We start from the raw sequence: 288,358 nt of genomic DNA, 5'->3' as shown, positions 1-288,358 counted from the left end.
TTTTCCTTGGTGACAATCACCTCTCCAACTTTTTAATAATATATTAGCACTACCTCTGAGCAAACTACTAAACCATTATATAGATATTATTATTAATTCATAATTACCAATAGAAATTTGGCTCCCAAGACTGGCAAATACTCTTCTGAACATTTCTAACCACATTAGTTTCTCAAACTTGAAGGAAAATAGTTTCAATATCTTCATTCCTCACAAACAACATGCCCCTCATATCTTCTAGTAATCATCTTCCTTCACACTCCCCCAGGAAAAAAAACCAGAAGACATCAGAATTGTACTCCCTCTTCTTTCTACCATTTAACCTACAAATTCATCTAAACCTGCAAGTATTTCAGGGAAAGAAATTTATTTCAATCTCAGTAGTGCAAGTCCGCCTAAAAGGGGTCAAATATCCTAAGTTCTTGGATCCCATTCCAATCTGCATTGTTAAGGACTTTTTTGTTTTTTCTACCAAGTATCCTATCTCTTTTGTATCAGGTTCTGATGGCTCTATGGGCTTTTGGATGTTAATACATTCATGTATGCTCTTTTTCAACTTAAGTACAATAAAATAAATAAATAAAACAACCCTGCCTACATAATACCTATTAAACTACTATCTTATCTTCTTGATTCACAGTCTAGCTTCTCCAAAGCGTTGATCCATCTGCCATTTCTCTCCACTTCTTTTCCCTCCATTTACACCTCAGCTCTTTCTGCCATCTGTTAAAATCCCACCTTCTAATCTGACTTCTGTGCTATTCAACTTAATGGAAACTTGCTATTTTTCATTGCAATGAATATCCTGCCTTTTTTTTTTTTTTTTTGGTACTCCCAGCCCTATTTTTGTCTTTTTATTTTTTTGAAACAGGGTCTCACTGAGTTTTGAAGGGCCTCCCTAAGTAGCCGAGGCTGTCCACTAACTGTGATCCTCAAGTCTCCCCCTCCAGAATGCTGGGAATACAAACATACACCACCATGTCCAGCAAATATCTTGCCTTTTAAAACAACTGTAACACCCCTTCCTAAAACTCTTTTTCCTTTGATCCTGCTACTTTCCAATCTCTTATCACAGTGACTCTTGTTTTCAGTCTTTTTTTTGAGGTTTCTTCTCTACTAATACTGAGAAGCACCTTAGGAGAAATGACAGTTAAAGTTTAAATTAATGGAAATCAATTCCTAGCATCAGAAGCTGAGTGCAGGTTGGGGCCATTTCTGAAGTACAAGACAAGGGGGAGTCCTTTCAGAAAAAGAAGGAAGAGAATTTCACAATGAATTTGGGACCTGGTCATTTTGAGATGCCTGTGAGATACCAAAATGATAGGATTGGTAGTCATGTAGAAAAAGATTGGAGGCCAGAATACAGACTGGAGATGGGTAAGTGTAAGAATATTCTTTTTCTAGAAAATTTTTGAAAGCAGAAAATAGTATCACTCAGGAAATTAGTGAAATATAAAAAGATGTATAATAAGTGTATAGTAATGCTCCGTAAGATGGCCTAGTATCAAGTCTTGAGGCACTCCAAAATCTAAGGTTTTGTATATGGTATTAACACCTGAAATAGAAAAGATTATTTAGAGAAAAGTATATATTTTACAACTGGCAAGGCTCAGAATTGTGTCCTGGGCATAGTAAATTTTAGGGAGGAATAGAAATGGAGATTCCAAGAAAAAGATATAAATACACTAGGGAGATAGTAGCTTCAAGGACATGAAAAATTAAAGTGTTTTAATGTTTATTTTGTTTTGTTTTGTTGTCGTTGTTGAAGGAAGGAAAGAGAGGAAAAGAAGAAAGGATGGAGGAAAAGCAGTATTGTGGTTTGTGTCTTCCAAAAAGATATGTTTGGAGTCCTTGGTAGAGTGGGATCCTAATCCATCAATATCCTTCTAAGAAGTATCCTTCATAAGAAAAGGGATGTTTGGACAAAGAAAGAGGACAAAACATTTGGGTGATAAAGATAGAAGTCAAGGAACTCTAAAGAATTACAGCAGCTATCAGAAACTAGGAAGAGACAAGATAGCATTCTTCCCTAGGGCTTTCAGAAGAAGCACGGATCTGTTAACATTTGGACCCCAAACTTCTTGCCTCCAGACCTGTGACCGAATAAATTTTTGGTCTTGTAAGCCACCACATTTCTGGTCATTTGTTTCTAAACATTAGAAAACTAATGTAAGAATGAAAAAATGTTGATTTATAATTGAGAGTCTCAAGATGAGATTCACAGTGGATCCACTTTAATATAAATGTCTATTTACAAAGAAGAATACAAGGATTTACTTAATTTCTTGCATACAACCGAAATCCTATGTTTTCTAGTCGTTGACTTTTTATCCTGAAGACTTCCAAGTCTCTTACATTTCTGTATGAATTTTGAAGTATAAATTCTAGCCTGGTGTCCTTGAAATAAGATTCATATTTCAAAGCAAACTTTCTAAGTAACTGAAAGGAATGAGAGCATGGATTCTTTGTGTATTCTCTAGGTACTGAACACATTTTATTTTTCTTTTGCACATTATTCATGCCATGTTTCAGACTTTATAAAGATCTATCCTTTTTGAAAATGCCCAAGAAGCATTAAAGTATGAAATGATTTTACAGAAAATAACAATAATTATGGCTTTGATATTGTCTCTCAATTTCCACATTCAGAAGAAACTGAAATTACATATAGTGATGAAACCGACTGGTTCTGAATACCAATAGTAGCAAAAAACATATTTACTTTTTAGAAGTCTATGCCAAGGGCAATATTCATTTTTAAAATGTAGTATCTGTCTCTGATTGTAAATTAAATGTATGCTCATTAGATGCAATGTGGAAAACTAGACAAGTACAAGAAAAAATGACCAGTCACAATTTCTACCATTCACAATACCATTAACTACTATTGACATTAAATAAAAATTATCATTAACATTGTAATGTCTTCTAGTATCGTATCTATGTATATAAATTTTGGGAGGGGAGGTATAGGATATTGAACTCAGGGGCATTCTACCTCCTAGCTACACTTCCAGATCTTTTAATATCTTTTTTTAATTTTGAAACACAGTCTAGCTAAATTGCTGAGGCTGGCCTCAAACCTGTGATTCTCCTATCTCAGTCTCTCAAGTACTGGGATTACAGGTGCCCAACTGTCCATCCATATAAATTTTAACATGGCTTAAGTCACATTGTATATTTACTATGTAGCCCTGTTTTGCACTTATACTATTACATTTTATGAATTTTTCAATGTAACAAAAAGGTGTTTAAATTATTTTAATTGCACAAAAATACTATATTGTTTAGTACTCTTCTAATTTTTTAGCCAGTCTCTATTATAATTTTTACCTTATTTAAAATGCTCTAATGAAAATATATAAAAGTTTTTGTGATCAAATAATATATAGACATTTTAGTGATTGAATAATCATATATGTGATTATTAATTTATATGTAGAATTACTGCATCAATAATTATAATATTAAGAGTTGAAAGACAAGAATTTGGGCATTGAAAATTAAAAGTACAAAAGATTAAAGTCAGCATATTTTAGAGATACATACATCTTGTGCTTATCAAGGCACAATTCACAATAACCAAGTTATAGAATCATCCTAGGTGTCTGTGAACAGATGAATGGATAAATTTAAAATATATATATATATATATATATATATATATATCTTTATGATCTATTCATTATGATATATATTTAAGATATATATCTTTATGATATATTCAATCATAAAAAACAGTTATATTATTTGCAGGAAAATGGATGGAACTGGAGATCATCATGTTAAATGAAATATGGTGGACTTAGAGCGATAAGTATTGTATGTTTTCTTTCATATGTGCAAGCTGGGGGTGGATGGAAGACATCATGAATGTAGAAGAGATATCATTAGTGCAGAAAAAGTAGGTCGGGGGAGGAAGGAGGGGAAAGTAAGGGAAATAATGAAATTTATCAAATTATGTTATATTCATGTACAAATATGCTACACTAAAATCCACTATTCTATATAATTAATATGTACCAGTAAAAATAAATATAAATGAATAATTTGCATTTGAAAAACAAAACCTGTATCCTAAAATTTTGTAATAATTATTTTTGATCATAGCTCATGTTAAGGAATTTCTACAAGAGCTGCCTAAGACCTTTCTACTCTGCCTTAGAATAGCAATGGAGAAAACCCTAGAATCATTGGGTACAGCTCCTAAAATACTGTTACCTTACATTAATTTTAATATAGGAAATGCCATTACAAGTAGAGTTTCTCAGGGGCACCATTAAAATTAAAATTGAATTGACTCTCACTGCTGAAAACCTGTAATTTTAGTACCTGGGAGGCTGAGAAAGGAGGATCTCAGATTTGGGACTAGCTTCAACAACTTAGACTCTCAGAAATCTAGATAAAGACCATGTTTCAAAATAGCCAGTCAAAAAAGGTGAGAGGTCATTTGTTTTCTCAAATATGTACAAGCTGAGGACGAATTGGGATACTAGAGGAACTCCAGAGAAGAAATCCTAGAGTGGAGCCAGGAAGGTGGTCTAAGAGAAAGGGAAGTGAAAGACTGAGCTTCATCAATGGAAATACTATCATTCCATCCACTATGTGTACATGTGCAAATATACCAAAGTTGATCTCAGTACTCTGTATTGGAAAGGGGGAAAATGGGGGGGTCACTGAGTGCTGTGTACATGTATGTCACTGTCAACATGATTTACATTGAGACTATAATACACCAACAGATTCACATTATAAAACTAAAAGTATACTCTTAAAAAAAATAAAGAAGGCCTGGAGGTATATCTTGGAGGTAGGATGTCCCTGGGTTCAATCCTCTTATTCACAAAAGCACACAAAATTGGCTCTCATTTTTTTTTTCTATCAGAGTAAGCCACTCTTGTGAGATGGCTAAATTATTATGCAGGAGGAGCTATTGTTCTGTGTATATAATTAAATTATAAACTTTCATATCCACTGAGGTATGTTTTTAGTTACATGCCTTGAGCAAGTTGCTTTGCAAAATATGCTTTGTTCAATTTAAACACAAATGAATGAATGAATTAATTGATTAATGATCTTGGACTAATCACTTCACATTTTAGTTTCCTAGGTATAAAACAAGATAGTGACAGGAGAGACAAAAATGTAGAAGTATAAGCATGAAAATGATCATTATTAAGTTTATAAACAAATAACAGATTATAATAATTTTAATATTTAGGATTGTCAGTTCTTACAATTTTTATCTACTGTAATATGACATTCGAAATTTTTTTTATGATTTCCCCTCCTCAAATTCTTACATTAATGTGGAGAAAGTGCCAATAATATATCAGTTTTACTTTGAAGTTCATAAAATCTTTATGTGAAAAAAATCACTGAAGCAGTACTGCAGGGATATTACATTCTGAGCTACTGTTAATAACTTGTGTGGAATATTGGAATATTTGACAAATATAGCATATCAAATCCATAATCAGTGCCAGAGGGATTGTCAGAATGTTTTCCCCTATCAATCTAATAAAGTTGACCACCATAAAAGGCTAAATTTATAAAATATCACAGAACTCACTTTCCAGACCTCTAAAAAATATTTTAAAACAATTTTAGTAGGTTGCTTTCAATGTAAAGTAATAAAATATTTATCAGATCTTTGGAAACTTTAAGATGATAAGATTTAATACAAACTAGAATCCATAAGTTAAAAAGGTCTTATACAGAAAACTCTGATAAATAATGCAAATTGACAAGAGAATAGAAACAACTTATATACTGGCCAATAAGTATAATGTCTTTTGTCTAAAGAAAAATTCTAATGAATAAGAAAGAAGTTATTTTTTGATGATAGCAATTATATTTTAAATCTCCTACTCCCCTTTGGTGTTTTGTTGTTTTAAAAAGGTATTTAGAAACAAACTTAATTAATAGTAATCTCAACTGTTCTGCTTTAAAATATTCTAACTTAAATTGTAGCAATTTTAATATTTTTAGCACTCTGGTTTTTATTTTTTATACAAAAAGTTTGTAATTATTGTTATCGCTATATTCCTCTATCCTCTTCTTTCTCTAACATTCTCCAATCTGGATGTTTATTTTTAACAGTTGATATTTTAAGTAGATGTTTTAAAACTTAATCATTTAAAATGAAGCTTGTAATTTTCTATCATTTGATTCACTTTAATTGCAATTGTACATGGTTCACAGTAATCCTAGCCCTACAGATTTGACCTGTTCTTCCCTCAGATATCTTATGAATAATGATGTATTTCTGACTGTCCATAAGTGAAAAAAAAAAAAGAAAGGAAACATGACTTCCCAGTGCCTCTTCTCATTTTTCCCACCCACTATTTTTTCTGCCTTCAAGCAAGCAAATCAGAAACAACCTTTGATGGTTTTCCTTTCATCTCACTTGGCTAAATTTACTTTTCCCTTCAGGAGACTTCTAAAATTTATCCTTTTCTCCATGGAGATATTACTGGGAAAACGTCACATATAATTTAATGTTACCATTTTGGTTCTTGCAAATATCTCTTTTATGTTATATGGCTTGTTAAATTTCAATGTGGACAAAATGTCTGTACAAATATTTTTCTCATTAAGGCAAAAATTTAATTTATTCTCTGTCAGTGTTTTATATTGCATACTATTGCATTTTATTATCCTTAAGTTCTTTAATTTTGTACACTGGTCTTACTTTTTCCTTTTCACTCTACACGTACTTATTTCTATGGAAGTTCATTCTAAATTCAATAAGCAAATAAATTTTTATTAACAAATAATTCCAACAGTCACATGACTGTAATTCCAGTACTTGGGAGGCTGAGGCAAGAGGAACGCAGGTCTGAAGCCAGACTTAGCCACTTAGGCTCTCAGCAACTTAGTGAGACCTTGTTTCCAAATAAAAAATAAAATAGGGCTGGAGTGTAGCTTGGAGGTAGAATGCCCCTGTATTCAATTGCAGTTGTCTTTAAGAAAATTAGATATTTTTGACCTTTTGATTGACTTGTACTCTAATTTTTTTCAGTTACTCTTCTTGTTCTTTCCCACAATAGAGACTTTAGTCAAATTAAAAGAGAAAACAGTAAAATGGTGAAAAGGGGTTGGAGGAGGAAAGTAGAAGGGGTCAAGTATTGAGAAAAAGAATAGTTTAAATAAAATTATGTTCATGTAAATCCACAGGCTTTACCAATCTCACTAACATGACTGGAAAGGGAGAAAAAAGAAGCATGGGAAGGGGGCAGTTTTATGTCAAGTAATGTGCATATGGATGTTTCTATCACTTTGAATTTCACATTGATGTATAATTGCACTGTGCCAATAAAAGTATATAAACAAGAATATGCTTCCCCAAAGAAACAATTTTCAAAAAGATTGCTGACATGTTCAGAGTCTGGTTGTGCCAAGGCAGTTGGGTAGGTTGTTGAAAAGCCAAAGAAAGTGCTTGGAGACAGCATGGGAGACATGTCATTTATTGGAGAAAGCTTCAAAACAATTGTTTCCCAAATTTGGTTAAAAGCCTAAGCTTTGGCTTCTGGAGCATCATGGCTGCCATGAAGAACATGCAGCTGGCTGAAGGAGGTGAGGGAGAGTGGCTGGTTTCCTGTGAGACCAGCATATGCCTTTGTTCCAGCGCTGCCTTCAGGTCTTGCTTAAGCACTACTCTTCACTCAAGATCAGAAGGTTGACAGTTGCCTTTTTGTACTCTCTAGGCTGGATATGTTGGATTCCTTAGATATCGTGAACAAAGATTATATAATAAAATAGACCTACTCCATGAAGGTCATTCCCACAGAAGAGGAGGAGATCATATCTAAATTGCTGTAATTTCTGAGGCTCTTCATACCTGGGTATTCTGTTCATTCATTCCATCAAAGAATCTTGGAATAGCTCATCCCTATAATAGTGGTCATATATCCATGACCTACACTGGCCTTTCTTGTTTATTCATAGAGATAACTTAAGCCAAATAAATAAAGAAGCTTGCTTAGCAGCATTGACAGCCCTTCAGCTAGAAAATGGGAACATATCTGAGGGAAGTAAAGATTACATGCAATTTATATACTATGTTTCCTGTATTTTCTATCTGCTCAACAATTGGTCAGGCGTGGATATGAAAAAAGCCATCAATTATGTTAGACAAAATGTGTCCTATGACAGTGGCCTGGGACTGAGAGCTAGACTTGAATCTCATGGATGGTATATTTTTGTGTTAATGCATTACTATGTCTGATGGGTAAACTAAAAGAAGTTTTTTTTTTTCATTAAAAGAATTGAACATTTCCCTCTTTACCCCTCCCATCCCCTCAGACAGGTTGCCTTATTTGCTCATCTATAGTATCTCCTTCTTTGTCTAGAGGGAAATTCTCTAATGTTTATGATTTACATTGACAAACATATCAAAGTCAACCATTAAGCCAAACATGAGAAGGAGGGAGGGGAGAGAATGGGATTGGAATTGGCTAAGGGCTAATTTGGTGATGTATGCATTTATGCCTTCACCATCTTGAACTCTATTAAGATGTATGACTAAACTGCATCAATAAAATTTTTTAAGAAAGAATTGAACAGTATAAAGAGGTAGTATATAATGAGGCCAAAAAAATGGTTACCATAGAAGATCCAAAACACCTGTAGATCACCTGGTAGGGGGGATTTGTCAAATGGCCAGTCATCCAATTTCTTTGCATGCATACTTTGGAATCTGTGGCCTGTGGCTAATGGAGGAAAGTGGAATTTGCAAAGTTCACACCCTGATCCTAGAGTAAGCACATGAACCCCTGAACACCGTAGAGATCTCCATCAAAGCTGGAAAAGCAAGGGCTCTCAACAGTGCTTAAAGGATGTGCATATCTCCACATGACTGACTTTACATGGGGGTGTGGCGGGGTTGTAGCATAACTGAAGCTGGGGGTTAAAAGCCATGTGTAACTAAGTATGCTCTTTTTTTAAGGAGTAGTCTTACAATTTAAGGTCATACTGATATCACTTTTGGATATGGTCTTGAGCCAGTAACCTTTGTACTAGTTTTCAAAAAAATCTTCATTGAAGTTTTAATGACAGTGAATTTTGTTGTGATTCTTAAATGTTTATACTATATTTTAAGAAGCTCTTTAAGGCAAATTAACTTTATGTATGTAGAACATCTCTTACTCAGGATAAATTATATTGCTTTTATAAAAACACAAATCTTCAAAACAAGTTTATACTTCAAATGCATTGATAATCTAGAGGTTAGCACTTGGTGATTCATTTAAAATGTTGGAGGCTGATGGAAAAATTTGCTTAAAAAATTAAGTATCTGGGATTATTCTTTGACAGATAATCCCATAATTTTTTGAGAAGAATTGTTTCTTTTAAGTAAAGTATGCCAATTAAACTTGTGTGGTCTATATAAATGAAATAACGTCATAGTAAGAATAAACAGGATTAACTAATGCAGTAATTTTCTAAAGGGAAAATGCTTTAAGAAGACTATTATGAACTGAGAGAAGAATGATTTAACTGTATGTGATTATGAATGAGAAAGTTTTGTGCTGTGTGGGTCTTATGTTTAGTTGCCTTTGAGTGGACAGGGGCGAAAACAATTTATAAGAAAAGGCATTTAGTGATTTTGTTCATATTTTGGGAGTTTGTGATACTGTAAATTATACTAGTACTTTTATCACTTAGTCACTTTTAGCCATTTTGATTTTTTAATTTATTTTAGTTTGTGGCCACCAGTGTGTTATTGGCTGCTGTAATAGCAAACTGAGATTGAACATCCCTAAGAAAAAATCTGAAACCTAAAAGTATCCAAAATTCAAATTTTATGAGTGATGACATTAAAAAAAAAAGAGAGAGAGAGAAAGAGAGAGCTGGGCGTGCTGCTGCACGCTTGTAATCCCCGCGCTTGGGAGGTGGAGACACGAGGATCGGGTAGGTTTGAAGCCAGCCTTGCTGGCTTAAGAGACCCTGTTTCCAAATAAAAATATAAAATAGGTCTGAGAGACATCCGGACACATAAAACTAAAGCAGCTAAAGGAGAGAAAGGTGTCCAAACACGCAGAGTGACCTAAGAAGATAAAAATAGAGTACAAAGAAAACTAAGAGACATTTGATGGTATTCTGAAAGCTACCAAAGCAATCAGATATGTACATATTATATGGACCTGACCCCATATGCGTAAATAAGGAGGACTGTTTGTTTTACTTTTAATGTGGATGTTTTGTTTTATTTTGCTTTTACAGTGCTTTTTTTCTGGTATGGTTATTGCTGTTTTATTTTTTTTTCTTTTAAACCACACTTCTTTTACTTTAACTTGTTGTTATATATACACATTGGATAGTTTGCCTTATTTTTTTATTTCACACAGCTGCTAGTTCCTTTTATTTTATTCTTGTTCTTTTTTCCTTTCTTCCTCTTTCCTTCCTTTTTTCATTCTCCTCCTTTGATTGGTTTTCCTTCCTTTTTCTTGGATTACATAATAGTCTTGGTATCTTGTGTGGATTCTTTTTTTTATGTCTGTCTGCTCCTTCCATCACCCCTATTTACAAACCTTCCCACACTAACCTACATACTTTTCTCCCCCAAAACTTTTCCCCATAATATACCTCCTGGTTTAATACTCAAAGTATTTCTTATATCCATAATTACTCTACTAACGACAAGAGTCCTAGTAGTTAACTCTCTCTCATTCCTAGCAAGATATTACCTTATCATACTTAAAGTCTTTCTCAACCTAAACATATCCTCTACCTAATCTGACTCCTTTACCAATCACCCTAGCTCCTCACACATCACCCGCCCTCAACACTGGAAAGGCTCTGCTGACTAGCCGATACCCCTAAACTCCTAACATTAAGATTTGACTAAGCACATTACTCACAAACGATGGGTAGAAATCAGAAAAACAGGACAGAGAACGCTATAAATATAAGAACCAGGAATTATGAAGAGACAGCAGAAATCACCAATAATGACCTACTAGAAATGCAAGAAGGGGAGTTCAGAATCTTGATGTTCAATACGATGAAAGGATTTAAAACAAATATAGAGGAGGTTAAAGGTGAATTAGAAACACTAAAAAAGAATCAGAAAGAGGTCTGGAATGAAATGAAAGAGGAAATAAGTAAAATGAAGACAGCAATAAAAAGAAATTCTGGAAGATTAGATGAAATGGAAAACAGAATATCAATATTAGAAGACAGTACATCCCAAACCGAAAACACAGTCAGCGATATACAGAAATCTTTACAACAACAAAACCTAAACATCCAGCAATTATGGGATAATATGAAGTGCCCTAATTTACGGATAATAGGCACTGAGGAAGGGATAGAGGTACAGACCAAGGGCATCTGTAATATCTTCAAGGAAATAATCTCAGAGAATTTTCCAAATATGGAAAGAGACTTGAATCTTCAAGTCCAGGAGGCATACAGAACTCCACTGAGACAGGAACAAAGAAAAGCACTCCACGCCACATAATAACCAAATTGACCAACATAGAGGCCAAGGAAGGAATCTTAAAAGCAGTGAGAACAAAAGGACGGGTGACATATAGAGGCAAAACACTAAGAATCACCCCAGACTATACAACCCAGGTCAGGAATGCTAGGAGAGACTGGTATGACGTGATTCAGACCCTGGAAGAAAATAACTTCCAACCAAGGCTCATCTATCCAGCAAAACTACTATTCAAGATCAATGAGGAAACCAAAGTCTTTCAGGATAAACAGAATCTCAAAAAATTCATGAATTCAAAGCCAACACTAGAGAAAATTCTTAAAGAAATAAACCATAAGGAAGAAATAAGAAGCAGACTTCAGAATCAGAGAAGAGAGGAAGTTAATAAGTGGGCCATTTAAGTAAAGAAGAAAGATCACACCACCCAAGAGTAAACAGAACACAAAATGGCAGAAAACAAAAATCATATTTCAATAATATCTCTTAATGTCAAAGGACTTAACTCACCAATCAAAAGACATAGACTGGCAATGTGGATTAGGAAACATAATCCAAATATATGCTGTCTGCAAGAAACTCACCTCACAGCCAAAGACATTCACAGGCTGAAGGTGAAAGGATGGAAAAAGATATACAATGCCACCAGTGACCAAAAAAGAGCAGGGGTAGCAACCCTGATATCCAACAAAACAGACTTTAAACTAAAACACATCAAAAGAGACAAATCAGGGCACTTCCTTTTATTAAAAGGAACAATACACCAAGAAGATATAATGATAGTAAATATTTATGCCCCAAATATGGGTGCAACCACATTTGTAAAACAAACCCTTCTGGACATAAGATCCCAAGTAGACCCAAATACAATAATTCTGGGAGACTTTAATATGCCTCTCACACCACTGGATCGATCTTCAAGGCAAAAGATGAGTAAAGACACTTTAGAACTAAAGGAAACCATAAACCAAATGGACCTAATAGACGTTTTCAGAATATTTCAACCAGGAACTACAGAATACACTTTCTTCTCAGCAGCCCATGGAACCTTCTCCAAAATCGATCACATTCTGGGACACAAAGCAAATACCAGCAAATTCAAAAAATGTAATATAATTCCATGCATCTTTTCAGACCACAACAGAATAAAAGTAGAAATCAAAAACAGGAAACTCGAAAGAAAGTATTCAAATTCATGGAGAATGAATGATACACTATTGAATGACGAATGGGCAAGAGCAGAAATTAGGGAAGAAATAAAGAAATTTATGGAAACAAACAAAAACAGAGACACAACCTACCAAAACCTATGGGACACCATGAAGGCAGTACTAAGAGGAAAGTTTATTGCATTGAGTGCCCACATAAAAAGGACGGAGAACCAACCACCAAGTAAAGAACCTAATGACACAACTCAAGGATCTAGAAATTCTGCAACAGTCTATTCCCAAAGCCAGCAGAAGACAAGAAATCATCAAAATTAGAATAGAAATAAATGAAATAGAGAACAAAAAAACAATTCAAAGAATCAATAAAACAAAAAGTTGGTTATTTAAAAAGATTAATAGAATTGATAAACCCCTGGCCAACCTAACCAAAAGAAAAAGAGAATCAACTCAAATTATCAAAATTAGAAATGAAAAAGGAGATATCACCACTGATAGTGAAGAAATTCAAAATATTATCAGAAACTACTTTAAAAATTTATACTCCAATAGACTTGAAAACCTGGATGAAATTGGTAGATTTCTAAGCACAGTTAACCTTCCTACACTCAACCAAGAGGACATAGCAAGCCTAAACCAACCAATAACAACCAAAGAAATAGAAATGGCAATAAAAATTCTTCCACCAAAGAAAAGCCCAGGCCCAGATGGGTTCCCAGCTGAATTCTACAAAACCTTCAGTGAACAACTAATACCAATACTTCATAACGTGTTTCAGGAAATTGAAAGAGATGGAACTCTTCCAAATTCCTTCTATGAGGCCAGTATCACATTGATCCCCAAACCCAATAAAGATACCTCAAGAAAGGAAAACTACAGACCAATATCCTTAATGAACATAGATGCAAAAATTCTAAACAAAATACTAGCTATATGCATTCAAAACTATATCAAGAGAATAATACATCATGACCAAGTCGGTTTCATCCCAGAAAAACAAGGCTGGTTCAACATACGCAAATCAGTACATGTTATTCACCACATAAATAGAACCAAGAACAAAAACCATATCATCATAGCAATAGATGCTGAAAAAGCATTCGACAAAATCCAACACCCATTTATGTTAAAAACACTGCAAAAAATTGGGATAGAAGGAAAGTACTTCAACATCATCAAGGCAATATACTGCAAACCCAAAGCCAACATTATATTGAATGGGGAAAAACTGCAAGAATTTCCACTTCAGTCAGGAACAAGACAAGGATGCCCACTATCACCACTCCTCTTCAATATAGTCCTTGAGACTCTTGCTGCAGCAATCAGACAAGAGAAGGAAATCAAAGGAATCCACATAGGAAGAGAGGAAGTAAAATTATCCTTATTTGCAGATGACATGATCCTTTATCTGGAAGACCCAAAGATCTCAACCAAAAGACTTCTAGAGCTGATTGACAAATTCAGCAAAGTCGCAAGTTACAAAATCAACCTAAAGAAATCAGTGGCCTTTCTTTATGCCAACAACGAATCCACAATGAAAGAAACAAAAACAACAATTCCATTCACTATAACCTCAAAACCAATAAAATACCTAGGAATAAACCTAACCCAAGATGTAAAAGACCTCTACAACAAAAACTATAAAACATTAAAGAAAGAAACTGAAGAAGACCTTGGAAGATGGAAAAATCTCCCATGCTCATGGATAGGCAGAATAAATATCATCAAAATGGCCATTCTGCCAAAACTGATCTATAGGTTCAATGCAATTCCCATTAAAATACCAGTGACATTCTTCAGAGACCTAGAAAAATCAATCATGAAGTTCATATGGAGAAAGAAAAGACCTAGAATAGCCAAAGCAATTCTCAATAACAAGAAACATGCAGGAGGCATTACAATCCCAGACTTCAAACTATACTAAAGAGCAATAGTAGTAAAAACAGCATGGTACTGGCACAAAAACAGATATACTGACCAGTGGATTAGAATAGAAGATACAGAAACAAACCCACACATCTTCAGTCAATTAATCTTTGACAAAGGGGCCAAACTCATATGCTGGAGAAAAGACAGCCTTTTTAAGAAATGGTGCTGGGAGAACTGGCTAACCATTTGTAAAAAGATGAATCTAAACCCCTATATCTCACCAAACACAGGAATCAACTCAAGATGGATCAAAGACTTAGATATTAGACCTGAGACTGTGAAGTTAGTAGAGGAGAGCATAGGTTCAACACTACAACATATTGGCACAGGCAGTAACTTTCTCAACAAAACCTCCAAAGCTCAGGAAATTAAAGCAAGAATAAACAAGTGGGATAACATCAAACTAAATGTTTCTTTTCATCAAAGGAAACTATCAATAACCTAAAGAGGAAGCCTACAGAATGGGAAAGGATCTTTACCAGCCACCATTCTGATAGGGGGCTAATATCCAGAGTATACAAAGAGCTCAAAAGACTCTACACTAGCAAAACAAACAACCCAATCAAGGAATGGGCAAATGAACTAAATAGACACTTCACAAAAGAAGAGATACAAAGGGCTAATAGATACATGAAAAATGTTCTTCATCACTGGCCATCAGGGAGATGCAAATCAAAACTACACTGAGATTCCATCTAACCCCAGTCAGAGTAGCAAGCATAAAGAAATTAAACAACAACAAATGCTGGCGAGGATGTGGGGAAAGAGGAACTCTTTTACACTGTTGGTGGGAGTGCAAACTAGTTCAGCCACTATGGAGATCTGTGTGGAGATTCCTAAGAAAGGTGGGAATAGATCCACCATATGATCCAGCTATACCACTCCTCGGTATCTTTCCAAAGGGGTTGAATTCAGAGAACTACAGCAACATATGCATACCTATGTTCATAGCAGCACAATTTGTAATAGCCAAAATATGGAACCAACCCAGATCACCATCAACAGATGAATGGATAGCAAAACTGTGGGAAATACACACAATGGAATTCTCTTCAGCCATAAAGAAGAACAAAATTATATCATTTGCAAGAAGATGGAAAGCCCTGGAGAACATTATGTTAAGTGAGATCAGCCAAGCACAGAAGGAGAAGATACACATGTTTCCTCTAATATGCCCAAACTAGAAAACACAAAGGATACCAGTGGGACTCCAGATATTAGAGGGGAAATACTAGCTAAGTTTGGATGGTAAGATAGGAGAGGAGGAAGGCCGATCTTGATTAATGAGGGTCTACACCTGAACATGTGTAAAATTATGAATAAGACATGGTTAACCTGGACAACCATTGGTGGGAGGGGGGAAGAGAAAATGGGGGCTGGTGGGAGAGGGCACCAAATATAGTGTAAATGTATACTATTTATGTTCAATAAAAAATTGTTAAAAAAATAAATAAAATAAAATAAAATAGGTCTGAGAGTGTAGCCCAGAGGTAGAAGGGTTTTCAGGAACCCCAGTACCACCAAAAACAAACAAACAAACAAACCAAAAAAACCCCAAAAAACAAACAACAACAACAAAAAACATGAAAAGTTATATTCCTTCCCTCATGTGACTGGTCACAGTCAAAATTCAGATACACTAAAAACAATGTGTTAAAATTACCTGCAGCTCTTTACATAAGGTGTCTATGAAACATCAATTCTTTTGTGTTTAGACTTGGTTTTTATCTATAGGATATTATGTGCATACATGAAAATATCCTAAAAACGGAAAAAATTTCTAAAATCAGAAATACTTTGTCTCCAACCTGGATAAGGGATACTCAACCTGTAATAATTTTCTATTTTTTTTTCAAATTAAGTACAAATTTAAGTCCAAAAGCATAAAAAGCTTAAGCTCCTATAACTAACATTTGATGCCATTCATTTTAAAATGATCCTTTTTTTTTTTTTTTAGTGGTACTGGGGTTCCTGGAAGCCCTTCTACCTCCAGGCTACACTCCCAGACCTATTTTATATTTTTGAAACAGGGTCTCTTATGCCAGCGCGGCTGGCTTCGAACCTGCGCGATCCTCCTGTCTCCGCCTCCCAAGAGCGAGGATTACAAGCGTGTGCCACCACGCCCGGCTAAAATGGTACTATTTTTATTGATGAAAATTTAGTTTAAGCAAGACTGATGACATAGATAATGTTTATAATTATGTACTAAAAACTTGGTCATTAAATTTTGTATAAAAACTCCTAAGAACTCTGCATCAGGCTATAGTTTGCCATTCTGCTAGTATTCAGAGACTGTAAATAAGAATCATGCCTTTTAAAAATAAGGATACTATTTGAATAAAACAATGAAATTCAATGTACATGGATATGAGATAGGAAATTACAGGAGCAGTTATACAACTATACAACTCAAAAGAATAGATTTTGAATATAAAAATATTGGCAAAATGGATAAATAAGGAGGCCCTGGGAATAAAAGCTATAGGGACTATATTTGATATCATGTCCTGAACTTAACTGGGACTTTGCTTTAGATAAAATAAAGTCTCGAAAGTTTGTATATAGAGAGTTGAACTCTGTGTCTTTTTTTTAAACCTATGCTTAACATAGAGTCAGATACTAAGCTTACAACTATTTGTTGAGTCAATGGACAAATAGGATTATAAAGTGAGAATCAAGAGAGCCAACAGACTTATGAGGAAGTAGAACTCGCCAAAAAAAAAAAAAGGACTGGTTTTTGGATTCCAATTTAGTGTCTCATCTACTAGAACATTATGAGCTGCTTATACCTAACTATGTCTTTGATAAACAGACACATATATTGAAGTTTTAGAAAGATTACTTATACTTTTGTTACAAGAAGATAGAAACACAAACCAGGAAACTCATTTGAGCTAATTCAAAACTTTAATGCATTTCTTACACTTTCACTGTTCTCTTTATATGCCTTACTCAAACATAGACTTCCTACAAAGTGTGAAGTGTTTTTATTAACTATATCTAAGGCCTTTGCTACATGGAGCAGAGGTCTTTATTCCTTACCTTTCCTGGAGCTGAGCCAATAGTCATAATGTATTCTTTTCTGCAAAGAAAAAACAAACTTTCAAAAACATCTGGATAGAGTAATTCTTCAAATTATTCATTATTGAAAATTCAAGAGCATTAAGTTGTCTAAGCTTTAAAAAATTCTGCTAGAAACTGCATTCTCAAATGAATAGTTTCTGAATTTTTTCCTTTTTATTCTTGGCTTCCTTTTTTACATATAATAGATAAATTTTATGTGAGCCTTTTCAATTTTACTCTAAAAGGCAGACAAATAGCCAAATACAATCAATTCAACCAGAATTACTCTCTTTTGCTCACATTCCAATTTTGAAGAGAGAATGCTTTGTAAAGAAAGTACATTTCCTATCAATTTCTTTGATAAGCTAGTATGAATGTGTGCTGGGAATGGAAGCTTATATAATTATGAAACAAGCAACATATCTGCATGACCTTTAAATTTATTAAAGTGCATATAGCCCTAATAACAATACCTGGTCACAGAGTTTGTGCTCTGCATGGTTTCAAATTTTGAAAATACAGCTTGGGTTCTAAGGAATAACAATAGATTTCTAAGTCTATACTAATCACATGAGAAAATGTTATTTTTCATTCTTTTTTACTTGATTCTGGAGACAATGAACAGTAATTTACTGTCATGTTATTTATTTTTCCATAGTTATTTTAATTATATATTTAATCTTTAGAAAATCACTAGGTCTGTAAATTCAATTCTCTGAAGAAAGAATACATTGGCTTCAGTCATATTGACTGATGGCAACCAGCAGCTCATTTCTTTTGCTCTCATTGATGGAAACTCTAGGGATGTGGTTCTCAAAGAATGGAAGCATAAGAAATACAAGGAGGGATTCTTTAGGCATAACATACCAGGCCCAGACTGAGATTTTTATTCAGAAGGACAAAATGAGCCCAGGGTGTGGTTTTTGGATAAGGCTTTCCTTATCATCATGTATTCAGAGGGATTCTAATAACACAAGACATTTTGTCATAATCTTTGTATAGATGAGACAATATAGAAATTTGTTTATTATGTCAAAATTATGTAATCCCAGGTAGCACTGCTAAATTGCTTAAAGTTAAAATAGGCATGATAAATGCAGCTGGTTTCCTTTCAAAATTAGAAATTTATTTAAAAACTGAAGGCTCTTGACAAGACAGAGATTAATATGGGTCCAATTCTTTAAGTTCCCCAATCAGTTTCTAATCCTTAAGTAGGATACCATCTTTTTCTTTTCTTTTCTTTTTTGTGTGGTATTGGGAATTGAACCCAGGAGCATTCTAGCTGTGAGCTATTTTATTTTATTTTATTGAAATACAGTCTTACTGAGTTGCTGAGGCTGGTCTTGAGCCTGTGATCCTCCTGTCTCAGTCTTCCACGTACTGGGATTACAGGTATGTACCACCATGCTGGAGGGACATTATAACTTTATTCGCTACTTTTTTCTTTGATCTACTGTACTTATGAGGAATCTCATTTTATATATTTTGATTCAATTTAGTAAATATTTTCTAGCCACCTACAAAATGAAAGGTACAACCCTAAGACAGTCTTATTTTGTTTTCTCTTTTTAATTTTTACTGGAAATGTTTTTCTTTGACTACATTTTATCTTAATCTGTAGCTCAGAATAAATGAGAGAATTACACCTTACCAAATTTAAAATTAAAGTAAATGACTAATTATATTTCATACTTAACAATTTTCATATTTTAGATTGACTTAGTAAATTAATTTGCTACTTAGGTGATTTCAACCTTAATGTACTGAGTTATGAGTTTTTGATATAGCATTTTTCTGTTCAACTCTAATATGTTTCTGGCAATAGTCCTGAAGTATAGAACATTTATAGCTACTTCTCTGGCATTATTTTCTAAATTTGAAATAAAATCTCAATTCAAAATTCTAAAATAATGTTTTGCTTGTGGACATAATAAACAAAAACTATGACTAAATGTATTTCTCAGAAAAAAGTTGAATACAGAATCTTAGATGATCTAAAAGCGGGAATGATGGATCAGTTTTCTCCTCTAGTACACATACACTCATCCTGATGTATACTTAGATATTGCTGATGGCTCTAATGTATAAGCACCATAGTCATTTGCTTGGAAGTCTTGAGCATAGTAAGTAAATTAATATTTCTTATTTTAATATACTTGACATTTATCATCTACTAAATTCTTTGAAGATGGAAATAAGGAAATACAGGAAAATTTAATACTTTAACAATAACCTTAGTATAATCTTTAACTGAAAGATATGAAAACCGAGACTTGAAGAGGTTAAGGAATTTTTTCCAAGGTGACACAATGAGGAACAAAACTAGCATTTGAGTGTAAGTCATTCAGTTGTAGAATTTGCAGTTTTAGCCATAACATCGTACTATTTAGTTTAAGGCTGCAGTACCTTTGTAACTTTTAAATTACTCATGTAGAGAAATGAATATTTAATTGGATAGAATATGTATGTGCCTCAAGCTTAGAGCAGAATTGGATTTCAAAAAGGGTTTTACTATTCCCAAAGAACATTTCTATCTTATCACTCATGTTCTAAGGACATTTGAACAAGAATTAATATAATCAACCAAAGAATAAATGAGACTTCTTCCTACCAGCTTCTTGAACTTCACTGCTATTTCTTATTATTTTTGATAAAAGGCCTTAAGTGCTACAGAGGAGGAATAATCACAATTTATTTTATCAAAAAATTTTAATGAGAGCCAGGTATGGTGGCACAGTCTTATAATCCCAAACCTTGTAATCCCAACTGCCTTTTGGGAGGCTGAAACAGGAGGATCACAGTTTGTTGCCAGCCTCAGCTACTTAGTGAGGTTCTTTGCAACTCAGTGAAACCCTGTTAAAAAATAAAAAATAAAAAATTGGGCTAGGGGTATAGCTGGAAGGTAGAATGCCCCTGGAGGTAGAATGTCCCTGGGTTCCATCCCCAGTACTACACACACACACACACACACACACACACACACACACACACAGAGAAATATATATATATATATATATATATATATATATATATATATATACACACACACATATATAAGTATTATTTACTTATTATATATATACACTATATATATATACATGTAAGTATTATTTTAAACCATCTAATAATCACTAAAATAGAGTTGAGTGGCAGGTAAGAAAATGAGAATTTTGCTATCATTAATCTATCAGCACAGATCACCTATTTTGATGACATATCTGAGAGTTATGAATTGGAAAATATAGTTTTGTTTCAAAGGGCAGCAACTTAAAATTACCAATAGACACTTTGATGCACATCAAAGGAAGCTGGGGCTTCCTCTCTAAAACACTATTCATACTCTCTTGGTCTATTTTTACTTGTCAAATTCAGTATTTTATTGTCAAAATTAATATTTCCTCCTCCAAAAAGCTCCTCTGAAAACCCTCTCTGTTGCTGAGTCTAGTATCTCCTCCTAGGTTTCCCATGGCACAAGTATTGACTCCCATTACAACACAAAATGCACTATAATGCTTCTTAACTCATCTGTTTCCAGAGAATTCTTCAGTGGCAATTCCTTCATTGTTTGTTTAATGGTTTGAATGCCATATCATAGGTGTCCAGTAAGTACCCCAGTATTAGTCACAAAGCAATTAATACAAGTTGTCTGTTTTTTCTTGAGGTCTTAAGGCACATTTTCGTGTTGTAGTACTAGAAGAAACTAAGGCAGCCTGATTTTTGCACACGACATACCAAAATACTTAAATATTAATAACAAATTGAATGCATTTAAATCTCACACACTCAATATTATATATTTATCAATTTTTTTCATAATATGTCACATCATGTTTTTAAACAAAATATAGTGGGAAATGTAGAGGTTACATAGAAGGATCAAGAGACAAGGTTAGTAAGAGTAAACAAGTTAAATTAGAGATATAGTTTGGGGCATAATTAGAATTCCAGGGCAGAGGGGAATTTCCAAGGTTATCTTGGCCAAATCTTTTTATTCTACAGAGAAATAAAGTGATTTTCTCAGGGTTACAGTGCAATAAATAGCAGAATACAGATTAAATTCCAGGTACTCTGACTCTAAATTCAATATCTTTTCCAGGATACTACAGTCTTTTTAAAAAGTACAAGAAGAAATGCCACATTTCTAGCTCCAAGTTAGCAACAGGAACAACATATGTTTATTGCTTTATATAATGTAAATGCAGAAGAAAATGTCTGTTGCCATTTGTGATGCAAATTCCTTCCACCATAATAAGGCAGTATCACTAGGTTGGAATGAATAGCTCATTACATAATGTCATCTGGAAGAATATATATAAATGAATGCTGGCTAACCAGAATACATAGAGATATGGTCTTAGGGTACAGTTAATCTTCATAATTTTGCTCTGATACACAATTGGGTTTCACTTAGCCCTGAACGATGATTATCAGAAAGTGGGCTTGAATTAGGTCTTTTGATCGAGATCACATTCACCTAATCTGAATATATGGGGGCATTTTCCTTCATTTAAAAGAAATAAACATGAGGTCATAAAGTGACTATTCAGGATAGAGGGTTGTCAAATGAAGTGGAGCCTTGACTATGCTTTTTTATATTTATTTATTTATTATTTATTTATTTATTTATTTTTGGTGGTACTAGGGTTCCTGGAAACCCTTCTACCTCTAGGCGATACACCCAGACCTCTTTTTTTATATATATATTTTTATTTGGAAACAGGATCTCTCTCTCTCTCTCTCTCTTTTCTTCTTGTTTCCTGGAAGCCCTTCTAACTCTGGGCTACACTCCCAGACCTATTATATATATATATATATATATATATATATATATATATATATAATTTTTTTTTTTTTAAACAGGGTCTCTAAGCCAGCGCGTCTGGCTTTGAACCTGCGCGATCCTCCTGTCTCTGCCTCCCAAGCACGGGGATTACAAACGTGCGCCACCATGCCTGGCCTTTTGCTTCTTTATTTAAAAAAATGTATTTATTTTTTTGTATGTACTAAGAATTGAATCCAGAAGTTACACTCCATCTCCCTTTACTTTCTAAAATAGGATCTTCTCAAATTACCATGTGCTGGCCTTATACCTACAATCCTTCTGTCTCAGCTTTAAGTACTGGGATTCCAGGTGTGAACCACTGCATCTAGCTTGCTAGGCTTCTATCCTTATGGGGCTCTGAAAATGTTCTGTCTTTGGTGATTTATCAATTGAAAGAAAATAAAATAACAATGCATGTGCGTGCGTGCGTGCGTGCGTGCGTGTGTGTTTGCTGGGATAGAGTACATGAATCCAAGCCCTCATACATGCTAAACAAGAAATGTTAACTTCTTATTGCCTCTTCATAGAGCTCTGAGGTTTATAGATGAGGGTTGCAAAGTCCTTAAAAGAGAATGAGGCATCAATAAATAATATTGTTACTTATCACTGTCTTCATATGTAAGATTTGAAGTTTACATAAATTATTGGCTGCAGTTTGTTACCAAATAAATAACAAACAAGATGAAGCAGAAAAGAATGTATAAAACTATTCTCAACACATCACAACTGTGTGGATTCTTTCCATTATTTTGTATGTATATATAATGATACTATCAGTTACCCAAACTTTCTCTGAGTAAAAATTGAATTTTAGATATCTTAGAGCTTCTCTTTAAAATTTATATTTTGAGGATACAATGGAGTAGAAATTACTTTGGATGCTTGTGATATCTTTTCTTTCTATACTGAATCTTTCTATAATACATTTTACTTGGAAAAGGTTGTGCTCAAAGGCAATGATGGTCTTTGATGTAATTTTTGTTGTCGTTGTTACAAAGCATGGGGAAAGTGTTGGGAAAGGTACTGGGAAAATTGTGTTCCTTCGGAAGAGCTATATTCATTCATGAGTTCATAATTGAGATTAAATAGAATTGAGGGTTTTGTTATGAAAAATAGTTGTCTGTGCTCATTTTATATAGACAGAGAAAAGAGCAACATGTACTACAGCACTCTACTTACCTCCATATCTGAGGTTGCTTAAACAAACACTGTTCAAAGAAGAAAAGAACTCAATAATAATGGCTAATATTTATTTAAAATAGTGTGTGACAGATGTCTGAGGTGTTATATGCAAATTTTATTATTTAATGCAAGTGCAATTATTATTTCTTTTTAATTTTTATTAGAAAAATTAAAATTATAAAAGCCAAGCAATTTACACTGGGTCATTTGCTAGTAAGAGTCAAACAGATAATCTAGTAGGAGCCCAGGCTTATAATTTCTATACTACTTGATATTAAAGTAAAAGATAAGAAAATGAGACAAAATAAACCTAACTGAGGATAAAACAGATGTATTGCTAGGTAAAAAAAAAAAAAAAAAAAGTTGGGCTTTTCTCTGTGTTTCAGTAATTTCAGTATAACCTTTCGGACAGTTTAGATAGTTTATATTCTAAAACTGTCTAGATGATTGTAGTGTCTAACCAGTCAGGCCACACTTTTCCACTAGTAGATTTGCTACTATTCTGAAAATGATTTCTGAGTTTTTATTTTTTTCCTAAAAACTCATAAAGCTCCTTAACATATTTTACTCTGTTTTAGACAGATTAATATTTCCATCATTAAACAGTACCAATATATTGCCACTTCAAAACTGGTTTTATCATTAAATTGATTTTGTTTGCATTTTTAAAATATGGATTGTACCAGCATTCAATTCTGAATGTTTCCTGATATTTCTGCCTATTCCTATGTTTCTTTCATTTAAATTCCTTATACATACACTTTTTTTCATAGTACCTCTTTTACCTTTTCTTTGTAAGTATTTTTTATCTGGTCTAAGAAAATTACAGTGAATCCAACAGTAAGGAAGCTGTCTAAACTCCTTGAAAGTTTTTAATTCTTAGAGGTTTATCTGTATGTGCCTCTAAAGCTCCTTTTCCATATTGTTTAATATGCCTCTGAGATTTCCAACATTAGCATGAGGTTTTTAAAACTTCAGATCTTAACAGAACATCTTCTTTTCTAATAGACATAAAATGCTTTCTATGGCATTTGTAATTTCAGTACCTTAGCCTAATTTGTTTTATGTATATATTTTTTCCTCAATTTGAGTAGTAAAACAGAAACTTTTATCCCCAAAAAAAGCACAAAATCCACTACTGTGCTATTCTGGAAGAAGAACAACAAAAATTGCTAAAAACTGACCTTACAAACACCTAAATTAGTAAGTAACATCCATATAACAAAGAATCACTTTAAAAATAGACTTAGTTTTTACATTATATATCTCTTCTAAAAATCATAATTCTCTGTATATTTAAGATATAAACTTCCAATAAAATTCTTAAATTTTTTCCACAAGTGTTAAGTATTCAATAAAGTAACATATTTTGAGGATTGTTTCTTTTCTATTATGATTTTAGGTATATTAAAGAGATATGTTAGCCGGGCGTGGTGGCGCATGCTTGTAATCCCCTTGCTTGGGAGGCTGAGACAGGAGGATCATGCAGGTTCAAATCCAGCCTCAGCTGGTTTAAGAGACCCTATTTCCCAATAAAATATAAAATAGGTCTAGGAGTGTAGCCCGGAGGTAGAAGGCCCCCGGGTTCCATAACCAGTACCGCCAATAAAAAAAAAAAAGAAAGAAAAAGAGATTTTTTTTTTGGGGGGGGGGTACTGGGATTCTTGGAAACCCTTCTACCTCCAGGCTACACTCCCAGACCTATTTTATACTTTTTAAATCTGGAAACAGGGTCTCTTAAGCCAGTGTGGCTGAGTGATCTTCCTGTCTCCACCTCCCAAGTGCAGGGATTATAAGCGTGCACCACCATGCCCGGCACAGAGATATGTATTTTTAGTTTTAACAGTTTCATTGCCTTAGTCATATTTTATTTCATTTTTTTATTTTTTGTGGTACTGGGGTTCCTGGAAGCCCTTCTACCTCCGGGCTACACTCCCAGACCTATTTTTACATTTTTATTTGGAAACAGGTAAGAGCCAGCGCTCGTGGATGGCTTAGAACCTGCGCAATCCTCCTGTCTCTGCCTCCCAAGCACTGGGATTACAAGCGTGTGCCACCTCGCCCGGCTTCATATTTTATTTTTTACACCGTGTCTTGCTAGATGGCCCAGGATGGCCTCTAACTCACAATTCTTTAGCCTCAGACTACCAAGTACAAGCATACTGCACCATTTCTGGCCTTATCCTATTCTTCATCCTTCTACTTTTCTGTAATTCTAAATTTTAAGTTTACGCAGTTTTAAGACATACACTTCTTATTTTTGATACACTGAGTACAGTTTAATAGTCTTACATATATTTAAATGTTTATGGATTTTTTTCTTTTTAAAGCAAAGGCACTAATAATACTGACAAAGTCAAAGTTATAAGATGGTATCTGGAATATAGTAAAAATTATATCAAAGACCATTTAAATTAAAATTCTTATTAATGGCTATTGAATTACTGAATAAAATCAAATGTAGGATTCTGTGAAATTTTGCTATTTCTAGTGATTATGGGTTTATAATCTATTGAAAATTTTTAGTTTATTACAGTAGCTTGGAGAAAATATGGCCAACAGAAGAGCTAGTGATAATATGTATATAAAATCAAAGCAGGTGTGAAAATTATCAGGTAGAAGAGTTGTAAGGCTGCCTGCTTCAGATATTATGGAGAATGGTAAGACACAAGTGAATGGATCATCCTAAATAGAGAGGTTATAACACTGTATCAAAGAGCAGCAGTTCAAGAGATATTTAGCTGGCTTCCTGAATGTGCTAGAAGGAAGGGTTAAGTTTATAAACTTTGGGGAAAAACAGAGTAGGGTGGGAGTCCTAACTCTACCATCAATAAGATGACTGTCCTTGAGATTTAAAAGACAGTCATGATTACTTGGCATAGGGAATGTGTTCATGTTTTTCTAGTTATTAATCATGAGACCTTAGGTTAAAATTTGGCTCTCTTGCCAGGTGTGGTGGCACACACTTGTAATCCCCTTGTTTGGGAGGTGGAGACAGGAGGATCGTGCTGGTTCGAAGCCAGCCTTGCTGGCTTAAGAGACCCTGTTTCCAAATTAAAAAAAAAATAGGTCTTGGAGTATAGGCCAGAGGTAGAAGTGTTTCCAGGAACCCCAGTACCACCACCAAAAAAAAAAAAAAAAAAAAAAAAAAGTAAAAAAGAAAAATTGTCTCTCTTACTAGGTTGTAAGACCGCTGATGATAATGGCTTTATAATTCATGCTTAGTTAATAACATACCATGCTGACTTGAACACAGAGGAAGTAATTTTTTCTTATATGAGCCTAGGAATTACTGATGATATACCTTGGATTAGTGATATAACAGCTTTTGTGATAAAAACATTTTTGCTATAGGAAGTTTTTCAATAGAGCAATCATTTCCATAATTTTTATTATTTTATTTTTTTTTTGTGGGTCTAGGGATGGAACCCAGGGGCATTTGATCTTTGAGCTATACCCCCTGCCCTATTTTTATTCCTTATTTAGAAACAGGGTCTCACTAAGTTGTGGAGGACCTCACTAAGTAGCTGAGGCTGTCTGCGAACCGCGATCCTCAGGTCTCAGCCTTCCGAATGCTGGGATTACAAGCATGCGCCACCACGCCCGGCTCATAATTTTTATTACATAATAATAGAAATCATTTTCCTACAAGTATTTTAAATATTTAAACATAATTCAGGGTCCTATTTTACATTTCATCAGGTATTCTATTCTTTATGATTAAACTAGCTATCTTAGAATTAATATTTTCCTTTAATTATATTTCTGAACTCATTTATCCATTTTACTTATGTTTTGGTTTATATTAAACTTGGTATTAGTAACTTAGTATCCTCTTCATTTAAGGATTTATATTTTGCACAGAGGTAAGATACTTTCCTTTTTGCTTTTATATGAAATTTTGTAATTCATAAGTTGTACCCTATTTCCTCTGCTTATATTTACACTGCCATTTAATGAATCTGCTGTCTTGAAACTATTACACTGGAATAGCATGATTTTCTAAGAATTCCTATCTACTCAATTCCAATTCAAATTGTCTGCATTTATATGAAATGAAATAGCAGGAGGTGACAAAAGACTTTAGGTACACCGCTGTACATTTTCATATTCCTCTATCTTTAATAAACTTTTTTCAAAGAATGGTTTGTGCTATGGCTGAAATTGATGAGTCCCATTTCTGAAAAAGTCATTTCTAAAATGCACAAAGTTAAATAATTTAAGATACCTGTAATCTATTCATTTCTGTATCCAACAAACACATATGGATTACTTCTGTATTTCACTAGAAGTGAGTGACACAAAAACTTCTAAAATTTTCTTGATTTATATTAACTCTTGTGTTAGCTTTCCATCACTGTGACAAAAATACCCAAGAAAATCAACTTAAAGGAGAAAAAATTTATTTCAGCTCACAGGTGTAGAGGCTTCAGTCCAACGCCACTTGGCCCTATCACTTTGGGCCTTTGGTGAGGCAGAAAATCATGGCAGGAACACAGTGGTGGAGCAGAACTTTTTACCTTATGGTAGTGGGAAGCAGAAAGAATCAGAGGGAGAGAGAGGGGAAAAAAATATACCTTCAAAAACAGCCCCCAGTGACTCACATCTTTCAAGAGGCCCTGCCTACTAAAGTTTCTACCATCTACTTATAGAGCCACCAGTTGGGACCAAGCCTTCCATATAGGAGCCTTTGAAAACAACCCAGATGGAAACTATAACAACTATTCTATCTTCAGAAACTCAGAAATAATAGTTTATGCCACTTATGTTATAGATACCTACATAAGCCGTGATAAGTTAAGTAGAAGTTTTGTTAAAACTGTGTCTGTGGCTTTTCAAGGGATTTCAGTTGTTGAACTATATTTTTATGGTTGTTTACCCATTTGTTTTAATTATCAGACTACTTGTATAGGGCAATACTCATGCCACACTCTGTGCCTGGCATAGGACAGGACAGGATTTTGACTCAATTTGTTCTGAATTCCATTCAAATGAATGAAACCGAACTCGAATTTTACATATGTAACAGCGCAAGGCAACTTCGCTACATTTTCCCTACTTGACTCTTAATTATCTGTGAAAGATGAACAGGTATGATTGGAGCTTAAATTTCTCAGATAAAAAGTAAAATACAGTAAACCATTAATTTAATCTTAATTAATTTGATGTTCAAGATATTCAATCTTGGTTTACCTGTAATTTACCTCTACACATTTAATGAAGAATGCTATGTTAAACAAATTTCAAGAGATTTTAAATCATTGACTTTAATGGGCAGATGGTTAGAGAAATGATGCTTAACATTCTCAAAAAAATTACAGTAACCAACTGGATGTAAATGGATGTCTTAATAAAGGTCCATCCATTAAGGAAAACAGCCTAACAAATTCTCTATTTGGAAATACTTGATATTTCATTCTATAAATATGTGTGGAGACATCTATCCAATAGTTATTAAGCATAACTGAACTAAGTCCAATAGTAACATCTAATAGTAACTAACTGAAATGACTCCAGAGAATTTGTCTTCATGATGTTTAGAATCTAGTTGGGATTGCAATATATAAAGAAATTTTAGAATGATGAAAGGCCAAAATATTAAGAATATAGATTAAATTCAACATGAAAGAAAAGTAAGAAAAGCCATTACATTGCTTTCAGAAAAAGTAAAACTGTTTCACAAGTGTTCTCAGTCCTCCAAGTGTCAGCAGTTCCCACCCTTGTCAGAATCCAGGCTTCTCTTTCTATGAGAAGTCTCCCCAAGAGTTTTTTCTTCTCTTCCAGGTCTCACTCTTCCTTCCAAGCTGGCGGTGTCCTTCACAGTGAAGATGCAGAAGATGCAGAGACCTCAGAGGCACTCTTGCACGTGGTGCTGGATCTCCCGCTTCCGCCAACCACCCCCACTTCCGGGACTGTGCGGCGGACACGCCCATGGCCGGCCGCAGGGGCTTCTGGGGCGCGTGGTCTCCTGAAGTCCCTGCCCCCCCGCCGTCAACAGAGGGCGCTAGGCAGGCTGCCGCGCTGGGGTCGCGCTGGGGCCGCGCCGCCTGCAGGCTGTAGGGTTCCTGCTGCGATGGCTGCCGTTGCTCCCCTGGCCACCTGAGGAGGCTCGGCGGGAGCCCCAGGCAGGCAGGCAAGGCCCGGCTGTGCACAGCCTCCTGAGTGCCTCTCCTCCCGCGGCCCCCCGGGCCGCAGGGTCACACCCGCCTTCCACTGACCCTGCCTCAGGCCCCACGCTCGCCCCGCGGCCGTGTCCAAGCCTCGCGTATAGACTTTTGTCTGTACCCAGTGGAGTAGATTGCATCCTCACCGGACCCATGGAAACATCTGCCCATGAATGTGTGGATTTCTCTGGTAGGTTCCACGCCTCACCTCTGAGCATGTGCAGGGCGGGCTTGACCTTTGCGCCAAAGGCTCTTGAGGTTTCCTGGAGGAGGGGCCTTGGTTGGGGCTGGCAAATCCATTCATTGATCAGCTCTTTTTTATGTTGGAGGAACTGTGTAATGTGCTGTGAGGGTCAGAGGTGGAACAGATGTCTTCTCCTTTGAGGATCTCACAGGCTTGTATTAGTGAATGGATATATATATATATATATATATAATCAGGGCCACCACAGTGATGCTTCCTGGAGGCGATGACACTTTAAAGAAGGATAAGTGCTAGATATTTGAGAAGTACAGGAGTGGGGAATACATTACAGATGAAGGAGTTGATGAGAAAAATTATACCCAGAAAACCAGCGGCTTAGTTTGTATGGAGTGTCCAGAGTGGCAGGAAATGTCTGGAGAAGTATCTTTGGCTGAATAATGTGAGGCTTTGAATAACTTCATGGTTTTGAATCGCAGAGGAACTTCCATTAGGAATTCCATTAGGAACCATAGAAAATAAAGAAATGTACAAGTTAATATTCACAAATGCATGCAATACAGAAAAAAATTAATAATGTGGCCCATGTGTGCGAACAGGATATCAAAACAGAAATATTTATACATATGTTGGTCACCTTTCTTAGGCTTGTTTGTATTACCGTTTTCCACTTAATATCAGGATATTTTTCAGTATATCATGTGACTACAATGAAACATGGCAGAGATTTGTGGGTTGCTATCTGCTCTTCTACTTACTTTTATTTGGGAAGACTTAATGCCTCCGAAGTGCTATAGATAAAGGACTTGGATGACTTTCATCAGATGTCTTTCAGGGCAAGATAATGGACCACAAATGATACTGCAGATCCAACATTGAGGAATGAAGGTTAAAAGCACACATTGATGACTCCTGAGGTTTTTTTATTTTTTTTTACATTTTCATGCATGACAATTGGAATATTAATATTCAGAATCAGCTTTTTTTTTTTTTTTGGTGGTACTGGGGATAGAACCCTTCTACCTCCGGGCTACACTCCCAGACCTATTTTATATTTTATTTGGAAACAGGGTCTCTTAAGCCAGCGAGGCTGGCTTCAAACCTGCTTGATCCTCCTGTCTTTGCCTCCCAAGCACGGGGATTACAAGCATGCACCACCACTCCAGGCTAGAATCAGCTTTTTAAAACAGTATTTTGGAGACCAGACTAAAACTTAGAGAGTGTTATCTTATACCATGTTTTAGTGTATATGAAGAAGTTAAAAGTCCAATGTATACTGTGGTAAGATCAGAAGGAATATTTTAGTTCTTTAATAAGACCTATATGTCATGCATGTTACTTTTCTGCAATATGAAAGTGCTTGAAGCAGAAGGTCAGAGTCACTGTTTAACAGAACCAATTAAATTAGGCCAAGTCATTTTGAAGCTTTATTGAGTTAAATATACTTATTACTTTATTGTGCAGAATGGATTGAAGTTAGGTTGGAGATCATTAGAAGGTTGAACAATCAAAGACAAGAGGTGTTAATGGCTTGAGAAAAAATAGAGAAATAATCAGGGATTTGTATCACTAGCATTAGAGCAAAATTTTTTTAAAAATAGAGGAGTGGTTGACAGGGTCATATGTTGCAGACGAAGGTAAAATGGGGACTGGACATTTAAAATATCACGTGTGAACTTGGTCAGAACAACTGGGTCTAGTGGGGATTGGGGAGTTTTAGTCTTATTTCCTCTTTTCTTTTTCTTCTTTTTTTTTCTAAGTGCTGAGATTAGCCTGAACATGATTATATATTGAAAGGTAGGAAAGTCAGTACGGAGGAGAAGATTGAATGAGCAGAGAGGAGATGGTTGGTGGAAATGACACAAGGGTTGTTTGGTATACAATTAGTGCATATCCTTCGAACAGTGCTTGTGCTATTATTTTTGAGGATTATACCACAGAGCAAGTAGAGCTTTCTTTTGTGGTAGCAGAGTGCCTATGAACTAGCTTTTTCATCTGTTTCATTTATCTGTTATGTCAGTTACCAAATACTTTTTCAGTGCTCCTTGAGTGTTAGCCATAGCAGTTTCTACTCTTAACATTTCTAATATATTTAATGGAGTTCACTTACCACTGATGGATGTAGATATCAAGCCACTAAGTAAATAAGGAATTATATAATTGTAGCTATGATAACCAATATGAAAGAAGAAAATAGAATATTAAGGGCTTCAGTATCAAAAGAACTTACATGGTGTGAGGGTATTGGGGGGGGCATTTTCCAGAGTAGAATGTACCTAGCTGATAACTAGAAGAGATCTGTCCCTACCACCTTATTCATATATTTCTTATGTCAGTTTTTGTAGTATTACTGTGACTAAATGTGAACTAAGTGGCCATTTAATTTTATTCATGCTACACTGAGTTCCATTAGGGAAAGAAAAGGGCTTGAGGAATGGAAAATCAATGGTCAGCCACAGCTACCACAGACTTAGCCTCTTAGCATCCTTTGGAGAAACCACAACAAGCACAATCCTGTCACTTCTTACTAGGGATTTTTGGTAATAGCTAATGAAAGTTGATTTAAATTTTTTTTCCCTTTCAGTTTAAATTTTATTCCTCTCTGGGTCAAGTGATTGGGAATAAGGATCTATTCTTCTGTCTGCAGGAAAGTAAAGGTATTATTGCTGCGGTGATTTTTGCATTTATATAGCCCTTGAGTGTTGGCTAAGTGCTTTTACAGTCAGCTTTATTGTTCATTTTTAAAAGATAGTCCAAAATCACCCCTGTCAAAATTTGTTTGGTGTGATTAAGAGAAAAGGATCTTTTTTTAAAAATGGCTCTTCTTAGCTGGGCACAGTGGTACACGCCTGTAATCCCAGTACTTAGGAGGCTGACAAAGGAGGATTATAGTTTGAGGGCAGCCTCAGCCACTTAGTGAGGCCCTGTGCAACTTAGTGAGACCTTGTTTCAAAATAAATAATAAAAAATAAGTAATCCCTGGGCTTGGAAGGTGGAGACAGGAGGAGGTGGAGACAGGAGGAGGTGGAGACAGGAGGAGGTGGAGACAGGAGGAGGTGGAGACAGGAGAAGGTGGAGACAGGAGGATCGTGCTGGTTCAAAGCCAGCTTCACTGGCTTAAGAGACCCTGTTTCCAAATAAAAAATAAAATAAAATAGGTCTGGGAGTGTATCCCAGAGGTAGAAGGGTTTAGACTGGGAGTATAGCTCGAAGGTAGAATGCCCCTGAATTCTACCCCCAGTACTGCAAAACACAACAAAAATAACAACAATAAAAATGGGCCTTTTATGATGTGGAAGAACTTTGATCAGTCAAGATTAGATATATAAGAGAGGAAGCTGTTCATAGAAGTTATTAGTCATGTGAGACCTTTTTGTTACTTGCTTCAACAATAGAAGAAAATAAAAACAAAAGCAAAATTTTAAATAGTAGAGATATAACCTGGCAGGAAGTCAATTCTTCATATGATATGATTTTTAACTAAGGTACTTAGGATGTTTGAGTAACAATATCTGTCATTTAATATACCATCCTTAAAACATTAGGTAAAATTTAGAGAATCTCCCAGTGGTTTGGGGAGCTGATATCTCATTTTATACCTTTCTTGATCTGGGAGAAGCAGATGATGTCATGTCCCATTGCTGTTGTTATTGGAAGCCTCTGAACCATTATGTTTACCCTCTAAAATGCCCTTACTTTTAGAAATTGTCCCTTTAATAAAATCTACTTACCCAAATGAAGGTTTAATAAACTCTACTTACCCAAAATGTAGTTTTGGATCTTGATGTTCACAGAAGTCTTTACATTTTCAAAGATACCTGTTTTATGTCATTGAGTCACTTTTAATTTCATCAAAGTTAGTGACTATTTCTTTCAAATTATACGATCTCATGGTGAAAGTGGTCCTGGAAAATGTTTCATTTATATTTCCCAACTAGAGATTGAGAACTTTCTACCACGTCCCTGTCACACACTGTTGTACACCTTCTGTAATAGAGTCACTACTGGTAGAGGTTAGTAACCTACCTTTAGACACATCTGACTAACAAGAGTATGTATGCCCTACTTCCATTCATAGCCCTTGTCTTATTCATTGGGGTTTCCTTGGAACAAATCTAATTTACCTTTCATTATTCTATTCTTCAAACAGCAGGCTTTGAGTTTCTTTATCATCTATTTAAAAGTTGGGTTCCTTCTGTGGCCATGCTGAGTTGAGCTTGGGCATGCTAACTTCACCTAGAAGGATGAATATGCAAAAGAACAATGTCTCTTCTTCCTTATTTGCAAATGCAAGACAGAATGTGATTCTATTCCCCTTTTTACCCTCCACATCTGCATACTTAAACATCACATATGGGAACAGTTGTCTTTGATAAGCACTATTTTTTTCTTTCTGTTACTGTGTGTGTGTGTGTGTGTGTGTGTGTGTGTGTGTGTGTATGTTGGATAGATTTTTCTATCAAGGGGGTGAAATAGTTTACAAATGGCAGTTCTTTAGAAAGCTATGTCTACTGTCCCACTTTTGTTTATTTTAAAATATAAAAAGCTTACTAATCATCCTTTTATTACTTTAGAGGACATTATTTAAAATATTTGCTAAACATTAAGTTTCACATCTAAATAGCAGATATCAATATACTTTTAGATTTTTAGTATGTTTATGTTTTAATTTCTTTATGGACCTTAACTTTATACCATATCCATTCTTATACCCCTTGTATCCAGAGACTGTAACAAAATGTACTGAAATGCAGTGTATTTTCTTTTGGTTAATAATCAAATTGACTCTAAGGAAGTGGTCTGACTATATATTTTACCAAGCCATTTTATACATGTTCTTTCCAGTTATTTTTATAGTGTTTCAGACTGGAGTCCTGTTTCAGTCAACATTCTCACTGCTCTAATACAGAACAACGGCCACAATTTAGAGGAAGGTAGATTTATTTTCTCACAGTTTTTGGAGATTTCAGAGTTCAGTTTATGTTAGGCTGGGTCTGTGGAGCTTAGAGCCTGACAGCAGGAAACAGATAGATGGAGAATACATGGTGCTGTTATCACATTATAGAGGCTGGAAACAAGAGAGGGCCAACATGTATTCAGAGACAAAAGCTTAGCTCCTATAGCCACACTCCTATCTCCAGCCACACTCCACTTGCCTAGGTTACTGCTCAGTAAATCCATCAGAATGAATTTTATACTGATGAGATATAACTCTAATAACTTACGTATATCAACCCTGAACATTAATACATGAGTGCTAGGGAACATTCTACAGCTAACCATAGCAGGTCTGTTACTTCATTGACCTAACACTTCATTGACCTAACACTAGGGCCATGTTCATGACTGTTCTCATTTGCTCTGTCACTTTCCAGTATGGTAGCCAGCTTTATTATTTTATAAACATATTTTAGAACTTCCCATATTTTTTGTGCCCACTTTTAGTGTTTGGGCCTGGTTCTCCGTCCAGTCCTTTTTCACTATCTAATGTCTATAAGTCCCCTAACTTCTTCCTATTCAACTTTTCAAATGCTTCCTGGAATACCACTTATTTCATTCATTCACACTGAAGGCTATGCTCGCTTCCAGCTGTCCACTGAAGGAAGTTCAAACTTTTCTCACAGACTTTCAAGACCTCAATTTCTCTCTCCTGTTCCCTTTATTTCCTAAAATTACAGTATTCTTTAGCCATGGAGATCACACATACTCCCACAAATATATCTGTCTTGCTGTCTGTTTTGTCTACTTCATTTGAAGTGCTGTTTTGTCTCCTCTTGGCTTGAGTTCTCGTCTTTCAAAATGTGCGGTCCATTCCAGAAGTCTTTCTTCATGTTACCACCAATACACTTTGATCTCTTTCCTTTAACCTTTAACAAATGCTTAGTCAGGTCCATGCACAGGCTTCAGTGGGCACTGGGACTGGATTGAATTATACCCCAAGACTAGTCTCAGGTGGATCAAACATTGCAGTGAGCAATTACTATTTGGTTGTTATAGCTCATAGGGATTATATGTCAGCTAAACTTTTATTTGCTCAGTAACTTTATAAGTGATAAATTATTTTTATTTCAAATTAATTAATTAATTTATTTATTTTTGGTACTAGGGATTGAACCTAGAGGCATTCTACCTCCAAGCCATACCCCCAATTCATTTTATTTATCATTTGGAAAAAGGGTTTCACAAGGTTGCTGAGAGCTTCCAGAAGTTGCAGAGGCTGGTTTGAATTTGTGATCCTCCTATCTAAGTCTCCCAAGTACTAGGATTACAAGCATGTGCCACTATACTCAGCTTGATTCACATTTTATGATGAGAAAACACAGAGGACAAGTAATCTCTGATCAAGATCACACTAGTAAGGGCAGAAGTAGGAAGACTGGATTCTAAAATATTATCCTAGTCTTCATGCTTACCTTGCCTTTTCAATACATATTTTAAATGAGTTTTGATGGAGATTTTTAGGGTCTATTCTATTCATGTGCAGTATTCTCTCCTGTTTTACTGGCTAGTCTTAAGGGAAAAGAAAAACCTCCTTTATAAGTGTTTTTGAGTTAACATGCGTTATGTATGCGTGTGTGTGTGTGTGTGTGTGTGTGTGTGTGTGTGTGTGTTGTGGTGATAGTAGGCTCAGAAGGTCATCAAGTCAGGCACATCATGACCACAAGACAGTTTAGGGAGGCCAGGTCCTATTCAGGTTAGACTTATTTTCTTTTTTTCTAGCCTAGGAACTGTATTGGAAGGAATAGGTCCAGAAGGATAAATGTTAAAAACAGAATTCTAGCACTTTGTAAGCAATTGAACTTCAGTTTTCTTAGCTCTAAACAGTAATACTGAATTTCATGTAACAGAACTGTTAGATGAACAAATTAATATAAAGTGAATGAATAGTGTTCAGTGTTCAGAAGTGTCCAGGGATGTTTGTCATTCTTTTTGAAGCTCACCCTGCTCCCTATTCCAGTCAGACTCATGAGGTTTTTCATCCCTGGTGATGTCTTTCTAGTACTCATATGACATAGTCAGGTCTTCATTTCCATATTGACACATTTCCCTAATTTCTACTTTCTTCCCTTAAGCACTATTTTCTTTTTGAAGTAGTCTGTCATCCCTTACTTGGAATTAATTACTACATTCTATAAAGTATCTCATTTCTTAGTCTCTTCTGCGTTTCCTGTAGTTTGAATGTGGTATGAGCTGTCCCTCAAGAGTTCAAGTGTTGAGAGCTTGGTCTCTAGTGTGGTTGTGCTGAGAACTGTTGTGACCTTTTTTTTTTTTTTTTTTTTTGGTGGTACTGGAAGCCCTTCTACCTCGGGGCTACACCCCCAGACCTATTTTTACATTTTCATTTTGGAAACAGGGTCTCCTAAGCCAGCGCACGGCTGGCTTCGAACCTGCGCGATCCTCCTGTCTCCGCCTCCCAAGCGCGGGGATTAGAAGCGTGCGCCACCACGCCCGGCCTGTTGTGACCTTTAAAAGGTGGGGCCTAATGGGAAGTCTTTAAGGCATTTGGGAAACTATCCATGGATGAGATTAAGGTAGCTTTCTAGGGAGCCCAGTGCTCTTGAAAAAAGAAGAGGTTGTAAGAGCCTGACCAAGCCCATCACTTATTCTCTGGCTGTCCCTTTTGAGATATGATATCCCCTTTTCCACAAATTCTCCCACCATTTATTATTGGGCCCTCTCTAGAGCCTTTACCATACTGTTTTGACATTTAGCTTAAATGTCCAAACATCATGGTTTGGACTAAATAAGTTATTCTGCTTGAGGCATTTCATTATAGTAACAGAAAATAGACTAAAAATAGTGTTGCCTTTAAAAATACCTGAGGTTAGGCACTTTATTAAGAAAAGAGGTTTATTTAGCTCACAGTCTAAAAATTTAATGGGTTTGGCACTGGCATCTTCCCAGCTCTACTGAGCACCTCATGGTGGATGGCATTACCATGGTGGGGATGTATACAAGATAAGTGATTCAATGGATGTGCCAGGCTTGCTTACCATATCTACCCTTGTGGGAACTAGTATAGTCCCATGGGACCAGTTCCACTTCCTTGAAATAGCAGTAATTCATTTCTGAGTGTGAGCCCCATGTTCTAAGAATGTTCCACGAGACCCACATGAATGAATGGAATTCCATTTCAATGAAATGGGATGGTTCCACCACATCAACACTGCCACACTAATGACCAAGCTTCTAAGACATGAACCTTTGGGGAGTACCTTGTGATAAGAATGATTCCACAGTGCCAAATAAATGTAGACAAGGGGTCAGTTAGTGGAGACGTAGTGAAAAAGGGAGGAGATAAGTCTAGAGGACTTAAGTGATAGTTAAAATGGGGAGTGTCTAGGATGTGTCCATCTGAGAGTGAACATCATGAATGAACAAAGACTCACAATAATGGGAGTGTATGATTTGTTAGGTAAGCAACAAGGCCCTTCATAGTAGCTAAACTGTTTATGGGCAGTGAAGAGAAACGAGGCCAGAAGAATACCAATGATTTTTATCTTCACAGAGTAAGTTATATGACAATAGCTTAAAAGTAGTTTTGCAAAAAGTTTTGTCTATCATGTCAGCCTGACCATTCAGTGACTTAATATCATATTGGGTGGAATTAAATAAAAAGTTAAAGGTTTGTAACTGATTGTGCTTCATCACTGAATTAGAGTTTTAGTGCTAGTTATCACTGGAGTGGGTTTTTATCAAATGAGAAAAATCTTAACAGGTGGCTACCTTAATATTACATGTTATAGAAAAAGATTGTGGAATTATGCAGAAGGAGAGCTTGATTGCTCAACTCAAATCCTTGGAGAATGAATTGGAGAAGTGGACTTTATACTATTTTGCTTTCAAAGGGAGATTTGGGATTACTAAGCAGAGGTTATAGGATATCTAGAAGGAATTTTAGAGAGTTGATCATTCGTCACATCAGTATTGCTCACAAATATGTAGATTAGGTCTTCATGGGACATACTGGGTCATTCCTTCTAATGTCAATGTCATGTAGGTGTTGAATATTTTTTGTTATAGTTGAAATGTATTAACATGGGTTCTGTGCCCCAAATGCTAATTTAATATGTTCACTTGTTAGCCAATATAGAAAGATAAGAGTTAAATATCTTCATTTCCTACTATGTGACGTGTTAGCAAGTTACTCTCTTTGCCTTTATTTACATATGGATAAAAAAGAGATTATTGGGAGAATTAAATTTGATGATAAATGTAAGTCCATGTATATACTGTTGCATCATACAAATGCTGTCTCTTGAAAAAGCAACTATTTCCTTTTTTTTGGCCATACTACTCCTGATTTTTTCTTTTCTTTAATCTATCATAGTATAGGTTTCTAAAAGCACTGAGGGCTCTAATAAAGAAATAAAGAATTAAGTGATATTCTCTGTGCTTTTTCTATAAATCAATTTTTTCATTATTTAAGTACATTCCTAAGTGTTTTCTCCATGAATAATAAATATTAGTTTATCCAGAATGAAGAGTGATGGCAAATTAATCTAAAATTCTTAACCATTTTTTACCAGGGAGAAGCATCTCCAGATTTGAAAATACAGATAGAGCAGTGCTTTGTTTTCCCATTAATAAAAACACATATGCCTCAGTTGCCCCTGAAAAGAAATATGTGGAAATCATTTTGCTTATTAAGAATTAATTCAAGAACTGGGTGTGGTGACACACTCTTGTAATCCCGGTACTTGGGAGGCTGAGACAGGAGGATTGCACAGGTTTGCAGCCAGCCTCTGCTACTTAGTGAGGCTCTCTTAGCAACTTAGTGAGACCCTGTTTCTAGGTATAATAAATAGTTCTGGGAATGTAACCCCAGGGTAGAAAGCCCCTAGGTTCCATCCCCAGGACCACAAAAAATTAATTCATAAGTAACCATTAGCTTTCTAGTTTATCTCCCTTATTTTCCAAGAGGAAGCATATGTGTGTGTCTGTACACATGTGCTCTTGAGACTTTGTGTACACACATGTGTGTGTGCACACACCCACAACCACACACACATTGAACACACAGTTGCAGACAGTTAGGTATTCTCTCTTATCCTGGAAAACCCTGAATTTTTTTCCGGTACTGGGGGTGGAACCCCAGGGGCATTGTACCTCCGAGTTACACCCCTAGTCCAGTTTTTTTGGTCATTTTATTTCATTTTAATTTTTATGGCACTGGGGATGGAACCCAGGGGCATTGTACCTCCGAGCTATACCCCCAGCCCTACTTTTAAAATTGTTTGTTTGTTTGTTTATTTGATGGTACTGGGGATGGAATCTTTCTACCTCTGGGCTACACTTCAAGACCTATTTTATTTTATTTGGAAACAGGGTCTCTTAAGCCAGCGAGGCTGGCTTAGAACCTGTGGGATCCTCCTGTCTCCACCTCCCAAGCACAGGGACTCTAAGCATGTGCCATCATGCTTGGCATTTTTTTTTTTTTTGAAACAGGGTCTTACTGAGTTGCAAAGGGCCTCCCTAAGTAGCTGAGGCTGTTCATGAACTTGATCATCCAGCCTCAGCTTCCTGAATGCTGATTACAAGCGTGCACCACCATGCCTGGCCTCTGAATTTTTAATAGTTGTTTCAGTTATGAAAATGTTGGTTTGGAGGGGGAAGTGGGTGGTACTGGAGGTGGAACCCAAAGGCTTTCTACCTCCGGGCTATACTCCCAGACTTATTTTATATTTTATTTGGAAATAGGGTCTCACTAAGTTGCTGAGAGCCTCACTAAGTAGCTGAGGCTGGTTTTGAACCGCTGTGTTCTTCCTGTCTCAACCTCCCAAGCGCAGGGATTACAAGCATGTGCCACAATGCCCGGTTGCATGTATGTTTTTGACACATTGAACTTCACTGTGATGTATAATTGCAATGTATCAATAAAATAATTGTGTGTGTGTGTGTGTGTGTGTGTGTGTGTGTGTGTGTATGTTACTGAGAACTGAATCCAGGGGGATTCTATTTCTGTCCCCAGACCTATTTTATTTATTTTGAAACAGGCTCTCATTAAGTTAGTTGGTAAGGGCCTTGCCAAGCTGCTGAAGGTATCCTCTAAGCTGGGATCCTCCCATCTCAGCCTCCCAAGTACTGAGATGATAGGCATGTACCACCATAACAAGCAGTAAAATAATTAAAAAAATAAAAATGTAAATGATAGAAGTAAAAAAAAAGAAAATGATGATTTTTTTTTCTTTCATAAGTTCTAAATTGGTGCCTCAAACATTTAAAAGATGATTTTTTGCATATTTTCCAGTGATGAAGAGAGGTATAATAGGAAATGATTAAGCTGAGAAACAATTTAGGTATTGTTAGTATCATCATTTTGTTACTCTGCTGTATGAGTTTAGCTTTGGACATTGAATTCTTCTTGCTGCTGAGTAAAATTAAAAACAGGAAAGAGAGATGAATTTGTATGCAGATGCACCCCCCTACACATACACACACACACTTATATGCATTTTGTATAGTACTTCTAAATTCACATATATATGTCCTAATAGTGGCCTTTGTAAGCCCATACTATGTGTGTTAAATCCTTTGTATGGATTATCTAATTTAATCCTCACAATAACCCTAGGAGGTAGCTCTCCTGAATTATCTTATTTTTCAGATAAATAAAGAGGGTAACAGGCCAAGTTAACAAAGTACATAAGTGATGGATTTTTAGTTTTAACCAAGTTCTCTGACTTCACAGCTGCAACTTTTAATTGCCACGTGACTGCCTGGGTTTTTGTGTAATTACAGATTCAGATTTGGAAAGTCAGTGGTTAATCTGTGTAGCCTTCACATCAGTGCTGAAATCTGTCTTCCTCCCAGACAGATGGCCATTCAGCTTCTGCTTGAATAACTCTAGTAATTGGAATTTCATAACTATATAAGATAGCACACTCTATTGTTGGATACCTACTGTCATATACTATCTTATTCATCTGTTTATTGGAAATTTGTCTCCCTATAATTTCCACAGATAAGTTTTAGTTCTATTTTCTGGAGAAATATTGAACAGCTTCCTTCTGTCTTTTACATGGCAGCCTTTCAAATGTTGAATTCTTGAAGTTCCCTCTTTTGGGCATCTCCCTGTGCAGTTTGCAGACCCCTCACTATAACCATAACCTTTCTGACAATCTAGTTCAATTGGTTCTTTCTGGCAAGCTTCAATATACCAAATTTAACATGGCTGTGAGGCAGTCAATGCAGTGGAAACATTTGTGGAATGAATCATAATAACTGTGTTAAGATCTCAGCACTGCTGTTTACTGTGCAGTATTGGGCAAGTGGCTGAACCTCAGACCCTTATCTGTAACAGGGGCATAATAGCTAAACTAATTAATGTACAGGTTTCTTATGAAGTCAAATAAAAGTGCGCTTGGGAAAAGTGCTCCATGTGTCTTAGTCCTTGCCTTAGGCCTTTCAACTTCCCTGTCTCGACCTGATTTCTTATGTTCCTCCACATCAGCACAGCTTCCCTATGCCATCCAGTGTGTCTGCTAAAAAGTCATTTGAGTCCTTTTCTCACCACTATATTTTAAATTGGGAGCGATCCTTTACCTTCTCTTTTTATGTTGCTTGCATTTGTTTTCTCAGCTTATCACAATCTGAAACATGTACATTTTCCTTATTTACTTTGTTACTCCCCCACTTGAATTTAAACAATGTGAACTCAATAATTTATCTATTTTTATCACTGTTATATTTTTAGGACATAGCAGTTGATCAACAAATACTTGTTAAATAAATTATCCTGTTCATGTTTCATCAAAAGCACAATGAGTTGCTTCCTGTATTTTTCACAGCTGGCAAATATATGAATTGTTCTTTTATTTATTTATTTACTTATTTATTTTTTCTTCTTATTTATTTATTTATTTTGGTAGTACTGGGGTTCCTGGAAACCCTTCTACCTCCAGGGCTACACTCCCAGACCTATTTTTTTTTTTTTTTTTTTTTTGGTGGTACTGGGGTTCCTGGAAGCCCTTCTATCTCCGGACTACACTCCCAGACCTATTTTTACATTTTTATTTGGAAACAGGGTCTCCTAAGCCAGCGCGCGCGCACGGCTGGCTTCGAACCTGCGCGATCCTCCTGTCTCTGCCTCCCAAGCGCAGGGATTACAAGCGTGCGCCACCACGCCTGGTACCCAGACCTATTTTATACTTTTTTTTTTGTTGTTTGTTTTGAAACAGAGTCTCTGAAGCCAGCGCAGCTGGCTTCGAACCTGCGCTATCCTCCTGTCTCCACCTCCCAAGCACTGGGATTACAAGCGTGTGCCACCACGCCCGGTGTTGAATTGTTCTTTTAATATTTCAGTTTCATGTGATTATTGGTCAGTTAATTTTCTTGTACTTCAAGGGTGTTGTTGTGGCTTGGATATGGACTGTCCCCCTAAAATCTCATGTGTTGACAATGTACCAGTGTTTAGAAGTGAAATAATTGAATCCTGAGGGCTATAAATTCATTAGTGGATTAATCTGCTTGATGGATTAATAATTTGGGCTACTGGGTGGGAAGGGTAGATGATAGGCTGGAGGAAGCAAGTCACTGACACCCTGAACCAAATAATTCTTTCCTCCTTTAAGTTGTTGTTGTTAGGTGTTTTGGTCAAAGAGATGAAATGCTTAATACAGGTGTTTTCTGCTAAGAGAGATATTTGTACCGGACTCCCTGGAGTGAAATATTATAATTTTGATTACAAAATGCTAACGTATGAAAGTGAAGTTTATCATGGTTCATTTTCTAATGACTTAAGATTACAGTTTAGTAGGTAAATACATACAGTTTCTTTAAGTAACATTACATAATTTAATTTCCTGTTTAGGGTCTTATTGTGACCCTTTATCATTTTGATTTTTGATTTATAGTGTAATTTATAGCTCTGCCTTTGTCTAAAAGTGATTACAGCTCTAGATAGTTGGCAGTTTCCATGTCAATTTGCTTTTTTGGAGCTGGTATATAGTGGGGGGTGGGCATGGATAGGGCATGTGAGACAAACACTTCTGTGCTTAGAACCTACAAGTAGGAGATCTTAACTTGTCTTTTACCATGAGCAATATCTAGAAATCATGCTATCTATCTAGATAGTTTTCAGGAAAGCCTCATATATCTACCTAAAGAGGGTTGTAGGAATATGATTACTGGGGTTTAGGAACAAGAAATTTTCAGACTGATTAATGTTTTGTGGCTTAGTGACATGCACAGTGAGATAGCTGGCTCTTTGGTTTTAATGGAAGGAAATGACTGAAATCAACAGAATATCCGAAGTAATATGTCATCTGTCTATTGGCAGACTGAGAGAAGAAGAATTTTCTTAAAACAGAGAAATGTCTTGGGATATAGAAAACAAAACAAAACGAAATGAAAAGATATACTTTCTTTACCCAAGAGAGTTGACTTTAGACCTATGAATTATTGACATGTTTTTTGTTGTTGTTGTTGTTGTTGTTGAATGTTTGCACAGCTACCAGAACAAAAAATGCTGTCAGTAGTGGTGCTGTGTCAAACTGCTCTGAATTAAAATCTGCGGAATCATGTTTTGTCAGGGTGTCTAAAAAATCCCATAGCTGCTTATTTGAACTTATTTTTAATTTTCTCTAAAATGTATTTTAATCACCATGTGGCTTTCAGAAGAGTGCTATAAAATTATCTTTGGTAAATACCAAAGCTTTGTAAATATACTTGGCATGATAGAAAATGATCAATGAATTGTTTATTTACATTCTGTTTTAAATGGGAAGAGAAGATAGATGTTTTGGAATAATCTTTGTTTATGGTGGCTGTATAAAAATGTGTTTGTGATTTTGTAAAATATATTGGACTTAAATTATTTTACCAGGGAAATCAGGAATATAAGGTCAGCACAAATTTTAATTAGTAACAGCAATCATAATACAGAAGCTATTCGTAAGTAAACAAATGCCATTGCTAGGATAGGGAAAATTTGGGTACAGACTTGGCCAGTCATCTTTCTAATTACAGAGGAGCTGTATTTTGGAAGCAAGTTTACTGAGTGGAATCAAGGAAGACATTGGCAAATGAATGGTTAAACTAATAAAGTGGAGAGCAAAAAGTGAGGAATTATGTGGTCCAAGAAAGTTCCAAGCTTAAGTTCTCCCCTCCAAATAAAAAGTAGTTTAATAGAATACTATCAATGTAGTACCATCACTAGTACTGAAACTAACAATTTTTAAGTATTTAGTATGCCAAATGCTTTTCACCCATGATTTCCTTTAGTCTCTAAAACAATCCTAGGTGGTTGTTACTAGCATATTTTTCATTTTATGGATAAAATGAAATGTAGTACTTGTTAAGTCTTTCAGCTAGCAAAAATCAAAGCTGCATTCAGCCTTTATGTCATCTCTTCTGAATTCTATGGCTTAGTTTCTTTGCTACCCAACTGAGAATATGTCTACTTATTTTGACCCTCATATGAATGGGTATTGGTGGAGGAGTGAAGAAACATGAGCTAGCCTTGATCCCCAAATAATGTAAACCTACTGGAAAGAAACGATAAAAGCTGACAGTAATTGATGAGTAATCCAGCAGAATTGTGGGGAGAGAAAATCATTATGGACTGAAATGCTTAGGGAAGGCTTCCTGGAAGAGGTAGTTTCTGCTTTTAGTGCCTAGTTATTTTTTCACCACAATAAACTGTATTCATTAGTGTTTAGGTTTTGATAAGAATATTGTGAACGGTACACCGATAGGCCTTGATTATGTTTAAGGGGTTTGGGATACTTTAAAAATTGTTCAAATATCTGTATACTTTTGATATTGTAGCTCAAAAAATCTGAAAGCAGATAGAGTTTATCACCTAATCTTAGGAAACATAAAAGTAGATAACATTAGCCAATTAGTATGTCTGGTATAGAAGAAACAGTTCAGAGAAATGTTTTAGGTAGAATGAAAGGAAGTGTTCCCCTGCAGAAGACAAAAAAATGCCTTTCTAAAAAGATAATTTTTCACATTTCATGGTAACACTAACATTAAGAACTTCCTTTAACAGTTGTGTTGGGCTTGATTATAATAACTATGTGAATTTGTTATTCTAATCCTATCTTCATGCTTTATTTTAAAAACACATTAAGATTATTCAGTCATTCCATTAATTAGGAAGTAAAATCTTTAAAATAAAATCCTATATTGTAGGATTTTAAGACATACAAAAGGTATAAGAAAAAACACAACCACTGTACCCACATCCCTGTTTTTTAAAAAATAGATCTTTACAAGAGAGAAGAAAATTTTTATCTTTCTTATTTTAGTGCCTCCTTCACCTGCAGAGTATGCAAAGTATGCGTTTCTTCACACTTTTTCTACACATGGTTATTTTTCTAAGTGGTATAATATTTTAAATTTAATTTCTATAAAATGAATGTGCAGTTAGCTGGGCGTGGTGGTGCATGCTTGTAATCCCCTCGCTTGGGAGGTTCGAAGCCAGCAACACTGGCTTAAGAGACCCTGTTTCAAGTAAAAATATAAAAAATAGATCTGGGAGTGTAGCCCAGAGGTAGAAGGGCTTCCAGGAACCCCAGTACCACCAAAAAAAAAAAAAAAAATTAATGTGCATTTAATATGTTGCTGTTATAACTATGAAATTAATGATGTATATAGCTCTAGGCCATCTACTTTTCATTGCTTAATAGTATTTGCATGAATATGCCAATTTATTTAGCTGTGATCCTATTAATAAATATTTAGGTTATCTGTAATATATATATATATATATATATATATTTCTTTTTTTTTGTTTTTGGTGGTAGTGGGGTTCCTGGAAACCCTTCTAACTCTGGGCTACACTCCCAGATACCTATTTTTTATATATTTATTTTGAAACAGGGTCTCTAAAGCCAGCGAGGCTGGCTTCAAACCTGCGCGATCCTCCTGTTTCCACCTCCCAAGCATGTATCACCATGCCCGGCTATCTGTAATATTTTTACAGATGAGGTTGTGAATAGTTTTGAACATGTTTATAATATATATATGAAGTGTTTTCATATGTTTATATTCTACTTTTATCTCTTCTATTAACTATGTATTTTACCCAATATTTCATTAATAGATTATCTTTTCTTTGATAATTAAAAAAATTCTTTAGGTATTACAAGTAGTCATCCTTTATTGAATGTGTCACAATAACTTAGCCTTGGTTGTGGCTTACTTTTTTACCTTTTTGTAGTATCTTTTGAGAAAGGTTTTACTTTTTTTTTTTTTTTTTGGTGGTACTGGGGTTCCTGGAAGCCCTTCTACCTCCGGGCTACACTCCCAGACCTATTTTATATTTTTATTTAGAAACAGGGTCTCCTAAGCCAGTGTGCGCGGCTGGCTTCGAACCTGCGCGATCCTCCTGTCTCCACCTCCCAAGCGCGGGGATTACAAGCTTGCGCCACCACGCCCAGCAAGGTTTTACATTTTAAAGCAGTAAAATCTATCACTTTTTATTACCATTTTAGGTTTCATTTTAAGAAATATTCAATATTAAGAAAATAAGCATAATTGTAATCCCAGCATTCTAGAAGTTGAAACTGGAGATTTGAGGACAGCTTCAACTACTTAGGCCCTTTGCAACTCAGTGAGACCATTTCAAAATATAAAAAAGACTAAAAAAAAATAGGGCTGGAATACAGCTCAGAGGTTCAGTGCCCCTGGGTTCCATCCCCAGTACCTCAAAAAAAAAAAAAATATATATATATATATATAAAATAAAATGTAATTAAAAGCTGTTCCTTATAGGCTGCAATTTAGGTTAGTGATAGAATACTTGTCTGCCATATATTAAGCCCTAGGATTGATTCATGGCACTGCTAAAATACAAAATGCTCTATACAGCATTTAAGGAAATGTCAAAAATTAAAAATTAGCTGGTTGTGGTAGTGCATGCTTGTAATCCCAGTATTTGGGAGGCTGAGACTGGAGGACTGTGGTTTGTGGACAGCTTCAACTACTTGGTGAGGCCCTTTGCAACTCAGTGAGATGCTGTTTCAAAATAAAGAATAAAATATAGGTCTTGAGGTGTCAGTCAGGGGTACAATGCCCCTAGGTTCCACCCCCAGTACTGCAATAAATAAATAAATAAATAAAAGATTAAAAATTAAGTCACTTTTTTAAGAACCAATAGTTGAAATTGGCTTATATCTCATTAAAATATCTTTTAGCGTCCACAGAACAGAGCCCACTATTATACTGTAACTACTGTATATATATAAATTTGCTTTTCATGCTATATACTTTCTTTCATGAAAATTAGAGCTTAGGGAAGTTAAAACTGTAAACAAAATACCAACTTTCAAGAATTTTTATAAATGGGTTTATCAGTAAAAATTCACTTATAGAAAAGTGTTCATTCACATGAATGAACTTTCTATATAGAAAGTTTATTTCTGAATTTTCTATTTTGTTCCATTGATTTAATTGTCTATTCTAAACATTTTTTGCCGGGTATGGTGGCTCACGCTTGCAATCTCAATTCTTGGGAAACTGAGACAGGAGGATTACAGGGTTGTGCCCATCCTCAACTGTCAATGAGGCCCTCTGAAATTTCATTAAGACCCTGTTTCAAAAATAAAGAATAAAGAATAGGGTTGGGGGCATAGCTCAGAGATAGAATGCCACTGGGTTCAGTCCCCAAGACTGCTGGGTTCAATTCCCAGTGCCGCTAATAATAATAATAATAATAATAATAATAATAATAATAATAATTAATAATAATAATAATTTTTACTATAAAGAATTTTTGAATCCATGTTCATGATGTATATTATTTTCTTGTGAGACTTTAGTAAATTTTATATCCATGCTATAAGAATAGACAAGCTAAATTATAAGACAGTTGTGGTGTTTTTATTCTTGTTTTTAATATACAGGCTTGAGGTGTAGTCTGCCCTCATATTTTGGTTAATTTTTATATGAATATATGTGTTAAATTATAAAAGTTGTAGTGGTTTTTTGTCTTATGCTTTTCTTAAACAGACTTAGTGTGTACTCTTTCTCCTTTTTTAAAAATATATTATGTAAACTCTACTCTCTCCTCATTTATTATTTTATGATTTTGTGTAAATTTTGTATAATTTATTATTTATTAGAATCCATCTGTAAAATTTGGGGACAAGGTTTGTGTATGAGTATGTTGATTTTTTAAAAAAATTATTTTATTGAAAGTAAATGTTATACATTTAATCTGTATTTGGTGCCCTCTTCCCCCCTCGTTTCCCTTCCCCCCTCCCGATACTTAATACCCAGGCTAACCTTGCTATATTTGTACTTTTACACCTATTTGGAAATAGCCGCTCATCAGTCAAGTTCAACCTCCTTCCTTTCTTAGTTTTCCATTCACACTTTGCTGAGATTTCCCTTCCATTATCTGGAGTCCCTCTGGTATCCCCAGTGCTCACTCGTTTGGGCATATTAGAGGAAACATATGTCCCTTCTCTTTCTGTGTTTGGCTGATCTCACTTAACATAATGCTTTCCAGTCCTTTCCATCTTCTTACAAATGATGTGATTTTGTTCTTCTTTATAGCCGAATAGAATTTCATTGTGTGTATTTCCCATAACTTTGCAAACCATTCATCTATTGATGGGGGCCTAGGTTGTTTCCAAATTTTGGCTATTACAATTTGTGCTGCTATGAACATAGGTATGCATATGTTGCTGTAGTTCTCTGTTTTCAACCCCTTTGGAAAAATACCCAGTAGTGGTAAAGCTGGATTGTATGGTGGATCTATTTCCAGTTTTCTAAGGAATCTCCACACAGATCTCCATAGTGGCTGAACTAGTTTGCACTCCCACCAACAATGTAAAAGAGTTCCTCTTTCTCCACATCCTCGCCAGCATTTATTATTGTTTGATTTCTTTATGCTTGCCAATCTGACTGGGGTTAGACAGAATCTCAGTGTAGTTTTGATTTGCATCTCCCTGATGGCTAATGATGAAGAACATCTTTTCATGAATCTATTGACCATTTGTATCTCCTCTTTTGTAAAGTGTCTATTCATTTCAGTTGCCCATTTCTTGATTGGGTTGTTTGTTTTGTTAGTGCAGAGTCTTTTGAGCTCTTTGTATATTCTGGATATTAGCCCCCTATCAGAGTGGTGACTGGTAAAGATCTTCTCCCATTCTGTAGGCTTCCTCTTTAGGTTCTTGATGTTTTCCTTTGATGAGAAGAAACTTTTTAGTTTGATGCTATCCTACTTGTTAATTCTTGCTTTAATTTCCTGAGCTTTGTAGGTTTTGTTGAGAAAGTTACTGCCTGTGCCTATATGTTGTAGTGATGAGCCTATGTTCTCCTCTTATAACTTCACAGTCTCTGGTCTGATTTCTAAGTCTTTGATCCATCTCGAGTTGATTCCTGTGCATGGTGAGATATAGGGGTTTAGTTCCATCTTTCTACAAATAGATAGCCAGTTCTTCCAGCACCATTTGTTGAAAAGGCTGTCTTTTCTCCAGCGTATGAGTTTGGCCCCTTTGTCAAAGATTAATTGACTATAGGTGTGTGGATTTGTTTCTGTATCTTCTGTTCTGTTCCACTTGTCAGTGTACCTGTTATTGTGCCAGTACCATGATGTTTTTACTACTATTGATCTATAGTATAGTTTGAAGTCTGGGATTGGGTTGCCTCCTGCATGATTCTTGTTGCTGAGAATTGCTTTGGCTATTCTGGGTCTTTTATTTCTCCATATAATTTCATGATTGCTTTTTCTAGGTCTGTGAAGAAAGTAGTTGGTATCTTGATGGGAATTATATTGAATCTATAAATCAGTTTGGTCAAAATGGCCATTTTGATGATATTTATTCTGCCTATTTACGAGCATGGGAGGTCTTTTCATCTTCCAAGGTCTTCTTCAATTTCTTTCTTTAATGTTTTACAGTTTTTGTTGTAGAGGTCTTTTACATCTTTGGTTAGGTTTATTCCTAGGTATTTTATTGGTTTTGAGGTTATAGTGAATGGAATTGATTGTTTTATTTCTTTCATTGTGGATTCATTGTTGGTATAAAGAAAAGCCTCTGATTTCTTTAGGTTGATTTTGTATCCTGCAACTTTGCTGAATTTGTTAATTAACTTCAGAAGTCTTTTGGTTGAGTTCTTAGGGTCTTCTAGGTAAAGGATCATGTCATCTGCAAATAAGAATAATTTTAATTCCTCTCTTCCTATTTGAATTCCTTTGATTTCCTTCTCTTGTCTTATTGCTATGGCAAGAGTCTCAAGGACTATATTGAAGAGGACTGGTGATAGTGGACATCCTTGTCTTGTTCCTGATTTCAGGGGAAATTCTTGCAGTTTTTCTCCATTCAGTATAATGTTGGATTTGGGTTTGTTGTATATTGCCTTAATGATGTTGAGGTATGTTCCTTTTATTCCAATTTTCTGTAGTGTTTTTAACATGAATGGGTGTTGGATTTTGTCGAAGGCTTTTTCAGCATCTATTGCTATGATGATGTGGTTTTTATTCTTGATTCTATTTATGTGGTGGATGACATGTATTGATTTGCGTTGTTTGATTATGTTGAACCAACCTTGTTTTTCTGGGATGAAACCAACTTGATCATGGTGTATTATTCTCTTGATATGGTTTTGAATGCATATGGCTAGTATTTTGTTTAGAATTTTTGCATCTATGTTCATTAAAGATATTGGTCTGTAGTTTTCCTTTCTTGAGGTATCTTTATTTGGTTTGGGGATTAATGTGATACTGGCCTCATAGAAGGAATTTGGGAGAGTTCCATCTCTTCCAATTTCCTGGAATAAGTTATGAAGTATTGGTATTAGTTCTTTACTGAAGGCTTTGTAGAATTCAGCTGGAAACTCATTTGGGCCTGGGCTTTTCTTTGATGGAAGAATTTTTATTGCCATTTCTATTTCATTGTTTGCTATTGGTTGGTTTAGGCTTGCTATGTCCTCTTGGTTCAGTTTAGGTAGGTTAACTGTGTTTAGGAATCTATTGATTTCTTCCATGTTTTCTTGTCTATTGGAGTATAAATTTTTAAAGTAGTTTCTGATAATCCTTTGAATTTCTTCACTATCTGTGGTGATGTCCCCTTTTTCATTTCTGATTTTAGTAATTTGGATTGATTCTCTTTTTCTTTTTCTTAGGTTGGCCAGGGGTTTATCAATTCTATTAACCTTTTCAAAGAACCAGCTTTTTGTTTTGTTGATTCTTTTAATTGTTTTTTTTTTTTTGTTGTTGTTGTTCTCTATTTCATTTATTTCGGCTCGGATTTTAATAATTTCCTGTCTTCTGCCTGCTTTGGGGTTGGACTGTTGTAGTCTTTCTAGATCCTTGAGTTGTGGCAATAGGGTCTGAACTTGGTGATTCTGAGTCCTTCTTATATGAGCACTCAATGCAATAAACTTTCCTCTTAATACTGCCTTCATAGTGTCCCAGAGATTTTGGTAAGTTGTGTCTCTGTTTTCATTTATTTCCAAAAATTTCTTTACTTCTTCCCTAATTTCTGCTCTTACCCATTCATCATTCAATAGTGTATCATTCAGTCTCCACGTATTTGCATAGTTTCTTTTGAGTTTCCTGTTGTTGATTTCTACTTTAATTCCATTATGGTCTGAAAAGATGCAAGGAATTATATTACATCTTTTGAATTGCTGGTGCTTTCTTTGTGTACCAGGATGTGATCTATTTTGGAGAAGGTTCCATGGACTGATGAGAAGAATGTGTATTCTGTAGTTTCTAGATGAAATGTCTATTAGGTCCCTTTGGTTTATGTTTTTTTAGTTCTAAAGAGTCTTCAGTCAACTTTTGCCTTGAAGATCGATCCAGTGGTGTGAGAGGCGTATTGAAGTCTCCCAGAATTATTGTATTTGGGTCTATTTGATATCTGATGTCCTGAAGGGTTTTTTTTTTACAAACGTGGTTGCATTCACATTTGGAGCATAAACGTTTACTATCATTACATCATCTTGGTGTATTGTTCCTTTTAATAAAAGGAAGTGCCCTGATTTGTCTCTTCTAATGTGTCTTAATTTAAAGTCTGTTTTGTTGGGTATCAGGATTGCTACCCCTGCCCTTTTTTGTTCTCCAGTAGCATGGCATATCTTTTTCCATCCTTTCACTTTCAGTCTATGAGTGTCTTTGGCTGTTAGGTGAGTTTCTTGCAAACAGCATATATTTGGGTTATGTTTTTTTTATCCACATTGCCAATCTATTGTCGGGGCCCACTCGGCAGGACCGAGGTGGCACCCAGGCTTGTTGCCAGCGTGGACTCAAGATGGCGCCTGGGCTTGCAGCCAAGTCACGAGGCTCACGAGGCTGGCGGTGCCCTGAGCCTGCGCAGTGAGCCCTATCAGGCGCCTTACGGATGATTAGTGACGCAGCGCCTCGTGCTACCACCTGCCCGCCCAGGAGAAGGTTAAAAAGCGCGCATGCCCTAGCGGGAGGGAGAAGAGGGTTGGTGGACAGGAAGAGCAGTTCCTTGGCGGACTGCTCCGGGCTCCGAGCTGGGACGGACATGTTCACAAAGCCACCACTGTGACCGGTGTGTGCTGCAGCAGAGACGTAGAGTGCCACAGAGGAGGGTTGGTGGAGTGATGAGGGAGGAGATAGAAGACTGATGTTGTTTTTACCTGAGAGGGCGTTGAGGGAGCATTAAAGAGGAAGGAGCTTCATCAACAGAGTCTGCGTTCGTGTGTTTCTTCCCTAGGCTCTGCTGGTCAGAGCCCTAGGGATGCGACAATCTATGTCTTTTTTTTTTTTAAATTTTATTTTATTGGTGCACTGTATTCATACATCATAGTGGGATACAAACTTTTGTAGACATACATGCACACTTTTCCCAGTCAGCCCCCACCCTATCCCAACCCCATTCTCTCCCCATCCCTCCCTCCCATGCTTGGCTTAGTGGTTGACATCTAGTATTGTAGTAATTTATCCAAAATTAAAAATGATAATCTCACATAACAGTTTCATTTGTCTGATGCCAAGCTTTTGATGATTTAAAGATAACATTTCAATATTTCTTTTTGCTTTCTTTCTTACCAGAGCATATTTTTTTCTGTTTTTTTGGTGAAACTATCATATATTTATATATTTATTTTTCAGAAAAAAATCTATCCTAATATGGAATATGAATTCTAGATACCCAAAATGATCTTGAAGAAGAACAAAGCTAGCAGATATATATTTTCTGATTTCAAACCATATAAAGCTACAATAATTGAAACAGTGTAATACTGTTCTAAAGGCAGATATATAAACCATTGGAATTAAATACAAGCCTAGAGCTAAATTCTTCCCTATATTGTCAAGTTATTTTTGACAAGGTTTCCACGAACATTTGGTGGTGGAAATAATAATCTTTTAACTAAATATTGTTGAAAAATAATAATTACATGGAAAAGAATAAAATTGGACCCTTACCTAATCCCACATACAAGTATTAACTCAAAATAGATAAAAGACCTAAATATAAATCTTAAGACTATAAACTTTTAGAAGAAAATCTGGGTCATAAAACCTCACAACATTGAAATTGGCAGTGATTTCTTGGATATGATTTCAATGGCACAGGCAACAGAAGAATATACAAACTCCCTAAAAAATAAAAAAATATTGTATATCCAAAGACAATGTAAACAGAGTTAAAAGTTACTAATAGAATTGGATAAAATATTTCCAAATGCTATATCTGAAGGTATATTAATATCCCAACTAGAAATCCTAAAAATTAACAACAATAAAGGCAAACAATACAATTTAGAGATAGGTAAAAGACTAACATAAATAATGAATCTCCACAGATAACCAATCTTAGTTGTCTGTTGGATGGAAAATCTTGTTTCTCTGGTTCTGGTGAGTGTTACCTATTTCTTCTTTGTAGTTAATCTCTTTGAGTATTTTCTCTAGCGCTGGTTTTGAAGACATAAATTCCTTCTGTTTCTGTTTGTCATGGAAGCTTCTTATTTCTCCATCTAATTTGATAGAAAGTTTTGCTGGATAGGAAATTTTTGGCTGGAAGTTGTTTTCTTTCAGAGTTTGGAATATGTTACTCCAAGCCCTTCTGGCTCTCATGACTTGGTTTGGGAAGTCTGGAGTGATTCTAATTGGTTTGCCTCTGAATGTCACTTGGCCCTTTGTTTTTGTTGCCTTTAAGATTCTCTGCTTGGCTTCCACATTGGTCATTTTGACAATTATGTGGCGTGGGGATCCTCTTCTCCGATCCTGTCTAAAGGGAGTCTATAAGTTTCCTGGACCTGTGTATCAACCTCTTGCTCTATGTTTGGAAAATTTTCTGCTATTACTTCCTTGAAGAGATTGTTGATCCCTTTGGTTTCACTTTCTTTTCCCTCCTCTATTCCAATTATTCTTAGGTTAGCTCTCTTAAGATGGGCCCATATTTCTTCCATGTCAGATTCCTGCTGTTGGATATTTTTTTCTAGATTAGAAACTATGCGTTCATTTTTGGATTGCTCATCTTCTAAGAGCGAGATTCTGTTCTCCATGTGGTCTAATCGGTTGTTTGTGCTTTGAATTGAGGCCTTTACTTCATTAATTGCATCCTTTATCTCTTTTTGGCTCTCTCTGAGTTTTTTTCGAAGCACCTCTATTATTTCTACAGTTATTTTCCTGATTTGATCTTCTAGAACTCTCTGATTTTCTGTTTTATCAGGTTCTGATGTTGTGGGGTTGTGGGCGGCATTCATTGCTCCAGTATTATTCCTCTTTCCCATGATTTCGGATGTTTGTGCCTTCTCTGGGTTCTTCCCTTGGGTCACTATGACTTCACTTAAGGTGTTCTGGATCTCGAGTCAGTAGTATCTCAGACCCCACTACTCCTTTACTGGGTTTTATCACAGAGTCTCCGACCCAGGGAGTCAATAGAGGCTGCTTTATACTATGGGGGGTGCCAGGTTGCACGTTCTCCTATGGTGTGATATCTCTGCCACCACCACTCCCTCACTGGGTACAGTGAGGTACCTCACTGTACCTCAGTGAGGTACAGTATTGGGATTTCTCCTCTGTGGCCCGCAATTTGACTCACTGTTCTTGAGTACGCAGATGTAGCTGTACTGGATTCGGCGAATTCACTGCTGCTGCCGCCGCCGGTGGCAATATGGCGCCGCGGCCACACCCTCGCCCATGAGGCTGGCGTATTTTTTCTTCTCTGGTTTTGATTTCCACTCTGAATCCCTGCAGCGTGTGCTGAGCTCAGCCACTGGGAGCTTTAAATCCTCTCTGCGCCGAAAGGTCCCGCCTGGCTGTTCCGCAGCGGCTCACCTCAGCTTGCTGTAGCCGTCCGATGAGTTCGCCACTGCCGCCGGCAGTATCAATCTATGTCTTTTGATTGGTGAGTTAAGTCCTCTGACGTTAAGAGTTATTATTGAAATATGATTTTTGTTTTCTGTCATTTTGTGTTCTGTCATCTGGTAGCTTCTTTCTTCCTTACTTAGAAGCCCTTCTGATTACTTTCCTCTCTTCTCTGGTTCTGAAGTCTGCTTCTTTTTTCTTCTTTATGGTTTATTTCTTTAAGTATTTTCTCTAGTGTTGGCTTTGAATTTATAAATTTTTTGAGATTTTGTTTATCCTGAAATACTTTTATTTCACCGTCAACTTTGAATTGTAGTTTTGCTGGATAAAACAGCTTTGGTTGGAAGTTATTTTCTTCCAAGGTCTGGATCACGTCATACCAGTCTCTCCTGGCATTCATGACCTGGGTTGTATAGTCTGGGGTGATTCTTATTATTTTGCCTCTGTATGTCACCTGATCTTTTGTTTTCACTGCTTTTAAGATCTTTACCTTGGCCTCAATGTTAGTCATTTTGACTATTATGTTGCGTGGGGAGGTTCTTTTTTTGATCTTGTCTTAATGGTGTTCTGTATGTCTCTTGAACATGAAGATCTATCTTTCATTCCATGTTTGGGAAGTTCTCCGAAATTATTTCTGTGAAGAGATTACGGATGCCCCTGGTCTGTACCTCTATTCCTTCTTCAATGGCTTTTATCCATAAGTTAGGGCATTTCATGTTGTCCCAAATTTGCTGTATGTTTAGGTGTTGTTGCTGTAATGACTTCTGCATACTATTAACTGTGTTTTTAGTGTTGGATGAACTGTCTTCTAACAGTGATATTCTACTTTCCATTTCCTCTAATCTTCCAGAATTTTTTTCTATTGCTGACTTCATTTCATTTATTGACTCTTTCATTCCAAGCCTCTTTCTGATTCTTTTTTAGTGTTTCTAACTCATCTTTCATCTCTAAACTTGTTTTAAATTCTTTCATCATATTGTAGATCAAGATTCGGAACTCCCCTTCCTGTAGGTCAGTATTCACCATTTCTGTCATTTCTCCATTATTCCATAGTTCTTATATTTTCAGAGTTCTCAGGTCTGCTTTTCTGCTGTCTTCCCACTGTTAGTGGGTATTATTTTTAGCCCAGTCTTTGTATTAGGACTTTAGAAAATACTTAAACCCCCAGAAAAAAAAAAAAAACTTATCCCCCCAGAAAACCAAAAACCAAATCAAACCCAAAGACCCAAAAAGTAAAACAAACAATACCAAACCGCAATAGTAAAAAATATATAAAAGGATAGAAAAATAGTAAAATAATAATAATAATAATAAAAGAGATAACAGTCCTACTGTGTTGTTGATATATGGTGAATCTTGTATTTTCTTGGAGTGTCCCCTTGTGGCCCCGTGCAGGTATCGAGCCTTAAGCGCTCTTCTTTGGTCCCGGAGTTGAATTGGCCCACTTTGCACACACTGGAACTCACATATATTGTACTCACTGTGTGCTCGCTGGGTCTGTGGCTCCTCTGAATTCATGCTGGCAGTCCAATCTGTGGCTCTGAAGCTCTGACAGCTCTCCCGTATCCTGCTGACTTTTCGCTCCCGCGGTGAGCAGGTCCACTTCCCAGTCCCTGCCGCTCTCCAAGCGTGTCTGTGGGGCTGCCTTTGTTGAGTGCTGCTCAGGAGCTCCAGTTAGCTAGCAACTTCAGGTATTGGAACTCTCTGGTCACTTTCAGACTTTAGACCTTCTCTGGGAATGTTAAAGACCCGAAAGTCCCGTTTGGGCCAGAGGTCCTGAGGCCACTGCACCTGCGCCTGCACTCCGCTGGCCGCCGATTCTTCAGCTCACTATCTGCTTTCTTTGCGTGTTATGGTGAATCTTGCAGTTCAGTTGCTGGATTTTTTTCTGCCGTACTCCCCAAGTCTGTTTTGGATCGTACGTTTAATTTTTTCTTTATTAAGACACTTCTGTGTCAGTAGTTGAACTTAGTTTGCTTCAGCTAGTGAGGGCCACTGCGTCTCTCCGTCGCCATCTTGGAAAATCCCCCAATGTTGATGTTTTTGAAATAAAATTCCAATTTCTTTAATAGATATAGAGCTATACAGATTTTTTTTTGTTCTGTATTGGTTAGTAATTTTTTTCAGGAAGCTTATTAATTTCATCTTAAGTTGTCACATTTATTAGCATAGATTATTTATACCTTTACTTTATAACTATTATTCATTTATTTATTTATTTTGGGGATAATGGGGGTTAAACCTAGGGGCATTCTAACTCCGAGTTACATCCTCAGCCCTGGTTTAGTTTTTTATTTTGAAACTGAGTCTCACTAGGTTGATGAAAGACTCAGTATTTGCTAAGGCTGTCCTTGCACCTGTTATCTTCCTGTCACGGTCTCCCACGTACTGGGATTACAGGTATGTGCCACCACACTTGGCTTCCTTATTACTATTTTAATGACTGGAGGATTTATAGTGAAATCCTTTACATTAGTCCTAAGTTGTTATGATTTACATAAATTTTCTCTTTTTTATAAATCTTTTTAGACATTTATCAGTTTTATCAATCTTTCAACAATTATTAAAGCTTTTTTATGGGTGTGTGTGTGTGTGTGATGAGAATTGAACTCCAAGGCATTCTACCTCTGAGCTACAACTCCAGACCAATTTTATTTCTTATTTGGAGACAGGGTATTACCTAAGTTGATGAGTTCCATTATTTGCTGAGGCTGTCCTTGAACCTGTGATTCTTCTGCCTCAGCCCCTAACCCCGCATGCCCGTGGTGGCTTGTGCCACCATGCCCAGCTTTTCTTATGGTTTTATTGTTTGTTTTATCTTTTATGATATCCCAGTTCATCTAGCTTTAATATACTATTCTTTTTCTAATTTTTTAAGATAGATGTGTGGTAACTGAGTTTAAAGTTTTTCTGTTGCCCTAGCAGTTACTGTGTTTTAAGAGTGGACTGCAGTTTCCTTTGGTATTTCTTAAGTTTTTTGAGGATATGGCGGTAACCAGAGGGGCAGTGATCCTGTAAATAGATGGGTTCTTTTTGGAGAAGAAAAACTAAAGTAGTAAGAAAGTAATGAGACTTTCACTGTCTGATTTGGGAAAAGACACAGCCACAGAGCTGGGCCGAGAGTATGTCTAAGGCAGACACAGCAGACAGCTGCAGATGGAAGTTTGAGGACCTGCCCCAAGTGATGCTTAACTTATAGCAAGAGCTATATTGTTTTGTGTGTTTGTTTTGTGTGTGTGTGTTGAAGGGCTAATTTTAAAGGGTCAAAAAATATGCAGGCCACCATGTGCTAGAAGATGTATAGACTTGAGGTGCTTAGTATTTGTGAAATAACTCCTATCTCTTTGGAGGCTATTTTAGACTAGTAATAGTGGATCTCTGTTTTTAAAAATGCAAATCTAAGTAGAGATAAAATAATTATTAGGTGGACGTGTAAATTGAACCCTGGAAGAAGCCAGGGAGCATTGTCAGTTGAATCCATCCTGTGATTTGTAGTCTCCTTAGTGAGAATTAAATGAGTGAGACAGAGAAGTAGAACACATTTTCAGAGATAAAAATGAGCCTTAAAGAAAATGTTTCTGTGGGGTTGCTTGTGCTTTCTTAAGTTCATATTGTTAGTTTACACAGAAATGAAGTTTAAGGTGTTACATGATTGTTAAAAATATTTTTCTTAAACCGGGCCCAGTAAGACGCTGGGTTCTGGGCGGGGGTCACGCGCGGGGCACACCAACCGGGGCCCGGGTCGCGGGACCCTGGGCCCTGGGCCGAACTGCGCGTAGCACGCCAGACCCCTGGAGAAACCGGGCCCAGTAAGACACTGGGTTCTGGGCGGGGGTCGCGTGCGGGGCACGCCAGCTGGGGCCCGGGTCGTGGGACTCTGGGCCCCGGCCGAACTGCGAGTAGCACACCAGACCCCTGGAGAAACCGGGCCCAGAACAGAAAAAGATAAAGAAAAATATCGGAGAGGAGGTAAGAAAGCCGTTATGGATGCCAGGACCCTGGAGATGCAGACAAAACTTATCTAAATGCACTGGAACTTATGGAAAAATTCGCCGTGAAAGAGGACTGCTATTTCGCTATATTGTTAAGAATCTCAGACATCACCTGTAAGGAGAGAGTTTAGCGGAGACCAAGGAGAAATGCGGTGTTGAGAGAGTTCTCCGCGATGGTGGTGGAGACTTGTATTCAGGAGAAGCAGAAACCGGATCTTAACAACTTTATTTTTTTGGAGAAATTACACCAAATGTCGAATGCTACCATCACGCATGCTTAGGAACACTGGACAACATTCAGAGTGGAAAAAGAGCCTGGGAAGGATTTGAAACGGTGGAGGCAGTGGCAATGCCAGTGGCCAATACTCAGGGGAGGCAGAGATCTGATACATTACACCTGGAACCTTTGAAATAATAACCACAGAGACAGTGATCTTCCGGCCAGTGGCCGACATCGGAGCTTGCTGTGAGGCAAGGCCACTACTGAGGCCTCCGTGGCCGGGATTGGAACCTGCAGAGGGGTTAGACCGATGCTGGGGCCAGCGAGGCCGGCATTAGAGCCTGCCATGAGGCAAGGCTTGTGCTGGGGCCTCCGAGGTTGGGTCCGGAACCTGCTGAGGGGTTAGGCTGGTGCTGGGGCCAACGAGGCCGGCATTGGAGCCTGCCGTGAGGCTAGGCCGGTGCTGGGGCCTCCGAGGCCGGGATTGGAATCCTGCCAAGGGGTTAGGTCGGTGCAGGGGCCAATGGCCAGCATCGGAGCCTGGCGTGAGGCAAGTTCACTCCTGCGGCCTCCAAGGCCAGGACCAAAGCCAGCTTAGGGGTTAGACCGGTGCAGGGGCCAGCGAGACCAGAACTGGGGCCTCCCATGAGGCAAGGCCGCTGCTTGAGCCAGCGAGGTCTGGATCAGTCCACTGAATAGCCAGGCCACTACTGGGACCATCAAGAGTGGGATCGGTACTTGCAACGCAGCATGCACAGAGAAATATCGCAGAAAATATAAATCAGACGCTTCTCTTAATCAGCAATAACTAGGAGGAAAAGGGCAACAGGAAGAGGTTGAGCTATAGAAAGGGCCCTATAGTGAAGCAACTAATGTGACCAATCAGAGGGTATGTAATACTGGAGGACGGAGCCTCTTTAAAACTCAGGAGGTATATAAACAAATGTATCAAAGTAAATCACCAAAGAAGCGTGGGATGGAGGGAGGGGGAGGGAATGGGATGGGGGCTGGAGGAGGGCTAATTGGATGATGTGTGCTTGTATATCCTCTCAAGTCTTGTACTCCAATGTGATTGATATATGACTACAATGCACCAATTTAAAAAATAAATTAATAAAAAATATTTTTCTTAGTGTGCTATTTACAAAATGGAACTTCTTTGGGTACAGCTATTTCTGTTTTCCAGGGGACTATGCCTCAAGATCTCCCCCTTATAGTTCTCTTTTTTCTTAAAGCTCAAGCCCTGGCTTTGCTGATTCTCAGAAGCCTGTCTCTCCCATGGTGTTGACCAGACTTCTCTCAGTTGTTTCTTCTGTTTCATTCTTTGATTGATGGCTTCATCCTGTAGTTCTTTTATTTTATGAAACATAAATTTTTCTATGTTTATAGAGTAGCCTCTTAAAATCTAAAAATTGTTTGGTTTATGGATTTGAGTTATGTAGTTAATCAGACTTTTTATATATTTTATGAGGAATACGTTTGTGACAAGGATTGTAACCCTATCAGTGAGTAAAACCATATCAGTGTAACTAAGAAACATATATAGTTTTACCAAAATATTTTAAATGCAGTTTTAATGGTGATTAACAGTGCATTTCTTTCCTTTTTATGGATTTGCATAGTGGGGATGTTGGCTGATTGTTTGTGTTATATACACATGACTCTGCAAAGAAAGCAGTATATTTTTTGCTAACCTATAGGATGTGTGTGATGCATTTTTCCCATGTGAAATTCTGTCAGAATACAGAGAAACATCATTCCTATGATAAAACAAAGAAACAATGAGGAATCAAACGGTAGGAATAGGGACATTAAAAACAAAACAAATAGTGGTAAGAGAATGTAGAGAGTTAAAAATCTTTGATTAGTTAGCTTTTTTGTTTTTAACAAAAAGAAAATGATAGTTGGCCTGTTTTGATGGGTGTGGAACAAAAGAAAGAAAATCAAGATCTTTTTATTTTTACAAGCTCCTGTCATGCAGACTCTCTTTGCTGGAAAGGCTTTTAAAGATCCCTTAATAATTAAAGGAGAGAATTTTGAAATCTTGAGTAACTCTTGATTCTTTTATATAAAATTTCACATGATGTTAATCTGCTGAGCAATTCAGAGTACAGTATGTGCTGAAACTATAAGAATAATTACAAAATTTGTCAGCCAAATCTAGTCCAAACATTACATATTACACCTTGTCTAAACTTTACTGAAACTAATTATCTCAAAAATCTTTGTAATAACTTACAGCTCTGACATCGCCAGCACTCTACTGCCCTCCAAACTGATATGTGATAAGTGCATATATCACCATCATGATATGTGGGGACTTCCTCCTACACTGTGCTTTGTCTTATCACAGTAATCTCAGTGATTTAAGGAATGCTCAGCCAGTGTCCCTCAGTTCCTTGCTTTACTGGCAGAATGAGTATTTATTATCAGTCTCATATGATGAGAAATCTTTCTTCGTTGTAGCTTACCTCTGACGTAAAATTGTGTAAGAGTTGGATGTTACCTCTCTTGTATTTTCTTTACTCAAGAATTATTTTGGAGTCAGGTGTGGTGGCGCACACTTATAATCCCAGCATTCAGGAGGCTGAGACAGGAGGATCGTGGTTCATGGATAGCCTTAGCTACTTAGTGAGGCCCTTTTCAACTCAGTGAGATCCTGTTTCAAAATAAAGAATAAAAAAAAAAAAAACAAGGCTGGGGATATTGCTTGGAGCTAGACTGCCCCTGGGTTCCATCTCTAGTACCACAAAAAAAAAAAACAAACAAAAAAACCAAGAATTATTTTGGTGCAATTTTAAGGGAATGCATAGAAATACATAAACTTGGAAGGTGTAGACTTATTGGAAGTAGTTAAGAAAGATTTTATCTCTGTGTGAAAAAGAGACAGATGTGACAATTAGATCACAACTAGTTAAGCCCGCCTCATTCTTTCTCCAGCGCCATTTTTTTCTGGTTTGTAATTGACAAGGTCTTACTGATGCAGCCAGGGTTAAGAGCTGTCTAAGCAGCCCCATAATCACATAACATATAAATATGTATTCATTCATTTACTCATTCATTCACTCATGGGTATTACAAGTGCCTACTATGAGTTTATAACATTGAGGATACAGTGGATAATAGCTTATTGTAGCTTAGTCATACCGGAAAGTTTTTGCAACACCTCCAAAATCCATTGTGTCCTTAGAATTAGTGAAGGAACAGGGAACATATCCAGATTACAGGTATGCATTACATATCAGCCATAGAAATGTCTGAAGTCAACGGACTTAGTGGAATTGGGGAAAGCTGATGAAGATGTTAGATTAGTGAAACCAGGAAGCACATATTTCATTCCGGTGACCGTTTCCTCAATTCTGAAAGCACATTGACAGTGCTAAATTTCAAGTCTGTTTGATGTGCTGTTTTACTTATTGTATTCCCTTACTTCCTTGCTAAGCTGTTGAATTAAAAGTCTATTTTACAGTTGAAAATGTTTGAGAATTGAGGAAATGAGTACTTCACGCTGGGGTTTTCATCACAGCCACAGAAAGATTAGTATAGAGCTCTGAGGCTGCTTTCAAAATCTTATCTTCATTTTCTTTTTCAATTGAAACTCACTTCTCTTATTTTCATATATCTGAAAATGGATTTATACCCAAATATATAAGATATAGTTGAAAAGCAAAAATTGTATATATTTATGATATATAATGTGACATTTTGATATGTGTATATATTGTGGAATGATAAAATCAAGCTACTTTACACACCCTTCACTTCACATTAAGTATTTTTTTGTGGTGAGAACATTTAAGATCTACTGTCTTACCAATTTTTTCAGTATTTAATACAATATTATTAGCTATAATCACCATGATATACCATAAGTCTTTAGAATTTACTCACCCTAAGTGAGACTTTATTCCTTTTAACTAATATCTCTCCATTCCCTTGGAAACCAGTATTCTACTCTCTGCTTCTCTGTGTTGGACTCATTTAGGTTCCTTATACAATTGAGATCATCTATATTTATCTTTCTGTCCTGGTTTATTTCACTTGGCATATATTCTAGGTTTACCCATTTGTCTCAACCAAAAGTTTTTTTTTCTTAAATTTAAGGCTTAATCATATTGCACACCACACTTTCCACACCTTTCTTTTTCCCTGCATCTGTGAAGAAGCACTGAGCACTTGAGCTGCTTTCAGGTCTTGTCATTGAGAACGACACTGCGATAAACATGAAGGGCAAATGTTTCTTTTGTTGCCTGTGCTTCTGGGAGTATATTGAAGCAATCTTTGCCAAAGGTAATAAGAACACTCGCAATGGATTTCCACAGCTCTAAAACCAACATACAAGTAATGTCAAGACTTTTTTTCTAGTAGTTTCAGGTTTTACATTTAGGCCTTTATTCCATTTTGAGTTGATTTTTTTGGATATGTGGTGAAATAGGAGACGAGTTTCATTCTTCTGGATGTCCTTTAATTTCGGCTTTTTGAAAAAAATATATAATATAGAACATTTCTAAGGGATTAGTATTAAGATATTTCTGACAGGTTGGGTCCCTCCCCACAGGGGCGGGACCTTAGAAAAGGAGGAGACTCTGCTAGGCAATATCACGAGAAGGGCGGAGTTTCCACGCATAGCCCCACCTACAAGACATAAGCTTTAAAAGGAAGGGCATTTTCTTTCCAGCGGCGGAGGAGCTCGGAGGTCTTCAGAAGTGGTCCAGCTCCTATCCCTGAGAGGAGACCGCATTAAAATTCTTTTAATGTGGTCTTTTGGCGCACTGGTCTCTCTCGCCTTTTTTTTCTTTAATTTTTTTAAAATTTTTTTTTTTAAATTTCTTTTGGCGCACTGGTCTCGCTCGCCTTTTATTGCGCCTAAAAACCTAACATCTGGTGCCAAAACCCGGGACAATTACTTTTATTTTGTTTTAATTTAATTTTTAATTTAATTTTTTATTTCTTGCCGCTGCTACTGCGGCGTGCTCTGGGCGGGCTTGGCAGAAACCTTCGTCTGGATCTGCCAGGGTGCTCAGACTGCTCCCACCCCGCCCACCGCTCCAGGACCGCCCTCCAGGACCAATGCCGCAGCCCTGTGCCTGCCCAGACCTTAAGCCTTCTTCCCCAGCCCCCAGCCCCGCGCTCTCTGGGAGAGCCAGCGGCCTTCCCCTGCCCCCCTCCGTGCTCTTCGGGAGAGCCGGCCGGGGCTCTGCTGCGAGCCAGCGGCCTTCTTCCTGCCCCAGGCTCTGCTGCGAGCCAGCGGCCTTCTTCCTGCCCCGGGCTCTGCTGAGAGCCCACGGCCATCTTTCCGCCCCGGGCTCTGCTGAGAGCCCGTAGCCATCTTCCTCCGCTCCCCCCCATGCTCTCTGGGAAAGCCAGCGGCCTTCCTGGCTCAGGCTCTGATGAGAGCTGGCAGCCATCTCCTCAGCCCTGCACTCTCCGGAACGGCCATCGCCCAGCCCCGTGCTGGGAGCTGGCGGCCACCTTACCAGCCCTGAGCTCTGCTGAGAGTCAGTGGCCACCTTCCTATCCCCATGCTCTGCTGAGAACTGCTGGCCATCGCCCCAGCCCCACACTCTCCAGGAGAGCTGGTAGCCACCTTCCCAGCCCTGAGCTCTACTGAGAGCCAGCAGCCTTCTTCCAGGCCCATGCTCTGCTGAGAGCCGGCGGCTATCTTTTCGGCCCAGGCTCTACTGAGAGCTGGTGGCCAGCTTTCCTGACACATGCTCAGAGTCGTTGGCCATCTCACCGCCCTGCCAAGCCCAGAAGGCCATCTTAAACCTCATCTAGCCCTGATTCCACACAACAGCTCCACAGCGTGCCATCCTGGCTCTGCAGCTTCTCGGCACTTCGATTTCGCTGGCTGATAATACTACACTGTGGTAAGCTTCCCCTTCCTTGGACAAGCCGGTTCTGGCTTTTAGCCTTTTCCAGACTTGGGCTCGTGATTGTTAAAAATCCAAATATTTGGGGTCCAAGTTCTCCGAGGGTAGCCAGGCTGCCCTATGGTTCTGTAAAGGGAACGGAGACATCCTTCTCTAACACAATCACACTGTTTCTGGAAGTTGGACAGGATCTTGGGACGCCAAATTCCTGTTTTTGTACTCATCTGCAGACCAGTCATAGGGGGGGAGTCAGTCATCTAAAATATACTCCCAGTCCGCACTAGGCCGTGTTCTGGTTAATCTCCAGTGGCCTGGCTACCCGGTGGACTGATCCAGACCTCGCTGGCTCAAGCAGCAGCCTTGCCTCATGGGAGGCCCCAATTCTGGTCTCGCTGGCCCCGACACCAGCTTAACCCCTCAGCTGGCTCCGATCCCGGCCTCAGAGGCCACATTAGTGCCCTTGCCTCACGGCAGACTCCGATGCCAGCCATTGGCCCTGGCACCAGCCTAACCCCTCGGCAGGCTCCAATCCCGGCCTCGGAGGCCCCAGGACTGGCCTAGCCTCATGGCAGGCTCCCATCCTGTCCTCGCTGGCCCCAGCACCGGCCTAACTCCTCGGCAGTCTCCGATCCTGGCCTCGGAGGCCCCAGCCCCGGCTTTGCCTCACAGCAGGCTCCGATGACAGCCTTGCTGGCCCCAGCCCCAGTCTAACCCCTCGGCAGGCTCCGATCTGGCCTCGGAGGCCTCAGCACCAGCCTTGCCTCACGGCAGGGCCAACCTGGCCAGGATTGGGGCCCACAATGAGGCAAGGCCAACACTACGGCCGCCGAGGTCGGGATCGGAGCCTGCTGAGGGATGAGACCGGTGCCCAGGACAACCTGGCCAGGAATGGGGCCCTCTGTGAGGCGAGGCAAGTGCTGGAACCTCCAAGGCCGGGATCGGAGCCGGGTGGTGAGCCTGGAGCCTGGGCCAGCGAGGCTGGTATTGAATCCTGCTGTGAGGCAAGACCGGTGCTGGGGCCTCCGAGGCAAGGATCAGAGCGTGCTGAGGAGGGATACTGATACCGGGGCCAGCGAGGCTGGGATTGGAGCCTGTCGTGAGGCAGGGCCAGAGCTGGGACCTCTGAGGCCGGGATTGGAGCCTGCCGAGGGGTGAGGCCAGTGCCGGGGCCAGTAAGACTGGAATCGTGGCCTACCGTGAGGCAAGGTTGGTGCTGGGGCCTCCATGGCCGGGATTGGAGCCTGCCAAGGGGTGAGTCCAGAGCCAAGGGTAGCATGGCCGGGATTGGTGCCTGCTATGAGGCAAGGCAGGTGCTGGGGCCTCCAAGGCTGGGATTGGAGCCTGCCGAGGGGTTAGGCCGGTGCCAGGGCCATCCAGGCTGGGATCAGAGCCTGTGTTAGGCAAGGCAGGTGCTGGGGCCTCCGAGGCCGGGATCGGAGCCTGCTGAGGGGTTAGGCTGGTGTTGGGGCCAGCGAGACCAGGACTGGAGCCTGCCGTGAGGCAAGGCCAGTGGTGAGGCCTCTGAGGCCAGGATCTGAGCCTGCTGGGGATAGTAGGACTGGGATCGGAGCCTGCCATGAGGCAAGGCCGGTTCTGGGGCCTCCAAGGCAAGGATTGGAGCCTGTCGAGGGGTGAGGCCAGTGCCGGGGCCAGTGAGACCAGGATCGGAGCCTGGCGTGAGGCAAGGCCAGTGCAGGGGCATCTGAGGCTGGGATTGGAGCCTGCCGAGGGGTGAGGCCAGAGCCGGGGTCAGCAAGGCTGGGATCGGGGCCTGCCATGAGGCAAGGCTGGTGCTTGAACCAGTGAGGCCAGGATCAGAGTCTACAGGTGCGCCTGGCCGGCACTGGGCCCTTCAGGAGTGGGATCGAAACTTGCAATGCAGCATATGTAGAGAAACATACAGAAAATAGAAAATCAGATGCTTTCCCTAATATGCAAAAACTAGGAAGAAATGGGTAATGGGAGGAGATCTAGTTGAAGAAAGGGCCTCATGGAAGAGCAATTAAGGTGACCAATCAGAGGGGATGAGATGCGGGAAGATGGAATCTCTTCAAAACTCATGATATATGCAAACAAATGAATCAATATTAATCATCAAATTAAGCATGGGGTCGAGGGAGGGGGAGGGAAATGGGATGGGGAGGGGATAGGGGCTAATTGGATGATGTGTGCTTGTATACCCTCACAAGTCATGTATTCTATTTTGATGTTGACTACAATGCACCAATAAAAATATAAATATATAATTATAAATATAAAAAATTATATTTTAGCCAGGCATGGTGGTGCATGCTTGTAATCCCAGCATTCAGGAAGCTGAGAGTGGAGAATCGTGGTTTGTGGACAGCCTCAGCTACTTAGGCCATTTGCAACTCAGTGAGACCCGGTTTCAAAAAAAAAAAAAAAAAGAATTATAAAATAGGGCTGGGGGTATAGCTCAGTGGTAGAATGCTCTTAGATTCCATCCCCAGTACTTAAGAAAAAAAAGATTTTATATTTTAAACTACTAAGAATTTATTCCTTCTTGGGGAACATTAAATGTTCATTTTAATTATTTACATTAATTATTTGAGCATAAATTGAATTTAAAAAGGTGTTTTCTGTAAGTTACTACTGTTGAATAGTTTTCAGTTAAACATAGAATATTTTGAGGAAAGCCAATAGCAATAATTCTCTAATTATCCAGATCCATATGAATGTCTAACAATTCAGTTCAGTTCTGACACTAACTACCTGGAGTTAACATCAGATTCCATAGGTTTAAGAGCTCAGTTAGTTCCACAAGGCCACCCCTCAGTTCAGATGCCTTTTGCAAGTATGGGGTCCTCAGGTTACCTATACTCTATCCAACTTAGCTACAAAGACAGAGGTTCTGCAACCTATCAGTTAAATGTTCTAGAAAGCCTATGAAACTCAGGAGAAAGCTCTGCTTATTACCAATTTACCATAAAAGATATAAGTCAGGAACATCTGGATAGAGGAGACACTTAAAGCTACCTGTGGGGAAAGGTAAACAGAATTTCCATGCCTTGTCTGGGCTCACAACACCCCCAACCCCAGTATATTGATCACCAACCTGGAATCTCTCTGAACTACATTGTATAAGGATTTTTATGGAGACTTTATCAGGTAGGCATTATGTACTATTAATTCAGTCTATAGTTACTCCAGCATAAGTTGGGTTGGGGGGCATTGGTGAGAATGAAAGTTCCAAGTTTCTATTTTTCTTTTTTCTTTTTTAAATTTTATTTATATATGGAACATATTGAAAATAGGTGCTTGGTGTCCTCTCCCCCACCCTGGTTCCCCCTTCCAGCCTCCTAACAATGAGTATCCAGGTTAACCATGTTATATTCATACTTTTACATATATTCAGATGTAGCTCCTCCATTAGTCAACCTCAGCCTTCTTCCTCACTTTTCCTTCCATTCTAGCTTTGCTGAAATTTCTTCTCCATTATCTGGAGTCACTCCGGTGTCCCCAGTGCTCTCTAGTTTGGGCATATTAGAGAAAATTTGTTGTTATTTGATTTCTTTATGTTTGCCACTCTGATTGGGGTTAGATGGAATCTCAGCATAGTTTTGATTTGGATCTCCCTGATGGCTAATGATGTAGAACATCTTCTCATGTATCTACTGGCCATTTATATCTCCTTTGTGAAGTGTCTGTTCAGTTCAGTTGCCCATTTCTTGATTGGGTTATTTGTTTGGCTAGTGTAGTTTTTTTTTTTTTTTAATTTTAATGATACTTGGGATGGAACCCAGAGGCTTTCTACCTCCAGGCTATACTCTCAGACCTATTTTATATTTTTTATTTGGAAACAGGGTCTCACTAAGTTGTTGAGTGCCTCACTCAGTAGCTGAGGCTGGCTTCGAACCTGTGCGATCCTCCTGTCTCAGCCTCCCAAGCACGGGGATTACAAGCGTGCGCCACCATGTCTGGCTTATGATACAATTCTAATTTATGTGCAGATGAATGACCTTGAAATAGTTACAATCCAGGCAGACTTTATAGTTTGATTTTTTTTCTGATGACTGATAGCTATGATATTAAGACCATTAACAGACCTCATGCAATGACTTAAAAATCAGAAGATATAATTGACTTGCTTAAATCAGCTAATTAAATATCCCTGCAAGATGACAGGGAGTTTGTTGTGTTATATTTTCCGGTGAACTTTGTCCTCTTGTGCTAATCAACTGTGTTTTTTAGTTTTCCTTTTTAGCCTACATTCCCACTGTCGATAATTGGTTATAAAATTCTTTTCTAACGGAAACACCTTAAAATAGTTACAGTTTCTGGGTAGGTTGATAATGTCACATACATTAGCAGGCTTACTTCTTGAGGGTCATCCATGTTTCTATGCTTTGTGGACAGGTTGCTTCTCTGAGAGTAACAAGTGTCAGAGTACACTGATCTTGCCCCTTATAGGACAGGTGGAAGATGAACCAGCAAGAGAAGTGGTTGCTGCAAAAGCTTAAACGAGCGGACCTATAATTCTCATTAGTATGTACAACTCAACAGTATGTCATCCTTGGTATATTCACCTTTGAAGAGTGAAAAAAATGCCAACTATATACTTTAGCTTTGGATATTCATTGTGTTTGCAAATTTTTATTATAATTTGAGACATTTTTATTGCATCATATTAGCAAAACCAATAGGAATAAAAATAAGATAAAATCTTTATCTTCTATATAAAATAAATAATTCTACAATTAGAGCTAAATTCATTTATATTTGTCATTCTTATATTTTACATAATTGGGGTCAAAAAGTACATAAAATTTCATGTTTGTTTCACTAACACTTTCCCATCCTAATAAAACATCTCTGAAAATCTAATTATAATGACTAATAATCATTTGTATAGTCATATAATTATTTACCTGTCAGTTTTAGTTTTTGGTATTATAAAACATGCTGTTATGAATATATTGTTTTTTTTTTTTTTGGTGGTACTGGGGTTCCTGGAAGCCCTTCTACCTCCGGGCTACACTCCCAGACCTATTTTTACATTTTATATTTGGAAACAGGGTCTCCTAAGCCAGCGCGCGTGGCTGGCTTCGAACCAGCGCGATCCTCCTGTCTCTGCCTCCCAAGCGCGGGGATTACAAGCGTGCGCCACCACGCCCGGCATTATGAATATATTGTAAAAGAGATTTTTGTATTTATCACAATTATAACAAATTATTAGACTACCTATGAGATGGTATATTTTAAGTGCTAAATTATAGGACATAAGATAGTCCTCTAATTTACATGGTTGCAGGTGAGAATAAGTCTGAGTAGTTTTTATATGGTAGTATATCAGGTGTTCTTTGAAAAATTCATGAGAGTCAGGGCATCACAGCCATGAAAATTTATAAGCAGAGATGCCACTAGGAATGAGCTTGTGCTGTATCTAAGTGTGATTCAACTATAGTAGATGGATAGGCTTGAGAAATTGAAGGAAATAAAGTATGAAATATGGGATGAATTATTTTTGCAGTACTGGGGATGGAACCCAAAGGCATCCTACTTCTGAGATACATACCCAGCCCTATTTTTTATTCTGTATTTTGAAACAAGGTCTCACTAAGTTGTGAAGGGCCTCACTAAGTAGCTGAGGCTGGCCATGAACCTGTGATTCTTCTGTCTCAGCCTGCCAAGTACTGGGATTACATGCATGTGCCATTAAGCCCAGCTAGTTGGGTGAAAATTTGAAATCCTGCTCTCGTAGGAGTGGTGTAGCACCTCAAAATTCTGAATTTTCTGGAACACTGTGGAATATCCTTCTATGTGCTGGGTAGTTTGGTTCTAGCCTCCCCATCCCAGATACATAAATTTATGGATCTCAAGTTCTTTATGCAATGGTATATTATATACATATGATCTATGCATATTCTCATATATTTAAGTCATTTCTTTGTTACTTATAATATCTTTTTTTTTCGGTACTGGGGATTGAACCCAGGGGCATAGGGGCATTCTACCTCCAAGCTACACCCTCAGCCCTATTTTTTATTATTTAACTTGAAACAGGGTTTCAGTAGCTGAGGCTGGCCTCAAACCTGCGATCCTCCTGTCTCAGCCTCCCAAGTACTGAGTTTACAAACATGGGCCACCATGCCTGGCTGTTATTTATAATATCTAATACAATGTAAGTGCTATGAAAATGGTTGTTACATGCTATTATTTAGGGAATAATGGTTAAAAAAGTCCATACTTGTTCACTGCAGATGGGATTTTTTATTCAAATGATTTAGATCTGGGATTATTTGAAAATGTTCACATGCCTGTGGAATCTGCAGGAACAAGAAGCCTACCATACTTTTAACTGCTAAATTTTTTTTTGTGATTGATTTCACTAATTTATTTTACTTTAAAAATTTTTTTACTGGTACATTATAGTCATACATCTTAATGGGATAAAAGATGGTGGAGACATAAATGCACGCATCACCCAATTAACCGTTACCCAGTTCCTGCCCCATTCTTTCCCCTTCCCTCCTTCCCATGCCTAGCTTAGTGATTGGCTTTGATATGTTTAAGTACATCATGTGCTTTAGAGAGTTTAAATTACTAAAATTTTTTGTTCAGTACATTTTAAGTGCAAAGTCCCTATGGTAATGCCATGAACTATGGAAGAGGCCACAATGGGCTTTTATTTTTGACAGTGGCATTAAGCCAATGAATTTAGCAGTCTGTTTTGTTGTCCCCTTAAGTACATAAATGTAATAAGAATGGAACACGTTGTTGGTTTGGAATAATATACTTATGGTGGCAATTGGAAATCTTTAAAAGTACAGAATTAGAACAGAGTCACAACTTAGATGATGCAAATATTTAAAATTCTTCTCCAATTTGGAGATTGAAGGCATTGATAGCAGGTACAGGTTCATTCAAAATCCAGTAAAAAGTCAGGGACTCTGATATTTATTAGAATGGGTTAGAAAAAGGAAGGGCTTAAATTTACGTGTATGATTTAATTTAGTGGTTCTGATTATACAGTGGACTCTTCAAAATATGAAAAGTTCTTCCTCAGATTTGCAATTTCAGGTGAATGAAACCAGGCACACACTTATTTACAAAGTTCCCTACATGTTTCTGCTATGTATCTCTGGTTGGAAGCCACTAAATGAATGATTGTCTGTTATTTTCACCCCAAGAAGTTGTCTAAACCTACCATTTTGAATGTAAATATACACAATGTGCATATGTAAACATTTCTCTTCTGCATATTGTTCTCATACTGTTTTCAGTTCCTGAGAATTATTTTTTCTTTTTCTGTTACTAAGTTATATCATGAACGTAATAATTAGTGTTACTCAGCAAAATTAATTTTGACTAAGTGAAAAACATTGCAAAAGTTAAAAGGAATTTCTATAACATTTTTTTTATTAAATGATAGGGACAAAAGCCAAGATGGATATTCGATCCTGGTATTTGAGAACTTCAAAGGTGGCTCTGGCTTTGGCAATTATCCGATCAAAACCACCAGACAAAAGCAGCAGAGAATACACGGAGCACCTTGCAACACTGGTGTCAGAGCGGGAGTCAACATGGAGATCGAAAGTTGAAGCCTTGGAAGTGGAAGTTCTGCAATTACGTCAAAAACTCCTTCTGAGTAGAATTTATTCAGGATTCTTTAAGAGTGGTAAGTATATAAAATCACTTTTCAGTAAAATAACAATTTATCACATTTCAATTGTACAACTACTTAGAAATTTATTACCAAAACATGAAATTGCTTAGTTTCCTTGAAAATTAAATGTCTTCTTCTTGTTCTATTAAGATTTTTTTAACTTCTAGTTATCCATTAAAAGTTTATTATTACTTTCAAATGAATGCAGTTACATCAGATTTGATAAAATATTATAAAAATGGAAATGATCTATAAAGTCAATGATGTTTGAAGCTCACTGGAAAAGTTTATTTTAAAATTTTATTTTTCAACTTTTATTTGTTTTTATTTATTTATTTATTTTTTGGTGGTACTGGGGGTGGAACCCAGAGACTTTCTACCTCCAGGCTATATTCTCAGACCTATTTTATATTTTATTTGGAAACAAGGTCTCACTAAGTTGCTGAGAGCCTCACTGAGTAACTGAAGCTGGCTTCGAACCTGTGTGATCCTACTGTCTCAGCCTCTGAAGCGTGGGCATTACAAGTGTGCGCCACCATGTCCGGCTAGTTTTTATTATTTTACTATATATTTTATTTTTCTTTAATATCAAGTCTTTCACATAGCAATAATATATCAAGTGTGAGCATTGGCCTAGATATCCAGTGAAGACCCAGAAACATAAAAGGAAGTACTGTTCACATCACTACATACTTTCCATTTTAGTAGGGAAAGACACTTATATATACTTAACCTATTTGTAACAGTGTTATAATAGAGATTGTCAAAACACAGAGGAAGCCATTTATTCTGGATGGTGTCTAGGAATATTTCTGAGTTCTATTTCTCAAAGATCTCCTGTCAATAAAATAGTAGCAGAGCATCCAGTAAGAGACAGGAGTTTGACAAAATATATAGGAATGGAGAATACATATCCCATTCAAAAATTGCAAGGGTTATTTTGCAGAGTGACCAGAAAATGTGTTAGAAATGTGTTGGGGGACAAAGGGAGAGGTAAGTTGGGAAAAGGTTTTGTAGGGCTATCAGTGTCATCTTAGGGATATTTTATTGTATTCCTTATTAATAAGTTGACCATACAATTATAGGACCCTTTTGAGAATCAAAGTGTGTCTTTTAGTAATTATACTGGGACAAAGGGCAAACTAGAGCTTATTTGAGCAAAGTGGAACACAGTCACTTCATTTACTATGAGCCTTTCTGAAGTAGAGGCTTGATATTTACTTTGTGATTGGAAACCATAATTCTAAAGTTTATTTCTCTCCATAAAGCTCTTCCCTCTATTCTAATGGTGTTTCATGTTAAATTCAGACTTCTAGTCTTCTGATAGTGGCCACAATGCTGTAGGTGATGTCATCTCTACTCACCTGTCTACCTCCCCTCATAGTTGCTCTCCACTGTAAACAAGGCTCCAGCTACCTTCTTTTCATCCCATACATCTTTTTCTTGCCATAAACCTCTGTTATTCTCTTTTGACTTTTTTCTGTGGCTGATATCTTTCTGCAGGTCTCTTTTTTAAAACTCAGGATTGAAGTCAAAGACATTCTTCCTTAAAACTATGCCTGCAACCCTTTTTAATTGTTGTTATTGTTTTAAATAAACTCTTGCTAAGTTGCTTAGGATCTTGCTAACCCTGTTTCTGAACCCATGGTTCTCCCAAGTATTGGAGTTATAGTTTTGCCTGGCTCTGCAGGTCATTCTAAATGACACCTCTTTATTGAGGTCTTCTCTGATGTGTGTGTAAAAATTTCCCACTAATTAATCTTTAGAATGACTTTCCCTGTGAATTATTTCTTTATTTATTTACTAGATTGCTTGCTATCTTATCTCCTGAACTAGAGTCTAAGTTTACTGAGAAGGGGTCTTTGACTTTTGTAGCACATTTAGTAAATGCTTAGCCTAATGCCTGACACCTAAGAAGGTGCTCGATGGGTATTTGTTGAATGGTATGGAATATAGAGGATTTCTGGCTAAAGCAGTGAATGAAAGCATAGAAACCATTTTTCAAAGCTTTTATCAAAGCCCACACTATGATTTGAACATTCCAACTAAAATCCATGCTAAAATTATTTCCATATTGTGAGTTGTTAAGAGGTGGGGACAGGCAGGACCTTCGAGGGGTGATTCAATCAGGAGGGTGTTTCCTCATCACTGAATTAATAAATTAATGGGCTATTTCGAGAGTGGGTCTCTTATAAAAAGTCAGTTTATCTCTTTCTGTCGATATGTGTCCCGCTTGCCGTGTGATTTTCTATTCTACTTTGGGACTCTGAACTCTGTAGAGAATCCCCACTAGTCAGAACGCTGTGACCAGGTATGGCACCTTAACCTTTGCCCTCTAGAACTGTGAGCTGAAGAACCTTTTATTCTTTATAAATTAGCTAGCTAGTCTGTGGTATTGAGATAGGGCAACAGAAAACCAAGACAGCCCAAATTAAGAATGATGAGTTGAAGCTGGGCATGGTGGTGCACGCATGTAATCCCAGCCTTCAGAAGGCTGAGACCAGAGGATCGTGGTTCGCAGACAGCCTCAGCTACTTAGTGAGGCCCTCTGCAACTCAATGAGACCTGGTTTCAAAATAAAGAATAAAAAATAGGGCAGGGAGTGTAGCTCGGAGGTCGAATGCCCCTGGGTTCCATCCCCAAACCCGCAAAAAAAAAAAAAAAAAAAGAATGATGAGTTGAATTGGCTTTTTGATAGGACTTAAAGAACAGACACATATAAATGATTTTAGAGTAGGCACATCAGACATTTGTGAATGAGTTCAGAGAGTGGTTAAGGAGTTAAGAGGTGTTTGGGGTAATTGAGGTTACCAGCCTACTTGATTAAATGGATTTTGAATCTAGATAGTGAACACATGAATAAGCTTATAGTCTAAAAGGTTGAATCCAAGTTTGAGTACAGGCTAATTTCTAGAATATATAGGGATTACCTAGAAGAAGGTGGAGGTATGACCTGAATATTCAGATGGAATGAGCAAGCCTGAATTGTAGCTACAGATCTAGGATGTCTTGGGATATACTAAACAGTTGAAGTTTTAAGTATGGATGAGACTCAAAAGGAAAATTGAGGTGTGAAGATAGAGGTGCTTGTATATTCTAATAGAGATAGTTGGAGACTCATTAACTTTATTTTGGGGAGTTATCAGAAAATGTAATGCTCAGGAATTACTAAAATCTCATTATTGTATAAGCAAAAATAATGTTATGCAATTAATTTTTAGCTACATTTTAGTCTCTCTAGAATCCTTGTTAATGGGATTTTGAGTATACACAGTGAATGAATAGCAAACACAATAATTTTTCCTGTATAGTTAATATAATGATACAAATGTAAAAAGTTCTAGCAATTCTAAACTGTGACTATCATAAATATCCATGATATATAAAATATTTGTCATCAAGGATTTATTTAGAACACTGATGTGGTGAGCATTTTACTTGTTTGTAACATGAATGTCCTGAACAAATAATAAGATCCTGGGTAATAACTTGTTTTTACACTGAACACTTTCACTTACAGTGCCTGTGAGAGAAATTTTCAAAAATCATATAATTAAAATCAGCTTTACTCACAGCAGGAGTTGCAGGTAAAGCATTTTAGCGCAGATGTTTAGAAGTAATCTGTCTCTCCATCTGTTAGCTTAAATTTCAAAAAAGTAGAATAAATGGATAGATTCAGATAAATAAAGTAACTCTTTTAGGGGAGAGAAAAATACAAGAAAAAGAGGTATTATATTGAAAGTAAAATAAAGGAAGAACATAGTAGTTATCTAAAGATGTATGATTTGAAAGGCTGATATACCTTGCTTTAAGAAAACTCCATATCTGAAAAGCCAAAACTATAATATATCTCTATCTCTATATCTATCTATCTATCTATCTATCTATCTATCTATCTATCTATCTAATTACTCTTTCTGAAATGTTTAGGGTTCCTCTATATGTACAGCTGTTCTGAAGTGTTTAGAGACAGCAGGCTCTCAGTAAATGTTGAATTGAATGATTTCTGACAGGTTGAGAGGCTGGGGAACTTAATTTGTTTCATCAAGTCTTCACTGAAGCAACTGAGCAGTCTGGAATTAAATAAAGCAGAACTGAAATGGCAAAATAAACAAATAAGGAAGTATGATATGGTTTATACAACATTTCTGAACTTAGCTATTTTTTTTAATTCCGATTTATTTTTATACAGGTTTTTAGAAAGGACTATACTCTATTAAGGAACCAGACTGTACAGAGAAGAGGCAATAGAACTTTATTTTAGAATTATACCACATTTTTAGTAGTAATGCAGTAAATTATTACTGGTAAAGAAAAAAGGATGGATGGAGGGAGGGAGGGAAGGAGGAAGGTAAAAAGGAAGGAACAAGGGAAGGAGGTATAGAAGGAGGGAGATAGGGTATCTAAGGTATCTATCCAGTGACACATTTCTCAAAAACTTTTTGGTGATGAGTAAGATACATGATTATCAAATCAACAGGGCAACTCCCTTCTTTGCTTCTAGAGCACTTCAATTTATTTGGGCAGAAATATGCTCATGCCTAATGAGTTAATATATAAAAACCTTAGACTTGTTTTACTAGTTTTGTTCTATGTTTTTTCAGGAGTCTAATTATGGCTAATCCAAATGAAAAGTAACCTTCTGAGCTTCTGAGCAAGAGTTCCCTGTTTGGATGAATAGATAGAAGCAAGTAAAATAGAGTAGTATCAAAAGCATTTTACCTCAGTTTCTTTTTTTTATGGTGGTACTGGGGTTCCTGGAAACCCTTCAACCTCTGGGCTATACTCCCAGACCTATTTTTTGTATATTTTTATTTGGAAACAGGGTCTCTTAAGCCAGCGAGGCTCACTTTGAACCTGCACAATCCTCCTGTCTCCGCCTACCAAGCGTGCACCACCACACCCGGCTTTACTTCAGTTTCTTATTTACTGTAATGATCACTGTCACGTAAAGATATAATGCCTGGAACTGCAGTAGTAATTTTGCAACTTTGAATTCATATTGAAAAATTAATGCTAAATGGTGAATCAGAGGGATGAGAATGAGAAAAGTCTGAATCTTTGTTGGTGACATTGTTGAGTAGCCAGAAATTTTAAAAAGGTAGATAATAGTGTAAGTGGTTTACATGTTACCAGGTAAAAATGTACCTTGTTTCTGAGTACCTCTAACTTAAGTAGTAGGGAAGGGGTGAGAGTCATGAATGAATAAATCAGAGTGCTACTTTCCCTGTGAAGAATCTTTCTGATCTTTGAGAAGAAAAATGAAAGAGAGAACTATGTTCTTTAATCTAGAAAAGCGTTCTGTTTAAGATACCCTCATGACATTGGCAAGAATTTAATCTAAGGCGGATTATGTAGGTGAAGGAGACTTCAAGCATAGACATTATCCAGGATGGTCTTAGTGCTGTCCTTACCCTCAGTGACTAGGTCTTGAAGAGGGTGGGATGACAGGATCAGGGCTTTGTTAGTGGAAAAAATTGCCTAGACCTTCAATGAACAGAGTTAGGGTTAAAATTTGAATGTGTATGTGGAGAGGAGGCAGGGGAGATCTAGAGAGTTGCTGTGTCACTTACACAGTAGTTTGGCACTCAGAGGAGAGAAGTACAAATAGTATTAGATGTGTGCTGTTTTCCCCTATAATTTTAAGTTCTTAATGTCTTCATAAATGATAGGCTACTGGATGAGCAAGTAATTGGCTACAGTGAAAAGAAGATAAGAAAAAGCAAACCCAATTAATGCCTTGATTTACATGTTTATTTAGTAAATGTTCATTAAGTGCAGAACACTTGTCTACAGTACTTGGGGTAGTTGTAGAGTACAGCATGACACTTGTCTAGAATACTTGGAGTGGTTGTGGGGTAGAGTGTGATACTAATCTGGAATACTTGGGGTGGTTGTGGAGTGCAGCATGACACTAGAGTACTGGGGGTGGTGTGTGGTATAGCATGACACTTTTCTACAGTACTTGAGGTGGTTTTGGGATGTTGCATGAAGAGTTGCAACTAGTTATGGTTGAATGAGCTTTTCTAGGTTTTGGATTCTGGTAAGCAACTAACCCAACAAGATAGCTTTAGGAGCTCCCCAACCCTCATAGCTAACAATTTTAAAGTGTGTTTCATCTTGGATTCTAAGCCTGAATTCAGAGAAAGGATTTTGGCTAAACTGATGGAAAGCAGGGGACAGAACAAGGAGCTGGGTATTGTCACAGCACCACATGTACCAAGCTAGACCCAGGATGAAGTTTGTCTTAATTTCCTTACTGTCATTTTTCTGGTCTCAGCTCACTCAGCTTGGCCCTCTTTATTCCTCTCACCATTTACTGGGCCACATATGAAGAGACATTGCAAATAACTGCCTTATAGATGCAACTATGGAGCTCAGCATTCATAAATTGGTGTATTCACCATCTTATAGATGCTGAAAGAGCATAGAAAATGAAAGCATAAGTATTTTCTTCTGTTTTCATATAAGCTCTCATAACATAAATTGTCAAATATAATGATGATGGAAATTTGCCTCTAAAATTGCAGCTGAATTAAAGCATTTGTGGATCATATACATAAACTTCACAGACTGTATCTTTCATTTAGTAGAGATTTTAATAAAAGCCTCTATAATAATAATAAAAATATATTTATATAATAGATGTTTTACTCATTTCATAAAAATTGAATTTTCTGATATTACAAACCATCAGCATACTAAGAAATTAAAATTAAAACTAAGAAGCCTCAGAACATCAAATAGTTTTAATAAGGCTAAGGCAATAATTTAGGAATGTAAACATCTTAATTATCATAACATGGCCTCTCTTGAGCAGGAATGATGTATAGAGAAAAGGAATTAGAAGGTTCAGAGAAGCACTTGTACAAGGGACTGTCTGAAAGAAGCAATACAGCTTCAATGGGTCTTAGGTGTTGGGATGCCACAATATGTAGTATTCCCAATAGAAACCATCAATTACTCTGCATTAGTTAGATTTTTATCATTGTGACCAAAATATCTGATACCAACTTTGCAGAAGAGGAAAGGTTTATTTTAGCTCCTAGTTGCAGAAGTTCAGTCCATGGTTGGCTGGATGCAAGGCAGAAACATCATGGTAGCAGGGTGTGGCAGAAGATAGCTACTCAGCTCTTGGAAATAGGAAATAGAGACAGAGAAAGGGATCAGGGACAGACATGGCCCCAAAGGCTGTATCCCAGTGACCTACCATTTCAACCATACCCTACTTGTCTATAGTTACCACCTAGTAAATTCAGTCAAATCATTAATGCATCAAATGGATCACTGTGATGAGGTTAGATCTCTTAGATTCATGAATTCATCTCTGAACATTGTTGCATTGCCAACATGTGAACTTTTCCAGGGTACATGCCATAAGCAAACCATAACAGATCCCAAGTTTCTTACTGGCATAGGGCTCTGAATCTGATTGTGTGATACAACCACATTCTTTGCCAAAGCTGGGTTATAGGAAGTCTAGATAATTTCTCAGTTATATGGAATCCACTTTCTGTTTATCTGTGAAATCTTTCTACTTCACTTGTGATGGGAGTAGTTTTGCCTAATTTATCGTAATTAGTCCACATTCTTTATTTTGGTCTTCTTCATTTATCCCAATTCAAATGCATGTCTTTAATTGTAACCTTTCCGCTTCCCAGACTAGACTGCAGCCCATTTTCAAATGTCTTCATTTACTTTCAATGAAGCCAAAGCCTTATGCTGAACTATAAACTTCTTTAGACTGTGGTGATTGCTTACTCTCCAGCTCAACATCTTACCTCTGTGTACCCTCACATTCTGCACTGTGACATACAACATTTTTTTCACTTAATTGACTCTGTTTTATTCTTAGCCCCATCCCTTTACACATATTTTTTCTTTCTGTAGAAGGATATTTTCTTCTTGCTGTCTGGCTGTGTACTATTCTTTTATCTGATGTGGCGTTCCTTCTGCCTTACTACCTCCCTGCTGTATAGCCTTATAATAGTCCGTGTTTTTCACAGCATATATGGGCTAAATTACAATTATTTAAGTAGTCTGTCTTCTGTGGGACCTAAACTCCATGCTTGCAGGAATTGTATATTTCTAACACCACTGTATTTCTATGATTAACATAATGCCTTTCATAGAGGGAACAGTTGATATTCATTGATTAAATATGTTCAGACATGGGAACATATAAGTGTTAGTATTTGGAAAAAATATAGCCTTATTAATTTGTGGTTTCTGAGGATTGGATAAGCCCCTGCAGCAATGGAGGGAGGATATGAAGAGCAAGATCCAGCATCTTAGACTCTTTAACATAGAATGAGTCTCAGGGCTCGATGCACTCAACTGACATTTCATCAAAATAGAGCAGATGAAGAATGGCAATGTTAACTTCCTGTCAGTCTGAAACAAAAACTAAAACTATTCAAGATACCTGTGAACTCCTAGATGTTTTCTCAATATGATTATTGTCGTCGTCATCATCATCATCATCATCATCATTGTCATCATCATAATTTTGGTTAGTTTACCCTGTAGCAAATTTACTTATTTATATGTTTTTAGTTGCTATTTTTGCGGGAAGTACTGGGGATTGAAATCATCACCTCATTCATTCAAAGCTCATGCTTCTATCACTTAATTATTGTACTTATATTAAGGATTATATTTATATTTTAGCAGGCTTTATCTTTGTTTTGTATTTTATGTTACTTTATTTTTTGTACTGCAGATTGAACCCAGGGGTAATCTACCTCCAAGCTATACCCTCTGCCCTTTTTATTTTTATTTTGAAACAGAGTCTCTCAATGTTGCTGAGACTAGCCTCAAACTTTTGATCATCTTTTCTCTGCCTCCCAACTACTGGGATTATGGGAAGCCCAGCTTTATGTTTTTAAATGTCCTACTGTTTACCTGTTTTTGAATTTTAAGATGGTCTTAGAAATCTGTATATACCATGAGGTATATGATTTAATATTTGGGTCTTAGATATCATAAAATTTATTTTTTAAATAAATATTAATATTCTGTGAATACAATCTAGGTAGATAGTGCTGGATTTTTAAGATGGGAAAATGTATAGTATAACATCAATCCAAGTAGGAAATGAGATAAACTGGGTAAATGGGGTAGGTCTGGATTCTGCATATCTGATAAGCTTCCAGGTGCTATAGATGTTGCTATTCTGAGCACTTCTATTTGACTAGAAAGGGTTGTAGATCCATTCAATTTAATTTAATTTAATTTTTCTTGAGGAGCTTGTCTGTGAAAGGAAGAAAACAAAGTTGGTAGGTGAGGAGTGAGGAGGGTGCAAGTGGACGACACACAAGTAGTTTGTAAGGAATTAGCAAAAAGAGAAAAGGGAAAAATATAGAAGGAGGAGGGTAACAAAGGAATCACAGATGGTCAAGGGCATTAAATCTAGAAGAGAGAGCAAGAAGGGAAAGGCTGGCGGCGCACCACTGAAAGGAGCCAGCATTCCTTTTCTGTGACTCTCCTGAAGGTGAGAGTAGATGTGCCCCCCTCCCCTCGCATTTGCTTATTTGCTGAATTGCTTTCTAGCAGCTCTTTAGGAATTACTCTTTTGAGTTCACTCTTGTCCTAGTCCTCCTTCATGGCCCATATTTATAATCTGTCTTCTGGTTCTATTGTTTCTGTTTTTGGAGGTACTTTTGGATTTTCATTCTTGCATTTCTTTCTCTGGAACTCTTAACTTTTGTCTAAGAAGTCATCCCCAAGCTGGGTGTGGTGGCACATGCTTGTAATCCCAGCATTCAGGAGGCTGAGACTGGAGGATTGCAGTTGGCAGACAGCCTTAGCTACTTAGTGAGGCCCTCCACAACTTAGTGAGACCCTGTCTCAAAATAAAGAATAAAAAATAGGGCAGGGAGTGTAGCTTGGAGGTCAAATGCCCCTGGGTTCCATCTGCAGACCCGCAAAAAAAAAAAAAAAAAAAAAAAAAATTCATCCCCACTGCTTGTCTTAATCATAGATAAAGAAATGAGGAAATCGCAGTTAAGTAACTTATCAAATGTTAAGTATATCATAAATGGCCTTGACTTTCTGTGGAATCCTAGAACAGTATCTTTCAAGATAGTCCCTTAGATCAGCAGTTGTGAGGTATGGTCTCTACCAGCTGCATCATGTAGGAACATGTTATAAATGCAGACTCTCATATCCCATTCCTTACCTGAATCTAGGAGTGAGTGGGTCCTAGCAATCTGTCACTCAGCTGGCCCTCTAGATGATTCTAACAAATATTGAAGTGGGAGAACTACTGTTTAACACACATACAAGTGAAGTATATATATTTGTGGAGAATAACAACAACCAAAAATAAAAAATAAAAAACAGAAAAAGAGCCAATCGAAACCTAATTGTTCTCTAGGTAAAACTCCGAGTACAATAAATTGAAATGGATTTATAAACCACGAATGTAAGAATTTTCAATGCTAATTTATAATTGGCTCCCATTTATGAAATTAACAAAGTATTCATTTAGAACCTAATTGAACCTAATTGGGAATGAGAACAAACAAATAGCAGCATTAACATGACCATAACAACATGGGATACCATGCTGTTTAGTGAAATATGTATGTAAGCATAATGGGAATCCAAGGATTGATTATTGTTGATTCTTGTTCTAGGAGTTCATCTGTGTTCTCTTTCTCTCTCTCTCTCTCCTTCTCCCACTTTCCCTCCTTCTTTCCTAAAATGCACACATGTGCTGTCACAGAGAATTCTGAAGATATGGCATATTTTCTGATGTTTAAGGTATGCATCTGCACAAGATAGCCTTTATTCCCCTTAGAGGAAAACATATTTTATTATGCCAATTTCACATAAGATAATCTTTGTAGGAGGGATATTTTGGATAGAGAATTTAGTATACCTTAAGTACATGAAAAATGTTCAACATTATTAGCACTCGGGGAGATGTGAACCAAAACTACACTGAGATTTCATCTAACCCCAATCAGAATAGCAATCATCAAGAAGTTAAATGACAATAAATGTTGGTGAGAATGTAGGGAAATAGGAACTCTTCTACATTGTTGGCAGGATTACAAGTTATTTTAGCCACTATAGAGATCAGTGTGGAGATTCCTCAGAAAACTGGGAATGGATCCACAATGTGATCTGACTATACCACTGCTAGGTATCTTTCAAAAGGGTTTAAAACCAGAGAACTACAATAATATATGCATACCCATGTTCATAGTGGCACAATTCACAGTAGTCAAATTACAGAACCAACCTAGGTATCCATCGGCAGATGAATGGATTACAAAATTATGCTATATATACACAATGGAATTCTACTCAGTAATATACAACAAAATTATGTCATTTGCAAGAAAATGGAAGGACCTGTAGAATATTATATTAAGTGAGATGAGCCAGTCACAGAAAGTGAAGGGGCATATGTCTTCTCTAATATGCTGAAGCCAGAGAGCATTTGGGATAGCAGAGAAACTCCAGATAATGGAGGAGAAACCTCAGTGGAGCCAGGGAATTGGTCTAGGGGAAGGGAAGGGGGAAGAATGAGGTTCACTGAAAGAATTACTCTCATTGGCTATGTGTACATGTGTTAAGAGACCAATGTCAGTCTTAGTACTTTGTATGTGGAAGGTGGGAGATGGGAGGAAGGGAAAGCACCAAGTACTGTGTGCATGTATGTCACTATCAACATGATTTACATTATGATGTGAGACTATAATGCACTAACAAAGCATAGAAGAATTCCAATCAAATAATACAATAGTCCTTACAGTAGTATACACAAAAAGAAACAGAGCTAAAAAGAAATGCATTACTGTAAATGAATGTTGGCATTTTGCAAGAAATAAGATAACACAAATTGACCTGTAAATAAAGCTTCTTATCACATATGTGGAACTGTAAACACACATACTTGAATTATGCTCCAGATCATACTAAAAGCTAAAATGGGTAACCTTGAATAAAATGAATTTTTTGAGTGAATTCCTAAATAGGATATGCAAACAAAGGACATGTATCAGTAAAAGTGGCATAAAACAAGCAGAGTACAGTGCTTGGGAAAGCTCTCTGTAGAGTGGGTCCATGTTCAAGTAATCTCCATGTTGGCTCTTCTGTGATTTGTTTGGTAGTGATTATCACAAGGAAGGGAGTTGTTATATTTTCTCATATTTCAAGTAAATGGTATTCTTTTCATTTGAATCTTCTGTTTTAGAAATGTTCTTTACATAAATTTTAAATTTAAATTGCATGTGAGCATTTTCTAGTATACAGGTGAGTGCCTCTGCTTTAAGTTATGTGTGTAAGTGAAAGAGATATGGAGATGTCTTGAGATGCTCTCAACTCATAAACAGATCCATTTTTTCACATAATCAGTTATTTTCTAATAAAGCACAATCATTTTCTTTGTTTTTAATATCCAATTTTTCTCAAGAGTTGAAAAGAAATAGTGTGCATATATTTTTCATACAATCAAAGTATGACTGCCAAATTTGGTGCTTTACAATTCTCCAGAAAAAGATTCCATTCAAAGAAAGCCAATTTGTATGTTTTCAAAAGCCTAGCTCCAAAATTTTCTAATTACTTTTTAAAATTAATAAGTCATATAAAGAACAAAGACCAATTTTTTTTTTTTTTGTGTGTGTGTGTGTGTGTTATTGCGGATGGAACCAGGTACATTTTACCTTTGATTCACAACCCTGGCCCTATTTTTTATTCTTTATTTTTTGAAACAGGGTCTCACTGAGTTGTAGAGGGCCTTACTAAGTAGATGAGGCTCTCTATGAACTGCGATCCCTCTGTCTCAGCTTCCCAAATGGTGGGATTACAACTGTGTGCCACCATACCAGGCGTCTATACAAATTTTAATGCATATAAAAGGTCAACATTTTGCATCATTTTGACAGACAATATTTGACATTTTGCAATCAATTTGACAGATACCATTTGGTGAAAAAGTAACTGCTAAAAATTTAATGCTTTTTCTACACACTTTTTACAGTTTTTAGTGTTTTGTAATTTATCAATAAAACAGTATGCAGAATTTAGGCATTCCCTGGAATTTAGTATAATCTTTTTGTCTCTTTCTGTAAAATGATATTTTTACAAAATGATCTTATTCTTTGACCTAGTTCATACAAATTAGATGGCAGTGTGCGTATCTTAATACCTGTATTTGCTAATAATTGATTGTGCTTTTAATAACTTCAAAATTATTTTTACCTATACATTTTTATGAAGTGTTTATCCTTTTCTGATGAGTTTTTGTTCTGTGAACCACAAGGCTTCTCATCATATATGTAATTTCCAAGTAGGAATCAGTCTAAAGTAGGCCAAGTCCATGCTGGTGGGCTGCTTTGTATGGCTGCAATAGCTCTCTGATGTCTGACAGGGCAAGAAATGCAGCAGGAACTGGACCTGAGAACTGTGTGCCTCAGTGATCTGTACTTTTCCAGTCTCTCTGAAACTTCTCTTTAAAGATGTGCCCTGAGCCCTGCATGGTGTCACATGGCTGTAACCCAGTATTTTGGAAGCTAAGATAGAAAGATGGCAAGTTCAGGGCTTGTAGTAACTAGACAGGGGGTAGGGAGTGTGGCTCAGAGGTAGAATGCCCCTTGATTCAATCCCCAGCAACACACACACACACACACACACACACACACACACTCATAACTCACACACACACTGTCCTGAACTTGCAACTGCTAACACACACACACACACACACACACACACACACTCTCTCTCTCTCTCTCTCTCTGCCCTAAACTTGCAGTCAACTGTGATGGCAAGCACAGTAATGACAAACTAAGATGCCCCAATTTTTTTTTTTTGTGTGTGTGTGTGTGGCACTGGGAATTAAACCCAGGGGCATTCCCTTCCCCCCGCCCCCTTTTTTTTAATACTGAAACAGATCTCACTAAGTTGGTGGTGAAAGTCACATTAAATTGCTGAGGCTAGCCTCAAACCTGCAACCTTCCTGTGTCAGCCTCTTGAGTACTGAGATTACAGGTATATGCTACCTTGCTTGGCACCAATTTACCTTTTTAATACAAAATCTCACATCAGTTCATGTCATTTGTAACTGAAAGTCTGTGTCATTGGTGAGGCGTTCCCATAGGTTTGAAGGGAAAATGTCCTAAGGAGATATACAACTTTAAATTTTAAAATTTATTTTTACCTCTGAAAAGATTTTCTGAAAGTCTTTGATTCCTTAGTGTTGGTAGACTCAGGGGCTATTCCAGGTGGTGGCTCTCAACCTGACTGTATGTTAGAGTCACCTGTGGCTCAGGTAACATCACTAACTATGTCAGAAACTCTTGGATCTATACCCAAGAATCACCGTTTTTTTTTCTTTTTCTTTTTAATCTTTAGATCATTCTAAAATATGACCAAGGTTGAGACCACTTTAAGGTGGACTTTTTTTTTTCAGCTTTAACAAGTCTTAAATTAATAGAAAATAGAAGAGAAGTAAAAGCAGTATGCAGGCACCCTGGAGAGCTTGGAAATGGAACTCTGGCCCCCTTTGTACTGGTATGTTTTATCAGTGTTACCAAGGCAATGGGCTAGTAACTTATTTCTTAGCCAGGTGGTGTCTCTTTGCCTCTGGACAGTGCAATTATTAAGTGTAGAGTGCAATAATCTACCTTGCTTCTACCTCTATTGTATTAGGTTGTTTATCAACTCTGGGTGCTTTGAAGCAGCACAGAGTTTACCTTTCCTATACAAAGGAGAGGAGGTAAACAGAGGCACTGATTACCTCTACATAGTTTCAGGGCTGTTGGCTTCTAGGGCTTTTAAGGCTAAAGGCCTTATTTTCTTTACATCCCTACTATAGGTTAATCATTAGAACAAAGGGCAGAGAGAGAGGAGCTCTGCCCTGTAACAGCTGCCACCCTTTCCTGCCTGAATGCCTACACAGCACACAGGTTCTGACTGCTTTTAACATTTTGGAAATTAATACCAGTTTTCCAATACTGGCATATCCCACCCTCTTTCTTTTAACTTTCTGACATTCCTATCAGGCTAAAGAGACTGGAGACAAAGAAAGTCAGTGGAGCTACTTTCATGCTGAGAGGAGTCAGAGTGCTCCCCCATGGCCTTGAGGAAGTCACTTGTGGGGGATACAGATCAGCCAATGTTTGAGGTGTCCATGGCTGTCCCAAGGGCTCCAGCATATGTTCATCTGGGGTATTATCTGGAGCATCATCTGGAGCTTGATATGTTGAAGACAAACATCCACATAATTTAGTAACCATGGGCCAGATATAAATATGGATAGAATGGCCTCGAGGTTTTGAAAGAGGTAGGCTTAATGATTTCTTATTTTGATAAAATTTCTTTCCTTTTTATCCTTTCTTACCGAAATGTTTTTACACTGTACTTTTCACATCTCACTCTTGTTTTTTACATGTAACTTGACCTAAAAACAATGCCATTTTACAAGGTTGTCTTTATACCAACAATTTAGAAACCCACTTAGTAGACTCAAGTGTTCCTTTAGCCCTTATGAACTATAGATTACCACTGAAAATTAAGACATCAGGTAAGCATCATTTTTTCTGCCAAAAAACTTTAAAAGGCAATGTGCATGATATTTGATCATAGCTCCTAGAAATCTAAGTTTTATAGTGGCCTGGACTTGAAAGAGTGACAGATTTTTTTCCAGAGGTTTACATTTTAGCTAGGACTGACTGATATTAAAAAAATAATAATAATATCTTGAGCAGCACCTTAGTACAGACCACAAATGAGAGGAACAAACAGCTTAAGGGTTTTTTTTTGGGGGGGGGCTTTTCTGGAGGAGCGAGACAAAAAGAGATATAAATTCAAACAGGACTAAGGGTAACGCTTATTCCCAAGTTAGTTTGGTTTTTATGACATTATATCTCCTTTTTAACAGAGGAGCTGGAGTCTCTGGCATACTCAAATGCCCTTACTGCCAATTTTCAGTATTAATCTCATCTAATATATCCTTTTATTTAATGGAGTCCTCTGCAGTTCTTTATTACAAAGAATGGAACTATGTTCTACTTTCTGCTTCTGTGAGTTCTATGCTTTTATATTTCACATACAAGTTAGATCAGGAAATATGTATCTTCAGGGTTGGAGGGTGGGGAGAAAAGTGGGAGATGCTGGTCAAGGGCACAAGATTTCAGGTAGATGAGATTTCTGGAGTTCTCTTCTATAGCACTAGTCTCTACAGTTGATGACATCTGTGAAAGTTGCTAAGGGAGACTCTCTTGATGTCTTAACCACAAAAGTCCTAAGTATGTGAAGTGATGGTTGTTATAGCTTGACATAATCACTTCACAATGTGCACTTTTATCAGAACATCATGTTGTTCACAGAAGGTCTCCCTAAGCTATCGAGGGTGCCACCTCTGATGAGAAAACGGTGTCGCTCAGGTGCGCAGGTAAGCTCACAGACTTCACTGGCCACTTTCAGACTCTTGGGCAATTCTCAGACTGCCATGGACTGCCATGCCCAAAAATCCTGTTTGGGCTGGCGGCCCATTATGGAACTGGTGGCCACCCGCATCTGCAGCTCGTTTGTGTTTTTTTTTTTGTGTGTGTGTGTGTGTTGCAGTGAATCTAGCAGGTTAGAGTTACTGGATTTCTCCCACTGTAATCCCTGACTCTGTTTTGGGTCATAAATTGAATTTAATTTTGTTTATTAAGGTGCTGCCTTCTCAGTAGTTGAACTTAATTTGCTTCAGCTAGTAAGATATGCTGTGTCTCTCCATCGCCATTTTCTCCTCCCCTCTCGAATATCATGGATTTATATGTTTACCAGAAATAATCTGGCAACTACATGGAATTTATGTGATCGTAACATCCATTCTTAAGACTGATATGAATAAAGAAAAGGACAATGCTTGGAACATTCTTAGTATACAATGTTTTAATGCACTAATGAAGAGCAACCATCCTCAAGGATTAGCACCCAGTAAGTGCTTAGTGATTGATTTAGAAATGATCTTTATAAATGAAAGGAGAAAGAACCTACAAAGAAGGAGATAAGGGTTACTGAAAACAAATTCTGGAGGCAAAGTAGATTATTGGGAAGAGGATGAGATTTGAGTTAGGTGAATTTGGGTTGATTCTCATTTCTACCAACATTAGCTGAAGTTCTCGAACATTTAAGTTACCTTCATGAAACTCTCTGATCTCCACTGTAAAATGAGGATGAGAATGATGAGGATAATGATGGGAATGGGTATGTTTAATTGGGATGTTTGACAGGATGTGCCCTCCGCATTGGCAACAATAAGCACTAGTTTTTGCCCCCTTGGCCTTGATGGTCTAGTGGGAACTGCCATTTGTTCCTTAGCAGTATACAAAATATTAAAGAGTTTCTGGGCATGGTGGTGCATGCTTGTAATCCCCGCACTTGGGAGATGGAGACAGGAGGATCGCACAAGTTCAAAACCAGCCTCACTGGCTTAAGAGACACTGTTTCCAAATAAAAATATATATTAAAAAATAGGTCTGGGAGTGTATCTTGGAGGTAGAAGGGTTTCCATGAACTCTAGTACCACCAAAAAAAAAAAAAAAATCAAAGAGTTTTAAGAATTGAGAATTTTATTGCTTAATTCCATCTTGAAAAGACTTGGACCACCGGGCATGGTGTCGCACGCTTGTAATCCCTGCGCTTGGGAGGCAGAGACAGGAGGATCGCGCAGGTTTGAAGCCAGCCATGCACGTTGGCTTAGGAGACCCTGTTTCCAAATTAAAAAGTATAAAAATAGGTCTGGGAGTGTAGCCTGGAGGTAGAAGGGCTTCCAGGAACCCCAGTACCACCAAAAAAAAAAAAAAAAAAAAAAAAAGAAAAAGAAAAAGAAAAGACTTGGACCAAGCTGATTTAGCATATCATATTAATGGATCAAGAAAAACAAATCTTGAAACGTGTTGTATGAGTTTTCATATTCCAGTAGTGAAAATTTAAATCGATGCCACTTCTTTTTTTTTTTTTTTTAAGTACCAAGGATGGAACTCAGGCACATTTTACCTCCAAGCTACGCCCCCAACTCTATTTTTTAGTCTTTTTATTTTTGAAACAGGATCTCACTGAGATTAAAAGGCGCTCACTATGTAGTTAAGGATGTCCCTGAACTTCTGGTTTCAGACTCCTGAATGCTAAGATTACAAGTGTGAGCCACCAGGCGAGGCTCACTCATTGCCACTTCTTGAATTCTAATCCATTAACAAAAGTTGAAAGATTATCAGTGTGTTATCAGTCTTGCAGTCTGCTTTCTTTAGGAGAAGCGGAAATTTTCGGAAAAAATGTTTTTAAGGAATTAAGCTGCTATTCTCAGTTATTTTGGGGGTTACATAATTAATCACACCTGATTTTCATTCTCTATTTCATTTAGATTTGTTACATCAAGTTCTTTCTAATTTTTATTACTCTGTTCATTTTTCTTAATCATATAATATTTATTCTTCCTCTTCAATAATAAAGCCTATGATTTTTCTTGCTGTAAAACATAATTTCTCCTTGACTGTTTCAGGATTGCTCTATAATACATTGTCTTCCTCCATTTTGCTTCTACAGGTTTTGTTAAGGTACAGTTAAGATCATGTTGTAAACAAGGATAGATTTCCATTCCAATAGCAGACTCCATCAGAGGCTCCAGTGTGACCAGCATCTCCTCTCAGTCTCTGCATCACTCCTGCTCTGGCTCAGGCTTCTCAGAGCTGTGGTCTGTGATGCTGCCACTGTGCCCTTGTCCCAGCTACTTCCTGAGAAAGTACATAATTCTTCCTGCTTACTCAATATCAGATCTTTCTGGCTTGTTCCTACTGTGAGCTAATTCTTCTGTGCCCTCAGGATGTGTCCTATACTTGTGTTTGACACTAAGGTCTTTTTGCCTTACATTAGAGTTATCTGTTTACTGTTTTCTGATTTCCTTGATAATAGGCTATGTCTCCTTTAGAATTTTAGTCCAGTGCCTTTACATTATTAATACTCAGCTTGGATTTGATGAAGTAAATTGAAATCATCTCTTTTGGTGAGCCAGACTATATTTAGTTTGGTTAACCTCACCTTCCAAAAAAAATGTATGTTCATTTCATTTTTTAATGCTAAGAGCTGTTCTTTTTTTGTCAGGTTTATTTAATTTCCTAGATGAGTGATTTTTACAATAAGTGAGAGATGAATGAAACATAATACTAAAGCTATGCTTACTAGTTTTAAGCTTGTCCTTGCAAGTTACAGAAACCAGAACCCCTGAGAATGAGCTTTATTTTCAGAACTATTTTCTGAAAATACCATCACAATAGTAAAAATCAGTAGAAATAAGTTCTGCTTGGTTAGCAGTAAGGCATTTGCAGAAAATTAACTTTGAGCTTTTCTTTGTACTATTCACAAAGATACATTTTAATCATAATTGACAACTTAATGATTGACTACTGAGTTCTCTTTAGCTGTGCCTCTTTTTCAGAGCTCAGAATCTTTTTTATTTTGTTCTCTTATTCAAAAGAACAGACTACAAAACCAAGCATATGACTCATGGCTGTATCCCCAATGTTCATATGGAATTGGCATTTGTGGCTTTACTTGTAGATAGGCTATACTTAAAAAAATGTTATCTATGGAAATGTGCACATCTCCAGACTGAAGCTTGTAGATGATGCTGATCTATAGAACAAGCCTATAATTTGTTCATATAACTATGTCTTATTGCTGTGGTTTGGATCTTAAATGTCCCTCAAAGACCATGTATTGAAGGCTTGGTCACAAGACCAAGCATTTAAGGAGGTGATGGAACTTTTAGCAAGTGGCATCACAAAGAAGAAAGGCCATTGAGGGGTGCCCTTGAAGGGAGAATTGGCACTGTGGCCGTTCCTCTTTTTGCTTCTGGTCACCAGGAAGTGAGCAACTCTGCTCTGCTGTCTACTCACTTGGTCACTGACAGCTTTCCAAGAGAATGGAAAAAATTTAGGTATGTGCATGTGTGTACCCACAGACACGAGATAGACAGTAAATTTCATAGAATATCATTGGAAAGGTAACTGTGAGCATGTGGTTAGGCAAGTTTTGGAGCAGAGGAAACATGTGAGTGAGGCCTGAAGAAACCAGAGAACTAACAATGCTTTAGGGTGTGGTGTGTCCAGGGTGGAAGATAAATTGCATCTTTGATCTGTGTACTCTGATACTCCCAAAATGGGAAGACAGTAAAGGGCTGTGGGCTAGGGTTGGTACAATATCCAGCAGTAGTTTGTTGGATATAGGAAAGAAGAAAATAAAGGCAGGGAAGCCTGGCAGGAAAAGTAAGAATAGCAGACTTATGGGCATGATGAGAAAGAACATGGGCTTGGATGCCAAAAGAAAAATGAAAATCTTCCAAAGAGGTGCATCTTGAAACAAATAAAAATAATGCAGTTTATTGAATAACTGACTAGTTGTAGGGACAGAAGAAAAATATATTGTTAAAAGGGTTTCAAGATTTTTTAAATAGGTAAAGAGAGGTGTAGAATGTTTTATCTAACAATGATATAGTATATGCTATTTAAATATTCCATTGTTTATAAGGTCTAATATTTCACATTTTGAGAGGAAAGGGAACAGATTTAATTAGCCAACATTTTATAATTTCTTTTTGGTACCCACAATCCCAATTGGAAGTATTCTCTTTCAGGGAATGGCATCGTCATATAAAAAAAGAGGTTATGTAAGGTGTGAATGGTGATTCTGAGCTCTCCTGGGACAGAAAGAATAAGGAAAGAGTTCTCTCAGCTAGGTTAACAGAATTTATGGAGATACTCCTAGCACTCTGTGCAGACAATAAGTAAATATATCAATACGCTGCAAGGCACTTAGAGAATTGCTGGTGTGCACCATAATTTTTATTATAATTTCAGCACTTGGGAGAAACACCAGAAGCAAAGATTAAAGAGGATCTTATGAATGTTTATATATTTTAGGACTACCACATTATTTCCTTGGAGAAACCTAAATTATTTGAAGATATATGCTTAGCAGTTACCTAGGGATAATCTGAACTATTATTTATTCCAAATCATAGTAATAAGTAAATAAATAGGGGGGTATAGGAGGGTAGTGTTGCCCACTGTGGTCATATTTTAAGCAGTACTGGCAAAGTGTAGTAACCATGATTGACTAAATTTTATGGAATTTTTCTCCCTCTACTTAATAGAAAGCAACTGCCATGGTATATGTCATTGGAAGTAAGGTTTTAGAAAAAAATTATTTCTGCAGTTAATTTTTTGTATATCTTAATTTCATGGACTAGTTTTAATATGTTTCATATATATATATATATATATATATATATATATATATATATATATATGTATATATAGTGTTGAAACCAGAACCTATAAGCCATAAGCCTATATATAGGTTTATAAGCCTATATAGGCTTATAAACCTATATATAAACCTATATAGGTTTATATATAAACCTATATAGGTTTATAAGCCTATATAGGCTTATAAAAAGTTTCTGTTCATAGTAAGGCTTAACCCTAGGGTTGTAGCTCAGAATTGGGGGACTGTATAAAATTTTTCCAATTGAAATCTCTATGTTTGACCTAAACATATATGCAACAGTTAGACAAAAACATGCTTGGCTCTACATGAGGTAAATCAATGGCCATGTAGAGGCAAAGCTTGCAATTGTGAATTTATAAGGTCTGCATACCTAAGAAGATAGATGTAATATAGAGAGTAGAATTGAAAAGTGAAGGAATTAAAGGTGAATTGATATTGGAGACGTCTTATGCTATATCACACACTCTTTAGGCATGATACAGGAAACATACAATTTAGCTGGATAGTTATGGATTAGAAGAGTATTGGCTACTGAACATCAATTAAAATTTTTTTCAATATTTAAATACTGAATACAATTCTCTGAGGATCTTCTACAATAGCCAAAATAATCAATATGCCCTTAAATATTTCATGCTTTCCCAGTACTGTGCTTGGCTTTCAAGACAGGAATACTGGAAAAGAAGAAAGAGAATACTTATAGTAGTAGTTTATGCTCTGCATAAAAAGGCAAGGTATCCTGAAATAGTCATATAAAAATGGTATGCAGATGCATATGGTTTTGGCTTGTATTTATTTTTATTCATCAATTGATTCACTAACAAAACTCTTTGATTTTTAGAGGTTCAATAGCGAACAAAACAGAAGAATTATAATTTATATTCTCAAAGAGGAAATAGACAATATCAAATATATTTGAAAGAGGCCAGGCGTGGTGGCACACGCTTGTAATCCCCGCATTTGGGAGGCACAGACAGGAGGATCGCGCAGGTTCGAAGCCAGCCGCATGCGATGGCTTAGGAGACCCTGTTTCCAACAAATAAAAATGTAAAAATAGGTCTGGGAGTGTAGCCTGGAGGTAGAAGGACTTCCAGGAACCCCAGTACCAATATATATATATATATTTGAAAGAAATATAAGTAATATAAGTTCGAAGTGTGTTGAACTGTAAAAACATAAACAACAAACAAGCAAACAAACTAGATTAGAGTGGTGGAGTTCCTGGGGAGAACTGAGGCAGAGCTGCAAATGGAGACTGGATAGGCAGCAAGCCTTATTCAGGAGGTTTGGGGGTGACTCCTGAAAGAGCATAGTCCTACAGTGGCCCTGAGGCAGGGATTCTCAGTAAATAGAAACTGGCCAGTGTGATTGCATTGCAGGGAGAGTAAGAATAGGATGTCCAGGATGAGCATAGGGGAGAGATCAGGGCGCGGGGCTTATTCTCATGGGTAGAACACAAACAGGAATTAATATGAATACCTAAAGAAGAAGGAAACCATTCTGGGAGTCATGAAGGTAAGAGTAAAAAGGGTACAAATTGGATAGAGCCCATTTCTCTCTTATCTAAAGAATAGCAAAGTAAATACAAATTAATATAAGACAGTAGTTTCCACACTGGATTCATCTGAGAGCCTTACAAGATATTGACATCTGGGTCACATGTTTAGAATTTCTAATAATGTTTGACATCAGGTAGGGGCTTGTATTGGTATTTTTAAAAACCTAAAGCCACTTTCATAAGCAGGTAAGCTTGAAAACTAGAGAGATAAGATATTTTTTCTTTTTCTTTTTGGTACTGGGGATTGAACCTATGGGCATTCTACCTCTATTTTATTTTTTTATTTTGAAACAGAGTCTCCTAAGTTGCAGAAGGCCTCCCTAAGTTGCTTAGGCTGGTCACAAACCTGCCTCCTGTCTCAGCTTCCCAAGTACTGAGATTAGAAGTGTGTGCCAAGCCGGGCGTGGTGGCGCATGCTTGTAATCCCCGCGCTTGGGAGGCAGAGACAGGAGGATCTTGCAGGTTCGAAGCCATCCGCACACGTTGGCTTAGGAGACCCTGTTTCCAAATTAAAATGTAAAAATAGGTCCGGGAGTGTAGCCCGGAGATAGAAGGGCTTCCAGGAACCCCAGTACCACACACACAAAAAAAATAAGTGTGTGCCACCACACCTGGCTTTGAGATGTACTATCTTTAAGTATAAGTTCTTACAAGTCAGAAATCTTGAGTGCAACAAGAAACAAATAAAACAAGCTTAGTGCATGAATTTTGTAGTAGAACAAAAGAGTATTTTTGAGTCTTCGTTACTTATCCACTGTTTTTATTTCAAATATGTAGGGTTAAAAACTGTGTTAGAGAATAAGGAGAAATAAGAGAATACTCTGAGTGTTTATTTAAAATATAAGTTCCTGGAACCCTCCCTAGAAACTGAATGTTTGTGTCTAGGAATACTTAATTAAATTAGGAGAACATTGTACTGAGTAAATGATCTCACAGCCTAAGAGTTTTGATAGAGAGCGAAGAAGAGGACACATCTGGTAGGAAGGAATATGAACCTCAGTTATCATCTGGCATAGGAGGCTCAGAGGACCAAGCCAACATAAAGGTGACATGATGGAGTATAGATGAGTAATTGGAATACTGTGGTCAGAGCTGAGGTAAAAGCAATCTATTTTAGTGGCTTGGTAGGGAACAAAGGCACATTTTCTTGGAAGAAGGTGTGGTCAGGGACAGATTAGAGATCAGTGAGATCTCAGCAGGGAAAGTGAGGGCTAGATTGTAGAAAGAATGGAGAGAGCTGTGTAGCTTGGCATTCATAGTAATGGAGGTGAGCACTGGATTTGATTGATTGCTGACTTTAGCAATTTCTTGTTTTTTATGGATTTCTCATGGTGATAGTAGCCCACACTCTGATGAATAGAATTTATGCATGTGAATTCATTGGATAATTTGTAGTGGGTCATGTCTTCATGGATTTGATATTATTCCACAAGGCTATGGTACTGGCATCACAGTAATAAGTGTCTGCTTTATCCCAATCTGACACTTCCTTTGTTTTTTTTTTTAACCTATACTGTGTATCTTTGCCCCATAAATGATGAAATCCAAAGAGAGATGATTCTTCTTATCACTTCTTTGTTAAATTTTTTTTTTTTGGCATTAGGAATTGAACCCAGAGGCATTCTACCTCTGATTGATTTTATTTCTTATTTAAAAACAGGGTCTCACTAGGTTGCTGAGAGTTTCACTAAATTGCTGAGGATTTCTTCGAACCTGCAATCCTTCTGTCTCAGCCTCTTAACTACTAGGTTTACAAGCATGGGTAACCATACCTGACCTCTTATCAGCTCTTAGTTTTGCCCCAGTAACTCTTTTCCTTTAGAGCAATTATTTTGTTCATTTATTCAGCCCCATTCTCTTTGGTATTTATAAAGCACAAACAGTATAGAGAATACAGAGAGATAAGAGAGATGAGGTCTAATCCCTTGACCATAAGATCACTTAAATCTAGCATTGGAAAAATCACATCATTAATTTATACCCAATGAGACTTTATGGTTTACAGAAATATACTAGTGTTCAGAGGAGAGGAGAGTAATTATTTTATCTTTAGGTTAGGAATTTTAAGTCTTCTAGAAGAAATCTTTTATTTTGAAAGATGGTTAGGATTCAGAGAGCTATGGGCACTGGGATATTTTAGGCAAGAAGGGACTATGTAAAATATACATGCAGAAATCTATTGGAAAATAGTCTAATTTGATTGTGTCATCCAAAGACAAAAGGGACACTCTGGAAAACAAGATGAAAAACTAGGGTGGAGCTTATTAAAAAGGGGTGTGACAGCCAGTACAAAACATGCTTTACTGTGTTGACAGCAAAAAGCCCTTGGAGATTTTTCCAACAGGAAAATAGAAGAAAAACATTAACATTAACTTTTATTGAGTGTGTGCTACACATGTACCAGCCAGGCAGTATATTTTCCATAAATTCTTTCGTTCTTTTTTTTTATATTTTCCATAAATTCTTTCTTTTTTTTTTTTTTTTTTTGGCAGTACTAGGGATTGAACGCAGGAGCATTCTACCTCTGAGCTATACCCCCCGCCCTATTTTTTAGTCTTTATTATGAAACAGGATATCACTGAGTTGCACAGAGCCTCACTAAATAGCTGAGGCTGTCCATGAACCATGATCCTCCTGTCTCAGCCTCCCAAATGCTGGGATTACAAGCGTGCGCCACCATACCTGGCTCATACATTATTTCTTAATATAATCTGAGGGATAAGGTTATTTAGGTAGAGTTACTGAACAGGAGACAAGTAAATCACTGCCACAGCCCAGGTCTTTACATATAATTACTTTGGCATGGAAATCAAAGAGACTATGATATTAAAAAGGTCTTTATTTGTCAAATTAATATTATTGTGCTCTCACATAACATTACATGCTCTGGGAAATGGCAATAAACCAGGAAGTCTAGGTCTCTCCTGAGACACACATTCTTGAAGACAGTGACAGAATATACCAGTAGGAAATGATCAGGTAATGATAAGTGAGGCTTGAGAGTGGTCAGTGAAGGCCTCTCTGAAAAAGTGACATTTAAAAAGATGTTTGAATGACAATAGGGACCATTCTGGAGAAAATTATGAATGTGGGTGGAGAGAGCATTCCTGTAGAGAGAAACTTTAATGCAAAAGAAGGCCCTGAAATGGGAATGGGACTTAGTGATTCCAAAGAACAGAAGGCAGATAAGTTTTCTTTTCCTTTTTTTTTTTTTTTTTTTTTTTTGGTGGTACTGGGGTTCCTGGAAACCCTTCTACCTCCGGGCTACACTCCCAGACCCATTTTTATACTTTTTTAAATTCGGAAACAGGGTCTCTTAAGCCAGCATGGCTGGCTTCGAACCTGCATGATCCTCCTGTCTCAGCCTCCCAAGCTTTACAAGCGTGCGCCACCATGCCCGGCGGCAGATCAGTTTTAATTTTCAGTATATGAAGGTTAAGGATAAAGTAGAAGTTGATTTTCAAGTTTCAAACCTTGCAACTTGAGAGTTGTAGTACTGTTATCAGGAAATTAAATCATGTGTAAGTGAGGGTAATATTGGTTTTGGCCATATGAGATTTCAGGTGCTGAGGGTAAGTCCTGTGCAGATAATTAATAAATAGCCAGCAAAGAAAGCCAGTGATTTCACCTGAGAGTGGGTGGGGATTAGAGATACAGATTTAGGTTTCATCAACCAATAGGAATTCTTTGAGTCTGTGGGATAGATATGGACATCCAAAAAGCTGGAATAGGGAAGAAAACCACAGGCACAAGAGGATATCTTGGGAGATAAAGAGATAATAAGCAAAGTCTAAGTTTGAGTACCTGGAGGTATGAATAATTGGGTTATCGAATAGTCTAAAACCAAGTTGACCCATAAATACCCTGTATTCTTTGTGAACTTCATATAGTGAAGACAGTTCAGTAAGATAAATCATCCCATTAGCTTATATTTTCATACATTTAATATCGTCTCATTTGGTATATTCAAGTTAGAATAGTGATGCAGATTGCTAGAGGGGGAGTAAACACAATTGAAGTTTTTTCTTTGTTAGCATCTGCAAGCATGCTTTGCAATATGCTACAATATATCCTTCTAGGGGCAGAAGCCAAACAATTGTTTGCAAATGAAATACTGCAATACCAAAACATGAATTTTTAAAATAGCATTTCCTGTTTGACCACCAGGTGGCGTAAACATTACTTTAAATTTTTCTTCAATAAATTATTACATATGAGTGATTATTGTTAATGCCAGGAAAATATAGTTGATAGTAACAAATTGTATTTCCCATTATGACATTTGATCAGATTTGAGGAATATGGATAGTTTTTTTTTCCAACAAGTGTTTAGATCACTTGCGTAGGAGGGCAGATATCAAGCAACAGAAATAACCCACATAAATAAATTCTGTCTTTTCTCAAGAATCTCTCCTTCCAATAGGAAATCACTAGTATCTCCAGAACATGTTAATGTAGGTAGTAATTGAAGTAAGTGTAAGGTAAAATATAGCCCAGATGGAGGGCAGGAAAGGTGTCACAATGAATTTGAAGTAGGGGTTTGAAGGATCTATACATCTCTGGGTCATGGTATGAGAAGACACCAGATATGGGAACAACTTCTGTACATGCATAGTTATGTGAAATAGCATGGCACATTTTGGTAAACTTACGGTTTAGCTTCATGCACATGTAATAAGGGCAAGGATGGAGGCAAGCCTGGAGAAATAAGTACAGGAACAGACCATGCAGTGAACGTCTATATGGGCCAAGCAGAGGAACTTAGAATCCTCTGCTCTGCATGATAAGGGAAAACTCGAGGAGATTTTAAGGGTAGAAGTTCTGCAATCAAAGTAGTATTTTAGCAGAATGTGATCTAGAGAAGTTAGGCAGTGTACTGAATTAATCAGTCTAAAAGACAGTGGTGTCAGAGTGGGGAAGGGATTAGGGAAGGACATGTGTTAGGTGTAGTTGCCTAACCTGTGTTTTAACTTGACAGGGTCATTGGATATCCTAGTACTTGGTCAGACACAATTCTGTGTGCTTTGTATTTTTGAAAGAGATTAGTTGAATCAATAAACTGAGATTATGTTGCCCTCTCTAATGTGAGTTTACCTCATCTAATTAGTTGGAAGCAAATAGAACAGAACAGCTAACTTCCTCAAGCAAGAGGAAGCTCCTCCTTTTTTTTCTGGAGGTGAGACATGGGTCTTTTCCTGCCTTTGAACTCAATCTGAAATTTTCAGCTCTTGGGTCCTGAGCCTGCAGGTTTCTGGACAAGAACTTAAAACATTGGCTTTCCTAGGTCTCCTGCTTGCCTCTGCAGACCTTGGGATTTTTTAGCCTCTAGTGTTTCTGTTTCTCTGGAAAAATATGATTAATACATGTGTAGAAGGTAGAATCAGTGCTACATGGTATATCACTGTATGTGGAGAGTAGAAGGGAGAAAGGAATCAAGAATGATCCATCACCCTGGGCCTAAGTGATAGGAGTGATAGTCATGATTATAGCTGGAATAGATAATATGTAGGACAAACAGAATTTGCTCATTTGTGTGTATAATACATGGGAATGATTGTTCAGTTGGATAAAAGTCCATGGGGGCTTCCAAGGAATAAAAACATACTCCTTTTAAGCAATTGTATCCATAGGTTTAATTTTATGGGTGAGGTAGGAACTGTAGAAATAGGTGAGAAAAGGCCTCAAGAAGTGACATGGTTGTAAGTTTTTTTGAGGGCAGAAGAAAACACATTAACTCTTTGCTATGGTTCAAAGTTGACTAAACTTGGAATTGGATGCATTTGTTTCACTTGTTCACTGTGTGACTTCTCTCAAGTCTTTTAATCTAGTTAAGCCTTCATTTCTTATCACTGAATTAGGGATTATAATAGCATATCTTTTAAGATGGTTGTGAATATCAGTTGAATTATTAGGTAAAAACACTTTGTAAAATTTGAATATAAGATTCTTTAATTCACGTGATAATTTGACTTTCATAGGTATTTGCAAAACTTTAGCATATATAGATATACACACTTTTGTGGATTTGATGCATTCCTTTAGGGTACTGAGGAGATTCCTCTGTTTTTCGATATTGGCATGTTTAATACCCTCATGACACTTTTTTAAGGATATGGTAACAGAGTAGCTAGAAAGTATAATGACCAGTTTTGTCCACACATGGTTTTAGAACTACTCTCTTTGAATTTGTACCTGTCATTCATAAGGGAGATGATCAAGAGTGCTTGTGGCTTGCCAAAAACATGCCAGTGAGGCGTAAACAGCAGAAACTATGAATCAACTTTTTGGTTATTAATAGATAGTGTCGCGCGCAGTGACGACTCTTACACGATCTTCCTCAAGCAGTTTTATTACCCCAGGTTCTTGTACAGTTACCATTCCTCTTTAATGCTCTCTCAACGCCCTCTCAGGTAAAAACAACATCAGTCTTCTATCCTCTCCCTCATCACTCCACCAACCCTCCTTCTGGCACTCTATGTCTCTGCTGCAGCACACACCGGTCACAATGGTGGCTTTGTGAACATGTCCGTCCCAGCTCGGAGCCCAGAGCAGTCCGCCAAGAAACTCTCTTCCTGTCCACCAACCCTCTTCTCCTTCTCCTCCTTTTTCGCTAGGGCATGCGCGCTTTTTTAACCTTCTCCTGGGCGGGCAGGTGGTAGCACGAGGCGTTGCGTCACTAATTATCCGTAAGGCGCCTGATAGGGCTCACTGCGCAGGCTCAGGGCACCGCCAGCCTCGTGAGCCTCGTGACTTGGCTGCAAGCCCAGGCGCCATCTTGAGTCCACGCTGGCAACAAGCCTGGGTGCCACCTCGGTCCTGCCGAGTGGGCCCCAACATATCTCCCTTTTTGTTTTATTAAAATAAGGCTCGGGATCGTGCCTGTCTTAGGTTGCCGACCCTCAAGGACCATTCTTACCCGTCATTGGGAGAACAATAGCATTATTGTTTCCCTGTCTTAGGTTGAAAGGTCCCGGGGACGATCTTACCCGTCACTGACTACCGATCCAGCATACTGAGCCATACATGGGGAGATAAGCCAGCTTCTAGGGCTGCCAGAGCTTGCACCAATATGTGCTGTTGTTGCAGTGCGCGTTGTCGAGTTCGCCTGATATATCCAACCATGAAACATCATGCTACCACCAGCAAGAATGCCCAGAACGCCATGCCACCCCAGTCTTTTAAAAAACCCAATGTTCCGTGTATTAAGTCCATTCATTGTTGTATTGCGGCGACTTCTACGCGGGTAGAATTAATTGCAGCGATGGACGCTCGTAGCTCAATCATGGTGTGTTCAAATTCACGGCTCCAAGTTCCCAGAAGCGTCTTGCTTAATTGACGAAACAAATTGCCTGCATGGGAGAAATTCTGATACTGCACATACGTTATACATATAGTCCAGATAATTGAGCTTGCTGAGCCATGCCAGCAGCCACATGTGAGGATAGAGCATTCATAGTGGCTGCAATAACTGCCACGGCCACAGAGGCCACAATTACAGCAATAAGAGCAGAAATTCCAAAGTCTCCAAGGGTGCATAGAAGCATAGCAGAAAGTCAGAAAACAGGTATCAATAAAACAACCTAAACTATCATTAACCAAGGTAAAGGAAGAGGGAAAGTAGAAATAATTCCCCAAAGATCTTAAAGAAAACAACTCATCTCTACGGTACCGAGCAGCAGTTTACAACTCTTACGTTAGGAACTAATCTTCTGACCTATCCTTTACACATTAGGCGCCTTTTCCAACTAACCTCAGGTGTCTTCCATCTATGGTGGCGGATTAGGAGAGGGAGTCGAATCAGGACCAGCCCGATTCTCTAACTTGCTTACACTAAAAAATATCCTCCTTAATGGAGCCCCCTTTGATCGGGGAAAATACAGCGCTGTCCCTCGCTTTTCCGCGAGCCTCGCTTATCCGCGAGCCTTATTTACTAAATATCCTCCTTAATGGAGCCCCCTTTGATCGGGGAAAATATCCTCCTTAATGGAGCCCCCTTTGATCGGGGAAATAACTTGCTTACACTAAAAAATATCCTCCTTAATGGAGCCCCCTTTGATCGGGGAAAATACAGCGCTGTCCCTCGCTTTTCCGCGAGCCTCGCTTATCCGCGAGCCTTATTTACTAAATATCCTCCTTAATGGAGCCCCCTTTGATCGGGGAAAATATCCTCCTTAATGGAGCCCCCTTTGATCGGGGAAATAACTTGCTTACACTAAAAAATATCCTCCTTAATGGAGCCCCCTTTGATCGGGGAAAATACAGCGCTGTCCCTCGCTTTTCCGCGAGCCTCGCTTATCCGCGAGCCTTATTTACTAAATATCCTCCTTAATGGAGCCCCCTTTGATCGGGGAAAATACAGCGCTGTCCCTCGCTTTTCCGCGAGCCTCGCTTATCCGCGAGCCTTATTTACTAAATATCCTCCTTAATGGAGCCCCCTTTGATCGGGGAAAATACAGCGCTGTCCCTCGCTTTTCCGCGAGCCTCGCTTATCCGCGAGCCTTATTTACTAAATATCCTCCTTAATGGAGCCCCCTTTGATCGGGGAAAATATCCTCCTTAATGGAGCCTCCTCCTCCCTTTTCGGAGTCAAAGGAGTACTTACCAGCCGGCTGCCCGGGACTGCCGAGGTTCTGATCAAAGCGAAGTTCCCCGTACGGGCCACCACTTGTCGCGCGCAGTGACGACTCTTACACGATCTTCCTCAAGCAGTTTTATTACCCCAGGTTCTTGTACAGTTACCATTCCTCTTTAATGCTCTCTCAACGCCCTCTCAGGTAAAAACAACATCAGTCTTCTATCCTCTCCCTCATCACTCCACCAACCCTCCTTCTGGCACTCTATGTCTCTGCTGCAGCACACACCGGTCACAATGGTGGCTTTGTGAACATGTCCGTCCCAGCTCGGAGCCCAGAGCAGTCCGCCAAGAAACTCTCTTCCTGTCCACCAACCCTCTTCTCCTTCTCCTCCTTTTTCGCTAGGGCATGCGCGCTTTTTTAACCTTCTCCTGGGCGGGCAGGTGGTAGCACGAGGTGTTGCGTCACTAATTATCCGTAAGGCGCCTGATAGGGCTCACTGCGCAGGCTCAGGGCACCGCCAGCCTCGTGAGCCTCGTGACTTGGCTGCAAGCCCAGGCGCCATCTTGAGTCCACGCTGGCAACAAGCCTGGGTGCCACCTCGGTCCTGCCGAGTGGGCCCCAACAAGATAGAATTAATATTATGAGATTTTTTTAATCATCCACAAAATTTATTTTTCTTAATGGAAATTGAATAGATTAATGAATTGTTTATTTTCTTTGTGTATAGCTGTTTAATTCTCATGAAAAAGTATATTTAACTGAATAATTACTATCATCCTATTCCCTTTTATTTTTAATGTATGTCTTGAGAAGTCATTTCAAACATACTTGTCCCACTTGTTTTTTCATTATTAGGGATAGAACCCAGGGGCATTCTACCTCCAAGGTACACCCTCAGCCATATTTTTATTCTTTATTTTGAAACAGGGTCTCACAGAGTTGCAAAAGGCCTTACCAAGTAGCTGAGGCTGTCCGCAAACCGCGGTCTTTCTGTCTCAGCTCCCCAAATGTGGGTATTACAAGTGTGTGCCACTGCAGTGGCTTACTTTTTAATTTTAACAGAAGACAGATGTACTTTTCAGCTATTTATATTGTACATCTCTACTACTTGCAATTCTCAAGACTGTTTCCTTGATAATCATGATATGGTCTTTTTTATCCTCCCTGTACCTTTATAACTGTTCTTCTCTGTCTCTTTGATGATTGTCCTTTCTCTACTGAGCCCTCATGTATTGATCCTCCTCGGCATCCATCTTTGATCCTCTGTTTTATTCACTGCCCATATACTTCTCAATTGATCACAATACTTCTCATACTTTCAAATCCTGCCTACACACTTAAGGACTCCCAGAATGTCTTTTCAGTATAGGCCTTTTTTTCTATCCTTAGACTCATGTGGCCAATGTCTAGATGAGAAAATCTACCTAGATTTTCTCTGGTTGCTTCATGGTTTACATGACCAAACCTGAACTTTTTATAGTCTCTCTTAAACCAGCTCTTCTCTTTGTGTTTCACCATTTTATTTGGTACCAACATCTACCCAACCCTCTGTGTCAGAACAATGGGGAAATATTCAATCTCGCTCTTTTTTTTTTTTCCAGTACTGGGATGGAAACCAGGGGTATTCTACCTCTGAGCTATACTTTCAGCCCTATTTTTTATTATTTATTTTGAAACAGGGTTTCACTGACTTGCAAAGGGCCTTACTAAGTTGCTGAGGTTGGCCACGAACCTGGATCTGCCTGTCTCAGCCTCCCAAATGCTGGGATTACAAGTATGTGCCACCATGCCTGGCTTTCAGTCTCACTTCTGTATATTGCTATATTCATCCAGTAATCTGGATTCCAGTTTGCAATTTGATGTGTGTGTGTGTGTGTGTGTGTGTGTGTGTGTGTGTGTATTTCCCTGTCAATTGCTTCTTTTTCATTTTCACAGTCTTAGTTTATTTTTTCCTCATTACTTGATATTAATACAGTAGAGATACTATTTATTTATTTTCAAGGTCAGTATAGGTCTTATTAGGATAAAACCTGTGATAGGGGTCTCCAGGAAAGGTCGAAGTCTGTGTCTGCTTACAGAGGCTTATATAGTATGCTTAAGGGGAGATTCTGTGCAGCACAGGAGAGGAGTGGTTAGTCATTGCTAGAAGAGCTGTTAAGAGGAGTTAATTGTGTTGTTAGAGCTGGCTTATGCAGGACAATGGGAATTTCCCAGAAGCAGAGGGACAGAATAAGCTTGGGGTTCATCAGGTACATTTTAGATAAGACATTGGGGACATTTAGGTAAGCAGGGGAATGAGTGTATTTAAGCAAGACTTGGGATTTTTTCTAGTGAGCAAAGAGACCTAAAAAATGACATGTCTTGGAGTGGCTCGTCCTCCGCTCTCTCCTTCCTCCCGCAGCCTAGGGCCCGCCATTTCCTGGAGGCCGCACACCATGCCTTCAATTAAGTTGCAGAGTTCTGATGGAGAGATATTTGAAGTTGATGTAGAAATTGCCAAACAATCTGTGACAATCAAGACCATGTTAGAAGATTTGGGGATGGATGATGAAGGAGACGATGACCCAGTTCCTCTACCAAATGTTAATGCAGCAATATTAAAAAAATATTATCCAGTGGTGTACCCACCACAAGGACGACCCCCCTCCCCCTGAGGACGACGAGAACAAAGAGAAGCGCATGGACGACATCCCCGTCTGGGACCAGGAGTTCCTCAAAGTGGACCAGGGGACGCTCTTTGAACTGATTCTGGCTGCAAACTACTTGGACATCAAAGGTTTGATTGATGTTACATGCAAGACTGTCGCCAACATGATCAAGGGGAAGACTCCCGAGGAGATCCGCAAGCCCTTCAACATCAAGAACGACTTCACTGAGGAAGAGGAGGCCCAGGTCCGCAAAGAGAACCAGTGGTGTGAAGAGAAGTGACGTGTGCCTGACACTAACACCCTGAGGATCGCTCCGAATACTAGTTGCACTGCTGTTTATAATGTCAGTGGCAGCAAACGCGGTGGCCCCAGCCGCCCCGCATCCTAGTGTCCTCACTGCATGTGTAGTTCGAGTACAGAGTCCAAACCTATGGCTGAATTTCTTCTAGTGAGCGAAAGTTTCTTTTTTCTTTACTCCAAATAAACACTGAACTGTGGGTTCTCTGTAGAAAGTGGCATTTTGGGCTTTTCCTCCTTTTGTGAAGCAACTTTTACCTAGCTTATTGTCCAGTTAACTTTAGTGAGCCTTTAAAAGTTAACATTGTAAATAAAACAACTTGCAAAAAAGAAAAAAATGACATGTGTTCACAAGATGGGGTTGCTTTAGTTTGAGACTCTTAACATTTTACACTCTTTCTCTTGGTAGAAAAGAATCAAGAGAGGGTGGAGCTTAGGGTTGTGGCAAAGGACATCTAGTCTTTTCCATATCTGCTTCACAAGGAAAGGTGCTTCCCTCCGAATAGGGAATGTTGAAGTCAGTGGGGTTGGGTGGCTTTTGGTGTCTGTACTATCTGAACTGCTTTGGGGTGGCAGCTTGGATAATGAAGTCAAGCCTTCATGAGATGATGATGAAATAGAAAGTAAATTTGAAAATGCAAGGGGCAAAGGTTATAAAGATAAGAATAAGGAGAGGCTTCTAATGGGAGCACTCCAGGGTGCCCAGTTCAAGATGTTTGGCCACTTTCCCCAGGTACCAATCAGTTTCTTCTGGAGTTTGGCTACTCTTTCCTTTTGGGCAGCATCCCAAACTATTCTGGAGTAGTTGACATTTCTACAGCACTCCTTCTGTAGAAATAAGCGGAGCCTCTCTTTTGGCAGTGAGGAGACCTAATTCTTATAAGCCTTTGATGGGGAGAAACTTTGGATTGATAGGAGGCAAGTACAAGGCATTCAGGTAGTCCTTTAATGTAAACATTGGGGTATCAAGTACAAAAGGGGGAGCCAGAGTCAGAAGATATCTAGTTAACTTTTGTGAGGATCTTTTAAATAACTCCATGAGTATGGTTATTTTTATCCCAGAATAACACACTTATTTCTGGTTAAAATTTCCTATTGGGTATTCCAGACCAAGTAGGTAGCCCTTTGTTAGGCAAACATAAATTTTTTTCTATACTGAAAAAACAAATATCCCAATGGGCAATTGAATTGAATAGACACTTTACAAAAGAAGAGATACAAGTGGCCAACAGATACATGAAAAAATGTTCAACTTTTTTTAATCAGAGAGATGCAAATCAAAACCACACTAAAATTTGATCTAACCCCAATCAGAATGGCAAACATCAAGAAGTCAAATAACAATAAATGTTGGCAAGGATGTGGGGAAATTAAAACTCTTCTACACTGTGGGTGAGATTGCAAACTGGTTCAGTTGCTGTGGAGATCAGTGTGGAGATTTCTCAGAAAACTGGGAATGAATCCACTATATGATGCAGCTATACCACTCCTGGGTATCTTTTAAAGAGGCCAAAACCACAGAACTACAGTAACATATGCATACTCATTTTCATAGCAGCACAGTTCACAGTAGCCAAATTATGGAATCAACCTAGGTGCTCATCAACAGATGAATGGATTACAAAATTATGGGAAATGCACACAATAGAATTATATTCAGCAATGAAGAAGAACAAAATTATGTCCTTTGCATGAAGATGGAAGGACCTGGAGAACATTAGGTTAAGTGAGATTAGCCAGTCACTGAAAGTGAAGTGGCATATGTTTTCTCTAATATATATATAAACTAGGGAGCAATTGAAATACCAGAGGGACTCCAGATTATAGAGGAGAAACTGCAGTGGAGCCAGGAAGGAGGTAAAGGGGGAGGGGAGGGGAAAACTGAGATTCATTAACGGAAATACCACCATTGACTGTGTATACATATGTGAATACACCAGCATCAATCCTAGTATTCTGTATTGGGAATGGGGGACATGGGGAACCTGGGGCCCCACCAAGTACTATGTGTATATATTTCACTGTCAATATGACTTACATTATGATATGACATTATAATTTACCAATTAAAGCATAATAAAAATTATTTCTACTGGGTATTTAAGACTAAGTAGGTAACCGCATGTAGGGCAAACAATTTTTTTTAAAATTATTTTGCTGGTAAGTTTAGTTAAGGTTTATTGTTAGGGACTTTCTTCTACCAGTTGAGTCATTTGTCAGGATGGGTCATGGTCTTGTTGATTACATGGCTTACTTTGAGGTACTGGGGATGTTTTCCTCTTTAATGACCCTCTTTTTTACAGAATATGCACTATTGTTTCTTAGTTTCTGTGATCTTTACAATCTTCCTGATCAGGAGGTGGACTGACTGGAATTAAAGAACCTTTAGGAATACTGTCAATTGCCTGGGCCTATTTGATTTTGCAAGGCAAATGCCAAATATTGGCTTTTTTTTTTTTTCTTAGCACTTTTTTTTTATTGTTCTTCAAGTCTTAGTTGTTGAACACCTTAAAGGTTAGTTTCGTTTCACAAGTTCTTCTTTTTTGGGGGGTGGTACTGGGGTTCCTGGAAACCCTTCTACCTCCGGGTTACACTCCCAGAACTATTTTATACTTTTTTATTTGGAAACAGGGTCTCTTAAGTCAGCGCGGCTGGCTTCGAAACTGTGCGATCCTGTCTCTGCCTCCCAAGCACCGGGATTACAAGTGTGCGCCACCAGCCCGGCCCACAAGTTCTTTTAAATTCCTATTTACAGCTTATCTGTCTTGCAGGTGATGGCTGCCAACTCAAAACACTGTTTAGGTTATTTTGTTAGAAGTTTTACATCTGTAATGTTAATGGACAACAATTAAAAAGATATATAAAGAAAAGAAAAAATAAAGTTATTAGAGACAAGACAAATCTAGTTTGTATAATAGTTGTGATAATATTTGATGATTTAAACAAATGCTCCTTTAAATTTAACATGTTCATATAGATGGATAGATAGATAGATAGCTTTTATTAAAGCCCAATTTTTAGTCAGAGTGGTATGGATTGTGATGCTAGGTGTTTGAGCATCTCTATCTTTACTTGAAAACAGTTCATAGTACAATTTAGGAACATATAAAAACCTGAAAAGGGCTATTACTATTAATAATTTTTGTTTATAGGACACCAACTTGGTAAAATATTTTCTTAAGCATTGCATTTTAGAAGATACTTGGGGAACACAATATATTTGACATAAAAAAGCCAGTAATAATTTACATTAAAGTGTTAACAAAGTTAAAATTTATTAATATTTACTTTTATAATGAAATTTAGAATCAATGTCTCAGTAAGATAACTATATTACAGGTCTGTGTAAGTTAATAGCATTGGCAAAAATTAATGCATAGTTTTAGAACTTTTATAAGTTTAGAGAACAGTGTTCATGATCAGAAATAGGCTAATTATCTGATAGGCAATTGTATTTCTCTTATAAACTAATAAAACATTCAGTCAAAACAAACATGTACGCCAGGTCTTAAATAACAGGGATTTTTGAATGGTAGTAAACATCTAGATGCTAGAAGTTTGAATATCTTCATTAAACATGTTATGTTATATGATTAAGATTTAGATAAAAAGGATAGTTCATAAAAAGTTCTCTTATTGGTTACTTTGCATGTGTATAAAGCCCATAAATCTAACCTTATAAGCTTTTATGACACATTTATCTAAACCTCAGATGCATAGCATATTTAACCCTCAGATGTATGCACATCTATAGTCACAGATATATATGGCATCAAATATATCCATAGTTTTGAACATAGAACTAATCCATTACATTCGAATTTTATTAAAAATCTTTCAAATAATTATAAAAAGAATTATTGATTGGGTTTTTTGTTTTGTCTTTTGAGGCTCTGGTGATGTGGCAGATTTTCACCTGTTAGTGTGGCCAGAAGAGCCACATATGACTACCTTGCTGGCATAACTCTGGATTTTCTTAACACAAACCTAAAAATCTTTATTCTCTTTCTGAGAAACAGATTTAGCCGAAAGATAATATCATTGTTTACATTTTTTTCCCTGGTGTCCAACCTCTTTGTCCTTAATCTATATTACAAAGTTCAGGCACAGAAAAAGACTAAGCATTTTCTCTTTAGTGTCTAGGGTTCAACAGAGTCCTAGTTCTGTAAGATACAATCTAAGAGAGTGGTAGTGACCTTTACAGATGTTGAGTTTCACATCATAAACACAGAGGAGAAAAATGTGTCCTTTTTACTTTTCTCATTGTTTGACTTGCCTGAAGTACCATCTGGTTTCTGAACCTGATTCAGGTCCATATATACATGGGCAGAATGAGTCTACTGGATGTATCCATGGATAGCAGTGAGACAGAGTTAGCATCTGCTTTTGACTCTCAGTCACAGCTGCCTGCTCATGGCCTCCCTTTGTCTCCTAAGTGAAGTTTCCTTAGTCTGTGTTTAGCTTTTTCAGAAATTTGGCCAGTATTGGTCTGATTGTTGTCTCCAAACTTTCAGGTTGCTTGGGTAGAAGAATAGATAGTTGTCTCCATAAAGCAATGCATAAGTTTTGCATACAAGATTATATACTGACTTGAACCCCAGTTTTCAGCAAATATTGTGTCTTTAGTAAAGACTCCAGAACAAAGCCATCCTACTATATCATTTTCCTATATCTCAACAATTTAGAAGCCCATTTAATAGAACCAAATAATATTGTAAATTTTAAGCCAAGGGTATTTTAAATCATTAATTATATTTGGTGATTGCTTCCTGGACCTATGGAAAGAAGCAAAATGGGAGGAAACTGTATGGACTTACTCTGAGATGATGAATTGGCTGGGATGGATGTGAGACAGTAGCAATTCAGATGGTCATTGCCAAAGCTAGAACCTTGGGAAAAGAAAGGGGTAGGGAGGGAGGAAGGGGAGGGTCTAGAGTTGCTATTTTTTAATTTGTATGAATTCTTTTTTAAATATATATATTTTATTAGTGCATTGCATTTATACATCATAATGGGGTAAAAAATCTTGTGTAGATATAAATGCACATATCACCCAGCCAGCTCCCACCCAGTCCCCACCTCACACCCTCACCATCCCTCCCTCCCATGCTTGGTTTAGTGGTTGACTTCCATATAAATAAGTACATCATGCACTTTAAAGAGTTTCCTTCTCCCCCCTTTACATCCCCACAGTTAGGTTGCTTATTTGCTCCTCTATAGGATCTCCTTTTTCACCTGGAGTTCCTCCTATGACTTATTTACCCTAGCTTTCACATATTAGGGAAAGCATCTGATTTCTTACTTTTTGCGACTGACTAATCTCACTTAGCATAATGTCCTCAAGATCTATCCATTTCCCCTGTAAATACTGCAATTGTATTTTTCTTTTATGGCTGAGTAAAATTCCATTACACAAAATTTCATTACATATCCCACATTTTTGTAAACCATTCATCTGTTGATGTACATCTTGACTGGTTCCATAGTCTGGCTATGGTAAATTGTGCAGCTATGAACATAGATACACATGCATAGTTTGGTAGTTCGGTTTCCTTTCTTTTGGGTAGATACTCAGAAGTGGTATTGCTGGATTGAATGGTAGATTTGTTCCCATTCTTCTGAGGATTATCCGTACTGTTTTCCAAAGTGGTTGCACTAATTTGTAGGCTCCGATCCCAATCTCTTCTATAAAGGTTTTATATAATTCACTTGCGAAACCATCTGGTCCTGGACTTTTCTTTGATGGTAGGCTCTTTACTGCTGTTTCAGTCTCTTTGATTGTTATTGGCTTGTTTAAGTGTCCTGTATCTTCTTGACTCAATTTAGGAAGGTTGTATTTCTCTAGAAAGTTGTCAATTTCCTCCAGATTTTCCATTTTGTTTGAGTATAGTTTTTCAAAGTAGTTTCTGATAATCCTCTGGATTTCTATGCTGTCAATAGTAATATCCCCTCTTTTTCATCTCTTATCTTCATAATTTGGGTTGATTCTCTTTTCTTTTGTTAGGTTGACTAGTGGTTTGTCTATGTTGTTAATTTTTTTCGAGAAACCAGCTTTTGGTTTTGTTGATTTTCTTTATGTTTCTTTATTTTCTACTTCATTAATTCTGCTCTGATTTTAATAATTTCCTATCTTCTACTGGCTTTGGGGTTCGATTGTTCCTGTTTTTCAAGGGCTTCAAGGTATGTCATTAGATTGTTTATTTGATGATTTTCTATTTTTCTTATGTGAACACTCAATGCTATCAACTTTCCTCTTAATAATGCCTTCAAAGCATCCCAGAGGTTTTGATATATTGTATCTTTATTTTCATTTGTTTCTAGAAATTTCTTTATTTCACCTCTTATGTCTTCTATGACTCATTCTTCATTCAGAAGTGTGGTGTTCACCCTCCATATGTTCATGTGGTTTCTTTGGGTCTTTTGATAGTTGATTTTTAACTTCATTCCATTATGGTCTAAAAAGACACAGGGAAGTATTTCACATTTTTTGAATTTGCTAGTGCTCATTTTGTGGCCAGGATGTGATCTATTTTGGAGAAGGTTCCGTGAGCAGCTGAGAAAAATGTGTACTCCACTGTAGTTGGGTGAAATGTTCTATATGTGTCAAACAGGTCCATTTGATTAATGGTGTTTTTTAGTACTGAGGCATCTTTACTAACCTTTTGTCTAAAAGATTGGCCTAATGGTGTGAGAGTGGTGTTGACGTCTCCCAGTATTATTGTATTGGGATTTATGTGTGTTTTAATGTCACAAGAGTTTGTTTTTTATGAAAGCATCTGCTGTTTTATGAAAGTTCTTGTTTCTTTGGTTCTGGCATGTATTACTTATTTCTTCTTTGTAGTTAATCTTTTTGAGTATTTTCTCTAGTGCTGGTTTTAAACATATAAATTCCTTCAGCTTCTGTTTGTCATGGATGCTTCTTATTTCGCCATCTAATTTGAAAGATATTTTTTCTGGGTAGGAAATTTTTGGCTGGAAGTTGTTTTCTTTCAGAGTTTGTTATGTGTTACTCCAGGCCCTTCTGGCTTTCATGACTTGGTTTGGGAAGTCTGGAGTGATTCTTATTCGTTTGCCTCTGAATATTACTTGGCGTTTTTGTTGTCGTTGCCTTTAATATTCTCTCCTTGGTTTCTACATTGATCATTTTGACTGTTATGTGACATGCAGAACCTTTTCTAGGATCTTTTCTAAAGGGAGTTCTATGTGTTTCCTAAACCTGTGTATCGACCTCTTGCTCTATGATTGGAAAATTTTCTGCTGTTACTTCTTTAAAGAGATTGTTGATCCCTTTGGTTTTAGCTTCTTTTCCCTCCTCTATGCCAATAATTATTAGGTTAGCTCTCTTAAGATAGGTCCATATTTATTCTATGTCCATTTCCTGTTGACAAATTGTTTTTTTTTTTCCTTTGTTATAAACTTTGCATTTATTTTGGGAGTGATCATCTTCTGGAGTCTGGTTCTGTGTGGCAAGATGGTATTCTGCTTCTCTGGTTGTTCTAGTCCTTTTTTTTCTGTCTCTTGTATTTATAGCTTTTATTTCTCTATTGATAGTATTTTCTGACTCTGTAAGGCATTATTTTATCTTATTTTTTTTGTGGTACTGGGGTTCCTGGAATCCCTTTTACCTCCGGGCTACACTCCCAGTGTGGCGAGCCGCCATTAGAAGATGGCGCCGGCTTCCTGCCTCTGAACTAGAAAATGGCGCCGGCTTCCTGCCTCTGAGCTTGATTGACACATGGCTGTGCAGGAAGCAACTCCATATTTGGAGGCTAAGGTTATGTAACGCATGACGTGGTGGTGGCCTGACGAGCATGAGCCAATGAGTGAGTGAGACATGGCAGGGAGTGATTGGGAGGGTTAATGTTTATAATCCCCTGCGCAAGGCAGATCTTTGCCAGGCCATGCCATTCTGCCATTCCGCCATTACTAGTATCCTGAATAAACGGCTTGCAAGAAGAGCTTCGTGTCGTGTCTTAATCGCTGGTCGAGGGACGCGACAACTGGTGGCCCGTACGGGGAAGAAAAATCAGCTCCCGTGCGTGAAGCTCAGAACTTGCTGTCGTCAGGGAAGGTGCACCGGTAAGTCCCCTGGTAAGTTGGGGGGTCCGCGAAAAATGCGGGTAACCGCTCTCACCTGTGGATAAGGGGAGAGCAAATCAAGTAGAGCTGCGATCAAAGCAGACGCGGGAAAGTAAAAGTAGAGCTGCGATCAAAGCAGACGCGGGAAAGTGAAAGTAGAACTGCGGTCAAAGCAGACGCGGGAACGCGAAGGTAGAGCCGCGATCAAAGTGGACCATTTTTAAGTTTCATTTTGAGCTTGGTTTTGGGATGGGGGCTTTGCAATCTCATCCAATTTTTTTGGCTCTTCAGGAGCTATTTCATTTTAAATCTCATCCAATTTTTTTCGCTCTTCAGGAGCTACTTCATTCTAGAAGTTTAGAAATTAGAGAGTCTACTTTAGAAAAATTTTTAAATGACTGTGACAACGCCGCTCCATGGTTTTCTGTCTCAAGTACCCTGACAGTTTCTAGTTGGGAAAAGCTTGGTCGAGATCTTGAATATGCCGAGCAACAGGGAAGCCTTAATCCCTGTGTTCTACCTATTTGGAAATTGATCAGAGGTTGCTTAGAAGATCAAAAATATCTTGATGCTATTAGGGAAGGGCAAACCGCCCTAGAATTACTCAAAGAACAGAAATCTGAGGAGCATAAGTCAAAACGGGCAGTTAGTAAAGCAAAGGAACCTGTCCGTTCCTCACTCTATCCGAATTTGTCTGAATTTCAAGGGCCAGACTCCTCTTCTGATTCTTCTGATAAGGAAGAAAGTTCGTTAAAGAAAAAAATGGCATATGTGTCAATTCATTCAGCCTCAAAAAAATCCCATTTGCCTAAGTTAAATCCGGATTTTCCTATGCCCTCAGGACAAGATTATCCTCCTCCTGAGCCACCACCATCCTTACCATCCTCCACTCAGGGATCTCATAATTCCTTTTGCCCTCAAGTTTGGTCACGTGTTAGAACTGAGCTCCCGTTGGCCTTTCCTATTTTTCAAGATACACAGGGCGCTTGTTTTTATGAACCCCTTGATTTTAAGGTCATTAAGGCATTAGCAGAATCAGTTCGCATGTATGGGGTCACAGCTTCCTTTACATTAGCCCAAGTGGAAGCTCTGGCTAGAAACTGCATGACGCCAGGGGACTGGAATGGATTAACACGAGCGTGCCTCACCCCTGGACAATTTTTGGAATGGAAGGCCTTTAACATAGAATATGCCTCTGATCAGGCTGCTGCTAATGCTCTTGCTGGAAATCCTCAATGGGATCGAGATATGATTTTAGGACAAGGACTACATGCCCAAAACCAAACCCGACTTCCTTTGGAAGTTTATAATCAAATAAATTCTTGTGCTATTAGAGCATGGAAATCCCTTAGAAGCTCAGGGGAATCTGCTGGTAATCTAACCAAAATTATACAAGGACCTACCGAGCCGTTCGCAGATTTTGTAGCTCGTCTCCTTGAAGCTACAAGTAGAATTTTAGGTCCTAATGTGGAGGTGGCAACACCTTTGATTAAACAGTTAGTTTTTGAACAGTGTACGAAGGAATGCCGAGCTGCTATCCGACCATACAAGGACAAAAATATTGAGGATTGGATGAAAATCTGTCGAGAGTTAAAATTTTATTTTTTTAGTTTCTTCTTTAGATCAAGCTCGTAATTTTCATGCCCAGTTTCATGTACCTGCAAAAACTTTACAACATCGTTTTCAATTAACCAGAGCGGATGCTCGCCAAATAGTTCTGGATTGCCAACAATGTGTTACCTTTCTGCACCCTCCAAGTTTGGGCGTTAATCCTCGAGGCCTTTTACCATTAAGGGTATGGCAAATGGACATTACCCATTTTCAGGAGTTTGGGTCCTTAAAATATGTTCATGTTTCCGTGGATACCTGTTCTGGTATAATTTTTGCCTCTGCCTTGACTGGTGAAAAGTCACATCATGTTATTACTCATTGTCTCGAAGCCTGGGCAGCCTGGGGTAAACCTCATCAATTAAAAACTGATAATGGCCCTGCTTATACTTCATATAAGTTTATAGCTTTTTGCAAAACCCTTTCAGTTTCTCTAAATCATGGCCTTCCCTATAATCCACAAGCTCAGGGCATCGTTGAGCGTGCACATAGAACATTAAAAGAATGTCTTCTTAAACAAAAAGGGGGAATTGGCCATGGCAGGCCCCCTAAACAGCGATTGGCATTGGCTCTTTTTACTCTAAATTTTTTAAACTTGGATCTAAATGGATTATCTGCGGCTGATCGTCATATGACACATAAGCCTATATGTCAGGGATATGTTAAGTGGAAGGATGTAATTACGGGACTCTGGCATGGCCCAGACCCAGTGTTGGCCTGGACGAGAGGATCTGTCTGTGTTTTTCCACAAAATCAGCAGGACCCGGTGTGGCTCCCAGAACGCTTGACTAGGCGCTGCAATAATCATGAAAATGAGAAACCCCCTACGGCTGTGGATGCTGCTTCACCTAATAACCTCGGTTCAGATGGAATGGAGATGGGGAATTCTATCGGCATTTCCGGTACCCATGCAACTGGACGGGAGAATTTGAAACCCAACTAGAGAGATTACGCACTGTCGTGGTCACTGTCAACTCGACTCGTGTGGACATTAGTTTGGCCAAAGGACTGTCATCTTGGATAACTCATGCCATGAATCATCTAAAGGAATGGGCTGGATTGGGGACCTTGATGGGATTATTGGTTGTGGCTGTGTTGTTTTGTGTCTGGTGCATTGCTCGTCTTCGCCAAAGTGTTAATCATAATACAGCCATGTTTATACAGGCCTGTGTGGCTATCGAGGCGGGACAATCACCCCAAGCCTGGCTCGTGGCAGCTAAGGCATAGTGGCTCAGGTTGCAAGGCAAAGCACTGCAGCTGAGGGCACAAGTTTGTTCCTCAGGAAGAGTACGCTTGACTGCACACAGGTTAGGCACCCAAGTACCCGTCCCTAGAAAAAGGTGCCAGTGATTAATAGGGGTCAAACCTCTGCTCTTACCTGTTGCCTATAAAAACAAAAAGGGGGAATTGTGGCAAGCCGCCATTAGAAGATGGCGCCGGCTTCCTGCCTCTGAACTAGAAAATGGTGCCGACTTCCTGCCTCTGAGCTTGATTGACACATGGCTGTGCAGGAAGCAACTCCATATTTGGAGGCTAAGGTTATGTAACGCATGACGTGGTGGTGGCCTGACGAGCATGAGCCAATGAGTGAGTGAGACGTGGCAGGGAGTGATTGGGAGGGTTAATGTTTATAATCCCCTGCGCAAGGCAGATCTTTGCCAGGCCATGCCATTCTGCCATTCCGCCATTACTAGTATCCTGAATAAACGGCTTGCAAGAAGAGCTTCGTGTCGTGTCTTAATCGCTGGTCGAGGGACGCGACATCCCAGACCTATTTTTACATTTTTATTTAGAAACAGGGTCTCCTAAGCCAGCACACACGACTGGCTTCGAACCTGCGCGATCCTCCTGTCTCTGCCTCCCAAGCGCGGGTATTACAAGCGTGCACCACCACGCCTGGCGTAAGGCGTTATTTTTGATGCTATGAAGATCAAGTGTTAGCAGTACTCATCGAAGCTGCTTTACTAGGTTGCCATCTTCCAGTAGTCTCTAAAGTTGCTATTTAATTAATCTCTTAGTGGTCCATCATATGCTTCTAAAATATTCCTTTCCTATAGGCAATAGAGCACTCTATCCAATGAGAATTAGACCAATTACTTTCTTGCCTTACACCTTTTCATATTCCTGTTCCAGTTTCTTACAGAAATATTTTTTTTGGCTTGGTGTCATAGATGCATATATGTGCTTTAGAAAGTTTAATGAGAACTTTTAAGTTGGTTTCAGTTTGGTTTGTACATTTTACTGAGATCATTTAAAAATATTACCAACATTTTATTTTTTGTTTCTTTACTGTGGGTTGGCTATTGAATAATGACCTAAATTATAGCATATACACACAGATAGAGATATATATTATTAGTGTATATTTTATTTGCATCTCAGATGTGTGTGTGTGTGTGTGTGTGTAATTTTTTTAATAGAATCTTGCCTTCAAGTTCATTATTCACTTTATACAGGAAATACAGGAAACTAAAATTTCTGATATGTCTTAAATGATCTTTTGTTGTCTGGCCTCTATATATGTCTACATATTAATGTCTTTCTGCAAAAGCAACCTCATATTATGTGTGAGTCCTAATATTATAGTGAATATTTTTTTTCTTGTTACATCTGTGCTTTCAGACTTGCCTCTTACATGCCTTTTTTCATTACCCTAATTTTTTTTGTGTGTGGTACTGGTGTTCCTGGGAGCCCTTCTACCTCCAGGCTACACTCCCAGACCTATTTGGAAACAGGATCTCTTTAGCCAGTGCGACTGGATTGGTCGAACCTGCACGATCCTCCTGTCTCCGCCTCCCAAGCGCTGGGATTACAAGCATGCGCCACCACACCCGGCTCATTACCCTAATTTTTATCTTAGATTTTTACTTAAGTTTTATAAATATTTTTCACAATTATTTAAGGATATGTTAATTTAATCATGCAGAGCTTTTCAGTGCTTCTATTTTCATAGTTTCATAAGCAATTATCTTTGGGTACACTTCATTGCTTTGTAATCACCTATTGGAATCTGTACCAGACTATGAACTCCTATGGGCCTTGTAGTTTTCTCTCTATCTTTCAAACATGGCATGTAGTTGAATGAGAGGTAGTAACTAGAGAACACATAAATAAGTAATCTTTGCTTTCAATTCATGAAAATATATTTGCTATAGTCAGCCTAAGGGATTTCAGTTATAATTTTTTCTCTACCTTTGAACGACACTCCATCCCTATTTTTTGTTCTTTAATTTGAAACAGGGTCTCACTAATGAGTTGCAAAGGGCCTCACTAAGTAGCTGAGGCTGTCTGTGAACCATGACCCTCCAGTCTCAGCCTTCCAAATACTGAGATTACAAGTGTGTGCCACCACGCCTGGCTCTACTATTTTTTTTAACTTATTTTCACTGTTTTCTAAATGTTTAATATGTATTTATATGCTTCATTTAGTATTTTAAATTAGAAAAATCAATGTATAGCTTTTGTATGAAGAAACATTATCTACAAAAGCATAACTCTCCATTTATTTCTTTTTTAGGAAACCTATCATCCCAGTTGCTGGCACAGAAACCTGGAAGTTCTGAAAATACATTAACTTCAATGGAAGATTCTGGGTGTGTTTTATCAAATGAACAGATAACTGAATCTTCAGAACTGTCCCAACATTTTGTGGAGAGCTATATCTCCTCTCTCTTTCCACCTCTGCCTCTTTTGAAAAGCTCTTGTGCTACCCCAGAAAATCCTCTGTCTTCACATATGCAATTTTTACAACATCTGCTTGAACTGAAGAATTTGACAGAATCAGGAAGTTTGAAAACAGACTTAACCCAGTTTGAAAAAGATTCTTCCATTGTTTCTGATTCCGTGTGTCAGTTGTTGGATGGTTTGATCACCTTTTACCGTAATCTCAAGCTTCCTTTTTCAAGCTTTTGGACAGAAGCTGTTGGTACTTTAGCTAAACTGATCAGCGATCATAGCTTATCTAATCATATTCTTAAAAAATGTTCAAAGAAGTTAGAAGAATTTGAGAAAACTCTACTACAGGTTATTTTAGGGAACAGACATATAAACAGGGTAAGTACAACATCTTTCCTATTCATAATATAAAATGTTGATAATTTTAGAGAACATTTCCTTGAATAATGTCTACTATTGTCCTGTGAACTTGTGTCTCAAAATCTCAAGTTGCTCACTCTTCACGTGATTACAGCTCTTGTCTGTTGTCATGTTTTCATTTCTGGCTTCTAGTTACTATGGTTTTCCCTACAGATATCTCTGCTTTGAGCTTGTGATTCTTTGCTTTTTATTTATTTATTTTTAAACAAATTTTTTATTGAACATAAATGGTATACATTTAAACTATATTTGGTGCCCTCTCCTCCCCGCCTCCAATTTTCCTTCCCCCCTCCCATCAATGGTTCTCCAGGTAACCATGTCATATTCATAATTTTACACGTATTCAGATGTAGACCCTCATTACTCAAGATCAGCCTTCCTCCTCTCCTATCTTTCCATTCAAACTTTGCTGATATTTCCCCTCCATTATCTGGAGTCCCACTGCTATCCTCTGTGTTTCCTAGTTTGGGCATATTAGAGGGAACATATGTACCTTCTCCTTCTGTGCTTGGCTGATCTCACTTAACATAATGTTCTCCAGGGCTTTCCATCTTCTTGCAAATGATAAAATTTTGTTCTTCTTTATGGCTGAATAGAATTCCATTGTGTGTATTTCCCAAAGTTTTGCTATCCATTCATCTGTTGATAGAGATCTTTTGCTTTTTAAAAATATATATTTAGGCCGGGTGTGGTGGCGCATGCTTGTAATCCCCGCACTTGGGAGGTGGAAACAGGAGCATCGCACTGGTTTGAAGCCAGCCTCGCTGTCTTAAGAGACCCTGTTTCCAAATAAAAATATAAAAATATAGGTCTGCGAGTGTATCCTGGAGGTAGAAGGGTTTCTAGGAACCCCAGTACCACAAAAAATATATATTATATATGTGTGTGTGTGTGTGTGTGTGTGTGTGTGTGTGTGTGTGTTTCTTTCTTTAAATTTTGTATTGGTGCATTGTAGTCATACATCTTAATGGAGTACAAGGTGGTAGAAGCATACATGCACACATTGCTCATTTAGCCCTTCCCTAATTCCCACCTCATTCCCTCCCCCCTCCCTCCTTCTTATGTTTGGTTTAGTGATGAATTGGGTATGTTTGTGAATGTATATCATGTACATTAGGGAGGGAGATTTTCTAATATTTAATTTTTCCTTCTGTACATATTTTGTATTTGTACATAGTTACTATATAGAATAGCAGGCTTTATTATGGCATATTTATACATGTATATCACATAATTTGATTAATTTTATTGCCCATTATCTCTTCTTATCCTGTCCCTCCTCCTCCTTCTTTATCTGTTTCTTTACCCCAGTGTATCCCTTCTACTTTCAGGATATCTTTGCTTTTCATTTTCTTCCCTCTTAGACATATAAGAGAAAACATAAAATGCTTATCTTTCTCATTTTACTTAACATACTTTCTAGTTCTATCCATTTTTCTGTATGACATAATTTCATTCTTTTTTGGCTAAATAAAATGCCATTGTGTGTATATAACATTTTCTTTATCCATTCTTCTCTTGATGGTCTCCTAAGCTGATTGTATAACTTGGCTGTTATGAATTATACTACAAAAATATGTATCTCTAACATATTCTGACTTAAATTTTTGTTTAATAAATGACAAGGCAATGGTGTTTATGGTTCATATGGTAGTTCTATTTTTGCTTTTTTGAAGACCCTCCATATGGAATTCTATTATACCAACTAATGATGCCACCAATTGTGTAAAAGAGTTCCTTTATCTTGTATTTTTGCCAGCATTCAATGTTATTTGTATTCCTGATAACTGTCTTTCTGATGAAAGAGATTGTGTCTTCTGTTCATCTATTCATTTAAAGAATAGGTTATTTGTATTTTGGTGATCAGGTTTTTCTTAGATAAATTAGATTTCATATATTAAATCTCTTTTGTAATAGAAGCTGACAACGATTTTGTCTCCTTTTCTAGACTGTCTCTTCATACTGCTCATTATCTCCTTTGCTGTGCATAAACGTTTTTATTTGATGCTATCAAATTTATCAGTTCCTGCTATTATTTTTGGAACCATAGAAGTTCTATTTAGGATGTCATTACCTGTGCCTAGAGGCTGTTATGCTTTCTTCTAGGAGTTGAATATTTTCTGGTCTGATATCTATATCTTTGATCCATTTTAGTTGAATTTTGTGCAGAGTGAGAGACAGGGATCAAGTTTCATTCCTCTTTAGTTTTCCCATCACAATTTGTTAAAAAGAGACCACCTTTCCCCCACATGTAGTCTGGCACCTTTACCAAGAACAGTATGAATCTGCCTTGGAAGATTTATTTGTTTCTTCTATTCTGTTTCATTGGCCTAAATTAATGTCAATATCATTTTCTTTTTGTTACTATCATTATGTAGTTTAATTTAAAATAGGGTATTATGATACTTCTAATATTGCTCTTCTTGGGCTTTTCTTCTTCCGTATGAATTTTAGAATTTTTTTTCCAGTTCTGTGAAAAATACTATTGCTATTTTGTTGAAGATGGCATTGAATCTGTAGAAATTTCTTTGAGAAAATGCAAATGAAACACCCAGCATAATTTCTGGCATCATATAAGCACTTAATAAATATTTTTTGTTGTTACTTTTCTCTTTGAGAAAGCAGTTGTATCTGATTTTCTCAGTAACAGCACAGTGAGGCCTTCTTTTAACTGCAATTAAAACAGTGAACAAAATGACAAGTTATATTTCCTACCCCTTTACACTTAAGTACCATCAACTAGCTTCCTTAGTAACAGCTTGTACTGACATCTGCATGACATTCCTCACATGCCTCCATGTGTCAGGTACCAGAATATTAGCTCTCGGTGTCATTAAATACCATTTTTTTTTTACAGCTACTACTTTCCAGTGACAGTTGATCTTACCAGGACTTTATGGAATTTTTTTTGTGTGGTACTGGGGTTCCTGGAAACCCTTCTGCCTCCGGGCTATACTCCCAGACCTATTTCATATATATTTTTTATTTGGAAACAGGGTCTCTTACGCTAGCAAGGCTGGCTTCGAACCTGCGCGATCCTCCTGTCTTCACCTCCCAAGCATGGGGATTACAAGTGTGTGCCACCACACCGGGCCTTCTTTCTGTTTTAATTATGATAATTCACTGTAAATTGATTGAGTGCCATGGTTTCAATTACTCTTTGTACCAGTCCATTTTTATAAAGCTGTGTTTTGTTGCATCTTTGATCCAGAATTTTATAGTTGGTAATTCCCTACTAGACTGTCATTTGGCTTGGATCACAAAGCTTTTTTGCTTAGATCACCTTCAGGAAATGTATGGAAAAGTTAGCAATATAGTTCATGAAATAAGTGTTTTATCAGCAGTATGTATTTCCTCAGTGGTATCTTGAATTCATTCATGTCACTAATTGTATTGGCCAGCAAAACATGACGTTTAAGTTTAATTCTATCTAGGTGATAGAATTTATTGAATATTTTTCTGTTGTGAGCTAGAATACAATATAAATTATAACACATGCTTTGTTCCTGTGTGGGCTTTCCGAAAACAGTTATCCTCTCTGGTTTTGGTTTTTGTCATAGTTTTTCATCAGTTTCTTAAACTTTGCCTACAGTATTTTTTTTAAGGATACTCTTAACCTGTTTTGTTTTAGAATATTTTGGGGAAATATAAGTGTTGTCTAAAGTTGAGGCTCCATAATCCATTTTCATCCTTTTGCAGAGAAGAATCAATGAAAAATATGGGCTACTTTTCCTTCAGTCTTAGCTTAATTTGATAAACATTTACTGAAAAACTTGTGTTGTAACCTAAAATTTTACCACTCTTTCTAATTACTGCTTCAGTGTATAAGTCAAATATTTCTTAGATGTTCAAAGCAGTATTATACTTTAAGTATTTATAAGAAGAAGAATGAGGCAGATACGAACTTTGTTAGATTTTCTTGCAAAGTAAACTATACATTTCCATTTCTCTTTCTAATATAATTAATGATTGTCTCCAAATTACACATTATAGTTTGTAAGCACCTTCACATGGAATTTATTACCTGTTCTGACAACTGTGTGTATAATTGTTATTACTGTTCTCAGTTTACAGATGAAAAAACATTAAGGTCATGCAGGTTAAAGAATAGGTTGAAAATATTCAATTAACCAATAAAAAGAAGGCTAGGTAATCAGACCTAGATGTATGTCCATAAGTTATTTTTTCTACTATGCATATTTCCATCACTAATTTTAACAACTATCTATATACTTTTTCCTAAATGCAGAAGAAACAAGCTGACTTTTGGTTTATGTTTTAAAAAATATTAATTGGAAATCAAAGACCTTACTAATAATTTTCTGTTTTATAAGGAGAATATTTGCAGTTTGCTGGTTAAGTTTTTGCATTGTATCATGTGCAAAGATTTATGTTTGTAGATAGCAAAGAAAAGTCCTGCCCTGTGGTATAATATAGAATCACCTTGTTTTCTTTATTGGCTATAAATAACCATCTGTTGGAAACTTTATAATTGCATGTAGAGCTTTGTAATCCTAGTTTATAATTGAATATAAATTATGTGCTTTTGCTTTTCTTCTTAAAAATACCTTCTTTCCTGTTTTAATAAGTTTTGTGAAATACATTTTAAATATTTTAGAAGCTTTATATATGAAAATTTATTTATTTATTTATTTATTTATTCATGCATTTGTAGTCATACATCATAATGGGGTACACGATTGTAGAGGCATACATGCACACATCACTCATTTAGCTCTTCTCCAATTCCTATCCCATTTCAATTTTAAAACTATAACTTCATAGTTTATTTTTTCTATGGAGTTCAGAATCTCCTTGAAGAATCTCCTGTAGTATTTATAAATGTTGAGGGAAATTGAAACATATATATCAAATATGGATCTTAGAAAAATCAAGCATTTCTATGAACACACAATTGTTTCTTATTTCTGTATGTAGTCAATAATATTAGAAAATTGGAACATTTTTTTCAAGCATACAGTGATTAATCATTAACCAATTCATTTTTTCCATGGTACGTTTCCAGTCTCAAACATGAAACTTATGTTCTTATGCTCTAGGTACTTTCCTAGGTACTGGCTATATTATAATGGATGAATAGCAAAGTTCCTCCTTAAGGGAATTAATAATCTAGATAGTCACCAAGTAAATGAACAAATAAACATAAAATGACATAATAGGTATGAATGAATATATGGAAAAACAGGAGACCAAACAACAGCAACAAAATATTAGAATAATATAAGTAAATACTACAAGAATTAGTTAGGAGAGCTTAAAATGGCAATGATGTTGGAAAGGGGTAAATACTACTTCCTTCATAATCAATGCTGTAAAACATTAAGACAGTATATTTCTGAACATCTTCGTACAAATAAAAACAAAAATAACAATTATGGAGAGAATCTAGAAGATTTGATTATGGATTTGATACAGGAATGAGGAAGAAGTAGGCATCAACATTATTTCTAGATTCTGGTCATTTGACAGTGAATTGTAAATAGTGACCATTCACTGTAGGATAATTGTTATACAGGCAAAGCAAGGAGACAATTGACCTTGGAATAAATCTAGTCCTCACAGAATATAGAGATTTATTTGTCTCCCCCCCCAAAGCTGTGGGAAAACAAATCAGAAACAGAAAGGAGGGACCAAGACTGAATGAGCCCTGAGAAGGACCAACTTTATGTGGTCAGATGGACATAAGTGAGATTAGTCAGTCACTAAAACTGAACGTTTTTCCTCATATGTGTAAACTAGGCCAAAATTGGAACTCTAGACAAAGGAAAAGAAACATTAGTGGTGCCAAGGAGTGGATGTATCTGAAGGGAGGGGAAGAAGGAAGGAAGACTTGAAGAAGGAAACACTTCAATGGACATGAGGTAGACACACAAACTTATTGATGTGGGGAAAGAGAGGGAGTGGGGTGGGAACTTAGGGAGGGCTCAACAAGTGCTTTGTGTGTGTATGCCTCAATCACCCTGAACTTCATCAAGATGTATGATTACAATGAACCAATAAAAAAAAGAAAATCATATATACTAGAGGCACAGTAATAAATAAGAAGTTGTTTACCTAGTGGAAAAAAAGCATTAAAAGTTTGAGAATATATTCAGTAAATTTATGACAATAATACTAAACTACCTAGTGTCACAGTTCATGTTAATGATGTGAAATGCTATGACTTAAAATAGCTTTCCACTATAGATACTTACCATTTGACTTTCTCTAGCCTTCACTCATTTCCCCTCTTTCTCTCCTACTCTACCTACCCCTATACATTTACATGCTTAGTTTTGAAAGATTACAACTCAGTATTGTTTATATTATTGCAACCAGCTAAATACTACACAATAGCAAGCCAAACAGTTAAATAGAAAAAAAATAGTTAAAGAAGTATATAACTGAACTGTAGGAAAAAATAGGAAACTATTGCCATGGGAGCTATTGTGTTTTGAATATGAGCTGAAGCCTGGCCCTAAAGACTCCAAAGACTCAGGTGTTGAATATTTGGTCTCCAAAGTAGTGATGGTCAGAGGTACAGCTCTCAGGAAATGATTGAATCTCTAGGGTTCTGACCTCATTGGCAGATTAATAATTTAAGAGCATTATTGAGAACTGTAGGATGTGGAGCTGGTTTAAGGAAGGAGACCACTACAGGTGTTCTCCAGGGTGCTATATTTTGTCCCTTCACATCTGTCTCTCTTCCCTGGTTGCCATGAGCTAATTCGCCATGCTTTCCCTACCTTACAGATGTCTGCCTCATTTCAGGCCCAAAGCAATGGAGCCAGCCCATAATGGACAGAAATGTCTGAAACCATGAGTCTTTCTTCCTCTAAGTTGTTTTGTCAGATATTTTTGTCAGAACATGATAGGTATTTGTTAAGTATTTTGACCAGAGAAGAGGGTATTTCAGAAAAGGAAACAGTAAAACTTGAGTGTTGACTTGCTACATTTTTTTCAGAGGTTTCATTAGGTGAGTACTAAAAGCTATTTTAAGTCAGCATTTCACATCACTAACATGAACTGTGACACTAGGTAGTTTAGTATTATTGTCAAAATGTACTGAATATATTCTCAAACTTTTAATGCCCTAGTGGTCATATCATCGTGTAGACACAAGTAGGTTCATTATCTCAGTTAGTGTTGGGGAAGCAGTAGTGAATATAAAAAATAATAACACAAAATTATATATTATTTAAAAACATTTCACTGTCATATTTAAGTATAACTTTTGTTGAGCTTTTCTAAAACACATGAGCCTTTTGATTGCCCTGTTGCCAGTAAGTGTAGAAAGAAAGATGTTATAACTTCTTTACCACATCTTTTTGTTGTTAAGAATGTGTTCTTTTCATCTTTTATTTTTTGTAAAATGGTATTTTCATTCACCCTTACTATTCTACTTTAGTTCAGAAACTACTGTAAATAGCAGGAGAAAATAGCATTGAGATGGCCATACTTAACAGGTGCAGTTTATAATCCCTTACTTGGGAGACTGAGACAGTGGAATTGAAAGTTTGAGACCAGCATGTGGAGAAAGATGGCTGTCCTTTACATTCATGTGGATAATTCTTTTTATTTTATTTTATTTTATTTTTGTGGTACTGGGGATGGAACCCAGGGGCATTCTACCTCTGAACTATACCCCTGGTCCTTTATTTTAGTCTTTATATTTTTTGAAACAGGGTCTCACTGAGTTGTGAGGGGCCTTGCCAAGTAGCTGAGGCTGTCAGCGAACCGCCTCCTGAATGTTGGGATTACAATCTTGCACCACCACACCCAGTGAGAATTCTTAAGACTATAAAATAAACACTATTTTTTCTAAAGAATAAAAACATGTTACAATTTTTGTGTGTGTGTGGTGCCAGGAATGGAACCCAGGGGCTTTCTACCTCTGAGCTACACCCCCAGCCCTATTTTTCAGGCTTTTTACTTTTGAAACGGGGTCTCACTGAGTTGCGAAGTGCCTTGCTAAGTAGCTGAGGCTTCCATTTAGGTAATGGAAGAGAAACCCAGTGGATCCGGGGAGGTGGTCCAGATGAGGGTTGTGGTAGGGAGTGGGAGAATTAACAAAGGTGGCATTTCTATTGGCAATTATGTACGTAGGTGAAATACCAAAGACAATCTTGGTATCATGTCTTGGCGAAGGAGGTAAGTGGAGAGGGATTCGGGGGAAGCTCACCAAATGCTGTGTACATGAATGTCATTATCACTCTGAACTATATTGTGAAGTGAGACTACAATGCACCAATAAAAGTGTAAAGGAAAAAAAGTGCTTGCCAAGGCTAGTCTCTGTTGCACACATCTGTATTCACAGTGGGTCAGGAGATTGGAGCTAGAGGATCACAAGTTGAGGCTGTCTTAGGGAACTTACTGATACCCTGTCTCAAAATGGAAAAAAAATATTATATGTCATGATCTTCATGCTAAAATAATCAAATGTGCTTCAGTGAGCTAATATTTACATAAAATTTACTTTAAAATATGAGGTAATTTAATAATATGGTAAAACAAAATGAATGACACTAATACATTTACTGATATTGTAGATCAATCTTCACAATCAGCCTACAACTTCATGTAATTTTAGAAATAAAAACTTATCTATCTCAGAAAATATTTTCACCTGCTCAATTTTAAAGCAGCTTTGAGTTAGAATAAATCACAAATACTTAAAATGCAGAATTTTATAAATTTTTATATATTCAGTTTTGTCTGAAATAGTATTCACAAATGGCAAAACACTATTATATCACAAAATACAAAAGTGAAAGTACTTTGGAGAGTTTCCTTTAAATACAATTAAAATTGGAACCAACTGACATTATCTTTCTATAAAGAAAGACATACACAACATAATAATTGCATGTCGCTTTTAGTGGGAAAGGGAAAGGCAGCTAAGATTGGAATAAGAAGATTGTGTCCATTTTTCTATCTTCACTTTTCTATCTTCTATATATTGTCCTCTAAAAATATATCTTCTATATATTTTTCTATCTTCTATATATTGTCCTCTATAAAAAGGATTGTTGTATGGAGCTGTGTTTGAACTGTTAGCATATGCATTGTATATACAAGTTTTGCACATAAAATAACACATTACTTGTGAGTTTTGAATGAATAACTTATTGAGCATATGTAAAGTTGCTTATGACTTTTAATCAAAAGCCTAGAAACTACACATTTATAGCAATCTATCATTGAATAAAGTAAAGGGGTACCATTTATATTGACTTTATTCTCCATAGAGTTTTAGCTTGAAATTCAGAAGGTATCATTATATATCATTATATTTCTTTTTAATTCTGTTGTAAATCTTTATTGTTTCTTCTACTCTTTATGTTTGTAGTCAGCTGCAATTTATTTTAACCCTCTATGCCCTGAGGGAAACCATAATGGACATTTGTGAAATAAAATAATTGTTCTATTTGTGCATATCCCAGTAATCAGTATTTGAAAAATGGGATATTTCCTTCTCCATATTTTCTGAAAACATACAAAATTCAATGAATTTAGACTCATCAAAGAGAAGGAATTGAGTGAATCAATTCCTTTTGAGTGAATCAGATATAGGTAAACATAAATATGATAAATGTACTTATTCTTTGATAGCATAGGCTTTCAGATATGAGTGACTATTAGCAAAATAATTATAAGAATATAATTTTTTTACTGAAAACACCTTATTTACTCTCCAGATGTATTCAATTTTGTTTTCGTGGTTCTTAGTAAAAATTGAAAAATTTGTGAAACAAACCTTTCTACATAACCATAGTAATTTCAGATATTAAGGAATGAAGGAAATGTAATAACATATACTTCCTGTCTTGGTCTAAACCAAACTTATGCTAAGAATGGTCTTTTAATTTCCTTCATTGAGAATTACACTCTATATTCTCAAAATGAGTTGCTCTGTAATATAAGGTCAGTATTTTTTCCAAAGAAAAAGGTTTCTTTTTAAACCAAATAGTCATTTTAATGACTACTGTTTTTCTGTGATAAGCAATTTTCTATAAGAACATTAAATAAATTGCTAAAAATTAAATGTTGCCTGTTTAATCTTTTTGTTAGTTAAGAGTAAAATCCAATCCAAGCAACCCATTTTTTATTTTGTTTTTAATTTTCTGCTGTATTTTTTTCCATTGGTGCACTGTAACCATATATGGTGATGAAGTTCAGGGTGATAGAGGCATAGATGCTCACAATAATTTTTGAGCCCGCCCCCAGTTCCCAGCCCATTGTCACTCTATCCCCACCTTCCCATGCTAAGCACAGTGATTGGCTTTGATAAATTTATATATGTACATCATGTCCATTGAGATATTTTCCTCCTCAAGTCTTCCATCTCCCTCAGATAGGTCTCCTCCTTCACTCCACTAATGTTTCTCCACCCATGACTGGAGTCCCTCTTGTGTCCCAATTTCTTCCTAGCTTTGGCATGTGAAGAGGACCATATTTTGATTGGGTTGTTTTTTTGGTGGTGAGTTTATTGAGTTTTTTTTTTTTTTGTATATTCTAGATATTAGTCCACTTTCAGAGGAGTAGCTAGCAAAGATCTTCCTTTTCGTTGGTTCTCTTTTGAGGTGCTTGATAATTTCCTTTGCTGCACAGAAGCTCAAGTTTTTAGGTTTTATTTTGAAACAAGGTCTCCGCTAAGTTGCTGAGGACTTTGCTAAGTTGCTGAGGCTTGCCTCCAACTTGAAATTCTTTAAAGTACTTGGATTACAGGTGTGCACCAACACACCAGGAAATTTAGATGCTAATACATGCTACTTTTTTCTTTTCTTTTTTTTTTTTTTTTTTTTTTTTGGCGGGTCTGGGGATGGAACCCAGGGGCCTTTGACCTCCAAGTTACAACCCCTGCCCTATTGTTTATTTATTATTTTGAAACCGGGTCTCACTGAGTTGCAAAGGGCCTCACTAAATAGCTGAGGATGTCCGTGAACCACGATCCTCCGGTCTCAGCCTCCCAAATTCTGGGATTACAAGCATGCGACACCATGCCCGGCTTACATGCTACATTTAAACCAAGATTTTCTATGCCTATTTACTAATGTTTACTTTTGATCTTATGCCAGGAAATATGTTCCCTATGAAATAATATTAAAATTCATTTTTGTAGCAAGCTAATCTTAAATAATTGAATTAAACAAAAATAAAATAAGATAAACTTATAAAGAATGTCAGGGTAGAATTTTTGAAATTTATTCTTTTGGCTGACATGAAACTAGAAGTGGTTCTTAGCCTGATTTTAGTTTTGTTCTAAGTGATATATGAATCTCTGTCATATCCACTTAATCTCTGAATAGCTGAAGTTTCCAAAAGTTTCACAGACAATTCTAGGGCTCAGTGCCATTCAAGAACTACTGTGTTAAGGAGAGAGAATTTTTAAAATTTAAACATACACACACACACACACACACACACACACACACACACACACACACAAATTAGTGTATCTTTACATGATTTGATATAGGCATTACAGAAATTTTTAAGTATTAGAATAAACCTAATCTCAATATATTACATATAAATATTTATTTATTCTTTATTTTTTATTTTATTTTATTTTTTGGTGGCACTAGGGGTGGTACCCAGGGGCTTTCTACCTCCGGGCTATACTCCCAGACCTGTTTTATATTTTATTTGGAAGCATGGTCTCACTAAATTGCTGAGAGCCTCACTAAGTAGCTGAGGCTGGCTTTGAACCTGTGCGATCCTCCTGTCTCAACCTCCCAAGCGCGGGGATTATAAGCGTGCGCCACCAAGCCTGGCTTGTATTTTTTTGTTTAAACTGTTATTGAGGAAACTGCAGGTGGATCAGCTATCACATACTACTGCTTTTGCAAATATTTGTTGACATAACTTGACTCAGCAACTCAGGAAATAGCCTTCTGTTTATGTACAAATGCTATATAAAAATGTATCTCCTTGATACATTTCAAATATAAAAAAAAGTCTTCACTTTCCATGAATTAATTAAATGCCAAGGGACTAAATACTGAAGAAATTCTGTGCATTTATACAAAAGTGTCAATTAAAGTTAGAAGAAAAACAATTCAGTCACAGGGGTTATTAAGAAGCTCTTTCAGATTTTACAGTCTGGCAAGTAACATCAAATGACTGGATGCTGAGCATTGTTAAATGTAAATGTCAAATTAAATTGACTTGCCCTGTTTCTTTTTTTTTCTTTTTTCAGAATACCGTATTTGCTGGCATAATTTCTTTTTTGCCCCATGATAAATGGAAAAAAAAAGTATATATATATATATAATCAATCATCTAGGTCCTGTTCAGTTGCCATTATAGGTAATTCTTATTAATTCCCCTATTTCTTTTTCTTATTTTCTAAATAACTTTTTTCAGTGTTCTCAAGAAACCAGATGCAAAGCATGAAGCTTCTAATAAATTGAGGTTTATTAGCAGCTGCTTATACCCTCTTCCTACCATCTCACTTACTTTTATAACATGTAACACACTGGTAGTAAAATATCATATAAACTTTTGAGCTCTGATAGTATATAATTCAGGAAATCAGTAGAGATTCAGATTAGGACATGAGAAAGATTTCCACTTGCTAGAAAATCACAACATCTTTCTGATACCAAACTTTATCATTTGAAAATGAATTAGAGGAAGACAAAATGATGTTTGTTGAAGCATTTTGTAAATATGTGAGCCTTTTTGCAAATGCTATTTTATTGTTAAATACAACTTTCCAGGTTTAGCAATTACATATAAAGGACAAATTCATCATTAAAATATTTGAAATTTTACTCCAAAGCAATTCCCAGCTATGCTTATCTGCTTGGAGTGAATGACTCAGTATCCACAGGTATCATATGCCCCTATTTGCAATAAATTCTTAGAAATGAATATAGATATAGCAAGATGATTAAGAGAGAGGGAATCAAAGAAGTGCAGTGGTAGGACACAAGTACAAATTTTTAATTTACTATTTGTTCTTTTTACTTTTATAAGTCTCTGCTATATGGTTCTATAAAGGAGTTATACAGAGGCAATTTCATTAGTCCAATTTACTGGCAGAAACCCTACTGAAGATTAGGAAAGGAATTTTCTTCTTCAAGTACATAGACAAAAATACAAAGCTAAAAAGATTTTAAAGAATCAGGTTCAGATAGCATGGAAATACAGAGGATTTTAGAAATTATTTTGAAAACTTATACTTCCATATACTGGAAAACCTAGAAAAAATCATGTTTTCTAGACACGTACAGGCTGCCTGTATTGACTCCAAATGATATGTAAAACCTAAACAGACCAATAGCAAATAAAGAAATTTCAAATTTCATTCTACAAAGCCAGTAGTCTTGGTCAGTGCTGCAATCCAAAACAACTGACCACACAACTTAGAGGAAAGAAGACTTATTTGTTCACAGTTTTAGGGGATTGCAGAGAGAGAGAGAGAGAGAGAGAGAGAGAGAGGAGAGAGGAGAGAGGAGAAAGAGAGAGAGAGAGAGAGAGAGAGAGAGAGAGAGAGAGAGCGAGAGCCTCTGCTTTCATGTCATGGAGGCCTGAAGCAAGACAGAGAAAGCAGAGTGAGGAGGGAACATACATAATCTCCAAGACCACAACCACTGGGAACCTTCTTTGGCAATCAAGCCCAACCTCCAACATGGCTGTATAGTTTTTGTGAGGGCTAGGGGGACATTCTATATCCAAAACATTATACTATTATCACCTTAACATAAAAAAACTGAATAAAGATACCTGAAGAAATAAAAATTACAGACCAATATCCTTGATGAACAAAGATGCGAAAATTCTTTAAAAAACATACTATCTTTCAAAACTACATGAATAGCTAAGTGTGGTGGCACATGCATTTAATCCCAGTATTGGGGAGGCTAAGACAAGAAGATGGCAGTTTTGTGGCCAGTTTCAACAACTTAGTGAGGCCATCTGCAATTTAGTTAGATCCTCTTGTGAGATAGAAAGTAGAGCAGAGTATAGCTTGAAGGTAGACTATCCTTGGGTTCAATGTCTAGTAAGACACACACACACACACACACACACACACTCACTCACTCACTCACTCACTCACTCACTCACTCACTCACTCACTCACATACCTACCGGATTGCAAGCTTCTTGGAAGCCTAAGACAAAAGGATCACAGGTTCCAGGACAGCATCAGCAATATAGCAAGACTCTGAAACCTAGCAAGACCCTTTTTCAAAATAATAATTTAAAAAAAGGGATAGGAGTGCAGTCCAAAGGTAGAATGCCCCAGTGTTCAATCTCTGCTTCCACAAAACAAACAACTAAAAATCCTCATCATGACCAAGTTTGTTTTTATTTCAGAGATGCAAGGCTAGTTCAGCACATGTAAATAAATAAATGTAATTCACAAAAATTTAGATTGCTATAGGGAAAATAACCTATTTTGTAAGAAAGGGATTAGATAATTTAAAGAGTATAAAGCAATTTTGAGAAGGATGAAGGAAAAGGACAATAATATTTTTGGGAAAAGAAGGGAAATGAGTGAGGTGACCCTGGTGTCTATAGATACTATAGAATTTATATGAACTATGGAATTTTCCAGTCTAATGAAAAATATAGTTCTCAAATATACTACCAGATGTAACAAGTTGTACAAAGTCAAGCTTATTTTGTGGTAGGCATTACTGAGACTTGTTCTCTTTTGTTCTGTCCTTTTAGCCTAATGTTTCGGGATGCATTAATTTGCCTTTATCTGTTTGATATTATTTTTCTATATATTTTTAAGTAAATCATCTTTTAAAATGTAAACAAATTGTTTGATGAATTATAAGTTTTTTTTTCCAGAATTGTCTGAGATTTTGATCTTTCTGAATTTTTCTGGCCTCCATAATGTGAGGGGCAAAGCCCATGTACTCTCACTCTCTTTGCCTCCCACCACCATACCCTAAGATCCAAGGTCCCAAGTCTCACATACCTGAATCTGAATCCTTAAGAAAATAAATAATTTTTCCTTTAAGTTACTTGTCAAGTCTTTATAGCTGTGTGAATGCTGATGGATACAGTGTGGAACATATTTTTATTTATTTGTTGTCCATTTATATTTCTTCTTTTGAAAATGTCTGTTTAGTTCATTTGACCATTTGTTGATTTGGTTATTTATTTTTTATTATTTTTTTAGTTTTTTAAATATTGTGAATATTAATCCTCTGTCACAAAGTAACTGGCAACGATTTTCTCCTATTGTATAGGCTCTCTCTTTCTCTGCCTATACTCTTAACTGCTTTCTTTGCTGTGCAGAAAGTTTTTAATTTGAAGACATCCTCTTTAATACCTCTTATTATTTTATAAGCTTTAAGGACCTTATTGAGAAAGTTGATTCTTGTATATATATATATATATATATATATATATATATATATATATATATATATATGTTGGAGTGTTGATCCTGTGTTTTCTGTAGTAGTTGCAAGATTTCTTGTTATACTCCTAGGTCTTTGAGTGGACTTGCACAAAGTGAGAGACAGGGATTGAGTTTTATTCTCTGCATATGTCTATCCAGTTGTCCCAGAACCATTTGTTTAAGAGGCTGTCTTTTCTCTAATATATATTTGTGACACCTTTGTTCAGAATTCTATGATCCTTTTTGTATTAATGTCTCTATGTCTTCTATTCCATTGTTCTGCCTGTGTTTTATGCTAGTACCATGTTGTTTTTATTACAATAGCTCTGTAATAATTTGAAAGCAGATACTAGAGTACCTGTGACATTGATCTTATTGTTCAAAATTGCTTTGGCTATTCTGGGTCTTTTATTCTTCCATATACATTTTAGGACTGCCTTTTTCTGGTTCTGTAAAGATTGTCATTGGTATCTTGGTGGAGTTTGCATTGAATCTGTAGGTCACTTTTGGTAATATGGCTATTTTAGTAATATTAGTTCTGTTTATCAAGAGAGAGAGCGAGCTGTTTTTAATCTTCTAATGTCATCTTCAGTTTATTTAGTATTCTATGATTTTCAATTTAGAGGTCTTTTACTTATTGGGTAGATTTATTCCTAGATTATTTTTTGTTAATTGGTTTGTTTTTGAGGCTATTGTGAATTTTATTGTTTCCTGGTTTCTTTTTCAACAGATTCATTACTGCTATTAAAGAAAACGATTGACCTTTGTATATTGATTTTATATCCTGCTACTTTGCTGAATTTGTTTATCAAGTTCAGAGGTCTCACTGGACAGTTTTTGTGATCTCCTAAGTATGAGATCATACCATCTACAAACTGATAATTAGACTTCTTCCTTTTCTCTTTGTATCCCCTAACCCCTTCTTTTTCCTTCTCTAGTTGAAATGTCTATGTTGTATCCTCAGTAGGGGTGGTATGAGTGGATGTTCTTGTCTTGTTACTTATTTTAGAGGAAATGCTTTCTTTTTTTCCTCCATTCCATATGATTTTAGCTTTGGGTTTGTGTAGCGTTTATGATGTGGAGTGAGGTAAGTTCCTTCCATCATAATTTGTTCAAAATCTTTACTATGAACAGTTACTTGCTGGATTTGCCAAAGTATTTTTCTGCATCTACTGAATTGGTCATGTGATTTTTGTCCTGAATTCCATTTATGTAATGAATTAGGTTTATTGGGTTACATATGTTGATCCATCCTTGCATCCCTGAAATGAAATCAGTTTGATTATGATATATATTTTTATACTGGAATCATGTTTCTGTGTATGAATTGCTAATATTTTCTTGTCTTTTACATCTGTGTTCATCAGGAATATTGGCCTATAGTTCTTTTTCCTTGGTGTGCCCTTATCTGATTTTGTGATATGGGTGATGGTTCAGGTACCAAATGTGGGAATTTCTTTCTTTGTGTTTTATGAAATAATTTGAGGATCATAGTTCTCTAAAAATCTGGTGGAATTCACCTGTGAAACCATCTGGTCCTTGACTTTTCTTTGTTGAAAGGCTTTTTATTATTACTATAATCTCATTATTTATTATTGGTTTGTGTTTTCTATAAACTCTGTTAATTTTTTTATGGTACTGGCATTCTTGGAAGCCCTTATACCTCCAGGCTACACTCCCAGACCTATTTTATACTTTTTTAAAAATTTTGTAAACAGGGTCTCTTAAGCCAGCACAGGTGGCTTCGAATCTGCGCGATCCTCCTGTCTCCGCCTCCTAAGCACGGGAATTACAAGTGTGCGCCACCACGCCTGGCTAAACTCTGTTAAATTTTGATAGCTCATAAGTGTCTAGAAGTGTGTCCATTTCTTTTAGACTTTCCACTTTTTTGGAATATGAGTTTTCACGGTAGTTCCTAATTATTGTCTGAATTTCAGAGAAGTCTGTGATGACGTTTTCTTTTTTATCTCTAATATTATTAATTTTGCATTCTGTCTTCAAGCTACACCTTCAGGCCTATTTTTTTGTCCTTTTTTAAGTTTTGAAACCAGGTCTCACTGAATTGCAAAGGGTCTCACTCAGTAGCTGAGGCTGTCTGTGAACTGCAATCCTCAGGCCTCAGCTTTCTGATTGCTGGGATTATAAGGGTGTGCCACCATGCCCAGCTTTTGGTTATTTTTCTAAGGATTTGTTAATCTTGTTTATCTATTCAAAATACTATCTCATTGAGCCTTTGTAATTTTTTTTCTATTTTATTAATTTTAGCTCTAATTTTATTTTCTTCCACTGGTTTTGTATGTTTTTTTTGTTTGCTCAAGAATCATCTTAAAATCAACATAATTGTTTGGGATAGGTCATTTTAACCACAAAACATTTTTAAATTTTATTGAGCAGTCCATTGTTTATAAATTGTATTATGATAAAATTAAATAATAGAAGGTATTTTATCATGGATGAGAATATTAAGATTATTTTATTGAAGAGATGATACCTGTGGGTTGAAAAGTTAAATAATATGTGAAGTATGATAAAACCTAGACACAAAAAAGAATTTCTTCATTCCATGTCACCTGAATCTTCAATCTTCTGATTACATTTTACAGTAGTGCTTTGAATATGAATTATACAGTGTTCTGTAAGCTGTCACCATTTCTTTCCATGTTTTTATTATTCGAAATTACTCATTAGAATTTCATGGACACTTTCTTCTAATTTAGATAATGCTGTACTCATTTGTTTTCAATTGAATATTATTATATTATATAAAGATGTTTATTTTAAGGATCTTCTGTATAAGATCAGGTTAAAAATAAACTTTGTTGAGAGAACATTACTTAGAGGCTAAACAAAAGAATAGGACTTGAATTTTTAATTGTATTTTATTCCATTTAAACAGAACTAGAACTTTATATTTTTAGAAATGGTAGGGGGGAAAAGCCAGTGCATGTAATTACATAGTGCCCAAGACAATAAATATTTGGAATTAATTTTCAAATATCATGTACTTTGAAAATCAGAATCATTTATTTAAGAAATGAAAATTCTAAAATATTAAAGACAGAGAAGCTAGGGATAACTTAAAACATTTTTAAACATATGCAAATCCAGAGACCTGCTGTTTACATCTCTTCTGAAAACAGGAAAAATAATTTTATTCTGTAGCATAAAGGGACTTATATGAAGATTATTTTCTGACAGCATTTTAACAGATTACCAGAAGAGGTTGTAAAATATTTCTGCTGAGGTTCCTAAAAATAGAATCAGTTTTCCTTTCTTGAGGTAGTAAAAATGTTTCTCCCTAAGAAAACAGAGGGATGAAAATAACCCAACTTATCACTGTCCCTTTTATCTGGCCTATTTCAGGTTATTGTGCATGAAGAGAAAATATGGCCCAAACCTCATTACTATCTTGGTGAGGAAAAAATAATAAAGAACCAAAGGTATAGCTTTAGAACAAAGCATGTACTTAAAATGCATATGAAACATTTGTTAATTTCCCTGAAGTCTTATTCTGCATATTTTTTGCTTTAGACTTTAAGGTAATAGTTTAAATGTTCCGGTACTGTTTACTTATCTTTCCTAGAAAAAATATATTATCTGAAAGACTATACTGTCAGCATCTATGACCATATACATGCAGATATTATGGAATACATAGAAATACTATTAAATAGTCATTTTGATTACAGGTCTATAGATAAGGATGCACAATCAATATGAGTGTATTTTCTGGTTTAAACTTAAAAAGCAGATGGAGCAGTGTTTGTTAGAGAGTAGTGTAATGGTTCTCATACTAGAAGGTTTTCCAAAATGCACATTACTGGGCCTATCCCCATACACTTTAATTTTGTGGTCTAGAAAAGTCCTAAAATCATGCATTTTGAAAGTATCCCAGAAGTGAGTGCAATAAGACTCAAAGATTGCAAAGGACCAAGTGAAATGTGGCTCTATGAAAAAACTTAATTTCATGCACAAAAGATAGATGCCATTTTGTGTTCTAAATCAATACTAAAGGTATGGACACTAGGGTATGAAAACTGTAAACATTCTAAGCTTCAGAAAGTTTGACAGCAATACCATTGTTAATGGATTTAAGGGCAATAAGGGTATCCCTGATTTGAGATGATGGCACCAAATGAACATGTCATACAAATGACCACTGGGCTATATAGTTGTGAACTTCAGAAGTTGTGCACTGGAGATCAGTGTGGAAACATTCAACAAAGGAGGTACAGGCATGGTTAAAATCAATTAAGCGATAGTGTAACATAAGGGAGCTGCTCCAGACTGCCACTAGATCAGTCTGGCATATTACTATTTGCAAGAGGCAAAAGGAGGATAGGAAAAAGATAAATATCTTGAGGTCATTTCTTTTTTTTTTTTTTTGGTGGTGGTACTGGGGTTCCTGGTAACCCTTCTACCCCCGGGCTACACTTCCAGATACCTATGTTTTCATATATTTATTTGGAAACAGGGTCTCTTAACCCAGCACGGCTGGCTTCGAACCTGTGCAATCCTCCTGTCTCTACCTCCCAAGCGTGGGGATTACAAGTGTGTGCCACCACACCCTGCTCTTGAGGTCATTTCTGAAAGTGGGCTTTATCCTCCAAAAATACTGTGTCAAGTATGTCACAGGTTGAATACCCTGGGAAGAAATACAGCATTCAGAATTTTATTTCAAAAGGCCTTTGGTATCAATACCTGTGGAAGAGAAGGGACAGACAGAAAGAAGATTAACAACAACAAAAAATAAATAAATGAAAAAGTAGAACCTCCATAGACCTAAGGCATCATTTTCTGACATATGGAGAGAAATGGAGCTAGAGTAGTCCTTCAGAGCTCTCCCAAGTTGACAAGCGCAAGTCAGTACGCTCATGTGCCCATGCTGGAAGTCTTCCCATCCCTGGAAGGCCCATGACTTTCTGTCATGGCTCTGCACTGAGGCAGTGTCTAAAGGAGCTGGTAGCAGTAGGCTCTGTTTGGACAGTACTTCTTGCAGCCTGGGTGACAGGTGTTTCATTGGATGGAAATTGGGTGGCACATTGCAGTGTCTACCACAGGGCATAAATTAGATGAGGATAGATAAGTGACTTTTGTTTATTCACTTACTCAATATAGTTATGGAACATTTGTGTTGTAGTGTCAGCAACTAAGTACTGATAGAAAACCATGTAAAGCAACTGTTACACATTGTAATATTAAATGCAATAAGCTAATGAACAGAGTGAAGTTGCAGAGAATATGGTTTGAACTTACATAGTTTGTTTAAAGAATTGTTGTGCCCTTTATAATAATTGTTAGTGGATTGCTTGGGATAGAAGTAGCCTGGAATAGTTTAAGCAATTAATGCAGTAATATTTATTTTTAAACATGTGAGTTGTGATTTCTTTCTGTGTGAATATGAAATATATGGCAACTTCCTTTATTATAAACCTAATGATAGCCGGGCATGGTGGCGCACACTCGTAATCCCTGCGCTTGGGAGGTGGAGACAGGAGGATCGTGCAGGTTTGAAGCCAGCCGCGCTGGCTTAAGAGACCCTGTTTCCAAATAAAAATATAAAAAATAGGTGTCTGGGAGTGTAGCCCGGGGGTAGAAGGGTTTCCAGGAACCCCAGTACCACCAAAAAATAAAAAATAAATAAACCTACTGGTTAATAGTAACCCATAGATAGAGTTGTCTTGTATTCACTTTTCAGATTGCTTTCATTTTTCTTCACTTAATTAAATTTTAACCCTGTTCAGTTGACAGGGAAATTGTTATTATCTTCATTTTATAAATAATGGTACTGGAGTTTATAGATGAAGGGATGTATGGACAGTCACAGAGTCTGACAGAAGATGGAGAGGCTCAGAACCCATTCTTTGACTTACCTCCATAAGTCTTTCCATTAAGTAAAGCTGACCCACTAACTAGTTAATATTAAGGAAGGTTTGGATACTGTTTATCAAATTTGTATAATCATATGTAACATGCAAAGTTATTAGAAGACATAAAATATTTGAGACTTGCATATACTAGTAATATGTTAATAGTTTATCTGAAATACAAATTAATTAGATTTCTCATATTTTAATTTGTTGAGTCTGGCAATTCTAGTTGTATGGCACAATAAGATTTTTAGCTTCCCTTACAATCTGTGCTGCAAAAATAAAAATAAAAAAGGAAAGAAAGAAAAAAAGAATTCCCTAAGAGTGTGTGAAGTGTCAACACTGGAAATATAAGGCTTGCCTAATATAGAACCTATGTATATAGGCATAACCAAATTGATGTTATTAAAGTGAGCTAATTCCATGCATGCTGAGCACGTCTGTATTGTATATATTGCTCAGTGTCAAATGTGGCATCTCATTAATGTCCACCCAATCTTCCCAGGTGAGAAAAGACATGGCAAGATAGTTTTAATGAGTGTAAGGATTTATTTGGCAGATGGTTCAACATTTTCTAGTGCCAAACAGCAAAAACCTGTAGTTAACACTTGAATGGATCTCCAAATCTTCTTTCAGGCCACCTGTTGGGGACTCTGGATATTTGGCTCTGGCCTCATATTGGTAAATATTCTGGAAAAAAGAAAAGGGATATGAACAATTTGCCCCAATTTTTCATTATTAAATACTGATCTGTAGTCTAGCTGCTCCCCAGAGAAGACAGTTTTAAGCATATGACCATACAAATAAAACTGTTTATGAGCCCTACAAGAGATGAACAATGCATCTGCCTGGTGCCAGAGAATAAAAAGGAAATGCAATTTAGTCAATAGATTTCACAAGTGTTTATTTAAATACCAGTGTTAATCTTAAATATATTTTAATATATTAAATATTATTTTCATAACATGAATAATAATTAAAACTGACTTTAGAAGGCATTTTATACTTGGCTAAAATGTTGCTATTAAAGGTAAAATATATGCCATAAAAATTCTGAATTTTTAATAACCAAAGATTACTATGTAAGTAAATCACAAAATATAGTAGGAAATGTACATAAATAAATTATATTTTCTCACAGTACAAACAGCAGTATCTTTGTATTTTCTATGTTATAAATGGTTCCTTTTTCTATTTTAAGAAACAATTGTCTCCAAATTAATGTATTTGAGTATATCTTCTTGATTAGATCTCTTGCTGTGAGCAGGAAGAGAAGGAACAAATCTTATCTACTTAAAATCAAAACTGCTTTATGTTGAAATTGATTACATGATTAGATATTCAAGAGTATTTAATTAAAACTTAGTTGTACTAATTTTCTCTTAACATTTGATTAAAGCTGTGTAAATAAATATCAGGCACATCATTCTATTGTTTATAGATGCATCTCCAGTATTGGAAAAACAAATTTGTTTAAAGGGTACATATGTATTTAGCAGTAGCATGTAGTTAGCAGCCCAATTTAGTTTCAGATTGTCAAGTTCTGTTGTTTTGAGTTGAGGCTTCACCATTTATTTGGTATGTGATTATGGGAAAGTTCTTCATCTCCCTGAACTCCAATTCTGTAATCTATCTCCCTGAACTCCAATTCTCTAATCTTGTAAAAGAGAGAAAACAGTTATCACTAGTTTATAAGGTCATGTTAAGGATTAAAAAGGTTAATCTAAAGAGAATGCTTGAAATGTTTTCTAGCTTAACGAATTCTGTAATGTATGTTTTTATGCTATTCATAAAAACTTTTTTATTAAAAGTTTATTGCTTCTTTGTAGAATAAGATAAGTTCAAAATACTCCATAAAAGCACATTTTAAATAAGCTACATGAGAACAAATCTTAATATATTTTAACATTTTAATAGGTAATTGTATTTATATATGACAGAAAGACTAAAATAATATTTAGTGTTTCTAAAATAATATTTATATGCATGTAGTTAAATATGTTAAGCATGCCACAATTAGGGATTCTTTATTTTTTCTTTGCTAATTTTGGATATTCACAGTAGCTATATATGATGTGTGCACTTGATTTCTAAGATATTTTTGCAGGGAATTAATAAACTTACAATATTTAAAGTTGTGGCCCTTAGAGATCCTATAAGATGTGTGCGAAATTAGATCTTATTTCTGTTCAGAGATGGTGCTTAGAGAATTTTAATGACCAACAATTTTCTCTCAAATAAGAGGTAAAACAGAAATAGCTGATAGCTTTTTTTTGTTTTATTTTTCCCCTTTAGGCCTGCTGTTCAGTTTGTAATTAATATTTATGAATGATTCTTATAAAATTCAACATTAGAATATATACTAACAGCTATTGTAGACTCATAATAATAATTATTCTTGGAGAGTCCACAAAGAAATGTTTCCTATATTCTTTAATTTTCAAAAATTTAAGTATTTTGGTTAGGTAATATTGCATAGTGCTTTCTAATATATAAATTTTGAGTAAGAAAAAATTTAAGGATATACTACACAATATGCCTTCATTATTCATAGGCAAATGTCTTTTATATCACCTATAATGGGGAGTAAAGGAAATGGTCCTACTCATTATATGTATGAATGATATAAAGTTTGACTCCCAGGAAGGTGGTGTGTTGGAAAGCAAGGCAAATATCAGGATGTTTACACTGATCAGATCTCTGGTAATTTTCCTACAACTCCAAATAAATGAGGCTTTTTGTTTCTTGGTCTATGGATAGTTCCATGTGGAGACTCTACTCATTTTGAAAGCATGTGAAGCCATATGGACTGTGGATTCCCAACCCCCTAGAAGACTACAAGGCAGATGGGGTGACTTTCAGCCAAGCCAAGCTAAGTTTATGGAATACTCCCTTGACAGAGTTTTAAGGTGATAGGAATATTACATATAAATGGCAAAATTAGGAAGGGTATTTACAGAATTTTAAACCCGAGCTGGGTAATTTTTAGGTGGGTTATGTAAAGCAGAGATAGAGTTGGTAATGTGAAGAATTTGTGATATAATAGATTTGAATTAATGGGCATAGCCAGACAAGGATTCTGAAGCAAGTCTTGTTGAGCAAGTGGTTTTTATCAGGTCATAATCTTACCTTCTAAAAACAAATATATCCTGGAACAAATAGCTACATATTTAAACCTCTGGTCCTAGTATTCTTTTTTTTTGTGTGTGTGGGTCTGGGGATGGAACCCAGGGGCATTTGACCTCCGAGCAACATCCCCTGCCCTATTTTTTATTCTTTATTTTGAAATAGGGTCTCACTGAGTTGCAGAGGGCCTCACTAAGTAGTAGCTGAGGCTGTCTGTGAACCGCGATCCTCCAGTCTCAGCCTCCCAAATGCTGGGATTACAAGCGTGCTCCATCATGCCCAGCTCTAGGATTCTTTTAATACAGGATCAAAAGCCGGGTGTGGTGGCTCACGCTTGTAATCCCCGCGTTTGGGAGGTGGAGACAGGAGGATCGTGCTGGTTCGGAGCCAGCCTTGCTGGCTTAAGAGACCCTGTTTCCAAATTTAAAAAAAATATAAAAATAGGTCTGGGAGTATAGCCCAGAGGTAGAAGTGCTTCCAGGAACCCCAGTACTACTACTACTACTACTACTACTACCACTACTAATAATAATAATAGTAATAATATAGGATCAAAATAGATATCTTTGTATCAGTATTTATTTAACATAAGGTCAGCAAATTAAGTGTGGTTCAAGTGTGGCTTTGCTTACTTGATTAATTTTTCGTTCAGTTCTTGGAGTTTCTCTCTCTATATATACATATACATATACATATACATATACATATACATATACATATACATATATATTTGCATGTGTGTATAATATATGTATAATTGGTGCATTGTAATCATACATCTTAATGAGATATGAGATGGTAAAGGCATACGTCACTCATTTAGCTCTTAAGCAATTTCCATCCTATTCCTTCCCTTCCCCCACCTTCTCATGTTTGGCTTACTGATTAACTTTAATACATTTGTGAATGTACATCATGTGCATTAGGGAGTTTCCCTCTTCTTCCATCCCATCTCCCTCAGTTACGTTACCTTATTTGTTTGCTCATCTATGGTTTCTCTTTCTTTATCTAGACTTCCTCCTATTAGGGGGAACATCCAATTTTTTACTTTTTGTGACTTACTAATCTCATTTAACACAATGTTCTTCAGTTTTGTCCATTTTCCTGCAGATGATATAATTTTGTTCTTTATGGCTGAGTAAAATTCCATTGTATACATATTCCATAGTTTTGTAATCCATTCATCTGTTGATGGACATCTTGGTTGGTTTCATAGTTTGGCAATTGTGAATTTGCAGCTATAAACACAGAGCTTCTTTTAATTTGCCTGAATAGTGTCAGTGAGAGAGGGAACAGCTCTACACCACTCTAGAAATTCTCCATTATGAAAGCTGAGAGTGACATATGTGTATAAATTAAACTGCAATATGAACACTTTTTTCCCTCTTTTCTTTCTTCTGTCTTTTGATTCTCCCCAAATTTAGAATTTAGTGCCTTCTTGGGAATGTAATTATGAAGCCATCTACTCTGGAACCATATTTGGCTCTTGATTCCTGATTGTTTTTTACCATCATGTTAACCTTTTCCCTTGAGCACTCCTTCCTTAGGAGTAGACATAATGGTAGTTGATTTTGAATGTTACAATTAATTTCATCATATTAATCTGATAAAAACTATGTTAACAGAAAGTAAGAAGAGCCAGACATGGTGGTGCACACTTGTAATCCCGGATTTGGGAGGCTGAGACAGGAGGGTCCAGGATCACAGATGACCTCAGCTACTTAGACCCTTTTCAACTCAGTGAAACCCTGTTTCAAAGTAAAGAATAGAAAATAGGGTTTGGGTATAGCTTGGAAGTAGAATGTCCCTGTGTTCCATCCCCAGTATCACACACACACACATACACGCACACACACACACACAAAGAAAGATAATAAAAGCCAATCTAGGAGTTGTGTGGTGGTATGTCATTGTAGCTTTAATTTGAATTTTTCTAATTACTGAAAATGCTGAGCATTAGAGATGTGGAGCTATTTTTTCAAAGATTCGTTGGTTATTTGTATGTGTTCTTTTGAGAAATACTCAAATTACCATTTATTTCCTTGTATATTTTAATTATTAGGCCCTTGTCTAGTGTGTGATTTATACTTTATCTCAGTCTGTGGGTCATCTCTTTACTCTTGTTGTACAAAGAAGATTTAGTTTAATAAAATCTCATTTATCTATTTTTTATTTATTACCGGCAATTTCATATTTAAGAAATGTCTGCCCAGACCAATGTAATGAAGCTTTTCTTCTTTTTCTTTTTAGTAGTTTTATAGTTTAAAGTCTTATATTTAAGTATTTAATTTAATTTGAGTTTGTTCTTATATCATAGGTGAGATAAAGTTTTCTTATTATTGTACCTTTGTATATTTAATTTCTCAACATCATTTATTAAAGAGACTGTTGGTTACCTCATTTTATATTTTGGCATCTTTGTAGAAAATTAATTTTCCATAGTTGTGTGGGTTTGTTTTTTGGCTCTCTATTCTACTCCATTGGCCAATGTATCCATTTTAATGCCCGTATCATGCTATTTTGATTACTATAGCTTTATAAGATACTTTAAAATCTGTTACTTTCATCCTTCCAACTTTACTTTATTTGGTTGAAATTTCTTTAGCCATATAGAGTCTATTGTGGTTTCATAGGACTTTTAAAATGGATTTTTCTTTATTTTTATAAAGATATTGGAATTTTGATAGGGATTACAACGAATCTAGAGTTTACTTCAGATAGTATGAACAGTTTAAGTTTAATAATATTATTTATTTTCATCTATGAATATCTGATAGCTTTCTATTTTTGTGTTATCTTCAGTTTCAGTTGTGTTTTATAGATTTCAGTATGTAAATCTTTCATTTCCTTGATTAATATACTCTGTAATTTACTTTTGTGCTATTATAACTAAAATTGGTTTTTTATTTGTTTTCAAACAATTTGTTAAATTTTGGAAACACTAATGAGTTTTATGAGTTGATTTTGCATCCTGAAGGTTTACTGAATTTATTCATTAGTTGTAATTGTTTGAGTGAAGTATTTAGGATTTTCTCTACATAAAATGATGTTAATCTCTTTCTGCCATTTCTTTTTAACTTTTGTTTGTATTAAACTTTTCCACTTATTATTCTATTAGAAAACCTTTTCTATTGGCTTATGTCTACTTATTTTCAAGTGCCACTGTACTTATATTTTTATTTTTAATGTACATCAAAGTGCTTATTTTGATAATGAAATTTTTGAATAGATTAAAAAGAGGACTAAAGAATCTCCTCCTTTGGGTATCTTTAAATATGGAAGATCTTTCACAAGACTTTCAATTTAAGTTGTTGAGATCTACTAGCTAAAAGCCACCATAATGTACTTCCAGTCAAATTTAGTATATTTAGCTTGTTGCAAAACAACCCAGAGGAATCTGAGAAGCATCTCAGTAAGGGGAGTTAAGAGGAATTTTTACATAGAGATTAATTTGAAAGGAAAAATTAGGAAATAGAAATTGGCTTTAGATTTATTTACTGTTAAGAAACAGAGGTAGGTTAGAAAATGAGTATCTCAGTAATATTTCTTCAGGAGATGGGATGAACAAAGCAGGTCCAAAATCAGTTGGTAAGGAAACTACAATCTCGCAAACGAAGCGATGTTATAACCTGGCCACATCCAGTTAGAAAGCTGTCCATACTGGTAGGAACACTGTGGGCCGATGGGGAGTTAGATTCCTTCTCACATTCTCAAATTGGAATCCTGCCTGTATGCAAATAGATTATAATGATTGTGTCGTGAGCCCACTGTAACAAACAGTAGTTAATTTTTTCTTATAAGTTCCCTGCAACTGCTGCTTAAACCTGATAGACGCTTGTTGTTACTTTTTGACTATTAAGCAAACTTCATCTTTTAACCCCAGCAATACAGGCTACAGTTATATACACTGGCTGCTAAGATACTCCCTTCACCCCCAACCAACACAATCACACAGACAGGCTTTCTTTGTTCTGAAGGTTGCACTGCTAATCAGTGTAAGGAGCCAGAATTTAAGAGTAACAAACATAGGCAAATAATGACCAATATTCTAGATCCATATCTTATAAAAGAAAAATATTGGAACCCATGGTTTGTGAAAATTAACAATGTTTTTTAACTGTTGATCTGTTCTATTGGTTTCTAGTCATTTCAGGGCAAAACATTAAATCATAACTTACTGGAGGCATATCTGAAGGCATATTAGCTAACATAGGTCAGATATATTGCTTAGAAGTGGTCTAAGGTGATATTTGACTGAAATTAAAGATGCTAGTACAATGATTTGTTGACTTGTTCTTCTTTGTTGAGTATTGATTGTCTCAGCCTTGTTTTTGATAAAGTGTTAGATGATTATTTACTTACCAGATACTATGTAACTGACCTTGCTGTGTATGACAACACAGGGATTAAGACATATTGATCAGTGATGGAAGGATAGCAATGCTGACAAACAATTCCCATGAAGTTTCATCTAGGAAGTGCTCTAATAAGGACATGTGCTAGACTGTCAGGATAACAAGTAACTGGCATTGTTGGGTTGGATGTAAATATCAGTGGTGTTGATATCACAGTTCTAGTTGAAGCTCATACTCTTGGGCTACCTGGTGACTATGTAGAAAAACTGACACTTGTGAAAAATTAAAACATGATTTGCATCTTTAAGAGGTACCCTTCCATGACCAAAAATAATCATTTTATGATTGCAGCATGAATGGTGGTAGCATAAACACATATGGGACAGAACTAATTTTTTTCTCAGAAGAATATAGAATTTTTTTCTTAGAAAACGTTTAGAACAGGCACCCATACATTCATAAAAGCTATTATATAGTTCATCCCTGTTAAACATTTTGAAGATGCATCTGTCCTTATGAGCCCTTCAGGTGGAAAACACTATAAAATGTGCCTTTGAATTTCTGAATCTACGCTCTTCTTTCTGAAGTAATTGATTTATTTGTATTCTAGATAGTGTCTGTTCAAATGAAAATTTTGATTTTGGCATATTTAATCTTAATTTGATCCTTATAAGTAGTCAATGTTTCTTTAAGTCACTTATTTATCAAAATATGTTATCAGTAAAACTAATTATAATATATAATTTGCAGGAAATGGCTGATATTTATTTCTTCTAAACTTGATCAAGTTGATACAAATTAGAAAAAGGACTAGGATTTATTCCTGTTTTAAACCATTTAAAATTTTAGATTTAATTAAGAATAAACTTTGAAAACATATGAATTTTAATATTAGTCTCTTTCTTAAATTGTTATAATACTACTACCTTGATGCTTTTATAGCCCCTACATATGAAGTCAAAGGAAAATGATATGTCACGTGTCATTTCAGATATACTTTCCTTTTATTCATTTTTTTTTCCGTATGTGTGTGTGTGTGTGTGTGTGTGTGTGGTACTAGGGTTGAAACCCAGGGGCTTTTTCTACCTCCTGGCTAAACTCCCAGACCAATTTTATACTTTATTTGGAAACAGGTTCTCACTAAGTTGCTGAGAGCCTCACTAAGTAACTGAGGCGGGCTTCAAACCTGTGTGATCCTCCTATATTAGTCTCCGAGGCACTGGGATTACAAGCATGTGCCACCACGCACAGCTTCTTTTATTCATTCTTAAGTGGTGCATTGTAATCATACACTGTGATGAAGTTCAGGGTGTTAGAAGCATACATGTATGCAGCACTCATTGAACCCTCCTACAATACACATTCCACTCTCTCTTCCTCCTCACTTTCTTTGCTCAGCAATAATTGGCTTTAATAAGTTAGTATATGTACATCATGTCCATTGAAGTGTTTCCTTCTTCAAGTCTTCCTCCCCCTCCCATCTCTGATGTCCCCTCCATCACTAAGATTTCCCCTTCTTTGTCTGGAGTCCCTCCTGAGTCCCAATTTCTCTCTAGATTCCACATGAGTGAGAACAACAACCTTTCACTTTTTGTGGCTGACCAATTTCACTTCACTCAATATTCTTCAGTTCCATCAATTTCCCTGTAACTGGCATAATTTTGTTCTTCTTTATGACTGAGTAAAATTCCATTGTGTGTGTGTGTCCCATATTTTTTTTAAATCTGGTTTCACAGTGAGATGAAACCTTATTTAATTTAACCAGTGTAAGTATTATTACCTATCTTTGAGATTTCCATAGCATTACTCCAAGGGATTCTTGACTGACTAGTCACAATCCATCCAGCTTCAAGAAAAAGAAACATGGATTTTCTGGATTTTGCAACTCAATGGGAGGAATTTCAGATAATTTGGAACTGTAATTTTTTTTAGGGGAAAACTAAAATTTTGAAACACCAAAGTTTATGCAGTGATTTTAAAGGAAAGTATGTTGAATGAATTAGAATATAATGTTTAACATGGATCAGTTGCTTGGAAATTAAGAAAAAACAGTTTCTCAAGTACACATGCATGGAAAGAATAAGGGAATTCAAAAACAGTTACTTTTATTTATAATTTTTCCTTTTATCCTCTCAATTTTAACTGTTAATTTTATTAAGGACAATACAGTAGGTCAACATGCCTCTTTAAGTTCTTTTTAGAAAATAAGTGTCTATTTAAAATAACTTTGTATAGTTAAGCTTTGTTGAAATATACTTTTGAGTGGTAGTGGTTAGAAATATATTATATTTACTGAAGATATACATTAGTCTTAAAGCACTTAGTGTTTATTTCAGTTATTCTTACTCAGCTACTGACTTTATGAGAAATCTAGTAGTGGTAAAAATATTGATAAGGTTTTTATTTTATTTTATTACTTTTTTATGTTTATGTGAAACATATTGAAAATAGAATACATTCAGACTATGCTTGGTAGCCTCCCCCTTCACTTTCCCCCTTCCCAACAATCAGTGTCCACGTTCACCATGCTATATTTATATTTTTACACAATTTCAGATGTAGCTCCATCAGTAATCAACATCAGTCTTCTTCCTCTTCTAGCCTTTCATTCTAGCTTTGATGAGATTTCTCCTCTATTGTCTGGAGTCCCTCTGATATCCCTAATACTCCCTAGTTTGAGCATATTAGAAAAAAACATGTTACTTCTCTTTCTGTGCTTGGCTGATCTCACTTAACATAATGTTCTCCAGGTCTTTCCTTATTCTTGCGAATTACATGATTTTTTCTTCCTTATTGCTGAATAGAATTCCATTGTGTTAGTTCCATAATTTTGCCATCCATTCATCTGGTGATGGAGACCTAGGTTGGTTCCATATTTTGGCTATTACGAATTGTGCTTGTGCTGCTATGAACATGGGTAATATGTTACTGTAGTTCTCTGATTTCAACCCCTTTGGAAAGATACACAGGAGTGGTAAAGCTGGATCATATGGTGGATCCATTCCCAGTTTTCTAAGGAATCTCTACACTGATCTCCATAGCAGATGAACTAGTTTGCATTTCCAAACAGTGTAAAAGAGTTCCTCTTTCCCCACATCCTCGCCAGCATTTCTTGTTATTTGATTTCTTTATGCTTGCCACTCTGATTGGGGTTAGATGGAATCTCAGTGTAGTTTTGATTTGCATCTCCCTGATGGCTAATGATGTAGAACATCTTTTCATGTATCTATTGGCCATTTGTATCTCTTCTTTTGTGAAGTGTCTATTCAGTTCAGTTGCCCATTTCTTGATTGGGTTCTTTGTTTTGCTAGTGTAGATTCTTTTGAGCTTTTTGTGCATTCTGGATATTGGGCCTCTATCAGAATGGTGGCTGGTAAAGATCTTCTCCCATTCTGTAGACTTCCTCTTTAGTTTCTTGGTGGTTTCCTTTGATAAGAAGAAACTTTTTAGTTTGATATCATCCCACTTGTTAATTATTGCTTTAATTTCTTGCACTTTGGAGGTCTTGTTGAGAAAGTTACTGCCTGTGCCTATATGTTGTATTGTTGAGCCTATGCCCTCCTCTAATAACTTCACAATCTCTGGTCTAATTTCTAAATCTTTGATCCATCTCAAGTTGATTCCTGTGCATGATGAGAGGTAAGAATTTAGTTTCTTCTTTCTACAAATGGATAACCAGTTCTCCCAGCACCATTTATTGAAAGAGCTGTCTTTTCTCCAGGGTAAAAGTTTTGTCCCTTTGTCAAAGATCAATTGAGTATAGGTGCGTGAATTTGTTTCTGTATCTTCTATTCTATTCCACTGGTCAGTATACCTGTTATTGTGCCAGTACCATACTGTTTTTACTACTATTGCTCTAAAGTATAATTTGAAGACTGGGATTGTGATGCCTCCTGCGTGATTCTTATTGGTGAGAATTGCTTTGGCTATTCTGGGTCTTTTCTTTCTCTATGTAAAGTTAATGATTGATTTTTCTAGGTCTATGAAGAATGTCGGTATTTAATAGGGATTGCATTGAATCTATAGATCAGTTTTGGCAGAATGGCCATTTTGATGATATTTATTCCGCCTATTCATAAGCAAGGGAAATAGTTCCATCTTCCAAGGTCTTCAATTTCTTTCTTTAATGTTTTATAGTTTTCATTATACATGTCTTTTACATCTTTGGTTAGGTTTATTCCTAGGTATTTTATTGGTTTTGAGGTTACAGTGAATGGGATTGTTTTCTTTATTTCTTTCATTGTGTATTCATTGTTGGCAAAAAGAAAAGCAACTGATTTCTTTAGGTTGATTTTTGCAACATGCTACTTTGCTGAATTGGTTAATCAGCTCCAGTAGTCTTTTGGTTGAATTCATTGGGTCTTCTAGAAAAAGGATCATGTTATCTGCAAATGAGGATAGTTTTAATTTTTCTCTTCTTAATATAATTCCTTTGATTTTCTTCTCTTGTCTTATTGCTGTGGCCAGTCTTGAGGACTATATTGGAAAGGAATGGTGATCGTGGGCATCCTTGTCGTGTTCCTGATTTTAGAGGAAAATCTTGCAGTTTTTCCCCATTCAGTATGATGTAGCTTTGGGTTTATTGTATATTGACTTAATGATGTTGAAATACATTCTTTCTTTCCAATTTTCTCCAGTGTTTTTTTAACATAAATGGGTGTTAGATTTTGTCAAATGCTTTTGCAGCATGTGTTTTTTGTTCTTAGTTCTATATATATGGTGAAAAACATGTATTGATTTGCATGTGTTGAAACAGCCTTTCTTCTCTGGGATGAAACCAACTTGGTCACGATGTACAATTTGCTTGATATTGTTTTGAATACATATGGCTAGCATTTTATTTAGAAATTTTGCATTTATGTTCATCAAGGATATTTATCTGTAATTTTCCATTTTTTGAGGTATCATTACTGGGTTTGGGGATTATTGTGATACTGGCCTCAAAGAAGGAATTTGGGAGACTTCAATCTCTTTCAGTTTCCCAGAACAGTTTGTGAAGTATTGGTGTTACTTCTTCACTGAAGTTTTTGTATAATTTGGCTGGAAACCCATTAGGGCCTGGGGTTTTATTTGATGGCAGAATATTTATTGCTGTTTCTATTTCTTTGCTTGGTAATGATTGGTTTCAATTTGCTATGTCCTTCTGGTTCAGTTTAGGTAGGTTATATGTGCTTAGAAATCTATCAATGTTTTCCATGTTTTCCAGTCTGTTGGAGAATAAATTTTCAAAACAGTTTCTGATAATCCTTTGAATTTCTTCACTATCTGTGGTGATGTCTCCTTTTTCATTTCTGATTTTAATTATTGAATTTCATTATTTTTCTTTTGGTTAAATTGGCCAGGGGTTTGTCAATCTTATTAATCTTCTCAAAGAACCAGTTTTTGTTTTGTTGATGCTTTGAATTGTTTTTTGATCTCTATTTCATTTATTTCTGCTCTGATTTTAGTAATTTCCTGCCTTTGCTGGCTTTGGGATTAGACTGTTGTAGTCTTTCTAGGTTTGAAATGTGTTGTCTCCCAATATTAATTGTAGTTGGGTCTATTTGAGATCTGATGTCCAGAGGGGTTTGTTTTACAAATGTGGCTGCCCCCACATTTGGGGCATAAACATTTACTATCATTATATATTCTGGGAGGATTGTTCCTTTTAACAAAAAGAAGTGCCCTGCTTTGTCTCTTCTGATGTATTTTCACTTAAAGACTATTTTGTTGGATATCAGCATTGCTACCTCTGCCCATTTTTGGTTTCCATTAGCATTGTATATCTTTTTATATCCTTTCACTTTCAGTCTGTGAATGTCTTTGGATGTAAGGTTATGAGTGTCTTGCAAACAGCATATATTTGCATTATGTTTTTTAATCCACATTACCAGTTTATGTCTTTTGATTGGTGAGTTAAGTCCTTTGACATTGAGAGTTATTATTGAAATAAGAAATTTGTTTCCTGTCATTTTGTGTTCTATCTTCTGTTTGCTATCCTGTTATTTCTTCTTTACTTAGATGCTCTGCTGATATACTTTATCTCTTCTCTGGTTCTGAAGTCTCTTTTTTCTTTTTTATGGATTATTTTTTAAAGTATTTTCTCTAGTGTTGCCTTTGGATTCATGAATTTTTTGAGATTCTGCTTATCTTGAAATACTTTTATTTTTCCTTCAATTTTGAATAATAGTTTTGTTGGATATAGCAGTTTTGGTTGGAAGTTGTTTTCTTCCAGGGTCTGGTTCACATCATACCAATCTTTATTGGCATTCATTACTTGGTTTCTATAGTCTGGGTGATTTTTACTGTTGTGCTTCTATATGTCACCCGTTCTTTTGTTCTTACTGCTTTTAAGATTCTTTCCTTGACCTCTATGTTGCTCATTTTGATTATGTTATGGCATGGGGACATCCTTCTTTGACCTTAGCTTAATGGTGTTTTGTATGTCTCCTGGACTGAAGATCCAAGTCTCTTTCCTTGTTTGGAAAATTCTCTGAAATTATTTCTTTGAAGAGATTGTGAGTGCCCTTGGTCTGTACCTCTATCCCTTATTCAATGCCTTTTATCTGTAAGTTAGGATGTTTCATATTGTACCATATGTGTTGGATGTTTAGGTTTTGTTGCTGTAATGACTTCTGTATGTTGTTGACTGTGTTTTCAGTTTTGAATGAACTGTCTTCTAACAGTGATATTCTATTTCCCTTTTATCTAATCTTCCAGAATTTCTTTATATTGCTGTCTTCATTTCATTTTTTTGATTCTTTCATTCCAGACCTCTTTCTGATTCTTTCTTAGGGTTTCTTTTTCCTCTTTCGTTTCTTGTAGACTTATACGAAATTGAAGATCAGTTTTCCGAACTCCAGTTCCTGCATTTCTTGTATGTCAGTATGCATAATTTTTGTTGTCTCTTCACTATTTCTTGTTCTCGTATTTTTAAGGTTCTCAGGCCTGTTTTTCTCATGTCTTCTCATTGTTTTTGGTATTAAGTTTTATCCAGTCTTAGCGGTAAGAATTTATAGGTGTCAGCAGTTAAGCAGTGCTTTTTCCAATGGTGAGAGTTGGGTATTGGGGAAGGAGCCATGGTGATGGGTACAGGATTTGGGTAAGGTAGAGGATATGATTAGGTTGAGTACGAATATAAGTGTAATAAGGTAGTATCTGGATGAGAATGAGAGGTTAGATAGTAGGACTCTTGTAGCTAGTAGAGTATTTAATTATGGAGATGTAAAATACCTTGAATATTAAACTCAGAGATACAGTAAAAGAGATACAATAAAATTCTTGAAAACAGAGAGTAAATAGGGTAGTGTGAGGAAGTTTGTAAAAGTAATGGGGGATAGGAGCAAATAAACACTAATAAAGTAAGAAAACAAGATACGAAGCTAACAATTATACTTGGAGAACAAAAAAAATAAAAAAAATAAAAAAAGGAATAAGACAGAGAAAATAAAAGGAAAAAAGAAATTAAAGGACAAACATAAAATAAAATAAGAACCAGCAACCGTATGAGACAACAAAGCAAAACAAACAACCAAACCAGTAAAAACCCTAAATAAAAGAAAGAAAAGGAAAAAGAAAATAAAACAGAACAAAAACAAAAACAAGCAAACAAAATAAGTTCTACTAATTTACAAATATGGGGCTGGTCCCATATAGTATTATATGTCTGATAACTGGTAGATTCTGGAGTATATTCCAGTGTCACTTATTTGTTCTTTACCCTATTGTCAGCTTTTGAACCAGTCTCTGAGTGATCCACTCTCACCTCTAACAGCTTTGTGCAGAGGTTGTCTAATATAGACTTGGCACACCCCCCTGTGACTTTGTGCAGGTACCATGCTTTGAGCATTTTTCTGTGTTTTTGGAGGTTCTATCTGGACTAGCCCGCTGGATCCCTTTGGGCACCCATGACTACCTGGCTACCCTTGTCTGGGTCACTGGAAGGCTCGCTGTGCTGCTGGATCCCTAGGCTTTCCTAGGCACACACAGTTCTTCTTGATCTCTAAAGGGTTGTGCTGCTGAGGATCCCACCTTTGGTGAGCACACGGGATTCTGGCTAAGGTGCCAATCGATACTTAAGATGTTGGAGTTCTATGGCCAGTTTCAAGTGCTTGGATTATTTAAGTGGATTTTTTGAGACTGCCACACTGGGACTCGTGGTTTGGGCACATGGCCCGTGATGGCACTGTCAGCCAGTCCAGTGTAGGTTTGTTGTGTACTCAGGGTTTTTGCAATTGATCCCCCAGTTCAGAGTTATTGGATTCCTTCTGCCATGGTTCCTGTTTCTGTTTTGGTCTATAAACTGTATTTATTTTCCTTGTCTAGGCGCTGCTTTCTCGATAGTTGGAATTTATTTGTGTTAGCTTATGAGATGTGCTGTGTCCTGCAGCTGCTATTTTGAATCCTCGACACTACAGCTTGATAAGATTTTTAAAAGATAGGGTTCAAGCACCTCAACCTTCAAATTTAATGCATATACTTTTCAGCAATTACATACCTACAGCATTCACAGTCTTCACACAAGATGGAATATGTACAAAACTAAAAAATGAGTCAGTTCAATAGTCCATCAGTTTAGAATCATGTTATTAAGATTAGTATGGGGGTTCCGGGTAGATGGCGACCGAAAAAAGTGGCTCTTACGAGTCCCGCTAAAAATCGATCTTTATTACCACAAAACCAGCTCCTTTCAGAATCAGAAAACACCATCAGCAAAGAAATAAAAACTGTAAATACAAGGGACAGAGAAAAAGAGGGCTGGAAAAACGAGACACCAGAAAGAAACCAGCCCGCAGTGGCACGGCCAGAGCTGCAGCACAGAGCGGTGCTGGCTCCATCTACCCTCGCAGCACCAGGCTCCAGAGAGGAGGGAGACTCAGAACAGAGCTCAAATCCAGAGAGGAAGTACGCCGGCCTCATGGCTTAGGACGCAGCAGCAGCGCCTTACTGCTGGCGGCAGCGGTGAGTTCACCAGACAGCTTAAGACCAACGCACTCAATGAGCCACCAGGCTCCAGAGAGGAGGTGTGGACAGCGAGCCGAGGTGAGCAGTTGCTAAACAGCTGGGCAGCAGTCAGCAGTTTTTTTTGGCACAAGGAGCGTCTAAAGCTCCCAAGGGCCTGACTCAACACACCCTGCAGGGACTCAAAGGGGAGCTCAAAATCAGAGAAGAACTATGCCACTTTCATAGCTGAGGACACAGCATCAGCGCATTACTGCTGGCGGCAGCGGTGAGTGCACCAGATGGCCCCAGACCAACGCACTCAACCAGCCACCAGGCTCCAGAAAGGAGGGGTGGACAGTGAGCCGAGGTGAGCAGTTGCAGAGCAGCCGGGCTGCAGTCAGCAGTTTTTTAGGCGCAAGAAATGTCTAAAGCTCCCAAGGGCCGGGCTCAGCACACCCAGCAGGGACAAAGAGTGGAGCTCAAAACCAGAGAAAAAATACGCCAGTCTCACGGCTGAGGGCGGGGCAGTAGTGCCATATTGCCAATGGCGGCAGCAGCAAATTCACTGAGTCCACTACAGCTCCATCAGCACACTCAACAACCGTGAGTCAGATTGCATCCCCTAAAGGAGAAATCCCAGTACTGCACTCTCAGAGACTTGTGCAGATAATCTCCCTGGGTCAGAGATTTTAGCAGTCCAACCCAGTAGGGGAGTGGCGATGGCAGAGATATCACAGCATAGGCACAACTCCCCACTGGAGAACGCCCAACCTAGCACCCCCCCGTGGTCTAAAGCAGCCTCGATTGACTCCCTGGGTCTGAGACTCTGCGATACAACACAGTAAAGGAGTAGTGGTGACTGAGATACCACAGACCCGAGATCTAGAGCACCTTAAGTGAACTCATAGTGACCCAGGGAAGAACACAGAGAAGGCACAAACTTCTGAAATCATGGGAAAGAAATAACAATGGAGCAGGGAATGCCCACAATCCCACAACATCAGAACCAGATAACACAGAAATCCAGAGATCTCTAGAAGATCAAATCAGGAAAATAACTTTAGAAATAATAGAGGACTTTTGAAAAGAATTCAGAGAAAGTCAAAAAGAGATAAAGGATGCAATAAGTGAAATAAAGGCCTCAATTCAAAGTATAAACAACAGATTAGACCATATGGAGAATAGAATCTCACTCCTAGAAGATGATCACTCCAAAAGTGAACGCATAGTTTCTAATTTAGAAAAGAAAAAATCCGACAGCAGGAATTTGACATTGAAGAAATATGGGCCCATTTTAAGAGAGCTAACCTAAGAATAATTGGAATAGAGGAGGGAAAAGAAGGTGAAACCAAAGGGATCAACAATCTCTTCAAGGAAGTAATAGCATACAATTTTCCAAACAGAGCAAGAGGTCGATACACAGGTCCAGGAAACTTATAGAACTCCCATTAGACAGATCGGAGAAAAGGATCCTCACACCACATAATTGTCAAAATGACCAATGTAGAAGCCAAGCAGAGAATCTTAATCCATGCTAATGGTACTCGAAGACAAGCAGGAGTAGCAACTATGATATCAGACAAGTTAGACTTCAAACCCAAACTTATTAGAAGAGACAAAGAAGGTCATATTTTACTGGTAAAAGGAAATAACAATAATCAACATCTATGCCCCAAACATAGGTGCAGCTACTTTTATAAACTCTTTGTGACATGAAGTCACACAAATCCCAACACAATAATACTGGGAGACTTCAACACAGCTCTCACAATACTAGACCGCTCTTCCAGACAAAGGGTCAGTAAAGATGCCTCAGAACTAAAGAACACCATTAAACAAATGGACCAGTTGGACACATATAGAATATTTCACCCAACTACAGCAGAGGTTACATTTTTGTCAGCTGCTCACGGAACCTTCTCCAAAATAGATCACATCCTGGGACACAAAATGAGCACTAGCAAATTTAAAAAATGTTACGTACTTCCCTGTGTCATTTCAGACCATAATGGAATGAAACTAGAAATCAACTATAAGAAGACCCAGAGAAACAACATAAACATGTGGAGACTGAACACCACACTTCTGAATGAAGAATGGGTCATAGAAGATGTAAGAGGTGAAATCAAGAAATTTCTAGAAACAAATGAAAATAAAGATACAACATATCAAAAGCTCTGGGACACTTTGAAGGCAGTATTAAGAGGAAAATATATAGCACTGAGCACTCACATAAGAAAAACAAAATCTTTAAATAAATAGCCTAACGACACACCTCAAAGCCCTTGAAAAGCAGGAACAATTGAACCCCAAAGCCAGCAGAAGATGGGAAATTATTAAAATTAGAGCAGAAATTAACCAAATAGAGAATAAAAAAAAACAATACAGAAAATCAACAAAACCAAAAGCTGGTTTCTTGAAAAAATTAACAAGATTGATAAACCACTAGCCAGCCTAACTAAAAAAAAAGAGAGAATCAACCCAAATTATGAAGATAAGAGATGAAAAAGGAGACATTACTACTGACAGTGTAGAATGCAGAGGATTTTCAGAAACTACTTTGAAAAACTATACTCCAACAAATGGAAAATCTGAAGGAAATAGACAACTTCCTAGATAAATACAACCTTCCTAAACTGAGTCAAGAAGATATAGAACACTTAAACCAACCAATAATTATCAGAGATTGCAACAGCAATAAAGAGCTTACCATCAAAGAAAAGCCCAGGACCAGATGGTTTCCCAAGTGAATTCTATAAAACCATTATAGAAGAGCTAACCCCAATACGACTCAAACTATTTCATGAAATAGAAAAAACTGGGACTCTCTCAAATACATTCTATGAAGCCAATATCACACTAATACCCAAACCGAATAAAGACAGTTCATGGAAGGAAAACTACAGGCATATATCTCTGAAGAACTTTGATGCAAAATTATTAAACAAAATATTAGCAACACGCATTCAAAACCACATCAAGAAAATCATTCACCATGACCAGGTAGGGTTCATCCCAGGGATGCAAGGCTGGTTCAATATACGAAAATCAATCCATGTAATTCATCATATAAACAGAATCAAAGACAAAAATCACATGATCATTTCAATAGAAACTGAGAAAGCATTTGATAAAATTCAACATCTATTTATGATAAAAACACTGCAGAGAATTAGAATAGAAGGAACATATCTCAACATCATAAAGGCAATCTACAATAAGCCCACTGCCAACATCATATTAAATGGGGAAAAACTTCAAGAATTCCCCCTAACAACTGGAATGAGACAAGGATGTTCATTATCACCACTTCTCTTCAATATAGTACTAGAGACTCTAGCCAGAGCAATAAGGCAAGAAAAGGAAATCAAAGGAGTAAAAATATTCCGGAAAAGAAGAACTCAAACTTTCACTATTTGCAGATGACATGATACTATATTTAGAAAACCCAACAAACTCATCCAAAAGGCTTATAGAACTGATCAACAAATTCAGCAATGTATCTGGATACAAAATCAATCTTAAAAAATCAGAAGCTTTCCTGTACACCAACCATAAATCCACTGAAAAAGAAATTCAGAAAACACTTCCCCTCAGGATTTCCCACAAAAAAAAAATATACCTGGGAATAAACTTGACCAAGGAGGTAAAAGATCTCTACAAAGAAAATTATAAAAACACTGAAAAAAGAAATCGAAGAAGATCTTAGAAGCAGGAAGGATGTTCCATGTTCATTGATTGGCAGAATAAATATCCTTAAAATGGCCATCCTCCCAAAAGTGATCTACAGATTTAATGTAATGCCCATTAAACTACCAATATCATTCCTCACAGACATAGAAAAATCAGTCCTTAAATTTATCTGGAATAACAAAAAGCCCAGAATAGCCAAGGTAGTTATCAGCAACAAAAACCACGCAGGAGGAATCACAATACCTGACTTTAAACTATACTACAAAGCCATTGTAATAAAAACAGCATGGTACTGGCACAAAAACAGATATATAGACAAATGGAGTAGAATAGAAGACCCAGAAACAAGTCCACAAACTTTCAGCCAATTGATTTCTGACAAAGGGGCCAAAAACATACACTGGAAAAAGATAGCCTGTTCAACAGATGGTGTTGGCAAAACTGGTTAACCATATGCAGAAAATTGGAAATTAATCCCACTTTCTCACCCTGTACAAAAGTCAATTCAAGATGGATCAAAGACTTGGAAACTAAACCAGAGACCTTGAAGCTCCTTGAAGAGGGCTTAGGTCCAACACTGCAACACATAGGGATAGATAAACATTTTTTCAACAAGACCCCAAAGGCATAACAAATTAAAAGGAGAATCAATATATGCGATTGCATGAAACTCAAGAGCTTCTGTTCAGCAAAGGGAACTATCAAGAACCTCAGTTGAGAGCCAACAGAATGGGAGATTTTTGCCACCTATACCACTGATAGAGGACTAATATCTAGAATATATAGAGAACTCAAGAAACTCAACACTAAGAAAACAAAGCGTCCAATAACAAAATGAGCAAACAAACTAAATAGACACTTCACAAAAGAAGAAATTCAAATGGCCAATAAATGCATGAAAAAATGTTCAACATCACTGGCAATCAGAGAGATGCAAATCAAAACTACCCTGAGATTTCACCTAACTCCAACTAGAATGGCAATCATTCAAAACACAAACAACAGATGCTGGTGAGGATGTGGAGAAGTGGGAACTTTAAGACATTGTTGGGATTGCAAATTAGTGCAACCACTTTGGAAAACAGTATGGAGAATCCTCAGAAGAATGGGAACAAATCTACCATTTGATCCAGCAATACCACTTCTGGGTATCTACCCAAAAGATAGGAAGCCAAACTACCAAACTAATGCATGTATATCTATGTTCATAGCTGCCCAATTCACCATAGCCAAACTATGGAACCAGCCAAGATGTCCATCAACAGCTGAATGGATTACAAAACTGTGGGATATGTACACAATGGAATTTTACTCAGCCATCAAAATAACTCAACTACATCATTTTCAGGGAAATGGATGGAACTGGAGGACATTATGCTAAGTGAGATTAGTCAGTCACAAAAAATAAGAAATCAGATGCTTTCCCTAATATGTGGGAGTTAGGGAGAAATGGGTCATAGAAGGAACTCTTGAAAAAGGAAATCCTATAGAGGAGCAAACAAGACAACCTAAAGGAAGAGAAAGGAGGGGGGAAGAGGAAAATCTCTAAAACACACAATGTACTTAAACATATCGAAGTCAATCACTAAGCCAAGCATAGGAAGGAGGGATGGGGAGGGAATGGGGTGGGAATTGGGTAGGGGTTAAATCAGCGATGTGTACATGTCTGTACACAAAAGTTTTTTACCCCAGTATGATGTTGGAATATGATGCACCAATAAAATTAAAAAAAAAAAGATTAGTGTGTACTAAATGTTTTCACCACATACACCAAAATGGTGACTGTATAGGTAATGAATGTACTAATTGTAACAATACACTTTGCAATATATTTATGTCTATATTAAAATAACATGTTTTATACATTAAATATATACATAATTTTCAGTTTTCACTTGTACCTTATTCAATCTATAGAAAATAAAATTAGAATGTAATACTTCCTAAGTTAAAACAACAAAATTCCAAAGAATCTGAGTATAGATCTTCATAACAAAATGAATAAAATATGTGATTTATTTTCATCAGAATAGATTGACTGGTTGACTACTATAAATATTAGTTCCCAAATCTTACTAGTTGAGTGCAACATCAAGTTATTACTTGGGTCTACATTCTAAAAAATTGCTTTAGAGAATTTTTCTTATTTTTTGTATGGCTTCACATTACCCTAAGTTCTTAGAATCCTCTATTATATTCTCTGCATCTAGCTAGCTTAAAGAGAGGTCCAAAGAGAATTTGAAGAATCACATGGGAGTGTTCAAGGGCCAAGACTGGAAGTATAGTAGATAACATCCTTATCTCTTGTCCAGAACTCAGTCCAGGCTATCCTTAAGTGAAAAGGGAGCTATCATCTCTGATTGTAGCACTGTTCATGTAGGAAAAAAGAAGTGTATCTGTTGAGGAAGCAGACACCCTCTGGCATGCAATTTCTTCAGTCTTTTTAAAAAATGCTCCCATTCTAGTGAACTAAAATATTAGAAAGATATGGCAATTGAATTATTTTACATTACTAAAATAATGCATAGCCTTATAATGGTACCTGCGAAATTACATTGAGTAACAGAGTTAATATTTATTTTTTCTCTGTATAGTCTCTAGCTAGGTAATAAATGAAGTTTGTAAGTTTTAATGAAAAAGGCTATGATATGAAATATTATAGCCTGAGTGGGTAAGCAGATACAGTCTGTAAGATAAAATGTTGAAATGATGCCAAAACAATTCACCCAAACCAGTTGAAATTGAACATTAAACAAATTATTCTAAAGAGTGGTATTTGCAGTTTCACACATCAATAGTATTAAAAATTAAGTAGTATAGTTGTTAATATGACCTAAAGTATCATTTAAGGGTATATTTTTTAAAGGTTTATATGAAATCAAGTTGGATAACTGATGTGTGAAACCCAAATTTGGTTCACATTTGTTCTAAGGGTTGACTTAGTTTTTTTGTTTGTTTGTTTTTGTTTTTGTTTTTTTAATGTGGTACTGGGGGTTGAACTCAGAGCTACTCCTGCCCTTAGCCCATTTGTTTTTGTTTTAAAACAGAATCTCATTGGGTTGCCGAGAGTCTCACTAGGTTGCTGAGGCTGTCCTCCAACTTGGGATGTTCCTATCTCAGTCTCTCAAGTACTGGGTTTACAGGTGTGTACCAGCACTCCTAGTGACTCAGTGTTCTTAATAACTGAATCAGTTGAGTTTTATTGGATTGGATATGGGTCACTGAATTGAAATGATAAATTTTAAACTCAACACTTTCAACAGTATTTTAAATATCTACTACTAACAATGATTTAAAATACTTATAAGGGATAAAAAAAACAAGGTTTGATTGAAAAGGTATTAAAATGCCTAGGAAAAATAATATTTCAGTTTATTCTATCTTCATATACTCTTTGACAATTATATTTTATTTACAGTTATGACTCAAGAGAAGAGGAATGACAATACACATTGCTCTGTATTAAATGGAAGGGAAAATCTTGAGTTGCTGAGAAGACAGGAAGATTGTTAGAAATTTTATGAAAAGCATAAATGATCAATTGATACTGTAGAACATGTAGAAATTAAGGTTGGAACAAAGCAAACTTTTACTACTACAGAAAAGAAAGAACTGCTTAGTCTATAATGCCAATAAGAAAAGAAGTGGTAACCCTTTTGTGTTAATAAAAACATCGTAGTCATAAAATATTAGCTCATATTTCATGTGTTCAACAGAAGTGACATAAAAAGTATTAGGGAGATGCCCTAAAGGGCCCTGTTCCAGTGCTATTTATAGTGAGGGCACATTCAAAAATTAGTTTTGGCCTCTGGTGGACAATAAATCTGCCAGAGCTCAATAGAAATCAACCTACAGAATAAAGGAAAGTGAAGACTCAGATGAGGTGAAACAAAATCGAACGAAGTCCTGGGAGTCAGAAGAAACCAACTCTAGGCATTTTCATACTTTGCTCCCATAGAGCATGCCCAGGTTATTCCTCTACTGGTTATCTCTGCACACTGTGAAAAGTTCCTGACCTCAAACTCTGATTTTTCTGTTTCTTGACACATAAGAGGTTATTAACACTTTAAAAAAAATAACTTTTTCTTCCTATAATCACTATCGCTTTTTCTTTTCTTTTCTTTTTTTTATATAGGCAAGAAACTCCTTAAGGTAGTGCTGATTAAAAGAAGGTGAAGCCTTGAAAACTGATAGGCCTTGAGTTAGTTCTGAACAAATTCTCAGTTGCTACTTTTCTCCATCGAGTGGAGAAGAGGCAAGGGAGTCTCTATGGGAAGCAATCTTGAACCTGTTGAAATTATATTTTCAAACCAGAAGAAAAATTTCTTACATGTAGCCAAAAGAATGTACGCTGAACTTAACATCTATTCTTCCCTGTCTGTTTCTTTTTCCATATGGCATCCTACTTTGTCATATACTCCTAGATGAGATTCCTATTTTTATTTATATAATTAAAAGAGTATCTTCTTATGGGATAATCCTCTGTTGCATATCCTGAAGGCCTGAGTCTTCTACCAAGCTTCCTGATGGATTTTCTTCTTTAAACTGGCCTATATATTCCTAGGCTCAATTTCTGCCATGTCTTCTTACTTTCACAAATGTGATGACTGTATTAATTTTAGACCTCATATTACAAAAAAGTGCTTGTATTACATATCCACATCCACAATTAAACACAATTCGTTATTAGAAAATGAGCACCAATATAACTAGCACCCCCAGAGTAAGAAATACAATATTCTTCCTCTCTCTCTCTCTCTCTCTCTCTCTCTCTCTCTCCCTCTCCCTCTCTCTCTCTCTCTTATTTTTTACTTATTTTATACTACAAATTTTTTTCTTTTAAAAATTTGTTATTGATGCATTATACTCACACATCTTAATAAAATACAAGATGATAGAGGTATACAAGCACACATCATTCATTTAGCCTTTCCCCAATTCACACCCCATTCCCTCCCCCTTCACTTCTATTCATGTTTGACTTAGTGATTGACTTTGATATGTTCGTGCATGTACATTAGGGTTTGTACATCCCCCCCCCCATCCCCTTCAGGTCACTGTATTTGCTCATCTATGATTCCTTCTTCTTGATCTAGAGTTCCTCCTATGATCCTTTTTCTCTATAACCTCTACATATTAGGAAGAGCATTCAATTTCTTATTTTCTGTGACTGAATAATCTCACTTAGCATAATGTTCTCCAGTTCCATTCATTTTCCCACAAATAAAATAACGCTATTATTTATGGATGAGTAGAATTCCATGTGGCTTTGGGGTAGATTATTCCTATTTTTCAAGGGCTTTGAGGTGTATCATTCAATTATTTATTTGGTGATTTTCTTCTTATCTGTGCACTCATAATACTGCCTTCAAGGTGTCTCGCAAGTTTTGATATGTTGTATATTTTCATTTGTTTCTAAGAATTTCTTAATTTTACCTCTTTCTTCTTCTATGACTCAGTCCTTATTCAGTAGTCTGATGTTTTGTCTTATTTATGTGGTTACTCTGGGTCTTCTTATACTTAATTTCTAGTTTTATTTCATTGCAGGGGATTAAGTCACATATTTTGAATTTGCTCATGCTCCCTTTGTGGTCCAAGATATGGTCTGTTTTGGTAAATTTTCCATGAGTAGCTGAGATGAATGTGAACTCTGCTGTAGTTGGGTGAATAATTTGTATGTGTCTACTATGTCCATTTGGTTTGTGATTTCTTCAGGTCTGAGGCATCTTATTGACTTTTTGTCTAGAATATCAGTCTAGTAGTGTCAGAGGAGTGTTGAGGTCTCCCAGTATTATGGTCTTGAGATCTATTTGTGACTTAATGTCATAAGGAATTTATTTTATGAAAGTAGCTTAACCTTTGTTTGGAGCATAAATGTTGGCTATTGTTATTTTTTTCTTGCAGGATTGTTTCTTTTACAAATAAAAAAAAGAACCTGTTTTATCTCCTGTGATAGGCTTGGGCTTGAAGTCTAACTTGTCCGATATCAAAATTTCTGTTCCTCCTTGTTTTTGTGTTTCATTGGCATGGATTACCTTGTTCTATCCCTTCACCTTTAGTTTGTTACTATCTTTACTTGTAAAATGTGTGTCTTGCAGACAGCAGATAGATGGATTCTGGTTTATAATCCATTTTGCCACTTTATGTCTTTTTATTGAGGAGTTGAGATCATTTATTGTGAGATGATTTTTAATTCCTTATACTTTTGGTTTTACCTTTTCTTTGAGGTAGTGATTGTTCTCTGCTTAGTTGTTTGCTTGATGGAAATTATTGTTTTTCTGATTCTGGAATGTATTACGTATTTCTTCTTTGGAGTTTGAGTATTTCTTCTGTTGCTGGTTTGGAAGACATAACTTCTTTCAGTTTCTGTTTGTAGTGAAGGGTTTTTATTTCCCTGTCTAATTTAAGAGATAGTTTTGCTGGGTAGGAAATTTTCAGCTGCAAGTTGTTTTCTTTCAGAGTTTTAAATATGTTACTCCAGTCCCTTCTGGCAATTATTTCTTGGTTTGAAAAGTCTGGAGTGATTCTAATTGGCCTGGATCTGAATATCACCTGGTCTTTTGCTTTTGTTGCCTTCAAAATTCTCTCCTTGGCTTCTACATTGGTCAATTTGACTATTTTGTAGCATAGTAAACCTTTTCTTGGCTCTTGTTCGAAGGAAGTTCTTGAAGTTTTCTGTACCTGTGTATTGAACTATTTTTCTATGTTTGGAAATATTTTTTATATTACTTCCTTGGAAAGATTTTTAATTCCTTTGGTTGCACCTTCTATTCCCTCTTCTAAACCTTTTATTATTGGGTTAGCTGTTTTATGTTGATAGGCCCATATCACCTTGATGTCCAATTTATGTTTTTGAATTATTTTTTCTAAATTATATACTATGCATTCATTTTGGACTGATCATCTTCTACGAGTGAGATTCTATTCTCCATGTGGTCTGATATATTGTTTACAGTTTGTATTGATGCCTTCACTTCAATGATTGCATCCTTGATTTTTTTCAGGCTGTCTTAAAATTCTTTTTGGAAACTATATCATTTCTACTGTTAAATTTCTGGTCTGTCCTTCTTGAGATTGCTGCAATTCTGTGTTGTGGGGTTCTGTTTTGTGGGGTTATAGGAGTTCATTTTTACCTTGTTATTCTTCCATCTCATGATTTCATTTTTTTTAAGGTTGTATCTTGTTGCTCTTGATAGATTTTTCCCAGTCTGTAGGTGTCAGCTGGTATATATAAAAGCATGTTGTATATTCAACAGTGAAGGTTAAGTGAGAAGGAAAGTGATAAATTCGTTTAGGATAGGATTGGATAGAATGATAGTATGAGTTTGGTAAGGTAATATCTAGTAGATAATAGAGAGTGAATATGTAGTAGGATTCTAGTATAAACAGTGTTACTTCATAGTTGGTTCAATATAAGACAAAAGAAAAATAAAAACAGATAAGGGTTAGATGGAATCTCAGTGTAGTTTTGATTTGCATCTCCCTGATGGCCAGTGATGTAGGACATCTTTTCATGCATCTATTGGCCCTTTGTATCTCTTCTTTGTGAAGTGTCTATTTAGTTCATTTGCCCATTTCTTGATTGGGTTTTTTGTTTTGCTAGTGTAGACTCTTTTGAGCTCTTTGTATATTCTGGATATTAGCCCCCTATCAGAGTGGTGGCTGGTAAAGATCTTTTCCCATTCTGTAGGCTACCTCTTTAAGTTATTGATAGTTTCCTTTGATGAGAAGAAACTTTTTAGTTTGATGCTATCCCACTTGTTAATTCTTGCTTTAATTTTCTGAGCTTTGGAGGTTTTGTTGAGAAAGTTACTGCCTATGCCAATAGTGTTGAACATATGTGGTCAGGTCCATATAATATTTGAATGTCTGATTGCTGTGGTAGCTTTCAGAATATAATCCAATGTCTCTTAATTTTCTTTTTACTCTATTTTCATCCTCTTAAGTCACTCTTTGGGTGTTTGGACACCTTTCTTTCCTTTGACTGCTTTGGGTGTAGGTGTCAGGATGTCTGGTGTCACTGTTAATAGATTCTGTACAATTCCCAGGTTCTGTGTATTTCCCACCTGTAGTCAGCTCCTCTGACTACACCCTAGACTCAGGCCTTTGCTTCCCTACAGCAGGGGTGGAGGATGTCCAAAGTAGACTTGGAACCTCCCCCTGAAGCCTTGTACAGGTATTGAGTCTCGATGAATTTTTCTGTGTCTCTGGAAATTCTAACTGGGCTAGCTGGTGTGGTCCCCAGATGTACCCTGGGCAAAGAGTTGCTCATCCCTGGACACACACACTTACTGCTAGAGCACTGCCAGTTCCCAGAGTGCAGGCTGGGTGCACTGCTATTACTGGACCCCAGTGTGAGTGGATGCAGATGCCTAGTGCCTGGTCCTATGTTCCACCAGGGTTCACTGGGCTGTGCTCTAGACTAGAACTGAGTCTCCAGCTGCGGGGGCGGAAACTCCCAGAGGTGGGCCAGGGGTGTGGAGTAGGCTCACATGGGTCCGGGGGCGCAGGCGCAGCGCAGTGTCCAGCAATGGTCTTTGCCTCTGGCGGGGCGTATGGGCAGGAGGCCTGAAGAGATCTCATGGGCGCACAGAGCTTCAGCCACTGGGGAAGAAGCAGGCTGGCCAGCAAGGTAAGTGCCCGGGCTCCAAAGGGGTGCAAGAACTAGGCACACAAGGTGAGTGCGGAGTTTAGAGGTGGGGGTGGTGCAGGCACAGGCAACTAGTGGGGGTCCTGGGGCACAGACAGAGTACACGAGGACAGTGCTGGGTTCCGGGGTGTGGGACAGATGCCCAGGGCCAATGCCAGACCTGGGGTGCATGCTAGGACCCGCAGCTTCCTTGGATGTACTCAGATACCTGGCTTCCTTGACCCAGGTGTCCGTGGGAGTCCCTGTGCCGCTGTAGTCCCGTCTTTGGTGAGCGCACAGGATTTTCGCTAGGCACCGCTTGCTGCTTAAGATGAGGCTCTATGACCATTCTCAGTCTTGGGTTATTTTGCCACGGTGGTATCAGTCAGAAGTAGGGAATGCAGTTTGGGCCAGCAGCCCGCACAGCCTGCGCTGGTGCCGGTGGGTGGCGCGGTTGTATCTGCAGCAGGTCTGATGCCCAATCTTTGTTGTTGTGTTGTTGTTGTTGTTGTTGTTGTTGTTGTTGTTGTTGTTCTTCTTCTTCTTCTTCTTCTTCTTCTTCTTCTTCTTCTTCTTCTTCTTCTTCTTCTTCTTCTTCTTCTTCCTCTTCCTCTTCCTCTTCCTCCTCTTCTTCTTCTTCTTCTTCTTCTTCTCCTTCTCCTTCTCCTTCTCCTTCTTCTTTTTTTTTTTTTTTGCTGTGGATCTCGAGTTCAGGGTTTCCGCCGAGGTACTTGGATCTGTTTTGGTTCCTGGGATGTATTTATTTTGTTGATTAAGACACTGCCTTCTAAGTAGTTGAACTTTATTTGTTTCAGTTACTGAGAAGTACTGTGTCCCTCAGTCACCACTTTTGTTGTTTGTTTATTTCATAACTTTCAATACATGTGCTCACTAGGATTTAACTCCTAGCTCAATTCTAATTTATTATACATATATCAACCTTGGTATTACTGATAAAAAGAACAATATCAATGATAAGGGAACCATTTTTACTACTCTATGGGTTTGGTTCATAGAAACCCTGGCAGAAGAGGTTGTCCTTCTTAACAGTACTGTACATCCCTGTATTTGTATAGGAACAGAAAAGTCTCCTGAATGGTAAGGTGCACCCTTGAACTCAGTGATGCTACAGAACTGCAATTTGCCTGACACATTTTTTTGTAAAGGAGACCCAATATATAATGCCTTAGGATGTAATTTGACCATTTCTTCTTATTTGGAATGAAAGTTTGTTAAGATACACATTGATGTTGCTTTTAGTGTATTGATTTTGTGTGGAACCTGAAGTCCTTTCATTTCTTCTGATTGTTTGTTTGTTTGTTGTTGGATACAAGAATATTCCTTTCCTTGGAGCTTTCAGGAATGATTCTGATGCATTTTTTCTATTTCCTTCATCAAGAACTTTTTATTTCACGATATTTAATGTTTGTATGTTCCTACTTTTCTTACTTCCTTTTGTTCATTTACCACTTCAATGTGCTGATTAAGCTTGAGTTTTCTTTAATGATGAGCTTTTTTATATCCTGTATTTTCTCTCTCTCTCTCTTTCTTTCTTTCTTTCTTTCTTTCTTTCCTTATTTCTCTTCATGAACCTCTTGTACTCACTGTTCCCTCTAAAGTTTTACTAGCACATTCAACAAATATCATTATCGGTACATAATTTGTTTTGATGCAGACTAAAATAAAAATATAAATGTAGGAACAAAGAACCTCTTCGTTTTTCCTCTTCCTTCTCCCTCTCTCTCTCCCCTTGCCCCTCTCTTCTCTCTTTCTTTCTTTCTTTCCTTCTTTCTCTTCTTCTTCTTCTTCTTCTTCTTCTTCTTCTTCTTCTTCTTCTTCTTCTTCTTCTTCTTCTTCTTCTTTTTGGTGGTACTGGGGCTCCTGGAAATCTGTCTACCTTTCTAATTTTTTTTTAATTTGGAAACAGGCTCTCTTAAGCCAGAGAGGCTGGCTTCGAACCTACGCGATCCTCATGTCTCCGCCTCCCAAGCACGGGGATTACAAGCTTACGCCACCACACCAGGCTCCTCTTCCCCCTCCTTCTTCTCTTCTTCTTCTTCCTCTCTCCTCTCTTCTCTTCTATCTCTGTCTGTCTGTCTGTCTGTCTCTTTCTGTGTGTGTGTGTGTGTGTGTGTGTATTTTTTTTCCTCTCCCTCTCTCTTTCTCTTTCCCTCTCCCTCTTCTCTCACTCCCTCTCACTTTCTCTCATCTAAAACCTTAGTTGAAGATTCTGTGGTGGTAGTACTGTTTTTCAGCAAGGCAACTCTCACTATTGTATTTTCTGAAAATGCATGGCCTAATTTTATCTGGTTTCACTGTATTTTTTTTTCTTTTATTATTTGAGGGTTTAACTTCCTTTTTTAAAAATGCAGCAATACATGACAATGTTTGTTTCAACTAGCTAGCTGTAACGAAGATACATCATCAGAGTCTTGGAATATGGGGAAAGGACAGCTGCACTCTAAGAACATACTGGGGCATCCCACAGTATGTGGAGTGCAGTTCAAGGGTTATGTGAATGCTTAAGAGTATGCACATTGGGAGGGCCCTGAATCTGTAATGTTCCATATTAACCTCCCAGCCACTCCCCTTTCTCTATCTCTTTCTCTCTGTCACTCACTCTCTCTCTCTTTGTCTCTCTCTCTCCATTTATATATGTGTATATATATATATATACATATGTATATATGTATATATATATATATATGAATCATATATAGGATTTTTTCAATCATGTATATGATTTTTCTCAAATAATTTCTGTAGAGTAGGAAGGATAAGTCCTAAGGCTATAGTAGGGGCTGACCTTGCAATAATTGACCAGTTTTATATTGAAACTATCAGTCTAATTCCAGTATTCCTTCTTGAGAGCCAGTACTCACTTTATCAAATTCTGTGCCCTCAGTGATACAAACATATCATTCATGGGTTCATTTTACATTTCTGCTGCTTTTAACCTTTTGAAAACTATCCCTTCATATCAGGCTCAAACTGGATAGCATTTTGATAGCCTTTTAAAGTATCTTGTCTGCCATAAGCAAAAGTAACTACTGAAGCAAAAGTAATCTTATTTTCTTCTTCACTGAATAATTCTAAGTGGTAATGGGGACTAGCTCAGTCACTGGCACATAGACTACATTCAGTCAATATTTGTTGTAAAGTATGAATAAATGACTATGCAGACATTTTATTTTGACAATAGCTTTAGTTTTTTGTTTTATTCTATAGAAGCATGGCATTTTCATCAATAACCACACTAACTAATTTTCACACACATATACTTAATTCACACACATATGCTTATTTTTAAAACATTAATTTGTATAAATCAGGTGTGGTAGCACACACTTGTAATCATAGAACTTGGGATGCTGAGATAGGAGAATATTATTTGAGCTATTGTGTGTGAGAATTTTCACACACATATATACTTATTTTTAAAACATTAATTTGTATAAATCAGGTGTGGTAGCATACACTTGTAATCATAGAACTTGGGAGGCTGAGATAGGAGAATATTCAGTTGAGTTATTTAGTTGAGGCCATCTGCATCTTAGTGAGACTCTATTTCAAAATAAAGAATAAAAAAGCCGGGCATGTTGGCACACGCTTGTAATCCCCGCGCTTGGGAGGCTGACACAGGAGGATTGCACGGGTTCGAAGCCAGCCTCAGCTACTTAGTGAGGCTTTCAGCAACTTAGTGAGACCCTGTTTCCAAATAAAATATATATTAAAAAAAAGGTCTGGGAGTATAACCCGGAGGTAGAAAGCCTCTGGGTTCCACCCCCAGTACCACCAAAATAAAGAATAAAAAATAGGGCTGGGGGTATAGTTTGGCAGTAGAATGCCTCTGAGTTCAATCCCCAGTACTGCAAAAAAATTAATTTATATAATTACCTGCAGCAGAAATTTTATTGTACAGTAACATTTATTTTATAGAATAGATATGTTTAATTTTATATATATTTTATTAGTCTATTTATACATCATAGTAAAATTCAAAGTGATACAAACATACATGCCCCCTTTATATGTAATACACATATTTTCATGAGTGAGAGCTCTGAGCATTGTTTCTTGTGATTTTCAGTTAAATTTGGAGCATTTACCTACACTTGATTGTACTGAGGTTTAAGATCTTTGCAAAGCAGCTTTAAGGCTATACCACAGATCAGCATTGCTCTAATCTCAGAGGGGCAGTGGAATGGGAGAGCCCCTTATGATGATGATTTGTTAGAAGTATAGTTAGTTCCCATGTCAGTTCTTTGGACATTTCATCCTGCTAATTGCTTGCCTATTGTGTTAAACTCCACTTTGATAATGCAGATTCATGTTAATAATTGTAGTTGATCCAGCTGGATGATTTGGTTATTTCAAAAGTTTTATAGTTTACTGGTAGCACTGGTAGATGAAGGTTTTTGCAATTTATTTTTCAGCTTGCCAGAACCAATATCTTTCTTTTAGGGTTAGTTGGTTGGTTGAATGGTTGAGTGGTTGGTTAGTTGTTGGGGTTTTTTTGTTTTTGTTCTAAACAGAATTTTTTTGTGTTGTTCTTGGCTTATATAATTAGTGTACATTCATTATAAAATAATAGGAAATTAAAGGCATTGAGATACAGTTATAAGTATTTCAGGAAGTAGAAAACACACATTGATGCATCAGTCACCCACATGTATGGTTGGTAACCATTTTTGTATCTCTATACCTCTTTTCCCTACTTTTCAGCTTGCATATAGTGATGGTCTGTTATAAAATTAATATAGTGTGGCAGTTATGTTTCCTTACTTCAATGTGGTAATTAGTAAAAATTATTTCAAATCTTGCAATGGCTTAACATTTTTACTAAATGCTTTTGTGGGATTTCAAAGTTTTTATGCCTTCAAGAATGCTTGGGATTTGACTCCTTGAGTATAGAATGGCAGGAATGTAATTGTCAGTGTTGTTGGGATACTAGATGGGGTATTGTATGCCTTAACTTTTAGACAAAAGAAATGAGTACAGTCTCTCTTGTTCCAATAGATCTTCTTAATTGCTTTAACTTGACTTCTTTTATCCATATAACCATGCAAATAGATGTCTTAGAAGTAAAAGGAATAAATCAGCATCCTAAAGTATATTCCTAGACATTTCTTCTATATAGCTAGTCTCTATCACTTGTTTGTTTGTTCAGTAGTTGTTATGTGTCTTTGGCTCCAAACTTCTTTTTAAAATTTATTTCACTCAGTTTGGGTTTGTAATTGCCAGAACTTATTTCTTTTTTTGTTATCTATATGTAATGTATAATTTGATATATCTGGTATTTAGCTTATATATACATCCTTAAACAGTTATCTGTGTCTCAGTAATATAAATCCTTTTGATAATATGAGAAGATATATGATTTTACAACACCTTACATCCTTTTTAGCACATAAAATATTGTGCTTTATTATTATTTACTTTTGATCTTGGTCAAACTGTCACTTAGCCCCCAGTGATAAGGAAGTGTTATTAATCTGTTGTGTTGGAGTAATTAGTCATAAATTAGCATACTCTGCTCTGTATATTAGCTGATGGATGTTGTAAAGTTTGGCAGGTAAGGTCCTAAAGCTTTCCATACTCAAATATAATCACATTGGTTTGAGTAAGTTATTTCTGAAATAACAAAGTCTAACAGAAATACTGTTAATGTCCAAAATCCACATTGCAACATCTTCTAGGAAATATGAGCACTTTTATGAAGGTTCCAATAGTCCTTTCTTGGGTTTTTCTGGACATTGAATTTCATTAGTTCAAATCTGGATATGTGCTTAGTAGGTAGGAAGTTTTTTTTTTTTTTTAATCTAATTTTGATTCTCATTTTTTGCAGGTTCAGGAACTGAAATAAATATGACCTTACAAGCACTTTTTAGATTATTTGAGATGTATTATTATAGTTTAGTTTATATTTTCGAGAGTTTATTTGAATCTTCTTTGTTTTTATCAGTACTAAGGGTGGAACCCAGGGGCCTTCTACCTCTGAGCGATACTCTTTTTATTCTTTATTTTGAAACAGAGTCTCACTGAGTTGCAAAGGGTCTCACTAAGTAGGAGCTAAGGCTGTACTTGAACTGCCTTCCTCCTGTCTCAGCCTCCCAAATGCTGGGATTACAAGCGTGCACCACCACACCTGGCTGGTTTATTTGTATCTTGATTCTACTACCCATAGTAGCAGTGCTATGTCTGTCATTACTGCATAGCCTAAAATTACTTGCAAGACTTTGTCCAAATTACTTATTTAAAACATAATACTGTGGCTAAGTAATATTGTATGCTGCTAATGGAACCACTTCAGTTGCATTCTTTATATTTCATATTACTTTATTCACCAGCCTGAACTCATATGGGAGAAAGAGCACTATATATTGGCTTCATATTATTGAATAATAACTCAACCTTAAAAAGAGTCATCTCCTAGTTAGACTTTTAAGTATCAACTGATAAAAAAAACTTCACTTTTTTTAGTTCTTGCTTGATCCCAATTTGTTTTTAGTACAACTACTTGATAATTACTTAATGATGAAATATTCTCATATACATGTGATTTTAGATTATTCTGTGATCAGGTGGGCAGTCAATTTCTCCTAGGACCAAATATGAACAAAGAGTTTTGTAGAAGCATATTTACTCATCTACAAAGATATGTCATTATTTCAAACACAAGGTCTCTCTTTTGTGGTTTTGTTTGGATTTGCTGCTAGCTTCGTATAGTATAGTAATCAGATCTAAGCATACTGGACCTTACTCCACATGAGATCCAGTTGTCAGAGGCAGCTCTTTGTTTTCCATCTTATATCAGCTGGAGATATTCTGCTCTGGGCCATTCTCAATGCATAAATCATTTTTATTTAATCAGTATATACATTATAGTAGTAAAACAAATAAATATACCTTCTTTAAATATCCACAAAGGCCTTTTAAACTTTATATTTTTTGTAATAATAAGAATGCATATTAAAGCAAATTGTTTTTCCTTTAGAGAAAGTTTTACTATATATATATCAGAACCAGAAACTTCCTAAGTATATCAGGATTTCTGAATTCTAGGACTTGAGTATATCATCAATATAGTACACCAGCATGATGTCCTATTGCATGTTTTGATGATTAAAATCCCTGTGAACTAAATAATGGCACAAATACAGTAGGTTTCTATAGCCTTAAATAAGACAGAAAAAGTATACTGTCTACTAGGTGAACAAACACAAACTTGTCCATTTTGTGTGCTTATTAGATTAATGAAAAAATTTCTAGATTAAAATTTGCCTAACAGATATCAGGAGCAACATTGATCCTTTTGGGGAAGAAGCTACATCTGGAACAACAGCACTATGTATTTAGAAGCTTTGTCTGATTAAGTTTGTAATAATTCACTTGTCATTCTCCAAAATCCTTCTATCTTCTATATAGTTAATACAGGCAAATTAATTGCACATGCAGAAGGATTTCAACCCCTGCATATTTCAAGACTTTAATGTGGCACTGAGCTGTAGGAAATCTCTAGATAAACATATAGATCAAAGCACCTTCGAGAAGGCTCACTTTTCAGGAATAACTTCTTAAATCCTAGGGCCACCATGATAGCTGCTGCTTCTGCCATGATTATGAGCCTGTATAGTTAAGTATCCTTTGAACCAACTGCTAAATGAGTCAGAACAACTTCACCTCTGTGCCAACAAAATGTACCTTCTCTTCCTAATTCTCTTTCTCTATAATGCACTTGTAAGATGGCTCAATTGAGTACTTCTTAGCAGAAATAAACTCATACAAAACCAAACTTCAGAGGAGTGTGGGAGAAACAAATACTAGTATTAGGAAGATGTGATAAGACTGACACAGGTTTTATAATTTTAGTTGTGGAGGTCTCTGTCTTCCTTGGTTAGATTGATTCCAAGGTACTTTATTATTTTTTAGATAAATGTAAATGGAGTTGTTTTCTAGATTTCTTTTTCCATGGATTCATGGTTGACATATAGAAAAGCTACTGAATTTTTTTAGATTGATTTGTAGCTCTACTTTGCTAAATATGTTGATCAGCTCTAGAAGTTTTTAGGTTGAGTTTTTTGAGTCTTTTAGGTATAGGATCATTAATCTGCAAATAGAGATAATTTCAGTTCTTTTTCCCTAACTTTAGTTTTTTCATTATTTTGCCTTATAATTCTGACTAGTCTCAAATACTACATTGAAAAGGAGTGGTGATATTGAGTAAGCTTGTCTTGATACTGATTTTAAATGGAATTCTCAGTTTTTTCCCATTCAATATGATACTGACTTTGGATTTATGTTATATTATCTTTATGATATTGACGTAAGTTCCTTCTAGTTAGATATTCTGCACTGTTTTAACATGAATGAGCATGGGATTTTGTCAAATGATTTTTTCGTATCTATTGAGATGATCATGTGACTTTTAGCCTTAGTTGTAGTTATGTTTATGTGGGGAATGGCATGTATTGAATTGTGCATGTTGAACGACCTTGTATTCCTGGGATGAAACTAAGTTGGTCATGGTGTTAAATTTTCTTGATACACTTTCAAATGCATATTGTTAGTTTTGTTTATAATTTTTGCATCTATGTTCATCAAGGATATTGGTATATAATTTTATTTTCTTGAGGGATCTTTATTTGGTTTTGGCATTAAGGTAATACTAACCATGTAGAAGGCATTTGGAAGGGTTCTATCTCATCTTATTTTATGGAATAATTTGTGAAGTATTGGGTTTAGTTCTTCTATATAGGTTTAGTAGAAGTTTCTGCTCATCAAAGAAAACCATCAAGAGTCTAAAGAGACAGCTTACAGAATGCAAAAGGATCTTTGCCAGCTATTCCTCTGATAGAAAACTAATATCCAAAATATACAAATTACTTAAAAGACATTAACACTAAAAAACCCTAATGATGCAATCAAGGAATGGGCAATTGAACTAAAACACTTAACAAAAGAAGAAATAAAAAAGGCCAATAAATATGTGAAAAAATCAGGGAGATGCAAATTATAACTATACTAAGATTTCACTTAACTGCATTTAGTATGGAAATCATCAAGAAGTCAAACAACAATAAAAACTGGAAGGGTTGTGGAAAAGTAGGAACCCTTTCATCTATTTCCCCGAAAATGACATAATTTTGTTTTTATTGCTGAGTAGAATTCCACTGTGTATACATCACATAATTTTGTGATCTTTTCATGTGTTGATGGCCATGTGGGTGGTTTCCATAATTTGGCTATTATGAATTATGCTGCTCTAAACATGAATATGCATGTATTACCATAATTTTCTGATTTTAGTCCCTATGAAAAAATACCTAGGAATGGTATATCTGAGTCATATGAGGATTCATTCTAAGTTTTCTGAGGAATCTTCACACTGATCTTCATAGTGACTATACTAATTTGCAATCCCACAGTGTAGATATCAACAAGAAGTGTCGCGTCCCTAGGGCTCTGACCAGCAGAGCCTAGGGAAGAAACACACGAACGCCGACTCTGTTGATGAAGCTCCTTCCTCTTTAATGCTCTCTCAATGCCCTCTCAGGTAAAAACAACATCAGTCTTCTATCTCCTCCCTCATCACTCCACCAACCCTCCTCTGTGGCACTCTACGTCTCTGCTGCAGCACACACCAGTCACAGTGGTGGCTTTGTGAACATGTCCGTCCCAGCTCGGAGCCCGGAGCAGTCCACCAAGGAACTGCTCTTCCTGTCCACCAACCCTCTTCGCTCTCCCGCTAGGGCATGCGCGCTTTTTAACCTTCTCCTGGGCGGGCAGGTGGTAGCACGAGGCGCTGCGTCACTAATCATCCGTAAGGCGCCTGATAGGGCTCACTGCGCAGGCTCAGGGCACCGCCAGCCTCGTGAGCCTCGTGACTTGGCTGCAAGCCCAGGCGCCATCTTGAGTCCACGCTGGCAACAAGCCTGGGTGCCACCTCGGTCCTGCCGAGTGGGCCCCAACAAAGAAGACCCAAAGGAATTACATAAATACATGGAGATTGAATGATACGTTCTTGAATAATGATTGAATCAAAGAAATAGGGAAAAATGAAAAATTCCTAGAATTAAATGAAAATAGAGACATGACATTAAAATCTATGGGACACTTTCAAAGGCAGTTTTAAGAGTAAAATTTTTAACACTGAGTGCCCACATAAGATAAAGTCACCAAATAGACAACCTAATGACATCTCATAGGACTTGGTAAAACAGTCTAATCCCAGACCCAGTAGAAAGCAGGAGGTCATTAAAGTCAGAGCAGAAATCAGTGAAATAGAGAACATCATCATCTTCATCAACAAGAACAACAAAATACAAAAAATTAACAAAAAAAGCTAAATCTTTGAAAAGATTAACAAGATTGACAAACTCTTAGCCCAGCTTACCAAAAGAGAGAATTAACCCAGAAACGAAAAAAGAGATATCATATAGATACTGGAAAATGTAGAGGTTCATCAGAACCTATTTTGAGAATTTATACTCCAATAAAGTAGAAAAAATAGAAGAAATTGACAGATTTCTAGACACATACAACCTACCTAAATTGAACCAAGAAGATACAGAAAATCTAAACCAACAAAAGCAAGCAATGAGATAAAGATACCAATAAAAAGCCTTCCATCAAGGAAAAGGTCCAGACTCAATTCTAAAAAAACTTTATAGAAGAATTAAACCCAATACTTCAAAAGTTATTCTACAAAAATTAATTTGATGTTTTTGATAAAAAGTTGATCTAAAATACTATTAATGTGTACTGTAAAAAGATTAATTTGAAAAATATTTACATGTACTGTTCATCTCAGAGGACTCAAAAGTGACATTTCTTAATTTTACCTGGAATTATTTATATAGCATTGAAAACAGTATCTCCATAGTATAATGTTAAGCTTATACAGAGAATGACAAAGTATATAACCATTTTTATGTTTTGAGACACTATATGAACCCTCATTTCTCATAGCCATGATAAAGGATAGATTCATTCTGTTCAATTGCTTTTTTTTTTTTTTCCAGTACTGGGAATGGAACCCAGGGGCATTCTCTCTCTGACCTAGACCCCCAGCCCTATTTTTTTATTCTTTATTTTGAAACAGGGTCTCATTAAGTTGTATAGGGCCTCACTAAGTATCTGAGTTTGACCACAAACCTGTGATCCTCCTGTCTCAGTTTCCAAAGTACGGGGATTACAAGCATCTGCCACCACACCCGACTCCAATTGCTCATTTTTATTAACATATTTTTTGTAAGATTTTCAAGTTTTTTTATGTATTCTAGATATTAGTCTGCTGTCTAAGAAATAGCTGGAAAAGATTTTCTCCCATTCTATTGGCTCTATCTTCATACTTTAATTGTTTTATTTGTGGTATATAAGATTTTTAATTTAATGCCATTCCATTTTTTGATTCTCACTTTTATTTTCTGGGATTTGGGGATTTTGTTGAAGAAGTATCTACCATTTCCTATATGTTGGAGAGTTGATCATATACCCTCATTTGGTAATTACAGGCTGTTTAGTCTTTTATCTTTTACCTAATTTGAGTTTACCCTTATGCTGGGTAAGAGACTAGAGTCTAATTTCACTCTTACGCCAGCAGGCATTATTGAAAAGGCTATCTTTTCTCCACTTTGTGGTTTCAGCTCCTTTATAAAAAAAAATCAACTAGTAGCTAGATATGGTGCTGCATGCTCCTAATCCCAGTACTTAGGAGACTGAAACAGGAGGATTGTAGGTTCATGGTCAGCCTCAGCTACTTAGTGAGGTCCTATTTCAAAATAATGAATAAAAAATATATATAGGGCTGGGGGTGTACCTCAGAGATAGAATGCCTCTGGGTTCAAGCTCCACTACAGCAAAAAAAAAAAAAAAAAAATTCAATTGGTTATAACTGTGAGGATTTGTCTCTATACTGTTCTCTTCTTCCTCCTCCTCCTCCCCCTCCTTCTCCTCCTCTTCCTCCTCCTCTTTCTCCTCCTCCTCTTCCTTCTTTTACTTTTCTCCTTCTTTTTACTGGGTATTGAAACCAGAAGCATTTTACTTCTGAGCTGCATCTCTGACCCTTTTATGTTTTATTTTGAGATAGGGTTTTGCTAAGTTGCTTACAGTCTCACTAAGTTGCTGAAGCTGGTTTTGATTGTGATCCTCCTTATCTTCCTTTCTTAACTTCCTAAATACTGGTATTATACATGAATGTTTTTTTTTTTTTTGGAGATTTAGGATTCAGTCTATGTCAGGCTGGGTCTGTGGATCTTAGGGCATGGTGGTGGGAACCAGGGAAAATAAAAGAGCAAGGGCTCTGTTCTCACATCACAGAGGAGAGAAACAGAATAAGCAAGCAAGGTGAATCAAAGACAATATAAGAATCCCTGTAACTAAAGCACAGTGGACCCACCTTCTCCAGCCAAACTCTACATCCTAGTTTATCACCCAGTATATCCATTACAATGGATTCCAACCTTTACAACTTAGTTATATCAACTGAACATTAATACATGAGCTCTTCAGGGGACATTCTGTATCTAACCATAATGGTTCTATTTCTAAGTGAGCCTTTTTGTCTTTTGTTTTGTTTTGATGTTTTTAGCCTATTGTGAATGAAATTGATTTCCAGGTTACTTTTTCTGTGGATTCATGGTATATTGAAAAGTTATGGATTTTCATAGGTTGATTTTCTATCCAGCTATTTTTGGTGAATTTATTATCTCTAGAAGTCTTCTGGTTGGGGATTTTTAGGTCTTCTATATAGGGTCATGTTATCTGAAAACAGAGATTAATTCTTCTTTCCTTCTTCATGTCTCTTTGATTTTCTTCTCTTACCTAATTGCTCTGGATAAAATACAAGTAATATATTATACCAGAGTGGCGATAGTGGTAATCCTTTTCTTGTTTCTGATTTTAGAGGAAATAATCTCAATTTTTACTGTTCAGTATGCTGGGTTTGGGGTTATTATATATTGCCTTTATGATGTTGAAGTAAGTTCCTTGTATTCATTTCTTCAGTGTTTTTAATATGAATGGGTGAATTTTGCCTAATCATTTTTCTACACCTATTGAGATGACCATTTCATTTTTGTCCTTTGTTTTAAAATGGGCAGTTGAACTGAATAGATACTTCTTAAAAGAAGAAATTAAAATGGCCAACAAAAATATGAAAAATGTTTGAAGCCATTAGCAATAAGGGAAACACAAATCAAAACTATACTGTTTCTTCTTAACTTTAATTATAATGGCAATTATCAAGAATACAGCTAATAAATAATGGCAAGGATGTGGAGAAATAGGGACTATTATACACTGTGAGATTGTAAATTAGTACAACCACTATGGAAATCAGTATGGAGGTTTTTCCTAAAGACTAGAAATAGAAGTACCATACAACCCAGATATACTGTTCCTGGGTAGCTTTCCAGAATAATTAAAGTCAAAATACTATATTGATAAATGTATATTCATGTGCATAGCAGCACAATTTCCAACAGACAAGTTATGCCCTCAACCTAAGCATTTGTCAGTAGATGAATAAAGAATTTGTTTTATATACACACATAATGGAAACTTATTTCACAACAAAGAAAACAAAATTATGTCATTTGTGGGAATATGAATGGAACTAGAGGATAGTGTAATTGAGATCAGCCAGTTTCAGAAGGTCAGATCATTTGTTTTCTCTCATATGTGCAAGCTAAAGAGAAAATAGCAAACAAAAGTGATGTCAAGCCGGGCGTGGAGGCGCACACTTGTAATCCCCGTGCTTGGGAGGTGGAGACAGGAGGATCATGCAGGTTCAAAGCCAGCCAGGCCGGCTTAGGAGACCCTGTTTCCAAAAATAAAAAATAGGTCTGGGAGTGTAACCCGGAGGTAGAAGGGCTTCCAGGAACCTCAGTACCACCAAAAAAAAAAAAAAAAAAAAAAGGTGATCTCAAAAAAATGAGGGAAAAGACCTGCACAGTAATGGAAGGGGGATAAGGAAGGGAAGTGGGGAAGATATGACCCAGGAAGGAGTAGGGAGTGAGATGAGAGGTAGAGCAAAATATATCACATGTTTTTGTGTATGTGTGTATCACTTTGAATTTCACTATGATGTTCAATTACAATGTCACTAAAAGTATAAAAATAATTTATTAAAATAAGGGATGGATTAAATGAAATTTCAGCCATGAGTTTTACATACCTTAATGTGATTAATAATTAAATGGCCATTCTTCTAGTAACTATAAAAAAGTGTTCATTTTGTTCCATTATCCTTTTGAAATTATTTAATGGTGAGTACTCTTGTGGCATCTGCATGAAAATTTAGTGACCCACATTTTTCTCATCATCGTAAAACTCTTCTTTTTTTGACTTGTGGCAAAAAAGTCCCTCCCACTTGTCCACTCATATGATAGTGTGACTCATAGAGCATCCATCTCTTTCCCCAAAGACATCTTCAGCCTTCTCAACCCTTATGTATCTAGCTACTTGACATCTTTCAGATAAGGACTTAAGTGGTTTGTTTTATTATCCTTTTTATTCATTTTACACATAGTCTATTATCTAAACTATTATAATATCTTTTGATATATCAGCTAAAACTTTCAGTGTAGCACCACTCTCTTATATTTTATAATTTAATTCCTATATAAAATAGTAATACTTATATTGTTATAATGTGTCTGTTTCACGATTTTTCTTGAGACTGACCTAGAATTACATTGACATTTTTTGTACTTCTCACAGTATTTAGCTTAGTCAAAAAGTCTTAGGAAATGCTCATTAACTATACTCTGACTTGGCTTGATAGAAAGTAGAAACTTACTAACTTTTATCTTTTAACTTTAGTTTCAGGTACAGAATTATGTCTCTGAGAGTATGGTAACCCTTGGAAGTTGCAGCGTGTTGAGAAAGTCTATTATTTCTCTACTTCTATCAGAAGTAAACAGCTTTGCTGATGATCTAGGATCCATTGATCAGGTACATATAATTTGAAACTAACTTTCATTTGTAGTTAATGTAACTATTTACTTTCTTCTTCTTTTCCTTTCTTCTCTCTTTGTCAGGATGATATTTTAGTTATTCCCTTATCTCTAATAAATGTGAATCTTATTACTGTCTTATAAATTAAATTTAATAAGAAAATGTTAATATAACTTTAAATATTTTAGCCAAGTGCTTACTTCTAAGTTCTCTACACATAATGATATATACTAAAATTAGATATACTTTAACTGAATTCAATGTATGACATTGTAGGATATTGGTCCAAATTGGAGGGGATACAAAATTACAGGCCAAAGGGTTTGAATAAGATTTGAAGCTATGTATTTAGGACTTTCAAAGTACTATTTGTAAGAGGTATAATCTAAAGAATTATAGTGAATATTTAATATAAATGACAGAAGAAAGTTAATAAACAAATACAAAAGTAAAAGATGGAAAAATAATAACACTGAAAAAATTAGGTAATTGAAAAAGTGCTTGTTTATGGACAGATATAAGTTTGATATAGAAATACTGAATTTGAGGAAACATTCAAATAATATAAATATAGGCAAATTAAAATATAAAACAATTCCTTAAAGAATCTTACTTATTCACAACCAGATTAACTGCCTGCTCGAACAGCATCATATATAATCTCAACAATTTGTATCATTACTGTCTAGTGTCCATTCAAAAATTACTATGCATATGAAGAAGTAAGAATGGATGGACCTGGCCAGGTGTGGCGGTGCACACTTTTAATCCCAGTATTTGGGAGGCTAAGATAGGAGGATTGCAGTTCACGGACAGCCTCAGCTACTTAATGAGGCCCTTTGCAACTCAGTGAGACCATGTTTAAAAATAAAGAATAAAATAAATGGGCTTTTGGTGTCTCTTAGAGGCAGAATGCCCTGGGTTCCAACTCTAGTACTGCAGAAAAAGAAAAAAAAAAAAAAAGAATGTATGGACCTGGAGAATATTATATTAAATGAGATAAGCCAGTTACAGAAAGTGACTAGCCATTTATTTTCATATGCTGAAACTAGGGAATAATTAGGATACCAGAGGGACTTAAGATAATGGAGGAAAAACCCCAGTAGAGCAAGGGAGGTGGCCTAGGAAAAGTGTAGGGGGGATGAGATCAATGAAGGAATTATTTCCATTGACATCCTGTAAGAATACCAATGTTAATGTCAGTATTTTGTGTAGGGAAGGAGGAGAATGAATAGGAAGAAGCCAGGGGAAAGCGTTCCAAGTGCTTTGTCCATTTATATCACTAACATGATGATGATGATGTAAGATGATAATGTACCAATAAAAATATTTTTAAAAGATGTATAATCTATAAACTTGAGGGAAAAAAATTAATAGAAATAGAATGAGAATTTATAATAAGTGATGAAATTATCAGGCAAGCATCAAATAACTATTATATAAAGATTTTAATGAAGACAGGAATAGTAAGGGGAAAATAAGACATGTCAAAATAAAATTAAAAGCAAAATATTTCTATTGATGAAGCTGTGTTTTTTGTTGGTTTTGTTGTTGTTTTGCGGTACTAGGGATGAACCCTAGGGGTATTGTACCTCCCAGCGACACCCCAAGCCCTATTTTTTAGTCTTTATATTTTTGAAACAGAGTCTCACTGAGTTGTGAAGGGCCTCACTAAGTAGCTGAGGCTTTTTGCAGGTTGTGATCTGCTGGTTTTAGCCTCTTGAATGCTGGGATTACAAGCATGCACCACCAAGCCCAGTGATAAAGCTGTGTTAAAACATAATTAAATGCAAATATGTAAAACTTCAGTAATCTCCATAATTTAGATTAAACACACACACACTCTTTCAAAACACTAGTTATGAAAACAAAGAAATAAAAAGCCTAAATTTTCGTATGTTAACTAAATAAATTATATTTATAGTTTTAAAATTTATACAAAAAAAACTTCAGGATCAAATGAATTCTGTTGCACATTAAAATTAAAAAACCAGTACTACTCTTAGCACAAAAAATGTTTAAAAGTTATGGGACATTTTCAAACGTATTAAATTAATTAATTAATTAATTAATTTATTTATTTATTTATTTATTTGTGGTACTAGGGATAGAACCCATGGGCATTCTACCTCCAAGCTATACCTCCAGCCCTATACTTTATTTTTTATTTTGAAACAGGTTCTTACTGAGTTGCAGAGGGCCTCATTAAGCCATCTGCAAACTGTGATCCTCCTGTCTCTGCCTCCCAAATGTTGGGATTACAAGCTTGCACACCCAGCTCTCCTAACTTATTTTAAAAGGCCAATATAACTCTATGTCAAACCCAGACTTAGACATAAAAACCCTTATAACAACATAAAACTTCCATAAACATAGAAGTGAGAATTCTTGTTAAATATTAGAGGATAGAATCCATCAATAGATAAAATTAATAATGTGCTATAAATTGGGATTTAGTGCAGGCATGTACCATTGTTTTTACATTCATAAAACAGTAAATTTCACCATATTAACAGACTTATAAAGGAAATGTTTATAATTTCAACATATGAAAAAGGCATTTGGCAAAATTTTTCACTCATTTATGAATTTAAAAAAATAGTTACTCAGTAAAAGTAGTAGGAAACTTTTTCAACATGATAACATATATCTATGAAAAAATTAACATACTCAGTGATAAAAGATTAAAGTTTTGCCCCAAGAATTTGAACAAGGGATATCCTTTCCCATCATTCTGTTCAGCATCCTGTTGTTTAGCAGTGAGGCTATTACACTTTTGGAAAGAATGTAGTAAAACTCTCTGTCTTTAGTAAGCTTGATTATAAACAAAGAAAATCTAAAAGAGTAAAGAAAATCCTGAATAGTATACCAAAAAGCAGTCAAATTAAAAAATCCCTGAATAAACCCACAAAAATATGGCCAGTTTACTTTAGACAAAATTTAAAGTAGTTCAATTTGGAAATAGTACATGAACAAAAAATATAGAAAAATGTTTTAGCCGGGCGTGGTGGCACACACTTGTAATTACAGCATTTGGAAGGCTGAGACTAGAGAATTGCGGTTCACAGACAGCCTCAGCTACTTAGTGAGGCCCTCTGCAACTCAGTGAGACCTGGTTTCAAATTAAAGAATAAAAAATAGGGCAGGGGTGTAGCTCGGAGGTCAAATGCCCCTGGGTTCCACTCCCAAACCTGCAAAAAAAAAGTTTGAGCAGATACTTTATATAAGAATGTGTATGAGTTGCCATTAAGGGCCTGCGTAATGCACAATATTAGGGAAATACACCTGATAATTACTAGAGTGGTGAAATTAAAGGACTAGCATACCTTATGCATATGTAGATACATACACACATATATGTATACATACAATTTATTTACTAAAGATTAATGGGAATTGTTATTATGAATATATATAGAATAGATATGACTATTTTAATATATTCATATAAAACCTACTGTGGCTATGAATCAGATTTTTGAAGAGTAGGTTTATCTCCTCTTATCCTGACAACCTTTTACTAGCCATTTTCTTTTTAATGCAGGTTTTAGGAAAAGTGGGTCTTGAAAAAGTTATTTATATGATGCTAAGGATAAAATTTTCTAATATCTTGATAAACATATTTTGTATTAACTTGTTTGGTGTGTTTTCTTATCAGTTTATTAAAAAAAACTCTCATTAGCCGGGCGTGGTGGCGCACACTTGTAATCCCTGCCCTTGGGAGGGGGAGACAGGAGGATTGTGCAGGTTTGAAGCCAGTCGCGCTGGCTTAAGAGACCCTGTTTCCAGGGAATGTAGCCCGGAGGAAGAAGGGCTTCCAGGAACCCCAGTACCACTGAGAAAAAAAAAAAAAAAAAAAAAAAGAACTATCATTATAGTATGAAAGAATTTTCTTTTTTTTTTTTTTTTTTTTTTTTGCTTTTGTAGGAATGGAACCCAGGGACATTTGACATTCGACCTCTGAACTACAACCCTTGTCCCCTTGTCCTATTTTTATTCTTTATTTTGAAACAGTGTCTCACTAAGTTGCCGAGAACCTCACTAAGTGGCTGAAGCTGTCCATGAACAGCGATTCTCTGGTCTCAGCCTCCCAAATACCGGGGTTACAAGAGTGCCCACCACACCCTGCTAAAATTTTCTAATTTTGATTACTGTATATTTACCATCTTGGGTCATAATCAACTTTGTTTCCTATTTTTAAAATAAATAAAAAATGAAGTTCCTGTAAGACTGTATATACTGCTGACATATCAATTTTCTAACATCCTACAATGTTTGGCTATTCAAATCTGAGAATGAAATCAAGATATTGACTTTTTTGATATCTCAATAATTATGCCAATGGGACCTGTGTTCAGAACTTTTGTGAGCTGCTCCTTTCTTGAATGATTTTCTCAGCTTTGTCATATAGAATCCAAGCAGTTGAAATCTAAAATCAATCAGTAAATAAATAATTACAAACACTCTTGGGGTGAACATCTCTATAAAAAGCAATAGCCATGATTGTAGCAATTTTCTATGCTTTTTTTCATTTAATTTTGTTGTATTTATTGACATAATATTGATACATCTTTATAGTGCATTATATAATTGTATACATGTACACAATGTTTAGTGATCATATCTAGGTCATTAACACTCCCATCTACTCAAACATTAATCATCTGTATATGTTGGAAACTATTCTTCTAGTTATTTTGAAATATATCTTAGATTGTTACCATACTGTGCTATAGGAAAACAGAAGTAATTCCTCTTGTTTAACTCTGTTGTGGTGCCCTTTATCTATCTTTTTTCCTTCCCTTCCCAGTCTTTAGTGAAACTATGTCACTCTGTTCTTCTATGAAATTGACTTTTTAATTTATATAAATGAATGAGAACATATTATATTTGTGTCTGACTTATTTAACATAAAGACATCTAGTTCCATATATGTTGCTGCTAATGACAGTATTTTATTTTTATGCCTGAGTAATATTTTATTGTATCTATAATATTCACATACACATATACACACACTCACACCACATTTTCCTTACCCATTCATCTATTGGTTGACACCTTGGTTGATTTTTATCTTCACTATTGTGTATAATGATACAATAAACATGGGCATATAGATGTCTTTTCATATAATTATTTCATTTTCTTTCAATATATATAGCCAGTAGTGGGGTTACTAAATCCTATGTTAGTTTGTTTTGCAGTTTTCTGAGCAGGCTTCATTACTGTTTTCCATAATAATGGCAGTATTTAGCCTGGTGTGATGGTGCACACTAGTAATCCCAGTACTTGGGAAGTTGAGACAGGAGGTCACCCTCAGGTACTTAGTGAGGCCCTCTGCAACTTAGTGAGAACTTGTTTCAAAATAAAAAATAGGGCTGGGGATGTGGCTTGGAGATCAACTATCCCTGGGCTCCTTTTCCAGTACCACAAAAAAATAACAATAATAATGATGACGATGTTAATAATATTAATGTTAATGTATTCATTTATAGTCTCACCAACAATACATTAGAGTTCCTCTTTGTCGGTATCTTTGCTAGCCTTTTTTATCTTTGGCCTTGTTGCTAATAGCCATTTTGACTAGGTTGAGCTGATATCTAATTGTAGATTTGATTTGCATTTCCACAATTATTTTTATTGGTGCGTTATAGTCATACATATTAATGGGGTACAAGATGCCTAATAATTATTTATATTCAATATTTCTCATGTACTTGTTGGCCAGTTTTATATTGTCTCTTGAGACTTGTCTATTCAGTTCTTTAGCCAGTTTTTAAATTGGCTTACTTTCCTTTCAGGTTAAATGTTTAGACTTTCTTATATATTCTAGATAGTAGCTTTTTGTCAGATGAATAGTTTACAATTATTTTCTATGATAATAAAAGGTCTCTTAACTTGGTTGTTTGTATTCCTGAAATAAAGTTCCTTAATTTGATAAAATCCCATTTGCTTATTTTTATTTTTGCTGCTTATGCCTTTGGGGTCCTATTCCAAAAACCTTACCTACACCAACATCTTGAAGAAAAACTTGTTTTTTTGTAGTAATGTTTGTATCAGGTCTTTGATCATTCTGAGTTGATATTTGTATATGGCAGGAAGAATCTAGAGACTGTTTCTTTTCTACTACATGTTCTTAGTGCTATTGTCAAAATTCAGTGGATGAGTGTACATGGATTTATTTTGGGGTTCTTTATTTTATTTCATTGATCTATGTGTTGGTTTTTATGTCAGTGCCATACTGTTCTGTTTCCCATAGCTTTGCAAGATATACAGCTTTGCATATTCTCTAAGATACAACAAATTTTTATACAAAAGAGCCTTTTACAAAAATGTTCATTTTAGCATCTTTTTAATAACTTAAAACTAGAAGTCTCCTTTAAAATACAACTACCTGTGGTATATAAAGTATAAGTATTCTATAATAGCTATAGTAAAGGAAGTGTTTCATATATTAACATTTATTTATTTATTTATTTATTTATTTATTTATTTATTTTTTGCAGGCCTGGGGATTGAACCCAGGGGCATTCGACCTCCGAGCTACACCCCTTGCCCTATTTTTATTCTTTATTTTGAAGCAGGGTCTAACTTATGGAGGACCTAATTAAATAGCTAAGACTATCCTCTAACAGCGATCCTCTTGTCTCAGCCTCCCGAATGCTGGGATTACAAGTGTGCACCACCATGCCTGGCTTAATATTCATAGATTTTGAAAGCACAATCTTTAGTTAAAGGGAAGATTAAATACACAAGGAAAAATAATTAAATATAACATTTTTAGAAATTACTTATATGAAACAACTTTTACACAAACATATAACACTCTTTTGGTATATCCATACTTTTAAATTTTTCTCTCAAAAATATAGAATCCAAGCCAGCAGCAATGGTGCACATCTATAATTCTAGTAAATGGGAGGCTAAGACAAGAGAATCATAGGTTGGAGGCCAGCCTTGGCAATTGAGTGAGACCGTTTTTCTCTCCCTCTCCCTCCCTCCCTCCTCTCTCTCTCTCTCTCTCTCTCTCTCTCTCTCTCTCTCTCTCTCTCTCTCTCTCTGTCTCTCTCTCTCACACACACATACACACACACAAACACACACATACACACACACACACAAACTTCAAATCAAAATAATAATTTTAATGTATATATTGTTTATACTCAAGATCTATGCTTTCTGCATTATGTCTTATGTTAAAAAGAAAGTCCCCAAAATATCAGAAATACATTGATTTAAAATAAAATTTTAATTTGTAATTTCTTTTTCATAGAAATGTTTTTCTTCCTACATGCAGTTCATACCTCTGTCTAATCCGCATATTTTTGGACACAGTCTCCAAACTATTAAAAATGAATACCGCTAGCCAGGTGTGGTGATGCATGCTTGTAATCCTAGCATTCAGGAGACTGAGACAAGAGGATCATGGTTTGTGGACAGTGTCTGCTGCTTAGTTAGGCCCTCTGCAACTTAATGTGACCCTGTGTTAAAATAAAGAATAAAAAATAGGGGAGGGGGTGTAGCTCAGAGATTGAATACCCTTGGGTTCCATCCCTAGACCTGCGAAAAGTAAAAAAAGAAAAATGAATACTGCTTTTGGAATATTGATAAGGAGTAGCATAATCCAAACTAGAGTATTACATACATACTCATATTAAATACTTCAGAGACCTAATCTTTACAAAGTAGATGAAATTTCTACATACAATTAAATTTTTTAAATTGGATGAAAAGCAGGTTAATAGACAAAAACCCAAAATCTCTGCTGTGTACATCAGAAATTATTTTATCCTTTCGGTTTCCTACTTTCTTTTAGTGAAATTAAAGCTAAACAGTTCATTAATAAAATATAACATGTAAATAAAATATTCTGAATCTGAAAGAAAATTTATACATACTTAGTCTTTAAACTAATTTTCTATATCAGGGCAAAACAGCAACAAAATAACCATCTTAAATAAGATAAAAAGAAAAATAATCAGTTTAAACAAACAGCTGAATAGCTGAACTATTTCATTTGAGCAAGGAATCATACTCTTTCTTGAAATTATGCATATTTAATCATATCTATGATCTGGGATTCATAGCTCTGTCAGCAAGTAATCCACACAGGACAATAGAATTTATATCAAATTGTGCTCACATGAACTAAGTAGAGATTAGATTCCTTTGTCATGGGATGAAATGGATCAATTGTTAGAAAAATAAAACTACTTTAGAAAAAAAAAAGATAACCTGAATAGTCTTAGATCTATTTTAAAATATAATTTATGGTTTAGAACTTTTTAATAAAAAACTCTAGGCCAAAATGGTTTTATTCTCAAATTCTATCAAACTTTTAAGAAAGAAATAGACAGACACAGATGTGTAATGTCGTCTGTACTTCAGAGGCTGAGACAGGAGAATTACAGGGTTGAGGCTAGCCTCAGAAGCTTGGTGAGGCCCTCAGTAACTTATCAAAATCCTGTTTCAAAATAAAAAATAAAGTAAGCATTTGGGTGTGGCTCAAAGACAACCCTAGGTTCAATCCCAGTACCTCAAAAAAGAAAAGAACGGAAGTTGGTTACCTTTTCTACAGTCTCTTCCAAAAATTAGAAGAAGGAAGACTTCTGGGAAGATGGCAACTGAGGGATGCAGCACATACCAGGCCTGCTGATACTTAGTTTTCATTGCCTTAAAAACAGCATTCTTACAAAAGCCAAAAAACACCACACCTTTAAAAGAACAAAGGTGACAGGAAAAAAAGGCTAGAATATTGATGAGAGAGCAAAAAAGAAATCCATTCGCCTCACAGTCATGGCCACCGTAGAGGCACCATCTTGCCTCACGGCACCAGACTCCAGAGACATACAGGAAAACAACCAAGGACCTGAAGGAAGGAGCTGCAGATCATCAGAATTGTAAGTTGTCAGTTCCTCCTGCACAAACACCATCTACAACTTCCAGCAGTGGCGGCCAAGCTCACTCCAGAGTTCCACACACTCCAGAGATCCAGAGCAGCCCTCAACAACAACAACAACAACAACAACAACAACAACAACAACCAGAAACCTGCCCACCTCGTAGCCGTGGACACTATGGCAGCACCATCTTATTCCACTATGCCCAACTCCAGAGACAAACTGAGAAACAACTAATAAATTGTACTAAGCAACTGCAGATTATTGGAATTGTTAGTTTTATGTTCCTTTTGCACGAACACTAGCTACAACTTGCAGCAGTGATGGCTGAGGTCACCACACCCTCCAGAGATCCAGACCAGTACTCAGCAATGCCACCCAGTTCCCATCAGTAAGTGAAGCCGCCCCTGTCCCCATGGGGGAATGCCCAGCACAGTACTCCAAAGGACTCCTGTAACCACAGTAAATTCCCTGGGTCTGAAACTTTCGGTTCAACCCAGTAAAAGTAGGGGTAGAGTCTACAATTTGCAACAGTGGTGTCTGAGCTTATCACGCCCTCCAGATATCTATACCAACATTCAGAAACACCATAAATGAAGCCACTGTTCTTGTAGGAGAACACTGTGTATGGCACCCCCAGGGACTATCACAGCAGCGATAAACTCTCTCAGCTAAAATTGTGAAGTTCCACCCAGTAAAGGTGGTGGTAGAATCTACTTTGGACATAGCAGAGCCTTGGACAGACTCAGGCTCTGCATCAGTAGAAAGCATAGGGGGAACCTATGCTTAACACTAGATCCAACTAGTAGGATCCAACTAGTAGGGTTGCATTATTTTGAATTTGTAAATTTTTTTGTTAATGCATTGTAGTCATACATCTTAATGGGATGCAAGAGGGTAGAAACATACATGCACATATCACTTAATTATCCCTTACCCAGTACCTACCACATTCCCTCTTCCTCCCTCTTTCTCATGTTTGACTTAGTGATTGATATTGATATGTTTGTGGGGTTTTTTGGCATGTTTATGCTTGTTTGATTGTTCTATTCCAAACCCCTCTCCAAAACTTCTCTTATACATACTTATTCTCTTCTTTCAATTCCTGTTCTTTCTTTTTTTTTTTTTTGTGGTACTTGGGATGGAACCCAGGGGCCTTCTACCTCCAGGCTACACTCCCAGACCTATTTTATATTTTATTTGGAAACAGGGTCTCTTAAGCCACCTGAGGCTGGCTTTGAACCTGCGTGATCCTCCTATCTCAGCCTCCCAAGCATGGGGATTACAAGCATGCGCCACCACGCCCAGCCTTTTTCTTTTTTTCTCTCTTCTTTTCTTTGTCTTATATTAAATCTACCTCATATTATTATACTAAAATCTTTACATTGATTAGTAGAATACTACTAAATATTTATTATCTCTAATCTCTACTATATACTGCCTTACCAAATTCATGCTCTCATTCAGTTTGATCATATCTGTGAGTTTACCCTGTTCCTGCATTTAGGACTCCTCTTCCCTTCTCACTCAACCTTCACTGTTGAGTATAACACAACTTGCTACTGATATTCTAGCTGACACCTAGAGACTGAGAGAAATCTACCAAAAGGAACCGATGCAAGCTCCTGAAATCATGGGAAGGAGGAATGACAAGGAAGTAGTTAGCCCCCACAAACCCACAATAACAAAACCTGACAACACAGAATTGCAGAGATCTCCAGAAGGTCAAATCAGGAATGTAACTGTAGAAATAAGACAGGCCTTCCAAAAAGAATTTAGAGACAGTGTGAAAGAAATAAAGATGTAATCATTGAAATGAAGGAATGAATTCAAACTATAAACAATCGATTAGACCACATAGGGAATAGAATCTCACTTCGAGAAGATGATCACTCCAAAAACAATTGCATAGTATATAATTTAAAAAAAAACAATTTGATGGCATGAATTGGACACTGGAGAAATATGGGCCGATTTTTATCAGAGCTAACCTAAGAATAATCGGAATAGAAGAGGGAATACAAGGTGAAACCAAAGGTATCAACAATTTTTTCAAAGAAATCAACAACTTTTTCAAAGAAGTATATCAGAAAACTTTCGAAACATAGAGTAAGAGATTGATACACAGGTACAGGAAACTTAGAGAACCCCCCTTAGACAAGATTAGAGAATAGGTTCACTATACCACAATCGTAAAAAACTGACCAACATAGAAGCCGGAGACTTTTTTTTTTTTTTTTTGGTGCTGGAAATGGAACCCAGAGACTTTCTACCTTTTGGCTACACTCCCAGACCTATTTTCTATTTTATTTGGAAACAGGGTCTCACTAAGTAACTGTGGCTGGCTTTGAACCTGTGCAGTCCTCCTGTCTCAGCCTGCAAAGTAATGGGATTACAAGTGTGTGCCACCATGCCCAGTGACAGATAGTATCTTAAGAGCAACGAAAACAAAAGACCAAGTGATATTCAGAGGCAAACCAATCAATTAGAATCACTCCAAATTTTCCAATCCAAGTGAAGCCAGAAGGACCTGGATTAACATATTCCAAACTCTTAACAAAAATAATTTGCAGCCAAAAATTTCCTACCCAGCAAAACTACTTCTCAAATTAGATGGGGAAATCTTCCATGATAAACAAAAGCTGAAGGAATTTATGTCTTTCAAACCAGCACTAGAGAAAATACTCAAAGAGATTAACTTCAAAGAAGAAATAAGTAATACATGCCAGAACTAAATAAGGATTTTTATCCAGCAAACAACAAAAAAAAACAATAAACTTTACCTCAAACAGAAGTTAAATCTTAATATGTTTGGAATTAAAAAGAATCTCTCAATAATCAGATTGAACATAAATGGCCTCAACTCACAATAAAAAGACATAAGGTGGTAAAATGGATTAAAAGCCAGAATCCATCTATCTGCTGCCTGAAAGAAACACACTTTACAAGTAAAGATAGTCATAATCTAAAGGTAAATGGCTGGAGCAAGGTAATCCATGCCAAAAGAACTTGAAGACAAGACTAACTGTTATCAGACAGTTAAACTTTAGGCTCAAACTTATTCGAAGAGTCAAAGAAGGTCATTTTTTTTTTTTTTTACTGGTAAAAGGAACAATACAGCAAGATGAAATAATGATAGTCAACATTTATGCCCCAAACACAGGTGTAGCTACTTTCATAAAACAAACTCTTTGTGACATTAAGTCACACATAAATCCCAGTGCAATAATACTGGTGGACTTCAACACCTCTCTCACACCATTATACTGATCTTCTAAACAAATGTCAGTAAAGATGCCTTAAACCTAAATAACACCATCAAACAAATGGACCTGTTGGACACATATAGAATATTTTACCCACCTACAGTAGAGTTCACATTTTTCTCAACTGCTCATGGAACCTTTTCCAAAATAGATCACATCCTGGGGCACAAAGTGAGCACTAGCAAATTCAAAAAATGTGACATACTTCCCTGTGTCTTTTTAGACCATAATGGAATCAAACTAGAAACCAACTATAAGAAGTCCCATAGAAACCACATAGACATGTGGAGACTGAACACTACACTTCTAATTGAAGAATGGATTATAGAAGAAGTAAGGGGTAAAATCAAGAAATTCCTAGAAACAAATGAAAATAGAGATACAACATATCAAAACCTCTGGGACACTTTGAAGGCAGTAATAAGAAGAAAATTCATAGCACTGAGTGCTCACATAAGAAGAATAAAAAAATCACTAAATAAATAAACTAATGACACACCTCAACGCCCTTGAAAAACAAGAACAGTCTAATCCCAAAGTCAGTAGAAGGCAGGAAATTATTAAAAACAGAGCAGAAATCAATGAAGTAGAAAATTTAAAAAAAAGAGAAAATCAACAAAACCAAAAGCTGGTTCCTCGAAAAAATTAACAAGATAGATAAACCAGTAGCCAACTTAATTTTAAAAAGAGAAAATCAACCCAAATGATTAAGATAAGAGATGAAAAAGATATCACTACTGACAGTGTAGAAATCCAGATGATTATCAGAAACTAATTTGAAAAACTATACTCCAACAAAATGGAAAATCTGGGTAAAACTGACAACTTTCTAGATAAATACAACCTTCCTAAACTTAAAGAGATATAGAAAATTTAAATGAACCAATAACAATAAAAGAGATTGAAATAGCAATAAAGAGCCTACCATCAAAGAAAAGCCCAGGACCAGAGGAATTCCCAAGTGAATTTTATGAAACCTTTATAGAAGAGCTAATACCAGTACTCCTTAATCTATTTTGTAACATAGGAACAGGACTCTTTCAAATACATTCTATGAAACCAACATTACCTTAATACCAAAACCAAATAAAGATAGCACAAAGAAGGAAAAGTACAGGTCTATATCATTGGTGAACCAAAAGGTGAATCAATATATAGGATTAAATGAAACTGAAGAACTTCTGTACAGCAAAGGAAATCATGAAGAACCTCAATTGAGAGCCAACAGAATAGGAGATTTTTGCCACCTACTCCTCCAATAGAGTACTAATATCTAGATTATACAGAGAACTCAAGAAACTCAGCACTAAGAAAACTAATAACCCAATCAAAACATGGGCAAGTGAACTAAATAGACATTTCACAAAGGAACAAATTCAAATGGCCAATTAATGCATGAAAAAATGTTCAACATCATTAGCAGTTAGAGAGATAGATGCAAATCAAAACTACTCTGAGATTTCACTGAACTCCAACTCGAATGGCAACCATTCAAAACACAGGCAACAAATGCTGGTGAGGATGTGGAGAAGTGGGAACACTACTACTTTGTTTGTAGGATTGCAAATTAGTGTAACCACTTTGGAAAACTGTATAGAAGATCCCCTGAAGAATGTGAATGAACTTACTATTTGATCCAGATCCAACAATACCACTTCTAGGTATCTCCCCAAAAGAATGGAAAGTAAAATACCAATCTAATGCTTGTGTATCTATGTTCATAGATGCACAATTCACCATTGCCAAACTATGGAACCAGCCAAGATATCCATCAACAGATGAATGAATTACAAAATTATGGGATTTGTACACAATAGAATTTTACTCAGCTATAAAGAAAAACACAATTATATCATTTACAGGGAAATGGATGGAACTGGAAAACATGCTGAGAATAGTCACAAAAAATAAAAAATCAGATGCTTTCTCTAATATGCAAAAGATAGGGAGAAAATGAGTCATAGAAGCAACTCTAGACAAAGAATGGGATATTATAGGAAAGTAAATAAGACAACCTAAGGGAATGGGAGGGGGGAAGAGGGATATTCTCTAATGTTCATGATGTGCATTAACAAACATATCAAAGTCAATCACTAAGCCAAACATGAGAAGGAGGGAGGAGGAGAGAATGGGGAGTGAATTGGGTAAGGTATAATTGGGTGATGTGTGCATGTATGCCTCTACCATTTTGTACTCCATTAAGATGTATGACTACAATGCACCAATAAAAAGTTTTAAAAATTAGAGTACTTGACAGCTCACAAAGTCAGCATTACCACACTGTTACTATGATAAAAATAAAACTAGCCCCAAACATTACACTAATATTTCAGAATGTAGAAGAATGAAACTCTGGTTCAAATCCAGAAGCATTCTCCAAACTATGCTATTTCTGAGTCCCCTGGGAAATCCATGGGATTTTTAGGAAAGCAATTCATGGAATCCTTTAGAACCAGGCCAATCCTGCATATTTTTTCCATATAATTTTGCTTTCATTTATTGTTGAGTATATTGTTTAGGACTAAATTTTCTTTATCTAGAGAGCATGCTGAATCACCTTACATTCAAAGATTCAAAAGCTAAAGGAGCATTTGGCAGAAAGCCTCATAGTAGGAAGAAAGTATGGAAAAATAGAACAAACTGATTATTTCAGGGTGACAAATTTTTTTTTCTGTTTCTGAATCTGACAGAATTGACTTTCATACATTTGTTGGATAATTTAATATTTTTTAAGATAGCCTTTTATAAATATGTTGAAGGTTCTACACTGCTTCTAATAAATGCTTTATGGCTGAATAACATACAGGTATTACCTATTTAAAATAAACCACTATCACAGTATTTCTTCTGAAGTACAGCTTTCTTCTAAGATGATTTTGCTGAGAAGTTAATACTGGATAAATAACTGAATGGTTTTTGTTTGTTTTTTATAATTTTATTGGCTCATTGTCATTATACAACATTATGAGATTCAAAGTGATACATTTTTATACAGGCACACATCATTTGGTGTTTCTTTTTAGATTCCACCCCACCCCCTCTCCTCCCATGTATGCCTTAGTAAGATTAATGCTGGTGCTTTCATATGTGAAAATAACATTATTTGATGTATATTCTCCTCAGACCTCCTTTTCTCTTCCTCCTCAATCCCATTCTACTATTCTACTGGTCTCATTCTATTTTAACTAAAGTCTCTTCTTGGTCCTATATTATTTCTAGCTTCCACATATTTGAAAAAAAAAACATATAGTCATTGATTTTCTGAGACTGGCATGTTTTTTGTTTTGTTTTTTAAATTTTTGTTCAAAAGTAAAATTTCTTTAGGTCAAGTAAATAAATTATTTCACAAAATCTTCTGTTAGCACAGCATTATCATTACATTTCTGGTAATTCAATAACCCTTGTTTCTTTAAATTCAAATCTATTAACCTGTTGAGAGAAGTCAATGAGCAAAATGCTGTCAAAATGTAGGCAAGCATAGTATGACTACAATACACTAATAAAAAAATTTTAAATGTAGCCAAGCATATTTTTAATACCTTTAAAGAGCCAAGTGGTTCAGCACAACTATTTGAATTGGCTGATAGTTTATTCTAGAGAGTAAAATCAGCATATCACAGTTAAGACCAGGGTGATTATTACTACAGACCATTTATCATGAAATACAACCTGAGATTTTTCATTTCAGAACCTATTTTTGAAGATTCTATGACAATACATATTAAAATATAAACACAAGTTATTTTCTTTCTTAAAATCATGGGTTGACATATTTAATCTTAATTTATTCAGAATTTGGTCTTAATCTTAATTTGATCTTTAATCTTAAATTATTCAAGACTCAAAATTCATTTCTGGATGAATACAAAGGTATAATAGAATTGGCAAAATGTGTGGAAAGTAAACAGAATACCAATTAGAATTCCTAGGTTTTAATTCTCAGTTAATAGCTATGGAAAATCCACTCACCAGAGCTGAATTTTATAAACAAATATAGTGGTTTGATTGTTAAGTATAGATAATTTGATTCTTAGGTAACAGAATCAAACTTTAGAGTGATAGCCAATCCACTGAGAGGATGATGGCTCAAACAGATTGTACAATGAGTTTTTCTGGCCATTTTACCATTTTAGTATAGCATTTTGGAGTAGATGCTAATAGATTGCATGCCAAAACTACTGATACTTGTTAGAATAGTTTGTGGATCTATTTGTATTTGTCTTTCTCTTAACACAATACCTATACATAGCTTTATGAATCATGTTGCTAATAATTCTTGAATGTTCTTGATCACAAAGCATGGATGGCCCTAAAATTTAGATTTGAAATTTCCTGATAGATTAAAACAAAAACTGTCTACATTGAAGGGCCACAGAAAAACGCTTTTCAAATCTTGAAAATATAATAGAAGCCTTATGAATACATTTTGGTTAATTTTAAACATCCTTTGAAGAGCTAACTCAATGTTTATGTTTTCCCAGTTAATTGATCAAAACCTGCCAGTTCTCAAAATGCTTATCAACTCAGAAGTTTATGTTGCAAATTGATATCTTTATGTAAAACGAATGATAAGGTTAATACAAAGCAATAAACATACAGAAGTCAATAGTTTGATGGTTTTTGTCCTATGTCTTAAATTATGGAGTGAATATATTAGAGTATATTTATTGTTGTAACATAAAAATTCCAGAATGTATTTTCTAATTTTACAACAAGTCATTTTCAGAGTCTTGCTAGGTGTTTTCAAGACCTCCTTGTGTTCAGGTTACCATTTCTTTTCTTGCGCAGTGTTTCTCATAGGATCTGTTTTTATTTATTATTTTGTTTATTGGCTTTTTCTTTTTCACTTGAATTCTGACTGACTGGGTTTCCCTACAGATGGCCACACATATGGCTTGTCTCAGTCCCCATTGTTTATACACTTAGGTTTCAGTAACACCCCCCACGCATGCACACACACAGTCCTTGGTTGGAGAACAAGTTATGGAACTTAGTTCAGTGATTTTAGCCTGACTTGTAACATGGAATCCTATACCATTAACCACAGTGCTTTGATGAATTTATGGAACACAGTAAAACTAATAGTGTAAGTAGTAGCAGTTCTAGGGTCTAGGGTCTTTTCTACGTCTTCAGTGTAAAAAGCATGAGGGCCCCTCACTCCCCCATTCCTTTCTTGGCAAGCCCAAGAGAACATTTTTATACCAGGAGTTATTTTTCTTTATCCAGCTTACACAGCCTCTAGCTTAGATCTTTTTTTTCATTTGGTCAATGAGACACTGAAGAATTGTGTGTTGGGGAAATATTTTTCAACAAGAATTCCTATCACCCATAAAGGTTTTGTGCTTTTATTACTAGTTGAAAGGAGTGATACATACATAACCATATTTTGTTTATTTTGGTGAATTAATAAAAAATGGAAAATGTGTTTAAAAGAATCAGTACTGCTATTTTTCCAATTACTGAAATGATGCCTGAAGGCATCACATACAGAACAAAAGTTGTGGAAGAACCAATTGTGCAGTCACTGTCAGAACAGCTCTGTGCCTAGGATTATAATCAACTCAAGTTTGGAGTAAGTACAGAAAATAAGGGCAGTCATTTCTTTTTCTTTGGCTATTCAAACAATAAAATGCCAATTAAATGTGATTAATTTTTCATTTCTTTACAAGCATGTCATGATGAAATTTATTAGTTACTGAAAAGAAGGTGTCAAAGCCCTTTTAGTGTCATGAAAAAATTCAAAGTGAATTTCAGTAATGTACTTTTTTCTGATTGTCTCTTGCTTTCTACAGCAAATAAATCATATTTGTTCTGAATAATTTTCTTATATGATTCAAAATCCATGCCTTCTATAGAGAGTCCACTAATCAATATTGGCAGGAATATCTATGATCTTTCTACTCCTGTCTTTGCATTATGCAGATTAAAACATTTCATTGTAAATAATTATAACCCAGTATTATTCACATTTGCTTTTCTTAGGTTTCTATGTCTCTATGTTGATTGAGGATTAAACTAAAAGGTAGCAGTCCATGTTAGCAATTCTTACTGCTCCTGACACTCACACCACTTGTTTTCCAAGCTGTGATCCACTTGGAATTCAAAAGGAAAAGAAAATGGAGATCTATATCTCCTCCACACCTTATTATGTATCTTTTTTTTTTTTTTTTTTTGGTGTTACTGGGGATCCTGGAAGCCCTTCTACCTCTGGGCTACACTCCCAGACCTATTTTATACTTTTTTATTTGGAAACAGGGTCTCTTAAGCCAGCATGGCTGGCTTTGAACCTGCGTGATCCTCCTGTCTCTGCCTCCCAAGCATGGGGATTGCCAGCTTGCGCCACCACGCCAGGCTGTATCTTCATTTTATATGCAGAAATCCTTTCATCTCTAAAAGAATTAAGTTCAAAAGGCCCATTTGAGTTTCTCTATCTTTATCTGATAATATATGAGATATGCATGGCATGTATTTGATCATTAAAAAGTACATATGGAAGAAATGGGAAGAAACCAAAAGGCAGTCTTGAAGGAGTTCTAGATCAGGTTAGGCTGTCAATGACAAGTACAGTGAATAAAAGAAACAGGAAGGAGGAAAGCTGCTTTCTAACTGTAGAATTTAAGTGTGGAGCTTGAGATTTTGAAACTGCATCACTTCCAGTTGTCAGAATAGAGCTGATGTGAAGTTCATTGTAAGTGACTAGGATAAGAAATTGTTCATTGGGGGCCTTAGCAGTTCCTCTGCAGCTCATGGTAACCATTTAAGATGATAGCCACATGTGAAGCAGAAGGAAAGGGAGCTTGGGAGACAGGTGCCTGTCACTTTGATCAGTGACTATAAAGAGTGATGTGCACATTGAATATCAAGTGAATAAGAATCAAAGAATGAAAATATTTGAAAAATATAGAAGAAAGGGCATTTGGGGATTGCATCATCAAGCTCTGCTTTGGACCACAGGCTTACTTCTGCTGGGACTTTTGGGAAGGCCACTTTGCTGGCTGTGAGATGGCACACTAGGTCTACTGCTATGTAGTCCTGCTCCTTTCCCACTGGATTGTCACACTCTAAGCTTCCCTCCAGAGAAATCTCTGGTGTTTGCCACATGAAGTGCAGAGCCAGGTTTCCATTAGGTCAATGAGGTAGTCTCCTTTCTAATTATGATTTGCAGTGCTAATTAAAATGTGATCATACTTTTGCTCTCATTTATTAACCATGTCATTTTAAATATGAACTGTAACATTTAAAATTATATTGTTGTCCGTTATTATTAATGACATTTACTGGGCTCTTACTGTGAAGTGAGTTAGTGGCTGATGAGGCACCTGGGACACTTAATTGTTTAATTGTGAACAGATAATATTCACTGCAGCATCCAAACCAAAGTAGATCAGTAATCTTTTTGAAAGATCACCACCTAAAATAAGTTTTGAAGAAGCCGGACCATGTATTATTTAATATATTCAGACATATGTGAAGATAATGCTAATATTTTAATCTAGAGAGCAAGTTTAAAAAGACTCAGGAGAAATCTTTTTTATGGTTGCTGGCATTTCCGGAAAACATCGCAGAAGGAAAAGGGTGTTAATCCCATAGGAGTAAGGGTGGTCCAGGAAGAAAGCATTGCAGAGTAATTAAATGCACTGATGACATAGTGCATGCCTGGGTGGGAGAGAAGGATACATTGATTGTTACCTTACTGAAGTACTGTTTACTCTGAGGAAAAGCACCTTCCCTATTTTTGTTAATACTTTCTTTGGAGATTACAATTTTAACTGCAATTTATGGTTTGTGGCTTTTTATATAGACATTAGTTTCCTTTTTGCTATATTTTCTTGAAAGTACTCAGATGCTCAAAGAATGAAAATAAGGAAAAATTAGAATTTTAAAGAAATTTATGAAGAATAACTTGTGCTCTACACAGCCTTGGTGATTATAGAGCTGTAGTACTTACTCTGGAGTAGACTAGCTATTTAGTAGTGCTGGGAATGCCAAAGTAGTAATTTCCATGTAATTCTCTGTAACAGTAGAGGAAAATCTCTTTAATTCAGGCAATGGATGTTTATATCCATCACTTTTTGGTGAATTGCTATTTTACACAATAATGCATTAACATTTGAGGCACTGTTTCCATGAACATTAATCACATGTAACATTGATTTTGAACCCTTACTAGTAAACACACTTAATATTAAAGTATAAAATCAGTGGCAGAATTTGGTAAAAAGTAATAGCAATTTTATTTCTATTTTAATAGTAGAAATGTGCAAAATGGTTAAGCATTTGAGAGAATATATTATATATTTCATTGCATTTACTCTTTAAAGGACTAGTGTATTAAAAAGCACCTACAGACATTGAAAGCAGGTATTTATTTTTCCCCCAAGCCCTATTTTCTTTTTTTCTTTTTTTTATTTCTATGTGGAACATATTGAAAATGGTATACATTCAGACTATGGAAAGCAGATATTTAAAAGGGTAAAACAGTAATGGCTTCTGAAAGAGTGAATTTGTATTATTACTACATGTGGTATATGGTTAGTTCTTTAATGGCCTAGACATACAATTTGATTTAGTGCAATATAACTTTTTATTTGCAGGTGGGCCTAGAAAATATTTTTATAATGAATTGAACATCAAAATTTTACAATAAGGGGGCCAGATTAGGAATTCAGATATGTAATAAAGTTTCATTTGAATTTTAATCAAATTCTCTCCTTTAAGTTGAATAGTATACTGTTTTACTTTCTGTAGAAGTAAAATGTCTGCTTAATATGATAGCTTCTTTCTCTGAAATGAAATTTCTCTGTTAAAATTCTGAACACCAAGTTGGACGTAGTGGCACATGCTTGTAATCCCAGCATTTGGGAGGCTGAGACTGGAGGATAGCTGTTCATGGACAGCCTCAGCTATTTAGTGAGGCCCTCCACAACTTAGTGAGACCGTGTTTCAAAATAAAGAATAAAAAAATAGGACAGGGGTGTAGCTCGGAGGTCGAGTGCCCCTGGGTTCCATCCCCAGACCCACACACACACACAAAATAAATCTGAACACGACCACCATGTAGCAGAAAAGCTCAAAGATTAGTGGGACATTGAAAAATGTCAAAAATAAACAACAGAAACAATAACTTTTCATCCTAAGACAGCTTTATTCCTTAAAATATTATGCTATAAAGCAAAAAAAAAAAAAAGCTTTTAAGATACAGCTTCATGTGGGGCATAGTGGCACCCATTTGTAATCCCAAAGATGCCACCAACCTCAGCTACTTAGTGAGGTCCTGGACAATATAGTGAAACTTTGTTTCAAAATAAAGAATAAAAAATAAGGCTAGGGATGTAGCTTGGAGGTGGAATGCCCTTGGATTCAATCCCTGAAAACACACACACACACACACACACACACACACACACACACACACACAGATACAACTTCTAAAAAGCTATCAAACTGCTTTCTGCTTTTTCATGATAAACTAATATGAATAGTCCAGGTCAGACACAAATGTAGATTTGTCTTTGGTATGTCTCATTGAATTTTTTTTTCTCCACAGTATTGGGGTCACAGATGTGCACCACCATGCCTGGCTCTGACTGGTTTTTGTTTTTTTTGATGCTGGAGGTTAAACCCAGGGGCCTTCTACCTCTGAGCTAGACCCCCAACCCTATTTTTTTTTATTGGTGCACTGTATTCATACATCATAATGGGATAAAAAAAAAAAAAAACTTTTGTAGGCACACATACACACAACACCCAGTCAGCCCCTACCCTATCCCCACCCCGTTCCCTCCCCATCCCTCCTTCCCATGCTTGGCTTAGTGGTTGACATCTAGTATTATAGCAATTTATCCAAAATTAAAAATGATAATCTCACATAACAGTTTCATTTGTCTGATACCAAGCTTTTGATGACTTAAAGATAACATTTCAATATTTTTTTTGCTTTCTTTCTTACCAGAGGATATTTTTTCTTTTTTTTAGGTGAAACTATCATACATTTATTTATTTATTTTTCAGAAAAAAAAATCTATCCTAATATAAAATATGGACTCTAGATACCCAAAACGATCTCAAAAGAGAACAAAGTTAGAAGATATATTATTTTCTGATTTCAAACCTTATAGAGCTACAATAATTGAAACAGTGTAGTACTGTTTTAAAGGCAGATATATAAACCATTGGAGTTAAATAACAGCCTAGAGATATTTTTTTTTATATTTTGTCAAGTTATTTTTGACAAGGTTTCCACGAACATTTGGTGAAGGAAATAATAATCTTTTAACTAAATATTGTTAAAAAATAATACTTACATGGAAAAGAATAAAATTGGACCCTTTCCTAACACCATATACAAATATTAATTCAAAATAGATAAAAGACCTAAATATAAATCTTAAGACTATAAACTTGTAGAAGAAAATCTGGGTCATAAAACCTCACAACATTGAAATTGGCAGTGATTTCTTGGATATGATTTCAATGGCACAGGCAACAGAAGGGTAAACAAACTCCCTAAAAAATAAAAAAATTGTACATCCAAAGACAATGTAAACAGGGTTAAAAGTTACTTATAGAATGGGATAAAATATTTCCAAATGCTATATCTGAAGGTATATTAATATTCCAAATAGAAGTCCTAAAAATTAGCAACAATAAAAGGAAGCAATACAATTTAGAAATAGGTAAAAGACGAACATAAATAATGACTCTCTGAAGATAACCAATCTTAGTTGTCTGCTGGATGGAAACTCTTGTTTCTCTGGTTCTGGTGTGTGTTACCTATTTCTTCTTTGTAGTTAATCTCTTTGAGTATTTTCTCTAGTGCTGGTTTTGAAGACATAAATTCCTTCAGTTTCTGTTTGTCATGGAAGCTTCTTATTTCTCCATCTAATTTGATAGAAATTCTTGGCTGTAAGTTGTTTTCTTTCAGAGTTTGGAATATGTTACTCCAAGCCCTTCTGGCTCTCATGACTTGGTTTGGGAAGTCTGGAGTGATTCTAATTGGTTTGCCTCTGAATGTCACTTGGCCCTTTGTTTTTGTTGCCTTTAAGATTCTCTGCTTGGCTTCCACATTGGTCATTTAGACAATAATGTGGCATGGGGATCCTCTTCTCCGATCCTGTCTAAAGGGGGTTCTATAAGTTTCCTGGACCTGTATATCGACCTCTTGCTCTATTTTTGGAAGATTGTCTGCTATTACTTCCTTGAAGAGATTGTTGATCCCTTTGGTTTCACCTTCTTTACCCTCCTCTATTCCAGTTATTCTTAGGTTTGCTCTCTTAAAATGGGCCCATATTTCTTCAATGTTAGATTCCTGCTGTCGGATTTTTTCTTTTCTAAATTAGAAACTATGTGATCATTTTTGGAGTGATCATCTTCTAGGAGCAAGATTCTATTCTCCATGTGGTCTAATCGGTTGTTTATACTTTGAATTGAGGCCTTTACTTCATTGATTGCATCCTTTATCTCTTTTTGGCTCTCTCTGAATTCTTTTTGAAGCACCTCTATTATTTCTACAGTTATTTTTCTGATTTGATCTTCTAGACATCTCTGAATTTCTGTTTTATCAGGTTCTGAGGTTATGGGGTTGTGGGCATTCATTGCTCCATTGTTATTCCTCTTTCCCATGAATTCAGAAGTTTGTGCCTTCTCTGGGTTCTTCCCTGGGTCACTACAACTTAACGTGCTATGGATTTCAAGTCTGTGGTATCTCAGTCACCACTACTCCTTTACTGGGTTGTATCGCAAAGTCTCAGACCCAGGGAGTCAATTGAAGCTGCTTTAGACCATTGGGGGTGCCAGGTTGGGTGTTCTGTAGGGAGTTGTGGCTATGGTGTGATATCTTTACCACCGCCACTCCCCCACTGGGTCAAGTCCTTGGGAGTACAGTACTGGGATTTCTCCTCTAGGGGCCGCAATTTGACTCACTGTTGTTGAGTGCCCTGATGGAGCTGTAGTGGACTCGGTAAATTCACTGCTGCTGCTCCTGGTGGCAATATGGCACCACTGCCACGCCCTCGGCCGTGAGGCTGGCATATTTCTTCTCTGGTTTTGAGCTCTGCTATGAGTCCCTGCAGGGTGCGCTGAGCTCGGCCCCTGGGAGCTTTAGACACTCCCTGCGCCGAAAATTCTGCCGAATTCTACCAGCTGTTCTGCAGCCACTCATCTCGGCTCACTGTCTGCCGCTCCTCTCTGGAGCCTGGTGCACTGTTGATTGCGTTGGTCTGGAGCCATATGGTGAACTCACCACTCCCGTGGCAGTATGGTGCTGCTTCCACGTCCTCAGCCGTGAAGCTGGCGTGTCTCCTCTCTGGTTCTGAGCTCAGTTCTGAGTCCCCCTCCTCTCTGGGGCCTGGTGCTGCAAGGGAAGATGGCACCCGTGCCACTCCTTGCCGCAGCTCCGGCCGCAGCACTGCGGTCTGGTTTCTTTCTGGTGTCTTGTTTTTCCCCTCTTTTTCTCTGTCCCTTGTATTTACATTTTTTGTTTCTTTGCTGATGGTGTTTTCTGGCTGTGAAAGGCACTTATTTTGTGGTAATAGAGATTAGTTGTTAGTGGGGCTCATAAACCTCGCTCTTCTCTGTCACCATCTTCCCGGAAGTCCTCTCATTGAATTTAATCCAATTAATAATATTCTTTGTTAGGTGTTTTAGATACACAGAATAGAGGAAGAACTATTCACTGTGGTCAAGGATTCAAAAATGTCATTGTTATTTGCATTTGTAATAGATATCATTAGTGTGTTTTGAAGATATTTGTGAATTATCCAACATTACTCATATGAGTCAATTGGTTCATTCATAAACAGTAATATGTGTAATATATACATATGTATATACAAATATCTGACAAATTTGTATTTTTTATTCTTTTTTAATTAGGATGAGAAACAAATATAAATACAAAAACAAAAAATTAAGTAATACAAAGATTAAGTAATTTTAAAATGTTGAACTATAGACAGGAAAATAATTCTTCAAACTATTGTAAACTGTTTCTGTGATCTGAGTGTTTCTGTGTCACCAAAATTCTTATGTTGAAACCTAATTCTTATGTTGAAAGCTAATATAATATTTGTGGTAGTGTCACCAAAATTCTTATGTTGAAACCTAATATAATATCTGTGGTAGTAATAAGAGGTAAGGCCTTTGGGTAGTTGACTAAGTCATATGGGTAAAGCCCTCAAGTATGGGACTAGTTCATTATAAAGAAGGCCCAAAAGAGTTTATTTTCCCTTTTCACCATGTGATAACTCAGGTAGAAATCACCATCTATACAGACTCTGCTGGTCATAGACATCAAGTCTGCTGGTGTCTTGATCTTGAACTCCACAACTGTAAGAAACAAGTTTCTGTTGTTTGTAACCTGCTCTATATATGGCATTTGTTAAAGAATCCTGAACAGATTACAACACCTATCAGGCAAGTTTTCAATGAATGTTCAATTTCCCCTAACCGTGAAAAATGTACTTACAGTGTAGACCTGATAGGCTTCAAGTAGATGCTTCCCACAGTATAAGAGATCATAGGGGACTAGGCTGTCAAGAGTGGTTTTCAGGTAAATAGTATACAGGAAGGGTTTTTGTTCTCCAGGTAGAAAAATGTGTCTCACACCTCTGAATTCTCAATAGCATATGGGAAATCAATCTAAAATATTTGTTTTTGGCCAGGCGTGGTAGCACACGCTTGTATTCCCCACACTTGGGAGGCGGATACAGGAGGATCCTGCAGGTTCAAAGCCAGCCTCGCTGGCTTTAGAGACCCTGTTTCCAAATAAAATATAAAATAGGTCTGGGAGTGTAGCCCGGAGGTTAGAAGGGTTCCAGAAACCCCAGCACCATATATATATACATACATACATACATACATACATACATACATATGTATGTATAGTTTTTGTCTCTAAAAAGGTGGTATATGAAATATTTAACTTATAATGCATTTCATAATTTATCATAACAATTAATGGATGTTTTAGTACATCTTATATGCAAGATTTGAGAGATCTCAAAGAATTAGTAGTATGTGTAGATAGAGTAACAAGAGAATAACAGGCATGCAGAAGAATATGAGCAAACATAATATTCTTGAGGTCAACTAGTATGCAATCATAGCAAGGAACTTTTTGTATTCTGATATATTCCTTTTTGAAAGTATCTTTTACCCATGCATTGGTCATTTGGAAAATATCTGTTCACTGATTTTTGTAAACTTTCCAATTGTTGATAATTTCATTACATAGTATAAAATGACATTTGTTAATGTTATGATTTTTCTCATCAGAAAATCTTTTAGTACTAGGACACTATTAAATGTGCTTTGATGAATTCAAGTTTTCACACTTCTAATTTTTCCTTTAAAGCTTGAGTTTATCATCAGCAATAAATGTAGTAATTGCTTTTGTTTAAACTGACAGCCTCATTTGATTCATAGCTGTTTATTAGCAATTCTTTTGTTTAATGTATAAAGAAGTCAGTTCATCATGACATGTATTCAGCCAAGTCACCATTTTGGTGAAGACTATCAGCCCCCCCCCCATTTAGTGGTACTGGGGATTTAATTCAGGGCCATTCTCTTAACTACACCCCCTTCCTTATTTTATTTTATTTTATTTTATTTTATTTTTTCATTTTTTACGGTACTGGGGATGGAACCCAGTGGCATTCTGCCTCCAAGGTACACCCCCAGTCCTATATTCTATTCTTTATTTTGAAATAGGGTCTTGCTGGGTTGCAAAGGGCCTCACTAAGTAGCTAAGGCTGTCCAGAACCACGATCCTCCTGTCTCAGCCTCCCGAATGCTGGGATTATAAGCATGTGCCACTATGCTTGGCTCTTTATTTTCTGTTTAGAAACAGGGTTTCACTAATTTGCTTAGAAACTCACTAAGTTTTTGAGACTGGCCTTGAAATTGTGATCACTCTGTCTTAGCCTCTCAACTACAGGCATGGACCACTACTATTCCTGGAAAGACCATCATACTTTTTAAAACATTCTCATATAATGTATTATAATTGTTGAATGACCACCTTAAATTTATATAAAAAAGCAACTGATGTTTCAAACCTATAGTTAGAACTGGGAATGGTGGTGCATGCTTGTAATCCCAGCATTCGGGAGGCTCAGATTGGATGATTGTGGTTCGTGGACAGCCTCTGTTACTTAGTGAGGCCCTCTGCAACTTAGTGAGATCCTGTCTCAAAATAAAGAATAAAAAATAGTGCAGGGGGTGTAGCTCGGAGGTCAAATGCCCCTGGGTTCCATCCCCAGACCTGCGAAAAAAAAAAAATCCAGAAAACTGTAGTTAGTAGTTAAATGTTCACTTAAATATCTAGAGGGATCCTAAAATATTTTAAATAAATACAATTTTCATATATAAATATATACGTGTATATGTATGGTGTGTGTATGATTGTGTGTGTGGGGGGGGGAGGGGTGAATCCTACATGTGTGGTGTATAGATAGAGAACAGAAGAGATATTAAAATTTAACCCCTTTGACCAGCTTATAGGATTTTTCTGTGGAATAATTGAATAATTGTACTGGGGTGAGGAAAGTAATAAGGGTTGAATCCAGGCACATTCTATCTCTGAACTATACCAGTCGCTATACTCACTCACCCTTCCTTTCTTTCTTTCTTTCTTTCTTTCTTTCTTTCTTTCTTTCTTTCTTTCTTTCTTTCTCTTTCTTTCTGAAACAGGGTGTTGCTAGGTTGCTGAGCATCTCACTATGTTGCTGAGGCTGACCTTGAACCTGGGATCCTCTTGTCTCAGCCTCCCAAGTACTGAGATTACAAGCATGTTCCACCATGCCCTGCTAGTTATTTTCTTTTCATAGCCTTTTATGTATTTCCATTGTAAGTCATGTTGAGTTTTTATACAGTTAAAAGAGGATGAATTTTATGTTTCTTGTAATTCTCTTTAATATGGTATTTTGAATTTAAATACCTCTAAATGGAAAATAAGTGAATTTTATGGGAAAAAAATTTTTATTGTAGCTACCCATACAAATTAAATCAAGGGGGGATAAATCACTTTCCTGATTTGTATTGAGTTGCTGATCTCATATATTCAAAGATCCATTGAATTGCAAGACTCATAGATTCCCACATCCACACGTTAGAGCTGAAGCCCTGAAGCTCACCTGGGCCCTCAGTATCTGTACAGTTCTCATTCATGTTGATCATTATTTTGTAAGCCTACTGTTGCTCAAAAGCCAAATGAAAATCCTATAAACATTCACAACTGATCCTACTGATTTTTTTTCCCATTTGATTTCAGTGAATTTTTAAGCCGGTACTTTCAAGAATTACAAATTATTACAGATTAACCAAATCTTACATTTTATAACTTCAAAATTCCTTTCACATGCCTGAAATAATTTGCTTCTCACATAATAACAAGCATAATAGATATTGGGCATTTTTGTTTTGCAGGTGAATAGACATAGACAGAACTCCTTAGTTAGCAGAAGGATGTTAATCAGGATTTTCTCCTCTTCAGTAAAATACAGGCTTTTCTAAAACTGATTGTGAAAAATCTGTGAAATGAAATTTGAACAAAGTCAGAAGGGAGAGTTGATAGCAGCTGCCATTTGTACCTCAGTTTGTTCTTTAGCTGGCTTATGATTTCAATAGAAAATGGAGCCATAATATAATTTAGAAAGATTCAGCAAGTATTCTGGTCAGTGTCCTTTATTAGAAAACCATCTGCTCACACTCAGATAAATGTTAACAGGGTTCCTAAAGATAGATTGAGAAGCTATAAAATTATTTTATTTAATTAAGAAGCATAGTCTGTTATTAGTATTTCATATCTCTCATCCCAAGCTCAGAGATTCTGATAGTGCCTTAATTATATTTTCAGAATATTATATCAAACCACTTATTCTATGTTTCTTGAACATGTTCTTTGTGTTTCTGCCTCAGAGTGTTTTTTCTTATTCTTTGGTCTTGAATGCTGTTTCCTTAAATCCTATCATATTTAGCAGTTTCTTGCCTCTCACATCTTTACTCACATCTGTACTCAGATAAGAGTATCACCTTTCCAGAGAGGCTATCCTGGCAGTCATATCTGCAGTAGAATTCCTCCAAACCCCACTACCTCCTGACATCTCTGAAGTCATCTTTATTTTATATAACAAGGGTCACTTCATTGTCTCCTCTCCTCTCAATAAGGCAGTCTTCATTTGTATGTTTTGCACCACAGCTCCCTTTTGATTGGTAGCAAAAGTTGATATGCTAGGGCAATTATCTATATGTAAATGCTTGATACATTTTGTATATAAAATTTTAGTACTGGTTCTTCCATTGAAAGGTTTGATATCTGTTTCTGTTTTTGTTTTTTTTTTAATTTTTTGCAGGTCTGGGGATAGAACCCAGAGGCATTCGACCTCTGAGCTATACACCCTGCCCATTTTTTCATTCTTTATTTTGAAACAGGGTCTCAGTAAGTTGCAGAGGGCCTCACTAAGTAGTAGCTTAGGCTGTCCGTGAAATGCAATTCTCCCATCTCAGCCTCCTGAATACTGGGATTACAAATGTGCACCACCATACCCAGCTTGTTTAGGGTTTTTAAAATTATTTTATTAGTGCCTTGCAATTCACATCTTAGTGAGGTTAATGTGCTACAAACACATTGAGTTCATTGGATCTTCTAGGTAAAGAATCATATTATCTGCAAATAAGGATAGTTTTAATTCCTCTCTTCCGATTTGAATTCCTCTGATTTCCTTCTCTTGTCTTATTGCTGTGACAAGAGTCTCAAGGACTAAACTGAAAAGGAGAGGTGATAATGGGCATCCTTGTCTTGTGCCTGATTTTAAAGGGAATTCTTTCAGTTTTTTTCCATTCAATATGATGTTGGCTTTGGGTTTATTATATATAGCCTTAATGATGTTGAAATATGTTCCTTCTATTCCAATTTTCTGCAGTGTTTTTAATATAAATGGGTGTTGGATTTTATCGAATACTTTTTCAGCATCTATTGATATGATCATGTGTTTTTTGTTCTCAGTTCTATTAATGTGATGAATAACATGTATTGATTTGCGTATGTTGAAACAGCCTTGCTTTTCTGGGATGAAACCAACTTGGTCATTGTGTACAATTCTCTTGATATGGTTTTTAATGTGTTTAGCTAGTTATGAATTTTGTATGGAGAAAGAAAAGACCCAGAATAGCCAAAGCATTTTTCTCAGCAACAAGAACCAGGCAGTAGGCATCACAATCCCAGACTTCAAATTATACTATAGAGCAATAGTAGTAAAAACAGCATGGTATTGGCACAACAATAGGCAGACTGACCAGTGGAACAGAATAGAAGATACAGAAACAAACCCACACATCTATAGTCAACTGATCTTTGACAAAGGGGCCAAATTCATACGCTGAAAAAAAGATAGCCTTTTCAACAAATGGTGCTGGGAAAACTGGCTATTTATTTGTAGAAAGTTGGATCTGAATCCTTACTTCTCACCATACACAGGAATCACCTCGAGATGGATCAAAGACTTGGAAATTAGACCAGAGACTGTGAAGTTATTAGAGAAAGGCATAGGATCAACACTCCAACATATCGGTACAGGCAGTAACTTTCTCAATAAGACTTCCAAAGCGCAGGAAATTAAAGCAAGAATTAATATGTGGGATCTCTTCAAACTAAAAAGTTTCTTCTTATCAAAGGAAACCATCAAGAACCTAAAGAGGAAGCATACAGAATGGGAGATCTTTACCAGCCACCACTCTGATAGGGGGCTAATATCCAGAACATACAAAGAGCTCAAAAGACTCTATACTAGCAAAAGAAACAACCCAATCAAGAAATGGGCAACTGAAATGAATAGACATTTCACAAAAGAAGAGATACAAATGGCCAATAGACACATGAAAAGATGTTCAACATCACTAGCCATCAGGGAGATGCAAATCAAAACTATGCTGAGATTCCATATAATCCCAATCAGAGTGGCAAACATGAAGAAATCAAACAACAACAAATGCTGGCGAGGATGTGGGGAAAGAGGAACTCTTTTAAACTGTTGGTGGGAGTGCAAAGTAGTTCAGTTGCTGTGGATATCAGTGTGGAGATTCTTTAGAAAACTGGGAATAGTGCCGGGCGTGGTGGCGCATGCTTGTAATCCCCGCGCTTGGGAGGCAGAGACAGGAGGATCGCGCAGGTTCGAAGCCAGCCACGTGCGCTGGTTTAGGAGACCCTGTTTCCAAATAAAAATGTAAAAATAGGTCTGGGAGTGTAGCCGGAGGTAGAAGGGCTTCCAGGAACCCCAGTACCACCAAAAAAAAAAAAAAGAAAGAAAGAAAACTGGGAATAGATTCACCATTTGATCTGGTTATACCACTCTGGGTATCTTTCCAAAGGGGTTGAAGTCAGAGAACTACATTAACATATACATACTTTTGTTCATAGCAGCACAGTTTGTAATAGCCAAAATATGTAACCAACCTAGATCTCCATCAACAGATGAATGTATTGCAAAATTATGGGAAAAACACACAATGGAATTCTATTCAGCTATAAAGAAGAATAAAATAATAGCATTTGCAAGAAGATGGAGGGAGCTGGAGAACATTATGTTAAGTGAGATTAGTCAAGCACAAAAAAAGAAGGGACATAAGTTTTCTCTAATATTTCTAAAGTAGAGAATAGTTCTAATACCAGAGGGACTCCAGATGATGGAGGGGAAATCTCAGCAAAGCTTGAAAGGAAGGATAGGAGAGGAAGAAAGTTGAGGTTGTTCAATGGAGGTGCTACATATGAATATGTGTAATAGCATAAATACAACATAATTAATTTAGACACTCTCTATTGGGGGGGAGGGAAATGGAGGGGGAAAGGCATGAAGCACAATGTAAATGTACACCTCTCTCAATATGTTCCACTTATAAAAAATAAAAATTAAATTTAAAAATTTGAAAAAAAAATATTTGTATCTATGTTCATTAAGGATATTGGTCTGTAATTTTCCTTTCTTGAAGTATCTTTATTTGATTTGATGATTAATGTAATACTGGCCTCATAGAAGGAATTAGGGAGAATTCCATCTCTTTCAATTTCCCGGAACAAGTTTGTGAAGTGTTGGTATTAGTTCTTCACTGAAAGTTTTGTAGAGTTTAGCTGGAAACTTGTCATGGCCTGGGCTTTTCTTTGATGGCAGAATTTTGATTGCTGTTTCTATTTCTTTGTTTGCTATTGGTTGGTTTAGGCTTGCTATGTACTCTTGGTTCAGTTTAGGTAGGTTATTTGTGCTTAGAAATCTATCAATTTCTTCCATGTTTTCCAGTCTGTTGGAGTATAAATTCTTAAAATAGTTTCTGATAATCCTTTGAATTTCCCCTCTGTCTATGGTGATGTCTCCTTTTTCATTTCTGATTTTAATAATTTGAGTTAATTCTCTCTTTCTTTTGATTAGGTTGGCCAGCAGTTGGTCAATCCTTCTCAAAGAACCAGCTTTTTGTTTTGTTGATTCTTTGAATTGTTCTTTTTGTGTTCTCTATTTATTTCTGCTCTGATTTTAGTAATTTCCTGCCTTCTGCTGGCTTTGGAATTAAATTGTTGCAATCTTTCTAGGTCCTTGAGTTGTATCATTAGGTTGTTTGTTTGGTGACTTTCTCTTCTTCTTATGTGGGCACTCAATGGTATAAACTTTCCTCTCAACACTATCTTCAGCGTGTCCCATAGATTTTGGTAATTTGTTTTCCTAGTTTCATTTAATTCCAGAAATTTCTTTATTTCTCCCCTAATTTCCAATCTTACCCCCTCATCGTTCAATAGTGCATCATTCAATCTGCATTTATTTAAATAGTTTCTTTTGGGTTCCCTGTTGTTGATTTCTACTTTCATTCCATTATGGTCTGAAAAGATGCAGGGAATTACATTACATCTTTTGAATTTGCTTGTGCTTTCTTTGTGTCACAGAATGTGATCTATTTTGGAGAAGGTGCCATGGGCTGCTGAGAAGAATGTGTATTCTGTTGTTCCTGGTTGAAATATTCATTATATATCTATTAGGTCCATTTGGTTTATAGTTTTCATTAGTTCTGAAGAGTCTTTACTCATCTTTTGCCTTGAAGGCCTATCCAGTGGTATGAAAGGTGTATTGAAGTCTTCCACTATCATTGTATTTGGGTCTATTTGAGATTTGATGTCCAAGAGGCTTTGTTTTACAAATGTGGTTGTACCCACATTCAGGGCATAGACATTTACTATCATTATATCTTCTTGGTGGATTGTTCCTTTTAATAAAAGGAAGTGCCCTTCTTTGTCTCTTCTGATGTGTTTTAGCATAAATTCTATTTTGTGGGATATCAGTGTTGCTACTCCTGCCAGTTTTTGGTCCCCATTGGTATGATATATCTTTTTCCATCCTTTCACTTTTTTTTTTTTTTTTTTGGTGGTACTGGGGTTCCTGAAACCCTTCTACCTCCAGGTTACACTCCCAGACCTAATTTTATATTTTTTTTATTTGGAAACAGGGTCTCTTAAACCAGCACGGCTGGCTTCGAACCTGCCCTATCCTCCTGTCCCTGCCTCCCAAGCATGAGAATTACAAGCGTGCACCACCATGCCCGGCATCCATCCTTTCACTTTCAGTCTGTGAATGTCTTTTGCTGTAAGTTGAGTTTCTTGCAAACAGCATATATTTGGATTATATTTTTTAATCCACATTGCCAGTCTCTGTCTTTTGATTGGAGAGTTAAGTCCTTTGATGTTCAGTGTTATTATTGAAATATGGTGTTTGTTTCTTGTCATTTTGTGTTCTATCTTCTGTTGGATATAATATTATTTCTTCTTTACTTAGATGCCCTGCTGATCAACTTCATCTCTTCTCTGGTTCTGGAGTCTGATTCTTTCTTCTTCTTTATGGTTTATTTCTTTAAGTATTTTCTCTAGTGTTGGCTTAGAATTCATGAATATTTTGAAGTTTTTATCTTGGAACACTTTCATTTCTCCATCAATTTTTATAATAGTTTTGCTGTATATAGCACTTTTGGTTGGAAGTTGTTTTCTTCCAGGGTCTGGAACACATCATGCCAGTCTCTCCTGGCAATTCTTGACTTGGGTTGTACAGTCTGGGGTGATTCTTATTGTTTTGCCTCTATATGTCACCCGTCCTTTTGTTCTCACTGCTTTAAAGATTCTTTTCTTGACATCTTTGTTGGTCATTTTGATTATTATATGGCATGGGGACATTCTTCTTTGATCTTGTCTTTGTGGGATTGCGTTTTGGGCCCGCAACCTGCGCTGGCTCCTGTGGGTGGATCGGTGCTCGAAGTTTTATTTATTTATTTATTTATTTATTTATTTATTTATTTTTATTTTTTTTTTTTTTTGCAGTGGATCTCGTGGTTCAGGGTTTCTGAATTCCTTCCACTGAGGTTCCTGGATCTGTTTTGCTTACGGAGATATATTTATTTTGTTGGTTAAGACTCTGCCTTCTCGGTAGTTGAACTTTATTTCAGCTACTGAGAAGTGCTGTGTCCCTCAGTTGCCATTTTGAATCCAGCCTGAATTATCTTTTAACTAAACATAGTTTCAGAGACACCTCTTTTGGATATGTATGGTGACCAGTGAATATAAGGAATCTCAGTAGATTCCTACTGAGAAAATTTACTAAGATTCCTTATATTCACTGGTCACTAAACATATCATATTCATGTAGGGAAAACTAAAAAGACAAGTAAAGTACCAGTAGCAAAGAAGCAAAGCATTTGACATATAGCTGTAACATTTCACTGGTTGAAAGTTTTGTACTGATTTCATTAATTTTATTTTATTTTATTTTTGCGGGTCTGGGGATGGAACCCAGTGGCATTTGACCTCTGAGCTACACCCCCTGCCCTATTTTTTATTCTTTATTTTGAAACCAGGTCTCACTGAGTTTCAGAGGGCCTCACTAAGTAGCTGAGGCTGTCCGTGAACTGCGATCCTCCAGGTCTCAGCCTCCCGAATGCTTGGATTATAAGCATGTGCCACCACTCCTGGCTTAATTTTATTCTTGATGAGATTTTATGCAAGTAAATATGGTGATGTTAATGTCTTATATAATAGAACTCAGGATATAGAACATTTTATTAGTTTAACTTGCTTTTCTTAGTGGTTGTATATAATGTTCAGACACTGATGTTATATACTTTTGATTACTAAACTGCAGGACTTCTGTGAACAGATCAACAGTACAGCTTTTTAATAAGTAAAGGGGAAAAATTGTGTATGTTAAAGCCATTATGTACTAACAATTTGATACATGTAAGTAAAACATCTTCTATGAAAAATACATATATACAGAACATCCATACATAAAATTACATATAACAAAATTCATCTTTATGTTAACTTTGCAAAAATAAACAAGCTCTTAAACATAAGAAGAATTTAAAGTATTGTGCCATAAATTTTCTTCTTGATTTCCCCTTCTTTTTTCAAAAGAAATGTTATATAACTCTTTCGTTTTGAAAGTAAAAGTATTGTAAGTATAGAGGGTAATCACAAAGAAAGGAAGGTAAGCCTCTAAAGCTCTCATCCTCAGTCTTTGAGTCAAAAGAAAGGAAATGCTATTGAGGAAAACTCTCCAGAGAATGAATCTAGAACCAGATGATCTAGTCTGCACATGGACTAACATATTTATATACATTTACCCTGGATTTTATGATTGTCTCTGTGATCCCCACTAGCAGTGCCCAAATGGAGCACAAAGGTTAGATGAGCATTCACATTGTTCCCACAGTCTGTGCCTTTGGAGTCTGCTCCCTTGCAGGTGTTTTCCTCCTGGACCTCTCCTACTTAGCCTAGCTAAGTGCCTTATATGGAGGAGTTATTGCAACAGCTATTCATTAAGTATTTGCAAGCTGCATCAGAGACTTACTTTGCTGGTGGCAGTACTATAGTGAGCAAAAGAGAGTACTTTATGAAGCATACATTCCAGTGGAAGGAGCTGTAGGAAAAAGCAGATACATATAAATTATGTCAAGTAATATGTGCTAAGAAGAAAAATAAGTCATAGTGAGGAGGAAAACTAAGTCATTACATTAGGTAGCATGGGCCAACTTATATTCTTTACAGATTCATATGTTGAAGTCCTAACTCCTAGTACCTCAGAGGATACAGTACTTCAAGACAAGGCCTTCAAAGGAGTGACTAAGTTCAGTGAATTTATTAAGTTGAGTACTGACAGTCTGACTGGTGTTCTCATAAAAAGAGAAAATGTATGCCGAGCGTGGTGGCACATGCTTATAATCTCAGCATTCAGGAGGCTGAGACTGGAGGATCGCAGTTTGCGGACAGCCTCAGCTACTTAGTGAGACCCTCCACAACTCAGTGAGACCCTGTTTCAAAATAAAGAATAAAAAAATTGGGCAGGGGGTATAGCTTGGAGGTCAAATGCCTCTGGGTTCCATCCCCAGACGCACACACAAAAAAAGAGGAAATGTGAACACAGGAAGAGACACTAGTGGCACATGTGCCTACAGGAAAAGCTCATGAAGAGATAGAGAAAAGCCCTCTGTGTGCCAAGGAGAGGAGCTCAGAAGGAACTGTCATTGCCTGCACTTGGATCCTGGACTTCCAGCCTTCAGAACAGTGAGAAAATAAATACCTGCTTGTTTTTGTTTTTGTTTTCCTTTTACAGTCCTGGGAATGGAAGCCAGGGGCATTCTACCTCTGAGAAACACCCTATTTTTTATTTTTTTATTTTGAAACAGGTGTCACTGAGTTACAAAGGGCCTCCCTAAGCAGATGAGCCTGTCCGCCAATCGCAATCTTCCTGTCTCAGCCTTCCAAGTTCTAGGATTACAAGCAGCATGCGCCACTCTATCCAGCAAATACCTGTTGTTTAATCCACTTAACCTGTGCATTAATTATCAGCCTTATAAAACTGGTGAAGTCCGGGTGGACTTTTCTGCAGAGATGACATTTGGACACTAGATGAAGCAAGAAAATAGGCTGTGAATATTTGGCAAACAGGACCTCAGAAAAGGCATCAAACATTGAAATTTTTAGAGTATAGATTTACTTGCAATAGATATTTGGTACATGTGAAAATGGCTGCTTGTATGAGTAAAGAGTGCACTCAGTACTTCCCTTTTGAGTTTGAGGGATGTTGGGATGAACTAAGTATGGTCAACTCTCTACCACTCCAGCATATTCCTTCTTTTTGAACTTTTTTTTATTGGTACACTATAGTTTGACATAATAATGTAGACCATATTGACAATGGCATACATTCACACAGTACTTAGTGCCCTCCCATTTCACTTCCCCTTCCTTCCCCTCCCAAAAGTGAGTATCCAGGTTGACCATGCTACATTCACATTTATACACATATTCTAATTGTTTCTCCATTAATCAACCACAGCCTTCTTCCTCTCCTACCCTTTCTTTCTAGCTTTGCTAGGGTTTCCCCTTCATTATCTGCCATCTTTCTGGTATCCCTAATACTCCCCAGTTTGGACATATTAGAGAAAACATGTTTCTTCTCTTTCTTTGCTTGGATGATCTCACTTAATGTTCTCCAGGTCTTTCCATCTACTTGTGAATGACATGATTTTGTTCTTCTTTATTGCTGAGTATAATTCCATTGTGTATATTTCAAATAAATTTGCAATCTATTGTTCTGTTCATGGAGACCTACGTTGGTTCCATATTTTGGCTATTACGAATTGTGCTGCTGTGATTATGGGTATACCTATGTTACTATAGTTTTCTGATTTCAATCCCTTTGGAAAGATACCAAGGAGAGGTATAGTTGGATCATATGGTGGATCTATTCCCAGTTTTCTAAGAAATCTCCACACTAGTCTCCATAGCAGCTGAACTAATTTGCATTCCCACCAACAGTATAAAAGAGTTTCTATTTCCCCACATCCTCAGCAGCATTTGTTGTTATTTGACTTCTTTATGCTTAGCACTCTGCTTGGGGTTAGATGGAATCTCAGTGTAGTTTTGATTTGTATCTCCCTGTTGGTTAATGATGTTGATCATTTTTAATGTATCTAATGGCCATTTGTATCTCTTCTTTTGTGAAGTGTCTATTCAATTCATTTGCTCATTTCTTAATTTAGTTTTTTTTTTTTTTTTTTTTTTTTTGCTAGTGTAGAGACTTTGGAGCTTTGGAGCTTTCTATCATAGTGGTGGTTGGTAAAGATCTTCTCCCATTTTGTAGACTTTCTCTTTAGGTTCTTGATGGTTTCCTTTGATGAGCAGAAACTTTTTAGTGTGATGCCATCCCACTTGTTAATTCTTGTTTTAATTTTCTGTGCTTTGGAGGTCTTATTGAGAAGGTTACTACCTGAGCCTATATGTTGGAGGGTTGATCTTGTGTCCTCCTCTAAAAGCTTCACAGTCTCTGGTCTAATTTCCAAGTCTTTGATCTATCTTGAGTTGATTCCTGTGCATGGTGAGAGGTAAGGATTTTGTTCCATCTTTCTAAAAGTGGATAGCCAGTTCACCTAGCACCATTTGTTGAAAAGACTGTCTTTTCTCCAACGTATGAGTTTGGCCTCTTTGTCAAAGATCAATTGACTATACGTGTGTGGGTTTGTTTCTGTATCTTCTGTATTGTTCCATTGGTCTATATGCCTGTTGTTATGCCAACACCATGCTGTTTTTATTACTTATGCTTTGTAGTATAATTTGAAGTCCGGAATTGTGATGCTTCCTACATGGTTCTTATTGCTGAGAATTGCTTTGGCTATTCTGGGTCTTTTCTTTATCCATATAAAATTCATGACTAAGTTTTCTAAGTCTATATAAAGAATGTTGTTGGTATTTTGATAGGAATTGCATTGAATCTATAGCTCACTTTTATAGATCACATCCTGGGCCACAAAGCAAGCATCAGCAAATTCAAAAGATGTAATATAATTCCCTGCATCTTTTCGGACCACAATGGAATGAATGTAGAAATCAACAATAGGAAGACCAAAATAAACTATTTCAATACATGGAGATTGAATGATATACTATTGAATGATGAGTGGGAAAGATCAGAAATAAGGGGAGATATAAAGAAATTCCTGGAATTAAATAAAAAGAAAGATACAACATGGAAGAATTCCTATTTCTCTATATCCCCATAGTATGTTTTAATTCACTTCTAAGCATTACTTCAGTTTGTTACACAATTATGCTGTCACTTTACTTTCTAAAGTTGTAGTCTAAACTATAAACCTAAATATGTATATCTTTTGACTTTTTTAATTCTGGAATTACTTTTTAAAGATATTTAACAGAAAGGTCCAGGGAGGGTACTAGGAAAGAAGAGATAATAACATGTCATTCAAACTGTTTACACATATAAGTGTTACAAAGCTATAATTACTCTCTGAGTGAAAATCATGATATGCTGATTTTCATCAAGTCTGCATTATTGGAAGTTCTTTATTTTTTATAGCAAGGGAAAGTTGTTTTCAGAAGAAACTTGTGTCTTGAATTTGTAATGAATGTCTGCTCATATTGCTTTCTAATAATAAATTATTAAAACTACTTCTTTTAATTTTTGCAATACAATTATTTTAGATTAAGCACCAAAGTAGTTTAGTTTGAGGAATAACTTTGCTGTGTGTGTGTGTGTGTGTGTGTGTGTGTGTGTGCGTGTGTGTCTGTGTGTGTGTGTTAGTAGGGGTGGATCCCAGAGGCTTTCTTCCTCCAGGCTATACTCTCAGACCTATTTTGTTTTATTTGGAAACAGGGTCTCACTAAGTTGCTGAGAGCCTCACTAAGTAGCTGAGGCTGGCTTCGAACCTGTGCAATCCTTCTGTCTCAGCCTCCCAAGTGCTGGGATTACAAGCGTGTGCCACCATGCCTGGCTCTAACTTTGCATTTTTAGAAAATGCTCATGAGAGCCGGGCGTGGTGGCGCACGCTTGTAATCCCCGCGCTTGGGAGGCAGAGACAGGAGGATCGCGCAGGTTCGAAGCCAGCCGCGTGCGCTGGCTTAGGAGACCCTGTTTCCAAATAAAAATGTAAAAATAGGTCTGGGAGTGTAGCCCGGAGGTAGAAGGGCTTCCAGGAACCCCAGTGCCACCAAAAAAAAAAAAAAAAGAAAAAAGAAAATGCTCATGAGTTATGTTCTTAGAAGACTTCAATAGTGATAATGATACACCTGCCATTTTTCATATTTGTTTATAACTGGAGGTAGCTTTCAGGACTTAGGTACCTCACAGTCATTTCCTCTTTTAAAAAATGAGTCAGAACTCAAGAGAAAGCAGAACTTTTTCAGGACTGCAGACGAAGTGACAAAGCTAGGAAAAGGACCAGAATAATTTGACAACTCCTTTTTCACTTCCCGTTTAAAATGAACAAATAAATAAATATAATCAATAGGTTTATTTTGAAAGATATTTGAGAACTTTTAATTGTGTATAGAATAAACTCATTTTAAACTAAATTTTATTTTGTAAATCTAAATATTGATGTCCTAACATGCCATGTAAAGTTCTACTCTGGAGAAATATTTAGGTAGGAAGGCAAAACTTGTCTTTCGCGAGCCTGGAAGAAGACAGACAAGGTAGAAAACTGGCCTAGCCTGACTGTTCATGGTCTGCTTGCTTTCAAGGCTTAAGAGTCCTGGCAGGGATTCAGCCTTTCTACCTGTATACCTACACCCAGCAGTGCACCCCACCTCAGGTTAGGCTTTTCTTTCTGGCTTTCTACCTGCTTCTCTTTGCTAAGATGACTCTTCCCTTGAATCTCAGCCTCCAAAATGATCTCTGCCTCCTATATCATATATCAGCATTTTATATTTCTTCATAGTACTCCTCACTCTGTGTATATGCGCATGTATGTGTGTATGTGTGTGTGTATGTTACCTATTTGTTCTCTTGCCATTTAGTCCAATGTAATCTTCTATAAAGTACATTCAATATCTTTTACCCTGCATTTTACATATTATATAGTAGGCTTTTAAGAACTGTTTTGTGAATGTATGGCAGTGGGAATAGACCGTGCAATAAGTGTGAAGGAATATTCTTTTGATCAAAGTGTGCCTTAATGATGGCTTTAGCTTTATGCTGCATTTAACATAACAAAAAGATACAGGACACTTCAGGGCACCATTAAGTCTTGAAAAGGTATGTGAGTGAGTTGTCATTTATGGGGCTTCAAAGATCAGAAATTCAGAATCTCAGAAAGGAATTCTTATATTTGACAATAACATTTAATATTATATATTGTTTTGTACTAAGTTAAATGTTTTAATATAAATGCAGAATGAAAAATAGAAATGGCCAGGTCATGGATATTATACAGGGACTTTATTAATCTCCTATAGAGTATACTCCTTATGAGGAAGCCACTAATTTAGGAATAAATTAGAATATAGAACATTTAATAAAAATTGACTTTTTAAACCTATACTGGTAGAAATTCTAGGAATGTCTATTTTAATGTAACTATATTATATAGGTATAGATCTGTAAGTTATATATAACCTTTTAGTGTTACTAGCTGCATACCGGATGTGTGTGTGTGTATGTGTATGTGCACAATTTTTTGTTTTCTTAATCTTGTATGATCCTTTCTGTGTGACATGAGTCCATTATCAGATAGCACTGCTCATAATTTTATGGCCAAATATTTTGCCAACTGTCACTTTTTCAAAAGACAGGGAAATTACCTCATTTTATCTAAGAATCATCTGATGGTTTATAGCCAGAGAAAGTTTTCTCACACACTTAGAATAGCCAGGTAGATTACTGATGATTCAAACTTAAGTAACCATCGTAATTTAAATTAATATTCAGAAATGTCAACTCTCGCCATTTATAAAATAAGTGTTTTGAAATAATCATTTGCTGTGGCTAATGAAAACACTGATGGTGGCTATATGCTGGTGGTTTTGTTTTGGAGAAGGTAAAAATGCTGTGCTTCAGAAACCAAACCATCAACTGTAGTTTTCAGAAAATCCAATGGGTAAGGAGCTATAGAAAAGGAACTGGAAGTTGTGAGGATGACTCTCCATCATTTCAAAAATATTTTATTCTCATTTTTGCATAATAAAAAGAAATTTGTGTGATATCCAAAATATTTCTTGGAAAGTATTATCCATGGTTTGACTGTTCTAAAAAATGCTTCACTATTTTTCAATATGCACTAGAGATGACCAAAATGTAATAGGTTACAACCTCAAGGACATAAGTGGAAAGAGAGGTTTTAATGACTCTGTCTTTAATAATTAAAATTTAAAACAGAAAATTAGTAACAAAATATATCAAACAATTGACTTAGGGTGACTGGCTTTGAAAGACTTGCTTGAGACAGTTACTGTGTTCTCAGCAGGGGTGTCATCATTATGTCTCTAGGGAGGAGTTGATCCCCTTGGGCTTCTACATACATTTTGCCACTTGGATCAGAAAAAGCAATTAGTATGAATAAGTAAATGACCTTGTGATTTGTATTATAACAGAAATTATGGGTACATGGTGAAAATTTTGGGTAGGAATCATTTTAAAAGTTAATTTCATAGAATTAATAGTTGGCCTTTAGCAATCTGGGTTATAAAAGAATGTCAAAATTCTAAATCATAAATAACTACTTTATATTTTAATTTTAAATGACTTACAGATATTTTCTCAGTTTTATTGTCGGTTTTCTGTTTAATTTTGTTTTAATTAAATGAACCATTTAAAAAGGTAAATTTTGCCGGGCATGGTGGTGCACACTTGTAATCCCCGCGCTTGGGAGGCAGAGACAGGAGAATCATGCAGGTTCGAAGCCAGCCTTGCTGGCTTAAGAAACCCTGTTTTCAAATAAAAATATAAAATAGGTCTGGGACTGTAGCCCGGAGATAGAAGGGTTTCCAGGAAGCCCAATACCACAATAAATAAATAAATTAATTAATTAATTAAAAAGGTAAGTTTTATTTCAGGTTTCTGTGTGAGAATAGGTATCACATGGCAACATATAGATATTTAAGTGAATGTGGAAAGCATTTGAAATCTTGTGAGAATAACAAACTCAAACATCTAACTTTATAATTAAAAAATCAGAATCTAAACTTACTCAAAAAATTAGAATCTAAACTTATTCAGTGCAACTAAGAATTACAAATTGTTAGAGACCAGATATCCTTAATGACAACACTATAACAATTTTATTTATTGTATAAATAAAATTAAACATATTAAGTAAAGTATGACAGTGTTTGCTCCCCACATGTTATAAACATTTTGATCTTTGAATATTAACTACTTGTCTGTTAATTTCTAAAACTAATTCAAATGTTTAGAATAATATAAAGAGAACTCAACATGCCCATCAACTATAACTAAAATGATAAATCATAGGGCTTAAATAAAACCAAATTAGAAATTAATTGTAAATGATTTATATCCCCCCCACAAAAAATTTAGGTTTTAGATATCCTCTGAGGGTATACAAAATGCTAAATTTAGAAGTGTGTTTGTGTGTGTGTGTGTGTGTGTGTGTGTGTGTGTTTTACCAGGGACTGAACCCAGGAACATTCTACCTCCAAGCTACACCCCTAACCCTATTTTTTATTTTTATTTTGAAACAGGGTCCTGCTAGGTTGATGAGTCTCACAACCTGCTGAGGCTGCCCTCAACCTGTGATCCTCCTGTCTCAGCCTCCCAAGTACTTGGATTACAGACATTTACCACCATGCCCAGCTTAAACGTAGAACTTTTACGCCACATACTTTAACCCACACATACTTGATCTTTGATTTCACAACTGTGGTGTGACACACAGCACACTTTTCTCACTGTAAAGTTGTGAAATCCTTGTCTGCATACTCCTGCATGGCTCATTAACTGGTTGTAGAGCTAAAACCTTCTTAACACCATGGATCTTTGTGGCCATCTGCAGTCTAGTTCTCCACTGTTACTTCAGAAGATGATGGAGGTAGTGTTTGTACAAGAGCCTAGGAATGACCTGTCAGTGTCCACGAGAGTAGGGGCTATACACAGTCTTCTTTCTAGAATGCCCTTCCAGAGTATTTGGGGCTCAACAATCTATCCTTAGCATCTGCATTTGGTCCCTTAATACCTGGAATAAATCCAGAACTAAGAGAATACAGAACTGTTAGATGTACTTAAAGAAATATCTCAAAATAAACCATTCTCATTGGGCAGCTGTGTTTTAGAATGAGATAGATTGTATTATTGATAAAAAAAGAGAAGGCTTTGAAAATAAGTATAATAGATAGGAAGAAATAACAGAATAAGTGGCAATCTCTCAGAAAGCTCTACATTGAGTGATATCCAAAATATTTCATGGAACAGATTATATTATACATGGTTTGACTATTCTAAAAATGCTTCACTATTTTTCACTAATTATTAAAAATAATCCCAATTGTATTGAATTATGATTTATAAAATTATTCATTTAATGTCTGAGTTACTGAAAAATAAGCCCTCTGATGGTGAGAAATTTATTTGTCTCTCTTGGTAATGTTATTTTAAGTATTTTAAAAATCACTTATAAGCTGGGCTTGTAATCTTAGTACTTGGGAGGCTGAGACAGGAGAATCCCAGTTCCTGGACAGCTTCAGCTATTTAGTGAGGCCCTCTACAACTTAATGAAATCCTGTTTCAAAATAAAGAGAATAAAAAATAGTGCTGAGGGTGTATCTCAGAGGTAGAATGCCCCTGAGTTCAGTCCTCAGTACCTCAAAAATAAATAAATAAACAAATAAAATGAAAGTCACTTATACAATTTTGTGTTTTTGTCATTGTGTATAAAGGATGTGGTATTTTTAATTATAAACTTGTGAAAAATGAATAAAAATATTTTATCTTCCTCAAATATTATGTTAAGCATAAAAGAATGAACAGAAGATCTTATTTTTTAAAACTCTGAAGGAATCTACAAAGAATGTAGGCAAGTGTTCTTGATCTCCTGGTGACACCAGTCATGAAAAGAGACACCACCCATTTCTTCTGCTCACTTCAGAAGTAGACTGCCTGTGGACCAGTTAAAGTATCTCTCTGAAACTTGGGGAAATGCTTGAAAGCTTCCTAATTCTTCTTGAACCAAACAATTCCAGAAAACTGGGCAGAAATTTTTATTTATAAATTGCTTGCTTTAGAAAATAATTCTTTAGTCCTGGAACTAAAATACACACACACACACACACACACACACACACACACACACACACACACTAGTTTATACATGTAAGGAAACCAGATTGATTTTATAGTTTTAAAGTTAAATGCAGCCATGGTAATGCTATATTATTTCTTTGGAAAAGACATGTTTACTAATGGCAGATAAATACAGTGCCATACTTTTCTTAAACATTTTAAAGTTACACTGCTTAATTGTCTTTTTTTAAGCTCACGGTGACCATTTTTATCACTAATCTAAGTGTTTCCAACAGAGCAATAATTCTCCATGAGTAAGCAACAATCAATCAATCAATAAAAGTATTCTATGTTCAAAATGTTTTCTTGAACTATCTAGTTTACTGAAAACTTCTCAGTTTCAGTTTGAATTTTGAGTCTCCCAGATTTTTCTATACTCTGTTTTCTACCTTCTTTAACAGCAGAACCCTCTTTCCAGAAGAACTTTCTGGGCTTAATATTTAGCAAGAACAGTCTGGCTAAAATATTTTTTAATTTTTATGTAAAATCTTTTCAAAAGAAAGTTATAGTTTTTTCTAATGACTTCTATCTGACTCATTAAGTATTTTAAATTACTGCCTAGATTATATTTGTAAAAAACCATGAATTCAATCACAAAACTTGTTGGAGTTTTCTATATTTGCCACTGTCTTTGCACCTTGGATTTAATGGGAAAAGCAAAGGCCAGTCTATTTAAGTGGTCCTATTGAAGTAGTTGTGTTTATTTCTCACACTTTTGTTAGTTTAAAGGATCTACTTTAGGGACTGCATATTCCATCTTTTAATTGAAACAGCATTATGTGAGATCACTAATTGGATGTGTGAAATATGAGAGAAAAGTCTTATAGAATTTATTTTATATTTTGATGATTTCCACAGGTCCTTTGCATACCCTCACATAATTTCCTCACCATCAAGCCTCAGTAGTACAGTTCAGTTCACTTAAATTCTGATGCTAATCACCTGAAGTCAGTGGGAGTGCCACATGTCAAGAGGCAAGCCCCAGTAAGACTGTCCTCATTTCAGATGCCACCTGAGAGTCCAGGGGTACCCAGAGTACCTGTACTTGTGACCAAGTGGATACAAATTTGAGCAAGCTCCCCAATCTCAGTATTTGCTGGAATATTGAAATTTTCTAGAATACAGAAATAAGGCAAATACTATTTTATTACAAAGTATACAAATTATGATAAGGCAAATTAAGAGACACAGAAGATGGAGTCTGAAGAGTTCTGAGCATGATGCTTATGCACCTTCTCCCTATGGAGTCAAGTTTCACTAACTAACTCTCTGCATGGGTCCACCAAGCTTGATTATCCACAGATTTTATTGGGGCTTTATTATGTAGACATGATTAAATGGGTCATTAGCCACATGTTTGAACTCATTCTCCATCATTTACACATTTTCTGGAATCGTCACCAAATTTTTGGCGGTGCTGTATTAGAGTTATATCCTTGGAGGCACATTCAGAAATATCCAGCTCCTTTCCTATTTTAAAAGACTCAGAAATTTTTACAACTTACATTTTTTCCCTACCTTCTCATTTGCTCTCAATTCTCACTCTGTTAATTTCCCTTAGCAAGTTGGGCATGGTGGCACACGCTTGTAATCCCCATGTTTGGGAGGCGGAGACAGCAGGATCGTGCAGGTTCGAAGCCAGCCTTGCTGGGTTAAGAGACCCTCTTTCCAAATAAAAATATAAAATAGGTCTGGGAGTGTAGCCCGGAGGTAGAAGGGTTTCCAGGAACCCCAGTACCACCAAAAATAAAAATGAATAATAAAATACTTTTCCTTATCAGAATTTTCTTTGTTCTTCTCACCCTCAGAATTAGCTCCTGATATGAGTTGAGAGGGTATATATAGGTAAAGACTTTGTGACCTTCTATGCAAAGGCACATGTGCAGTGTTTCAGGAGTGGTTTTGTAGGAGCCATTTCTCAGATCTTAAAATTCCCAGAAACCTAATATTTGGAACTAAGACATACAAATAGAGGTTAATTCCCAATGGGTGGAGCACGTAACAAGAAACTACATTTTCTTACATATGAAAAATAATCAGATTAGCTTTTGAGTAAAAAATTCATTCATTCATGAAATTGAAAGGAATTGCCTTCTTGACAAGGCAATTTACTTCTTCACAGAAGGATGTGCAACTGACAAAAAGCCTAGTCAGCTAGCACACAGTGGGTGGTGCACTTGGGTTTTATCCCTAATGTGATTCTGCCCCAGCCCTGATGATGAGGGCTGGGGGTTCACACTCTGCATGATTGGCTGCTTTTTAATTTATTGTTTATTGGTGCATTGTAGTCATACATCTTAATGGGGTATAAGATGGTAGAGGCATACATGCACACATCACTCATTTAGCCCTTCCCCAACTTTCACCTTATTTCTTCCCCCTCCCTCCTCATGTTTGACTTAGTGACTGACTTTAATATGTTTATGAATGTACCTCATCTACATAGGGAATTTTCCTCTTCTCCCCTCCAATCCCCCTCAGTTAAGTCACCGTATTTGCTCATCTATGGTTTCTTCTTCCTCGTCTAGAATTCCTCCTATGAACCATTTTCTCCTTAGCTTCTGAATAATAGAGAAACCATCCAATTTCTTACTTTTTGTGACTGACTAATCTCACTTAGTACAATGTTCTCCAATTCCATCTATTTCCCCCCAAATTACATAATTTTATTCTTTATGTAAGAGTAAAATTCCATTATGTATAAAACCAATAGTTTTATAATCTATTCACCTGTTAATGGACATCTTAGATGATTCCATAGTTTAGCAATTGTGAATTGTGCAACTATGAATGTAGATAGGCATGCATTACTTTGGTAGTTTGGTTTCCATTCTTTTAGATAGATACCCAGAAGTGGTATTGTTGGATCATATGGTAGGTTTCTTCTGAGAATCCTTCATACTATTTTACAAAGTAGTTGCACTAATTTGCAATCCTACCAACAATGTATTAGAGTCCCCATTTCTCCACATTCTCGTCTACATTTGTCGTTGTTTGTGTTTTGAATGATTGCCATTTTAGTTGAAGTTAGGTGAAATCTCAGGGTAGTTTTGATTTGCATTTCTCTGATTGCTAATGATGTTGAACTTTTTTATATAATTATTGGCCATTTAAATTTTTTTTTGTGAAGTATCTATTTAGTTCATGTGCCCAGTTTTTTAATTTAGTTATTTCTTTTCTTAGTGCTGAGTTTATTGAGTTCCTTGTATATTCTAGATATTAGTCCCCAATTGGAGGAATAATTGGCAAAAAATTATCCCATTCTGTTGGCTCTCAGTTGAGGTTCTTGATAATTTCCTTTGCTAAACAGAAGCTCTTTAGTATAATGCAATCTCATGTATTGATCCTCCTTTTAATTTTTTGTGCCTGTGGTGTCTTGTTGAGAAAGTTTTTACCTGTGCCTATGTATTGCAGTATTTGACCTATGGCCTCTTCAAGGAGCTGCAAGGTCTGATTTTCAAGTCTTTGACCCCTTGAATTGGTTCGTGTGCAGGGTGAGAAAGTGGGGTTTATTTTCATTTTTCTGCATATGGTTAACCAGTTTTTCCAACACCTTTTGTTGAAGAAGCTATCTTTTTGGCCCCTTTGTCAAAAATCAATTGACTTTAAGTATGTGAATTTGTTTCTGAGTATTTATTTATTTATTTATTTATTTATTTTGCGGTAATGGGGATGGAATGCAGGGACACTGTACCTCCGAGCTATAGCTTCAATCCTATTTTTTAGTCTTTTTATTTTTGAAACAGGGTCTCACTGAGTTGCGAAAGGCCTTGCTAAGCAGCTGAGGCTGTCCCTAAACCAGGATCCTCAGGTCTAGGCCTCCTGAATGCTCGGATTACAAACATGACCCACCACATCCAACTGTTTCTGAGTTTTTGTGTCTGTTTTTGTGCTAGTACCATGCTGTTTTTATTACTATGGCTCTGTAGTATGGTTTGAGGTCAGGTATTGTGATGGCTCCTGAATAGTTCTTGTTCCTGATAACTACTTTGGCTACTCTTTTTTTTTATTTATTGTTTTTGGGGTTTTTTTGTTTTGTTTTTTGTTCCAAATAAATTTAAGGACTGATTTTTCTATGCATATGATGAATGACCTTGGTAATTTAATGGGTATTGCATTGAATCTTTAGATCACTTTTGGAAAAATAGCCATTTTGATGATATTTATTCTGCATATTCAATATCATGGAAGATCTTTTTATCTCCTAAGATCTTCATCAATCTCTTTTTTTCAGTGTTTTCTTTTTTTCTTTGTAGAGGTATTTTAACCACTTAAGTTTATTCCTAAGTATTTATTTTTTGTAAGATATCCAGAGTAGAAGTATTTTCTGGATTTCTTTTTCATTGGATATATGGTTGGCATACAGGAAAACTTATGATTTTTTAAGATTGATTTTTGTATCCAGACACTTTGCTGAATTTGTTGATCAGTTCTATAAGCCTTCTGGTTGCGTTTGTTGGGTCTTCTTAATATCATGTTATTTGCAAATAGGGATTGTTTTAGTTCTTTTCCTATTTGTACTCCTTTGATTGCAGCAATAAAGAGCCTACTATCAAACAAAAGCCCAGGACCAGATGGGTTCCCAAGTGAATTTTATAAGACCTTTATAGAAGAGCTAATCCTAATACTCCTCAATCTATTAATGTGAAATTAAAAAGGATTCTTCCAATACATTACACAAAGCCAACATCACATTAATATCAAAACCAAATAAAGATAGCTCAAGAAAAGAAAATCATAGGCCTATATTGTTGATGAACTTAGACACAAAACAGCTTAACAAAATACTAGAAACACACATTCAAACCCACATCAAGAAAATTATACACTGTGACCAAATAGGGTTCATCCCAGAGATGCAAGGCGGATTCAACATAAGAAAAACAATCCATGTAATGCATCACATAAACAGAACCAAAGACAAAAATCACATGATCATTTCAATAGATGCTTAAAAACCATTTAACAAAATTCAACATACATTTATGTTAAAAACAATGCAGAGAATCAGAATAGAAGGAACATACGTCAAAATCATAAAGGCAATCTACAATAGGCCCACAGCCAACATCATATTAAACATGAAAAACTGCAAGAGTCCCTCCTAAAAACAGGAACAAGACAAGGATGTTCATTATCACCACTTCTTTTCAAGCTTATTTTCAATATAGTACTTGATTGGGTACGTTATAAGACGTATATTTGAAATAAGAATAACATTCTGGAAGATTCCTGGTCAACTGAAGGTCCAGAAATACTCTTTAAGATTTTAACTCATAAAACTAACTTGGTCCTTTATTGCACACAACAGTCTTGTTTGTTTCCACTCTCCTGGGCAAAGTTGAGGTATAAGGACTGTGCTCAGTGACTTGTTTGAGACTGATGACACCTCTTCCTGATCCCTCGGTCAGGTGTCTGCCCTGACCATGCTTCAGTGCTTACTCACCAACCAGAGATATACTTCTGTGCTAGCAGCCAAACAGATGTTTTACCTGTGCTGACAACAGTTTTCAAGTGACATCTCTTGAAGAATCAAGCCATCCTCTCTAAGGGAAATCAAAGCCTTCAGGATCATTAGTCAGGCTTTCATCATTATTCTGCCCTTTGACATCTTTCCTCACTATATACATCTTCCCCTTTAGAATTCTTGTATCACTCCTGAAGTATGCACTCTGCAGTTATTTAATTGCCTCTTGTCTCCTTGGGTATGCACAAGTTAAGAAAGCTTACTTTGAAACCTGGAATCCAAAAGTTTTTCAGCTTTGTCATGACACAACTGGTGGAAAATACTGCACCCAATTTCATGTATGAGGTCACATTCTAAACATAAGCACATAAAAAAATATTGTAGAAAATTATTTTAGGCATGTGTCTAAGGTATACACGGGACATACATAAATTTTGTGTTTAGACTTGGGTCTCATCCCCAAGATATCCAATTATGTATATGCAAACATTATAAAATTTGGAGAAAAATGTGAAATAATTCTGGTCCCAATCATTTTAGATAATGGACACTCAACCTGTACTAGACTCTTATGAGCAGATATCCTGTTTTATTTATCTTTGTATCCCTAGGACCTACAAGTGGAATAGGCAAATGAGGAGACCCAAGGAGTGTTTGTATTAAGATAGAAGAAAGGGAGAAGAGCAAGGCCCACAGATGAATACATTTTAAAATACCGAGTATCCCCACCTGAGTTAGTCCTTTTTGAATTTAGCTGAAGTTATTCCAGTCCCTGAGCTCTGTTCTTCATTTACTAGCATTTTATATTAACAAATTAATCATCTGGTTTGTAATGTACTGTCAAGAACTACCACGATGCAAGTCCAACTCCAGACTTAAATGACCCATTTGCATTATAAACTTACTTGAAAGGTATTTTTAGCCTTAGACTACTATAATATTATTATAGTATTAAATGGATAAAATCTCCTGTGGGTAAGTTTATGGCCTTATAATTAAGGGTACAGATACTGAGGAAGTAGTGTAAATACAGGGTAAATCTATTTAAACTTGGCTCAGGATATCTGTGAAAATAGAAATGCAGTGCTCATATATAAAGAACTCATTATTTATGTGAAGAGATCTGATAATTAAAATTGATGTACCATCTGATTCATCACTGTATTCACCAATCTCCTTAATCCAGTGACCAAGAAAGTGATAAATGAGATTCAAATCACAGGAAATTTCTCCTGAGAAATCTGCAGATATAAGTTTTTAATGTTCTTAGGATTTAATCTATGATGTTATTGGATTAGGCACTAATAAAGTCACATTACTTAGAGATTTGAAATTCATTTTTACTGATTTTTCAAATCTTTATTCATCTTACTTTAGATAACTATAAAATATAATTAAAAAAATTAAAGAACTCAAGGTACTACTTAAACATCATGTTTTGTTTTAGGGGGTTGGAGGTAAGGGCTAGACTCAATGGGCCTCTCACCCTAAAAGACGCTGCATTTAACCCAGTTACCTTCCTCAGGGCCTTCAGAGAGACTTTAAAGTAATCGCCCCACATGGAAATCCTTAGTACTGCTCTTCATTGCAAAAAGAAAAGGAAGCAAGGCAGGTAGGCAAAAAGGAAGGAAGGGAGGGAGGGAAGGATGGATGGACAGAAGGAAAGAAGAATTCTCTGTTAGATCACTCTGTGACAGAATTTCTTGATAGGAGAAAGTAGATGATGATGCATCTTCAGGTTTTCACACATCTCCAGATGAACAACTCACAGTAACCTTGAATTGTTTTCAGTAATTGACCTTGATGTACTACTTCAGTAATATTGATAGCTTTCCTCTAAGTATAGTGTACCTTAAGAGTAGGGAGAATTTTTTTCCACTTAGATAAAAACATTAATAATGAAGAAAATAGCATACAATAAATTATTTATTTGAAAATGTATGCTTCTGTGCTGTTTTAAATATGTCATCTAAATTAATCCAATCAGCATCCCACTGAAGGAGTTATTATTTATTATTTCTAGATTTTAGATGAGAAAAATGAGGTTTAGAGAAATGAAGTAACTTAGCCAGATGACAAAACTAGTAAATGGCTGAGCTATGATTTAATAAGCAATGAATATGTTAGATTGACATTATTTCTTTACAAAGAATCTTGCTTAGTAAGGTTCTGTTTTCTCAAAGACATCAGCTAACAAGGGCCTCAGCTACATGTGTCCCCATTGGGAATCTCATTATCTGTCAGGCAGATGCAAGTCGTTCTCTCCCTTCTGTGGTTATTGTCTACACACACCTTTGACTGCATGCCATCTCTCAGTTTACTCACTAGCTGTGACTCTATATAGACTCAGCCTCAAGAGACAGATTTAAGAAAAGTTAATTAAAATTGGTTAATGGGAAAATCATTACTTTTAAACAAGTCTAATAACAATAGAATACATATGTGCAGTTAATGAATATCTGTGTATATACAATTTTAAGTACTTATTGGACTGTTTCCCATATAAGGAAGACAAAATGCTAATAGTTTTACTAGTTTTTAATTTTTTATGTAAGTCACCTTATAAATTAGATAAAAGCCCTTTAGAACTCATTTCCGAGAGTTCCCACTTCAGGCAAGTAACCATGCCATTATCTGTATAAAGGAAAATGGATTAGTGCCTCTTGAGTCCTTTTTATTCTTCTTGGCCTGGCACTTTGATCAAAGATGATTCACTAATCTATACCCTACACTCCCTTTATGCTGTGGTTCCCACTTCATCACTAGGAAATTCCTGTACTTTACTCTGACCAGAGCTTTATGCTGCCTAAGCATGGGCCCAACACTTAGGTTGTAGGGAGAGAGAAAGGATATAGCACAACCTTTGGAAAAGAAATAGGAAAAATCAATGTGTATTTCCATTACAATTTTCTATGAATTTTACACTTATAAAATGTACACATCACTCCTACTCTGCCCATGAGCTCTGTTGCAGGCATGGCCAGCTGCTGCATTGTGTCAGGCCCTTGGCTCAGCCGGCACATCAGTCCCTAGAGGGCTTTCTCCTGTGCCTCAAAGCTGCCGGCTGCCCAGCGCGTGGCTTAGAGAGGGTTAACATCATTCCCCTTGACTCCTTGCCTGAAATCTACTGCCCTCTACTACACAACAAGGATAGTGTATTAAAAGTCCAGGGTAAGTTCTCCATTTAATTATCATGGTGACAACTGGCCTTTGCCTTAGTCCTTTCTTTTAGGAAATGACTAATTTTGATGGTATCTTACTTACTGCTTCTGTCCAGCAAAATATGGCACACAGGAAACTGAGCTAATGGTATAGTACATTCACTGAACGTTTAATTTAACATTTAGGCGGTGTGGATGTATTCTTTGACTTAATTTTCTGCACTGTAACATCTTAATGTTTTCCGTCACCTCTTGCTTTTGTAGCAACAGGAAAACACCAAATACAAACTAAACCTCAAATGTACAGTACTTTTTGTTACATTTTCTGCTGCCAAAGGATGTTACTTTCCTTTTGTCCCTTTAGGTATCTGTCTTCTTTCTGTGTTAGAGGCAGCAGAAAGAAGTACCTTTTTAAGGCTAAGGAACCTTAAAACTTCTTTCTCTGACTAGATGAAATATTGAGGTCCCAATTTCAGAAGACCCAAGAAGAGGAGAACGCTGACATCAGGAGGGTCCAGACATCACTTGTGGGGTGCTGGCCATTGCTTTCAGGAATTTTCTGCCTTCTGTCTATCCTGGATGGCCCTGATTGCTTACCAGATGACCACTGTACCTCCAAGTCTTGTGCCCACATTTCCAACCAGAAACAGTGATGCAAGGGGATCAGAGGTGCATTCCAGTGTGTTCAGCCTGCAGTTAATAAGCTTTCCCAGAAGCTTTTGGTACAAGCACCTCTTTGACCAGAATTAGCCCAAAGGAGACTGGAGAATGCAATATTGTTTCATTCATTGTTGTGGAATTTTGTTACTGGGGTTCTGTTGATGAACAAAACTTGGAGATATCTTAAGCAATTAGCACTGTCTCCTTTGAGAATAGTAAGTCTCCACAAGAATGTCAAGTTAACGTCTTCTGAATTCCAGCTGGAACAATAATTAGGAATTGGCATTATGTGTTTAGAGCTTGGACTTCATAAGTAATTCTTTGAAGTATAATTTAGTAGCATAGAAAGAAAAAATATCCTATACCATTTAAATATATTGTGATACTTTTAATTTTTCAAGTCCAGCTCAAGAATAGAAAAATAATCATAAATGTTTTAATTCTGAAAATGCTGTATGAAAAATACCTGGTGATTTTCTACCAGGAAAGTATTTTCACTTCAGAAGAATCCTACTGTATAAAATAAAATCAGGCAATGAGAAGTAGTCATAGAACTGTAGAATCTTCCTCTTAAGGTTTTGTCAAACTACAATAACTGGATTTGCTGGGCCTGGTAGCACACGCTTGTAATCCCAGCATTCAGGAGGCGGAGACCAGAGGATCTCGGTTCCCAGACAGCCTCAGCTACTTGGTGTGGCCCTTTACAACTCAGTGAGACCCTGTTTCAAATAATAAAAATAATTTTAAAAATAGGACTAGGGGTATAGCTCGGGAATAGAATGCTCCTGGGTTCCATCTCCAGTACTGCAAAAATAAAATAAAATAACTAGATTCAAGATAAACTGAAAGCATTGTGTCAGATACAGGCAGCCATCCTGCTTGTGTATCAGAATTCCTTCAGTTCTCTGGCCAGTGCCCAGACAAAAAAAAATCCAGAGATTTATTCAGGGGAGTCTGTTCCACCGCACTGGGTATTTTCTGACACAGATGTGATTCACTTTATTTTGATACTGAGGATAGAAGGAAATAGTTCAAATAATACGATGAAATTATGTTGGGTATTCCCTGGGGAGGAAAAAGGTAGGTGCAGGGTAGGAGGATGTGAGGATGTAGAATAAAATACACAAAGAGCTGGGTGCATGTATGTTTTTAGCACACCGAAACACACTATGATGGATAATTACAATGCACTAGTAAAATAATATTTTAAATAGTTACAACAAAATATGGTGGAGTGTCAGCTATATTTCTAATATCACTTATTTTATTTTTCATTCTGTTTATGGTATTAATTCAGCAAATGAGTGAGCATATGATTAAACAGAGCAGACAGCTGCTCTGTAGTCTCTAATGACAGGAACACCTTCTCATGTTCAACTTACATTTGAAACAAGTAATAATCAAATATGTAACCAGTCAGAATACAAGGCAGAATTTGTAAAAATCTCTAAAATAAGGGATTGAGAAAGGCTCTGTGGATACAAGGTATCTCTGATGGTCCCTGGAGGTTAATCAGGGTGCGTCTTCTAAGGCTATGCAGCCAAATTTTTTTTCTTTTTAATAACAGAAAAGGGAGGAGATGATAGAGATACAAAAGAAGAGCCTAGCTTGTAATTTCTCAGGCAACTTCTACCTTTCCTTTATTTTTTTTTAATTGAAAATAAGTATCACATGTATTTGTGGCGTAGAAAATAATGTTGGTTTTTTTGTTTTGCTTTGTTTTTTGCAGTACTGAAGACTGAACCCAGGGCTATTCTACCTCTGAGCTACACTCCCAGCACTATTTTTTTATTCTTTATTTTGAAATAGGGTCTCACTAAGTTGCAAAGGGTCTCACTAAGCAGCTTAGACTGTCCATGAACTGCAGTCCTCCTGTCTCAGCCTTCCTAATGCTGGGATTACAAGCCTGTGCCACCACGCCCAGCTAGAAAATAATGTTTTACTGTAAATATACATTGAAAAGGACTAAATCAGTCAGCTAGCATGTGTTACATCTCATATTTATCATTTCTGTGACATTTGTACTCAAAAATTACTCTCATAACAAATTTAAAGTTATAATGGATAGTTATTAGCTATGGTCACCCTGATGTACGGTAGATTCTTTAATGTACTCTTCTTGTCTAACTGAAATTGTGTGTCCTCCAGCCAGCATATTGCCAAGCTTCCAACTCAGTTCTGCTTATGCTGCTCCTTTTGGCTTGTCATAATGTGGCTGTTATCATGAAGGAGAACTGTCCTTCTATACCCAGTTTGTTGAGAGCTTTTATTATGAAATAACGCTGAATTGTATTGAATGTCTTCTCTGCATCTATTCAGATGATCATATGTTTCTTTTTCATCGTGTTAAAGTGGCTTTTATATCATATTGATTGATTTTTACATGACTTCCCACCAAGGATAAATTTTTATTGATCATGGTGAATGGCACTTTTAATATGTAGTTAAATTCAGTTTGCTAATATTTTGTTGAGTATTGTTGCATCTCTCTATTTGTCAAGATTATTGACTCACAATATACTTTTTTCATGGTATCTTGTGTGGCTTTGATATCAGGGTGATGCTCACCCATAAAATTAGTTTGGAAGTATTCTATTTTCTTTAATTTTTGGCAGAGTTTGAAAAAGATTGTTTTTAAGTTCTATTTTTTTTTGTACCAGAGATTAAGCCCAGGGCCATTCTACTTCTGAACTATATCCTCAACTCTACAATTGCATTTTATTTCATTTTCTTAAATTTGAAACAGGTTCTTGCTAAATTGCTTAGGTTCTCACTAAGTTGCTGAGGTTGGCCTCAAATCTGCAATCCTCCTGTCTTAGTCTCCCAAATACTGGGAGCCAGGTACAGTGGGTAAAGGTCAGCTTCAGCAATTAGCAAGGCCCTTGAAAAAGTTAATTAGCTCCTGTTTCAGAATAAAAAATAAAATGGGATTGGGATATATCTCAGAGATAGACTACAATGGGATTAAAATTCGTAGTACTTCCCTACCCCTCCACCACATACACATCCATAATCTACACTGGGATTAAAGGTGTGTGTGGCACCATGCCTGGCTTAGTTCTTCTCTGAATGCCTAGTATAATTCACCAATAAAGGCAGCGGGTTCTAGGATGTTCTTTGATTGAAAGCTTGACCGATTCCATCTCCTTACTTGTTATGGACCTGTTCAGACTTGTTATTTCTTCATGACTCATTTTTGGTGTGTCACATTCATGTGTCCAGGAGTTCATTTCCTTCAGAAATGGAAGAAAGAGACTTTCACAAACAAAACCTGAGTGAGCTCATCACCATCAGGACTGTCTTACAAGAAATGTTGAATGAAATTTTTGATGGTTCTAGATTATCTAATTTGTTGGTGTATTATTGTTCATAGTAGTATTATTTGTGTGTGTGGTACTGGGGTTCCTGGAAGCCCTTCTACCTCCGGGATACACTCCCAGACCTATTTTTTTATATACTTTTCATTTGGAAACAGGGTCTCTTAAGCCAGCACAGCTGGCTCCAAACCTGCGCGATCCTCCTGTCTCCACCTCCCAAGCACGGGGATTACAAGCGTGCACCACCACGCCCAGCTCATAGTAGTCTTTTTATATACTTTTATGGTTCTTTGTAATTATGCATCCTACACAGACTGATAGGAACATGCATGCACACAACTCTTAGGCATTTTTCTCCAGGTGCCACCCTGCTCCCTTCCTTTCCCTGTACGTATCTTTGAGATTGGCATTGGTAATTTAATATACATACATAGCATTATTTCATCTGTTACATTCTTTATGTCTTTCTCCTCACCCCTTTTCCCCACCTCCTCCATCACTCCATCAGATGTTACCCTTGTTGCCCAATTTCTATTCAGCTTCCACACAGGAGAGAAAACATGTAACTATTCAATATTTTTTTAAGACTGGGTAATCATATATAGCATAATATTCTCAAGTTCTATTTTCCTGCAAACAACATAATTTTGTTCTTCTTTGTGACTAAGTAAAATTTCACTGTGTGTATATGCAACAGTTTTGTGATCCATTCATCTGTGTAGGGACACCTAGGCTGGTTCCATAATTTGGCTATTGTGAATTGTGCTGTTATAAGTACAGATATGCATGGATTGTGATAATATTCTGACTTCATTTCCTCTGGAAAGATGCCCAGAAGTATCCGTGGGTCATATGGTGGTTCCATTCCCAATTTTCTGAGAATCCTCCACACTGACTTCCACAGTGGCTATACTAGATTGTTGTTCCTCTAGCAGTTTATAAGAATTCCTACTTCCCTACATCCTCACCAGATTTTATTACTATTTGTGCTTTTTTTTTTTTTTGGTGGTGGTACTGGGGTTCCTGGAAGCCCTTCTACCTCCGGGCTACACTCCCAGACCTATTTTATACTTTGTATTTGGAAACAGGGTCTTTTAAGCCAGCACGGCTGGCTTGGAACCTGTGCGATCCTGTCTCCGCCTCCCAAGCACGGGAATTACAAGCTTGCACCACCATGCCCAGCAACTATTTGTGTTCTTAATGATTACCATTCTGACTGGAGTTTGATGGAATCTCAGTGTAGTTTTGATTTACATGTCCCTCTTTTGATCCTTTGAATTTTTGTATTATCAGTTGTAATGCTTCTTTTATTATTTGAGCTTTTCTCTTTTTACTTAATCTACCTAATGATTTGCTGTTTTATCTTTTGTTTAATGAACTCTTTGTTTCATTGATATTTTCTGTTTTCTTGTTTCTATTTCATTTATATCTGTTCTGATGTTTATTATTTTTCCTATTATTAACTGTGTGCTTATTCATTCTTTTACTAGATCTTTGAAGTGTAAAGTTAATTTTAAATGATTCCCTTTCTTTATATATGTACTTACTATTATATATCCCCTTCCTAGAAAAGCTTTTGCTAAATTCCATAAGTTTGGGTTTATTGTGTTTCTACTTTTGTTAGTCTCGAGATATGTTTTAGGTTGTCTTTTGTTCAGATTTGTAGTTCAGGAACCCGTTTTATTTCCACTGTTTGCGAATTTTCAAAACTCTCTCCTATTATTGATTTCTAGTTTTATGCCATTGTATATGGAAAAGATACATTTATGATATTACTCTTTATAAATATGTTACTACTTGTTCTGAAGCCTAATGTTTTAGCTTTCCTAGAGTATATTCTGTGTCCTCTTCAGAAGAATGGATATTTTGCTGCTGTCCAATGTTCTAGTAACTGTAAAGACTCTGGTCTAATTTCTAAGTCTTCAATCCACCTTGAGTTGACTCTTGTGCATGGTGGGAGGCTGGGATTTGTATCTCTTTTTCTACATATGATAACCAGTTTTACCAACACCATGTGTTGAAAAGGCTCATTTTTCAAACAATGAACATTTTTGCCCCCTTTGTCAAAATTCAATTGGCAGCATGTGTGTGGGTTTGTTTCTCAATCTTTTACTCTTCTCCATTGGTCTGCATGTTTGTTTTTGTATCAATACCACGCTGTTTTCATTACTACTGTGGCTCTGTAGTATAGTTTGAAGTTAAATATTATGAGTGCTTCCTTATTGCCAAGGAATGTTTTGGCTATTCTGAGTTTTATTTTGTTCCATATGAATTTTAGGACAGATTTTTCTAGATCTTTGAAGAATGAACATGATATTTTAATAGGGCATACATTGAATCTGTAGATTGCTTTTGGTAAGATGATAATTTTTATATTTGTTCTTCCTATTTGAGATCATGGGAAATCTTTTCATCTCTAAGATCTTCTTTTACTCTACTTACCATAATCCATGATTTATGTCATAATGTTATATTTTATATTGTATATTTCTGAACAAATTACTGTAACTATTACTTTTAAATGTGTTTTCCTTTAACCATCCTACTAAAGATATGTTACTTATTTGCCACATGTACAATGTTATAATATTCTTAATTTCTGTACTTTTTTGTTACTAGTGAGTTTTAGACTTTCATTTGTTTTCATGTTACTAAAAATCATTTTCTTTAACCTTGATCAGTTCCATTTAGCCTTTCTTGTAAGATAGTTTTGGTGGTGATGAACTCACTCAGCTTGTGTTTGTCTGTGAAAGTCTTTATCTTTCCTATACTTATGAAGGAGAGCTTTGCCAGTTAAAGTATTATTTGGGTGCTGGTTATTTTTTTTCTTCAGCACTTTAAATATATCATCTTCTATCTTCTGGTGTATACGGGGCATAAGGATTCTGCTATGAAACTCACTGTTAGCTTTGGTAATACTCCATTAAACATGAGACGCTTCTTTTTTCTTACTTTCAGAATCCTCTCTTTGTCTTTTAATTTTGATCATTTGATTATAATATGACTTCATGTAGTTTTATTTGAAATACATGAGAATAAAGGCTTTATCCTTCCCATACCTGCATGTTTATTTCCCTCCCTAGATCTGAGAAATTTTTAGATACTATTTATTTAGATAAGCTTTCTGTCCTTTGTCTTTCTCATCTCCTTTTTCCACTCCTATATAATTGGAATATTTGCTTTTTTGATGCTGTCTCATAAATAATGTATACCTCCTTCATTTACGTTAATTTTTATTTTCTGGGTTTTTTTACTTTGCGTATTTTTAATAACAGATTTATTTTCTGCCTCATGAATTCTTCTGTTGACTACCAATTTCATTTTTCATTTTATTTTTATCTTAATTTCTCTGCTTTTTTATTAAATTCACTTTATCATTAATTTTTGACCATTTATTATTTTCTTGATCTTGTTGAATTATTTCCTCGAATTTTCTTTAACTTCTGTGAGATTTTTTTAAAACAACTGTTTTAGTTAGCTTTTCTGTCACTGTCGTCAAATAACCTGACAAGCACAATTTAGAGGAGGAAAGGATTGAGGCCTAAAGTTTCATGAATCGGCCCATGATTGGCTGGCTCAAAGCAGAAATGGCTCAGCGGCAAGCCACAGGAAAGCTGTTCTCTGCTCCTGGCAGCAGGAAGCGGAGAGAGAGGGGAAGGGTAGTGCCCAAAGCCATGTCCCTAATCATCTACCTCCTCTAACCATGCCTTACCTCTGAGCCTGGCTTCATTGCCCTACACATGAGCTCTTCAGGAGGACCTTTTTTATCCAAATCATAACAATAATTAATTTGAATAAGTTTTAGGGAGTTAATATATCTTCATTCTTTTGGGTCAGACATTAGGAGATTACTGTGTTCTTTGTGGTGATATGTCCCTTTGATTTTGTTGTTGTAGCTATTGTTTTGTTTTTGTTGTCATGTTTGTTTGTTTGTTTGTTTGTTTTAGTAATGGAGATTGAACATTGGAACATTCTACCTCTGATCTACTCCCTGACCCCCTTTTATTTTTAATTTTGAAACAGGGTCTCACTTAGTTGCTGAGACTAGTCTTCAGCCTGTGTTCCTCCTGTATCACCTCCCAAGTACTGGAATTCAAGGTGTACACTACCACATCCGGCATCTCCTTGGATTTTAACTTTTCTTTTTGACTTATACGAATATCTGTGCATTAGATAGAAAAATCATCTCTTTTAGATCTTACGAGCCAACTTTGGTGTGCAAAGATTTCCCTTTTGTTTCAAAGATAGGAGGTGCTTTCTGAGTGGGGTATCACTGAGGGTGCAGTATCATCTCTGTGAAGCTCTGTAAGATGAGATCAGTTTTGAATACTTCAGGGATCTTTGTTGAGTGGCATCTTCAGCAGTGATGGCTGCTATCGTCCTCTGATCTCATTATCCCACCAGGGAAGTTGTTGCTGAGTAATACTTTTGGCACCAGATCCAGCTTGCAAGCCTTTCTGCAGCAGCTGTAGCACCAGGGTCTGGTGAATGGAGCACTTGTTGAGCTGAGGCCTGAAAGATAAGGAAATGCAAGTAACAGCATTGGTTTTTGGAACACAGGTACATCCATTGCTGCAGTTATAACAATGTGCAAGGCATGAGTGCTTGTGAAAAAGGAAGCAGGAGAGGAGAAGAGAATGTTCAGAGTTAAGTCGCTCAAGGGTCAGAGCAGGACCTAACCCCCTATGGCATCTAAACTGGTGACCAAAGAATAGGCACACTCAGAGACCATAGAAAACTGGTTTTCTTCTAGTAATTCTCAAGTTTCTAGTCTAATTTCTAGGTCTTTGATCCATCTTGAGTTGACTTTTGTGCAGGGTGAGCTAGAGAGGGGTCTAATTTTATACTTCTATATGTGAATACTTAGTTTTCCAAGCACCATTGATTGAAAAGGCTTTCTCCAGCATGTACCTTTCCTCCAGCATAAGTGTTGGGCTCATTGGTGAAAAAACAACTGGGTATGAGTGTGATGGTTTGTTTCTTCCTTCTATCCCATTAGTCTAAGGGAATTTTTATACCAATATTATGCTGTTTTTTGTTAACATATCTCTGTAATATAATTTAAAACCAAGCATTATAATGCCCCCTGCATGATTCTTATTGCTCAGAATTGCTTTGACTCTTTGGGGCTTTATTCTTCCAAATGAAGTTTAGGACTGTTTGTTTTCAGCTCTATGAAAAATGACATTGCTGTTTTGATAGGAATTGCATTGACTCAGTAGATCGCTTTTGGTAGTATGGCCATTTTGGCAGTATTTATTCTGCCTATCCACTAACATGAGGAGTCGTTCCATCTTCTCAGTCTTCAATTTCTTCAGTATTCTGTAATTTTCATTGTAGAACTCTTTAACCTCCTTGGTTAGATTTACTCCTAAGTTTTTGTTGTTGGTAGTGGTGGTGTTTTGAGGTTTTGTTGTTAATGTTGTTGAGGCTATTGTGAATGGAATTGCTTTCCAGATTTCTTTTATAGTGGATTTATGATTGGTGTTTAGAAGAACTACTGATTTTTGTTAAGTTGATTTTGTAGCCAGCTACTTTCCTGACTTTGCATATTAGCTCTGCAAGTCTTCTCAGAGAGTTTTTGTGGATCTTCTAAGTAAGTATTTTTTAATATACTTGAACAAAATGTGTAAAAATAATTCCTGGTTAGGATATATAGACTGGATGTTCCAATTAGTCTACTTCTCAGAGATCCTGTTTTCTTGCCTGTAAAATGTTGATAAGCATTCTGCCTACCACATAATGCTTCTGGCATATCTCTTAATTAATACACCAGCTTCTGTTTTTACACTGATACTGATGTTCTCTCATGTAGTGCCTACCATTGTTCACTTTTTAGGTCTTCCTTTTAATTGCCTTACATTCAGGCCAAGTAAGTTTTACAAGGCACATCTGTGCCTCCCCTCGTGTTCAGTGCTACTTCTCTTTGTGTGAGCTGAAAATAAAACCAAATCTGGTCCCTTACATCATAACTTTACCTGCCCTAGTAGTGAGTTTGATATCAAAACATGTCCCTAAAATTCTACTCCCAAAGATCCTTAGATTATCATTGGCAGGAATGTCATGCATTGGAAATCTTTGGCAGCATATTGAATTCAGTATTCAATATTGTTATGTATCTAAAACTCTTATGTTCCAGATATTCCCAGATTCATCTCAGTAATTAATTATAGGTTGAGTATTTCTTATTCAAAATGCTTGGGACCTGAAGTATTTCAGATTTCAGATATTTTTTGGATTGTCAACTATTTGCATATATTTAATGAGATATCATGGGGATGGAACACAATTCTAAACAGGTATATTTGTACTGGGGATTGAACCCAGGGGTTCTACCTCCGAGCTACACCCCCAGCTCTAATTTTTATTCATTATTTTGAGACAGGGTTTCACTAGTTTCAGAGTGCCTCACTAAGTAGCTGAAGCTTGGCCACAAATCTGCAATCCTCCTGTCTTAGCCTCCCAAGTACTGGTATTATTAGTGTGTGCCACCATCCCTAGCTCTAAACAGATTTTTTTTTGCTTTACATATACTTTTTATACACATAACCTGAAAGTAATTTTATACTGTATATACATGTGTGCATATATATTTTACATATGTAATATATATTTATATATAATATACATATTTAAATATATATAATATATATATATATATTTAAAAATGATTCAAAATAAAATCTTAAAAATTAAAGGGCTGAAGATGTAGCTTGGAGAAAGAATGCCGCTTAGTTCAATCCCCAGTAGGGGTGTGTGTGTGTGTGTGTAAAATGTGATTAAACCCAGGGTCATTCTACCTCTGAGCTATACTCCCAACCCTTCATATTTATTTTAAATCAGAGTCTCTTTAGTTTGATAAGAGTCTTGCTAAGTTGTTGAGGCTGGTCTTAAACTTGGGATCTTCCTGTTTCAGCTTCCCAAGTACTGAGAGCATAGGTGTATGTCACCACATCTGGTTTCTACAGTACTTTTAGTGTGCCATCATTTTGACTGCAACCTGTCACATAGGTCAGATGTAGAAATTTTCACTTGTGTTGTCATGCTAGAACTGAAAAATTTGGGGTCTTAGAATATTTTGGATTTGGGATTTAGGGATGCTGAATGGGTATTGCAAGAGTTAAAGGATTTGAAGCTTTGTAAACTTTTAAGAAAAAAGTTATTCCTTATGTTTATAGGCTTTGACAAAAGAAATTTTTCTTTGTTCTCCTTCTACCAATCGATAGGACAAAATGACAAAAGATGTTAAATAAACCAAATATTTTTATTTTTTCTGCAAATATGGCATCTTATTTGGCTAATCTGCAACCACTTTTTAAATGTATTTTGCTGTTTATTTGTAGGGGCAAGCCAATTATGATGTGGCACGCTATGAAAATAGTTTCTCCCTGTTCTGGATTCTGGAGCAGCTTCTTCAAATGGAAAGCAAAGACCATGCTCCAAGTATAGGGCACGAGAGCCAGGAAATCAGAACATTTCTTCAGAAACATGATGAAACTATCTTCCAACTCTCTGATTCCTTTCCTTTGTTTACCTTTTATTTATGGAGATTGGGCATTCTCTTGAACTCAGCAGAGATAGAAACTGTTGAAAATAACTCACCTTCTTAACAATTACAAGTATCAGAAGATTTTGTGCTTAAAAGTTTCTTCAAAAATTCTTGTAACTGAGCATTTTAAAATTGATTTCTAAATATAATAATTAATTCAATGTAATGGTTAGTCTTAAATTGTGCTTAAAATATTAAGTATTGCGTGCTTTTGTTAAAATCAGCCCTTTTCAGTTGAGAATGCTCTCCTCATTCCTATGTAATTGTACATAGCCCTTCTATTCTCTAAAATGAACCATTAGTTATCTGTCTTATAACAAATATTTAAATTGTGAAATATTTTCATATAATAGATGCTAAATGGTAATGAAGGGGATCATAAAGTTTTACATTTTTATCAGCAAATACTGTTTAAATGACTATAAGTACAATTTAAAATATTTTTCTACATATGTGCACTTATATCATTGTGTGTCATCTTAGAGGTACTTAGAAGGAGAAAAAATTTTAAGGTTTGGAAACCTCATGGCCTTTAACATAATTTTCAAGTCTTTTTAAAAGTGTTAATTAGTTGCTTAAATTCTTAGTGTTTGATTTCAACAAATAATTGCTTTGAATCTATTGATTAAATATGTTATAATATTCCTGTGGTTGTTTAAATATAGTTAAGTTTTATATAATTAAGTCATTAGGGATACCTTTATTCTAACATCCATCTAGAAATATACTTTATACTTATTAAAAGTATTGGTTGATTTTTCAGTTATACAATTTCACTGACTTTATTTAAATTATTATTAAAACTATGATCAACATGTTTAATGAGTACATATTGTATACTTTTTCATGGTACAATTTATGGTACATTGAATATAAATTTGGCTTGTTAATTATATGTGGTATTGTTTTAGTTATATATCATTTCTAAATGCCAGTTGTCCTAGAAAAACAAAATAGAATCTTGCTGATTCTTTCTACAATATATATAAAATTATATCACCTGCCACTTATCTTTTTAGCTTTTTTAAAAAGATAGAGCCTTGAACTGGGGACATAGCTCAGTGGTAGAATTCATGCCTACGACGCATGAAGCCCTGTGTTTGATCCCATACCACCCAAAGCCAAAGCAAAGAAGCAAACCAAAGATAAAGCATGCTTTATAATGCTGAAACTCGTATCAGTCAGCTATTGCTGTGGAACTAGTAACAAATAAATCCAGTGGTACACAATAACTTAAATTTACTTAGATATTTGTAGTTCTCTTGAAGATGAGGTGATTTTCCCTGAATTCTGCTAGAAAGTTCCACTCAAGCTGCAAACCACACTGGGTTCAGTTTCTTCCTTGCTTTAGTCAAGCTTCGGTCTCTTCCACCTTTGCTTATTCTGGGACCTGGACTCATCAGCAAGCTCTTCTTAGGGAAGAGTTGAGCAAGATGAAAAGAGGTAAGCTGAGAAATGCCCCACTACACTCTTAATGCATACACATTTGCCAAAGTACATCAAATAATAAACCCAAAGAAAAAGGACAGTAAGTATATACCACTTGGAGAGGGATAACTTGCTAAGTTATTGGCAAAGGGAGAAGATTTGGGGCCGGTAATATACTCCACCACAAGTACTAGTTGAATACTAAAGGACATTCTAGATCCTGGAAATGGAGGTATTTCTCTAATGTTTAATTCCTACAGATGCCTTTTAAGGTACTCATAAATAACTTCAATTAATGAAATTACAGAACCTCACTTCCCAATGTTTCTTCAGCTTCTCTCTTCCATAATTATTAAACAAGATTGGCAAATATATGTGCATCACTACAATCCATTTCCCACTGAAGCCAACCAACAAATAATCAGCTAAGAAGCTTTTGTAACTGTAACAAATTCCTCAATTTCAGTAGAATTCAAGGTTTCAAGGTCTGGAAGCGGACTACAAGCTTATCTATTATAGAAGAAGAAGCAAGGTGTTGAGATCATTATTAATGTACAAAATTAGTAATATTTTTGTTCTTTATGTCAATACTTGGGTTAAATATATAATACCTAACATTTCATTATCTTTTGTTTCAGAGTTATGTGTTGTAAATTTAGTTTTGAGAGCTAAATCTGCTAGGGAAAAAGAAGACAAAATGAGACATTTGTATCAATAGAGCAAAGGAAAAAGAAGGGAGGGAGAGAGGGGGAGGTAAATAATATTTAAGAAGAGTATAACAATCTAGATTTTGTTAGTATTAAGCTTCTGTATTAAGGTTTGGGAGATAAGAATAATGGAGACAGTAAAAATTAACTCACAATTGAAATGGATGTAGTATGGGATGGTAAATAAAGAAGGCGATAGAATAATACTAAAAATTGGAGAAGTTAACAAAATTATAATTGCTAGCACTCATAGTGTTTATTATACATGAATATCACTTAATAAATTTATCATATATAAGGTATTTACATATAATCCACATAGAATAAAGGTTATATAATCAAATAATAATATTCATCTATAATAACCAGGCACTGATCTAAGTATTGTACATTTATAAATTCATTTAGTTATCCCAACAACCTATGATATAGATGTGCTTATTATTTCTCTTTTAGAAATGAGGAACTCAGACAAAAGAATATTAAGCAGTGTGCGCAAGTTCCCACTATCCAGAAACAGAGTTAGGTTTCACACTCAAGAAATTACACCTTCCTGCTCCACAGTGCTTCTGTGCTACAGTGCCTGTAAGTTAAGACTCTTCTGGCCCTTCATGAGGCTTTCACAAATACAGTTTCTTTGCAGGTATCCTCAAATCTTTGTAAACCCTCAACTATGAATCTTTTGGCAGCAGTTGAAATGACATGCTTATTATTAGCTTATTTCAGTATCTTTCAACCCTGCAGACCAGCTGTCCTATCTACCACCATTTGGAGGAACAGCATCTTTGACTTTTTCTGGGTTGAAGCATCTTGCTAATCAAAGCACTAGCTCAGTTACAATCTTCAAACAAGAATGTTCTAAAAGATGCAAAGCTCCTTCTTAAGGGGCCAAGTGAGTGGACTGTAGAGCTGCTATGCTCAGTGAAAAGGGAAGGGAACTGTGTGTCCTTTATCCTCAGATCTATACGTAGATGCAGTTATTTCACTAGCTTTTACACTTCTAAAAGATGTTTGCTGGTATTGAGTAGTTATGAATGTTTCTTTTAAAAAGGCAGAGAAAAAGCCATTCATATTCCTAAGTTTTCATATACATGTGTAGATCCCATGAAGACAACATAACCAACTTCATTTATTCTTTGTAAAAAGTAGTTATTGGCACAAAATTTTTTAAAATGTTAAGTTTTATGTTTTTTTCTGATTTATCAAATAGTTTTTTTCTGACAGTCAATATACAAAGCAGACTACATCTGCTTTTGCTGAAGGAGATAATTATGATGATGTTTACTTGTAATGAAAAGCAGAATTTTATTATATTGAAATTTAAATCATTCTTTCTCAATTATCTGTAGAATGAGACAATACTAAATTTATCCAGGAAGTGAATAGTCTACTCTTGACATTCTCAATATTACAGAATGTTTGACCCAGAAGATTGTTAAAAGAAATGACCTCAGTCTCTTTGTTTTATTTAATATAAAGAAATTATAAGGTTCTATTACTAATAAGATGCAACGCTTGTGAAAAGAAACTGTTTTAACATTTAACACACTGAAATAATTCAATCTCTTATTTCAGAGTAAAATACCCTGTATTTACAATATTTTCTTCTAATATTTTAATAAAAATTTGCTTGAGCTGCTTTAGAGGTTGGTGAATTTTGTTCTATTTCAGTTACTATTTTGTAAGTATGTAAGCCCACTAGGATAGTAATACTTATTGGTAATTCTACTAACCTTAGTCATCTCTGACCTGTGTATACAGGTTCAAATGTGGTCCCAGGCCAGCTGTATCAGCATCACCTGGGAACATGTTAAGAAAAATATTTAAAGGCTCCACCCACAAGGTACTACATAATCAGAAATACTAGTGTTATAGCCCAGCAGCCTGGGTTTTAGCAAGTCCTTCTAGTGATTCTGATGCCCACAAGTGTTATATTCATTGGCTGAATGGGGGAAAGGAGATGAATGCATGTAAAATCATTCAGAAAGTAGAAATCCAATTACTTTAAGTCACTAAAATTCTTTAACCTTCCCTGGATATGCCTTAAATTTTCTAAGGAAAATTTTTAGGAACTAATTATTCATGATTCATTTAAAGCAACAAATTTATAAATAATACTGGTTAAGCTTACTAGCCTTTAAAAAATAGCATGTTTACACTTCCATTTTAATTTTATGTATGTGGTACTGGGGATTAAACCTGGAGATATTCTATCTCTAAGCTGCACCCCCAGCATATTTTTTTTTAATTTTGAAAAAGGATCTCACTAAAATTACCACACTGGCCTTGAACCTACAATCATTCTGTCTCAGCTTCACAAGTACTAGGATTATAGGCATGTGCTACCTCACCTTGCTACATTTTATTTATTTATTTTTTTTGGTGGTACTGGGGTTCCTGGAAGCCCTTCTTCCTCCGGGCTACACTCCCAGACCTATTTTTTTTATATATTTTTGAAACAGGGTCTCTTACGCCAGCATGGCTGGCTTCGAACCTGCGCGATCCTCCTGTCTCCGCCTCCCAAGCGCGGGGATTACAAGCGTGCGCCACCACGCCAGGCACCTTGCTACATTTTAATTTCTTTACTAAAATATATAATGATTTCTCCTAGCATTTGAGAGGCTGATACAGGAAGATCATGGTTTGTGGACAGCGAGGCCCTTTGCAACTCAGTGAGACCCTATTTAAAAATAAAGAGAATAAAAAATAGGGTTGGGGTGTAGCATGGAGGTAAAATGCCCCTGGGTTTCAACTTCAGTACTGTAAAAAAAAAAAAAAAAAAAAAAAAAAAAAAAAATATATATATATATATATATATATATATGTATATTCCCCCATTGATACTCTACTTAAAATTATTATAATCAGAGTTTAAGAGATGTAAAGAATTACAGTGTTTTGTTAAAGTCCTGGTATAGAGTGATGAACATGTAGAGAGATGCAGATATATCATTACTTTACCCTTAAGCTGGGATATTAGGTAACACTCATAATTTTAGATTTCTCTTTTTCTGGGAGAGTTTTTATACATATGATAAATATAACTTACTTATAAATATTTTTCAATCCTAAAAATGAAATTCTAGTTACGTTAAATTCTTCTGGAACATGCTGAGATACAAATAATTAGTAAATGTTGCTCACTTTAATTCAACCCTTGTGTGTCACTTGATTTCTCCCATGGGTCTTTGGCATGTCAGGTGAGCTACTCAGTGACCTCAGGACAGTACCCTGTCCCCGTAGAGCGACAGAGCCATCCACCCTGTTGTTAGCATTAACAACTTGAAAACTAAGACATCTTCATGAATGATTAATCATCTTAGGAAAACTAGAAATGCCAGACACTCAACCATCAGGGAAAAGTAGAGATAAAGTATTCTTATTTCTTGCTCAAATTTAACAATTATTTAGTAAAAAGAGATACACACCTCTTGAAAAAAAAAATTTTGAAGTTTGGAAAAGAATGCCTCCTTTCTTCTGCTGTTCCCTGCAGTTTTAAGAGTACCATCTGAGCAGTGGCAGCAGTGTCTTTGAGCCCTAAGCTGAGTTGAGAAGGCAGAGCAGGCCCTGGGCAGCCCAATACCTCCTTTGCCTCCAAAACTCAGGACCAGACCAGTCTCCTGAGACATGACCACTGACCTTGAAAATGTGCACAGAGTTTACACACTGACTAAACTATCTTCCTTTAATCTGATGCAACCTAGAAAAGAATAAGAGACTGGGCTGAAGGAATGTAGCCATTCCAATTATAAAACAAAAACAAAAAATAGAGATAGGAATAACATTGTAGAAATGTGAGTATGTTTCCAGTTAAACATGTGGATTCTATTCCCATGTGAAACTTTTTGGTGGTGCTGGGGATGGAACCCTCCTACCTCAGGCCTACACTCCCAGACCTTTTTTTAATATATTTTAGTTGGAAACAGGGTCTCTTAAGCCAGCGAGGCTGGCTTTCAACCTGCACGATCCTCCTGTCTCTGCCTCCCAAGCACGGGGATTACCAGCATGCACCACCATGCCCGGCCCAAGTGAAACTTTTAAAAATTATTTTTAAGGTCACTGGGATCTTGGTTTGTGTGGTGCTTTTCTTTAAATAGGATATCTTATAAACCTGCCGTAAACCATGGGCTTTCACACTATCACTTCATTAAGGTAAATAGTAATGCCCAACATTTTTTGAGCCCTCCATTTGTGCTAGGAATCTCACTAAGTTCTTTATTACTTCAGTTGATCCTTCTCACAGCCCAGTGAGGTAAGTATATTATCCCCAAGTAGAAGAGGATGCAAGCACAGAGCATTTAAGTAATTTTCCCAAGGTCACAGAGCTGGGGAAAAGTCAAAGCCAAGATTCAGAAAGTCAGTGAGCAACCAAGTCCAAAACGATGGCAGTACTCTTGGCACCCAGCGGCCAGCAGCTGTTGTGATCTTAACTTGGCAGAAGTAGAAACTGAGTATAGAGAAAGTTATCCTGGCAGTAAAACTCCAGTTTGCACTCTTTATAGAGTGTTCTTTTTAGACATATGCCACATGTACTAGTGATAATTATGGTGGTGGGAAATTTACACTCTATTAAGTAAAACTGGATGATTGAAATATTCCTTTATATTTGAGAGAATAAAACAAGTGCATTTAAGATGCTGGACATTTCTAATTGGTGGCATTCATTTAAGTGAAGTAGCTATAAATTTTACTTTAGTATCTGATTGTTTTGTAAGTCAGTATGAGTAGTGCTTTCTGAAGATAAAGAAGTTAAATCTTTCAAAATGCAAGGATTGAGATCAGACATCCATAAATGGATCAAGAGTTAATTCCTAAGTTTCAGACAGGGAAATAAATAATACATTAAAAGCATAATTTTTCTGTGTTGGTTTCAAAATCATACATCTTTTTGTAAGTATAAAGGAAAATATCTCTTTCATGATTGGAATTGATCAGTATGATCCTGTTTATTAATAGTGTTTGGTTTTTTTAACCATCTTATGAAGAAAATGTCTTCATAACTCCTTGTATTACAAGAGAAAATATATAAAGAATCAATTAATTAAAAATATCTCTGTGGCCAGGCATGGTAGAATAGGCTCATAATCCTATTACATGGGAGGCTGAGGTAGGAGCACCATGGGTTCAGGCCAGCATATAGTAACTTAGTGAGACTCTTTTTCATAATGAATAAATAGGGCTGGGGGCATGGCCCAAAGGTAGAAGGCCATTAGGTTCAATATCCAGTAACATGTACACACACAATCTTTGTGATATTTCTCCCCCAAAAGCTTCATTTATGCGTTTCTTGGTTATTCATTTTCCTTAGATCTGGGAAAGAGATGTGGGCACCTGTACACATTCTGCTTTGCCAAAAAGTTGCTACATCCTAGAATCATTTGAAAATGGGCTTGTTCTTACACTATTGAAACAACCAGTGAAGACCGGAAGAGAAAACATGTCAAAGAAGAGACGGACATCTAGAAAGGAGGAGAGCAATAGACAGGGCGATTATTAACAGTCATCTTATGACAGGGATCAAGTAACTTAATCCCATTTTTTTCTCATTATAATAGCAACTCTTTTCAGTACTGAAGTATGAAGAACAAAGAGTATCTGGATTTCTGATAAAAGAATATGTCTTTTGAATGTATATATAAATGATTACACTAAAATTATTAAATAACTACCCATTATTATTAAATAACATTAACCAGCATCTGTAGCCAGTGTTCTGTCTCTTTCTGCCTTTCTTGAGGTCTTGCAAGGAATAATTTTCATGCATCTAATAAGGACTAGTAAAAGGACGTAGTAACTAAAGTTAAAACGAGGATATGACTCTATAATAAAAAAAAATCTCCACTTCATCATTAAAACTTTTAAAGGATAATCTCACCCTATAATTATTTTTTTAATTTTTTTTATTGGTGCATCATAGCCATACATCGTAATGGGATAAAAGATGATGGAGACATACATGCATACATCATCCAATTAGCCCATTCCCTCCCCATCCCTCCTTCCTATGCTTGGCTTAGTGATTGACTTTGATATGTTTGTTTAAGTACATCATGGGCTTTAGAGAGTTTCTCTCTTCTCCCCTCCCACCCCCTCAGGTCGCCTTATTTGCTCCTCTACAGGATCTCCTTCATCTAGAGTTCCTCCTGTTACCCATTTCTCCCTAGCTTTCGCATATTAGGGGAAAGCATCCAAATTCTTCTTTGAGACTGACTAATCTTATAGCATAATGTCCTCCAGTTCCATCCATTTCCCTGAAAATGATGAAATTGTGTTTTTCTTTATGGCTGAGTAAAATTCCATTGTGTACATATCCCACAGTTTTGTAATCCAATCATCTGTTAATGGACATCTTGGCTGATTCCATAGTTTGGCAGTAGTGAATTGTGCAGCTATGAACATAGATACGCATGTATTAGTTTGGTAGTTTGGTTTCCTTTCTTTTGGGTAGATACCCAGAAGTGGTATTGCTGGATCAAATGGTAAGTTCGTTCCCATTCTTCTGAGGATCCTCCATACTGTTTTCCAAAGTGGTTGCACTAATTTGCAATCCCACCAACAATGTCTTAGAGTTCCCACTTCTCGACATCCTTGCCAGCATTTGTTGTTTGTGTTTTGAATGATTGCCATTCTAGTTGGAGTTGGTGAAATCTCAGGGTACTTTTGATTTGCATCCCTATGATTGCCAATGATGTTGAGCATTTTTTCATGCATATATTGGCCATTTGAATTTCTTCTTTCATGAAGTGTCTATTTAATTTACTTGTCCATTTTTATTGGGTTATTTGTTTTCTTAGTGCTAATTTTCTTGAGTTTTCTGTATATTCTAGACATTAGTCCTCTATCATAGGAGTAGGTGGCATAGTACTAGCACAAAAACAGATACAGAGACCAATGAAACAAAATAGGAGACCCAGAAACAAATCCACATACTTACAGCCCATTGATATTTGACAAAGGTGCCAAAAACATGCACTGGAAAAAAGATAGCCTGTTCAACAAATGGTGTTGGTAAAACTGGTTAACCATATGCAGAAAAATAAATCCCACTTTCTCACCCCGCACAAGAGTCAATTCAAGATGGATCAAAGACTTAGAAATTAGACCAGAGACTTTGAGGCTCCTTGAAGAGGACATAGGTCCAACACTGCAACACATAGGCACAGTAAAAACTTTACCACTCGTGACTACTATCATTTGTTCTAGTTTTTAATTTGGTCACTAAAGAACAATCCTCATCAGGAGTTGTGCAGATTTTAGTGACAAAAATGTCATATGTTTCTTTTCCTTTAATATCTAAAAAGAAATACTGTTTTGAGAAAATAATGCTTGAACTTTTTGGTATTGTTCAGGCATAGTAGAGAAAAGGACAAAAATTTTTTATATTGGGTATATATAATGGGTATATATAATTTTGATTGTTGAATAAAGCAATGACCATAAAAAAAACTGTGCTTTTTTATTATTTTCTCTGAGGCACATTTAATTTTAAGAGAGAAGGACCAGGGAGCAATGGAACATTATACTAATTGCACCATTAGCCCATCATTCTACTCATCTGAGATTACTACGTTAGGGGCTGTTAAAAAGGTAGTTACAGGCGGGCGTGGTGGCTCACGCTTGTAATCCCCCGCGCTTGGGAGGCAGAGACAGGAGGATCGCGCAGGTTCGAAGCCAGCCGCGCTGGCGTAAGAGACTCTATTTCCAAATAAAAAAGTATAAAATAGGTCTGGGAGTGTAGCCTACAGGTAGAAGGGTTTCCAAGAACCCCAGTACTACCAAAAAAATAAAACGGTAGTTACAAAACAGGAAAGATAAAACTGGGCATGGTGGTACACACCTGCAAAACCAGCACTTGTGAGGCTGAAACAGGAGGATTGCAGATTCAAGGCCAACCTCAGCAACATAAGGAGACTCCAAAATAAAAATAAAATAAGATTGGGGGTATAACTCAGAGGGAGAATGCCCCTGGGTTCAGTATCTAATACCATAGAAAAGGAAAAAATAGGGAAGATAAGTAGCAGATGAAAAAGGGAGTAAATAATAAGAACTTAGTCTATTTGAGCTTTACTTCATCACTCTTCCTCATCACTGTTAGTCACTGCAGCTGCTTTGAACTTGTGTCACTCAAGGCCCCAGGTGACCTACTTCTGCTCATGGATACTCCATTGCCAGGACAGAGGATAGTTCATAGCAAATTGAATGTGTATTCAAAGGGATTATATGTGAATATATCTTACCTATATTTTCTCCTCAGAATGGAGGAAGGGTTAGCAGTAAATGTGATCAATTATGGCAGAATGAAGCCAGAATTTATTAGCAGTCTGAAGGAATATCATCAAGTAAAGCTGTTACTCAGAGGGAATAAGGGAAATCCATTAGGCTGTCAGAAGGCATATTTCATAGAGGTGATGTTTACAAGCAGAGTACATTTCTGAACGGCCGATTACACAACATGAACCAGCCTCCACCCCTGGTGTCAGGGCATGCAACATGATTTTACTTGCACCGGCTTCCTTTTGAAAATAAAATTACTGGCATTCTGGAAATTGTGAAAATAATAAAGTAGAGATAATGCAACAATGTTAAGTGTATTATAATGTAGAAAATACCGGAAGTCTAAGAAATTAAAATAAATGTTCATAAGGCAAGAAGTGGTATAGTTCTGAATATAGAAGTCCTGCCTGAAAGTTGTTCTTCATGACAGTGTAAACATTTTATGTATTTCCAGTTATAATTAACCTTTATACATCTCTTCATAGGATCACATACTTGCCAAAGTTTAGGTTATAACTGTATCCATATGCTATTTGGTTTATAATCAAATAATTAAAATATTAATAATTTAGCCGAGCGTGGTGGCACATGCTTGTAATCCCCGCACTTGGGAGGCTGAGACAGGAGGATTGCGCAGGTTCGAAGCCAGCCTCAGCTACTTAGTGAGGCTCTCAGCAACTTAGTGAGACCCTGTTTCCAAATAAAATATAAAATGAGTCTGGGAGTATAGCCCGGAGGTAGAAAGCCTCTGGGTTCCACCTCCAGTACCACCAAAAAAAAAATTAATAATTTAATAGTAATGATTAAAATTATTTCTTTCTTGTTGAGTTCAAGCAAGTAAAGAACTTCACTGCACTTGAGCTTCTCAAAGTACGTGCAGGCCCATTTTTAAGTAAGTAGCATCTCCACGTTTGTTATTTTCTATAGACTCTTTCAAAACAAAAATGGACCATGCTATTGGGGAAGAAATTCAAGCCGGGCGTGGTGGCACATGCTTGTAATCCCTGCGCTTGGGAGGCAGAGACAGGAGGATGGCACAGGTTCGAAGCCAGCCATGCGCACTGGCTTAGGAGACCCTGTTTCCAAATAAAAATGTAAAAATAGTTCTGAGAGTGTAGCCCAGAGGTAGAAGGGCTTTCAGGAACCCCAGTACCACCAAAAAATAAATAAATAAATTAATTAATTAATTAAATAAAAAATAAAGAAATTCATTCCTATTCTTTTTCATACCTTATTTTAGATCAGTTTTAAATCATGAAAACAAAAGCCTAATATTCATAGCAAATATGAGAATTACTATGATATAGTAATTGTCTTTCTAGTATACATCCAGAAGAAAACCCTGCATGTATGCAAGGGGGAATATTCATTAACTTTTAAATATTCCATCGCTGCTTTTTATAGTAAGATCTGAATTTCTTATAAATTAGTGGTGGACAAACTGTGCTGTCTTCACCAGGTGGAATGTTATTCATCTGTTAAAATAAAATGATGTTAGTATCTGTTATCCAACCACCCTCTTTTCCTCTCCCTTCAGGTTGATGGTAAGTCCAAGTTAGCAGAAGGGAAAACCAAATAGCCAAGATAAATCATATACTTAAATCTAAGTGATTTCTATGATCTTAGGTTTTGTTTTAGATTCATAAATGTTTATTTTCTTACAAAAGATAACTAAAGAAATAATGGAAAGAAAAAGACCAAATAATGTTATATTTACTTTTGAAGGTATCACTGCCAATCTCACTAGCATGTGCAGGGAAAAAGGAGGGAATTGTGAGGTGGAGTGTAATGGAAACACACCAAGAAATGTGTGTGTGTATAAATGTATCACAGTATGATGTATAATTACATTGCACCAATAAAATTCCATATAAAGGAATAATGGAACAAAGAAAAGAAATATGGAAGAGAGAGAAGCCTATCAATGGAAAAACAATGAGAGTGTGTGTCATGACTCAAGGATAATAATACAATTCTTTGAGTATATAGGATAAAAATACCCAAAACATTCAGGCAACAGTAGAACTAAAGTGGAAAATATATACACAGAGCTATCTTTATCAAAACACAACTGGACTTAGTTCTTTAACTTTTGTAAATTGTACATTATACTAAGCCTGATTTTTTTTTTTTTTTTTTGCGGGTCTAGGAATGGAACCCAGGGACAATCTATCTCCAAGCTATACCCCCTGTCTTGTTTTTTATTCTTTATTTTGAAACAGGGTCTCACTGAGTTGCAAAGGCCCTCACTAAGTAACTGAAGCTGTCCATGAACCACGATCCTCTGGTCTCAGCCTCCCGAAGGCTGGGATTAAAAGCCTATGCCACCACGCCCAGCTCTCAGCCTGGTTTATACTAAACCACAGTACACTTGTTTGATAAATCATACTACGAAGTAGGCAGTTCAGATACTGTGGCCATAATTCAGAGCCACTATCTGACTTCTGAAGTAGTCATAGCCTTTCTGATCCTACATTACCCTAAATAAATGAACAAAGAATGTGTTTGAGCCTATGAAGAAGTAAAACTACCTCCCATAAAAATCTCAAGTGAGAGTTAATTAGGGATAACTATATACTCTTAAGTAAATATAAAATAGTTTTATATGAGGCAAAATTTAATTACATTATAATTCCTATTTTAAATTAGGTGGCACTTTCTCACTGTAGGGAAATATTCACACAATACACAATTAGATAATACTTGGAAAGTCAACAAAATTTTAACATTCATGTATAAATTTCATCAGCTTTCTGATGAAATGCTCATATGTATTCTCTAAACACTAACAAAAAAGCATTCTATACTTGTTTTTAAAAGATATGGAAATAAGATATACAAAATATTATAGATGGAAATATTCATCCCAACTACTATCTTAGCAAATTTTACTTCATATCCATATATTATTTTAATTTCTCTGTGTTACTTTGATTATTTTACAGCCCACTTTCAAGATACCATGACCCTTTATCATATTTTTTTAGATAGTAAAAAAAATATCATCTCCACTTGATCTCACCCAAAAGGCCAAGAAAGGGTATAAAGTAAAATATTGATGTGCTTAGCACTAACCTTTCATTGTAAAGTGATACACCAGAATGTTCTGAGAAACAGATTTTTTTCTTTGTGTTGTTTGCAACTATCTATGGGTAAGTGCCAGCTGATCAGTTTGTTCAGTTTAGAGCAGTCTGCCTTCCCAAGTCTTTGTTGGCATTGTTGAAGGTTATTTGTTGATCAAATCCAAATGCTAGCTATTGCTTGATGGTATCAGATGCCTGAATGTATCTAACATCTTTGGTAATTCTTCCCCAGGTGTCACTGACAAGAGGGACATAGTAGACAGCTAAATGAATTGAATTTGCAACCACAATTTAGTATTTATTTTGGGAGAAATGTTCATGAACCATTTCCCTACATTATTCAAAATTTATAGAGTGGATTACAAAAATTTCACAGATATTTTTCTTTATCCTGAGTAGTCTTCCCTCATACATACATACATTCCACAAGTCCGTGGGGGAGGGGGGTGGAGACTGAACCCAGAGGTATTTTACCTCGGAGCTACACCTTAAATTTCACTTAACCCCAATTAGAATGTCAGTCATTAAAAACACAAACAATAATAAATGCTGGCAAAAATGTGGAGAAGTAGGAACACTGATGCATTGTTAGTGAAAGTGCAAACTAGTGCAACCTTTGGAAACAGTATGGAGGATCCTCAAAAGAATGGGAATGAATTTACCATATGATCCAGCTATATCACTCCTGGATATGTACCCTAAAAAATTGAATCCAGACTACCAGAATGATGCATGCATAGCTATGTGTATAACTGCACAATTCATAATTGCCAAACTGTGGAACCAGTCGAACTGTCCATCAACAGAGGAATGCTTTAAAAATTATGGGATATATACACAATGAAATTCTACTCAGCCCTAAAGAAGAAGAAAACTATGTTATTTGCAGGTAAATGGATGGGACTGGGAAATATTATGTTAAGTGAGATTATTCAGTCACAAAATGTGAAAGGTCAGATACTTTCCCTCATCTGTGGAAGCTAGGGAAAAATGGGACTCACGAGGCATTCCATAAAAAAGAGAAGAAACCTTAGGTGAGTGAAGGTAGGGACCTAAATGAGGGAGATGAGAGGGATGAGGAAGACTTGAAGAAGAAAACACTTCAATGGACATGATGTACATACACAAGCATATCAATGTCAACCATAGTTCATACATAGGAAGTTGGTGAGGGAGAGGGAATGGGGTGGGATCCGGGGAGGGCTCAAAAAGTACTATGTGCATACATATGTCTATCACACTGAACTTTATCACAAAGTATGATTAAAATGCACCAATAAAATTAAGTTTTTAGATGCTGGGAGTATAGCTTGGAAGTAGAATGCCCTTGGATTCAATTCCTAGTACCAAACTAAAACAAAACAAAACACAATAAAATACAAGGTCAAACAGAAATTAATGACAAAGTTAGGCCTTAAAATAGTGAAGTTAACAAAGTTGACCTAGCTCTCTTGTAGTTTCCTTTCTTTGAAATCTCATCCTGCCTCCAAATATAGCCCTGACTGCCTGAGGCTTCCACTCCAGGAGAGTTTCAACTTCCTTTCTTTATGAAAACTCACAGGTTACAGCCCATTCTTCTCTACATCTTTAATTTTGCTAGGTACCCAAGAGTTGAAGTGATTTTCTTCTGAGATGCAATGAAATGGAAAACAGTCATATTTCTATTCTCTAATGTCAGTCTTGAATCTTGTTAAAATTACTAATGTATTATCAAATGGGCAAAACAAAACAAATGCTGGTGAGGATGTGGAGAAAGGGGAACTTTTACATAGCGTTGGTGGGATTGTAAATTAGTACAGTCGTTATGGAAAAGAATATGGTGATTCATTAATAAGCTAAAATTAGAGCTACCATATAACCCAGTACTCCCCCTACTGGGTATATATCCAAAGGAAATAGAATCATTAATCAAATAAATACCTGTAAGCCTATGTTTATTGTGACACTATTCACAATATGTAAGATATGGAACCAATTCAGATGTCTTTTGATGGATAAATGGGTTAAAATGTGGCATATTACACAATGAAATATAATTCAGTCATTAAAAGGAATGAAATCTTGTTGCTTGCAGTAACATGGATATTTCTGTTTATAACTTTTTACCCTGTTGTTGTTGTTGTTGTTGTTGTTGTTGTTGTTGTTATTGTTGTTGTTGTCACTGTTGGTACTGAAGATTGAACCCAGGGGCATTTTACCTCTGAGCTAAACTTCCACCTCTATTTTATTTGAAATAGGGTCTCACTAGGTTGATAAGGGTCTCAATACTTGCTGAGACTTTTCTTGAACTTGTGATCCTTCTGTCTCAGCCTCTCAAGTACTGAGATTTCAGGTGTAAGCCACCATGTCTGGCTTTACTATTTATTTTGATTAATGAATTTTTATTTGGAAGAACACTTTTCTTGAAGTGTACTCTTTGGAAGGTCCTACTGGTGGACCTAATCTCTCAGTGTTTTTATTTTGAAAATACTTTAACTTTATTCTTTTTAATTAAAAATATGCTGTACAACATTGTGCCAATAGTTAACAATACATTATTGTATGCTTCAACATTTTAAAAGACAAACTGCATATTAAATGTTCTTACACAAAACAAAGCAAAAAAAAAAAATAGAAACCAAAGACACAGATATAGGCTTAAATTCTGGAAGCTATTGGATATGTCTATCACTCTGTCTTATTCAACATTCTTGCTGATATAATCCAAAACAACTGACCACACAACTTAGAGGAAGGAAGATTTATTTCATCACAGTTCCATGGAAATTTCAGGTTCAATCCATATGACCCAATATCTGCAAAGTTCAAGACATAGCAATGGAAAGCAGAGGGGGAAGAGAGCAAAATCTCTGTTCTCATATCATTGAGGCCAAAAGCAAGCAAGCAAGCAAAGGGATTCAAAGACACAAACACAGTCCCTGAGACCACACTCCCAGGGACTTACTTTGCCCAGCCACACTTTGCCTCCCTAGGTCACTGCCCAGGAAAACTATCACAATAGATCTATCCACTAATGAAATTATAACCCTCATAGCTTAATTCCATCAACTCCAGACAATAATGCATGAGCCCTTCAGTGGACATTCTAAATCTAACAATGATACAATGTAACTGGGGTAATGGTATCATGGATTCTTCACATATGTCCAAACCCATGAAATTATACACTTTAATTTGTGAGGACTTTGTATATCACTTATGCCTCAATAAAGTTGTTAAAAATGCTTCAGCCAAGTTAAAATTTAAAAATTAAAAAAGAAGAAGAAATGCCTAGTGTCAACTTGAAGGAACTGGATGCCAGAAATTTTATTTTGAAAACTTGTTGACAAATTTCAAATCATCCAGACAGGAAATGTCTACTCTGACCTGACCAAAAGAATAAGCACTAATATCACTTGGTATAATTTCATAGTGGGATATTGTTTTAAGATGTTGGTTTTATTATTATTTAGGTCTCAAGATAGCAATGAATTAGGAGACAATTGCCACTGAGGAAATAGTTAATGAAACTCAGAGATCCCCAGGGGAGAGGGCATCCCCAGAAGAAGCAGTAGGGTAAGTCAGGAGGCAGAAGAGGAGGATAAAGCATGGGGAATGGACTTAACTGTGGTTTCCACAAGAAGAAAGGGTATCCAGAATTAGGGTTAATTTGTGTGAATGATTTCAAGGATCTCTGAGGTTTAAGAACTGCCCGTAGATATCTAGTCCTAAGCCCTTGAGTGATAAGAGTAGATGAATAGTGGCCCACAGAGAGAGAAGATACAGAACAAGGATGGGTGGGGCATAGGGCCTGGATTGGCCAGTTTGCACTGAAAGGTATATTTGTGCTTGCAGACTGATCCTGTAGTATTTCTGGGGATTGAGCAGCCCTAGGAGGAACAGTCTCTCCAAAGGTCAGCTTTGCCTCAAATATCAAAAATATTATGTTAATCTGGGCTCACTAGAGTAGCAGAATTCACAGGACATATTTATGGTAAAAGAGAATTTATCAAATCAGCTTATAGTCCAAAGAAATGTAGTTCCAAGTAGTCAAATGCACTTGGAGAGCTGGAGGAACCAGCAGTTGCTTGAATGGTCCAAAAGCTAGAATCTCAGAATCAGAGTGATTGCTAATTCAGTCCCAGTCCAAGATAGAAAAGCCAGAAAACTCTCCCGAGAAATGATGGTAAAGGTCCAATTTGAAGAGCTGAAGGCCAATATCTCAGACAAGAGCAGATGTGCTTTTTTTCAAGTAGAACCACACTGCCTTCACAGGGCTTTCTTTTCTTTTATCTAGACCCTGCAACTGTTAGAAGTGTGCTACCTGCATTGAGAGCAGGCCTTCCCCTTCAATCTGCCATTATATAAACCAGTCACTGCATCAGCACACTCAGTCATACAATCTTTGGTGTTTCACAATACAGTCAGGTAGACAAGCCAAACTAACCATCACACACATCAAAGACCCATGGTTGACAACAGACACGGGGGCTTATTCTCCATTTCCAGAAGAATTTGTGCCTCCTGAGCACAGTTACACACACACAGTAACTCCCAGCAGAAGAAAAATAAATCAGGTCTTTCCTGGGAATGAAGTACAAAAAGCAAAACTGATGTACTGATGAGTTTTCATGTTTCATTAGAAGAGATATTTTTAAAAATATTTTTATTGGTGCACTGTAATCATACATCACATTGAAATACAAGACTTGAGAGGATATACAAGCACACATCCAATTAGCCCTCATCCAATTCCCATCCCATTCCCTCCCCCTCCCTCGATCCCATGTTTGATTGGTGATTATCTTTGATACATTTGTTTACATACCTCCTGAGTTTTAAAGAGGTTCCCATCCTCCCCCATCCCATCCCCTCTGATTGGTCACCTTAATTGCCTCTCAATAGGGCCCTTTCTACTACTCGACCTCCTCCTGTTACCCCTTTCCTCCTAGTTCTTGCTAAATAGGGGAAGCATCTGGATTTTATTTTCTGTGATATTTATCTGTGCATGCCACATTGCAAGTTCCAATCCCACTCTTGACGGCCCCAGTAGTGGCCTGGCCACTTGAAAGACTCTGATTCCGACCTCGCTGGCTCCAGAACCAGCCTTGCCTCACAGAAGGACCCGATTCTGGCCTCACTGGCCCTCTCACTGGACTAACCCCTCAGCTTGCTCCACTCCCAGCCTCGGAAGCCCCAGCACCGGCCTTGCCTCACGGCAGCAACAATCCAAACCTCACTGGCCCCGGCACCAGACTAACCCCTCGGCAGGCTCCAATCCAAGCCTCGGAGGCCCCAACACCGGCCTTTCCTCACAGCAGGCTCTGATCCTGGCCTCGCTGGCCCCGGCACTGGCCTAACCCCTCTGCAGGCTCAAATCTCAGCCTCGGAGGCTTCAATAGCGGCCTTGCCTCAAGGCAGGCTCTGATGCCGGCCGCTGGTCATGGCTCCGGCCAAACTACTCGGCAGATTCCAATCCCGGCCTCGGAGGCCCCAGCACTGGCCTTTCCTCATGGTAGGCTCTGATCCCGGCCTCGCTGGCCCCAGCACCAGCCCTGCCTCATGGCAGTCTCCAATCCTGGCCTCAGAATCAGCCTTGCCTCAAGGCAGGCTCCGATCCCTGCCTCGCTGGCCCTGGCACCGACATAACCCCTGGGCAGGCTCTGATCCTGGCCTCGGAGGTCCCAGCACTGGCCTTGCCTCATGACAGGCTCTGATCAGGGTCTCGCTGGCCCCGGCACCTGCTTAACCCCTCGGCAGGCTCCGATCTCGGCCTCGAAGGCCCCAGCACAGGCCTTGCCTCATAGCAGGCTCTGACCCCGGCCTCGCTGGCCCCAGCACCAGCCTAACACCTCCGCAGGATCCGATCCTGACCTTGGAGGCCCCAGCAGCGGCCTAACCCTTCAGCAGGCTCTGATCCCGGCCTTGGAGGCCCCAGCACCAGCCTTGCCTCACAACAGGCTCTGATCCCAGACTTGCTGGCCCCGGCACAGGCCTAACCCCACAGCAGGCTCCTATTCCAGCCTTGGAGACCTAAATATTGGCCTTGCCTTACAGCAAGCTCTCATCCCAGCCTCTCTGGCCCCGGCACCTACCTAACCCCTGGGCAGGCTCTGATTCCAGCCTTGCTGGCCCCAGCACAGGCCTAACCCCTCAGCAGGCTCCAATCCAGGCCTCAGAGGCCCGAGCACCAGCCTTGCCTCATGGCAGGCTCCGATCCTGGCCTCCCTGGCCCCGGCACCGGCCTAACCCTTCAGCAGGTTCCGATCCTGGCCTCAGAGGCCCCAACACTGGCCTTGCCTCACGGCAGGCTCTGACTCCAGCCTCAACGGCCCCGGCACTGGCTTAACCCCTCCACAGGCTCCAGTCTTGGCCTTGGAGGGCTCAGTAGCAGCCTTTCCTCACGGCAAGCTCTGATGCCGGCTGCTGGCCCCAGCACTGGCCTAACCCCTTGGCAGGCTACAATCCTGGCCTAGGAGGCCCCAGCATTGACCTTGTCTCATAGCAGGCTCCAATCCCAGCCTCGGAGGCCTCAATATTGGCCATGCCTCATGGAAGTCTCCAATCCTGGTCTCACTGGCTCTGGCACTGGCCTAACCCCTTGGCAGGCTCCAATCCCAGCCTCAGAGGCCTCAGTATCAGCCTTGCCTCATGGCAGGCTATGATCCTGGCCTCACTGGCCCCAGCAACGACATAACCCTTGGGCAGGCTCCAATGCTGGCCCCGAAGTCCCAGCAGTGGCCTTGCCTAATGGCAGGCTCTGATCTGGGTCTCGCTGGCCCCGGCACTTACCTAACCCCTCGGCAGCCTCCAATACCAGCCTCGGGGGTCCCAGCATCGGCCTTGCCTCACTGAAGGCTCCAGTACCGGATTTGCTGACCCGGGAACAGGCCTACCCCTCGGCAGGCTCCGATCCTGGCCTTGGAGGCCCCAGCACTGGCCTTGCCTCACTGCAGGCTCTGTTGCCAGCCTCACTGGCCCCGGCACCGGCCTAACTCCTCTGTATACTCTGATCCTGGCCTCGGAAGTCCCAGCACCGACTTTGCCTAATGCCAGGCTCTGATTAGGGTATCATTGGCCCTGGCACCTGCCTAACATCTCGGCAGGCTCCGATCCCGGCCTCGGAGGTCCCAGCACCGGCCTTGCCTCACTGCAGGCTCTGATCCCAGATTTGCTGAACCTGGCACAGGCCTAACCCCTCGGCAGGTTCCAATCCTGGCCTCAGAGGCCTAAGCACTGGCCTTGCCTCACTGCAGGTTCCGATGTCGGCCTCGCTGGCTCCAGCACCAGCCTAACCCCTCCGCAGGCTCTGATCCTGGCCTCAGAGGCCTCAGTAGTGGCCTTGTCTCATGGCAGTCTCCAATGCTAGCCACTGGCCCTGGTACCGGCCTAACCCCTTGGCAGGGTCCAATCCCAGCCTCGGAGGCCCTAGCACCATCCTTGCCTCATGGCAGGCTCCGATCCCATCCTCACTGGACCCAGTACCAGCCTAACCCCTTGGCAGGCTCCAATCCCAGCCTCGGAGGCCTCAGAATTAGCCTTGCCTCATGGCATGCACCGATCCCGGCCTTTCTGGCCCCAGCACCTTTGCAACCCCTGGGTAGGCTCTGATCCCTGCATTGCTGAACCCGGTATTGGCCTAATCCCTCGGTAGGCTCCAATCGAGGCATCGGATGCCCCAGCACCGGCCCTGACTCATGGCAGGCTCTGATCCCAGCCTTACTGACCCTGGCACCAGCCTAACCCAAAGGCAGGCTCCGATCCCTGCTTTGGAGGCCCCAGTACCAGCCTTTCCTCATGGCAGGCTCCAATCTTGGCCTTGCTGGCCCTGGCACTGGCCTAACCCCCTCTGCAGGCTCCAATCCCAGCCTCGGAGGCCCCAGCACCGGCCTTGCCTCACGGTAGGCACGGATAGGGATCTTACTGGCCCTGGCACTGGCCTAACCCCTTGATAGGGTCTGATCCCGGACTCAGATACCTCAGTATCAGCCTTGACTTATTGCAGGCTCCAATCCCGGCCTTGCTGGCCCGGCACTGTTGTAACCCCTGGGCAGGCTCTGCTCTCAACATTGCTGACACCGGCACTGGACTAACCCCTCGGTAGACTCCAATCCAGGCCTCGGATGCCCACCACCGGCCCTGCCTTATGCAGGCTCCTATCCCAGCCTCAGTGACCCTGGCACCAGCCTAACCCTTCCACAGACTCCGATCCCGGCCTCAGAGGCCCCAGCACCAGCCTAGCCTCACGACAGGCTCCGACTCTGGCCTCGCTGGCCCAGGCACCGGCCTAACCCCTTGGCAGGCTCCCATCCTGGCCTCGGAGACTCCAGCACCGGCCTTGCATCACTGCAGGCTCCGACCCCGGATTTGCTGACCCCAGCACCGGCCTAACCCCTTGGCAGGCTCCAATATCGGACTCAGAGGACCCGGTACCGGACTAACCCCTCGTTAGGCTCCAATCCAGGACTTGTAGGCCCAACCACTGGCCTTGCCTCATGGCAGGCTCTGATCCAGGCCTCCCTGGCCCCAGCACTGGCCTAACCCCTTGGCAGGCTCCAATCCAGGCCTTGGAGGCCCTAGTGCTGGCCTTGACTCATGGCAGGCTTTGATCCTGGCCTCGCTGGCCCCAGCACCAGCCTAAACCAAAGGCAGGCTCTGATCCCTGCCTCAGAGGCCCCAGCACCGGCCTTTCCTCATGGCAGGCTCTGACCCCAGCCATGCTGGCCTCAGCACTGGCCTAACCCCTTAGCAGGCTCCAATCCTGGCCTATGAGGCCCCAGCACTGGCCTTGCCTCATGGCAGGCTCCAACCCTGCCCTTGCTGGCCCTGGCAATGGCCTAAACCCTTGGCAGGCTCCGATCCTGGCCTCAGAGGCCTCTGTATTGGCGTTGCCTCAAGGCAGGCTCCGATCCCAGTCTCGCTGGCCCTGGCACTGACCTAACCCCTGGGCAGGCTTCGATCCCAGCCTTGGAGGCCCCAGCACTGGCCTAGCCTCACGACAGGCTCTGACCCCAGCCTTGCTGTCCCCAGCATCAGCCTAACCCCTTGGCAGGCTTCAATCCTGGCCTCAGAGGACCCAGCACAGGCCTGCCTCATGGTAGGCTTCGATCCCGGCCTCGCTGGTCCTGGCACCGGCCTAACCCCTCGGCAGGCTCCTAAACTAGCCTCGGAGGCACCAACAACGGCCTAAACCTTCGGCAGGCTCTGATCCTGGCCTTGGAGGCCCCATCACCGGCCTTGCCTCACGGTAGGCTCTGATCCCGGCCTCGCTGGCCCCGTAACTGGCCTAACCCCTCTGCAGGCTCTGATCCCGGCCTTGGAGACCTCAGTAGCAGCCTTGCCTCAAGGCAGGCTCCGATGCTGGCCGCTGGCCCCAGCACCGGCCTAACCCCTCTGCAGGCTCCAATCTTGGCCTTGGAGGCCCCAGCACCGGCCTTGCCTCATGACTGGCTCTGATCCCAGCCTTGCTGGCCCTGTTACGAATCTAACCACTCGGCAGGCTCCGATCCCGGCCTCGCTGGCCGCAACACTAGCCCTGCCTCATGGAAGGCTCTGATCCAGGCCTCGGAGGCCTCAGTATTGGCCATGCCTCATGGAAAGCTCCAATCCCGGCCCTGCTGGCCCCGGCACTGACCTAACCCCTGGGCAGGCCCTGATCCCGGCCTCGCAGGCCCCAGAACTGGCCTACTCCCTCGGCAGGCTCCAATCCAGACCTCGGAGTCCCCAGCACCGGCCTTGCCTCATGGCAGGCTCAGATCCTGGCCTCGCTGGCCCTGGCACCGGCCTTACCTCTGGGCAGGCTCCAATCCCAGCCTCGGAGGCCTCAGTAGTGGCCTTGCCTCACAGCAGGCTCTGATCCCGGCCTCACTGGCCCCGGCACGGGCCTAACCACTCAGCAGGCTCCAATCCCGGTCTTGGAGGCCCCAGCACTGGCCTTGCCTCACGGCATGTTCTGATCCCAATCCAAGCACCCTCTTCACCTAGCAGGTTGTCCCATGTTCCTGAGAGTGTGGGGTGGTAGCATTCTGCCTCTTGGGTTATTTCTTCAAAAGTTCCAGGTATGATGCATCAGATCTCTGCCTCCCTGAGTACTGGCCGCTGCCATTGCCACTGCCTCCACCATTTCAAATCTTTACCATGCTCTTTTTCTACTCTGCATGTTGTCCATGTCTAAGCATGTGTGATGGTAGCATTCGACTTTGGGGTAATTTCTCCAGAAGATAAGGTTGGTAGGATCAGATTTCTGCCTGTCTTGAATACAAGTCTCCACCGCCATTGCAGCGACTGCTTCCAACACTGCCTTCCTCCTAGGTCTCCGCTAAACTCTCTCCTTCCAGGATCTTAAGGATGTAGAGAAGAAATAGTTCTCCTTCATGGGGAATTTTTCCAAAAGTTCCAGTTCAGTTGCATATGTTTTGTCTGCATCTCCAGTATCCTGGCAGCTGCCACAGCCCTCTTAACCCCTCTTCAATATTTTTCTTTTCTTTTTTTTTCTTTTTCTTTTTTTTTTTTAAATAAGAGAAGACAGTATGTGTGGTTTGAGGAGGTTGTGGGATCAGGCACTCAGTAGCACTGCGGCTTGGGTCCCGGTTCTTCTGGGGGTCTGGCGTGCCCCACACAACCCCCGCCCGGGGCCCAGGGCTCTGTGGCCTGGGCACAAGTTAGAAGAGAGATTTTTAAAGAGCTTTAATTAGAATACCCAAGAATTTACCAAGTCGCAAGTCTCTCTTTTTGAAGAAAATTCTTAAAAGGATCATTGACCAGTGGGCTAGTGGCCCCATTGGGGCATGCCTGTAATCCTAGTAATCTATCAGAGATAGAACACCCCTGGATTCAATCCTCACTACAACAAGAAAAAAAGAGAGAGAGAAAAGTATCTTTGACATAGGCAATGATGTAAGATGGTATGATGTCCACGTTAATGACGCAGGTAGTTTCTGACTCCTATATTTGCCCTTAAATGTTATTTGTCTTCTAAAAATCTCTTCATATAGGAAAATAGTTTGTTGAAGGTCATATTTAAATTACACCCAAACTGATATCTTATAATGTGCTGGAGGAGCTCATTGAAACTGCTTTGTACACCCCCCCCTCCTTCTTATTTATCACAAATGCTTGCTATTTCTCTGAATGATATCCAGGCAGTTTCAAGAGAAAATTTGTTAATGCCCCTAAATTTGCACTTTTATAACAGCTTTTTCAGTTCTTGAACATAGCACAGGCACGAGCATTATGACAGCACCCATGCACCCTTAAAAGAAGCTGTGATGGATGGTAAACAAAATCTGTGATGAATTTTGATTCATTTAAAAAAATCACCTGTGGTACCTGCCAAATTGCTCCTATCTATCCCAGACATGGAGCTCATTAAGAACGTCCATTGGCTCGTGATTTATTGATTAGAGACCAAATATCCTGGAACAGTCATAAATTACCTATTGAATGGGCTTTTAAATATCCTCCCCTATATCCCACCAATGAATTATACTTTAGATACAGTTGCACCTGACAAACTATATATAAATTTTCCTGTTCTACTTTCCAGTTTATTACTTGGATTGTTTTATAACCAAATAATGTTGCTGGAATCTATTTGAATAATGATGTTAGTTATAAAATATCATTAGTCACATTAGATACTAAAAACAATTTCCAAGTATATTATTTAAAACTCAAGTTTTGATATTTGAATAACTTCCTTAAGTCCTTTCCAGGTGTAACATTAGAATACGTATGTAGATCAAGCTATAGATCTTTTTACTCCAAAAGATAATTTCCTTCATTTTGGTGGGATAAAAATTAAAGTGTCAGGATTTTTTTTCTACCTTCATGGAGGTGGAGGACATTTAATAGTTTCTGCAAATACTTGATTTAAAAAATGTGTCTGTATTTCATGCCAGGATGGGTTATGAGAAATAAACAAACCAATTGTTGGTTTCCAAACAATGGGGCCAACTGACACTAAAATAATTCCATGCAAGCAGGAAGCTGAGTATAAGTAGAACAAATTAGACACACAAAGAAGGAACAGATGGGCAGATAACATGATATGAAAACAAACAGGATAATTGTTTTTTTTTTTCAGTACTGGGTATTAAACCTATGGCCTCATATATGCTAGGCAAGCACTCTACCTCTGAGCTATATCCACAGTTCTTTTTCCTTTTCATTCTGAGGTGAGGTTTCACTGAGTCATTGTTCAGCCTGGCTTTAAACATACAATTCTCCTACCTCTGCATCCTGAGTACCCAGGATAGGTGTGCACCACCACACCTGACAAACAGGATAATTTTTAAATCTACTAAGCCAAAAAAATTTAACATGTCCATGTTAGCAGAACAACTAAAAAAGCTGAGTATGTTAAAAATGTGAAAGAAAGCTCATTGTAGGAGTCATTCACTCATTGCATTCATTCGCTCATTTGTTTATTCAACTTCAGGACCTCATTTAAAATGTTACTGACACTCTGTTATGTGCAAGGAAATCAGTGTTTCGTTCATCGTGAAACATGAAGACTCTTCTAGGAAGATGAACCCTATTAAGTTACATAAAGAAGACAAGTGTATAATTGGAAGTATATGATGAATGATGTCACAGCCATCCTGGGCCCCAGGCTGAGACTTGACTGGGGTTGAGCCACTGCAGAGTTCCCACTGGGGCAATGCATAGTGGAGCAGAGGGTTTAGGGCAGTTCCCCAAAAGCCCAAAGTACAGGGCACCCGAGTACACTTCCAGAATGGGAAAGCTGCAGAAACAAGACTCCAACTCAGAAGGGCTGTTGGGTGCATGTAGCTCAGCACAGCCATAGGATGCAGCTACCTGAGATATTTGGGGTGTCAGACCCCACCCCAGCATGCCAGATACAAAACATGAGGTTAGAGGTTATTCTGGTATTTTAAAATTTAATGTTACTTTCTTTCTTGGAGTTTGAACTTACTTGAGACAAGTTTCCCCTTTCTTCTTGTTCATTTCTCCCTTTTGAAATGTCAGTGTCTATCTCATCCCTGTTCTACTATTGTCTTATGAAAGAAGCTATCTTGTTTAATTTCACAAGCTCACAGCTGGAGAAGAATTTGCCTCAGAAGGAATCGTGCCTTGAGTCTCAACCATAGCTAATTTATATGAGATCCTGGACTTTGAAATTTTGAGTTACTGCTGGAACAAATTTAAGACTTAGGGGCTATCGGGATAGAAGGAATGTATTTTGTATATAAGAACATAAATTTGGAGGTCTGAGAGTGGAATATTAAGCTATGTATGTCCCCCAAAGTTCATATAATTTAAACTTAATCCTATTGCAAAGGTGTGCAAAGCTGGTCTTGTTAAGAGGCAATTAGGCCATGAGTAGATTACTACTGTTATCACAAAAGTGTGTTCACATGATCCCAAGACTGGATTTGTTATAAGTTGTGTTCAACACACTCTTACTCTCTCACCTGCATGATGACTTCTTCCATGATAGGACACAGCAATAATGCTCTCACCAGAGGTGCCCTCCACAGAATTCCCATCCTGCAGAACCATAAGCCAAATACATTTCTGTTCATTACACATTACCCACTCTGGTATTCTGTTTCAATAGCACAAAATGGACTAACACTGGACGAGACAAGGTTATCTATTGAGAGTTGGCAGACATAAGAAGTCAGAGGGCTGAGTAAGAAGAAGTGGGTTTAAAGAGGTCTTAATGAGATGAAAGTAACGTAATGAGAAAAAGAGAAGAGGCTAACTTGAGATTGACAGCAGTGAGGACACATGGTACAATTAGATCATTATATTTCTCAGAATATTCAGTGGGTAGATGAGGTTGTAAAAGACAAATCTTCATACACATCCTGCGATGTAAAACTAGAGACATACAATACTCACCGCTGTGTTCAGGAAACATACAGTGAGATGAAATTCAGAGGCGGGCATGTGTGGTCAAGGAACACTGATGGGGACTGCTTCCTAGAAAAGGTGCCCGTTTTGTTGTTGCTTGGTTGGTTTGGGGAGTATTGAGGATTGAATTTAGGACATTTTATTTCTGAGCTATACCTCAAGACCTTTTTTCTTTTATTTTGGTACTGGGGATTGAAACCAGGGGCATTTTATCTCTGAACTCCACCACTTAGCCCTATATTATTATTATTATTTTTATTTTTATTGTTGTTGTTATTAACAATAAAAGACCCAGAATAGCCAAAGTAGTTTTCAGCAATAAGAACCATGCAAGAGACATCACAATACCTGACTTCAAACTAGACTACAAAGCCATAGTTATAAAACAACATGTTACTGGAAAGTGAGAATTCAGTTCTCAATAAATTGAAGGCTCATAATCTGAAAGGAGTTAAAAACTCAGTATCCAGAAGCCTGAACTTGAGAGCACTGTAACCTAGAAGTAATTAAAAAAAAAAAAAGCCCACTCTCCTGTCTACTCCTTTCCACAATCTTTTGTGAAGACTTCCCATCTTGGGTAGGACTCTTTGGCCTACCCAAGCCACTGCTGTGGTGTGAATGTGTGTGACTCTTAAAATTCCCACTTTGAATTTAATCCTCAGTTTTATGGTATGAAGAGAAGATACCTTTGGGAGATTGTTAGACTCAGGGCTCTGCAATTAGAAATTTAGATGATTAAGTGAGTGATTCTTTTTTAAAAAGTCTGTAGTGATTCCCTAAATAATGTGCCTAGTCAATATAAAATAAAAAATAAAACTGCTGAAGGAGTTACCATTTACTGAGCTCCTAGACATGTATCCTGCACTGGGCTTATAGTTTATACAAATCAAAAGATAAAGGAAAATTAATCTCCAATCTGCAAGAGTAGAGAGCACACCTGTCCACTCATGTTCATATGAAATGAAAAAGGGCCTATTCTCGATAACTACTTAGTTCTCATAAATTTATTAAAATTAAACACAAATTCTTTATGGCAATATTTGACAAAAATAAGTTTAGGAGGAAGAAGTGATTTCTTAAAACACAGCATTATTCTGCATTAGAATCACTACCTTTTTTTGTTTTCTTTGCTTAGCCTCAAAGAAAGAAACTCCACTGCCCCAGCTGGCTTCTCTGCCTTAGTGATGACCTTATAGGCACACTGAAATTCCTAATCCTTCCAAGCACACCACTGGTAGATTAATTTATTTCACCACAGTACTGGGTACCTATTTTGCATGTATGCATTGTTTATGAAATTATCTTTCTCTTTTTCTCTAGTAGTCAAATCTGTATTTATTCATTTCACACTGGGGATTGAACCAGGTGCATTCTATACCCCCCACCCTTTTTATTTATTATTTTTAAACAGGATCTCACTAAGACCCTGGGCTGGCCTCAAACCTGAGATCCTCCTATCTCAGCCTCCTAAGTACTGAGATGTAAGTGCCATCATGCTCAGCCACACTTACTTTTTAAACATTTTATTCTCATTTCCTCATTCAATTATTTCCTGAATTCCACTGTTTGTCAGTCATTCAGCTTGCTTCTATGTGTTCTGTTACTTTGTACAACAATTTTAACTACCATTCCTCTGTGGCAGGCCCATTTATAGTGGCTGTGAATGTAGATGTAAGCACAAGAGAAGGAGAAAGTTTCCTTTCTGCAGGACAGATACTTACAACTTGAGGGTATATGTGTGCAATCAATACACCAATGTGCTGTGAAGTCTTGGTAAGTCCTGACTCCCCTCAACACCGGAAGTTGGGCACTCAGACTCGAAGAGAGTGGAACATAAGAAAATATGATGGAAACCACTTCAGGCAGAGAAGAAGCTGCAAGTGTGCAGAGTCCCTGAAGCAGGACGTGCTTGGGAGGCCTGGGGACAGCCGGTTCCATGTGTCATGAACACTGGCCATGACAGGGGCAGTCAGAGAGAGCTGAGTCAAATCACGGAGAGCCTTTTCTGTTGTGATCTGACTGTGAGAAGGATGCTGGAATTTATTTTAGTTTATTGGGAAGCTCTCCAGGAGTTTTGGACATCAGGGTTATTTGATCCAATCTATACCTGCAATTCATCTGGCTGCTTTGTGGAAACTAGACAATAGGGAAGCAGACTAGACAGTAGTGGAAGCAGGGAGCTAAGTTTGAATGTGTTACTCCTGTTGAGAGATGACTGTGGCACCCATTTTGTATGCTGTCATCTCTTTGTTTCTGTGCATTGCTTAAAGGCACACCTTGATTTATTCATTTCTTATTGTCAATGTCTAGCAAATGCCTGGCACAAAAAATAACTGCCTATTTGATAAGTGCTTATTGAGAGAAGGTACTGAGGGAAGGAAGGAGGAGGGAGGAAGGAAGGAAGGAAAGTAGGAAGGAAGAAAAAAAAGAAAGAAAGGGAGGGAGGGAGGGTGGGAGGAAGGAAGGAAGGAAGGAAAGAAGGAAGGAAGGAAAGAAGGAAGGAAGGAAGGAAGGAAGGAAGGAAGGAAGGAAGGAGTTCTGAAGAAAATTTAAAAGGGCTTTTAAAATTCTTGAAACTAGTGAGAATAAACTCAGACAAGCAAGCATATCTCTTCCTAGACCACAATTTAAAAGAGAGAGTAGTAAGAAGCCTTCATTATGTTCTCAGTGAAAGGCACAGATGTGTTTTTCTATTTAAAATAAAAAATGCTTGAACATACTCTTGTGCCAATAGTAAATGAATGGACACCACAGACGAGACTTAATTCGGCAGACTGACCAACAGGTTTTAAGGGTTATAGGAAACAGGAAGGAAGAATGGTTTACATTTATGGGAAGTGGGCAATGTCTTTAATCAGGAAAGAAGTAATTATCTCTGCCTTGTCTCTTGGAGAGTTGGAGTACTTATGGAAAGTCAAGGTCATTGAGCAGATGGTTTATTATTGGGGCAGAGTAAAAACAAAATAAGCCTCTCTTCTGAGTCAGTTTTATTTGGGAAGAAAATCTTCGCTCTCACAGAGGTACATGAAGTTGGCACAAACGTGAGAACATGTTGAATTTGAATCAATTGTGCTGCCTCCTTATGTTTTCTCTTAACTGTTAGTCAAATGCTATTCTGCTCTATTTGGCAAAATAATAATAAAGAATAAACTTTAATTCTGCATACAGTGGTTAACCATCCAAGAAGCATTTGAAACAGATTGTGTTTGGGACTTCCTTTAATGATATTAGTTCAGTCCTTGTGGTATGAAAATTTAATATTTGAACAATCATTTTCACTCACAAATCCATGTTTTTGACAGAAAAATCAGTAAGACTGGGGAAATATCACTCCATTTTTTATTTGTTTGACCATATCGTGAAATTTAAAAACAAACCTGAGCCAAGTGTGGTGGCATGGACCTCTAATCCCAGTACTTGGGAGGCTGAGATGGGAGGATTGCAGGTTCGAGGTCAGCATCAACAACTTAGGGAGACCCTATTTCATAATTAAAAAGGGCTGCAGGTTTATCTCAGAATAGAATGCCCCTGGGTTCAATCCCTCAATCCCTATTAAACTATTTCCCCACCAAAAAAAAAAAAAAACCCAACTTATATTTCTTTTGCATAGAAGAATAGTAACATGTCCCAGTGAGCTATTCCAGATGGCTGTAATGTCTCTCAGAAGTTTGGGCTACAAATACAGCCAACATTCAGGGATAGGCTCAAATGCACATTCAGAGCTATCTGAATATGTGACAAACATTAAGGAAACTTCGGCTTGGAACCTCCCTAATGGTTGGCACCCAAACCACGGTTTTATTTTTACAAGTCTGCGGGATCTGTTTAAATTCTAGGGTATTTCCTGGTAAATGGCAATTCCACTTCTGAGTCATTCCAATGAAAAACATTGGAAGCCTTGTTAAGCCTTGTTTCTATTTGTATACTCCGCATCTAATCTGTCAATTAATCCTATTGGCTCCATCCATAAGATGTATCCAGAAGCTTCCTCTTCTCACCCATCAATAGCAATTATTATTTCCCTCCTGGGTTGCTGCAAAGGTTTTCTGTCCTCTCGGGGCACTCAGAGCCCTCGGCAGCCACAGGTGTGGCTTATACTGAAGCATAATCTCTCCACTTATGCTCTGTGTCCCATCAAGTCAGCAGAATGTAAGCCCTGACTGATGTGTGTTCTCTCTTCTCTTGCTTTTCTGACCTCATCTCCTATGACTTCCCTTTCAATGCCTTCCACACCAGGCACGCCAGCCTCTGCTGTCTCTGGCACAGCCCATTCCTTGGGGCCCTTGCACTTGCTGCTTCTTCTTGGAGCGCTTATCCCCAGGAATTTGTCCAGCACACTCTTTAACTTTCAGAGTTGTGTCGAAAGGTCGCCCTCTCAGTGAGGCCACACTCTCTAAAATGATACTATCACACATACCTATTTCCTTTCTTTCCTGAAGTTTTCTTTCTTGTACTTACTAAAACAAAATAGACTGTTTATCTTACAAATGCCTCTTACTTAGCTTTTCCTCCACTAGAAAAGAAATTTCAAGATAGCAGCAATCTTCTCTATCTTCACTGTTCTTTTCCCCCAGGAAGGAGAACTGAGCAGAGCCTGGAACATATTAAACACTGGATAAATATTTTTTTAATTAATCAATTTCTCTATTCACTATTTTTTATTTTTCCCATCTAAATATATTTTGTTTTTAAGTAACAATCTACATGACCTTAACTTGAGACTTTGACCAGATACAAGAGGCCTGTGTACATGAGCATTTATTGTTTTTTATGTGAACACCAGAAACAGAAGAGCACACTCACCAAAAATAAGAAATGAGTTTCCAGCCTCCTTCCTACTTCTGAACATCTATTGATTGGCTCAAGTGTCTGTTTCTTTGTCTGCATGGAGGGCCTGACCTAATGGACTCCTTAAGCCTTTTATTAAGCTCTATCATCATTTTTTGTTAACTAAAGACTGTGTAGAATAATGGAACCAATATAAGGAAGCCTCAGTGTTAACAGGAAATTTACTATAGCATATAAGTTATTTTGTAGAATTTTAAAGAAAATGAATAAATAACTTTCCATAAAGGATGGAACAGGGACTAGTAGACCTTCCACTAGAGTTCTGTCATGAAAATGACTCAGCACCTAGATGCCGAGCTGTGTGTCCCTCAGTTCACACTCCTGTGTTGATTGAATTGGATTCCCACCCCAGGCCAATGAAATATCGTTAGGGAGCCATGGTAAAGGGTTAGAACCATGGTTCCTATGCAACCACCATTATGAATGAGTAGACTATTCTCACTGAAAGGGAGAATGGAAGACTTCCAAAGTGTCTACTGAGGCTGAATCCCATCAGCTCCAAAACGATAGGGTTTTGACATTTGGAGCAGTTAGGATCTCACACTATAGGGATCAGTCTAGCCAGATTCATCAATCACCAATATTAAGGCCAGTAATTATTACCTGAATTAAAATGGCAGGTTAGTCATTGACATTATATTGATCTTAGATAATTTCAAAAGAGCACCTCTTTAGTGCATATTGATCTCAAGTTTACAACTTAATCTTATGAAATATAAAAGTCAATTTAAATGCTTTATCATTCTCCCACACAAGTTGATTCCCAACATTAAATAGAATCCAATCCCAGTTTATTGCCCATGAACCAAGAAATTTTCTATTAACTAGAAAAATAAATTTTGACTAATTTCAATATTTCCTTAGTATATCACAATAATATTGCTTTATGACTAGTTATCAAAGATGCATTATGAATATATTACTATTCTTTAATCACCTTTGCCTCACTATCCATCATATGTCTAAAAGTTTTATTGTGTTGATGGCCTAAAAATAATCAAAATTTATCTCTAGGTGTGAATACATGTATATATTCACATACACAAATGCTGTTTTGTCCTGTCACCTAAAATGTAACACAAGCAAGTAATGTTGAAACTCATGTATTTGGCATCCTAAAATATGATACATACTTTATTTTAGCTTTTTTACCCTCTTAGAGCTCCTGTCCAGATTACATCTTCTTTGTGGATTTTGGAATAGATTTAAATACCCAAAGAGCTAGCCATTGCTGCCCATCTTCTGCCAAATTAAATTTAATTAATAAATAAAGGCAAAATAAATCATTCAAGACTATTTTGAAAGCAGTATTTCTACTCTGAAATCCCTGAGCCAGAATTTTTTGGATTCTCTGAAGGCTGAGTGCTTACTTTCATTTCTAAGTTTCTTCTTTTGGTGTTTTTTTTTTTTTTTCTCAGATCACATTGGTGGAAACTAAATGGTTCATTGCTTTTGGAACATTTCTAGTCTTTGTTTGATAACTTAAAGTACTTTTTTCCTCCTTGCTTTACCTCCCTTGCTTTACCTCCCTTTGACAAGATTCAGGAATCCAATACACCTAAATGTTACAGTAATAAGTTAACAAATGTTTAATTAATTTCTTCACAACAGAAGACTTCAAAAAACTAGAAAAATCTTTAGTATATATTTTGGGGAAACACATAATTTCCTGAGAATATATTCCGGAGAACACTAATACTCAATTGCTGCTTTAAAAAAAGAGTGAAAAAGAGTGAAATGTTAATATACTCTAAGAATGGTTTGGTAAGGATTGTTATAGTTTAGATTTAGAATATCTAACTGACTGTATGTCATGAACAAGAAAGCCATGTTGGAGGAAGGACTCAGTTGGTGAGGAAAGGGTGCCTGTAGGTGTGTCTTGGAGATTATTTAAAATCTCTCCAATCGTCTCCTCTCCTCTCCTCTCCTCTCCTCTCCTCTTTTCTCCTTTCCTCTTCTCTTCTCTCTTCTCTCTCTTCTCTCTCTCTTAGCTCCTCTCCCTCTTCTCTCTCCTCTCTCTCTCTCTCTCTCTCTCTCTCTCTCTCTCTCTCTCTCTCTCTCTCTCTCTCTTTTTCTCTCTCTCTCTCTCCCCCTTCCAGGCTCCCTGATGTGGGAGCGGAGTCCTTACACACACACACACACACACACACACACACACACACACACACACACTATGCTTCCCCACACCATTTTTTGTTCTCAACTCCACACACTTTAACCAGCCTAACATGGACTGAACCCCTAAAATCTCCAGAACTGTGGATGAATAAATCTCCTTCCTCTGAGTCGTCATAGGTTTTTTGGTCACAGTTGAGAAAGCTGACTGAAATAGATTGTTAATACATTTTGCCATAATAAAATAAAGCCTCTTTTTATTCAAACTGATACTTCCTCCTTTCAAGAGATTTAAATTATAATAATTCTTCATGATAATTCCAAAACAATGAAAAGAATGGAAAGACTTCCAAGAGATGAGGTAATAGGCATTAGCTTTCATTCAGAGAAAGAGCCTGAGGGCTTGATTTACCTTCCAATCTTGGGAGAGCTGCTCTGGTATGCCACTGGTCAGCTGCCCTCAATTCCACAACCTGGAGACAATGGGCTAAAATGTTAATTAAACATGAGAACGTATGTCTGAAAGTGTTACATGGATGGTGAATGATTCACAGCCTTGAGTTTATATTAGTTCACCTGGGATTAGTGTGTGTGTGTATGTGTGTGTGTGTGTGTATGTGTGTGTGTATGTGTGTGATACTGGGGTTTTTGGAAGCCCTTCTACCTCTGGGATACGCTCCCAGACCTATTTTATACTTTTTATTTGGAAACAGGGTCTCTTAAGCCAGCATAGCTGGCTTTGAACCTGCGCGATCCTCCTGTCTCCCCCTCCCAAGCATGGAGATTACAAGCATGCGCCATCACGCCCGGCCCACCTGGAATTTTAAAAATACTAATTCTCAGAAAAGTTAAGTCAGTTTGAGCATTGGGATGCTTTAATAGCTCCAAGGTGCTTCTATTCCACAGTCATACATGATGAAGCAAGAGGATTCCATGAAATATATGTCAGATGATAATATTCCAAATTCAGTACATAAGTTATGGCATAGAAAACATGCCTACCTTTCTCCAAAGTTGTTTCCAACCCTCCATCCTTATAGGAAGTACTTATATTTTCCCTTTCTTTTTTATTTTAGAAGAAAAAAGGTTCTGTTTGGGTCTATAATTTAAATATGAACATGAGGTAGTGGTTCTGCTTCCCATAAGAGACTGCTAATTATCAAACCAAATCCAGCCTCCCAAAGCAACAACAGAAAAGAAACAGAAGAATTTTTAGATTTTAAGTAGCTCTGACTGCCACTCACTGGTTCCTCAGAGTCATCTTATTTTTATTTTTTTCTTTGTTTACTTATTTATTTTATACTGGGGATTGAAGCCAAGAGCATTCTATCTCTGAGATACACCTCTATCCCTATTTTATTTTTATTTTGAAACAGGATCTCTCTATGCAGCAGAAAGCCTCACTAAGTTGCTGAGGCTGACTTTTAAAAAAAAATTTATTGGTGCATTGTATTCATACAGCATAATAGTGTAGAGCACTTGTGTAGACATACATGCACACATCACCTATTTAACCCCTACCCAATCCCCACCCCCTTTTCTCCCCATCCCTCCTTCCCATGCTTGGCTTAGTGGTTGACTTCGATATGTTTAAGTACATC

At 37.0% G+C, this 288,358-nt stretch overlaps 1 protein-coding gene and 1 pseudogene across 2 annotated transcripts; both read left to right on the top strand.

The window, feature by feature from the left end:
* Positions 1–73,702: 73,702 nt before the first annotated feature.
* On the top strand, positions 73,703–252,503 carry MEI4 (meiotic double-stranded break formation protein 4; the record flags this gene model as incomplete). The annotated part of the gene is made up of 4 exons (XM_080700081.1): positions 73,703–73,940; positions 121,503–122,038; positions 186,872–187,003; positions 252,237–252,503. Exons 1-4 carry the CDS (start codon positions 73,709–73,711, stop codon positions 252,501–252,503), a joined length of 1,167 nt encoding a protein of 388 aa, XP_080556207.1. The 5' UTR covers positions 73,703–73,708.
* LOC308265821 (S-phase kinase-associated protein 1-like) lies at positions 107,789–108,281 on the top strand (annotated as a pseudogene). The gene has a single exon. The product of its transcript is annotated as an S-phase kinase-associated protein 1-like (transcript).
* Positions 252,504–288,358: the final 35,855 nt, after the last annotated feature.

The sequence above is a fragment of the Muscardinus avellanarius genome (assembly GCF_963383645.1).
Source record: "Muscardinus avellanarius genome assembly, chromosome: 8".
NCBI classification, from domain to species: domain Eukaryota; kingdom Metazoa; phylum Chordata; class Mammalia; order Rodentia; family Gliridae; genus Muscardinus; species Muscardinus avellanarius.
Note: the sequence above shows the minus strand (reverse complement) of the source record. Positions and strands in the feature narration are given on the sequence as shown.